Below are 249,177 nucleotides of genomic sequence, written 5' to 3' on the forward strand. Positions count from 1 at the left end.
ATGCGCCAGTGATTTGTGTATTAAACGGCCATGTTATCTAACGTCCACGGCTGGCAGGAAAATGTTCCTTTCATTGTTTTTTTATTTGAAAAGAGTTCCCGGCTTGTATAAAGTTGTGTAAATAATTTGGTGCCGTTGTTAACGTTATAACCTTAAATCTGCAGAATGGGTAAGAAATATTAAATTTAACAAAATGAATGCGATTTATTATAAAAGTAAACACAGGGTAGACGTGTACGCTGAGTTAATATTAGATACTGTTTGAATTTGATAAAGGTTTCCAACACTCCACATAAAGTAAACCAAGCAACGTACTTGGATCTACAGCTGAGAAAGTCAATACGTGTGCTCAAATACAGTACCACGCTACACCAAGTTACGTAAAAGTATTATGATTAATTCAAGTTTCGACTCTTTAATTTTCTCGAGAAAAGTACATGGTGAATATTACTCATAATATATTAAAAAAAAGAACGTTTTTTTATGTAACGTGCTATCTAAAATGCTTTTTTCTCGCTGAAGTGAAGTGGCTATTTATTGAAAGATCTCGTCATCGATCGTTTTCCACGTCACCAATAACCTTGAAATCTCTTATTATATAAATCCGCAACGTCATAATGCACTTTTATTCTGATATAATATTTATATATACAACTCAACTTTATTATCTAAAGATGAAGATTGCTAAACTTTTCGGCGTAGTTTTCTACTCCTCACTGTCCCCTATGGTGTTTTTGTGATTATTGTCCTAAAAGTCCTCGTGACAAAGTCCAGTGAGTTCATACCTACATCAAATGCAACAATCTGTATTATTCTTGTACGTTGGACGCATCTTCGTTGCCAAATAAGGCTTCAGAAAGGAAGACATTTTAATTTTCCCACCAAAATTGTAAGGACTGCTAAAGTTATCATAACACAGTTTGTTTTTGCCGCAAAAGTAGCCGCTAACTTTCTGTAAAATTCGGCCGTGTATGAGGATAGATAAACATAGCTTAGAACGCTTGCTTAATTATTCCCCACGCATGAATAAATTGACATGTACTATGTGCTAGTTTGCGTATGAGCTAGGTTGGGCTCCGCCAATAAAAACACAGGCGACTTAGATCTGGCGATGGTGACTTGTTCGCCAAGTACAGCTTAACCGCCCAGATTTGCTGTACAAATAAATAAGAAGTGGGTGGCCTTTGAGTTAGTTGTATCAAGATGATAAAGCATAAAACGGCTTAATTGAGAGATATGATGTCTGTATTTTTTTCAACGAATGATATAATGAATGCCGCAGGCGCGTATTTTTGTGAGCGCAGAATAATCATAACATCTTTAATTTTTCAATTCTTCAAAATATGTGAGACAGTCGGAAAAATGAACAATTAGTGACATTTTGCCAAGATCATTCCATTTTACACGCTAATCGAGTTGTTCGCTATTTGTTTTGTGGAAGTTTGTTGTCACATATAATCGAATATATTCAAACCATATGCGGATAACCAACAAATTATTAACATTAAATTCTCAATTATAAGGATGTATATGCCTCTCCGTTATCCATCTGTCGAGTTTTTACCCTATGAATATCATTATAACTATGTGAATTTGAGAACTTTTGTACCTTAATGTATATTCTATATTGGTATTCGACCTTGGACATCAAAGATTCAGTACTATGCTTGACACTGACTTCAAAAACTACCCCACTTGCGTTATTGTCAAGTTCAAGTATCCGAGAAGCATAACATACCCTCGTAACTGTAACAATGCATGCTACACACTTGGCGTGTGTTTGAACTCAATAGCAAGTTTAATTATTAGACCCACTTGAAGCTGATAATCCTAGATTACCCTGCGGTTGGACTTCTGAAAAGTATTTGTCCCGACAATGGGACCAAAGCAAATTTCCGACTACCGTTTAGGGGGGGATATTTTGCCTTTGTAGATTCTCGAGATAGCATCTAAAAAGCTGCAAAGTAGTTTCGTTTTGGCATCAGCTCATATCAATTTTATACGTGTGCCAAGGATGAGCTCTCATTTTGACGTGATTTATCCACTCCCCTTGTTTACGAAAGTACTTCGTAAAGACTGTACTTTTGGTAGATTTCGTTGAATTGGACCCAAAATAGATTTTATAATTGAATTTTTCCTTTGCTCCCAGCGTGATAGCAGACGATTTGACTCAATTCAAAAAGTTGTGTTTTTATCCCCAGTACTGCATGGGCCATCTTCATAGAAATTCTCTAATTTTCTCATCCAAAAACATACCATATTTCGACTCAAATCACAAATGGCAGACCACCGGGTGCGGCTAGTCTTTGCAAACGTTAAATTCTCAGTTCGGCTTTTATATTTTGGGTTCAACTCCCATTGGAAAAATGTCGGAGATTATACACAATCTAACACAGAACGTAGCATATGTTTTGAAGACAGTCTTATGTTTGCTAATTTGGACTCATAATGATACCAATGGAAACAAACAAGGTTTTTCAAGCCCAAAAGTTTGCCAAATTCGCAATCAAGTTGTCAGACCATTTTTGTCTTTTAATGTTTGACTTTTGTGTAAATATCGGTTACATAGCCGGAATCAAATCTCGCACTCTTGTATAACGCCTGTAATTACGTTTGCTTTACAAGTTTAAGGAGATATTTTCTGAACAAACTTGTTATCCAATTGAAAATGAGAAAGTATATTTTTGCCCGTGCAGCAAATTAAACATTAATTTTTTCTCTTTTGTTCAATTTAACGAGTGTTTACTTTAAACTTGTTTGAATGAAGTTTCTCAGGTGATTATCAAACTTTGTTCGTTTATATAAGCTCGATGGCGAAATAAAAAACCAACACGCCGGTGCAAATGACAAAAGAATAGTCGATTGCCTCAAACAAGTCATAACTTGTCCTTAAATAAAACTAATCGCGAACAATTTTCTTTGCCCACCTTTGGGCACCGTTTAAGTACATATGTCAAGCTCTAACAAATATGAACATTGTTGACTGAAGGCAGTTATTAATCATGAGGATAATACACACTGATACATTACTTCTGCGAGCATGAAACTAGTATAAACCCATTTTAGTTGCGGGCCCCACCGATGGCCTGTATATAAATATTCTACCGTTTGATCAGATATGGGAGTTGTAACAATTTTCTCAAAACTACTTCCGGTTGTAATCATCACAGATCATGCTTGATCACTTTCAAAAATTTCCAACCAATGACAATCCATCTAATCGAATTGGATGGATTTATAAATTTTTGTCTCAAGAGATTGCTAAAGTGAGTCACGAAATTTACCTAAACGATTACCGGTACTTCCGGAAAATTTCGCCGTTGGAACCCTTGGGAGTTATCCTGACCCGAGCTTCCTATATTTAAATTAAGATCTAAAAAACAAAGCAGGTCAGTCACTTAAAAATAAAATAAAGATTGAGAATGTATTTTTGTCTGATTTATATTGCTCATCAGTAATAGTCATATGTAAAAAAACGGTCCTTTCGCACTTAATTTTCATGTCAATATGCCAACCAACACATCTCGGAGATATGACTGAATTGACTTTGTATGATACCTTCTAGAACAGCAACGAAACAGAAAAAAGTTCTTGTTCATGTTCAATGCGAATACATTTTCCTGTGTAGTCTCTGATATATTGTATGATATATGAGTGTGTTCAAAAGGTTAGTCAAACACAAATCCCACCTAGAGACAACATAAAAGAGCGAGCGCGAGTTTGTATCAGACCGGCTCAATAATCGATCGGGATTAATTTAACGAATCCAAACCGGGAACACAGCGACAATGCAGAAATGCGAGTGTTGAATAACTTGTTGTCCGAAGCTCTGTTAATAAGGGAAGTACAAATGAGTATCGACTTAAATATAATCCGTAATAACTAAACGCTATACTTAAAGCTATACCCAAAATACTAATTTACCGCTAACTATTGATCCCAAAACACTTTAGTTTATATTTCATCACGATTTACCACAAATTTATCGACGATATCCGAATTGATATGAAACCGACCATTGGTTTAATTGGAAAATGAGCGTCTACCCTGATCATTTTAAGAAACATAACTGGACATAATTTTGTCTGTAGGGGAAACGGAAAGTAATTATGTGAAAAACTTAATTAATAAACCACATAGTTAATTTTGCAAAAGTCATGAATCATATCATGATTACATAGGAATCGTAATTATAAGTATAATTAAGTTTCAAAAAAGTTTATTACATCATGATTGTAGCCAGAGTGCGAGTGATTATGTCACAACTTTGCATAAGTTATGTTCTAATTATACCACAGTTGTAACTGGGTGTCCAACTAGAAAAATACATTGAATTCTCGTTTATACAATCCATGACTTATTTTATTGGGAGAGTTATTCTAGTACCATTCATATTTTCAAACCAGTATCATCACGAGTACGTATCCCATTATATTGCAATAATGTTGCCATGTTATCTACATATCTATTAAGAGACAAATAAACCTATATACATACAAACATAAATCGTATTCGACAACTGAACTCTGCTGCAACAATTTTTGATCAGTAGACGAGAGTGTGAATCAGTCAATTTAGTATGTGACTGGGTATTTCATTTTATTCCTCACGTAGGCAAACCAGTTCATTTTATTTATTGAATGCTTTCTATGTACACGAGTCATAGTTAATTGTGCTACCCCACCCATCTGATAAAATAAGGATTAACATCATGATATACGGAGACACCTGTTCAGAAGGTTACATCTACCAACTTCCAGACTGTAAAGATGACCAATGATAATATGATATATGATGTCTCGACATGGGGGGATTCCTCACAACTCAGAGTGCTGTTGGGGTCTAATAAATATCTGACCAATAGGAAATATCGGTAACTTATTTGTTCTAGTTTTATTCCGCATGGGTGTTGGCTAGTTATTTTTCATCTTTCCGGCGGAGAGGAACTCCGAAAAACCATTTCAGAGGACCGAGGAAGCCCTGTACAATAGTTTAATTGACTCTTATTGTTTGAATTGTATAAAGATTAAATAAAAGTAAATCTAATACTGACAAAACAAAAGGATCTTTGAAAGTGTAGCAACTTTAATATTAAAAATCGGATTTTTTTTCCAATTAATTACCTACGTGAATACCTAAAAAGAAGTAGAGTATCAGAGTAGAGGAATATATAGTATTCTAAAATGTTATCAGATTGTTTATGTACAGTTATACTGATTTAATGTTCTTAAACGTCTTACATTTGGTAAAACTTGACGATTTCCCCTTATTTTGAACTTGGAATGGTTAAAAAATGCGACTGTTTACGCTCGCACGCAGTATTGTGGGTGTGTTGTAGGATGGTGTAATTTCAAACGTTGTTCAATAACAAGTTTTAGTAATTGTGCTGAATAGACCTCAAAACAAAGATCATCATAAAAGATTGTCAATATTTAAAAAAAAGATATTTTCACTTTGAACTGGAAACGCCCGTCAGATCTCAACAGAAAAGCAAGCACATCAACTTGCTTTTATATATGATATTTGTAATATCGTATATCCAATTCCGATTTTGAGGCTGATTAATCTGTCTGGGTCGGGTATAATACATTTAACGCAATTCATTCATGCAAACTATGACTTGTAACTTTTTGTGTTTACTTGTAAGCAAAGGTGTACATCACCTAAAAATCGATTCCAATAACGCCAAACACCTTTCCAGGATGGCTAATGGTAATCGGTATTAATTAGTTGCATCACCATTAAATAGAAAGCTTTACTGTTAATCTAATCAAAATAAATTAAATCGTCAACACCCAAATATAATGTATCTCATTTTAAAGTGCATTACTAAAAGAATTTGTTGCGCCCATATTGATATGATCATCAACAATGAAATTAATTAAATGTTTCGGTATATTCAGTGTGTAAGTCAATTTCACGTTTCCTTATGGAACAATAAGATTTTTAATTTTAATCATAATAAACAGTATTAAACGGTAATTTGAATTTGTCACGGATTTATCCGGGTACGCTCAAGGTCGGAGTAATGAACCATGAAACGGATCTTTTGATGGATCACTGTTTTGATCGCAATCGAAAAAGACGAGGGTCTCTGTAATCCATAAACAATTTACTTCTTTAACAGTAATAAACGTAAGTCTCGACAAATAAGTATCATTGCGATATTATTAGTTCTGAAATGATTTTTGAATAACTTCACCTTTTAGAGACTGAGTACTCTTCAAGTTCTGTTCAACTTTGTTGAAAACGAATATGTAAAAATACCTCATGATATCTTATCAAGAAATGATGTGAAAAATTCGTCATTTCATCACCCAAGGCAACAGAGAACGAGAGCATAATGCCAAATGGTAAACCAGCTTGCAACATTTATTTATTCTAAACGTATGTGTACACGATGGTGTAGTGCAGGGGTCGGCAACCTTTTGTCGCTCGCAGGCCAAAATTGAGGTTGCAAGTCATTGACGGGCCGCACATATTTTTAGAAAGTTGAAAAATCGAACGGATGGTACTTTTTATAATATAAATAATCAACCAGTGATACATCTTTCGAATAGAGTATAGATTTATTTCCTCACTGCATCTTGTAAAATTCCATTTGAATATTTTCGGCGCCATTAAACCCTTTGCACTTAGCATCAACTTTTCTGCGTTTTGTTGTTATTTGCTTAATTATAATTAAATTATATGCTCAATAAACGAGTAATTGTGAATTATATAATTGTTGGGTTATAATATAAAGAATATATTCGTCAAAACGGATGTGGACGCGGGCCGTAGGTTGCCGACCCCTGGTGTAGTGGCCTTCATTAACCTAGTTATATTTATAAAATCGCAGATTGTACATCCCAAGCTCATTCAACATATGTCCGCCACATCAAACATGGTGATGGAAATTTGTTTAACAAAATATCAAGTTTGAAAAATTCAAGCTTCCAAGGCGTATTACGCAGGCGAGTTACCCACAACGTTTCATGTGATTTTACTTCCAAATTGGTCTCAAATAACGTATAAACGGACAGACGAGCATTTTAGCGATCATTTTAACTGTATGACCATGCGGACACCAAAGAAAAGTACTCCTGCAGTATGTGTACCAGGTTACGATTAGGCCATAATTTTATTCCCATTTTCTTTATTTCAGTTCTATTACGGATTCGGGGACTGTCTGTGTTACCCAAGTGAATGGAACTCCTGTCTATAGGCTTCCGTCCCTTTACACAACTTGATGTAAAGTAGCCGAACAAAATTAGTTACCTCCATATTGGTACACATATTCCTGGAGCGCCAAATAAAACATTAACGAAAGTTTCACAGCCTTCGGGATTACCGCCAACAAATGCGCTTCACAAAACACCAACGATTTATTCAGAAATCGTTACGGCCAAGTTCGAATTACAATCGGTCCACATTTGAATACACGACTGTCTCAATTTGAACTTTATTGTCAATGTCATGGATTAGGAACAATATCGATTTCTATTCATTTGTACCTCTGTTATTTTCCGTTATTGAAAAGAGATGGTCGTTAAACCTAATTTACGGAAAGCAATTTATTACATGGGTATGTCATGCGTGTTATACGCAAAGTGCACATATAAATAAAAAGCAATTTTTCGCTTGTCGATCATAGGCTAGTTCAATCACGCGCCAAATTAACAATGTCAAGTTAAACCCCAACAGCTGTGTTTACAACTCCATAATAATTGTGGGAAATTTGGAAATTGACAAATATACCTCGTTGAGAATGTGTCAGTCAACTTGAGGTGAAAATTTTCTTCCCGGGTCAAAAGTATATGTTTGTCATTAATAAATTGAAATAACAAGAGTTTATAAATATCAAATATTCACAAAAAGTTATGTTTTTCATGCAATAACCATTACATAGATTATTATTAATATATGAGCAGTCGAATTCATATCGTTTATGGCAATTTTATTTTACTGGATGCTATTAAACAGATAATATCGTGTTAATGTGCCACCACTAATCTGTGTATTTTAAGTTGGATATGATAAAGTTAGATTAGACAATGGCCTCGTATTTCATTCGCTTAGCTGCTGTTATTCGATATTTTAGTCTAACCTCCCCTAAGATGAACAATTTTAATTTTAAAAAATGGCGCACAACCTGAACCTGGTACACATACTATATTCAGGTTGTGCGCCATATTGGTGCACATACTGCGGGAGCACCTTCTAACCTATCATTAACTGCTTGTATACATCCTTGTTCAGAGTGAAAGGCGTACGTTATAATGTGTAGAAAACCATATGCTAGGTATCGATTCTTGAGTTTCCGAAAACATCAACATTACGGCTTGAAACGTGATATGGGGTTCTTTCAGGAGTCGGTATATAGTAAAGTTTCGATTCACAATACTTTGTTGTCATTACCAGAAGTTTCGTTTGGTGCCCTGAAGTTTTGCCACGACGCGTGACGTGTTTTAGACGTCACGAAAAGGCTCAATAGTGACACATAAAAGATTGTGCTAACTACATCATGGTCGCGTGGTGTAACCCGATCTAGCGAACAGTGATATCACTTATAGTTACGTTGACTACGTTTGAAAAATAAATATGGTTGGATATTGAGCGTTCTTGCATGAATGTGTTCTTGTTTATCTCTAGTTATACTGCTTCAGAAGAAAAAATCAGAAAGTCTCGTCAGAAGTGGAGAGAAAAACCAGACCCTCTAAATATCATTCAGTCATTCAGTGGATTTCATTTGACACTATAAACAGTAAACATTACATGAATAGCCCCATTTTGATCTTAATTTAAAACTCATACACGAGGGCGTATAATGAATTGTATTAGTAAGCAGAATTATTCTCCGGGACATGCTTGTTCAAACATATTATTATAACCATAACCCCATCAGAATGGGTGACCCCGTAATTTGATTTGGGTCGTGTGCTGTGGCGTCGAATGAAATCCGTCTACAACGCCATATATGGATACATCCATCAACTACGCACGATTCATTCGTCTGCGTGTGGGAGTCAGTTAAAATCAAATATGTTTTACTTCAAACGGAGGCCATTTTCACGATGATTAAAATGAATCATATCCTTGCTAAAAGGCATTTCCATCATATATAGCCAAGCGTGGTTCAATGAAGAATCGCGCCGTTGAGGCGCGGTCCTTCATTGGACCATGCTTGGTAAAGATTATTCTCACCTGGGATAAAGTCTCTTGTTGATAACTCATTCATATATAGAACAACTTATGACGTCACAATCATCTCGAAACTAATTAAGGAAGGGTGTGCTTAATATAATTTGATGAAACCATCACCGCAGACTGGATGTAATATGTCAGTAATAACTTTCATTCTATTGAAATACAGACAAACTAATATCATTTTATTAGTCAAGTCCCCCACAAAATTGCTCATATGGGGATAAGGGATATCATATTCAGATACAGGCTGGGTGTGAGTTGTGTATGTTTTAATATACCTCGTTGAAAAAGTTCTGTGGATCTTCTGAGGTAATGTCTATTTATTTTTGGACACGAAGTGTACATATGTATCATTGTTCCAAGTTGTTGTTATTATTATTAGTCATGTTGTGATTCTTGGGGGTGTGATAGTTAAATATTGCGGAAATTTGTTTTTCTCTCCTAATCGTTTTGAAATTTTTGATGCTTGAAAATGAAAGGCTTATACTTTTATTAAATTTTGTGATGCCCAAGAGGCCCTAATATTTGAACAAAAATTTTTCTGTTTTATTCATCATGAGCACACTGTTTTGACATTTTGCCTCCGCGCTCATAAATTTCAGCATTGCTTCTTGTCCCAAATATTATGAGATTATTACATTGACGTTTTTATGTCTTACACACACACACATAAATAAACAATCACCACTTCCACGAGCCCCCTAATATGCATAAAATTTTAAAAAAATTTCAACGTCGTTTTGTCAAATTTTGCAACATTTGAAACTAATTTTAAAATGATAGAAATAAAAATCAATTCGAAGATAACAGTTGAACCTGAATTTTCAAATCCGTTTATATTTCAACATAAAATTGTGTGACTTCAGCTCGTTAGCTCGAGTGTGTTTATATCAAATTGATCGGTGCGTCTACGTGTTTACTTCGACTTAAAATGATGATTTTCAATCAACCTTGAAATCTCAAAATCAATCGTAATGGTTTTCACACAAAATATTATTGACAGCAGCAAAGAATGGACAAGTGTTTACCATTGCGCAAGATCGAAAATATCGTTTTCTAAAACCGACTGTCAGTTATTGAAACAATGAAGAAATTTAACCGGAATTTCGTAGTATTTTACACCCGATAAGGTCAAAATATCCTTATATCCATACTATCACTATTTCTGTGTGAGGAAGATATAGTAAGGGGTAAGTAAGTCGTGATTAGACACGACTGAATGCTTCAATACGACCGCATTGAAGCCTCAAACGGTTTTCGTTGTCTAGATTTGTCCATAATTGTTTATAACTTTATTGTCCACTTACGTCAAACAGTACAGTGACCTCTCTGTTATGAGAAAGTTTGGTCAACCACTTATGACGTCAAATTGTTTTCTTTCGTTTTAACTTATTTTGATCAGATGTTATTACGAAACAAATTGAAAATAGGTATGTAATTATAGCCTACGCAAAGCACAATGCTTGGTTTCAAAAAATGAAATTTTCTCCCGTTAGATCTGATGCCAGAAGAGCATATTAAAATAATAAAATTGGAAAGCGTTTGATCGCAATTCAAAAAGTTGTTTGAAAAAAAAGTTTAGTGATCAGGGATACAAACGTTCATTCAAGTACGCGCCATGTCAAGCATACACCAAGCGTGTATTATTTGCAAAAAATATATATTTACGGTAAAAAAAAACGGGTAAATTTCGTATATTTTTTGTGATTTGTACTATTATTTCATCCACTGGCCACCCACTGGTGTATCAGAAACATCAATGACCAGTTTTCTAAATAAGGATTTCAGTCAACGAATGGTCTGCAGTAAAACGATGTTTACTCAAGCAATTACCTTTGAGTAATTGGCTAGGTAAATATAGACAGTAAGGGTCACCCTTATCTCGACTTCTTGCTGGGAGACCAAACAGATGCCAAATAAAGCGCGGTATATATAGAAAGAGACCAACGTATCATATAGGAAGTAGTGTACCAATTGTACCGGTACGGTAATGAATTTAAATATTGTACCACATGATTGTGAAGTCTTGTAATCTGAGTTCGTGGAATTGGGATGTAAAAATCAATATATTTATATACAAAAAAGAGAAATTACAAAAAAGAGAGTCAAAATGAAACTGTAAAAAAAAATGGAATTTGTCGAAACGTAAAAGTACTTTGTAGGATTGTTTAATGTTTATATTGGATCACCATTCCTCACATTGTAAAAGGGTTTACTGATATTTAACTTGGCACTTTAAAAGCTCGAAAACACCAACTACTTATCCTGTCAGCAATTTGACTTGAAAATTTCAGTTTGTCGCAAAAATTATCGTGGAAATATATCAGAGATTTGTTGCATTGCGTCGATGAAAAATTGAATTAAATCAAACCTACTTACACTTACACACACTTACTTACACTTACCTAACGTTACATTATCTCTGTGCTCCATAGTGCACATCAATATTACCTGTACATTTATTGTTTACAGGTGAGTTCTCGAGCGAATGATAGAATAAAATCCTCGCCAACTTTACGACCGTATATGGTTGTGATAAATTAGAAAACACACGCCAACTGGTTTAAACTCGCCCCGTTCGTGTTTACCGGTTTAATCATATAACCTGAAATATCCTTAATCGCTCATTTACAATGTTTTGATCATACTGCCTCTCTCTTACGGGGATTTCGTCGTGGATATTAAAATTTTTTTTTTTTTTTGGAAAAACGAATTATTACGTCATACGCACACGACTCACGAGGTAATCGAATAAACAACACATTCAACATTGTTTTTTTTTTCTGGCGATATAGAAGGGCAATAACTTGATGACAGATTTATCTATTGGACATGCTCGATTTATCATAAAAGAATGATTCGCAATTCACATGACTTTGCTTTTTTGATAAATTTGAATTCAAATGGTACTTCTAGCCAAACAACCTGTTTACTGAATAATAGGGAGAGTTGGCATTGAGGTTAGCGTATTCATCGAAATATGTTGCATCGTTGTTTATAGTTTGAGACCTTCCATCCTAACGTTTATCTACGTAATGTTTAACGGAAATTTATAGTCGGGAAATAAATTTTATTGAGTTGAAGTGTGGATCCACATTTATGGTACAATGTTGACATGACAATATGGTGTTTGACTTTTGACACCCTGTAGCACCTTAGTTCCTGAGGTTACGTGTGAGGTCTGCTTAATTCTAAGTATATAACAACCTTTACAAAAAAAAATCTATCCATAAGCACCATGAGGCAACGACTATTTTCAATGCACGCAATAAATACTAAAATAGGATATTTCCACTTAAATTTGCCTAAATACATTGTTATTAAACAGAGTAGGCGACATTCTAAAATGAGCTACACCCGAGGATAGATGTTGCCAAATATATTACCCACGCCAAATAAATTTCTATTCCACGCCCATTTTCTTTATTTTAAACTTTCTATACACAACTTCGACTTAGAACTTGAGTATACATGTAAATATTCTTCTGCGACAAGTTTGTTTTTTATACATTAGTTCACACCCCGGCTATGGATATCGGAAAAGGCCAAAATTATGATAAAATTATTTTGAAAACGAATTTGGACGCCGCAAATGTGTTTTGGAAACAAAAGACATGACCGCCAGTGGATATCCTTGACGGAGACCAAAATATAATGCCCTTTTAGCATGTAAGTGACGAAAATAATATGATTGGTTATGTGCGAGACAAGGGTGAATAGAGCAATAAAAATCAATTAAAACTACATCATACATGATTAACAACTGATTTGCTATACCGAATAGTCCAATGATGTACACCCATTTCGTAACCAATATGGAATGTTGATATCAATCTGCTTTCAAATCGTTGAGTGAATTTGAATGTGTTTTAATGTGTGGAACACTTCAGAAATTAAAAGTAATAAACCGTGTTGAGTGTCAAAAAGAATTTTGATCATCTTGGAAAGTGATTTACATCATGTATTGGTTTTCTAATGTACTTAGGCATGTTGGCATAGTTACATTTTATTAGCAATTGTAGACAATCTTCGGAGCAAAGTTGTATTCGATTTGAATCCAGTACGTATGAGAAGTTTCTTAACCCCGGTCCTGGGTTACTAAAAATGTTCAAATTGTATTTGGTAGCATGCGTGATATATTTTAAAAGATGATGTTTTTAAGCTTTATCTTGTTAGTAGCTCACAATTACTTTTTTAATATGTTTCTAATCCTCGTGAGTTAGGACAAGTTCTGAAGTGGATCAATACCCATGCTTATAACTTGAATTATACTAACCCAACCTAAAATAAATACAATTGAAGAAAACAAATCACAATATTAGGCGAGAGGAAAAAACAAGTTAGTCATTTTTCATATCCGAATTTACCCGGGCAAGTTAAAAAGCCACCTCTGGTAATTTGCCCGATACAAATGCATTCTTTGTTAAAGACAACGAGACCATTTGCTTTTCCACTCTGATATTTCTTTGATAAAATGCAGTCAATACCAACCCCTGTGATCATGAATACATGTTTACTGATACTGGAAATTGTAGTCAAACTCATCCAAGCCAGTCTATGACGTAATTCTTATTAAGTTTTTGCTTGCTGGCTATTTACAGTTTCCATTTACCCAATATATCATTCGAAAACAGTTGCGGGGAAGTTATATCAGTCATCTTCCTTTGAAGATCACTTCCAAAAATACAGAAAATAACATTTACCTTGTTTAACAAATATTGTCTCAAAGACAAAAATGGTAACACGTAAAACTTTTTCGACAATTACTGATAAAGAGTAAATAAATATATACCTAGACCAGCGAAGGAAATAGTTCGAATGGGGGTTGATAAATCAAATCTACATTTATACCGTGTTTGTTCAGTAAAAGCAAATATGCTAAAATTTGAGTAACAAAATTCCAATAAATTTTTAATATTATTTTCAAATGTTATCCACGTTTACTTCAAGCCCACGTGACCCGATTTCACATTATTAGTCATAAACTGGTTTTCAAAACAGAATCTTTGATAAACATGGTCCATATATAATACATTATATCAAAAGACCACAATAACGTCATTTGTGACTATGTATATTGTATATCATATTATTAAAATAGATGTGTCGAAATTATTGTCACGGGAATATCGTTCGATTAATGTTTATCAATAACTGAGAAAACAAGTTTTACAACAAGGATATCGTGAAATTTACTAAAATTTGCTTGTATACTTATGATTATTTGTAAACTCATCAGGATAGATTAAATATAATAATTTGACTTGTGATATAACAGACAACGACCAATTTTCTGATAACGATAAGTTTTTGTTAATTTGACAAATTTTCACATAGCATCCCGAGCACAAACAAATTGCGCCATAATTTTGTTTTAACGCAATACGCGGGGTATCTAGATATTAACCAAGGGAATATCCCCAGGTATAAAGGATGTGGTGATATCAAAAGTACAATACAAACATAAAGTAAAATGGCCTTTATTTAAAGTTTAACGTGACGGAGTCTACATTATTAGCCATTTACGTTCATTTTATTATTAGTTTTGACAAACCGGGTGAATATACGGCGACAAAATGACACGGGGATTATGTCTTGGATATTCTATAAAATTTCACCCTCCACTTGCACAAATCAAAAATCTGTCCACGCAGATTGTATTATTATATAATATTCAAATATAAAATAGTAGAAATTGAGTATTTGAGTTTTAGATATTGTTAAAAACCTCCGCATTTGCATTCAATATGAAAACAATCAGGCAACAGGGAGTTACCGGGATCTTACATAATCAGCTAAAAATAGTCTTTTATAGAAATAAACGAAATCTTTTCAAGTCTTGACTTTGAAAACGGTTTTTGCAATATACAACGGTATATTAATGTTTTTTTAGGAATATTTGCCCAAATCAAGGTTTCGAGAGAACTCACTCAGAAAGAGAGAATGATACCTCAAATGAGAATGTTCCGTGAGCGAACTTGCGGGCAATCACTAAAATTCCAAGATATACTGACATTAAGAAGTTCTTGGGAAAATGTGGGCATGGTATTTTTGTTCTGGTAGGGCCTACTGTAAGCTTAAGTCAAATTTATCATATCACAGTCAAACCGCTTAACTCTTAACAACTTTCACAACAACGATTATATCAACATCACCAAAGCGTGTTATATCAACGGACAATGGCGATTAAAGGTATTCATATTCAGAATGAGTAAATTCAATTACGGAGATATAACTTTAAAAGTTACCAAGTTTTTTTATAAACGCAACACGAGTTGAAGTAAGTGCACGACGCCTCAGCTCACGAACAAATCTATCTAATATGACTTTATGCTCGTAAATGCTTGAACATATAAATGAATATGTCATTACGGGGATTATTGTTATTCAAAAACCGTTAGGAGTTGGGCAAATCCCGACCGGGGTTACGTAAAAGAATAGATAAACCCACTTGACCTCAGGTCTTCCTGGTGGTGCAAGATAATAGATTATGACAAATATTGCGTCTAAACTTTTCATTTTACCGTAAAATGACGCAATAAGTAATCGGTATATCACAATTTGCTTGAAAAGTTGACAAATTGTTTATATTTTGCCCAAAACAACACGGTATTGACGCACTGGTATCGACACTATCTCCTTATTTGTTTGGAGATAATATTTAATCTATAATATTTATTGGAAATTGTGAATCAAATAATACAAAGTTATAATTTTGGTTATTCAAAATGAGAATTTACATATAAATTTGTAATATAATCATTTTATCTAACGAGTTACCAATGGGACGCAATTCTGGTCATTGTTGTTTATTAGTGCAACGTCAGCAATATTGAAGGTCGAATGTTGGTGACGTATCATTTACGTAGTTTCCCAATCAGGGAGCTGATACCAACACGTGAGTCACCTTAGTTCCCCATCCGTATTATTTTTTGTTATTCTTTTTAGGGCAATGTAGAACTTTATTGAACCCACTTTCCTCTTTAAGCTTGCAAAACAAGTTTTATTTAATGTAATATACCCTGATTCATTGTTGAATTCTTTATTACACATGAGTCGGCCATAAAAGTTAGCCATTTATTTTCTCATATATTTTGTTTCGGAGAGAGGGGAATCGGTTGTTTTCCGCCGGCATGTTTATAGTACAGCGTTGAAAAGAGACGATTTTGCATTGCAGCTTTGAAGAAGAAACTCAAAATGGAAAATGCGATGATATAGAATAGAATAGCATGCTTAAATATTCCTAATCGGTACTGAATCTGTCAATACAAAATTGAAATGAGCCTAAAGCAAATTTATTTCACTTCTCTCTTGTATATTTGATTATTCATTGATATTTTACTTTAAACGATTCAAAAAGTACACTAATATCCCTAAATAAAACATTCTGAATAGCTGAATAGAATAAAATTCCAGTTTCTTACTTCAATCTTAGTCTTATGAAAGCATGTTTTTATAGAATAGTGATTATAATGGTTAAAGACCCCTGAAAAGTACAACAAAAAACACATACACTCGAGCTTTTCGAAGATCATTCTTTGCGGAATATAACGATAGAAGTTCAAATGCATCAAAAAGTATGCCGACCTTTTGTCCTGAATTCGTTTGCTTTAGTTCAACAAAAGTCCACCACGGCGTGTGTTTCGTAATATTGTGTACTTTATATTCTTAATGAGATTATAATAGGCTTGATAATAATAGTTTAAACAATTACAAAAAGCTAGGTTCAAACTGAGGAAATCTTTTATTCAAGGCCACGCGCAGGAATATACATCTATAGATTTGGCAACTCATGCCCTCAATCGGGTTTAGCACTCGGGAATTTTCGATAAATATACCTCGTCTACTGCTTCTCTGCCTCTTGAAATGAATGCTGGAAATAGTGTGTCAATGAACATTTCCAAGAAACACAATACATCGCGTCTAATCATTCATTTATATATACTTTTTTGAGCTGACATTGCACATAAATTTGCTAATTATTTTCGAAATCATTGTTTCTTATTTCAATTTTTATTTATTCAGTGTTCCACAATCTCACTCCGAATGCAACTGAAAAAAACGTTTTTAAGATTTGTTTACTCCAACCATGTCTTTAACATAGGAGAGAAAACAAACTACTTGGAGGGTCAGGCATTAAATACAAAATCTCCAAATTATAATGCAATGGAACCAATAGGCCCCCAATCCGGACGTTAGGGTGGATAGATCTTGGAAAGAGCTTATATCGCATAATAAAAGGTGCATCTCCAAATATCACAATAAATTATAATAATTAATGTATATTTTGAACGAAATAATAAATTTCAGAATACCGGCGACAGGTAATCGCGGTGGTTGATATTGAAGTGTTAAGTAAACTGAAAAACAAACATGCAAGTCATACACCCACATGATAATTGCTACTGTTCGTGTATATTTTACATCCCGGTGGTAGAATCTATCAAACACAGAGGGGGTACCACTAAAGAGGACATTTGCCAAATAGCTGATGCGGCATTCAAGCACTTACAGCGAAAACCACTTCCTAATTACCCGTCACCTGATTCAACTTGGATTCAACCAGAGAAAATTAGCATCAATGACTTTTAGGAGTGTGTGTATTCTAGGACAGGTGTTCCCCCTTTTTTACATAAATTATAATTCACCCAACGTTATATTTGGGCCCGAGATGCTATTCACCACAAATGACTTATGAAGCAAGCTTGTGTGCTGGCTAAATAAATTCAATACATGAAAATTGTGGTTCAATTCGCAAATTTTACAAATTATTAATGTATTATAAATGTTTGAAAACCATTGCCCTGGCATCTTTGATGTAGCCGATGTGTTTTTCTCAGTCTAGGTTTAACTAAAGATAAGCCCATCACCCACGCTTGAGTATCTTACATTAATCCAAGCATGGCTAAACGAGAATCTGCGTGTACAAACATCATTGTGTATTCAGTACCATATCGCGTGAAAGTCCAATTAATTTCATAATCTTAATATTCCGTGTGACTCGGCAAATTTTCGCAATAAACAGCAATTGTGTGTATATATATATCACCTGTATTCAGTTGAGCAAACATCTCCTGGATTGCCATATGTCTGGGAATAATATTATTGACCAACAATCGCAGACATTGCGCAATTTAATACAATTTCAGAAAAAAATACGCTTTAGAAGTAAGAACTTCAATCAGACAATACAGCATCACAAAAAATGTTCGTCACATAATTGGCAACTTCAGGCACCAGATTTGAGGGCTGATTGAGTCACCAATACTGAAAAACATATCGTATTCAGTACAGAGGTAAGAACCGCAAGAGCTCAAGTATGTATTACGAGAGTTTCGGAATCTGTGTCCATTTCTCTGTATAGTATACAATTTTGATCCGTAACGCATAATTTAAGAATAAACAACCATCATAAAATACATTAAAAAAACTTCTGCATTAAGATATTATTACTGTTTTTATCAACAACAATATATGGCTGCAAAATTGCTGATGTAAAGTATTCCGTCAGCCTCACCAATTTCAAAATACTTGACTGTGAACCTTTGCTCTTTGACCCTTTGTCAAATTGTACTTCCGTGTTTTCGATCCCTCGAATTTAATTTTTTCTGAGGAACAAACAGTTTTAGGAGTTGAAGATTATCTTCCATAGTTTATTGCCCTACGGCTGAGTGACATATCATATTATAAAACGTATATACACATGACTAATGACGAATTAACTATATCTGATAATAATAATTAAATTCTGTAATAAATCGCCAAAGCCTTTATTAGAGAAAATTTATAATATATATATATTTTTCGAATAACGTCAGAGTCCTGTTTTAAAAAATGATTCGTCTACAATGAAGCTAATGCAAATGAGACCACAAACTTGAATGACATTTTAAAATTCAGCTTCGAAAATATATTTTTATAACTATGGAGTGTTACAGACCAGAAAAACCATCGTTGCGAAAATGTGCGGTCAAAAACAAAACTACGATAAATGTATGGAACATTTTCTAACATTTTAGTGTTATTCTATAATTTACAGTTGTGGTATATGGCTACATATTATGTGTCAAATATTTTAATTTTTTCGACCCCATCTATATATATTTCGATTTCAAAGCATTGGCTTTATAAGCTGCAAATACTGGCCAGAAACCAGTAAGTCATTTACTGATTCAGTAAAGTCAGGTCATTATGAGATTTTAGTCAAGTACTAATGACTACTTGTCTATGCCTTGTTCAAGGGGAGAAACGCGGAAAGAACACAATAGTCAAGTTTCAAAGTAATCACTCAACTCTCACTAGTGTTCATCATTATCGCAAATATTTTTGGAACAAAGGGTTGCTGTACTGGACTACTGAGACAAAAAGACTAAAGTAAGCGTTTATCTTAGCAGACTATAGAGTTTTCTATACTTCCTCATAGACAGTAAGTTTGAGGTGATATTACTTACAATAACAGTAACAGTAACAGATGATTTATCGTTATATTATGAAGATCGTATACTTTACTAACCACCCAGGGGATAAAACCACAACACCAATCCACATGTTCAAGTACCGGCATGTTTTGATTTCTTCAACGAGTGGAGGAAGTCTAGGCTTAGTAATGACACGAAATGATGTGTTGACAAGACTTGTTGGATTTCATTGTTTAGTTTGACACAGCTCGTGCAACGTTAACTCAAGTCTATACCTGTTTAGGGTTTCCCTATCACAATTTGTTTGTTATGTATTAGTTAGGGTGCATACTAGGCCATGTTCAAATAAACGACTTTATAAAAAAAAGTTTACAACTCTTTTTTCAGTAAATATATTTGTCATTTATTTTATATATACAATTCATTGTTGAAATAATCATATTTTTCATCACATGATCGACCACACAGGATGTATTTTTAAGATTTGTGTTTGAGCACGTACTTACGGTCTGTCTATTGTAAATCTAGGCCACCTGTGAGTAAATGTCATGTAGGGTAAAATAACATCGTTATCAATTTGTACTTGCTGTATAGAATCGTTAATGCTGCCGTTTATCACGGTCAAGTACAGCTCTGGGTGAGAAAACAGTTTCAGTATCGCGATTATTCGTAAGTAAATTAAATAAACGGAAAGATTAATAAAAATCATTTACATCTTTTCTGTATACATCTGAAATAAACTTTTTATGACGGCATCCTGAATCCGAAATTTATTTTTGAGTCAATGTTGTATTCATCAATCTAGTTTGGTATTGCTCAATTTGGCTTGTGATCAACAGTTTTCACTGTCAACACATACTATTTTTATTATTTCGTATTTCTCAACGTTGTGGTACACAGAAAGGAAACAGTGCGTAAAACACGGAGATATTCCGAAATAGTCAGCACTTCTTATTCGGTTGATGTTGCCTCAAAAATAGAAAACATTTGTCACAATTAGGAATATTTGTGGATTGTTTTTTGGCGTATCAAAGAAATAAGGCTAAAAGGGTTAAAGTTTGATAAGTTCTTCTGCAGAAATGTGCTAACACGAAAACAGTAGCACGTACTGTTGGTATATCTATTCATGCCGCAGTATGCAAATATTCCAGAAATATTTCTTCATTGTTGACTGCTGTATTTGATAACAAAAACAAGTGCATAAATTTTATCTCATATTGCTATCTTGAAGTTTTCGCGATGAAAGTATTGTCAAGAAGAAAATAACAACAGTTTCAACCGGATCATGTGTTTAGTGGCCCAAAGCAGTTAGGACTTTGGTGCCTATATACATAGTAATATTGGAACTGGCATTATTTTCGGGAATAGTTCTCGTATCTACAAACATTTATAGTGGTTTAAAATGATATTTGTGAACAAAAAATAAGCAAAAAATTCATCGTCTAATCAAATCGAATTACTTCTTTAACACCGAGGCACCGTTAAAACTTGGCTATCAAAATTTCTGTGGTGCCCCCTTTCCTTGATGCCATAAGCACGTGCTTATTTTGCCTAATGAATAATGATTGATCCAGCCCTGACTACAGTTCATCTAAAATCTACGTTTTGAAAGTCTTTGAGAAACTTCAAGTCGAAAAGTTATTTCATAAATAGTTTTAGTTAACAATACTAGCCCAATATTCATTGAATTGGTTAAACGGTTTTCAATTTGAAAGGGAGAAAATTGCCTAAAAAGAAAAACTAATAAAAGCTGGTAAATCCACAACAAAACAACATGAAAACTTCTATACGTTTTAAACTACATTAAACGATAGTTAGTTATGATTTAAATGTTGTGTCGTGTTTGAATTGATATATTTATTTGAACTTGTTTTGTTTGCTTGTATGGTTTAAATTTGAATGTTTTAAACAACGCAATTTCGACATTGGATGACATCATTTCAAATTGAAGAGTACTCGTGTCAGACAACATCCGTTTCAATGAGCTTCAATAAACTACTTGAACGATTTAAATTTCAAACTTTATATTATGATGCTGTTAACAAGTCTTGAAAGCAACATAAAGAAAAGTACGAGCCACCTAGAATAAGAAGAAGGTAATTTAGTGGATGATGTATTTGCATCTCTAGCTTTTTTGTATGCCCGCAATTGGATTTGACTTTTGATGCATGAAATAAAGATTACATATATTTTGAACCATATTTTCAATTGGTGAATATTTTATTAAAATGAAGCAATTAACATTTGGAGTGTGGGATATGCTTGCTAAATGAAGGGCAATTATTCTGAAAGCTTATCAAAATTAGATCGTTATATATGTATAAAACTCCCCACGACTATTTGGAAGTACGCTGATATTCCATAGGAATTAAATTGATCATTTTCATATTTTTTGCTTAGTTTATCTTTCGTATAGTGTAATTCGATGCTTTCAATGCTATATTTAACGGAGTTTTGAATTCCCATATGAGGAAACGGACACGACGTCAGCGGATACGATCAAACTGATATTATAAATCCCGTGGTCTCCGGTGGGGAAGTCTATATTTCCGTGTTTGGGTCATTGGTCAAGCGTTGAATATAATCTCTCAAATAATATTTTAAAGTATGTACGTCATTAAGCATGAAGTCAGAGCGAAAATTTCGATTGTTAAAAATATATTATGCATTTCTGAAGGTGTAGTCCACGTGCACTTTATCACACGAATATTTATATATATAATGATTTCCTGATTCACAGAATTGAATAAATCACAATTGTTTAGAAAACGACATTTGTTTTGGTTCAATTGGAAGTGCGTGCATAACTATTGCGTCAAAAATGGAAATTCTGAATACTGAATCCCCGGTGGAATGCTCCGTGAAATCGTCAATGTTTACCGCTTAGAATAAAACGTTGCCTTTTTGAAAAGTCGAGGTTGTCTTTAAAAGAACATTCACTGATAAATCGTCTATTCCGGGGAGTAAATTTACGTCAACATTGTCTAATTTATTAAGGCTGACGTTGAGAATTCTGATTCATGAACCTTTTAATATTCTCTCGGGACTGAAATTGTCCCAAACACGCAAGTGAAAAAAATACAAAACAAATCAAACTGCGACCGTTTTAAATTGAATAATTTAAATTTATTTTGAGACGTGTATCAGGACTATCAACGAAAAAGAGAGAAAAAGTGAAAAGAAAGAGACAGGAATTGAGATTCAAATAAAAGAAAAAGGCAGAAGAGGCGAAGTAAAAACGAGATAATGGGAAGTCACGAGAAGTTTCGAAGAGGAATTAGAAAAATCAAAACCAGCGGAGGAAACAAGCACGAAAAGGACATAATACTTTATAATCAATATGTAATCTCTATGTAGCATAGATTAGGGAAATCAAAAAAATATGGATAAACACCTTTCCCCAAAATGATTTGCAGCCAAGTAAAAATGTGTTTCAAAATTTAAAAGGTTTACACGATTATCCCTTATTCTTATCGTAGGAATGTATGTTTTCTTTCCGCTTGTTTTTATTTTGTTGCAATGTGTTAACAACTTCAATTTATACCTCGAAAATGAAAAAGGGCACGTAGCTGTTCTTTTCGACGACTTTCAATAAGCGGATAGGGGTGACTCGAGCTTAGGGTTCAGTATGGGTTGTTCCAAGTGTTGTTATATATATATATATATATATGTCTCAAGTGTTAAATTGAACTGTCTTCTCTAATTGATTGCAGTCGAGCATCGCGTAGTTTGATTTTATTGAAGACAAAGCAGAAGAAAAGACCTGCGAAACGTGATATTCATTCCACTTCACTTTTTACTATCAAACCATAATAAATTGATATTGACCATATGCCAAAATCGAATAGACATTTTGGCGCCAACAAAATTACATTTGAGGAAAAGACTTTGGCTCAATAGACCGACCGCCTTTCACACGCCGTTTCCTATGTATGCCTTATGGGGATTGGCCGTTAACGTAGCCTTTTCCGTTTTTGTCCGGACACCAATGAGTGTAAATATTTTCAACTCGATCATATGAGGGCACGATATGATCTTTGTTCAACATTGCAATATTTTCATGGGTTTTGTGTGAATGAGTGTAAATTAGAATTTCTTTGATTTTGTGATAACAGGCATAAATATTAGCTTCAATCGTTTTATTACTTCTTACTCATCATTTAACATTGGTTTTTAATACATAAACGTGTGACAGATACATCACTCAAAATTTGTAGCGTAAACGTAAACATGATGGATTGAACTTTACGATTCTCTGTTCTGTTTGAGATTTCTAAAACACACGCTTTAACCAAAAATAAAAAATAAATACATTGAAAATCGTATTTTTGATCTGTTTGGTTTTGAAAACGAGTATACTCCAGTAGCGACCAAATTCGATGGTTCTTTTTCTTGATCAAAACAACTTCACTTTTTATTTAACTGGCATGAAATTCGCGGAAATCGGCTTTATTGAAAAAAGAAAAACTTTACTTGAAATCACGTATTTACGCCATATATCACCGTTATATATTACAATTAGTGTCCAAAGTTTTATTAAATAAATAAGAAGTTGAAATATGTGCAAATTGCCAAGTTAACCATAATTAATTTTAGTGTCAGTGTGAATGAATGTGCATTTTTGTTTGGTCAAAGCGGCATTTGAAAAACCGATTGCTCATGTGGAGGTCTACAATGACAATATTACTGACAATTTCAATGATGATTAATTATTCGAGGTAAGAGTTATCTATGCCAACCTCGGATGTCTTAAAGATGATAAATTGCATTTAGGTGTGATTTTATTGCGGTTTATTCTCCACGACATCTGTACTCAATGCCGAAATAAACTGACACAAACAAGAAATTTCAAAAAATATGATGGACACATTTGGTAAAATAACACACAGGGTTAAGTAATTTATTGAAATCGATTTATGAGAGCAAACATTACCATATGATGATTTACCAACAAAAAATAAACAAGGTAAATTTTTATTTTTCATTTTATTAATTTTTATAGAAAACAGAAATGAGCCATTTTCGGGGTTGAAGGTCAAATTAAACTGAAAATCAAGATTTCCATAGCAACCAATAAGTTTTGAACCATTTTTTCGAATGATTTTCAATATACACATTCTCGTTTAGGAGTTAATAATAATCGTCTTTTAGTTTAATATCTTAGGTAATTTTATTGAATTGTTTCAATGACGCACCATGGAAACAAATAACAGTGTTCATTAAATCTCTAATTAACCTAAAATTATTGGTAAATTCTTGAAATCATGAACAACATATATTATTAGCAATATTTAAGTATTATTTGACGTGGAGGACAATAGATAATCACATACATTACAACTTAAATGCGAACGCCATTGTCCAACAATACAATAAAACTCAATTTTCTAAATTACATCAAATTGACATGAAAGCCATTATGTGACAGTAAATCGTCGTTTCAGTCAAATTTAATTTTTTAATATTGTTAGCAACTTATTAGAACAAAATTATATTTTGTGACGTCATAATAATTGATTATAACTACCATCAATCAGGGTGAAAGTTTCGTCTGCTAAATTTGAAAGTTCGCTCAAATAAAGCGGGGTAATAACACCTTGAATATCAGCATTAAATAGTTAGTAGAAAAGGGTTTAATACTGAAATCAGAGTTATATTAAGTGAATTTACAATTCTAATAATGATTGGACCATTGAATTCAAATATCATTTGTGCATTCCTATGTTGGCATTATCATTTGGAAGGCCATTTGTAATTTAGCTTACTTCCATTTTTTCGACCGTATAGTTCAAAATTTTATTTTTTGAATTATTATATATATCAAAAATTTCACACTTCCGCCTTTAAGCATCCTCTCCGGTTTAACATGACTTATTCTTTCCTAATTAAATACCTAAAATAGCCAATTATTCATGCAATTTATATTCGATTGTACAAGACCTAATTAGGGAACTAAAGATAGATAAAGCATACTGTAAGAAATTTATATATATACCCCCAAATATTATCCGCTAGGAAACGGAAACAACAACAAACGTAACAAAAACTAACCAAGTATTTTTCTATGTTTACTGGCATGTTCTGAATCGTGTTTGGGTGAAAGCGTCATGATAATTTTTAGTCAATAGGAATAACGTCATTATTGACCGGAAATAGATTTGTGGTGTTTTAATAATATCAATACAGACTGTATAGTGTACAGGATATTTTTTGAATATTTAACAGGTTGTGGAAAACTACGAACAGGTTCTAGTATATAAATAAATTATCTCATTTTCTCATTTGCAACAGATGCTACATAACAAAATAGAATTGACAAACAATTTTAGGATAAATATTGACGATTTATTTACCAACAAACGCTTAAAATACGGCGATATAAATAATTCACGATAATTTGAAATACATAATAAAGAAAACTTTTTAATAGAACAAAAGATGTATGTGTACGGGAGAGAGAGAGAGAAAGAAAGTGAGCATGTTCCTTGCTAAGATTAGATACATGTCTGTCTCGCTTTTGTGTTATATACAAAAAAATCCCTGGAGGAAAGAAACTTTGAAGTAATATTCTAATTCAATAGTTAACGATGATTTAACTTTTTTGCTGTTTGTACAGTCGAAATTAGTGATATGAATGGTTCAAATTAGGCCATGATTACAAAAATACATAAATTTTCGATGGGCCAAATTACTACGAAAAACCAAAGTTTATAGTAATTATTTTCATCTTCCTTTGTGCTGATGTACGTCAAACATTGATAATAGTATATGAAATTATTTTGATTCAAAAGCTCAATAATATCAAAGTTTGCAAACCACAATAAGATAACTTATATAGTAATATTGAAACGCATACTACAGTATAAACATCTGGCATTTATTATGGAAAAATTAAATGCAATTAATTGATTAATTTTCTAGTGTCTTCTTAGATGATTGTTACTTATGTTCCAAAAAAGTTTCATTGGGGTACATGTATATTTAGAACTTCCAGACAAGCGCGTTTCACCGTCCAAAATCTGTTAACTTGAGAAGCCAAGATCTGCATAAATTCCCAGTAGAATTAATCAACACAATACAATTTTACGTTTTTTTGTTGGTTGATCATATTGAATTGAATAATATTACCACAAGACTGAATACTGGTACACAATTGAACCATGATATTAAGATAACTTGGAACAATTTCAAAATCGACGCATTTAATTTTTCTGTAATACATTGTTTTATTATCAATAAAATAAAAGTAATTTTGTCCAAACTTAGTATTCACCTCTTGCGTGTTGTCTGGACAAACTTTTAAGATCTAGTTCTATTACTAACTATTAACTATTATTTTCAGTTATTACGAAGGTTTACAACTTTAAATATTTACAGACATTGATACCAATTAGACACCCGGCAACGAATCCGGATACGAAACTATGTTCAGGCATTTAATACCTCCTTCTAATAAATTACAATCAATTTGAAAAATCCACAACATAGGTAATTTACCGACGTTACTCTTAATAATTTTCTGGGTTTGTCTTTTCTATGGCTGATACCAAAAGCGATGCAGGCTGCTCGACATGACAAAAATGGTGTTAATACTTTCACATACCTATTATCAACTTCACTTTTAGAATTTTCTAATCAATGTTCAGGATCCAGATTTTTTATCCTAATTGGTAATTTTAGTTTTTTCATCAATCATTTTTGATCCAATAAAATACCTAAAAATTGAAATAAATTGTTTCGATTGATTAGGTTAAATATCACATAATTAAACACGAAATATGATGTCTTGGGTTGACTAGTGCAATTACGTCAAATTAAGATCTTCTTGAGAAAATAGATAACTTTCTATCATTATTTTTAATTCACATATGAAAGCGTTTAATACTAATCATTCATAAATAATATTGATATAGATTTTGTCAATTATTTTTCCAAGCACCTGTGGTATACTGTCTATAAACTTGATGGGATTCTCGAGTTATTGTTTCTTGAATAAATATATAGAATATTTGTATAGTGGGCCGTGACTAAACCACACTTGAAAAATGTAATTGTAATACTTATCCCTTGCTTGATAGACTGAAAATTTTGTGAAATAGGCCTAATATTCAAGATTCTATAGAACAATAATTTGAGTCGTTTTTTATTATAACTTGTGAAGCAATTTTATGCTATTAGATTTACAAAAATATCATTTTCTATGTAATTATTATTATTAATTACTAAAAATCAATAATTATATAAAATCGCTTCCGCCGTGATGACGTCACACCTAGGAAAAGGAAATTATAGGCAGACGAAAATCATAAATCGTTAAATAAAATTTATAGTTTCATATGAGTTAATATTAATTTCTCATGTACATCAAATAACCTTGTTCTCTGAAAGATAAGAAACTTTTTTTTATCTGTTCATCTGTTAGAATTTCATATGGACAGGCTCAAATTGGGATCACTCCGGATCAATATAGTACAGCCCGCCTAATTAAATTAATTCATTTCCGTCTCCATTTTGGCAAATTCGTTGGGATTTGCATTAAATATCCATGTCGGGCGTCACTGATTAAAAAATAACAACAGCAATAATCTTCGATCGATATCGACCGGTAATTTCATACAAATCCGTTTTTATAATTAGTATCAAAATTACATATAATTTCTTTCAAAATTGCCAATTGTATTTGTAGTTCTTCCTATATGAACAGTTATGCATTGGATAGTGTATGATTTGTCAAAGTTTCTCAACAAATTTAAAAAACTGAAAGAAACAAAGTTATTTAAATACATTCCCAAATGTATCATACATTAATTATGTCAGGCGTTCGTTTGTTAGGCGTAATCGCTCGATTAAGAGTATTAATATATATATATATAACTGCATATATGCGATGTTGTAAAAATCTTAGTTCTGTTTATCTCCAAAATTTCATCGCATCTTTATATTTTTAATTCTTTTTCGAATAAAACGGCAATACATAATAAATAAAATAGACAAATGAGCAGCACTTTTTTATCATCTAAGTGCATAAAACATTATCCATGAGTGTCATCAAATTGTTTTTGCTGTATTATGTTTTTCAATAATACAAAATCCAAATGTAATAGAATACATGTTATCGACGAGTCGATTATTCAAATCCCTTCCAATACATATTTATATTTCTCTCAGGAATGACACAAGGACTATTATGAAAGGTGCTCCATGCACGGTCGAACATCATTTTTAAAATCTATCTGTCTGGACGACTAAAAATCAATATGGGTTCAAGACGAACTTGGGTTATTTTTTGTCAAGAACCGATCAGATACGACCCTATTTGACTATGCATTAATTAAGATTTTTCCTTTTTCTGACAAGTGATTGAAATACAATTGATTTTATGTCGTCCTAATTACCAAGGCAATTTGTCTATTGGATATTAGATTAGAGGCTTCAAATCGACTGATAAAAAAAAGAGTTTGAAAAGATGTATTGTTTTTAATGCCAATTTGATTTTAGAAGCTTAAGTATTTTTTGCAGAATCGATGTGATTGAATTCTTTCGACGATCACGTTTAAACTTGAAGCATTTATCGTACTTTGTTAACTGCGAATTTTCAAAATATTGTACCATAATTGAACAAAAAGGAATAAAAGCCAAGATTGTCTTGGGCATTGGACGAATTGCGTTGTGTTAGTGAAGTAATTTCTTCTGTCTTTACGATCCACCATTGCCAATATAACTAACTGAGAAGAGGAGATTGTATGATTGTTATAAAAGAGTATCGTTTTTACCTTTACGCGAATGCCGGCTTGTCTAAATTGAATCGAGTCGCGTTCGATCTGTGCATTGTGGCCGACAAAAATTTCAGTCATAAGAAAATATCAAACAGCCTACGTGACAAGGAACACAGTTACAAAAATCTGTTTTATACAATTTTATTGTCATACGGTCGATAAAACTACCACAAACCATACAGCACTGCACCACATATAACAAAGATTTATTCTTATAAAACAACCCGGAAAACGTTGGTTTACAAAGAATGTTTATTCAAATTTGAATTAGCTCTAACGAAAATTTGGTTCTCAGGAAGCCCAAATGAGCACGAACTCATAAGTGTGATAGGAAAAAAAAACATTTATTTGTATAAGCTATGCAAATCATCTGCGGCTGTTGGTTAAAATTAATCGGATCAGCTACCCTGCTATTGAATTTTGTCCGCCTGGTTGCAACCCGCAAAGTTTCACGTAACTTGAAAATCCATGACAAATTCCACTTGAATCGAGAATGACAAATATCGAAAATGGATAAAAATTGTAAACAATTTGAGTTACGATCTTTATTATTTAGTACTTCACATGTAACGTATGTAAAGAAGTTCACGAACATGTTTATTACTATGTCAAGACTCATCTAACATGATTTTGTCTCACATAAACTTTGTTTACTCGGAAACTATAAATCGACTGGAACGAACAACTAAGCGTTAATGTGAAGGGATTATATCAATCGTAAAAGTGTCATCGTTTACAACAAACGCGACCGCCTACTAAGAGTTTTAATTACAATTTATTGGCCGATAGAATTCTCGTAATTTGTATGTTTGATCATGGGTTCTACGAAATTGTGGAAAACATTTAATGGATTGATAGTGGAAAAAGTCGTTTGTTTTCGATACGTATTTTCTTCTTCTCATCGTCGTCCTCTTTCTCTGACTTTTTAATAATATTTCAAAGCACATACATATCACGTTTTGTACATTCAAGATTGGTACGTTAGTTATTCATGCAGAAGTGAGATCATGATAAAATTTTTACAATGTTGTGTTTTGTAGAACAACTAAGATCCGAAAATGATTTACGGTGACAAGAAAAACATTACAGAGGTTGTACAAACCGATAAATATTCACTGGAAGCAAACAAACGTATGTCGATATTTCAATGGAAATCGTGCGAAAAGCTAACAATGTTATCTTATGGAAAATTGATATGTTTTCAAAAGTTTCTAAACGTCCACACGAGGAGAAATGACAAATTGTCGCAGTTTAAACACTTTACACAATACACAATGTGATATCAGACTTTGGTTTGAGGGTATTTATCGTAACACTACTCAAAGAATGACTGAAAAAATCGAATTCAACATTAACAAACTGAAATTAAATATAGCTTTTAACCGAACCTTCTATTCTATATAATCATCACATACAAGGCGTGTATTACCTACAACCATGGTAAAACAAAAATGTTGGTTTGTTTACTGGGAAATGGAAGTTTTCAATGAGCGCTTTCAACTCTGCACTTTTCGCATTTTCATTGACAAGATTTTAAAACATGCATGTAAATCAAAAATGATATTACTACTGTTTGCAGATGAAAGTTTTTACATTCCTAATGCATATTTAGTGATTACATGTCACTAACAGAATTACAAATTTCAAGAATTTTGTATCGATTACTGAAATTGAAATGTTTGTTTGCTTATCCAAATGTTCACTTGTTTGTTTATATTTGTTTACAAACAACTAACTACGTGCTCTTTGCACGTGCTCTCCGAATCATGTACGCAAATGCCCCAGATCAAAAACCTCGCGAAAAGTTATGTATCGTAACACAACAAACTAATTCACCTTTAATATCTTAATCCAACTTTGTTGATAAATTTGCCGTTATATATCAAGCCATAAAAATTACCCAGGAGAACGTACTAGTTCGAATAAAAAAATGGAATTTCGTGGTGATCTGAAGTTGAAATAACTCAATCAGTAAAATAGCAATGCACCCCATTGGAATTCGTAAGACTATTTTGCTTATGATGTAATCACTTCGAAAAATTAGAGAAAAAATCAAACGATTCAAACTAAAGCAGAAACGGGACTGCAATCCATGAACAAGCTTGGAAAAAGTGAATTGAATTTCGATTCTATACGTGGAATTGGATTTCCACGAAAAGCTCATGATTGACAACCATGACAAGTTCGTTAGTTTCGTTCATACGAACATATTATGTTCGTTTGGGGTTATGTCATCGATAAATTGTCTAGCGACAGAAATCATCCATGACCCGAAGGTATGCGGATATAATTTGATCATAAAAAGATTTGAAAGGATTTCTGAAGATTAGCGAATATGGTAAATCCGTCGGGTCGCCAGGTAATAAATCATGACATGATCTCTCAGAAGTTCAGAACAGTGATTTCGTTCAATCATTATCGTAGCTGGGTAACTAAACGTTGGATTAAACAACGTTCAGAAACGTGACTTGGTGAATAAAACTGAGCTGCCTTTCCTCTATCTTTTCTGGGCAATTGTTTATGAAAAGCCGGATTTTATTGGAAAAAAAAAAAATTCTATTTTAAATATTACCGTTAGCAACTTAGGTCACGTTTATTTAATTTCGAGTAAAATCTTTGTTGAGTTGCATCATATTAGTTATGACTTTCTATGTTTCGTCACCGAGTGGACCAAATTCCTTGAATGCGAACCCCAAAATTCAAAATTCGTTTCTAAAGCCCATATGGTGTTAAAAATGGGATTATTTGTTTGAAGAGGCCACATCGCAGCTATGAATTAGGTCGGCTTAACTCAATACCGAGCAAGATGCGTAATCTCGGCACGGCGAGCTTAGCATTCGTTTGAAATTCATTTTCAACTTCAAATCTCATGGCTGCATATATAAGAATCAGGTTGTGGGACTCTAAAGAAGGCTTATTTCACGTTAAATTCATTGGGAACGAGGAACAGTTGTACTAATGTTTCGATATAAATTTAATTTCGACTTCCTTTACTAAAGATATGAATACTTTTACTTCTACTTTTACTTAGTTTGTGAATTTCGAATTATGTTTGATACATTTTGCAAAGAAAATATATATTTCAATTTGCAAAACCGTTTTACCGGTTACGTAAAGTAACTGTGCTTGAATAGAATTTCTAAAATTTTTAAATGCTGTTTTATGATTTTTAGGCGTCCACGTTTAGAGAACATTTTTTAGATTATAAAATATTATGCATACCATTTGATAAACAGAACTACTTAAACACGAAACCTTTATAAGATCATTTTTGAACATATGCAATTCTGCTTAGAAGCTTCCTATTGGTCATTGATGGAATCTGTCTTAACATACCAGGCCATCGGTTGCTCATCCTAGCCTAATATATATAGGCTACAAGCAAAATATTTTCGATATAATAATGTGCGAGTGACATATATTCTCACATACATCATAACATTGGAATATATACGCATACCAAACTTGCTGTAATATATAACGTTACAACATAAAAGAGTCATTACAATTTATAGGAGGTGTGCACACCATTGTGCACAACCGCGAGGTAGATGTACCAAGAATTATGTTTTTATCTTCTAAAGGTAAATTAAAGCAAAAGATAAAATTGAACGCAAATACTCCGTAGCCAATTTAGATTCCAGAGGGTCAAATGACAAACAGAAGTAAATTTAATTATAAATTTATTGGCCCTAAATTTGGCTTGACCTATCGTGGTTAGAGATACAGTATGTTATTATATGAGTAAAACGCCCGATAGTGGAATAAATTTCGTATCAGTTTATTTTATATTATAAAATATGTGTCATTTACCTGAAGTTTTGAAGTAATCCGATTTAATTATATCAGAAAAGTTATGCCTAAAAATCAAATACTCTCGTCCAAAATCTCATTCATTTTTGTTTATGTTTTGTAACATTTTCCAAAAATGAATTACAGATAGTAAAAACAAGACAAAAACGACATGAATTTATTGGGTTTTCAAACAGTAATCGTGACTATCTATTACCTACATTCAAAAATGTTGAAATTTAACGACCTCTACAAATCAGTTTTATCTGTTCCGGAATCCCGTATATCAAACAATTAAATTTATCGCATAGCTACCGCATATTTACATTTCAATTAAGTTCAGATAGACTGATTTGGTCACTAGTGGTTACAGACGGTTAAACCCTTTTGCTTTCATGTTCAAGCATATTTTAGCTGTTTACAACCAAAAAGTGACCAAAATAGTTCATTAAAAGGGTTTTGTTGATAGAGAGATTTTTTCATTTGTTTTGTTTACGTTAGTTCAAAGTTGTTGCTAGGTGTTGCGTAAACATGTTTAAACACAACGGAATGTGTGAATATGACCCAATGGCTATACATGTAGTTAGTGACAACTAACATTATTATTCATCCCGATTTGAATTTGGGGTATTTTTGTGATTAAAAGTTGAATTGCAAATGATAAATACTCATTTTTCATCAGAATTACTACCAAATGATCTTTTTTAGTGCAAAAAACGTTTGGATTAGAAGGATAGATAAAAGAATAGTATATTCGAATTATATCTGATTTAAAATATCACAAAATTTATCTGTTTAAATATTTTAGAAATCACATTTTCTATATATGTTTGAAAAGTTTATGCAAATTGAATTTGTGTGCAATTATTCAACTATCGGCGCCTTGTGGAATATTTCTGCCGTCTGGAGCAGAAAACCGCAATAAACAATAAAAGTTCATTATTGTCAATTATATTCACATTATCGTACTTTTTGAAATTCCAGACCACACACATTGCGCATATTAATAATGAAAGTACAAGAACCAATACGATGCTTTCCACAAGGTTTTTCATAAAATTTGTTGCTACAATTTTTTGGAAAAATTTGAATAAAATAAGTTTTGTACAATCTCCTGAGATATTATCTTCTCATCATCGTCATATTTTTCACAAAGTATTGCAAGTGAAAAATCACAAAAAAATAAAATCGCAAATTTGGTCGTTTTTAGAAAAACTCTAAGCATAATAAATTAGGTAAAAACAAGATACCTGTCAGGAAAAGTATAAAAAGTATAGCCATTCATCTCGGCGATGATCGAAGATTTCATGAATTAACGAGAGTCCGAAAATCAGAACGGATTAAATGAAGTATACTAATTACAAAATAAATGAGACCAAATGACAAAATTGATTAATTTAGTGGCAAATCTTTTTTCACAGATATCAACCCAAATATGAATTTAGTTGTTTTTGTGGGGATTGATAAGGTAAACCGACCATTTGTAGTTTTGCACCTCATATTTAGGTTGTTTTTCTAGCAGAATTCAAACTAGTGTTTTTGGATTCAGTATTGATTAGACTGAGGACTCCACTTTAAAATAATTGTCTTGAACCAATACTGTGAGCGGTGCCTTTTGTGTACACCCGACGTTTTTAACTTTAACATAATTGTTTTTACTTTTTGTATATACCACAATTGTAGACCAGGTGCTGCACGCGAGCAGTTTCTACAGGTGTTCTGGTCACGACAATGATCAGTTGTTTGACATAGTTTTAAATGTTAAGCCGAAAAAGAATTAAAAAGTTTACATTTGGGGGGTCACTACATCAAAATAGTATTCTGTTGATACATACATATCCGTGGCGCAAACTTTAATCATACTAGATTTGAACGAGAAATTTTCATAAAACCCCAAGAGTACTAGTGCCAGAGTCACCGCCCCGCCCCAGTTCTTATTTTTCAAACGAATTAAAGTATAGCTTTCACGTTTCTATATCACGTAACCAATGTATTGATGTTCACAATTTTCACCTCACGCGTCTCCAAATCTATTGTGTCAAGATTGTAATTTTGTGTAAAAATTCACAAAGAAAGCTTGATCCAGGAGGCCGAATTGTCGCGTGGATGAGGCTATTGTTCGATTAAGGCGGTCCCTTTTGATGCGGAATGATAAAAGGATTACTTTGAAAATGTTTATATTCAAACAAGCAGATGCCTCAGATAAATTGAGTCTTCTAGTTTGATTTATCTAATGCCCAGGTTTTATTGAATAAGATTAAAAATTTCATTTTGTGATAGCTTCTGGGCGTATCTGTTTCTGTTTTATATCCAATTTCATTAAGGCTCACTTATCCTGTCTCTAGTTTAATTGGGCTTGGTGCTATAATAAAATAAATTTGAGACCTGGAATTTTAATTGATTCGTTGTGCGAAGGTAGACAATAAAAAGAAGATATTTTCAAAATAAAACATCCATTTAACACCAAAATGCGATGAATTGAATTCAGCATCTAGAATGTGGTTTCCAAATTTATCTTGAATGAGAGAGTCGTCTATCTGTTTCAACAACACCCTACGTATTGAAGTGACACCAAAACTCATTCAACAGTTTAATTTAGAATTTGTCAAGGTAATCGTAGACATTGGTTCATCGTGCTAATCGGAAGCAATTTCCAAATCCGATACTTCTAAAATTGCATCGACGAATACTACTTTAATGTCAAGTCTCCGATAACACCTCCAACAATGTCCAAAATAATATGTTTTAAATCCTTTCCCATATATATTTATAAGATAAAGGTTGCTTATGTCACCCAAATTATTTCAAATGGTAAGAAACATGTCGCTTTTGGCTTTAGCTCTAGATATATATACCGTATAAAGTTTGTAGAAATCTATCATGTCATGCCAAACCATTGTGTTATAAAAATATTTTTATATTCATATATATATATATATATATGTTTATGATTTGACCCATGCGAGGAACGATGCGCAGTAAACATTCTCCGCTTTTGCACTCCTAAAAATCTACCTTTATGCACAATTCATTCGTGGAAAACATGTTTTTATTTCTTTTCCGGTTATTTATAAATTGGTGGTGAACATAAGTATCTTTATATGCATGATTAATCAAAACTATAAAATATACTTATTTGCTTATATTGAGGTGTCGTGAAATCTATATGTTAAGCAAGTTATATTTACTTAAGCCGATTTAGAATGTTGATTCACCGTCTGAGAATCTGATCCAGATAGGAATTCACCATTAGTTGTAAAATTGTGTATTTTCGCATGTGATGATGACAAAAGAAATTTGAGCAACTTTCATATATAGAAGTCATTCATCACGGTAGAGATGATCCGACAACATGTTGATGGAAGTTCTGAGTCAGTTAAACAACTGAAAATAAACAATCGGTAAACAAAAACTTTTGAATTTTTGATTCTTCATTTTAGGAATAGTTTTCTCCTTGAAATAGCTAAGAACACATGGAGAGTTAGGTTGTGCACATTGGTCAGCAAATATTTCATCAACATCTACATTCAAAACGTTTTTTATCTAAACATTTTTGTTGGTAATTTAGGCAGAGCACGTATGTCCACGTTGCCAATACATATCATGGATTTCGAATTGGAACCATTGTATTTTGTTTTTCACAGAATGTCTCATTCTGAGTGAATTCAATTGGGTTTCCTAATCTGAACAGGTGAATTATACATGTTATACCAAATCTAATAAGTCGCCTATGTATGCAGGTATACAGTTAGTACCTCAGATAGCCTTTATTCACACATTTTTGTTATTGGAAAGGCACCACATTCGGAGGCGTAGCGTAAGTATCAAGAACCAATCATATTTGATCTCATTTATTCTCTCATTTTTGTTCTCTCTATTTCTCTCTCTCTCTTTCTCTCTCTTCTATCAAAACATATAGTCGGTTTTTGCATCAATATTTCTTTTCTTATTGTTCCATTCCACATTCCAATAAACCACCTTGTTCCCTTCTATATATTGTCAACTGGTTTCTCAACGATCATATGACAATACGTTCCAATAAAAGCATGCGACCTATGAACTCAGACTAAATATAATTCATATATGACAAAGCGTGTACTGAGAGGATTCACTTGTTTAGGAATTTTCTAATTGTTTTGAAACAATGGCTTTGCAAGGATGAATACTTTTGTTCATAAATCATTATCGGGTATAGGATATTTGATATTGCTGAAACGTGCCCTGTTTTGAAATAACGAAACTTAAAATATCAAAATATGTCAGTAAAATAAGATTGACTTTTTTTTAAACACACAAATAGGCATATCATAATCACAATTGTTGGCTAAATGCGAGCAAACATCCAAAACTGAACTAAAAAAATCTGATTTAAAATGATAAAATTGACGCAAAATAGCAATTAGCGTACCTGGGATGATTTTTAGGAAATAGTACCTTGGTTCATGTAAACTTCTGAACCCGATACGAACCAAATCGGTCCCGAATTTCCGCTCCAAATTAATGATATTTTCTCCTTATCTATAAACCATGGTAATTGTTTCGCAAGTGCGTTTTAAAATCACAAAATTTTTTTTTTTTAAAAACATATCAAACTATCTATAATTCTATAGCATTCAATAGTGCAACACTGTCATATGTAAAAAGATATATTGTTTGCTTTGGAGTCGGAAATAGGAATAGAGACCGGCCATTCAAGCACATCTTTCGAAGGACTTTAGACATGTCACCATCACAAATAATCTAAAAAAAACTTTACTGATGAATAAATGCACCATTACCTTTATAACCTACTTTTAAAGTAAATTGTGTTTTCATATAATCGGATTAATCTAAGTTCAGTTAACATAAATTTTGTCAATTACAGGATATAGACTCTTGTACGGTTGTTGCAAGTCTGGGTCAGTTGGTTAGCAGGACAAGTACCGGTATCTGGAAACTTTATCTAGGACAATTGTTGCCTGGTTAGTTGTCTTTTCCGGAAGGTCGTTTGAAGCAACTCATCTATCCAAACATGCAATTCCATCTCGCCTTCATAAGCACTGCACGGAAAAAAGTCGAACATGTGAGTTATCTCCGTAAATCACAACGTGTCCAAAATCAGTTGTTCGCACAAAAAGTTTTCTCACACCATGTTCTTTGTGCCAAGCTTCACACGATATCAGTCTATGGTCGTTTTTAATAGAATTGCTGAAATTACTGATAAATAACAGGAAACTTTACTAAATGTCTCACAGTTCCATTGAGAGCATGTCATTATATATTGCGGCCCTATATAGTTAAATAGGTGACAAATATGATTACGTCTACTATACTGTATAATATAAACGTACTACGTCAGGCATGCATATATTTATTTTGTATATTATTTATATTTATCTTTTGTTCTCTTTAATTTACGAGATTATAATGCCACTGTGATAAGTATATCAAATCAGATTATCTGGATATGTCAGATTTTGGAACATTCTTTGCGTCAATGACCACTTGAAGATCGACCAGCGTAAAACGACTTGCGTCAAACCGTCAAATTTGGCACAAAAATATAATGGAATGCAACTCAAGACTCTCGACATAATTTCATTAGGGCTGATAAAAATATTGCTGAAATTGAATTAACTTTTTTAACGCGTTTAATAGTTTTGGAAAGCACTCATCCAGTTGGTACCTATTGCTGACTCTAGCTTTTCAAATGGCGCACGAATCTACGTTTAAGTAAAGTTCTTCTGCTGAGATCAATTTATGTCGCTATGGATATAATGAACCCCAAAAATTAAAATATGAAAATCTTGTCAGAATTGGGTTAAAATCTGTCGTATGCAACTTCTTGACTAAATAATGTTAAAGAGTGTACGTCAGAAAACATCTCAAGTACTTAAACAATCACACGTCAGAATCATCTTACGTGACAACTTGCTGTATTTAGTATGATATTATTTAACATAATAGGATTTGTTATGTATACTAATATACAATATTTAAACGTGCCACTCAGACGATTGTACACAAAATTTAATTCTCATCTTCAATGTAATTTGTGACATTTTTGCGGCTTGGTCAAAAAATATGTAGATAAGTGATATTTGTTTGGGAAATGACATGCATTATGAGGTCATGAAAAGGGAGGAAACTGCAAATTTGTCTGCTTCTTTGAATACAATTTCTCACTATTTTTTTTCCTTAAAGAAAAGTAGGTCATGAGCAATTAGTCACTAAAATAACAAATTAATTGAAAATATAACGATAACTTCCAGGCTCTGAACAGGCTACAAATTCTTATACAACAAGATTTTGGGGATAGTTATAAAACGACAATGAACTACTATTTTTCTTTAAAATATATGCCGTGTATTTTCAATTCGTTGTCATGCCAACCTCTTCATTTGCTAGTTTGGAAAACAATAAATACGTTGTGGCAACAAAAATTTATAAAGCGTTTGAAAGTTGTTTTGACTTGATATGAGTATCTGATTTATTTTCACAGACTTCGAACTAAAAAAAATAACGGAAACATTTGTAGTATATCATTATGATGAGATATATTTTAGCCGAGCCAAAAATTACAGGAAAAATAATATTAATTTTACAACTTGAATTATTGTTTTTGTAGCATGTCGGTAGATCACAGATCATAAACATGAAATAGTTTATTTGAAAACCTTGAAATCCATGACAACGACGTAATGACGTGAAAATTAAAGTGTTTGCCACGCAGACGCACCCTGTTGCGTAAGCACGTCGAGCGTGGGTTTTGAGTGTTGACGGAATTTCGTCGATAATAAACGACAGAAAATTAGATGCCAATTAGGTAATATTTTCAAAATGTAACGAAGTGGACGCTAATTCGAACCAGCAAATTCAACAAAGGAATGTTTTGATCTAGTTATATAGTTGTCACATAAAAGTGAATTCAGCACTGCTATAATCTGCAGAAAATATCTGACCACATTTAGAAAATGGAATCTACAGAAAAATCGTCACAAAAAATTACATTAACGTCATTTTGAGCATTTAATATCCTAAAATAAAAATATTTTTGACACAAAATTGATAACATATCTAAATGAAATCAGGCTTTGACGCCCATTCAACATGTTTATTAAATCTGTGACGTATTACATTAAATATTGTTATCTTATCGAATCAAAATTAAATTCAGTCCATAAAAGGAATCTAATTACGAAAGCGCAATAAATAAATTTGAATATAATTTTTGACAAATGATAAACAGGAGATCAATGCTCAAAATACGAACATGAAGGTCGCACATCGGTGCCAGTTTGACAAGGCATTAGAGAAGGTGTGTGCAACCTACGACCCATGGGCCAAATGTGGCCCGCACGGGAAAATTGTGCGGCCCGCGGAGAGGTGCTAATTTTGAATGGTGTGCAGTCCGCGAAACGAGTTTTTATTTTAGTTTAATAATCTGGAACGTGTAAGTAATTCCAATTCCTTCGCGTTGCAAAGCCAATACCTGAGTTCAATTTATGTATATGACGTTACAATGCCCGAGGCAAGCTTGTGCGAAGTGAACAACGCATGTCATATGATCAATACCCAAAATTTATGTGCATGCAACCACTAGAAAGCCTATGTTATTTAAGGTGCGGCTCACTGTTTCACCCAGTTTGATCTGACCCTCCTGTATTAAAATTGCACACCCCTGCATCAGAGCACCGAGTCTGAAAATACTAAATGAAAAAATTGTTCCATTTAATTAAAATAAAATAGCAAAGTGTTTGGCAAAATAACGTGTATAATGGATTGAAATACAAAAAATGTTATAGCTCCTTATTGCAACATTTTGTATCGTCAATTGCTGAAAATTTCATATCGATTGGTCAATTAGTTGTGGGAGGAAAAATTCTTTACAACATTAATAACAAGATGTTAGATGGACTTAACAAGATAACAAGATTTAGCAAGACAATCTATGAAATCCATGACTACATGAAACAACATTTTGACAATTCATCTTCGAAACTCTATGAAGTGGCATCCTATTTTAATAAAGGTCGAAATCATCCAATTTTATAGATCTCGGTTACCTATATAAATTGATTTCTAAAATATGCGAAAATTTCACGAGCTTTGAGCGCTGTGTTGACCTAAAATGAAATCAGCGCTCCCTGGAGCATGTCATTTGAGTTGATGTATTGGCCACAGCAAGTTTGTTTGAATCACGTTTTCACGGTAATAAAGTACATGAATCATTTCTATCAATAAACTCAGATTTTGAGGTAAACGTTATTTAAATTTTGTTCATTGTAATCCGATTAAGCATTGTAATAAATTTTTTCAAAATAATTTACGGAATTATTCGGTTTAACCTATCAGGTTTCGTGGGCGGTTTCAACGTTTTTGGCCCACAAAGATATGTTGAGTTGTGTCATTTACGGAGGACTGACGTCACTGTGATGCATCATATTCGCAGAGTTGAAAGTTAATACCATTTCAAGTTATACCAAATTTCATTATAATTCAGATGCGGTCAAGTCGTACGACTGTAGAAAACAACAATAACAACAACGGTATTCATGACTTCGTGACCAATTAGAAAGAATGAATACAAAGCGCAAATCGTTCGAATATTTGAAACCTACCAACAACATGACTTTTGTGACAATTGTGATAAAAGAACTAACAGTGATATGACACTTTACTTGATGATTCTACCAGCTAATTTTTCACCGTTTTCTAGCAAAAAGAACTCAAACGAATAGAACTCTCCTTTTTATTTGTATCAATCCAGGTTGCATTTAACTTCCACGTCAAACCTTTTCAACTAGTCGATAGAAGTCGACATGCACCCTACCATATGGATTCTGCTATCGTATAAAAAATATTATGTATTTGTTGAATTTATGTAATAAGGTTGTAGTATTAACAAAAAATCTCTGCAGTTGCGAATCCCTATCCAGTGTATTGATGAATCTAAATCACGGGGATTAAAAATATAATTTATTACTGATAACGATTTTTTCTTCATACTATATTCTTGTAATCCTGACCAAAACCATGTTCAAGTTTATACGAAGATTGTAGTCAATAAATCAGATTTGCAAGTGGTTTTGTTTTTCAGAAAAGTATCGTATCGTAGTAGAATGCATTTATACTATAGCTTCAGCAACAATGATAAATCCCTCATTGTAGATTCTGCGGATACTACTCGTTGCATGGGGTAGCTAACTTTTTCAAAACACCATCATACTTCGTGTTTTTGTAATTTAACAAAGACCTATTATGCATTGTGACGCATATTGAAGATCATGTTCAATGTTTACAGCGTAACGATTTCACGCAAAACCGCAGTACTTAGCTCTTATTGCGTCTTTTTGAGTTGTCAATAAGTTTTGTTTGATTCCTCGAAATTTGATGCAGGCTTGGATGTAATGACGGAGCATTAATAATGTTTTTTTTTTCTTAGTGAAAACATGATTGGATGAGGCATAAAGGAAGTAGTTGATACAAATAAGTTGAGAAGAAGAAAAAGAGGGAGAAGCTCATGTACACAAAAAAACGAGAGACAAAAAAGTGAGACTTAGAATGAAAACAAGAATAATACGAGAGAGGCGAAGTCAATTTCAGGTCACAATCAATCGACGATGAACGGGTTCCGTCTCGCCAGCCGTCTGAATTTTCTGTGGTCTTCAGACCTATTTGTCTACGTCTACGCTGACTTTATCGGACAGAAAATCTGCTTTCTTGAAAAACCCTATATCACCTCTTAAGCCTAACAAGTGATAAATTTTGTGGCGAAATTACATGTTTTCAAACTTTGCATGTAAAATATTTACTGAGCCTAGTTAGGATAGTTGCAGAAGCATAAAAATGCTTCAATTACAGAAGCATTACCAATACGATTATAAATTATAGTTATTGAATAGGAATAAAAGAATGTTCAATGTGATATATTGCTTTACAAATAAAACAAATTCAAATCAAAGTTTTTGGTACTATTCTATTATTTATCGCCTCTTCACTCATTTTTTATTCAATATACCCCCAAATTTCTGCTCTGTAAGGTTGGGATAAGATTATCGCCATCTTTTACCTAACCCCATTTAAAAAGAATCAAAGAAATGGACCATAAGAGTAGTAGTTGGAGTTATAGCATGATAATGCCTAGTTTTTTTTTGCTCAGAAATCAAAATGCCAAGAAGTTGTGAACATGATCATTCCTACTAATAATACCTGATTATGTAAGAAGTTCTAAAAACTACAGGTTTATTTTGTGAAGCTGTATCACTTGTAAATATATACAAACAGTGGTCACCACGTCTCATACCTAATAGTTACCGAACGTCACTAAGACGTGCCTCAATCCTATAGCGCGTTAACTTGAGCTTGTAAACAGTCAAGATAACATCTCAGACACAATGAAAGCCATAGTTTTATGTCTAACTAAACGCATCCGCCTTTTTGTTCCAAAATTGTAAGTTTTTGCATAAATCACCAAAATCCAAATCTTGAACTTCGAAATATTGGCACGATTTTTCAAGTGTGAAATATTGATATTACAAACTTTTAAACTAAGGCATATACCGATCCCATGCTTGAAAAATTATGGTTCAAATAACCGGATTAACCTACTCCGGATAACCGTATCTTAGACATGATCTTGTTGTCTGCCCGCAGGACTAATATTATCTCTTTATACTTGCAGCGGAAACAGTCGTTTAATGCGCAAATAATAACCGCGGAATTTGTAAGCTGGCGATATTGCCGCCTGTGTTAAGAGTCTTGAATTGCTACTTGCAAGTTTCTGTTGATAATTAAACGTCAAATACGCGAGCTATTTTTTCTCGCTTTTGTCAGAAAATGAATGGATTAAATTATCTTAAAAATGACACGGAAAAAAAAATGCCGATGCTTGACGAATATTTGACTTGAAATATACAGCTTCTGGAGATCAACCCATATTCATATCGTGTATTTTTTATATCTTTGAGTAGTAAAACGTAATAGGGGATTTATTTTTATATTCAAGTGTTTATGCAATGTTTGATTATGAAAAATCTCGAGTCCCCTCGAGTGATACAGTCAGTCAAGAATGCGTTTTTACAGCCAACAGCCTGAGCGACGGTACGTTGATAGATATATACAATAGCAAAAACAACCCAATTTCACACAACAGATAAATTGGTAATATGATACGTATAAATACGTTTACTAAACTACAAAAGCACTTTCAATATAAATATAATCTGAAGATTATGTACCAAGTATTTTCCAGATCAGAGGGCACTATAGTAATTTTTTCCATTTTTGGGTACTGAGAATTTGAAATCAATCGATATGTTAGCTGTGGAATAAGGCGATATTTTCATAACAACAAAAACAACAACAGCAACAACCCCATTTAGATAACAACAACAATACCAATTTTGCAAAACAATCCATTAGTCCAATTCGTGTCCAAAAATACAACAAATCACTTTCTGCATAAATATAACGTAATGTATCGTACCAAAAAGAGCAATATTTTATGACGAAAAAAGAACATTATCTCAAATGTTTTAGAATACCTAGAAAATACAGTTTAATCCTTTAATTAAAAAGCAACGCATGACATGAATTTATTCATTTGTCGAGAAAACATGTGCATACAATACCGTACAAAATATACACAAAAAAGGTCCCGGTTATATAAACAATGCTTATATTATTAAAACATGGTTTAGCAAATTAGTAGAAAACCAAAACAATTGAATTTAATGAATCTAATAGGACAAGTAAGGCATATAGATGAATTGTTACTAAAAGGTCCCTATATTTATGGTCCCATGCTTGTTGGGTGATGAAAATAAAATCGATTTCTGCTCTGAAACGAAAAAAAGATCGTTTAGTTACGCATTCTGCAGAGGACAATAACTCCATTGTTTTGGCTCACCAGACCCAACGAACTCATTGTTTCAGATCATTGTTTAAAGCAGTCGTTGCCATGGAAACCATTTCGAGTTGTAAACATTTTTTTTCTTAAAACTGAACAGAATTAGGCATTTACAAAACGAGAGAGCCCAAAAGAGATCAGGTTACTTTTAAGGGTCAAGGAACATGCGTCACTAAACCACGTGACCCGGAAACCAATAAGTCCACTAAACCTGAAAATGCAAAGATCAAAGGGTGTTTACATTTCGGCCCTCATAGGGAAATAGGACAAAATTTTTAAAAACTTTTTAGGGGTATGATTTGAAACAACCACTATGGTGGTTTACTATGTATAAACCCCTCCATGATTTCACACAATACGGGGGTAAATACTGTTGGGTTAAGCCCACTTTGCGGTTCTGAGTTTCCAGAACAAAACATAGGTATCATTAAGTTACTGCCAATGTTCCGCAAGAAGAATTTTTACCTTTATTCTGGAATTTTCGAAAATATTCTAAGCTAAAAATAGACCTATGCATAATGCGACAAAAATGACAACTCAGTCACAGCGGCATCAACGTAAACCAACACTAAACGTTCGTGATTCCTTAGCTTCCGACCTGAAAAGCCTCGATGATAATATTTAAATAGAGTCTCACATTGCCTATACCATCCCGCGTAAAAGTGGTTTACAGATATCCCAAACTTTGGTAAATCTGATTTATATAAATCTGATACACATTCCGTGTATTTTTTGATGCCAATCTATATATGTTGAAAACAAACAAATGACGCTCATTTGGTTTTGTAAGTGATCGATAATAATCAAGATTCGTGTGAACATGATCTATGTGTCACGTCCATATAAACGAAGTTGAAATGTTACGTAGAGTCTTATCTGGCAACCTTCAATGGTTACCATACCCAGGTCATGTACGCGCTCTTCCGGGAATATGGTGTTTGTGTCAAAACTGTAACATTCACCTTGTGTAATGTGTAATCAATCATATTTAAGACGAAAAATTGAAAAAATGTTATCGCTACTTTCGACAAATATTCGAATTTATTGTTAAAATTTGTGACCACCAACAAAATCTTTTTGGATATCATGTATATATACAACAAATCCGTTGAAAAGCAATTAATATTATTTCAAATATAATTAAAAATTACGGTATAAATATATGCAGTCAGTCTTTAAACAGGTTTTTTGTTCATTGATATTTTTTCCTAAATTACTACAAAAATTAGATTTAGATAAAAAAACAGAAAAAGGATATTTCTCAATGAATAAAGTGCTTTATTATTTTATCTCATATTAAAACGACATGATTAATGATTATCTGGTAGAAATAAATTTCGCCTTACGGTAAGAATATTTTGTAAAAAAATAGAATTCCAAATCAAAGTAAAAATTGTGATCTTTATGAAGATAATTTTGTTATCCATTAAGATCAAATTAGCTAGAAAGCGTGAAAGTATACAAAACAATAATAATTTACTTTTTTTATAATTTCAATAATATGCATTGAAATATTCGTAAAATTTAAAAAATTTATATTTTTGCTAAAAAATGTTTTCACCAACTAATTTGGTATTGCCGAGTCGCAGCTGTTTATGACTCACGTGTTATCCACACAAATCTTATCATATATGATAAATCAGTTGAGTTGATAAATTAGCTTGGTCTTCGATGGGCCGTGATTTTTTTTTTTTTCATATTTGATCATACTATAAAAAATGATATTTTATAACAAATAATGTCTTCCTAATTTGGGAGTGCTGAATTTAGGCGTGAACTAATTAACTTCGTCGCAAATCGTTAAAATCAAATTATCGGCAAATTTATCATCATTAATAATATTAAATTTTTTCAAATATTTTATATCATATCGAATAATTATTATTTTCCCGTATTTACCTTAAAAGTTCATCGGTTAATTTGAAAAAAAATAAACGCGTGGCCATATGTGCCTATTAAACGCAGTCTGTTAGGAGCCTGTAAATGTGAAATGATTGATAGTAATCTAGTCGCAACGGATATATGGGACATTTTTTCAAGTACTTTTGCCGACAAACATGGTGGTCCGCTTTGGAATTGACCGTTTGACCGACCCATAATTAAAACAATATCTATGTCGACTTGGCGAAGTCTGGAGAGATCTTCTAGGTTTCTCAGAAATACTACACTTTCATCGGGGACTTCTGAGCGTAGAAACCGATAACCAAACGAAAAGCAAGTCGATTTACATTAGCAACAATATATACCCATATAAAGGGTCTAATTAAAAAATGAAATTGTTTTTGACATTCATTATGTTTGTTTGATGCTTGATCAAAGGGGCTGAAACGCTACAATTTTGATTATGTAATTATTAGAAAAACACGAAATTATGGAAATTCTGCCATTATCTATTCAACGGGATTTTGTAAAGGATGCACAATCTCGACAATATTTATGAAATAACGTTGTCGCGAATATTTAACTGTTTTTTCTTCTTTCTATATATATCGAAACTTATAAATTTCATTGCACTAACTAGCCAACGACGGGAATGACCGTAGAGGGAATCTCAACAAGTATTTGATTTCGTTTAACTGTTTGAAGTCGAAACTACACCAGGCGTATATAATCCAATTAACCTTGCTGCTGATCAGAGGTAAACCCCGGCTCAGCATACTTATAATGTTTTAGAGCTTAACCTTGGTATTTTGTGGTTTTTAGTCCACTTCTCTGGTTTATGTGCTCATTAATCGTGGTTCTGCGAAAAACTGCAGCTTTATTTGACGAATTATCTGTAGCGCATGCGTGATGAAGTATGTGATGGAATATCAAAACTGCCGACTACTACTAATACAAGATAACAGGATTTTGTGTCGTTGTCATGGAGATCGACCACAAAATTGCAAAGTTGTGGTAAAAAATGCTGAACAATCCAACATAGCAACATTTCATTACGGTGAGTCGGCAAACAAATTCTACAACCTAACAATATACTTTCAAGCTTAATTGACAAAACATATATATGCGAACATTCCTTGCATTGTCGGTATCTATGCTGCAGGAGTGAAAACACAAGCAGTTTAAACCAAAAAATGCAATTATAAATAAAGTATACCCAATACCCTTGGAGCCGAAACAAATTAGATTGAGCACACGTGAGAGCGTGCAGTCAAACAGGCAGAAAAGGAAGAAAATATAGATTTATAGATTCTTGTCGTTTGAATGGCTTACACAGCAGAGAATGTCAGCTCTCACATATAAGCAGCAGGCACAAATCCACAAAAATCGTCCTCAATCATACTGCATTACTGGTTAGTTCCTCAGCAGATCAATTCGGCACGGAACAGAATATACAGTGTGCTCATTCGTGGCAATACATTTTTAGAGCTTTGAGTAACGTTTATTTCATTATACGTACTTATTGAGGGTTGAACATAGAATTTGGATTGCTCTAAGTTTACCAATTTATCAATGATGGAGAATTGAATATCCAACGTTCGTCAGAAAACAAGTGGAACACATGAGACGGTTTTTGTTTATTTTTCCAAACTACTCAAGTGGCAGCTGGGAACGCAATTGGTGTCAATTATCACCGCTTTGTTTTGTGAATATCACTAGAAGATGCCTCGATAAAATAGACCAATCAGCTAAAGAAAACATGAACGCGTATACTTATAGGTGTCCAACTATCTTTGTTTGATAAGAGAAGACCTAATGAATATCACCAAGTAATCAAATAAGTCAATTTTCGAAACGTGAAATAGCGTACTTCGGTACTTGAATGTATTATCAGTACGCATTATCAAAAAACATAGTTGACTTTAGTCGATCCTAAAGGGATAGCAGACAAGCAAGCTGAACACCCTAGCCTAATAGATCAATATTTTATAAATTGATCATTGTATTATTACTACAACATCTTATTCTCAGATTTCATAAATTCCGTCATAAATTTGCTGAATAGCAGATATTTCGAGTGGTAAACCTTGTATAAACGTCTTGGATGATTTGAATTTTTTGCACCTGCGTAATGAAAACTTCAGATAGGTGGTTTATTTCTCGAGTAGACGAGTAATGTGAGAACAGAGGCTCAAGGGGTTCAAGTGTCGAATAAATTACTCGATTCAATTCTTCACAACTGACTGAATCTTGCTTATTGCATGATTTAATTTTGCAGCAGTAACAATGAACGGATTGTTGTTCGTGCTAGGGGCATGTGTTTAAACATTACTGCTCTTTGCAGAATCCGCTTACTTCTACTTTAGACTCAGATATTCACTGCATGGTAAAGACTAATACATTGATTTTTAGAAAATAACAATTTACTTCTGTTTATGATAATATCTCTGACTATATACAGCTAATTTTACGCCAATCAATCACACTTTGTACCCACCGGCAGCCAGCTAGCCCTTACGGCATTGGGCCTTTTGGCACAAAGGGCTAATTAGGTACGTGTAAGAGGCATTAATCTGCATCGTAATGAATGTTCATCCAGACTTGATATAGCCTATCTCCATAAGTTAGGGAGTCCACGGCCATAATCTGGTCTTTAACGATTATACTATCGTCATCTGCGTAGGCTATAGTTATTATTTGAACAAGTCAACGAAGACTCCGTGTTGATATATATATATACATTGGCTATAGTATGAAATTTATCTGTGTATGCTAAGATAAGCAACATGTGTGACGAATACGGTATGTTATGTACCATTTCATTACAGCTCGATTTTTCTAGAATTAGAAAAATAATAAAACCAAACAAAACTGACATTATTGTTACTTTGCCTGTAATTGGTGACATAGTTCAACCTCTTTCCATGGGGGGCAAACAACAAAAAAATTAATTGATGTATTGTAACCTTTACCGACACAGTCCCGATCGCACAGTTCAAAGTTCCATTTCCTCGCAATACTAATCTCAAACGGAAAGGGAAAAGTTCGTCAACAGGATTTGCTACAAGTGGTGGGGGCGATATATGACCCCAGGATTCCTTTCTCCATGTTTCTTATCGAACTACTCTATTTCTAATTGGAGAAGGATTGAGTTACAAATAAGTTCTAATTTGAATGTATCCGAATTGAGGATAAGCTAATATAACAGTCCGGCAGAATCGCGCCTTAACATTGTTTTGGGACATAACGTTTTTTTTTATTGTTTAGATATAATGTATATGACATATATAATGATACCCAGGTGGATGTGGAGTATATAATGTTGAGCAATTTTTTTTAAGTGGATTTAAAGTATCCGGTCCAAGATGACGCACATCCTGAACCCTAACCTGGTAAACATACAATGTTCAGGCTGTGCGCCATCTTGGTACGAATACTTCAGGAGCGCCTTTTTGTTAAAAACAATTATTTCATAACTACATGGTTTAGTTTTGCATACATAGTAACATTGAATCTCCTTACAATGTCAGAAATTCAATTTTAGTAGAATAAATGGTAGTTTATTTCACTAATACAAGCCAAGATCCATCGACAGCATCTAGCCACTTTCTATTGCGCTCTTCAAACTACATTTGCGTTGCCGCGCGCATTTCGTTTTCCTAGTTTAAGCTTAGGAACTTGGGAAATATTTTATTAGTTGAATTGGATTGGAATATTTGACCTCGTCTTTCACTCCGAACAACGCCATGTAAAACCATCCACTGGTATCTAAAGATGTGTAACGTGTTTTCTTTTGGAAGAACCGCAAAATTAACATACCCTTGTGGAGATAGAAGGTAGGCGTATGCGAAACCGAGATGTGCACCTGTTATGCCAACATAGTTGAGTCAAACGTTTTGAATACTAGTACATCACACACATTTTCCTGCGTGCTTCGGTTGTACGTAGTAAGGCGCACCTTTTTGCGCACATGCATCAAATTCCACTTGATTATTGAGCTATAGGTTTTTGACGAGCTTTTGTGTATGATTTCATTCCATGGAATTTGTATGCTGTTCTAAAGAACACTAGTTTCAGCTTTTTTATTCATTCAAACCGCGTGTTGAAAGTAAGTTTTGTAATATTGCGTGTTGGTTTCCAACATCCTTAAATCGGTGATGCCAGCAAATCTTTAATACAGAAAGATCAGTAACATCTGCAATAAAAACAGCAGTACCCACTCAAATGACAGCTGGGGGATGGATACTCTTAGTATCTGCTCCATCGCGTGCCTCTTACAGCCTTACCAGTTTACATGAGTGCCAATTGGTATCTAAGCTCAGCCAGAGACAAAAAGTTTCGGACTGCAGTTGGCGTGACGAAATGTTTTTAAATATATATTCTACAATAAGATTATTTGATTGCATACTACTGAAAGTTCCGCCTTATATGTCTTTTCCCATTGCACTATTCCTTTACTGTTATTCGATAATATGACGCTCATCTGACATAGTTCTTAAAGTGTGCAGATGGGTATAATCTTTTCCACGCTGTTCAGATGGGAATGCGCGATTATATATAAGAATTGCTAATATTGGTTTGCAATGCAATGAAATCCCATCTTGGCATTTCTGCCTCTCGCAATTGCTGCGTATAGTTATCGGGGAGGGTTCTGTGGCGTGGTTATCAAATGAAAAAAAAACATGGGAGTATTTTTTCTACTTCTCTACTATTATCAAACCTTGACATTTTGTAAAAACTTTTTTCCATGCAACCATTTTTTAAAACATCCCCAACAACCACAATTAATTCTGTTATTAAACTTCCGAAACAAACACATAAAATCATCAACAGATGCATATCACCAAGTAGATATTGCTGAATTGATCTTTATTTTACCAGATGGAAATGCGATTATTATGTATTCTTATAGAAAAGATGAAGCAAAAGTGTTGAGATTCTTTGGTAGTTTGAAAAGCATTGGCATGGAACACAAGAATGAACTACATTCTTTCCCAGGGATATACTATAAAATGTAGCAATTTTCTCATTCTTGTTCTCGTGATATCATTATCTTTCACTGCGTCGTCGTGATCATCCTGCTGCATAACAATTCTCGCTAACAAATAATTGACTGTTCTCCACCGGGTGTATATCCACTTGAACCACTGGCGACTGCATCAGCAGGCTTGTATTGTTAATTGCAACAAAAACGGGTATTATGAAATAGTACTCTTCATTTTACGCGTATGTTTCGACAGTATTTCCATATACTGTATATGGGTCGCGACCCAAAGCTGGGCTCAACAGATACCTAAAAGTTATTGATTTTATTTTCTAGTAAATTTGGTGCTTGCGTAGTTTGTGCACCAAGATTGCGCACAACCTGAACATAGTATTGTATCAGGTTATGGTTCAGGTTGTGCGTCATTATGATGCACAGGTTTGACGAAAAACACTAATACAAATATCGAGTCGTAAAAAAAATTGCTCAAGGCTGCAAACTCCACACCCATGTAGAAATGATGGGCGATGACCCCAAGATGAATAATCACAACTAAAAAAAAATTATGTCTGAAATCAAACTTGGGCCAAAAGGCCCCCTTTTCTGTCGGACTAATATGCTGAAAATTCGTTTCATATACAGAAGTACAAAGTTTTATGAGTCACTTAGAATTTGTTTTGTACGACTAGAGTGGTCCTATGTTCCAAACTAGCTTAGATATGGAATCTATCTTGATTCTTATATACGTATGATCAGCATTTGAATCAGTATCAGTCGTCGATGGGATTCCAATGAATTTGAGAAAACGAACGAGGAAACGTGGTGTTTTGTGTCTGTAAAACAAAACCGACATTTTATTTCCTTCAGTCAGCAAAATGCGACGTTCTTCACCTAACTTAATTCGAAGTCGAAGCACTTGAAAAGTAACTCAACCGTGATATACAATCCCATTCACGAATAAAAGAAATATCTTACGAGTCACTGGCAAAGTTTGGAATGAATGGGTCCACGATGTCAATAACACATTGTGATTTATTGAGGGTGAATAGGGACCATTCACCCAAACCACGTGACACTTCATCGTATTGGGTTTTTGTGATGGCCAATACAGCAGACAACTCGAATCGATACGGTCACTTGGTAAACATACACATTAAGTCGTTACTAACGTTTGCTCATGCATGTTACATACATTTATGCAAGTTCCTCGCTATTTGAACTCGCAAAAGGCTAGATGAACACCCAAAAAAACGTATTGGACTTGATGTACGATACAGGATAAAAACGGATAGCAGGAAACATGATAGGTAGTGGATCGTGTCCCACTTCCGTCTTCGAGTCTATTTTGATCACGTTCCACCTGGTTGTTTCGATACTGAATTCGAATCTCAATAGAAGCACTTACCACGGACGTTTTAAGGAATGTGAATTCAATGCCATGTTTTCAGTAAAATATTTGCATTCCCGGCACAATTTGTATAACAGGAACGATTTTTAGTTGTATACTTCGTGGGAGCTTCAGACAAGATCGAAAATTTTGTTAGGCTGGTATCAGGATACGGTTTCTGATTCATTACATGGCAGTATTATTCCAATGTATTCATAATATACAAAAAATATATTACCGTAAAAATTACTTATGTAATTTTGTAATAATGAAATTGCATTGATTTCGTATTGGGTCACGGACACTAACGGTCATCTCGTAAGTAATACATTTTAGAATGTACTGAATGAAATGGATGGTTAATCACAAGTATTCAAAATTAAACTCTGTGCGAGTTGATCAATCGTATTCGTATAATTTAGGCGTGAATAAGGTTTTCTCAATATGCGGGCGAAAAACATAAACAGGAATCAATTTAGCCAAAAATAATAAACATTAACTTCGCCGCGTGAGGCATACCATAAGGGTTTAGCAATATATTATGTTGATCTTCCATTAATAATAAAGATTTGGACGAATGCTTTTGTAGCTACATGTGCTATAGACCAAATATCTTGGTTATAATGTTTTAAGTAGCAATGTTTTTATTTGCTGTTTACACTGCCTGCAAATTACTTTTATTCGGAATGCGGGTGTTTGGAGTTCCGCTATTTGTATATTTATCCGGATTCGCTAACCGGAACATTCCCACAGGCAAAAAGACTGGCAGATGTTTATTATTTTCGGCTTTTTGAATTACGAAACAAAATAAAATCTTGAATAAACTGGAACCACGCACCACCTGACAGTAACAAAAGCATACAATGGAAGGCGGTGCTGGTTGATTTCAAAGGCTCCCCGAATTGATTTTAAACTCGCTCAAGCATGGCAATGATAAAGATATTGATAGTAAAACTGTTTTATCAACATCTCATGCGAGGCCGATTCTAAGGTTTGTACTTGGCAATGTAGACCCGATGCACATCGCCGTGATATTTTAATGACACATGCCACACACGATGGAGCATGGGCGATTAAAATACAAAATAGACCTTCCAATATCAAACACTGTTTAATTAATGGCGGTTTGGGTTGTATAAGATACCGAATTAAAATTTATATAACTGTTTAATGGCGGTTTGGGTTGTATAAGATACCGAATTAAAATTTATATAACTGTATACCCTTTACGTCAATGAAAAATGAGCATATACGTCGATATGGTAAACTTGGTAACGGAGAGATCTGTCCTTAAGATCTGCCAATAAGAAATTTATTGAAAATTTTATCTCGATGTTTTTGTTAAATGACGAAAGCGAGCTTATCGGGGATGGTACTGCCGGGCGACAAAGAATTACGCGACATTTTATTTGTCAGTTTTTACTCCTATTTCAACATATACCTGCTAGTTAATCATCTTTGTCATGTTTTATTTATGAAAACTAATATCATTCTTCACAATATCATCACTGACAATATGTTATTGTTATATACCTCTCATTTCACGTTTTGATTTCGATTAAGGTGATTATCAACACGCCGATTGATCGAAAGTTCAAGGTGAACTCATACGTAAGGATTACAAGACACGACTCAATTGTTCTTCCATAATAACACGATTTATTCGTTTTTTATTATTTCGTAGAATACGGAAAAGCACGACTCAATTGTTCTTTCATAATAACACGATTTATTCGTTTTTTATTATTTCGTAGAATACGGAAAAGCACAGTGAAAATTATTCGTTTGGTTACGGCTTCCCCCGGCATCAAAGTTCGTGAATCTGAAACGAATAACTAGATAACTATGGTAAGGCCACACCCGATATGGACAAGTGATTGGCAGGACTTGCGCGATACGGTTCTCTCATTCCCGATACAGTTGCGAATTGCTGCTCTGCCATATGGTTAGGCCGTCTGATCGGCATCTTTCTCACTCGATAAGACATGAGAATGAAATTTCATTTCTATACTATTTAACCATGGTAGAGATTTTTATAGGTTTGATAAGACCTTTTGTTTGTACTTGGATAAAGTTTATCAAAACAATTTAAATTCGGTAGATATCGTGTGGCGTCAAGTAAGATAGACCAGTGGTTCCTAAACTTTTTGAAGTTGGGACCCACTATTTATTACCACAGCTTATTGCGACACAGAACACAGCAATGGCTAATCATCGCAAAACTACCGTGTTTCCTCGAAAATAAGACCTGGCCTGAAAATAAGACCTAATTTACAAAACTGCTATGCATAAAAAAGCTACATGGTCATTCTTTGTGTAGCAAATTTTTGTGTCTTTGAGAAGATCGTAAAAAGGAAACTTTCACAGATTAGAATAAATTCAATTTAATTTTTTTTTTTTTTTGAAGATTTACGTATTCGAGTCGCCACCGATCCTAATAACCAGTATAATTAATCAAAGTTCTCTACATCTTTCCACGACCCACTAAGATTCCTTTTGCGACCCACCAGTGGGTCGCGACCCAAATACTATATATTCACTATCACTTTGTAGTTGTGTCAGAGCGCCACCATGCGAATATAAAACTTAATATTACTTATTCGTCATTATGGTGCTTGCTCTCTGCTCCCATCAGCGGATCAACCTTACCATTGCGAATTTGTTTTTAAAATCCAGAGACCCGCCGCTCGTCAACAACAGTCTACTCTAATAATAAATTGAAACCTTCAGACCTTATTCTAATTCTATATTTGCAGATTTGGCCTAGGCACGGTGGTGTGGCTCATCGTGCTAAGCGTTGGGAATATGCTGGCCACCGCACCTTTGATTACTCTGCGTGAGTTCGCAAATTCGAATCCCATGTCAGCATGTAGGCTTTGTGGGGGTGCTGGGGTGGGGTGGTTATGTGCGAGAAGATTGCTGGACTCCTCACCGCCGTCTGGCCGTAGGGTGGTTCACGTGACCGCTAGTTGGTAACTTACTGGGTTACGGGCTTACGGCTTCCTCCACCACCAAGTCCATGCTGCCATGCTTCCGAAAACAAATACTGAAATAACTAACAAATTTCATACCGGTACCAGACGTGGAATGGTAACCGGACGAGAGGCTGTGGTTCGCCATATGGTTAAGCTGTTTTATCGATTTTTCTCTCCTAGAATCCTAGACTCAGTACTTTCAGACTTTAGAGTATAGTAGAATTCAGAAATTATTATTGTAATAACTTCGCTAATCAAATTTTATTGTCTTATTAACAGGTTCAGAGGTTATTGATAGTATTTATTATTTAAATCAGTTGCTTGTTGCAATGGATGCTGAATCAGAAGAAAAAGAGGAATCCAGTAGATATGAATGTCTTGATAAATGTCTTTCAAATTTTGTTCGATCACTTAGAGAAAAACCAGGTTCATGTAAACGAATGGCAAAATCATTTCCTGAATTATATTGGGAGAATCCAGCGGCATTGAAGCTTATTTCAGATGCTTTTGGTGATCGATACACCAGTATGTTAAAACAATCAATAGAAGAGCTTTTTAAGACTTGCTCTGTAAAAGATAAATTGGACGAACTTGGCCAGTGTGTTGGAAATGTAGATTGTAGTTGGCGACCATCTGGTGATCCAGAAAAAGATCTACGAGCTCATATTGCTTTAACGGACCACAAAGAAGTTATAAAACTGCAAGAGGAATTAGAAAAAGAAGAAGCTGAGATTGCGTCATTAAGGGATACACTAAACCACAAAGACAAAGCTATCGAAAGAAAAATGTTGCATATTCATGCTCTTACAGAAGAATGTGTTTCATCTAGCCAACTCGCTCGAGCAAATGCAGATAATTTAAATTTACTTTTCGAAAATAAAAGAAAAAAAATGAAAAATTGAGGTTTAGTAATGAAGTACTTCATCTGCTCACAGTCTGCATGGAATGCAACTTGGAAAAATTTTTTCTTCGATCACAGTATATTTCTTTTTTATAGTTTGATAGACGATTTTCAACATTAGAGTGTGGAATAATAAATATTTTGCTAATACTTGAGTAATCGCCATTACTTTCTTAAAAATTGGGACATTTTCAAGGTGTAATCCTGGCCTATAATTCCAAAATATTCAGAAATTCATGGTCCAATTAATTTTCCAATCATATTAAATTGATGACACAGTAGCTACCGTGTTATGCTTCAAGGAAGTGTTTCCATATGCCTAAAAGATGGTTCGTACTTAGATGGGCCTTAGATCTCTTTGTTTCTTATTTTCCATTTTGGTTCAATCTTTTAACTTTCTTAAAATATGTTCAATCAATCATACGATGGCTGCATTACTGCCATTGAAGTACTGATATAATTTTGATACATTAAAACAATTATTAGAATTCGTTTCTTATGCATTAAGAGTTATGCAAAGGTCGAAAAATCAAATATATTGCTATATTGATCAAAATTGTCCAAACTTTAGACTCCAACAACAGTTTTCATTTTATATTGAGCCCCCCAACAAAATTAATATTTTAATATTGTATGATGGTTGTGTTCACTTTGGGTGCTAATGTATTGCAAGCGCCTTGTATATTATCATTTAATTTTACACGATCTCACACTGGGAAAAAACACAAAAAAATGTGTGGAGTATTGTATTGGCACTACAATATTAAAATACCTCTCATGCTACATTGCTTTGTGCTCGGACAACATCATTTAGTTATATAAACCAGGGGTGTGCAACCTGTGGCTCGCAGGCCAAACGCGACTCGCAAGGAAAAACTGTGTACTCCGCGGAGAAGTGCCAATTTTGAATGGTGTGTGCCCAGCGAAACGAGTTTTTACTTTAGTTTAATCTGGAACGTGTGAGTAATCCGAATCCCTCTGTGTTGCAAAGCCAATACCTGAGTCTAATTTATACATATGACTTACGAGGTGCGAGGTGAACAACGCATGTCGTAAGATCAATATCCAAAAATTTTTTGCCTGCAAATACTAAAAAAGCCTATGTTAAAAAGGTTGCGGACTAGGTTTCACCCAGTTACTTGTATCTGGCCCTCCTGTATTAAAGGATGCATACCTCTGATATGAACTATTGTATAATACTGTATTTTCATTCCACAATTTAATATTATTTTTTTGATTTTCTTAGTTCATTAACATCTTTAATTATTGAAAATGAAATTATTTAATTAATTATTTAACTAATCATTGAGAATACACAATGAATCCTTCAACAACAGCATTTTGTATTGTATACGCTTCCACTTTATTTCTATCTTTTTTCATTGTCATTCCAAGCGGACTCAATTTGACCGACTTTAACAAGAAATGTGTTCTATTTGCAACAGGTAAATATCAGGGCCGAGCATTCTCAAATATATTTTTTTAATCTAATCTCGAATACCTATGAGATATGTAAGAGTAGGTGACTTTTTATTGTGTTGGGTCTTACTCTACTCAACTCACGAATTATTGAAAACATCAAACCCTACCCCTCATACAGTTTGCTGACTGTTCACAGACTATAAAAAACTATTTTATCCATAACTCACTAGGAAGAAAAGAGTCAGAATTGCGTATTAAAATATGGCTTCAATAGAAAAAAATATTCACCTCGACTTTAGGCGGAGAGAAAAAAACAAGACGGAAGCTATTCAAAATTTTGGTCTGAACCGATTTGAATAATTCACCATTCGATTTAAAATGCGCAGCCTAGTTCTAGTAAATATATTCGAAAGATGTTCAATTCAATATAATAGGATTTTCATATTTACCCAGAGGGTGAGGAGCTAAGGCTTAATCAGATGATGAACCACAGCCTATCATAACTGGTTAACTATTTCTGTACCCAAATAGACTGGTAAACGGGCAAGAGACCATGGTTGCCAGATATTTGAAATGTCTTATTGACTTTCCTCTCCCATGAGATGAATGTGAACATCCTATCCTGTTATAGTTTATGATTTTCTTTTCATTCTTGCGCTATCAATATTAAAAACTTCTATACATAAATTTCAGGTGAATGGAATGAAACAACATCAGGCGATCATGATTTAAATATTTCTTCATGGGGAAAATCATCAGATTGTAACTTTATAATGTTCATGGGAATTGTTTGTCTTTTTACATCATCTTTATTACTATGGAAGAGTGTTGTATTTGTATGCAAAGGATTTGAAGGGTAAACTTATTTTTACATATTGTCATCACAACTAATATGCTATTTCCATATTTCGATAGTTAGGTACTGTTTCTTTTTCCTTACTGGTATGCGTAATGCTGAACAATCACTGTTGTATCTGTGTTTAACAGTGAACAATCTACTAAAATAAGCCCGAATCCCGAATTTATCTATGTTATTTAGAAATTTATTAGGATTTCGTAATATTTTGCCAATTTCAGTAATAATATAATACTCGTTTTCCTAATATTTAAATTGATTGATACTGAAGCAGGAGTCAGATTTTTATACTCCCTGGATTACAGACTCGTAATTTAAAATTCGTTGAGAGCTGTAATGGAATCTTGACTTTTATTGGCTGGGAATCAAAATCCCAAAACCCAAAGAGTGCGCAAAAACTAGAGCTGGACTGTTTTTTAAATGGCTCAGTGTTGGAAGTTGTAGTCTGACATAAACTAGTAGTATGTATAAGTTTCCTGACTCTACCTAACTTACGGTTTAAGAGTTTTGCATTTAGTACATTGACTGCCATCTGTCATATCGTTATATTTTACATCTTAATACATCATCTTCATTTGCCTGAAAATATTGCTTTTCTATATTTCAGCTCACCGTTCTATTCCTTCATCAGCATGATTGGCTGTGCCTTGATAACATTTTGTTTATTTGTTTGTTCATTTATAATGTCTCTTGGATATTCAGCTTGGTGTGACCTTATTCTGAGCAAACCAGATAATGATAAAGTGTAAGTGGTGGTTTTCATTATAACAATATAATCACAATAACATAATTGATGATTGTTAATTTCAAAAGTATCTTAAAAGAAGAGAGTTTGCACATATAATGATTGGCTATAATTTATTACTGTTATTCGTTTCAAATATTAGAATTTATCAAGTCAAATTATTTCAGCATTGCCTACCCGATTCGTTACACACTGGGTGAGCTGGTGGGCACAGGGTTCAGTTTGAAATCCTTTGTCGTTAATCACCAGACCATTGTGCCGACTGCCGACCCTAATTGATTTGGTACGACCCATCATCAATATCATGATTGCAAATTTGCTCTGTATTTCATTGAAAGCTGTATTTGAAAATATTTGATGTTTCAGAAACACATTTATTGAGTAGGTTACTTAAGTATTTCGTACAATATAAATAACCTTCCTTGTTACTACGAATGATTAAAATATTTAAAAGTTAAACTTACATTTTAAAATTGATCGAAGGTCAGGTTTTCTGCTATCATATGTTAATCTTGTGAAGAATATTTTTTAATACTGATTGATTACATAGGTTGTTACATTGATTAGTTAAAAATTGTCACATAGACATAGTTCACTCAATGTTTTTTCCAGTCTACATAAGGCATTGATTTATGATGATTATTTGAATAACAAAATAGCAATAATTTAGTTTCAAAATTCTGCGGAAACACCATTCAATGAATAGGCAATGAAAGTGATATAAATTTTATTCATCTTATCCATTTTATTAATGCCGTTTTTTCTATAACAATCATACAATGGTTTCCGAGAAAGAATTTATGTCTGAATTTACTTCCAAACATTTTCAAATACTATTACCAGTAATTGCAAAATATATGATAGAGAGCACGAAGATGGGGAAACTTTTTAAAAAAATTTATAAAAAAAAGTTTAGCTTGTGAATGTGATAATTTTTAATGGGATCCTCTAGGTATAGAATAGGTTTAAAGTACCAAAGGATTATGTTGCAATAGATTTGATATATATATATATATATGTACATTTTTTATGGGGTGGTTCCCCACTTCAACTCCAAACAAGCAGCTTCTGATATGTAGGGAGTTACTATTGCTGTAAGGGTTGAACCAAAATTGTTAATTTTTCTGATACGGCATTGCCAATTTAGTTAACTCTGGGTGAGGTGGGTGGCAATTTCAGAAGAAACCAACATTTCCTTTATCAACCCCAATCCTCATCACTATATTAGATACAGAAAAGAAGCAATTTTTAAACAATTCAAGTTCATTCTTGTTGCTGTATTTGGCTCTCCGTCCCCCCTCTGCATTCATTATGACCATGTATTACATTATTTTAACAGTATAAGAAGACTTCAAAAGGGTCATCTCCAAAAGGGTTATCTTCAAAAGGGTCACATTTACTAATGTTTTGTTTTTATATATATACAGATGCTGGAAAACCGATCTGGGAAATTTTGATGACAAATATAATGTTGATTCTGCAAGTTTTAGCAGTCATCTTGAAATAGCTGAGGTTCGTTTCTTTCTTATACCTTGTAGCTAGTTTGGGTAAATGCAATGGCAAATAATTGTTTATAATTTAAATACTTATAGCAATTGTTATCATAAGTATTGCAAGCTTGTAAAAGATTTCAATATTTTCACGCAAAAAATTATTGTTATTAGTACCATGCAATTTTTAATAATACAAAGCATGAGAATGAGATAGTGCATCGTGAGATAGTACTATGGTGAATTTTTCCAGCTCTCCTGCGTAAGACTTAGTAGTTTCATGAAGTCTTATTTTTCTTGTTTTCTAGTTTGGTCTATGGGGATCAAGTCTTGGCTGGCTTGTTGCAACATCTTTTTCAATTGCCAAGGTCAGATATTATCACAAGAATGAAGAACTTTTACAATCTCTCGCCTTCGAAAAAGACACTTTGATTCCACATCGATTAAGATATCGAAGAATTGGTGAAGAAGATTTTGACTCAATAAGTTGATTTTGTCTCAATTTTTTTCCAATTAATTTTTTTGCGCTAGTGTATTACAAAGCTTCATAGAGTTTTTCCATTTCTTATGTACTAATGTAGTTGCCATTTAATTTTTTTCGCCTCATGTATATTCTTTTCTATTTATTTTCCTGTACACAATTTTATATTCTTCTCAATTACAACACAATAAATATTCCAGTCATTTACTATACAATGGATTTCAAAGTAGTAAAGTAATTTATCTGTGTGTGTAGCCGCTGTAGCGAAAGCAAGATGCAATTTGAATTTTCAATGAGGAAGCAATATTGTTTGCGTAGTGCCCGATTATTGCTTTATTTTGGTGCCGCACTTGTAATTGTTTGTTTTGGTATATGTTGTCAAGTGTAGGCTGACTATATACTTGTGTCGATAAATATTCGATACAACAGTGTTATTCCGTTTTTTTTTTCATCATAACCTCTTGCTACAGCCAAATTTTTTTGCGACCCCCAGGAACTAAAAGTAGAATTGATTAATAACGGAAAAAATTGATAATACCTTTGGAGAGCCCGATGTGCTAGCATATTTTTGTGCTGAGGATCAAATTGTTTCTTTATTTTGGTGAGGGTGGGTCTTAGCACTGACTCCATTTTAATTCATAATAATTTAGTGTAGAAATATTTTACCGTGACCCACCCGGGTCCTGGACCCCCAGTAGGGAGAGCCACGCTATATAGGGTGAGCGGGCAGCAAATCCAAGCTGGAGGATGATTTAAATAATAATAGAAACAAACATTTTGCTTGACCTTTGAATTTGTTCATTCCCATGTATAAATAACATCTATAATTTAATTATCCCCGAATTATTTGCCCCAGGCAGCAGAATAGTTTGGCACGCCCCCACTGAGAAGATCCACAGCAAGCTCCATTGGGTGAAGAGGAAACACCTCAGAGGACATATAGCCAGTGCCTTTAACACTCACGCTTGCAGTCTTCTTCAGAAATAACCTGATAACCGCAGTAGTGCCTTCTAAGACTACAAAGAGTTGAATTTCTTGACTTCATCTCCGCAACTTCCCCGACACTACCATAATTGGCTTAGGAAAAGAATTTATTGCAATGAATTGAATTCCGAAAGATCAAGTTTTTTTGAAGAAAGGTGAAAACCTCTCTTACATTGGCAGCATTAGCATAAGACATGATAAGCCAAGAACGAAATGACAGTGGATTATTTACAGAAATTTTTGGCAAAAAGAAGTTATCTTGCACAGCTGCAAGCACAACCAGGGCTGCAGAGTTTTGCAGACTTTCTATAGTAACAAAACATACTGGTAAAACACAAAAAGCATTAATTTTACCAAACGTTTTCAACAAGGCTTGCATGATCAATATTTTTTATAATCAAAATTTGACTCTCTTGAGCTCTGGCGTCTTTCGTTGAAATACGAATCGTAGTCAAAATTTCACTCAAGTCTCACCGTTTGTAAATATTCACAGAATTAACAGTTGACAATACAAAATCCATTCATTCCTGTGTCAACGATTCCTAGTACTTAGATAAATCATTGTTTAAGCTAGTTACCAGGTCAAATATACACTTATACAGCATACTGAAAATCAACCAAAATATTATGCAATACTACCTCACTACATCATGGTAATATCATATCAGGCTACAGAACTAGTGAGAAAAATATTGCTGTTCATCGAATTCTTGTCAGTGGATGAATAATAACAAAATTGCATTCAAATAGTATTTGCAGAATATGCATGAAAAGCTTCCAGAAATTCTACTTCGCAAAGCACTTAGACTCTCACCATCTGCTTTGCATATTAAACTTGGTCTTGACCAAATATTTCAGATTAACTTGGGCAGTGTCATAGACGATGTATTCATTATAGAGAAGAGATGATCGGTCTATGTTTGTGTCGACTCCAGTGCCAGAATGTGCAACGGTTCCGTCTTCCAAAATTAAGTCATGATTACTGTCAGGAGATGTTGATCCAACACCTTTGACACTGTGCTTCCCTTTTGGTAGCTTCATCACGTTCATAGCATCTTTCAGTTCATACCTTAAATTATTTATGGTTTATATAATTATTTTGATATTTTTTTAATAGCGAGTTGGTCAATATGCATCCCTGTTTTGTAGTGAACAGTCAAATAATATCTGATGGCTAACAACCAAGACCAATGCCTAAAAAGAAGAGTAATTAATTCCGCTGTGATCTGGATTGAAGGTCACTGACATTTATGAATTGATAAATTTTTGTAAATAATTTTTTTTGTAAAAACAGATTTAAAAGGGTTCACCTACACTTTTAAATAGTGAAAGATGTTTGGAATCTTGTCAATATGCATCCATAGAAAAGTGGAGTTTGAAAAAACACCAACAGCACTAGGCTACATTAAATTTTTAGTAAATTTTTCTAGTTGTATACAAAGCTATTTTTTTTTCTGAGTTGCCAAAAATAAATTTTTTTTTCTGAGTTGCAAAAAATAGATTTTTTTTTCTATGAAACCTGACACATTTGTGTGGTGTAGCTGGCTGTTAGGTGAAACAATACTTACATGTTTCCAAGAGCAACCTCAGCAAGTAGAAGGAGACCAGTGGGATTGGAATGAGAACAATTGCAATAGTTCGCACTTTTTGACACCATGTCAGCAAAATATATACCTTTTCCAAACATATATCCGGTCTGAAATAAAAAAATTGTTTTGCAAATAAAAAGTAGTTTTCAATCTTTGACTTATCAAACCTTAAATCATGATATAAATTTTAATGAGGCATTCTGACTACTGACTATGAGACTGTTTGTTTGACATTAGAATATTTGTTTTCTTAAAAAGTCCTGGCATGGCGTGGTTTTGCTGATATTGGAGTCGAGCCAAGGTACATTTTACACACAATAAATTGACTGCTTTAATATTAATAACTGTGGTAGGTAGTCTAGTGTTAATTTCCCTACCAACACCAGAGCCATAATTACAAACCTTTATCCTGATGAATCTAGTTTTGGAATAATTCTCAAGGTCTCACAATAAGTTGGATACATACTGTTTAATCACTCTTATTCTCGGATAGTTTTTTGAATCCGGGAACAACTTACCACAGGTGCTTCAGGTGGAGCGATTCTCAACCCTTGTGATAAAATTCCAGCATAATTTGTGACACGAGATCCGTGCCATAGCAGTCGTCTGTTGGGAAGACTTTTAAATGGCTTGAATCTTGTGCGCTCTCCTGTATTCATATAGTTTCATGAAAAGTTTTTAAAATGATATTTCATACAATGTGTATCATGAAATGTACAAACAACATAGTTTTTCTTATTTTTTTGAAACGAAATTACAAAAATATCTACCATGACGAATTTTCTAGACAGTGACTAGCATGTGTCAACTAACCAATAACCGATATAAAATTCAACATACCTTTCCTGTCAACTTCAAAAACTTGCTCCACTTCAAGAGAATATCCTGAATGGGTTTTGGCATGAGTGTTCTTTACCATTTTCACAATAGTTTTGTGCATGTCATGATCTTTTTCCAGAGGCTACAATTCAAATTTCACAACAGTTAGTTTTTGAAGCTTGACCCGCTTCGTAGTAAGTATTGCGCAGCGTTGTTGCGAGCAATGAAGATAAATGTCCCCAATCACATAAAGTTATAAAAATTTTACAATAATCGAGAAATGGCAAAAACTGAATAATTTACTTCATTAGTTTAAGTTTCCTTGAGACATTTATTAATAATAGTGATGATATTGATATATTTTGATGCATTTATTTTGATGCAATGTGATCATTCTAACCAGATGTTTCTTCACTTCTGTAATCCCACCCAGAATGATTAGTTTTTCCCAATTCAAGCCCTCATATTCTGTCAAATACAGGGCCACTTCACAATTTGAAGATTTATAATTTAGAGATAATTTAAAGATAAGATACCATGAACTTTCCTTAAAAATTACCTTGATTTCGCATTGTAATTTTTGGTATTGAACATCAAGTGGATCCACTTCTTCATCTTCTTTCTTGACGTCTTTATCTCCTTGCAATAAATTATATGCCACCTCTATATCAAGCAAATTATCTATCATTTCCACCTAATAACAAATAAATACAGCGGTAATTTCCAAGTACTCTCTTTACCAAGCTAAAATATAATAAAAAAATAGTAAAATAACCTTTGATTTTATCAGGTCCAAGTTATCAAGCATTGGAGGTTGCTTCATTCCAAAATCGTGAGGAATCAAAGTATAAAAACGATTCGAACAATCTAGAATCTTCGGTCCTGTCAGCTCTCCTCTGTCAATCAACTGAAAGAAATTATTGTGTTGAGGTTATTGGTTGTGGAGTAGGCTATACCTATGGATTGTTAAAAATCGCTTTCCTCCACAATTAATGGATCAATCAATTTTAAATTTTCAGTTCTTGAAGATAGTTGTCATCAAATGGTTATTATTTTTCTGATTTTTATACTTTTTCAGAGCCTGGTATTTCAACCAGATTTGCTGATTTTTGTAATTCAGAGAACCTAACAGTGAATATGGCATTCCAATATTTTTTTCTCACATTTGGCAGAAATTTTGCTGACATTACAGTGGACATATTAGTCATTTGTAGGTCATTCACATTTGATGTTCTGATATTTGAGCATTACATTCTTTTGTAATCCCAGATCAAAATGGAATCAATGTTCACTTAAGGACAAATAAGGTCACCAGGCTACTTTAAGTACTAGAATGACCTGATTTAAGTCAGATCAGTCTGCATTTCAAACTCAGACATTGGAAGAAATCAAAAAGTACATCAATGGATCATTCAACAAAGACATGGCAATTAGGATCGAAATATTATTGAAAATTATAGACATGTCACCAAAATATTTCCTCTTATTTTTATCAGGTTTTTATCGATTAGAATAATAGTATAATCACTATAATTCTTTACCATGCATTTTATCTTCTATTCCTGGTAGGGTAGCACTGATTTTCAAAATCAAATATATAATCTACTATTCTGAATACGTTATGTAATATTATTCTTGAATATGGGATGTTGAATATTTTCTAAATTAGTTCATGTTCATTAGATAAGCCAATGCATATTCAATGAGTTTGAATTTGGAAATGCAGAAAGGATGAGAGAAACAATGATTTGCTCGGTAGTTGGTATATGATACGGTATTTTTGGTCAATGATACAGTAATTAGTCATACAAAACTTTTCTAAATTATTCTTGAAATTAATATCTTAAAATATTGAATGTAAATATTTTTGGATAGATCCGATAACCGATTTGTTTTTCACATAGCTGAGAAATTTAGAAATAAGAACTACAGTACTAAATAGGTAAAAAATCACCTCTGAAGCTTCTTGTAAAACAGAATAGGCCGTTTGCATTTGTCGTTTGCTGAGTTTACCCAATGGCATCTTATTCAGATCAATCTGGATTATGAATGAAAAATATTGAATGGTTCAAATATTCTATTACTTCACATATTTGTAAGTAATCCTTCTTTAGAAGTCTACTAAAGGTATGCAGGACTTTAATAGCAAAACAATGCTATTCTAAACAATGCAAGTTTTGAAAAAATTAAAAAAAGGTTCTCAGTTAAACACTGTGAGAATTCGAATAAAAATAATTCTCGAAAAAATTTAAATTGACTATGTAGTTGTTTTCGTCTATTTCTTTGTAACAGATTCACCATGAACAAGGCCGCAAGTTACAATAACTGCCTGAAATCACCAACAATAAAAAGGAATATTTGAATAATCTTGACTCAACATAAGTATAACTAGCCCTAGGCAAAGTTGGAAATTTTGATGCCAGAGTTCGAAAAGTTTGAGTCCAGGATTTAGAATTCAGACTCGAGATGCTATAGCTGTAATACTCCAACAACACTCCTTTGGTTTGGTCTATAGGTAGCCTGCCACCTTGCAGTTTAAATCAAATTTTACTTCAAATAATTTTTAGAATCGTTTGATTTCACATGAATCAAACTAAATCGAACCTCAAATTCCACCATCGCTCGTTTCATTTTCTCAATATCAAAAATCATTTTGATAATTTTCTGAACTTCATCATGTAGTTTCGAATTATTTCCTGCACTTTGTAAGCTTTTCAGTTTTTCGTCATCTTCTCCGTAATCAATTTCGAGTGGATAAAATTTCCTCGGAAACTTTTGAAAATTTTTTGTTCCAAAATTATTACCTAGATTAAAAATATAAAAATGGCGATTCAAGAGTAGTGAAGTGAAAATAAATTGACATCCGATCAATTCAGTTAAAGATATTTGGAATTTAAATTCGTCATTTAAAAAAAAATTTAGAATGGTCTAGTCTGAAAAATGATCATCAAGCAATTGAAGTCTCACAACATATTTCCTTAATTTTATGAACCTGTAAAAATTGGAAAACCAATCAAATAAGTGTTTATCTTAACATTCCTGCCAGTCCAAATTCAAAGTCGTATATATATTTAAACACTTATTTCAAACAGCCATATCTCAACAGTATCGTGATGTAGATGTAATTTGATTAAAATTTTTAAATTTAGTCGCTTTGTGAAGTTGATTGATTATGAAGACTAGTATTTTTGTCCAAAATTTTTTGCTATGTCCGAAAGGTTGGTTTGAGCATACTTATCCCATGAGATGAATTACCATTCCAGCGAACCAGTCCAAAAATCCTCTAGCCCATATTTTCCTCTCACAGTGGAAGTAACACAATATTCATGAATATTTCCACGAATTTATAAAATATACCTGTTTTTTCTAGATATAATTCTCGGAAATTGATAATTGCATTTTCTGCAGAATAAAAGTTGTCAAGCTTCGTTCCTCCAATAGATGTACCCACTCGACCCCATGATCGAAATACGTAAAACCTTTTCCCAGAGTCAGACTCAAGTAACTGCAAGAAATAATTTAAAACGATATAGCCAACTACCTTATTTAAAAAAAAGTCAATTCATATCTTGATCAGATAATTTGTCGTTGTTGTTGTTCTTTTTAAAATTTTTGTTGTGGTTAAGAAAAATTTGCTTTTCTCTTCAAGTAATGAATACAAAATAACTTACCTGAAGTTTATAGTAGGAGTTAGATCCATGTTTCATGTCCACCATTGCAAGTGTTGCAGTGTATTTCAAATCTCCTTTGACCTGTTTAAACATCATTAGTAAAAAGCTATAAAATGATATGATATGGATATGAAGTGTACATAAGAATCATAAATTCTTGTTATTATTGAGTAAAAAATGCTTCTCTCTGCATATAATCCCTGTCACATGATAAAAAAATATTATAGGTCTAATCGAGCAATATTGTATGTTTACTCAAAACTAAGCTCTTATTCTCCTCCAAATGAGAGTAAATTGCAAAAATGAATAAACTTACCAAACTAATCTCAATAAATGCCTGGAATACCTACGTTAAATCCATGCTTACCATAACATGAGTACGATCCTCCAGGCCAGATTTAGGGTCGACAGCTGCACCGGACTTAACAACCATTTTGATTTTTTTGGCATTTGTTTCATATTTTTCCTCTTCTAATGCCCTTTTACCACCACCTCGATCTGTTTGTTCCGTTCCCCATTCAGCAATGGAATATTTTTTGAGAAAAGTGATCAAAGGTTGTGGAGAGGTCTGACTTTCAAGCGCTGTAATGATTTCTTCCGAAACAACAAAAACATCTTGCACTCGAGCATCAGAAATCTTTTTTCCCATTGCTTGAACTTCTTGTTTGGTGCTGATACAGAAGTAAGCCTTCCCCAAAGTAGTGGTTACACCACCCCCCAATTTCTCCAACAAAGCTTTGATATCACTTTTAGAGGTTGATAATTTTCCAATCAGCAACACCTTCTTTTGTTTCAGTGGTAACGGTGCAGCTCTCGGTGGAAACACCCTATCCAGCTTTTTGTATTTATACTTGCTAAAAAAATCATCCATTTCTTTAGCATATTTTGGGAATGACCATTGATTTCTCACAATCTCAGTTGTGCTATAACTACAACTTGTCCATTCTGAAATCTGTCCTGTACAGTGATAATCGTGGCTTCCAACAACTAAATTTCCTTTGCATTCTGGACAAAGTGGAAGAGCACCAAAAGTCATTCCATCACCAATAGCGAGATAAATGGCATCGATTCCAGTTGGTACTCTTTGTTTATTGTATTCTAGCAATCTAATTAATTCATCTTTCCTCATATCGAGTTTTTTCAATTTGTCAATGTTCTTCCACATCAATATTGACTGACTCTTCATTTTCTTTTTCAATTCCTCTTTAGCAGGATCTGTAAAAATATTTTATGCAATTGTGGAATTGATAACAAATATCTTTCTTGTCAATAAAGAATTTGTCCATATTCAAAGATAGGCTCTATCTTTCCATTCAAAATTGAATATAGGAGGCATTACTAATCCTGAGAATTTGAGTTATTTACAAGGAACCAACATAGATTGACCCGAATAATATGACAAGCCATAATTTTTTGTCCACTATGAAGCAGATTTTTTGTTCACCTGGAGCAGAGGCAGATGAGGCAGCGCTCGCATCTGTTTTTGATTTAGATCGTTTCTCCTTAGGTGCTAATAATTTCCTAATGCTGGCTTTGTCTTCAGCATCTAATCCATTAAAACCTGTTAACATTTCTGCAGTGAAATGTTGCTGCCATCCCATGTCATCTTTCTTTTTGAGAAAGCATCCAACATGATGCCATCTATCTACCAATCCCAGCTGGGTAAAAAAAATATATTTTAAAAATAATATACATGGAAGTTGATGGACTGATTTAAACAACCCCAAAACTAATTATCTGCTAAATGTATAATCAAACATCAGGAAAAAACAGTTTGGCGAAGTGAAATTTTATAAAATTTCCGCTTGTGTAGAAAATTTTCCTCCTTTCCTCAAACAAATAGTAAATTGATTTGTTGTGTATCATGAACAACAGGTAGTATTTTGCCATTTTTCTGTGGCTCCAAGATAAAGAGAAATTCCAGCCAAGCAACTGAATGGTTAACTAATTATAGCACAAATTTAAGCTTGTCAACATATTTAAATATGGAACCTGCGGTTTTTCTGGATGTTTCTCCTTGTGAGATAATCTAATTTCATCCTTTTCAATTTTATTATCACAACCTCGGCAAGTACTTCGACTCGATGTTGCATACTGAACCACAAAATCCTTGAGTGTTTTTGAGATTATCTGATAACATAAGAAGTAAAATGGAAATAATAAACAACAGCGATAACAAATATACTCCAATGTCAGAAATAAATTGCAATATACTGTAGGCCTTTTATTCTCATTGCTGTTATTCTCATTATATAAAGCAGTAGGAAAGGTCCTGTCTGGATTTCATGGCCTTTTTGAAGGAGAAATCGGGCGTGCAATCAGAAATTCCCGCGTGCAAATACGAATTTCGGGCGTGCAATTATAGCTCACGGCGTGCAAAACAACTGCGCCCGCGTGAAACTGACTTCGACCTAAGATACCTTCCAATACATCCGCGTAAAATTACCGGTATTGGATACAAAATATGTTGAATCATAGCAAAAATGGACGTTTGACCTTTGACCCCAAACATTATTTCTATATTATTGTCACTAATTTTGAGAGTGTTTGTGCGACTTTATATACCGGTACTGTTCAGTACATCCGTGTAAAATTATTGTATAAAAAAATACGCTGAATCAAAGCCATAACTGGCCAGCGACGGTGAGGAGGCGATCTTTCTCATTCAACACGATACGGTTTTTTGCTTCGCATTTTTCGGTCATGCCAAATCTTGCAAGCTAGTACTAGTCGACAATTGTGAAGTTGTAATTTTTTGGCATCTTTCTATTACTAGATTATTGATTTAAAAACTATTTAAACCGATTTACATTGGTGAGCAATTGCAAATTTTCGGCGTGCAGAATTGAATTCGCTCGCGTGCATTTTTGTTGAGCGCTAGCGCCCTCGGGCGTGCATCTGCCATGGAATCCAGTCTGGGGAAAGGTATCGCATGTTTGCTTATTTGCCTCAAAAATAATTAAAGGATATAACAGAGACGGGATATATGTTCGAGACCTTACTGACCTAAGACTGATTCATTATAGTAGGACAACAGACATGAAATATACGAAAAAACTTCAGTACAATACACAGGACAAAGAGGTACGGCACAACGACGATATGTACAATAGTCAGTCAATAATAAACCCGAACATAATTTCGGCTACCAATTTTCCATGAATTGTATCATTCTGAATCATGCAATTCAAGTACCTTTGGTCCTTTTTTACTAGTTTTCGCACCACTAGCAAAACCGTCAATTTGAGCCTGTATTTTTTCTTGATCGGGAAATCGTAAACTGTTGAAATTTTTTATTTCTTCAGTATTCGTTGGACGACATTTTCCAAAGAAACACGAATAGTGATACCAATTGGGTTGCTGAAACAAAATTTTTATGTAATTTAATAAATTAACCTCAAATTCAAGCCAATACTGCAATAAAGTATTTTAGATAGCCTACATTGATTACATTCAGTCAATATTATGTTTTAAAGATAAAACAAAGAATTGACCAAGACCTGTAGTTGGCATGACAGGGGTAATAGTTTGTTGAATTCCTTCATTCAGTTATTTGGTATTACTCGGATAGAATTTGTCATACAGCAGTACAGCGATACCAGAATACAATATTCCGGTATTCAGTATTAATTCTGGATGTGTAGGCTACTTCGCCTCATTAGCAATGTAGGCTAGTAATTAGATAAACGAATTCGGTAGGTTACAATCTTTTTTCTTACATTCAATTCAGAAAACAAACAGTTACCCTTCCATCATAAAAGGGAGATTGAACCATCAACGCGATTCTGAGAGAATCTTTTGCTATCAAACTTTTGCATCCTTTGCACTGTGATCTGTTGCTTTTTGCATATTCAGCAGCATAGTCGTAATCTTGTTTAACTTCCATATCAAGTACCAAAAACACAGCCTAAACAAACTCCTTTTACAGTATTAGGTATTTCTGCATATGCAGCAATTTGAAGATGCAAAACAATAACACAAACCGGCTGATGTCGGCACGTGTTGACACACTGGTCACGTGTTAAGCGCCTTATTTACATTCCCGCCTCGCGACAACTCACCCTAAGATGATGTTACAAATAAGCGCTCTCAAAATATTCTTTACGCGTGGGCCGAAACGTCTAGTCTTGAACGAACGTTTAACAAAAAATACCCTGGCGACCTAGAGGTGATGCGGCTTCGCAAACGGAATTATTTCCATATCTATCAGAGGAAAAGAAATATGACAAACCGCCCAATAACATGGCAGGCTACGGCAAGCCACTCACTTCAAATCAACGTTGGACGTGGGATAGGTAGTCTAACTAGAGATTCGATTTTAATTCATGGACCTGAAGAGTATAACAAATATGAATCTCGTCTTTCCAGTCAGCTATCCTGACCTACGGTATATACTATGCGTGATTCGTTTCGAAGAGAGTTTCTATTTTGAGCAAATGGAGACGACTAGCGCAAAGGTGGCACATACCCTGTAGATGATTCAAATTTGTATCGAAAAAAATCGCTATTTGTATAGGCTACTCCCAAACGAAAAAGCCACAAAATTATTTCAGTCATCGGGGAATGTACATGAAGTGGCATTGAGCACCAAGCTCTACAGTACACAGTCGGTATCCAAATTTCTGAAATCGAACTTGCGAACAGCATCATCCTTAAAGATAGCCATACTTAAGCTTTCCTAATTTGAATTCATTTGCACTATGCAGTCTAAATACAGCCTTACAAGAAAACGATGATGAAGCGTACATTAGTTCTACACTTCTTTCAGCTATTTGTCCTCACCCGCATATCGATGAGGTTTGAAACTACCAAAGAAATGACAAGAGATGCAGAAAAAAAATTTGATAACAAATTCACACAGTTGGCAAGCATAGAAAAATTGGCAGAAGCAATAGCAGCAGTGGAAAATTTGTAAATATTGCAAAAGCTCTATTGTGGAAGAATTATTTGTAATGAATGCAATATTGGCCTGTGTTGATTCACATTAAGAGTCAGATAGGACCTAATGATAACTTTTCCATGTAATATCAAAACATTCAAACTTATTTCACGTTCATTGGTAAGATATTACCAATATATTGTCTCAATATTATTCACACAATAATAAGAAACCAATACCCTACTACAAAATGCGAATATTTGGTCAAGTCATGAAACAAGGTATTTCACATAATATCACATTTGGGTAACATATTAAGACTTTTTTATTGGCTCATTAATTTTCACCATCATGTTGATGAGTATTCAAAAAAAATGGTTCAAAAAACAAAATTTTCTTACACAAAATTTCTATAATACCAGTTTAGTCCATTCAATTGGATACTAAACTAATCCAAAGGCTGACTAGGACCAGAATTTGTGATTTGCACTAATGTTTTCATGTCATGTTATCAGCTTTTCTCAGCCAGGTGGTAGATCCTAATCAGATTTTTGCTTGGATATCATGTGCTTTCAATTGAAATTAATAACAAATTTGACATTTTGTTGCATCACCATTTTCTACTTTTAATCCTACCAATAATGTACTACTTGAATCAAAACAATCATTACGGTTTTGCTGCCTGCCCTTGGGAGAAAAATTTAAACACAAAGCAGCATACTGAAATGGAAATTTCTGACACTATTTTGGTCATGGCAGGTGGAAAAAATTGAAATATGAGAAAAGTTTTGGACATGGCAATTCATTATTTGATGCAAAAGCAATATTACACTTTTAAACATAATGTAATGAAATATTAAGTACCATATGGTGCGAGGCAGCATTTGCTTTCATTATTTCCGTTGATGATTTGATTTCGTCCAATTATCATTCAGGTAAATATTTTGAAATAATGGGAGTAAAGGATGGTAATGATATGATTGGGGAACAAATTCGCAGAGATGATATATTATCAAATTATCTTTATTTAATGATTACACTTGAACTAGGCACACAGTTTTAGTATTTTTGGTCGTCATGAAATTTCAAATTCGAGGGTAGACTGTTTACACAAAGGCCGTAATAAAAGAAGTAAAGTTCAAGGGTTCACACATTTAGTTTGTCTTTACAAAAACAGATACTAATATTTTGTGGTTGGAATGTATTTTTTGGCCACAGCCTAAATCAAATTTCAGTTTTGGTAATTATTGTTGCCATTTATGACATTCAGTAGATACATATAGTTAACTTTTTGGATGCTCTACCGCATTTAGATTAGCGGTTACAATGTATACACTAAAAAAGATATAACACTTGTGTAATTTCCACAGAAAATCAATGTCAAAATATGGCAATTATTTTGTTCCATTGCAGAAGACTTGAAAATGGCAGAAATACACAAACTAGGTCAAAATGATCATAACCATGTAAAAAGTGAAGAGTTATAAAATTCCGCATAAGAAACACAAACTAAGATGAAATATCATATGACATTATCATGACTGCCTTCGAGTATGATTGATCAAAAAATGGTTACATTAGATTTCAAATTTGTTCACAATCAATCTTTTTAATGATTATCACAACTCATCTTACAAATTCAAACATTAGCAACAAAAAGACATAATATCTACAGAAAAAAGCAAGGGAAGAGACACAATGATAAAAATGTCAGGTTTATCAAAAGATTTACAATCAATACTTTCCAAGAACCATGCACAACAATGCCATTCTGATATACAGTCCACACTCGGCCTGGCGGAAGTAAGCAGCTCTAGGATCACTGTCAACAGATTCTTTGATCTCACCAAGTCTTGGTAGTGGGTGCATGACCACCATGTTTTGCTTAGCTTTTGTCATCAAATGTGGAGTGAGCACAAATTTTCCGACTGCTTTTTCATATGCTTCGTTCGACTGAAAACGTTCTTTTTGAATCCTAGTCATGTACAGAACATCAGTATCAGGCAAAGCTTCTTCAAGAGACGAATAAACACGTTGTGGAATTCCTCTGGATGTGACGTAGTCGCAAGTGTCTTTAGGCATTTCCAATGATTCTGGAGAAATATAGCGAAGACTGACACGATACAAAGTTAGCAAACGAGCAAGTGAATGAACAGTCCGACCATTCTTCAAATCTCCAACCATGGTTATAGTCATTCCATTGACTGTTCCAAGTTCTTCTCGAATAGTGAAGACATCAAGCAAAGCTTGAGTAGGGTGTTCTCCAACTCCATCTCCCCCGCTGATGACAGGTTTTCTGACGTGCCTTGCAACTCTTTCTACAGCTCCTGGTTCTGGATGGCGCAACACAATGATGTCAGAATAACCAGACATGACTTGCACAGAATCGGTTAAAGATTCACCTTTTAACACAGATGATGACGCTTTGTTCATTGCAATAACGGATCCACCTAAGCGATGCATTGCAGCATGAAAAGAGCACATTGTTCTCGTGCTGGCTTCGTAAAACAAAGATGCCATAACTCGTCCGCTTAGAATGTTTCCGAGATATTTCTCTCTTTGTACCATGTTACGAAGAGCATGAGCCACATTGAATAAATGGTGAAGTTGTTCTTTGGTGAATTGGGAAACCTTCAATACATCAGAACCAACCAAACCATGTTGAGGATGAAGTTTACCTTCCAAATTACCCGATATTCCTCCACTTCCCAATATAGCTCCCCTAAGCACATTTGCATTTTGAGGTGTCATACCTTTGTCACTTTCAATTCTCTTTGTCATCAATAAACCAGAACCTGCATCACCGACTGGTCCAAAATGTGGTATTGGTAGGCCACTAGGTGGTTCTGATACTCTATGTACTTTAGGTGGTAATCCGAGTTGCCCTTCAGAAGTACCGGGCCTGGGGCTAATTTGCTGAGTAGTAAAAGGCATTTCTGGAACAGAAACCTTCAAGGCTGTAGTTTTCGGTACATTTGAAACCACTGGGGGTGGTTGAGTAGTCTTTTTAACATCCATGCCAGAACCTGGACGTGAAAGGACCTTACCATCAATATATGCAACCTCTCCACGTAAGACAACCCTCTTTACGGCACCTCTCACTTTAATACCAGCAAATGGTGTCCATTTAGATCTAGTGAACGGCATCTCAGATGGTATGATCCATTCTTCATTCATGTCTACTTCAACATAGGTATTGGGTTGTGAAGCCAAGTTAAAAATTTTCATTGGATTAGTGTGCAATCTTAAAATTAAGTCTTCAAGGGTTAATCGCCCTTCATTTACTGCATTTAGCAGGAGCGGTAGCATAGTTTCAAGCCCAGGGAATCCAGGTGGTGGCAATGGTTGCTGTCTATCCTTTTCAGAAACTGCATGTGGAGCATGATCCGTCGCGAAACAGTCAATAATGTCCAAATTTTCCCATAACGCATCCTGATCTGCTTTTGTGCCGAGTGATGGACAAACACGACCTCGTCCATGACCTATGGTGTCCAGGTCATCCTCAGTCAGGAATAAGTGGTGTGGTGCGGCCTCGCAAGTAATGGGTAAACCACGATCTTTAGCCAAGCGAAGCATCTGTATTTCTTCTGCGCGAGCAACATGACAAAAATGCACAGGCCTTGTGTACAGTTCCACTAACCATAATACAGCAGCCATTGTTTGCCTTTCAGCATGAACGCAAATCGGAAGATTTTTAGGCCACGCTTCAAAATGCTTTATCCAGTATGTCATGTTATCCATTTTTAGCGTAGTGAAAGTGTCATTCAAATACATTTTAAGGGCGATTGCATATTCACTTGCACTCGCGGCATCCAAGGCATTTTCTTTCGCTGCTCCCATGTAAATTCCATAGTCACATCGCGCACCATCTTGAGCAAGGCTTTTGGTAAGTTTTATGGTTTCTTCATTAATCACTGCAGGACTGGTATTAGGCATTGCTAGGATCATGGTGATTCCACCAGCCAAAGCACTTGCTGTACAAGTTGAATATTTTTCCTTATGAGTTTGTCCAGGTTCTCGTACATGGACGTGCACATCTATAAGACCAGGAAGTTTAATTAACATGCGGGAAGTGATGCAGTCAAGACGGGGTTGAACTTTCGGTTCACCACCAACATCTCTCAAAGCTTGAACAAACAGTTTCGCACATTTTACATCCGTTATTAGAGGAATAGAATATTCGACGGCCATTCTACGAGCCCGATATCCATGCGTCATGAACGATGAAATGCGCCTTGAACCGCCATTTCGCATGGGTAAATTAATTACAAGATCAAATTGGTTGTCAGCTAAACGGTCCATTATTGACAGCTGCTGGTCAGAACTACCTCTGACACTTGCTTCATCAAAAGGCCAATCAACTGATTTAATTTCAATTCCATGTTCACTGTAAAAGTCAGCAGTACCAAGGCTACCAAAAAGGCAATACCCCATTCTATGCAATAATCGGACTGATGGTAGAAGTTCAGCTTTGTGTTTGTAACTTCCAATTGACAAGAAAATATTTTTCTTTGGCATTCGGAATCCAGTGCTCTGCAGCGCTTTTAAATAAGACTCTTCCCTGCTGCTTCCAAAACATGCAACTTCACCTGTAGATGCCATTTCAACACCCAGCATCACATCAGCGCCACCTAATCTAGCAAAAGAGAATTGAGGAACTTTCACACCAACTCTTTCTGCCTCCAGTACACAACCTACAGTTTCAACTGGGTGATTCACCATTACTTTAGTTGCAGCTGCAACAAAATCATAATTCAGAGTCTTAGATACAAAAGGAAATGACCTTGATACACGAACATTACACTCAATAACTTTCAACTCATTATCCTTTGCTATGAGTTGCAAATTGAAAGGGCCATTCACTTCGAGCTCAATACCAATGGCACAGACGATTTGATCAATCTTTTCTAGAGTTGCTTCGTTCAGATCCTGAGGTGGTGTGACCAATGTTGCATCACCAGAATGCACGCCAGCATTTTCTACGTGTTCTGAAACTGCCATTGCAATCACCTCTCCATCTTTGGCAACAGCGTCTACGTCTATTTCTTTGGCTTCCAAAATAAATTTAGATATTACTACCGGATGTTCTTTAGAAACCTGGCCCGCATTTATAAGATATTCTTTCAGTTCGTTAGGTGAGTGAATAACAGACATGGAAGCACCACTGAGAACATAGGACGGTCTTACAAGGCAAGGATATCCCACAAGATCACAAAACTCTTCTGCAGAGGAAGCTGTTGTCAACTCTTTCCATTGTGGCTGACTAATATTGACATTGTCCAGCATTCTCGAAAATTTAAATCGATTTTCAGCATTGTCGATTGATTCAGCAGATGATCCCAAAATTCTTACTTGCTGTCTGTGAAGCCCCATTGCAATATTGTTTGGCAATTGACCTCCCATGCTAAGGATGACACCTTCCGGCTGCTCTTTTTCGTAGATATCCATCACAATTTCAAGCGTGATTTCCTCAAAATATAGCTTGTCACAAACATCATAATCAGTGCTTACAGTCTCAGGATTGCAATTCAACATGATTGTTTTATATCCCAGTTTTCGCAGTTCAGTGATACATTGTACAGCACACCAATCAAATTCCACACTGCTACCTATGCGATATACACCAGAACCAATTACCATGATATGACCACCCAGAAAATCGGTATCACTTTCATTCGCATTATATGTCAAATAGAGATAATTTGTAACTGCTGGCCATTCTGCGGCCAAAGTATCAATACATTTCACATGCGGAGATATTTTATACTCTTTACGACATTTTTGTATGAAGTTTTCTGTTGATTTGTTTGCAACAGCTATTTGCTTGTCAGAAAATCCTAACTGTTTTGCCCGAAGTAGTATTTCTTTTGGTACTGGTTGAAAATCATCGTGCAGAGATGCAACGTACTTGTAACCTTCAAGAACCCTTGTCATGTTAATGATATTTTGAAATTTGTGCAAGAACCATCTATCGATTTTAGTCAAGTCATATAACTTATCTATGCTATATTCAGCTCTGAGTGCAGCAGCGAGCACAAAAATCCTCTTATCTGTCGGTGTAGATAAATCATCGTCACTAACTTCCGCAAGATCATATGAAAATCCATTCCAATCTCGGCAAACCATTCTCAGCGCTTTTTGAATTGCTTCTTCAAAACATCGTCCAATCGCCATTACCTCACCGACACTCTTCATGCTGCTTCCTATCTTAGTGCTAACTCTGTGGAATTTTCTCAAATCCCATCTTGGAATTTTGACAACACAGTAATCTAAACTCGGCTCAAAATTCGCTGTAGTTTGCTCAGTTACGTTGTTACGAAGCTCAAGTAAAGATTTTCCCAAGGCAAGTTTGGCAGCCACATAGGCCAATGGGTAGCCGGTTGCTTTGCTAGCTAAGGCTGAACTTCTTGAAAGTCTGGCGTTAACTTCAATAATATAAAATTCATCAGATTCAGGATTCACTGCATATTGTATATTGCATTCGCCAATGACACCGAGGTGACGAATGCACTTGATTGCTGTAGTCCGAAGTCTATTGTAGTCCTTATTTGTTAGAGTCTGACTAGGTGCTACAACAATCGATTCCCCAGTGTGAATGCCGAGAGGATCGACATTTTCCATGTTGCAAACTGTGATACAGTTGTCATAAGCATCTCGCACTACTTCATATTCTACTTCTTTCCAACCTTTCAAAGATTTATCAATAAACACTTGAGATGTATGAGCAAATGCTGCTTGCACAATTTTGTCAAGTTCACTTTCATCATTTGCAAATCCAGAACCTAATCCGCCCAGAGCATAAGCAGATCTGACGAGTACAGGATAACCAAGCTTCTTTGCGATCTTTCTTGCAGCTTCTAGATTATATGCTGCATCGCTCGGAGCGACTTTCTCTCCAATTTCAAGCATTTTATCAGCAAACACTTTTCTATCTTCTGTCATTTCAATAGAAGAAACAGGCGTGCCAAGAACTTTAACATTATATTCTTTCAAAATCCCACTTTTTTGCAATTCAACGCCACAATTTAAGCCGGTTTGTCCACCAAAAGTTAGTAATATACCATCCGGTCTTTCACTTTTTATAACCTGGTCGACATATTGTGGAGTAATCGGCAAGAAATATACTTTATCAGCTAGGCCTTTTGTCGTTTGTACTGTGGCAATATTGGGGTTGATCAAAACAGTTCTAATGTTCTCCTCTCGTAGTGCCTTGATTGCTTGCGAACCAGAATAATCGAATTCGCCTGCCTGACCTATGCTCAAACCTCCAGAACCGAGAATCAGAACTTTTTGTGGTGGCTTTTCTGTGACTGGTTGCGGAATGTTACCTACAATAGAGGAATGTATGGATTCATACATAGATTTGGAGTCACTTTCTCCATCTTTGTTCAATCTCACTGTCTCTAAAAATACATCAAATAGCACTTCAAGATCTTCCGGACCAGCCATGTGCTCAGGGTGAAATTGACAACTGAAAAAGGGCAAAGTTTTGTGAACAATACCTTCGTTTGAGTTATCATTTGCATTTGTAAAGAGAACAGACCAGTCATCCGGAAGTGTAGTTGCATCCACAGCGAATCCATGGTTTTGCGATGTTATAAAACACCTGTTTGTTCCCTCAAGCTTGCAAGGTTGATTGTGACCACGGTTTCCGTATTTCATTTTACTTGTTTGAGCATTTATTGCAAGAGCGAGTAGCTGATGTCCGAGACAAATTCCAAAAATTGGTTTCGGCTTCTTGAGTTGTACAGACGTTTTGATATATTCGATAGTCGGCAAACATGTTTCCGGATTTCCAGGGCCGTTGCTGAGAAAAAGTCCATCATGATCCAATTGCTGAAAATTGAAATCCCACGGCACAACTGTAACCTTTGCTCCTCTCTTACAAAAGCATCTAATTTGGTTATATTTTATTCCACAATCTACTGCAATAATATGGACATCTCCTTCTGGATTATAAGTAACTGGGGCGTTTGACGAAACCTCAGCAACAAGATTGATTTTGTTCGGATCCAAAAATGGCAAGCGTTCACTGTCTTTAATACTAGCATTACCTTTTAATACTTTACAAAGCATTGTGCCTTTTGACCGAATGTGTTTCGTGAGCTGTCTTGTATCAATGCCCATTATACCTGGGATTCCCTGCTTTTTTAGCCAATTGGACAACGATTGCCTGGCAGACCAATGGCTATACTTTTCACAGCACTCACCAACAACGAGAGCAGCAACATGTATTTTTTGTGACTCGAACCACTTTGCAAGTCCATATTCATCTATATCATCATCTGCTGGAATTCCATAGTTACCAACAAGTGGATAGGTGAGAACCAGAACCTGAAACATAAATTATCTCAAATTAAAACATGCAATGGAATAGAACAAGATAACAAGGTTCTCAACTTGCAAATTAGTGAATTTAAAAAACAAAATTAGACTCCAACAAATCAGAAAATACATACAAAATGCTCATCTAGGTTAGACATATCAGTTTACTGGTGAATGTTTTCGAAGAAGGAAGTTTCTATATTGATGTCTGCATTGTGCCAGCTTCTAGCGCCCTTAAAATTTTAGCTTTTTAGAATTCGGATAACTGTACCAATAACCAACAACAAATACATGTTGCAAAAAGACGACAGTATTTGGGCAATGAGTGGCCATTATTACAATGAAACCAACCAATCATGTTTATAAACTTGTATAGTAAAACATCATCTATCATTTTAATAAGTCAATTTCTCTGTCTTCCAAATAATTAACAAATTAAACTTTTAGATTCTATTCATAAACTAACCTGTCTTCTATAGGAAGGATCAGTAAGAGATTCTGGATATCCAACCATTCCAGTCTGAAATACAATTTCACCAGCTACATCCGCTTCTTCACCAAAAGAAAAGCCATTAAATTTTGATCCATCTTCAAGTACAAGAGTTATTGGCTTTTCTTTGCACTCGGACATGATCGTCAAAACTAATCTACTATTTTAAAATTTTCTGTAATGCATAGAAACTCTGTTCAATTAATTCAACCATGATAAGAAGTCATCTTAGTTGGTCATCTTTTCTGTAATGCATAGAAATACAGTAAACTCAATACAGACATGATAAGAAGTCATCTTAGTTAGTATGACACTTCTGTATCAGACAATGGTTACTACCATTAGGCATTAGCAAAGAAACAATTACTTGACACAGTCTACTAAATTCAACGAGTGAGATAATCAGGACTGAAAATAACAATGTATGATTTTGAATGAACAGTTTAGAGTAGACAATGGGTTATACAATATATTCGTGAAATATATCTCTGGATGAGCTTGAATAAGTTTGATTAGGTATATGATTACAATGTTTGATTTTAACAGAATATCAGGAATATTGAGTAGTAAGAAAAATGGAAACCCCAATAAAAATAATATAAAATGAAATTTTTTTAAAATAGTATTTATCTAAATCTGTACAAAACATTCAAAATTAGGAACTGGTCTTTTGACTAAAGATGGGGAGTTGCAGCTACAGTTCAAGCCTGGAGCGATAAAGTTGTGACAATTTGATATATTTATAGCTGGAACAACTAGGAATTTTAGTGGCGCCTCATCACTTACCATCTTTTTTACGCATATAATTTTCTATTAATTCTGTAATTCATAAAAATAATAAGATATCTTTTTCAGCTAATCATTTTTAATATTTAATTTTAAATATTAACTCGAAGGTTTTAAATTATTGTATAACTAAAAGCTTGAAGTTCAATTTAAAAATTTTACTCTTTTATCTGTCTGTCTGTACATGGTTTTGAATAAATAATGTGTCCAACCACAAAACATCATCATAAAAAGATTTAATAATAAAATAGATTTTAAAAAACATCATCGAAGCACAGTGAGAGGGAACTCCAAGGAAGGTTAAAATACATATTCCTGTTCGGCTACCGTATTTCAATATTTTAGAAAATCTAAGGCGCTTTCAAACCCTTTTTTTTACCAAACTGCTTTATTGCATACACTCAAAACCAGTAGCAGTACTAGGCTATTGTTTTTTTATTTTATATAAAACTGCGGTCTTAAAAACTGGTGCGTCTTACTGCCTTATAGCCCAGTCTGTACCGTATCGTAACCGGAAACCAAGATTCAGTATGGTGAATAAATCAGTTTGGATGCTGTAAGTAGGCTAACTTTGTTATTTCTGTATTTTTTACGCAACTTTTATCGACATTCAGTGGAATAATATTTTATCGTGTTTATGTCTATTGTTGAAGGAACATATAAACTATCTTTTTGACTAACAGACTACCGGTAATGGACTTAGGAAAAGCAAACAAAACCCCAATTACAGAATTAAGTTCAAACCAGCACACAAAAACAAAAATATACCGGTAATGTACTGAATATTGTATTCATATCAAGAGTGAATATACATCAACAAAATGAACAGAAAATCGAAAAGTACCTTCTGACCTTCTACGTCTGTACGTTAAACATTGCATGGACATTTGAAGTATACCAGTAGGCAACCGAGAATAATTTTCTTCAGCAAAGTGTGTCAAAACAACCACACGTGGATGACGACCACACATGCCAGATTTTGAAAGGGTGTAAAATCGTAAATACTAGGTGTGCATGTCAAAATTTCATACTCAAAAGAAATACCCGGATTTTTATAAAAAAATTCAACAAAAAGCTTTTTTTTATATCTTTTTAAATATTTATGCATTTTTTTCATATTTAATTCAATCAGATCTGACATAGGCCGAAAGTTTGTTACGCCGGCTTCGTAAACCGCTAGATGGTAGCAAAACATCAAGAAATTTTGGTTGTTGGATACATTTATTTGCACTGACTGCGACTTCACTTTGGTTTAGCCAAAGCCAGTCCTGCTTCCAGTAATTTGTTACAGATTCATGGACTTCTGACATGCAGACCTATATCTGTATATCTATTTTGTAAATGTTTAGTTTATCAGAATTATATCGTTTCAACACTCAAATATAACGTTCTGGCGTTAGCAACTCTGTTGTAAATCTACCTCCTTTTATTTATCTTTCAGAATTCGTAGGAAAATGTTCATCAGTACCGTAATGTGTCAGTATTTTGAATACAAATTTAAGAATAAAGACATGGCGAGTTAGCCCTCTCTCTCTCTCGAACTCGCGATGTCGATCGTCAATTATAAAGAATAAAGACATGGCGAGTTAGCCCTCTCTCTCTCTCGAACTCGCGATGTCGATCGTCAATTATAAAGAATAAAGACATGGCGAGTTAGCTCTCTCTCTCCCTCTCTGCTTGCAATCAACGGCTGTTAGAATAAAATGAGACTGCCGGTAGCAAAATAGAACTTTTGATATATTTAGCGTTGTTGTTGATTCAGAGCTCATACAATCAATTAATATGATGATATATTTAGCATGCTTAGATGAAAATGATAAGTTGAGACATCCTTTGCGCGTCGAGTACCGTACGGTACCGGTATGCCTTCCGACATATAAGCCCGTTTTCTTGTCACTTTGTTACCATTTGCACAGTAGGTATTGTAACCAAACACATTTAATTTAATATATTTATCCTTACTATTGAAGTTGTTAGTATAAACAGCCACCTTTCCATCTCCCATTACAAGAAGAGCCTCCGCACAGTTGCAGGCTAACCCGTTAACCGCCGTCGCATGGCGAGTGGTCCATGGCGAGTTAGCCCTCATGGCGAGTTAGCCTCCACCCGTCCTGTATAGCTAGAGTTTCGGACGTATTTGTTTACTGATATAATCTTCTATTCCTGTATTCCAAATACATTTTAAAGTAATATTTTTGAATGTGGAAATACCAAATATATTCTAAATTGTATCATTTTCAACAAAGAAGACATAGAATTGTATGGGTTCGAATTTGATCATGTATAAAGTTAGATAGATTCTTGTTAAGTTGGGACTTTATTATTTAGTTTTCAGAAATAAAAAACTTTTCAATCAATTTTGGATCTTAAATTGCTTAAAATGATAATTTTTGAAAAATAAGATTATTCAAAAATCATGATTTTAATGTATCGAATAAAATCCATTTCGTTCTGATTCGAATGCATTATTCGTTTTGAATATTCTTTATTTTCTCCTTCAAACTCATATGGTACTATAGTACTATGTTTCAATTCATTGAAGAATAAGCTCAGTACTTAAATCAGTATCTTTTTTTTCATTTTCAAAGCAAACTACCTGCTATTTTTATCCCAACAATGACACTATTAGGTTACTGACAATGAAACCATTATTATATGCTGCAAGTAGGGAGCATTTGAATTGTCTTGATCATATTTTACTGTGCATTTTTGAAAATCGAAACACTGGATTTATGTGCTGAAAAATACTAAATAGCTGAATGCTGATAAATTTTAACAAGAATGGAAGGAGATATAAGTGTTTCAGAACTCAAGCAAGTCCAAGATAAGGAAGACAAAGGTATGTAAATCATGGTTATATTTCCACCGAGTTTCAGTTGTAATTACATAAGTTTATGTATGCATTACACTGTCAGCATTGATGTTTGCTTCTTCGAATTGATATACCCTATTCAATTTTTTTTTCCATGTTTTACTTTTTTCATGATTCAGGTGAATTTTTATCTGGTTTACCTCATCATTATTAAAATGATTCTCTATATATGATTTTGATTCTAGATACTTCGAAATTGAACTATATTTTATATTTTATCACAGTTTTATAATAACAATAGAGCAATGCTCAAATATATGGACGCGAGGGCCAAATGACTAATATGGTGATTGCCATGTTTTTCATCCAAATGTTGAAGCTCTACAGAATGTTGTCATGTCATGTAAAAGTGTGCTAGTGAATTTTAAAAATATAACAATCTGTGGTGAAATTTTGTGCCTAAGATTTAGGTAGGATTTACATATAAATAAAAGTAATATCTTTTTAGCAACCTCTTCATATTTTGGTACTGCAAATCTGAAATGGATTGTATGGAAAGGAAGCGAATTTCGTACAACAATAACAATTTAGCAATAAAGTCTTGGTAATATACCCAAAAGAGTGAAAAGAAGTGTATTGGGTATTTAAACCCTAACTAATGGGCACCCCGAACATAGCCTTCTTTGGCTGCTTTCAGTCAATAAAAATAAGCCTACCTGTTTTTTTTTCTTTCTTCAAGTCTGCGTGTGTGCTTTATCTATATTTTGTAAACCAAAGATAGGGAAAGGGACATATACGATGAGAAAGTAATGCTGTATAGCGCTAGTAATAACTTGAATGTACCATACTTATACAAGTTATGTAATTTATATGGTAAGCATATGAAACATACAAATTTAAAGTATGAAATGAAATCCTCAATCTTGTCAATGTACAATTTGAAATCTATGATGTGCGAGTATTGTTAGAAAAAGTTGAAATTTCACACAAACAAGGTTATTATTATTTATTGGCAAATCATCTCAAACCCATTTGTTATTTAATAATGTTATAAATTGAAGCACAATACAGTAAACCATCAACAATATCACAATTCCCATTCTCCAAAACTGAGAGTTCTATCAAACAAGGTTTTATTGGTAAATAGTTACTCAATTAAACAGTGAAGGCTATTTGCCAAAATTGAATTAAAATTAAAATCATTGAATTTTGTAATTGTAATTTCTGAATGTTTTTTCATGAAAAGTTATTGAATATTCCCATTTTTATTTTCATTTAAAGCGGTATATTTTTTGATCATCTTCAAGTACAGTATATGGAACTATCATAAAACTGTTACTTTTTCTAAGTTCAACATTTCATTCAGATATCATTGATTTTGGTGCAATTGTATAAATCATTGCCATGTTAATATTATATATATACCGCATTACATCATGTTTTATAAATAGCCTGTCATGTGGATTGTGATTTGTGAAGTCATAAATTGCATTTTTGTCACACTGACAAAAACTGAAAACTGGTTTATAATACAGTATCACCTTGCATGTATATTGCCTAGGTAAATTAACATAATATGTATATGGAAAAATTGAATGCATATAATTTTTAATACCACACTGTTCATAATTTCGAAATTATTTACTGATAGAAACACTTGATATAAAGTTGTTTTTGATCATATATTTTCTATTGCTGTATTGACATACATACATAAATGAAAATATTTGACGGTTATTGTCATGTTGAACACATGATGAAAAATATTTTCAAGTCATTTGTAAATCATTCACTCATTCTTTCATTGGGAGAAAAGAACATAGTTGTCTATGTACAAAGATCAAAATGAGATTTTCCCTTGATAAGGAATATGTGCTATATTTTCAAACTTTAAAATTTAAACTGTCATTTTGCTGAGAGAACTATGTCAATATGTATAGTATCATTAGTATGTTTTCAAAAATTCATTCAATTGATGACATCATGAGATTTTGGTTACAGTAAGAAATTAGAATATGCTTATTCAATCAAAGTTAAACGATATGTACCAAACTGGGATATATGTGTGTAGTATGCATTATTAACAAACGGATATTTTAAAATCAAATTTTACTGACTTCTGCTGTTCTAAATTTAAACAAAGTATTTAAGAATTTTGTCATCATTGACCTTTAGTTAGTTATTGCATTGTCAACGAAATTCTATCTTATCTGCTATTGGGAGATTTTTTTGCTCTTTCTGTCTTGAAATCTTATATAAGTAAGGTACATATGACAGCCCTAGTTATAGTCAATCTTAAGCCTAATACTGATGTGTGGCATAAATAGGGAAATATAATAGCAACTTTGGTAAGTCGGGAGGTGGTTTTTCTGCCTGAGTGGTTATGACATAATTGGGTGGTGGTTAAATCTTGGTTTGTTCCAGCCCAGAACTTTGTCACATTGATAAACATTTATTTTAAATGCAAAATGCCCCAGGGCAGTTGGAGTTGGTAGGATTTTTGAATTAATATTGGTTCTCTGAATGTAGTAACTGACTAACTGAGCATGTTGCTAAACATATAATATTATCCAATTTTCAAGAATTCTACATATGTCACAACTTTTACTCAATTTTGTGAAATTTTAAAGGAAATGAGTTGCCAGTATTTTAATTTCCTGAACTTTACAAAATTCAGTTTACCAATAGCATTGCATTGGATTTTGGATATCTACTAAATTATTACATAACATTATTGCGCATTCCATTTGTCTATTACAATTAATTGAATATTCAAACAAATTGTTCAAAATCAACAGAAAGTTGGTTATATTCAAAATTTGGTTCCTCATAAATTTGCAATTTGCTGTCTATACTACCTCAATGAATACAATCATAATGTACACATCAACCCAACATATTCATTATATATCGTTTTTTATTTAGTTTAGTAGAATATAGATCACTTTAGATACAAGTTTCAATCACGCTGCTACCATACTTCGGCAATTTAATTTATAAAGTTTGGTAAGTTTAGACATCAGATGTTCCTTCTTATTCAACATTTTAGTTAAAATTTAGAGACTTAGTTGAAAACAATGAAAATTTTATTGAAAAATTTATTTTCATCCGAATTCTATAAATAGAGAACTTTCACTGATATCTTTAATAATTCCAAATTTCAAAGTTGTTTGCAGTATTCTTTATACAGTATCTTTCAATATTTATCAGCTTGATCACTTAGTAGCAATTCTTTACCTCACTCGGGATTGATTGTATGCAAGATATGTATATTTACAATGCCCTGGGGTAAAAATTCATTCATTGCAACTTCTGCAAATACAACAAAGTCAACAATATTGTTTCAATGGTGTTACCAGTGATATTGACAAAATAATATTGATTTTGTGTTTTCTATCTTACTTGTTTTCATTTGCTTAATATATTTGTTCAAGCCCTATCAATAGAGAAATCATTTTCCCGTCGGAACTCAGACAATACTTGTAATACTGCACCCAATATGGCATTTCAATTGAAAAAAAATTGTAAAATAAGCAGAGGAAACCAAACTGAGTTTTATGAGACTAGGTGACTGTGATTGATGGGTTCAGTGAAGGGTTTTAGCATAGTATTTCCAATTTTGATGGAAAATTATATGACACTGTCTGATTACTGTAGTCTTACAGCTTTAGTAGTTAACAATGAAATTGCCAAATGTTTTATTCTTGTTCATTACCTATCCTCGGTTTTATTAGGCCTACAGTTGTAATTATAATTGTTTTGATTCAATGTAGAATGTAGGCAATGTTTAATGTCCATGGCTTTTTAAAGATTCATATTAAAATTGCAAAAACCAACTTTTGCTCTATATAAATTTTAAAAACTTGTAAATCGTAATGGTTTAGAGATGTAAACCATCTCATAAAATGTCATACATGAACAGAGATGGCCAATAGCAAACAATTTTCTGTTCAAAGTGCATTCTGTATAAATAATTTTATTTTGTAATATTGAATATATTCTAATTTAAACCCTCGTCACATGTATCATCCAAAGCCCTATATCTTCAATGAGACATATTGTGAAAGTGCAAGGAGTAGTTATTTTGGGTTTGTTTGCAGAACTGACGGTACATTTTAATCAAACTGGCCTGACCGAAGTCAGGTTTGTGGCTACAGAGTGCGTATTATAATATTTGGAATAAACCCATTAATCAAGCAATTGCACACATTAACACATACATTCAAATATTGAACCGTTTTAGACAAGCCCGTTCATGAACCTTACTTCATGTACGTTCAACACTGCACACAGTAAATTATGCATTCTAATAATGTGGTGTTTTGTTTTCAGATTCCATCGTTGCTGAAAGGCTCAGACAAGAAAGACTTAGCATTGTTAATAAATATGCAAAGGTTTGGAAAAATTTCATAATGAACTGTTGTATAGTTGATGGAAAATATTATGAATGCATGATGTCGGATTATAGTCTGATACGTCAGAATTTAATTTACACCGCGAACAATACCATATTAAACGTTTTGGTATAAGTTTAATAAATAATGCTAAAGAGATAGACAATATTCCACCATATTTACATGCGAAACTAAAAGCTACATAAGGTAAATTTGAGTATTAATTCAGTTCATTTGATTTACCTCAAAATAATCGACTATATTGTCATTTTGATAGTTGTCAAAACAGATTGAAATGATTTAATCCATAGGCTATGCATTTTATTCTCAGTCAATTTTGTCTAGTTATTTGTCAAATATTTTGGGGTATACTATAGGCTACTAATAATGCATCACAAATGCATTTTTCTCCAGGGTCCTGGAGCCGAGGATGAATATGAAGAAGATGATAATATATATAAGGTTACTGATCAGTTTGGATTCTTGCAGTAAGTAATAAGTAGCCAATACATGTATTCTGATATTTTATTGTCTAAATTTCAGTCTGGTATTCTATATTTTCCCCTTGCACATTATTTTAAGTTGGTATATTCAAATGGATGCACACACAAGGTTGAATTAACAAAAATGGTTTATGGAATTTGTTTTTATGTAATTTTAGAGTACAACCTTTTTCCTGAACAATAGTCTTAATTAATGGTTACTGTATTATTTTATGGAATTCTATATAATACGTAATATTACATTCTTCTGCTTTTCAAGTGCTTCTCAATTTAGACCATATATTCTCTACATGTACAATTTTAAATAGGGTCTGGCTTTTTCAGTTGACAAAAGTTTAACTATTTCAGCAAATTTAAAAAAAACCTAGGAACTGATGACAAATAGGCCTATGCAGTTGACTTTACCTTTATCTTTGTGAGAATGATTCCATTAGTTAGGTTATCAATTGCTTATCGAGAACAACGCTGAAAACAAATTTTGAATTGTTGGCAAATGACATATTGATCAAATACTTCTCTCAATGATTGATAGGGGAGAACTTGAACATTGAACTGATTACTCATTTTGTTTTGTACATTACCTTTATAGTAACTGACATTTTGTGTGTTTGATAGTTATTTTACTGGTCATTTTTAACTTTCAGAACAACTGGAAATCAATATAATTGCTGGTTGGTTTCGTAAAAATTAAATTTATAAACAAAGATGTTAGTTGTGAAATTATGTCTCATAATATAGGGGATGTCCAATGAATAAAAACTAATTGAACAAGGAAGATTCGGATTTTTAGTTAACTCCAAAAATTAGCAAAATTCAAACATTCAAAACATTGACGTTCAAAATCAAGCATTGTCTGTATCTCAATGCTTTTGCCTTCAATAAAATTGTACTTAATTTCAAAATTTACTTTTTTTTGAAAGAATTCATGCAGGGATGGCCAATACCGAATAGTTCACTATTTCGAATACATTCGAAATTATTATTTTCGAATATGAAATTTCGAATACTTCGAAAATAAAATCCAGTAATAGAATCTAAGTGTATGAAGGAATTTTCATACAATAAACAATGGAATAACTTCTATCTACAACCTGGCTATATTACCAGGCATTTCATGTTTGCAGATTATTGCGATATATATTTTATATAACATGAGTTGTGTTATTATTTAACAGAATTAAAATATTACGACAAGGCATTTTAAATAGTGGTATCGGTGATGAATTTGAATGCTTGCGCAACACAAAATCATCCTAGTAAAACGCCCAAAATTGTCGGAAGTCGGAACAAGTCGGAAAAATAATTTATACTTTATAATACATTCAAGTCCACAAATCGCCGTTGTATTTATTTGGTATTTATACTTTCATTATCGATACTTTTGACCATCATTATCAAAATTATTTGCCAGAAAGCGGGTGAAAGTATTTTTCTAATAAATCTACTTGTTTCCCAACTTGTGACAATTTATTGGATATCGTAACAATTACGGCTATGAATACCGTATTTCCCGGCTAATAAGTCTACATGGCAAATAGGACGATGTATATTTTTAGCACTCAAAAAAAAGGGGTTTTCCATATAGGCCTCCAAGAAGACGAGTAGAAAAATTGTTCCCTGTTGTTCAGTTATGCTAATATGAGCTAATAATAATGTTTAGAACCAGATCACGTTTGTTTAGTAGAATCATACTCACAGAATTAACTATTTTTAACAATGAAGCGGTAATTTTAAGTTAAAAATCACAATCATTTTGAACAATCTATAATTTTATTGGGTCAGAACAGAACCAGATCGTGTTTGTTTGGTAGAACCATACGCACGGAATTATCTATTCTCAACAATGAAGCGGTAAATTTAAATTATAAAGCGGCAATCATTTTGGACAACCTATCAACCCGAATGTTGAAATAATTTTGGAATGTGATAAGTACCACACGGTAGGTCCACGGGTTATTTCACAGCTGTGTTTCATGTCCCTGTCCTTTTCTGCTGAATCGGCAAAACCAAAGGGTCATAAATCACTTACTTTATCTCGGTGGCCGTGTTTTCTCTTTTAAGTAACGATAACCGGCCTACGATTAAATATCATGATTGGCAGACCCATAGGAACCAAATATCGACACCTCAAAACCAAACAGTGCTAAGTCCACTTTTCCAAAAAATGACATTTTTCAATTGCTGATTTTCCTGGACTTAGCTCTACATTTTGGTCTATTTGCCTTATCTCTAGGTCCTCTAGATCTCAAGACAGCTATGGACATAACCCTGCTTTTTTTAGGGCATTTGAGAACTAAACAGAGCTGTGTCTACTATAGTGGACTTAGCTCTGGATAACTGCATTGTAAGTTGGGGCTAAGTCCGTTTTTTGGACATAGCTCCTCTCAAAAAATATAATACAAAGCGCTAAGTCCATACCAGCCTCTATAATAACATAATAAAGGGGCCCTAAGTCCAATAAAATTGTTTCTGGTCCAGAAAATTGAGAGCCAAAAAGGGTTAAGTCCAAAAAACCCCCCTCAAAAAAAAATTGGGGCGTAGCACAAATTTTTGTATACCATCTAAATATGGCCTTCATTGTAACTTTGGTGGACCATAAAAACTAGACATCCTCGATGTAAGGTATTAGAGAAATAAAAAAACTAAACAAAAAAAAAACGTTTTTTGCGTTTTTCTCAAAACTAGAAAAATGGACTTAGCCCAATTTGGATTTCATGCGTCGATATAAGGTTAACACAAATTATGCTTGAGAAGACTAATGCGAAAAATAAGCAGGCCACATAGAAATAAAATAAACATACTTTCTCAATAAGGCGCCCCTCCCCCCAAAAAATCAAGCCAAAATTGGGTCTAGAAAAGCGACTTATTAGCCGGGAAATACGGTGATTGTCGATTTTTCGACTAATGGAAATGATTTTGTGAATTAAAAGACGAATGTCGGCAATGTCCACCAACGCAAACGTGCAAATGTGTCGCAACACTATGCGACGTACATTCGCGCTGAATATAAACAATCAAAATGCCGATTCTATTTCATCGTCATTACAATACGTGAGAAAGCGTAAAAAGTCGTTTGAAGATTCCGGTAAAACGAAACACCGTGTTTACGGCGAAAAGTGACTACTATTCGTAATTATTCGGAAATGAGCCGAAAAGGTATTCGAATACTTTGATATTCGAATAATTTCGAATATTCGATTCGTTTTGTACAACCCTGAATTCATGTTACATTTACTTCCGAGCCAAGTTTTAATACTACCAATATAAGGAAATACATGGACATTCCCTGTAGCTATAATTAGCCCTCTAAAAACAAAACTTTTCGTATTAATAAAACCTAAGTACTTTTCCACTGATATACTTAATACATCTAACATAGATTTTTGGTTTCTATCTAAACTAACCCTGTGTTTTGTCAGCATGATGGATTAACAACTAATTATCATTCTATTTTGAATTTCCATCTGATTTTATTATTTTAGCTTAGACATGCAGGTAAATGCGTTATATTTTTTGATCCATGCAACATGTAAAAACCATTGTTAGATGGGTGATGTTTGGAATTGTGCATTAATAGAAACTAACTCTATAGTCTATATTCATGACACAATCCTGATAGGTAAATATAAAATTCCAAAACTCATACAGAGTTATATCTGATACTCTGAAGTTTCACTCAGATGTGAAACACTGAATTTTCAACTCATTCATCGATTTGATCGAGTGTTGTTCACAGAAAATGGGTTTTGTGCATATAATGTTACGCACTTGACTCTAACATAATATGATCCGCCGAGGCATTGTTCCATTCAAAGTGCATTTTTATGACGTATTCTTTGAATAGGGACTGCACAATCAGCCACTTACTTGTATGGAGCTAGAATCTTTTCAGATCGGACTTGCCTACCCAATTTAACTTACGATGCGAATGCCATCATATGCTTAGTCTATTGCTATGACGACTGTTCCACTATACCCACCACTCTCTTTAGTTTGGTGGTTCTCAAACTTTTTAGGCCGCGTTCCCTTTTTAGAATTTGTCAAGTCTCGCACCCCACCTCAAAGACGGACAGTAAGGCGAATGTATAATTTATTCAAAAAACACGTTAAAAATATGTGTAGGCCTACATAATAAAGAAATTTAATTAAATAATAAAGAAATGTAAATATCCCAAATGAGGCAAGCAAGATCAAATCTAACAAATATTTTCAATTTTAATTAGCTTCTCGTCCCTTCAAAAATTGTCTATGCCGCCCTTGTTGGTCGCAACCCACTGTTTGAGAACCATTGACGAAGTCACTATTGGGTTGTACTAGCTATACTATTTTATGGTGGTTATGCTGACAGTTGCCTTATTTGATGTCAATGGTATAACTATGTCCGCTGGTTGGGAAAAGACAGCCTGTGATTGAGATATTGTGTAGATATTTTGATGAATAGGTTCGGGAACTTCACTAGACATGTCAATGTGCCATCTATTAAAAGTCATAATTTTGATTGTCAAGATATAGGAAATTTTCTTTGTTTCGACTTGTGATTGATGAATAACGATGTGACTTCACTTTAGCAAAACCGAACTTGTTCCGTTATCGAAACAGGAAGAGGAACGAAGAAAACTTGTTGAAGTTAAACGTAGAACAAAATGGCTGAAAATGGTGCGAAATTGGGACAAATATGTTGGAACAGAAAAGGTTATCTTTTACAAAATTCAGTCTTTTATTTACTTTAATTGTTTCATAATACACAAGTGTTTTTTAACACCTGAATCAACAGAAATTTTCAATCTTCATACATAATATGCATAGCGGGTTTTCGTTTCTCTTTTGTTGCAGGTTTTTCGTTGAAGCGTTTCAAACATTTTGTCCAGTTTTTTAAATTCTAACATTGTGATTAGGCATTGACTTGAAAAAAAAAAACTGAAGTCATCTTTCAATTTTTTCTTTCATTTTCAGTTCATTTAATCTTAATTGATAATTTTTGACAAAATTTATCTCTTTCAATAACGATTTAAGATCATTCTATTTAGTTGAATTTAAATCTCAGTTTTAATTTTTAAAAGTATAATGTACTGTGGGGATGTCTAGCTGTGGCAATAATCCAAATTACCCAATGCTTAATGTATACCAATTTCACGCACATCCATGACCTATCTATAATCTTTCTATTGACCAAATGTATTGACATATTATGTGCACACATATTCATAGAAATTAAAAATATTGATTCCAAGATTAACATTGCTTCGATTTTACTACTGATTGACCTCATGATACGCTATGATGTCCTATAATGTTCAAAGAAATATAGAAGTCTATTTGAAAAGGCTTATTATTTGAGTATTGACATCTTCATAATGAATACACAAAAATTGAACCGACTCAAAAATTAATTTCAAACATATCAAATTTACTTTCTATGCGATCATGTACTTGATTAAACGTAAATAATGCCGGAAATACAAGATTTTCTGCTGGACCTGGGTTAGACATTCTGGCAATTTCACTCTTGTCAGAAATTTTTAAAGTACAACTTTGCATTCATTTAGTTGTCAAAACGTGTATACAAAGGAATTCCGCATGGAATGAGAGGTGATGTATGGAGAATTTTACTGGAAGTTCATCAATACATGGAAAACTTGCCAAATGTTTACCAGGTAATATGAAGTTTATATATATATATATATATATATAGGCCTAATTGGAAAATAAACTTTTTTACCTGCTGTAATAGGTACACATTTTTATCATGTTGTATTGTCATATATCTAGTATCTTTGGAAATAGTAATCTCAATTAATTCTTTTCCTATTATTCTTAGGTAAACTAGTCAAGTATTTTTATCATGGTTAATTTTGAATTCTTGTACTTTGTTTTATGATGGGCTAGCATAACTAACTGAATCATGTATGCTTTCGCTATGTATGGCCCTAGCATGATACATCTATCATTCAATTATAATAACGACCAATTTTTTCTAATCTAGTGTCAATTGGACAATATAACATGTCATTTTGGTTAGGTAAAGACGTCATAGATGATATGCATTATGTTCATAACGCAGACGCTAGGATTTACATTGAAACCTTATATGGATTTTGACAGCCCTAATCCACATCATAAATTACACATGTTTTGAAAGATTTGAAAACTAAATATCTTTGTCAAAAATTATTTTCATGACCAAAGTTTAGGTATGATATGTTTGAGGGAGCAATTAATATTTAATTTTTTATACATTTTAACAGTATATAAAAAACTATTATATTGTATGGGAGATTATGAAAATGTCTAAATGATAAAAATGTCTGAAGTTACAATTAATACTAGAGATTCTTTTGATAATAATTCAATTGCATTTCGAAGTTAGTAATTGAAATAAATGGAAAACCTGTCATTGATCAGGGTAATACGTTAAATTACTAGTTATATTTATATAATGCTATAACTAGTTTCTATCGATCTCCTATCTTGAAACAGGACACGACTGTGAATGTCAATATAAAGCAAACTCTTGATTGGTACTTGTCTTCGCTTGAGTGTATCTCTATATGAACAGTCATGGATTTTACTTGTCTGATACATACATAGACTAGATAGGTTAGGAAATTTAGTTTAAATGGGCTGTGAAATCAACGGTTTGGAAAAACTGTTTCAAAAATAATCATGTAGCCTATTTTGTGGGATATTTTCACTCTACGAAAAAATGAACGATTCGGAATGTGTCACATTTTCCTCATAAAATATCCTACGAAATGGATTCATTCAACAAATTACAGTATATAATATGAAAAATAGGTTGCAAAATGAATGAATTAATAATTGATAATCTGGATTTTTATCCAAGATACTTTGAAACCATATATTTTTAATCTTTGCAACCATAATTGACTGAAATGCGAAGAACATGTTGCAATAGGGGTGGTTCGACCTTGCAGTCTGCCCGCCTCCTTCCGATTATATTTTATGATTATTGTTTATTTTTTTACTGCAATTTGTACTTTGATGATTTATTCGGAAGTAAATCATTATCTCTCTTTCAATGTCCTGTGTAAGGGCAATGCAATACAGCTAATGTTTTATATAAATTGTCCTCCATCTCTTATCTGTCTAGTTCTGCACATATTTTCAAAATTATTTTGAATGCGAGAAATAATGATTGATAAATAAATCTAAACAACCAAACCTTCTAAGTTCTAACGCTTTGCTTGTTTTTCTGAACCATAATTTTAGTATTTTTTGTTCGATCAGGAAATGAAAACTCGTGCACACAGTCATTCAACAGATATAAGACAAATTGATCTGGACGTGAATCGTACCTACCGTGATCATGTCATGTTTAGAACCAGATACAGGTAAGTGGTTTGAAATTTGTTATGAGTGAAATTTTTTCAGGGATATCCAAATTAAATCAAATATTTGGATTTATTTGAAATCAACTGTATTTATTATCAAATTGATTTTATTTAATGCGAATAAGTTTCATCAGAAAAATTATCACTTTGGTAATGTTTCGCTCCAGGGATTTCCAAGATGATTCGAATATTTGAATTTATTTCAAATTAATTGGATTTATTAATAAGTTTTTGATTTTATTCAATGCAAATAAGTTTCATTAGAATAATCATCTTTTTTGACAATTGAGGTATCACTGTGTGGTGTGAACAACATTTAAAACATAAATTGAGAATCAAACTGATTACTGTTTATCTTAATAAATATCTTTCCTGCGTTTTCAAGTTTTAACAATCTCAATTGAACATGACTCACTTTAGAAGATATTCTATATTCAAAAATAATATTTTATTTGTCGATCCTGTTTTACACTTATTTATGTTTGAGTAACGTGTGAGTGTATTCACTCATATTACGTAGATATTTTTGATAATAACCGAGAGTAAATATTCAATACTAGTCCTATATATTTAATTATATGTCATCTTTTTGCATATTCAAAAATCCCTCTAATCATCGGTAAATTCAAATTATTGCCGTCAGGAATGAAATAGGTCAGGATAATTCAAATATTTTTATGAATTAATGCAAAATTTCCAATATTCAAACCATAAAAATTTAGATTTTAAGGATTTTATTCTGAAAAAACATCCAAATATATATTTCATTCTTTTAGTTTCAAATTCAGAAATGTTATTTTTAATTTAATACCTTTTTTAGTATCAAGCAACAACAACTGTTCCACGTACTGGCAGCATATTCGATGTATAATACAGAAGTTGGATATTGTCAGGGTATGAGTCAGATTGCTGCACTTTTACTCATGTATATGAGTGAAGAGGTGAGACATTGGGGAAATTATCAGGAAGAGAATTTTGATACGACAATTATTTAAATGTATAGCTGTTCTGAATAGTGTGGTCATAAACATATGTCTAATTATGGGCTGGTATTGCGTCTGTATGCTTATATAAGTGAAATTATTATGAATTCAAGGAAGTTTTTTTAAATTTGGATGGAGATTACTTTTGTTTTTCTTCATTTTAATTATGATTCCTGCGAATAATGTTCGATTTTTACAATGTGACCCGAAAAACAGAACCCCAAAATTTACTAATTTGAATGAAATGGATGAACTTTTTATTTAACACTGAAACTTCAGTTAGTGTATGATTGCCCCCAAAAGTTTCAGAAATCTTGGATGCTTTGCACAAAAGTTATGTTCTCACTAGAATATGTTCCGAAAACATTTTTTTAGTGTGGGACCCTGTGAATACGTTGTGTCAAAATTTGTTTGCAGTAAGAGGGTCAAAGGTCTGCTTGACAACACCATCTGTATCAGCTTGGTATTTCATTATTAAATGCCACATTGTTTAAATGTGTTTCAAGACCATGTTCTTATTCATTCCCATATTGATCGTCGAATCTGAACCACTCAGCTGTACTTAACTAAAGTGCATTGTTTTAATATCATATGGAACTATTACGTAATATCATCCCACAATAAGGTCAAATTTGTAATCATACGGTCCACATATTTTAAATCGAGCACAAATGACATTGCATTCAATTACGTAAACCTTTTCCAATTTCCCGTTCACGATTTTGAATTGATATCAAGATGATTCATACAGGATTTAAAAGCAAATTGACATTAAATTTTACTGGACGGACGTAACGGGAATAAGAATAGTCTAGTGTTTGATATATGGTAGAATATGCCTGAACTCCAGAATTGACTCAAATATTTTGAGAGCGAAATGAAATGAGCTTTTTTTTTCTTATTATTAATAATTTCGTTCAGCCATAGAGATTATTTTTTGAAAAATATTCAATATGAAGAATTCACAATCTTTTCACACATATGATTGTACATCTAAAATCACAGCTCATAATGGTAGTTGCATTGTTGAATACTGGAGCGAGACTCTTTGGAGAGATGGTTAAAACGAATATTATACTATTCTAAACATATTCAAAAATAATACTTCCAAGTATGGGTCACAGATTATATTCGGAATTTCGGCCTTGTTCAATAAAGAACAAATAAAATTAAATTGACATTGAATCTGGAACTGTAAGAAAGTCTAGTCAAAATAAAGTATTTGATTGGCTTACTAATATTTTTACAGTTTATAGGGCATTTTGGGGTCATACTGTGAGATTCCTAAAAACTATAAAATGATAATCATTTCAAATGTAACTATTCTAAATTATACCTAAAAGAATTCAGTTCTAATAAATTTAAAAATAATTTTGTAAATAAATTTAAAAAAAATGATCAATGTAATCGATTGAAGTCACACAATATAACTGAAAAATCATCCATGCCAATCTCATAAACTGTAAAAGTCAAAACAAATAGAATCTGCTTGTATGCAACTTTCCTGCATTTCGAAAACAGACTGATTGAATGTACGGTACAATAGCTTCTATGTGCTTTTGTATTAAAATTAAAGAGTGTATTCAAGATAGTGGATCATTCAGTTTTGACCATCGCTGACTTCAGTTTTGACTTGTGAGGCTATCTCGAATATTATTTTTTTAGGAAGCCTTTTGGGCACTTCATTCACTCTTATATGGTGAACGGCATAAAATGCATGGATTTTTTATTCCTGGTTTTCCAAAATTAATGAGATTTCAAAGTCATCACGACCATATTTTGAAAAAATATATGCCGAAACTCAAGAAACATCTGGTAAATATTTTTTCCTATTTTCATTATTCAAAAAAAATTATGTCAGTCTGTAAAATTATACAGCAATAGTCTAACACAGAGCAAATTGGCAGATGGAAGTCCCTGACAAATGATCATGTTTTATCCTATGGTATTCATTCAAACAATCCTCTGAGATGTAAGAATCAATTCATACTTTTTAGTAGAACAATACATATTTGCCACTTACCACACTGCTTGAAACATGTCTGAGCATCTGAGGGAATTTTCCAATTGTTATTTTATTCGCTACATTACTGACAGTTGATTTATCACTGATTGGCCACTAACTAATAAACAAGGAAGTCAATGATCAGGGAAACATTTATTGACTGCGTATGGACACATCTGGATAATTGCACCCTCTAAGCCAAGGCCATATGTTCTCAGTAAAATATATAATGTAGACTGAGTTTTTCGCTTGTGTACAACACAGCGTTAGAAAACGGAATGTTTTTGTGTGTGAATTCTCTAGAGAGAATATTGTCATTTCTGACGTCTGTATTTGGCAATATATCCGATCAGCCTTGTAATGGAGATAATTGGCTCTAATTTGGGAAATGAAGTGGTCCAGCCCAGTGGTCGGCTACCTTTTTCCAGTGACTGACCAGTAAAGCCTGACCAAAATTTTGGCAGACTACCTTCATACAAACGAACTAATCTAATGTAATAAATAATATGCGTTAGAAAATTTCTGTTGACAATACATTCAAAATCAAAGGTGATACTATTCACGTAACTTATTTCTTACATTAAACCCATTCCGATCTTTCGTTTTTGTGATTGCCATTTTAAAAACCCAACCTCACATAAAGATAACAATGGCATTGTACGTTTTCATGTCACCTTTCTGCAGACCGGTAGTGACCTTTCCGCGGACCGGCGATGGGCCGCGGCCCTGTGGTTGCCGACCACTGGTCTAGCCCACCTCTTCATGCACCCAATTTCTGGCAACTTTGGTTGGACATTTTTTTGACATTTGACTCTATAATCAAATCAATTATAATCAGCTTGGCAATATATTTTTAATAAAAGTTAAACTTTATTGTTCACTCCCATTTTTAAAATCGATCAATTCGGTAGTGGCAACCCTTATAAAATTATTAATATGGTGTGACAAGTAATTTTTATATATTTATTTATTTTTTATTCACTACCAGTATGTAATTTATCATTTTCTTCTTACTTTATAACTTCTCTATGGTTGTGTGTGTATGTGTGTGTGTGTATGGGTGCGTGTGAGCGTGTGTGAAATAATTCAATTAATTTAGGTGAGAGAACATGTACCACTTCTTCTTGGCAAAACTTTTCTTTACATTTTAAACCTTGTCTAAGGTTTTGTTTGCTCTCCTGATTTCATAATCAGTTTTTAGTTATTTGTTTTTATCAATCATTTTATTGGGCGCTCCCATAGTATGTGCAACAAGATGGCGGGCCAACACCTGACAATAGTATGTGTACCCGGTTAGGGTTAGGTCATAATTTTATTCCAATTTTCCTTATTTTAGTTCTATTACGAGTTCGGGGACTAGCCAAGTGACTCCTGTAGTATTTGTACCTGAAATTATGGCCTAACCCTAACCTGATAAACATACTACGTTCCTGGGTCTGCCATCTTGTTGCACATACTACGGGAGTACCTTTTATTGTTATGCTGATTATGGAGTCATAATAAACCTATACTTATAATGCTGTCATGAGCTCTTTCGAACTCAAACCCAAATCCCATTTTGAAAGTCTGGGTTAGAAGTTTGAGTCAATATTTCATTGAGGACTCATTGTTAAATTTTCGTTTACCATCAGTCAGATCATAAAATATTTATCACTTTCATTGTATATTGTTATGAATTTCAATTAAATTATACAGGATGAAAACGAGGTATTTGCTAGTCTTTACACGATGAAATGGTTTTTTCAATGTTTTCTCGATCGATCTCCTTTCTCACTTACATTGAGATTATGGGATATTTATGTTCTTGAGGGAGAAAAACTACTCACTACAATGTCGTTTGCAACACTCAAGATGCACAAAGGTACTCGAAACTTCTTTTTTTAAGTTTTTGTAATGAGGACGTTTCATAATTTCAGATTGAGTGCTATTTTATCTGAGTCTGGATAAAAAAAACCTTACATCAAATTAGTATCTCATTTTTCAATATTGTTCCGTATTCATTAAATCAAATATTTGTCCTATTTTTGACGGAATATAAGGCAACGGGGTTTGTTCGTTAATGCCGTAGGATTCACTTAACCGCTGGTCGGTTACGGCTTCCTTCACCATCAAGTTCATGCTTCCGAAAAAAACAAATAACTGGCTAACTAATCCTATCCCAGACATGGACTGGTAACTGGACGAGAGGGAATGGTTCGCAATATGAATAAGTCGTCTTATCGACTTTCCTCTCCCCTGGGATAAATATGTAAATTCTATTCTATAATCAAATCATCATCTCTGAAAACTTTGACTGCAACAAACATGTTAAGTTGATTCAATCCGTTTAAAAATATAAAAATCTGTCCCTTTTTTCATTATATTTCTAGATTTTGAATTGACTTGGAAATTCTAATAACATTTTACAACCTTTTATCAGCCTATATCAAAAGTCAAGACATGGACGGTATCGTTGGTTTCCTACAAGAAGAATTAGTGAAAGATTTTGGTGCTGGTGATGATGACGTTGTTGAACATTTGAAGGTAAATGTCATATTATTTGAGATATTGATGACAACATACTCAATTTACAGTTGAATATAGAATATTATCTCAAAAATGAGTACTCTTATATGTCTTAATTAATAGATAGATATTCATAGAATTGGCTAAGTTCTGCCAACAAACATGGAAATACGAAAAGATTTACCGGTAATTAATAAAACATTATAATAAATCCCCTGGACAGAGAACGTTTTTGGATACTCTAGGATTATTGGTCGTAAAGTGTACATATTGATCATTTTGCTCAATTCTTGTTGCTGGGTGACATTCGTTGTTGAAAAGTATCGCATTTTTTTTTAAATTAATGGATCAATTATATTCAAATTTTTTAGTACTTGAATGTTGTTGAAATCACTGGAATGCTATAATTTATGCTTTTCCAAATTTCCCATGTAGTCATAGAATGTCTTAATCTACACACACACCTCCCTAAATCTTTCATGATCTGACAAAATTCTGCATGATGGTTGTAATTGGTTGAAAATATTTTAATTTACATCTTTTCATCACAGAGTTGCATGAATGAATTGAAACGTGGTAACATGGATCATCCTCCAGCACCATCTGAAGATGAAAAACCAAAACTACCATTCGGAACTGAATTCATACCAAATACTGAAAGAGTTTCTGGAAGTGTTATACCAGAATTTGCTAAACATTCAGGTAAATTAAATTGTGTCTTGTCCAAAAAGTTTCTGACATCTTGGCAGCTTGCTATTGTCAATGTTTTGGAAACAGAGTCAACATTAATCTACCCAGGAACAGGGATGTCTAAAATCAATCGAATATCTAATATATTCGAAATTCATCATATTGGATTTCAGAAATATTTTATGTCATTAGAAAATATGGCATTCGAAGCAATTGTCGGCTGACAATCAGAACAAAAATATACTCCATTTTTCACTTCTGATAATAGTAGAAAAGAGAAGAACAATCTTTGGCTTCTCTTATATGTCTTATAGTATGGTATATGTAGGAATTGTGACCTATTCGATTTTAGCAATTCCTGTCCAGAAGCTTGAGCCAAAATTCTTTCTGACCTATTATTTAGAATCATATTTTGACTAGCAGAGATGTTGTTTGTCAAATTTTTAAATGGCATAGGATAGCCGCTTGGACCCTGGGTGGTTATGGAATTATTGTATACCCTTTTAGCACTGAACAAAATAATCATAGACACAGGGCGCAACTTCAACTTTGTGTAGCATTTCTCAAATTAATAAACTCACATTTGTTGCATGAACCTTATAATAACCATTTCATCATTTGTTCATTCTTTATTCAGGTTACACCGATACTTTTCTTCCTGAAGTGAAGAGAAGAACGAGTCAAAAGAAAAAGAGGGAGAAGGTGAAAAGAGGAAAAAGCAATGCTGGCAAGAATGCAATCGTAGCAAATGGATCTGAACATCATGACGTTGTTCCCACAGTCAGTGTTAAGGTCGGTATAACAGCTTGCTTATGCTTAATTTTGATCAGATTACGGGACCTAGTGAAATTTCCACCAGAATATAAATTCCGAACCATTTCATAAATGACTTCTGAATTTGAGTTGAAAACAATTTCGACTCAAGTTAGGAAAAATAAATTTACTCCCACTCCAGCCCCGACCTCCAAGAAAAACCTGATTTGGGTAACAAAAACTTTGGCATATGCAGCGCTCTCTCCAATTGACTGTTAAGAATGCTTAGTTAACTTATTACCTTATAAATTGCTTCTGATTTAGAATATGAACATTTGGTTTTCCAACCCTGATACCCATACGATCTCGACAACTCTGATCCCAATAAAAATATGAGCTTTATTTTAAATGTTAATGTAGTTTATTTTAAATGGGATTACATTTCTTCTTTTTTTGTTTGTGCACTACATTAATCAAAGGCTTCTCTTTGCTAATGTGTGGATGCTGTTTTGATATTATTTCTTGTATGTCTGAGTTTACTACTCTCATTGCCTCTAAAACTAATTGTACAGTGTTAAGCTTTTGTTTTCTAAAGCATTTTTTACTTAAAACTTCCTGCTTTATGGAATCCAATACTGCACACAACTGAATAAGTTTTTCACTCCTATTTATTCAATTTATTTTTTTTTCAAAAAGTCGTTTTATGCTGATTTTTCGGAAGGTTGTGAGATGTATATTCAACTATGGTTTTGTGAATTCATTTCAGCCGAGCAAATCTTTCAATGATCCTCTAGCTGTAAGTCGATCACCATTTTTGAGAAGATCAAAGAAACCGGGTAAGACAGAGCGACATAAAGACGAACAAACAAAACAAACCAATGTCGACAACAAAGCTACAAAGAAGAAAGCCAACGACGAAAATAAAAAGAAAACGAAAGAAACAAATAAAAACAAACAACACAAGGAAGATAAAGAACAAGACCTGAACAACGAAACCGAACAAAATATTTCAAAACATAAAAATAAGAACGAAAATAAAGAAACAGACACACACAAACGCACAAACGGTTCAGATGTAAAACGAAAAGCCATTGATAAACTTACTTTATCAAACAATCACACAGATACGGACAATTCGAACCCACAAAAACATTCTGATAATGATAGCTCGCTATTGTCAGATAATAATTCAAATAATTTTAAAGCAACAAACGGTCATCGAAACAGCGGAAGTTATAATAATCATGACAGACACATGAAGCCGTTTGTTCCTCCTATCTTAGCCTACAAAGTTTCATCATCCGGCGAATCACGTCTTTCCCCAGATGACAAATCATCCGTTGAAGTTAACACTTCCCAACCTCGAACGAACGAAAAAGTTGTTCCTAAATGGATTCCGCCCTCTCCAGAAAAGAAAGAACGTCAAGGAGTCAAATCAGTAAATAAGCATAACTCAGGGGTACATTTTGATGACGTATCAGACGGTGTCTTCGACACTGACTCGGAGTCAAAATCCTCACATAATGTTAAGATGAGACAGAAACCATCTTACCTTCGATCACAGAGTTCAGATATTTTCAACCAATTTTCAGATACTGATATGAAGGTGAGTGAATTTTTTTTGAATTTTGAGTAACCGTTGGGGATAAAATGCTGCCTTTCAAGGATAGCCAAAACCGAATGATTTGATACTTCGAAATTTGGATGTATTCTGAAATATTGTTTTTTAATATGGAATAACCCATATACAGGGTGTTCAAAAAGTTTTGAATTTAAATTGTAAAGGGAATTTACTGTTTGTTGGCCTCTTTAGGTGTATCGAATGAAGTAAAAAAATTTTGGATAGGTTAAGACCAACAATGCTGAAATTGAATATAAACATGAATACTCCAAAATGAGTCATATTGCATAGAAATTTTCATAAACCTTTGTTGAACTAAGATCATTTTTTGTATGACGTCAAATGCTTAAGATGGAAAAATTTTAAGTGAAAAATTTCTAAAATCAAAATTAGCTCTATTTATACCAAATATAACCAATTACAAATGTACTCAAGCATTTTGATTTATTTAGAATTTCCCTGGCTGTCTTGTTTGCTATATAGTTTGTACATTTCTTGTGTGTCAATTTATCATGATGAATTAATAGAACTACTTTTCAGGCGAAAACACCATCGTTCACTCAACTTACACCAGTAATAAACTCTCTGGAAAATGTTCATATGGTATACAGAGGAAGTGGATCTCCTAGTGATTCTAGCAGCCACACAACTTCTCCAAGACATAATGATCAAGAATGGAATCGACCACAAAGTTTTTATGACAATGTTCCGTATCCTTACCATCTTTCAGGTAAGTCTGACATTGTGAATGCTTGTCCTGAAGATGTTTTCACTATCTTTCTCTGCAACTTCTTTCTACTTTTTTTCTTTATATTCTCTCGTTTTACCCCATCGCTAATGTCAAAGTGAAATTCACCTCCAAATCTTTCATATTTCCATTTCTACAAAAATTTATAATGGCTTACTGGGTGAAAATAGTTTTGAAAAAAAAAAATTTGATATGGAATAGTGAAAGTGATGCTTAAAATTGCTGATGTTCAATTCACATAAATGCAGTTATTGTGGTAGTTTACATTTGAAAAAAATTGAATGATTAGCTCGTGTTAAAATTGCAAGCAATCTCAAGTATTAACAAAAGAGCAATGCTCAAATATGTAGACAGGAAGGTCAAATGACTAATAATGACACTGCGATATCAGCAGAATTCCAGCCAAATATTAAATGGATTGTACCAAATATCATATTAAGTGTGACCATCAATTATGATTATAATATAAAACCAATAAAATTAAGGATGAAATATTGAGATTTTGTAAAACTCAATCTGAATTTACTAATAATAGAAGTACGATAGTCTTTTTGCGACTTGTGCTATCTTGGAAGTACTCAAAATTTTGATTGGTCAATTAGTTGCAGAGAAAAGCGATTCCATAACATCTTATATAGTAAAGTGATACATATGTGTATGTAAGTCTACTTGATTCATAACAAGACATTAGTCTTATATTGTAGAGGCATAGTGTGGAAATTTTACTTTCTAAGTCATGATTAACAATGTTGTCGATTTCATTCAACTACGGGATCAATTTTAAATAGTATTGCTTGGTTTAGCCAACGTTTCACATATATAGAAAATTAAAAATGTCTATATATATTTGCATCTTCAGCCCTGATGTCTGTATAGACATTCAAAACATCGGCTAAACTATATTGTTCGCTTCTTACCAGTTATGCATGCATTACTATGGAACTATGAAAAAGCCTGGAGGCACCACTGGCTGTATAAAAAAAATATTCTTTTATTCTACAGAATATCCAGAAGTTCCTGTCATTCCGGAATCCCCTGTAAGTGGTTCATCATCATTCGATCATATCCATGGTGGCAATGGTAGAATGGAGGTGGGTGGTGAGTAGATGTTGTCTTGTTCGCTGGTGTTCTAACTAATCTTCTGTCATCTGTAGTTGCTGCTTTACCATCAAGTTATCATGCCTTTTCTTATTGTTAAATTCACCCACTTCAGGTTTAACCTTGCTGTTTTGAATTAGTTTAGCTTTGTTCTTTTTGTAGTGAAGATTGATAAAACTAAAAATTGATATTAAAGTTTTATTGTCTCGTGCTTGGATAATTACAATATGGGTGTGGTGCTGAAAAAGAAAAAAATTTTGAAATATTGAAGAGTATTGACATTTTTGAATCATTTTTGAGCTTGAAAAGCCCATATTAGCAAGTTTATTTTATGTGTGTGGCGGGTGGGTGTTTGCTCTTTGTTTATTAGGCAGCAACTCCCAGCAAGTAACTTGGAATGATTAATAATTAGTATTGGGACAGGGCAAACTTTATACCCAACTCCACACCATGACCCATTGGAAAATCGACTTCTGATTCTGATTACCCTGGCTCTTAACTCCAAAAATTAAGAAAATCAGACTCCTATTGCAATGAAATATTGTTCACAACGACTTTGGCCTATGCATATAATTGTTTGTCAAGATCGAGAATGCTTAGTCAAGTTACTGCTTTTTCAGTTGTCGAATTTTTTGACTTCGATTTCGACCCCTAGAATTGTAAAATTCAGACACCAGTTCCGAAATCAATTGAAACTTGACTCCACTCTCTTGTTTTGAGGTCTGACCTTAATTAAACTTTGTGTGCAATTATTGTGTATTAGATGTTGAATTGTATCTTTTAATCTCAATTCATTTGGAAACATGACCGGTATCAAGAGAAATAAGTATTTGTATTCCAAATCAAAATCCTGCAGGCCTAAATCAAACTTGGGACAAAAATTGTTTATCAACCTCTAATCATACAGTTATTAAGTTATATCAAATATTTTTCTCAAAGCACTTTTTTATTTGAAATGTAACTACTAAAACCAGACAAAATATCTTGTTTATAAAATGTTATTATAATATCAAATGCTAATCTAAACTCGTGAACCTTCTGAAATAGTGAAAAATGTTTTGTAAAGTAGTAATTATCTTTCTAGCATATCATTTTCTCTTCTTTTTGCATGAGATCATGTTGTAGCTGCTTGTATAGTGTGGCAAGGTGACGTTGGGTTTTTCATATATTGTTATAGTGTTCTTAAATTTTTTACTTGGACATATTTAAGTCACGTTCATTATTTATTTACTTTTCATTACAGCACACATCGGACAAAAAACATAGCAATACAAAGTCAAGGTCTTCTGTTGATATGCAAGGTAAAGTACCACCTGTTCCAAGGAGCCGTTCTACCAATAAAACCAGTCAAAACAGGATTAGACCGGATTCAACTGGACTGACTGTAAATGATCAGAAAATGTCGAATAGTAAGAGTATGGATAATTTAAAAGAATGGCGAGAGAAAGATAAAAGATGGAAAAGGAGGAATAAAATTTCTATGGCGACGAGTCAAAGTTCTGCAAACTTCCATACTGTAGCTCGAATTTCTTCCCCTAAGACACATGGTTATGAGGATGACGTTTTCGGTCATTCATCGTCTCCGTCACCATTCCAAAAAGCAGTGGTTGCAACTGGAATATTGAATTCTCCAAAAAGCCCCCTGAAAGGTCGAAGAATGAGCAGAGAAGAAATCGTTACTGCAGCTGTGTTGTCACAAATGGAAGCCAAAGCAGCAAAATCAAGAAAACAACATCGTAAAGCAAGAAAAGTGAACGCAATATCAGAAAGTACAATGAATGGCTATGAAACAGGAAGTAAAACGATGAAAAGTGCCCAAATGAATAATAACAATGGCTCAAATGAAACCACTAGATTGGCTACTAAAGTAGCACCATATAGGCCTGCAATTTTGATGAAAAGTCCTCAAAAGAAATCACACAAATCCAATAATAGAGCACTAAATATTAAAGCAGAAAAAGCATGGAAAACTTCCGAAATTGATATCACATCAGATGAGCATTTACAACAAATTCAAAGTCGACGAAGCTTTTCAGCTGAACATCTCGACAATATTAACTCCCCCCAAGAACACAATGTAACTTTAAGATCATTTCCATCTCTGCATGCAATGCCGTATCAAAAGCAATCGACTGATGTTAATGGGGTTGCTTTCTATTCTCGTCATCCGATTTCAAATTCAGCCACACATGATAATAATATGATTCAGATATCAAATTTTCCTGTAGCAAGGTATGACGCATCACCTACAGGTGAAAAATGGATAAATATAACGAGATATTCACCAGAACATTCTCCTCAACCTTCAAAAAACGACTATAATAGATCACCGGGACTTTCAAAAACTTCCAAAGCTGACATCAATGAACTTTTATCAGCAGGAATCAACGCTGACCCAAACTTAATAAATCGCTATGAAATGTCTTCCAAACATTCAACTGTTTCCGCTGTTTATCCTAAAACTCATTCACACACGGTGAGCCGAACAAAAGCGTACCGTCCCAATGACAATACCTCGAACCGCAGAAGAAGTGTTAACACGGGTGTACAGACTGATGAAAGTAGGTTACTGTAAGATTTGAACACCATATTTTTCTAAGTAAATGCACTTATTATGTAGTGATTGAGTGTTTCTACGACTGCTATAATATTATCAAAATACAGTGACACCTCGGTAGTCGAATATTATTCGTTCACGATTGGTGTTCGAGTACCGAAACTTTTTTGCCATGAGAAATAGTAATTATTTCAATTTTTCCTCTGCTTTCCAAAATATAAACAAAACTTGTTTCTAGACAACAATAAATATTTAAATGTGTACATAAAAGATTGAATATAATCAGGATGAAAATAGGAAAATTTTTGTATCAGTTACTGTACGTTCAAGCAAATCTCTGTGGGTTCTATGGAATTCGTTCAAGTACCACAGCATTTTTGACTATAACATTTTTTGGTCAACTACTGAATAGTTAAAAAGTATTGAGTCGTTTGACTACCGGGGTATCACTGTTAGCTTAAACAAAGGGCGGGCCAAACGTTGGGATATGCTTAACACACACAAATAATAAGGTAACTGTGACCCTACTTTTGGCCAAACCCTTATCTCTGAAGTGTTTCATCAATCTTGGTGTTCTTAGATTTTATTTAATTCCTCTATTGCTTACTTGTTTTGAGCTCCATGAACAACTTAAAATTATCACGTCCCATTTCTATCATTCGTCAGTACTGTAGCAATGCTTCTATTTCTTACTTTAACAGAACAAGTTTTATATGTCAATTCATGAAGAACCCTAGTTCATTAGCAAATGTTTTATGTCTTGGACACTTTTGATCTGAGTAAAGCCCTGCCTACTATCAGTTGAAAATAAGATATACTCAGTTTGGAAGAAAAAGATTCGGTTTTCTTTAGCGTAGTGTATCCAATTTCTTTCATATTAGACTGAGAGGTGAATTTGCTTTGAAGTGGCATCTGTAACAACCAGGGATACCCATATTAGTAGGCCAGCGTTTCTCAAACTTTTTTGCCCGGAACACCTACGCTTTTTATCTCGCCTCGTTTAGATAGCAAGGCTTATCTTTATCTGCCTGTTTGTCGCCAGTTGGGAGACAAATTTATGACCCAGAGGTGCTGAAGTACAGCCGAGATTGCTCTGGTGACCAATTTATTCGCAATTTCGATTCCTGTCCTGCGGAACACTACAAAGAAACTCGCAGACCACAGTTTGAGAAACGCTGTAGTAGGCAATCGGGCTGATCACTGGTCATATATATATATACCCTTTCTCAACATATCAAAGAGTTTAATTTTTGGAAAGCAATTCGAAAATATTTATACATTCAAAGCCTCCATTTACAGATATAGCCCTTTTCATGACAATCTGACATCTATATAGTTCAATGTGCATAAGATGATTGGTAACTATGGTAACTAAAAAGAATATATTGTATGAATATATCGTTTGCTTCCGCAGTATTATTTCTTTTTTGTCATTTTGTTTTGGTTGTTTGTTGTGCCATGTTTCATTCTTCTGAGACCTATTTTTAGCGTATGCAATCATAGTAAGTTGAATACATTTTTTTTTTTTGATTTTACAGTCTTTAGTGTTAGGACAAGTTAAATTTTGAACCATTTTTTAAGTGGCAAGCGAAGAATAAAAAAATTGCTTAATTTGAGGGGTAGTCTACTAGTTTTTAGGACGAATAAATAGTAAATGAACAAAATCTCTTTATCATATAATATTGCTTTGTTATTACTATCGCTATGCACAAAAGCTACTTAACTTAAATCTTGAACCGGGCACTCAATTTGCAGATTTCTTCATATACAACAGCGGTTCTCTCGAGCGGGCCACAGAGCAGTTGTTGGGGCCACAATGCTTGACGAAATGCTGATTTTACCTCGCGCTCTTCCTATTTTCATTGCTTGAGAAGGTTATTGCCCATGGTGTTTTCACTTTATTGACCATGAGTTGTTTGAACATATGGGAATCGACAAATCAAAATAACACTATGAATACCACTGGAATAATAAACGGGCCCATGAGAGATAAAAGCCTTCAGAAGGGGGCCACGACCCATGAGAGGTTGTTGGGAACCACTGATGTACAGCATTAAATTGTTTTAAGATTCTTCAACAGAACTAGCTCTTTTTTTGGCTGTAATATAATACCAATATTTCAAGCACTTTGCAGCGATTTTATAAAAGTTGAAATCATTTAAACTATTTCTAAAGTTTTGCTCGTACTGGCCGACGGACGTTTTGCCACGGGTGTTTGTATACTGATCTGGTCTCGGTTAAGTGGCTTGGTGGATCAAACAATAATTATTCAACATTCATTTAGTTTGTCTGCTATCATACTCAATTCTTTAAACAAACCAAAGTTCTCTCTTTGCTTTATATTCTTTATTCGTTTCTTGGTATTTATTTTGTCCATCCTTGGCATAGTATAATAGTACCTATTATATTTACAATTTATTATAATTACAAATATTGCATAAATTTTACATTTTCACACAATTTTTCTTTATTTTTTTGTGCGAAAAAATACTAATTATAGCCAAAGCATGGCTAGTAACCCTGTTTTGTTCATTTATGATTATTTTCTTTTATTTGTCAAACTTATTTTTCTCTCATACCTAGCTATAAGATTATTGCCGATCAAGTTTGTCCCTAGCATGACATAGACTTTATTGTCAGAAACTGCAATGATTTCTGACCTACGTCATTGGCCATGCTTGGTTGGTTATATATTTTTCTAGCTGAGGTAGAACCATATATAGTATTGTTTTTTAATATAATAATGATACTGGATTTTATTAAAGATATTGGAATATTCTTATTCAATGAGTTTTGATGATGACGTTATATCTGATTGTCAGCATTGACAAATGTTGGGCGTGCTTTTCAGTGATGAAGGCCTCGAGTGACAGCAGAAATATATGATATCATTTTGCAAGGAATCCGATGCATCAACTGAAGCTAGTTATGTTATATCATGGCATATTGCTCATACTTAACACCCATACTCTAACTGTATTTTGTGAAAAAAGATATTTCTGATCTTGTCGCAGTAAATAGCCCAAACGCCGGTTTCGCGTCGCGCTACACTAAGGCGCATATCCCAAATTAGTATCAATGTAACAGTTACAATGCAAAATGATTTAATGATATCTAATATTAAATATTTCAAAAGTTTTTCTCATATTTCTGACTTGCTTCATTATGCGTCTCATACTAAAAAATTTTGCCCGCTCCTGCCTTATATAATGATATCGATCAGTTTAGAACACTGTGGCCCAACCAGTGTCCGCGGTCTCAAATGAGTTCGCAACTAGTCAGAAATTCACTGCGGGCCGCGAAAGTTTTTGCGAAACCTAACTATCAGCTAAGTTACGATTTACGTCAGAATTTACATAAACCATAAATGCAAGTTTATTCACATAACATTAATCGAGTCAATAATTACTGGTTACTGTGTAGGGCTGGGCATATATTCAACTATTAAAATAGCAATTTACTATTCGAAAATTTGGTAACAGGTGACGCGACAGGTCACTTGTGCGTCGCTTAATCAAACAATTGGATTTCACAACTCACTTGCGGTTTTCCGACGAAAACAAGAGTCTGCACACGCGTCGACAGATACGTAAGTGGTGTTTCTCGCGAGTTCGAACAACTAGGATGAATTTTTTTCTGGTAGGTGGCAACCCAAGTTTTCTAAATGGAAAGGGGCAATACAGACTACTAAAAATGAAACGGAGAACACCATAAGTTTTATTTTTTGCCTCCACAATGGTAGGTACAGTACTGGAGCGCCGTAAGTGTTGTACGAACAGCTCAGATTTGTCGAATTCACAAAAACACGAATCAAAACAAATATATTCGGGCACTTTACGTCTTTAGCACGCATTTTTGTGTCCACAGATTGTCATGATATTTTCGGGGTAGTAGCCTATTGCTTTTATTTCGTCAACACAACCGCAGATTGAAATGATCACAATTAAATTGATAATAAATTACGGCGATGAATATGTATTTTTGATTTACTAATATACTTTAAATATATATATTTTTAATAAGTACTAAATCAAGTTGTACTTTCTGGAAATTTATAGCAGATAGTAGGATTTTTCTAACGGCGATAACAAATTCGCAAGATTGCAAAAAATATGCATCAAAACTAAATATAATCGGGCAATATATTCTCACATTTGTATGTTCGCAGATTGCCGTAACATTTTGAAGAAGTAATCATTTCATCTTGTCCTAAGTCGGAGCAACCGCGAGTTACCATGCTGAACACAATTAAGTTAAAATAGAAAGGCATTTTAAATTCTCGTCGTTGTCATGGATTGAATGTTGTGCGACGGGAAAGGCCGTTATACACTAAAAAAGTCGGCTCTTTTAACGAACGATTTTGAATTTTGTCAAAATTCTGTTGTGTTTGGTTTTATTGCTTCTTCACGCAGAGTACGGTTGCGAAAACGCACCTTGAGTCCGCAAAGGTTTTCGCCGTCGAGAAAATAGTCCGCAACCAAAAAAGGTTGGGAAACGCTGGTTTAGAATATCAAACTATGTTGGACGCATAGTGTGAGAGAGAAGCTGTATGCCGTGCCTCCCGTTACCTTACACCCCGCACCTACCGATTTTGACGGAGTTAGATTTTCAAATTCCGAGAGTCGTAGTAGGCTATTCATTTTCAACTGAGACTAAAAAGTCGTGATTGTTATCGCAATCCCCAGCCTTGGAAAATATGCTCCACGCTCTTTCCAGTAATTGTTTACTCTCTGGTGTACGTGTAGAATAAAGAATCGTTATAAACGAGTTTAAATGGTCTAGCACAGTGGTTCCCAAACTTTTTTGACAATCGCCCCCCTATAGTAGTTTATACAACTTCATCGCCCCCCCCCCCCCCCCCCCCCCCCGGCAATACAAAAAAATGTAAAGTCAGAAACGAATATATTACAGACCAAATAAGAAGACAAATCATATTTTATAGTGTTTTTTAATGAAATAGATGAGATTGGTGTTCTTTAGCTTCTTTTTTATTGTGTCTAAAATTACCCCGTTTACTGGTGGAAAGGCTATTTTGTTGTTTTGATAGCAATAGTAGCTCGGCTGAAAACCCCTTTGTCACCATATAATAGGTCGGAAATGAAAGAATCCAGGGTTCTACCTCCTCAAACACCGTCGTGTACTCTTGCCTTATAGTATTTCACTTCCTAAATTCACTCTTTTTCACATTAAAATAATAAAAACAAGGTTAATTTTCCCAAACTTATAATAATGATTTTTGTACATCTCATTTATTCGTACAGCATGATGACATGCACCAAAATACTTTGGTAAAATTCATCCCCGATTCCTCATCCTACCACGGCCTCCAGTCCGATCACCAGTCCATAATTAATCAGCCATTTGTTTTTGGATTCATGGAATCGGATGTTGAAGAAGCCGTGATCGACTATCGGCTACGGCCCAGGGGACGGCAAATTTTATGTCGCTCGCGGGACAAAATTCAGGGTTGCCATTTTTTTGCGAGTCGCATAAATTTTTTGAAATTAAAAACGGAACAGTGCGCGAAAACTGCGACAATTCGTGAACTCAACTCAGTCGTCTTATTAAAAAAATATTACAATGACATTTAATGTTGCACTGTCTTGTTGCTGCATCACGCTGGATAGCTTTACGACGCCAAGATTGGAATATTTTCTAAATGGGAATCACTAATCCCAATTCTTTGCTTTAGGATATAATAAAATTTAGTCCAAACGTGTCTCACGATAAATTCTGTTACATAAAAAAATGTAATTTACTCCTCGAGCGTAGATTATAAATAAAAAAATTTCATCGTCAAAACCTCCGTTTGAATGTTTACCCGGACATAGACTTCCTTGTTTACTTCGTAACATTGGTCAATCAGCAAGATGCAAAAAACGTGACAATGCCCCCTTTCACATCCGCTCAGACACGCTCACTCAGACAGATTCTCAGGCGTGGTCGTGAACATTACCTCAGTTTCGCGATTTTGAATTATGTTCGTTAGTTTTTAGTTGTTTTTCGGAAATTCAAATATAAATCAAATAAATCAATGACTACTTTGTCTTCTTATGAGTTTCAGTTAAATTACAGGAATCAAAAATTAGTGTAGAAATAGCTGTGATAGACTAGGCTCAAATTCTTTATCGGTACTTTTAAAAAACAGATTGTTGAATGGTGTGTATTAGAATGATAGTTTGAAACAAATACCCCATTTTACAGGCAACAACTGGCGAAACCACACTTAAAATAAACACCGAAAATTTCAAAATGGTAAAGTATGGGAAGAATTTTCCGCGATCAAAGGTCGGGGAAGGTCCATTTAGTGAATCGTCCCGGGCCAGATTATTTTACTCCGGCCGTATTTTGCCGACCACTGGGATACGCAACTACCGTACCTTACTGCGAAGACGAGTCCAGAAATCCTTTCGCGTGTGATAATCGCCCACGTGATTCAAGCCTGCGAATGCACACAGATTACAGAATTAGGTGCGCCGAACATAAAACAGGTTTCGCGAAATCGCCCCCCTATCGCCCCCTTCAACCTTTTCGCCCCCCTCTGTATCGTTTTCGCCCACTGGGGGGCGATATCGCCCACTTTGGGAATCACTGGTCTAGCACTCTAGCTAACTCAAAGCATTCGTAATGTATACTGCCGAGATAAATAATGCCACAATTACTGTGATACTTGAGAATCCGCGTTGACAAGCGTCATTTCCGTAGTTGCATTTCTAAAAAATTGATTAGCGTTTTACTGTTCTTAAGCATGATATACAAACTGAGGAAGTAATCAAATTTGGCAGCATCTATGCTTCATACTCGGCTACATTTGCATTATCTAATCAGTTCTAAGAAACCAGTCTTTGGTAGCTATCTCATGTCAGGAAATATTTTCTAATACGAGTTTATCATTTAATGATGTTGTTCAGTTTGTTTGGCGTATTTCTAGTACTCTGTCTCTTTGTTCAAATTGTTGCTAAAGGATTTGAAGATATTTGATATTCAGGTATGCTTAGGACGTAAATGTTTATACATTTAGTGTCTACCTGTATCTGCAGTAGTTGAAAGAGTGTAGGAAAACTCGGACTTAGGTGGCTCTGGCTCCCTTCTGCATATGTTCAAATACTTCATTTTATTACTTGTCGTTAAAATGGTCAAAGCCATGTATGTTACATAATAAATCGAGTGGTTTAGTGAAAATTTTTATGTGCAGTTACGAGGTACCCCACTTTTCGTTCTAAATACTTGGTGTATTGTGAATTTGCCAATGTGTATGAATTCTATACCAAAATTTATGTTCGACATTGGAATTGCATAAATTGTTCATGTATTCTTTTATCATTTGCAGAATGTGACCAGTTTCAGAAGGATGACTAGTAGAGGACCCATAATGACGAAATTAGATCAGGTGACAAAACCAAAAATAATAGAAGTTTAGTTTAAATGCTAAAACTTCATTCGCACTCAATCAATTTCTTATGATTTTATTTTATTCAGATAATTCACTCCAAAAGATGACAACCAATAAGAAGCTCTAATGTATATGATGAATAGTCGAAAAGATTATTTAATCCCGTAATATTAGCCATCTTCATTTTCTAATATTTCATTTGCGCTATTTATTGTGAATATTTATACACAATATTTGTACTAAATTTTAATACTAAATGAACACACGAAACATTAACTGTATATTTATTTGTAAATCTACTATAAATTTCACTACTGGAATCAGCAAAATACATTTTTCCACAATGATATCATAAAACGTGCTTTAGGAGACGATACTCGATTATATATTTGAGTGTTCGCGGTTCACCGGTACTAGCGTACCGAAAGGTTTCATTGACTCGTGGACGCAAACGAATTTTGCGTTCAGAACAATGTAATTTGAACCAGCAGTCAGCTGGAACAAGGCTCGTTTTGTGAAGTATGAGTTTAATTCGGGCCCAATGCAGTTTTCTCCCACTGTAGCACGTCACAAATTACCTGCGATACATAATGAGAGATAGGTGTCTCAGCGGCCTCCACATCCGCCGAGAGCATGAACTCAAATATGATGATGTTTTAGAAGAAATTAGCAAGAGCAATCGCCATCAAGTTTTTTTTTACAGCTGCCACATAATTTATATTTGCAGACGTGAACTCAAAGTAATGAAACAGCGTGATTTGTTACACCACACCACAATATTGCAAATAAACCATAACAGAATCGTGTGCGCTAAATTGTTAATCATTTTCTCAACATTAAACTTTGCCAAATTTCCATCCGATTTACGTATTTTGTGTCTGTATAAAAAATATTGGCAAGTTCCTATTTATGACTTCACACACTTGATGGCTCCTCAAGGCGATCCTGTGTATGCCACTCACTATTCACCGACTTTACTAACCAGCTATGCCGCAACATTTACCCAAGAGGGGTAAAGAAGAAATCTTTCAATATTTAAAGCGAACATTCCGACGCACCTCGAGTTTTCGCATCAGCCACGATTATCAAATTGCCGGTATATTTATTTCAACAATAAATCCACCCTCGGTCGTTCTGTGAGCAGGTTGCCTGCAAGACTCCCCATAAGCGTAGCAAGGGAAGAAAGAATTTTCGACATTTTTTTCAATGCAATTTTGCCCCATTTACAGTGAGACATGATTTGTTACGGCCTCTTGCAACACCATTTTGCTCTATTCTGAGGATTTACTGAAAACTCGAAGCTTCCTGACTTACTGTCAATAATTCTTTCATCAAATGAACCAACCGCGATGAAAATGCGCGCTTACAGCTTGGATAACTTCGACAGCGAAGAGAGAGATTCTTTAAGATATTGTGAGATATCAGGGGCTGCGTTTATCTAGCCTTGTTGGGTGCATATATATATATAATGTTGTTTACATTTCAAAAGATCGTTCATGACTGTTTTTTGAGAAATCCTACATAAAAAAAAATATGCCGGTATATATTCTGTTGGCTGGTTCATACTTTTATTTCGTTTTTACAAACCCACGGCAAAATTGGTCAGCACAAAAATAAACGTGTAAGATGAAGTATATAAATAAATAAAACTACTGAAGATATAAGCATAATATTATTGCACACTTCTACGGCTAATATATCATAAAAATATATAAACTAATGTTGTGATAGGGCGGAAATGAAGTAACAGAATTTACGATTCGATGAAACAGTCTGTTCTTGACATCATATAACGACCTAAGCTATAATTGCAATTCAATTCGTCTTTTCATACAAAGGTGACAAAATCATTATACCGGCTTCCGTCGGATCAAATATTAATACCCTAGAACAGGGCTACTCAACTGGCGGACCGCGGTCCGAATCCGGACCTTTCGACCATTTAATTTGGACGCGTCTGCTTGTATATTTTGGCAATATAAGCATCGTTTTAAAGTTTTAGATGACTTTGATACAATTTAAATACACAGCTACCAATTTGCAACATTTGTGTTCATATTCGTGAGCCATTCATTGCTCTTGAATATATTTAATTCATTAATATTTCATTTGAAGTTTCGTTTATTCAATGAAATAATTTTCTGTAATGTCCGGACCTCAGTAATTTTGAAGTTTTTTAAACGGACCTTTGGTGATAATAGTTGAGTAGCCCTGCCCTAGAACATGTTATGTTGTAGTACATTGCCAGAAATTCGTCACGATTTAAAGTTTCGGAAACGCTTATTTTGAATATTCAACCGTCTCTCTCATTTAGTTTCAAAATTTCTTCAAGCTTTCGAAGGTTGTCTCTTGCTGTTGGGTCGTTTGGTTTTAGTGCCAGGGCTTTGGTATAGCTTTTTCTGGCTTCTGAATATTTTCTTTGTAGATGTAGGATTCCTCCCAAATTGACGTGAGCTTCTACAGACTAAATATAACACAAAAAAGACTTGTTTCAATGAATAGTTAATATGAAAAAATATATAAAACTGTGTATGAATCTTGAAAGAAGCACTGATTGTAATCGAAAGTTTTTTTCCAAATTTCAAAACAAATGATAAATAATTTCCGCTTGCTATACGTGTAAAAGTGTAAAAGCATTTCACGATGGATTGATTGATCATCAAATATATTTTCTGATGAATAAATAAAGGCGAATTTAGATCACAAGCTCGATCCTTGGGAAAAACTTGGCAACTTCCATTCTCCTAAGTGTTACTTTGCTGGCTCTAAGAGACAGACGGTACAAGGTCACCGCGTTAGGGTAATAGTCCACCAGGATATACACTGCGTGAGAACTCGTAAGGCATTTTATAATTTAAAGTTATCGTAAGGGGCAAAATCAAGAATGGCTTGGGCGTAATGTATAATACTTCGTACTTCACTGGCGCATTGAATTTTTAAAAAATGTTTTACTGTAAAAAGACTGAATATGGACAATGAATAAACCGTGTAAAACTGTTACAAATCTGGCAACAATGACTTACGCGTTTTTGATTTAATTATGATTGAGTTTCTGCATCTAACCGCGTGTCTGTCAATGATTATAATTAACACAACGAATTTGGAAGCAAGGTTAAAACCGAAACAAGGGTTAATCCCAGCCCGTTTTGATGCATCAACAATTACTACCTAAGCCTGATCCATACCTAAGTCGCGTCGAATATGCATCCCATGTTAAACTCGAACATATTACCTAGTTATTTAACTCAGATAATCGCGTTAGATTATTATTATATTAGTGGTTTCTGTGCGAATAATTTCCAAGGTTATATTGCGGGCATATGTAAGGCTCGCAAACTTGGAACGTATGACGCACGTGAAAATTAGAATGATTCAGTTCCAGAACAGGATAGATAAAACCGACATGGATCAAACGTAGAGGTTAAGAAAAGTTTTTTAATGTTCCATATTAAATGCGCTGTAGAGTCTCTTGACATTCATGAACCATTATATAGTAATAATGGTGGTTTGGGTTATTTCGCATTGTATTACGCTGGGTAGGACAGAGTTGTCGTGATTGAGAATTCGACGTTATTTTATTGTTGAAGCGCTAGCTTTACCATGGAAAATGCAATAGTCAAATTTCAGATACAATAATCTTTTTTTTTATCCTGCCGAGGTTGAACTTTAAAATTTGCTCGGGCATTTTCAATTTAATTATGTTTGACGAAATGATAGATATTGTAGCAAGAGGTTTGTTTGTGTCGCACAAATACTGACGTTTTTCAAAATTGTTGTCTTTTCTCCGTAGTTATATAATTTGGTTAATACAATTATCTTTTTCCATTTTACGTTAATGCCAACGTAGGTTTATCTATAGACATAGTACAAATTGACTTTCAAATGATCCATTTATGTACAGCCCAAGAATGGCCATCCACAGAATTACGTCACTTAAAAATTGACGTAAATGCAATACATTTTGTTCCGGAATATGACTCGAGGATGGGTATATTTAGCCATCATTATTGTGAAGATAATTGACCCCAAAGTTCCGTTACCCACTTTCCGGAAAATTAGAAAATATTTGAATTCAATGTGAAAGTCATTATTGAGAAAAGACGTCAATACAATACGTTAAGTTTAATGCATTTTTTCTCAACGGCATAACTTTGATCACAGACATCGATATATGTGTAACCGCACAAACGGAAATAGTACAGTAGCGCTTGCAAATTCTATTCTTGCTTTAATACGGATGTGCTATTGTGATTTGTGATTTTCTGGTTGTTGTGTTTATTACGTGATTACCAAATGCGTCTTAACGCCGATTTCTCTCCAGGAAAGGTATTCTATGTCCAACTCCATAACAATGATTATCAAATAATCTCCGACCTTCGCGTAGAACGGGTTCGCAAAATCAAAACGGAAGACAGCTGTCATGCTGTCTTAAAATGTGTTCCGTGAATAAAAATAAAACAGCGGAATTTTAGATGAACTAATACAAGTAGGAGCGTTCTAGCGACAACAATAATCTTTAAAAACTGAAAATTTCAAAACCCCTGGTTCAGTAATTAAGGAGAAATGCGATTTTTTCATAACAACAGGAAAAAGAATTCTAAAAAAAAATATTAAAACGATCTATCGGACCACTTCATGTTCGACAAGTTAATCGTGGCGAAACAAGCGAAGTCAACCGAGTCGCGGAGATACTGTTTCACTCAGATATTCAGCCTACTACTACTAGTGAACATTGAAAACTGAATCGTTTGCTAAACTGTTGTTACGACAAGAAATTGCTTTTCTGTTCAACTACCTGGCCAATTGGTTTTAAAGTTTGGATGATTAAAAATTGAGGGTGTTTACTAAAAAAGTATAAATTTTTCCGTGCTTTCATAAAATATGTACCCGTGGACTAATCCTTGTTGCTATCCTATAATAGATTTCCGATTTTTCATATTTTCCCGCATGTCGGTTCGTATCACCCGCTGTCATCAATGTGTCATAGTCTCGTGATCCAGATTGCGTCATAACACCATCTTCTAGCACCTTAGCTGCTTTAAGATATTGGCCATGGTCGTTGTAGAACTTGCCTAAAATAAAAGTTTTTGTTTAAAGATCCTGAATGAACATGTACATAAATGAAAGGAAATCGTTTTTCACATAAATATTTTTTTAAAACATCATGATTGATAAATAGTAATAGTTGCTAAGAGTGGTAGAAATGATTTTGTAAAGCAAACTATTGTAATTTTCAAAATAATCAGTAAATCAAAATCAATATAGTATTGCGCTAAAATAAAAGTAAGAATTCACCCAAATGATTGTAAATTATATGATTTTGAGGTTCAAATTGAATTGCTCTCTTATATAAAATTTCCGTTGCTTCTGTTTTTTTAAGTCGACGAAGTAACGCAGCATATGTCAAATGAGCGGGAACATGATCAGGCTTAGACTTCAAAGATTCTTGAAACCATTTTTCGGCTTCCACGTTACGATTTAATTTTGAAAGACTTTGACCTGAAAAAACAGTGGAAAACTGTTTAGAAGCAGGATAATAGCACACGATGGTTGATGGTTGTATGATCATTTTATATAGGTTATTTATATATCTATAATTGGACACAAAATGGAGCATATGGTATTTTGCAAATTATTATTGCACAGGACATTTTTATGCTGTTGTTGTTATTGTTGGGTAAAGTCGATTTTTTTCTTTAATTAAATGCTCATTTGCTCTTCAATTTTCAGTAGGTACAAATGAAGTAGGTCTTCTACCACGCAAGTAATTTTGTATTCCTTCAAATATTTCATAATGGTTATATTTTCCCACACTCCAACTTCAACTGATGCAAAAAAATTAGCGCTAACAGGTTAATTTTCAACTAATCTATTTCCTACAAGCACTTTCTATACAAAGGTGTATGTTTTTATTTCAAGTCCGTCGGTACATTTAATGGCATTTCCCCGCAGAGAAGTCAATCTATTTTGGCATAGTTAGACGCGCCCATTTCAATAAACATACCCAACATATTGTATAAGCTATGTGGTTCATAATCTTCGGTTCGCCTCTGTACGGCATTCGAGAAAGCGATCACTGCTTCCTCGTGTTTTCCTTGTGACGACAACATGCATCCTAGATTGTATAAGGCGGATATTTTTGTCTTGGCATGGCCTCTTGGATCTCGAAGTCCGGTGTCTTCGATTGTGACAATGTGTTTGTAAACCTTAAAACAGAAACAGAATAAACTTTGTTATGGATTATATTTAGTAGTATGTGTCGGCGGTGTGTCAAGCAAATTCTTAGGGAGTCGATAGTCATAGGGTGCACAACATTAAAATGGATGGCACGAAGTGAAACACAGTAAGGTTGATAGGTCACTAAATATCGGTGTTATTAGAAATGTGATAACATAAGCATTGATTGTTGTTAAGTGAGACACAAAGCCTACAAATTATAATATTAGCAATTCCTTCAACATTGGCTGTCCGTAACTCAATTCCGAACACCCATTTCAACTGTGCACCTCGGTCATTGATGTAGAAAAATGTAGGATAGATTCAGGATTGGTGACAGTATAAATGTTCAATCGAGTTTTAAACGCGTGCGCATAACCTTTGGTAAATCCATTGTCCCCTCTTATATTACTCCAAATTAAATCTCTTTTCACATTCAAACTCAGCAATTAGTCGTAGGCTAACAAGATATGTGAAAAGAATTAAATAAAATAAAAGCTTCCTCGCCGCTCTTTGTGTGATCGAAAGTACAGTTACATAATATTGCTATATAATTAATCGAGTTTTAAGCGCGTGCGTACCAGTCTCTTGACAAATTTATTGTTAGCACTCCAAATTAAATCTATTTTCACATTTGAACTCGGCAATTAACAAGGTACGTAGTATGAATTTCTTGGAAATTGTATAATGCACCCTAAATATTTAATAATTAATGCGTTTCGATCCGATCCAAAAGTTTGCTTCTCAAGGGGCTTTGTGGTTTACATCATTGATTCATTCATCGTATAAAATTTCACTAGACTGGAATTGATATATTAATTTTAATACAAGTAAATAAAATGAAATATATAAGTCATGGCAAAATTAATGTTGTATTGTGTTACAATAATTTTGAATTGAGGGACTTATTAGCAACACATTACATTACATGTGTGATAATGCCCATGAAAATCCTATCACAGAAAAGAGCCATGGAATAGTATTAAAATGAACACCGAGCAGTCACGGGGCAAACAAAACCACCTCAGTCGGATCAAATACTCTGTTCCCATTGGGGGATGCTGGATTTTAATACCAAATTTACCATAAAAATATATCAGAATTATTGCATGTATTCCTAATCAGGAAAGTATTATATGGATTTTATACGGTCATAAGGCCTTGCTTGGTTCTTTGATAAGAATTTCTCAACCTGGGGGAAATTCTTTGTATTCGGGGATAAATAAATTCAATTTAAAACAATAAAAAATCAGCTCTAAAGCACAAATCCGACTTGACGTTGAATTTGACATTCGTTGTGCATTATCTATGCTCCACCGTACATGGAACAGCTGATTGCCAGTAAACAGGCGCAGTCGCCACATTGAACCAATATAATTGAGCTAATGAATTCGCTAATTTCGTTTTTCAATAATCGAGGACATTGGGGGTAAATCTAGTAACCAACTTTGTTAGACGCAATTTCCGAGTTTCTTAAAATCGAGAGTATCTACTATAAAATTCCATTCAGTAGATTGAAAGTTTAATAGTAGAATTGTGATTGTGTCAGAAAGTACTAAATATTTTACCTTGTATTAAAAATGGGTATAATTCCATAATTAAAATAGCTTTGAAACTACATGACATTGTAGTTGTGCTTTCATTGAGTATAGAAATGATATTTATTATACACATCAATTGTTGAGGTTTGTTGAAGTGCACTTCATATTTTCTTTTTCATTTGATGTGGATTTATTTATAAGAATTCTAAAAATAAGTTTCATCAAACCAATATCATTACGCTTCTTCACTGATCTAGCACATGAAGTCTGGAAATAGGGCTCCGTTCGCAGTTTAATTCCACACAAAATAATTTTACATCCAATTATAGCCCAGCTGTGAGAATCTTTTCTATTTTTAAATCTTGTTATCTATTTTTATTCACAAAATTTCTACTCCGCGGCGATGTTCGCAAATAACCGACGTCAAAGGCGTAACATGAGATATTTTAGACGATAATCTATAAGTTAATTCACCGTTTCCATACTTTTCCCAAAGTCGATTTGAAATCATTCTCTCAAATCATTTTTCACTCTCGATTTTTTCTCTCCTTTCATTTTAATTCTCTCGTTTTTTTTTATCGGGCAAGGTTCATGCCCCGTGCGTTTCGGTCTTCAAATTTTGACAAAATGTTCAGGTTTATTCCCGACCTTCTTTCGATTTTGTGTATTTTGGCCAGGTTCGTACCTGTTTCGGGCTTGTATTTTCTGGTGGGGTTGATCACCCAGCATTCTACGCACATACAACTGTAATACACCTCACTTCAATCACGACAATAGCTAGATATACCACCGAGAGACGATGAATATGCGAATGGATTATGTAAATTAAGGCACGCTCCAGCTGTTATTTAATCCGGAATATAATCTCCAATGCAGTAATCGACGTAGATTGCCTGACAATTACACATTTTATTAAATTATCAGCTGCAACTGATGCACACTTATTATCATTGATTTGCTAATTTGTCGTGATTGTCTATCATATATTTAAGTTTCTAATACCAGTGCTACACTAAAATAAGTGGTATCACAAGCATTTCAAGGTTAATAACTATAGATCATTGTAGAGAATCATTTTTGAAACGTTTAAAGTTGTTTATGCTTTATATGCTTTTTTTTAAATAAGTACTACTTCGGACCTGATCTAATTATTTTTGATTTGAAGTATAATAGTTTTAAATATTGTGTTACCTGTTTGGTAAAATTTTAATTTTCAGTTGTTTCAAAATCCTATTTAGCTCAAGTTACGATACCTACTGCAACCCACGAAAAAAGCAATTTGTGATAGAGAAATCTTCGTGATACAATGGACTAACTTTCCGAGGATTTTTAGATTTGTAGTTTGAATCTTTCAAAAAGCTTTTTATCAGAGCGGGTGTTCGTTTGCAAAACTAGACACCGGATTAAGAGCCTTAACTTAGACATCGTGGTTACAAAGTTGCTTGCAGAATTTAGGAAGGTAATCCACCAAACGTGGGTCATACAAAGAAATCTACACATTATGTTTTTCCAATTACGACCCAACAAAAATATAGCGAAAATGGATATAAGCTGGAACCTGTTTTGAAAAGGTCACAACATGAAAAATTGATGAAAACTTAATTGAAACTTTTTGAGTGCAAACTGTCGTCACCAAACAACGTATTTTAGTGCTCTGTTATGGTCACAATCGCAGACAAAGAAGTGAGTGGTTTGTGTCGTAGGCTTGAGAAATATGGTTTCTTCTCTGCAGAGTAAAATATATTTACAACCGTAATATATAATGTTAGTCCTCACGACTCCTCAGGCATTTTCAGCATCAGAAAAACTTTACATATATATATAGAAATAGGTCTCTTCGTGCAATTGATATGCAAAAGATCAAATTGAGGCCAAATTCAAGAATTGCACTAAAGTGTGGCATTAACTTTTTACATCGAGTCACTGTGCAGTTATTTAATACCTTTTTACAAATCAGCCACTTGGCCATTGATATTCTAACTTGACGTCGTAATACAGTATTTCTCACTTGACGTATCACACACTCGAAAAAAGTTGGCGGATGCGTCAGCTGACCAGGATTCGGACAACTTAGCAACTTGTATGTTACTTACTGTATGTCAACTTACCTTTTAAAGTTGACAGTGTTAAAACCAGAAATTGATATTATGTGCATATTCGTATTGTAAGTATACAAATATATTGAGAATGCAGAAAGGGTGTTGTCTCAACGATTAACCTAGAGTTGCTTTGAATGAGTGGAATATCGAATGAGTGTTCTATCCACTGTGATCTTGACAGGAATGACCTTGATTTGCTTTTATGATTTTGATAGATAAGAGCAAAGTTTACTCTGAGCAGGAAATCAAAAAGTGTTAAAAATGCTTTCCTGAACAAACAAGTAGTATAAGCATCTTGAGGCATACCGAGAACGGAGCTTTTCGACAAAATTGCGGTTATTACTGAATTTGTTACGGTCTTGTAGATTGTTATAATGACGGGTTATAATCAGACGTGAGAAACAAAAATATTATTGTTTGACCCGCGGTTGAGTGGCGTTTTCAATCATTTAGCAATCCCCCTTTACACGAGCATATATTTATCTGTTTCATGTCACAGAATCAGTTATAAGTTGACTATCTAATAATAGGAAAGGATCAGCATACCTCCAACTTATCCCGTCAACAATTCTGAAAATGATAAATAATTGAAATTAGAAATAGCGCTTCGACCGCGAAACGATCTTGTATTATGGGCTTTTTTGTTTGTTATAGACATGATTAATATTAAAGTTATTGACGGTTGACGAATTGTATTTGTGGTAACCGGCGATTGAATTCATAGACGGTGCTTCAGTTTGTGTTTGTCGCCATTCCGTAGTTATAGGTTATATGACATGGCAGATAATAATTTGGGATGGATATTTAGCTCAAATCTTGTAGACAATGTTAATTTTAATCAAATCAATTGTTGGTTTTTACTTCAATCTTTTCAACGATTGCAAACTTGAGTACTGTACACTTACACAATGTGAGCTGCTTCCCTGATAACACTTTTTGCAGATGTTCTGTCTAAATTTCGACTGGTATATTTTGTAAGGTATTTTTGGATAAATTCGAGATGCTCAACCATCATTAATTGATATTGTAAACATTGCGATTTTTTCTGTCTAATAATTTTGATGAAAACCTTCTGGAATAACGGCATCGAGTAGCAAATATTTTATTTTATCATAAAATGGTTTTATAAAATTTCATGTCAGTTTTCTACAATATTTTCATCTAATGTTGTTATCATATTTTGTGTACGAATAAATATTATAAAACTGTTTGTTCAAGAATTAATACCTAAAACAAATGCAGAATAAAAAACAAATTATTCACCACAAACTGAATTGCATAACGTCAGCTTTAAACTACACGATTTTGCTGACAGTGAAATCGACCCGCGATCGCGTGCAGATCACTCGCGGTTTCACTCATCAATAAACAGCTACTGTGAATTTTTTGGGTCAGAGAACTTGGTCGTTCTTGGGGTTCAAGTTGGAAATTTACGTGGGGGCGCTTCGCAAGTATTTGACCCGTAAACGAGATAAAATGAACAGTGTCAAGTTTTCCCCAGTAATGCAATATCGTATCGTCGTATGGGAAGAACGCAAGAATATATTTGTATAAGGATATTAAGAGATAGCCGAGATTTAAGCAATGTAAGTAATTTAGTAAACTAGCTAACGTAGTAATATGTAATCAATGTTTAAAGATTGTTAGAACTAAAGATGCAATCTTATATGGCAATGAAAATATGTCACGGAGAGAAAATGGGGAATCTCGCCTTAAATGTAGAATGCAATTGTTGTCTATTGAGCAAGAATGCTATATTAATACATGACGCTGTGATACGTGTCGGGCTATCATTTAATTTATTCCAACACATTTATTTTTTGTGATTTTGAGTTTTATTGATCAAAATTCTCGCTGCCAAGTTGAATGTCAAGGTGTAATGCTTAATAGCCATACTTCATGTCTAGTTATACTGTCTAGTTATATGTCTACTGTCTACTGTCTAGTTATACGTGACTGATAATATGTGAAAAATTGTAATTCGAAGTTTCCGTCCGCCAATTATAACTTCCAGGTTACAAGAAATTCACTAAATAGACGTTACGGGAAGCGTTAAATTGCGCCACGTTTGAAAGGCTCTAAATCTAATACATATTGAATTTGTGATATCTTTGTGATAAGTAGGACAATATAGATTATCGACATCGAGTTATACCAAACGATTAGATCAAAATGTATCTTCGTCAAACAATTGCTTGTGTTTGTTTTCTCGGATCAGACATAAACTATTGGTATTATATGTCTACATCTGACTACGTTCGATTTTTTTCTTATCGCCTATGCTTTGTAAAAGTATGAACAATCGATTTATTTATTCCGTCTGCCAATTATTCGATTTTTGACAGGGAAGCAGGCGACAATAAACATAATTAGGCAGACACCAGACATTCGAGGTGCGTTTACTTTTATTGGTGAGCAAAGTGGAATAAAAAACGGTTATTAGTCTCAGACATTATCAGAGAAAATAGTATTTATATATCATATGTAATCGCTCTTTATTAAAAAGCATAATACTAATAGAAACCCAATGACGAGATATCAGCAATCAAAAGATTGAAATCTGTAATATATGTTGATACCTTGAGTCCCTAAAATAAGACGAGTATAGACATTTACAACAGACTAAATTATTGACTACGCAACTGATAGTAGCTGCAGCTGGTAAGAAAGGCAAATGAAAAATATATACATTTATTTCATAAACTAAAGTTCTAACGTCACTTCTTGCAAACTTATTTCTTATTTTTTAACCCCGATTTAATTGAATATTAAGTGTAAATTGTAAATTAATAAAACCTCAACATGCACAGATTCAAACATACAAGAATCAAATATATATAAATATTTTAGACGGTTAAATGGTGTGAAAGGTGTAAAACATTCGATAAGCTAACAACAAAGAGTAATCCAAGGCGGACTACACCAAATCGGAGTACTTCTGTTCCTTTGCACGTCATGTAACTTTCAAAATATAAGTGGCTATATGGTGTCGGAGTATTATTTAGAGCAAATGTTCCTATGTAGCGCAATAATATTATTTACAACGAATGTCAAGAATGAGGATATTAATTGTCAATATTCATAAATTATTATGTAAACAGGTCCCCTCATTAGTGAGCACGAATAGGCGATTAGTCATATATTATTCAATCACATAATTGAAAATTGTAGGTCATAGTTTATTTATTGTATTTGTTATATTATACACATTATTATAGTCGTACCCAGATCAGAAAGACAGAACTTGCGTCTGAGTCTGATCCAGAAAGCAGCACAACTTGGCGTGGCACTCAATCAGGTAAAATATGCACCAAAAAGTACCATGCGCCCGGATTACAGAGCAGTATCGCGAATGCGAAAAAAATATCCAAAGCAAAAAGCAAGCCAGAAAGCAATATTAACTTTTAGTTTACTTGAGGTTTTATATTGAACTGTACACAGCTCAACGTTTATACCAAGTTTCATTAGAACGAAAGATCATTTTACGGAAGCGTTCGTTTTGCATGCTTTTCTTAATGGAATCAAACTATAAACTGACTCCGCCATGTGCGACATTTTGTGTGGTATATTTCTATGAGTGCGAGTCGTCGATATATTATACTGTACTGTATAAGAAAACCGTTGGTTAAGAGCGACAAATCCCCGTTAATGACCTAATCAAATTTTGGTCCCCTCGGCGAAATTAATGAAATGAAGCTATGGTGTATAAACTAGGTTTCAATTCAAGAGTATACTTTTGTGAACTTTGTTTAATTATGAACGAGATTCAATCGATATAACGGTCATCTTGGTAAAATGCAGTTTGATTTTTGCAAACGTATAAGATTGAAACTCAAATGAGACCAGCCTACTTTGTTTTTCTGCGGTAAAACGAGACAACCACGACACGGGTCCGGGACCCGAAAACACATCGTCGAGTCTACCGGGAACCCATTCAATCAAAAGTGCCGCGGCGGAAAGGTGTTCCCGAAAAGACAGGAAGGGTTTGCTACGGGTACTTATTTAAAAATAGCAAAGCCATATTAAATATTAATTGGTTGTGCAGTATTTGAGATTGAAGTAGGATGCGATATCATATTATAGTAATACCAGTAGGATCGTTTGCTACATTGCGACAGCTAGAAAAAAAAAATACGTAAATCGTTGCCCGCTCGTGGGCCTTGTGGTAAGAATAAAAACAGTATTCGCTGTATTGATAAATGATTCAACGAAAAATTGAGGTTGGTTTGATTCGTATATTCACTATTCAGGCGTTATTTATATTTGATGTATTTATTTCTGTACATTGTGTAAATAAATACTAGTAATGCAAACATTCTACATCGAACAGAATTGAATATTTTTCGCCTTAGTCGTCAATTTTATCTAATTGCATGATCTTAACACTAAAGGATAGTAGTTTTTTTAGGATGGATTTTTGAGTAGCTTCGGAGTAGACACAAAAGTAAAATCAACCAACGAATTCTCTAATGAAAGTTTTTATTTTTGATCAATACATTATCAAATAAGGTTGATAGTTAACGTTTGTAATTGATTATGTTCTGAAATTTTAAGCGTGGTTCTGGGCTTAAAGTAAATAATTTATTAATCGTATTTGGTCGCGCAATTTTGGCACATAGTTCGGAATGAAACAAATATTGCAAATTTTGAAAAGCGTCAGGCTATGTGCGCCCAAGTTGCATGCATATACTTATGATAGGTTGATCACATATTTTTTGCTATTTTTTTCGAGAACTCATATCAAATCAGATATATAATAGTACAGTATATGTAAATTCATGGCTGGTAATGATTGGGAGATTCGTCAAGATCGTTATTTTTAAAAAATGTCCCCACATTGGGAACTCCTTGAAAACAAAGTATTTTTCAGGTGTATTGCCTTACTATACTCCTCACATGAAGCCAGACTTAAATTGAAGTAGACTTCGTTTATTTTTATACAAATATGGAATACTCTCATTGAGTTTTATCAGCGAGTGTGGGAATAGATTGCATATGATTACATCGTGAGATTGCATATAATTCAAGCAGATGATATTTTCCTGAAACATTTAAACAATCTCTTCATTTTCATCGTACTGATGGGCTATAATTTTTAATTTGGAATACTCCCATCCGTTTTACTTGCAAGCATGGTCGTTTTCGTAGTGGAGAACCATGGGTCAGTACACCCACATGCCAAAGTTGCACAGTATTGTATGAACATCAATGTTTCATGGGCGTAACGTAACTATAAATAATTGAATAAATTTAACGCAAAATGAGACTTGTCATTTATATTTTTATCAGGAGCTCATATTATATAAGCATTCATAAATGTAGGGCAGCAAAATCACTATCTAGCCCAAAGGCCTGATGCTTGCCGGTCATTTTGGCGATGAATGAAGAGAATATAAACGATACAACCAATCAAAATATTGGAAAATTTGAGACGAATTTCTCTTCTACGACCGTCGGTTACAGTATTTTTTCTACAACGAATTTTTCAGCAAATGGATCCTATTATCAGTCAAACGTCAATGGTGACGGGGTATCGTACGCCAAGAAAGATTTTCCGTCAGGTTAGCCATACACGCATATTATTAAATTAATTTGAATTAATATTTTTTTGGCTTGGATTTTTCGAACCTCATCATTGTACGTGCATAAGACACTTTGAACAAAGTTACCTCACATTGACTTTGGGAATGCATGTTATGCAGAGATATTATATTATTGGTTGTCATTTTTACTGCAACATGTCGTTTTAATAATGTTTATTGTAAAAACTCCGTTCGAGGAATCGAATTATAGCAATAATAATTACTAATTTTCATCACAATACTCACATCTGTAAGAATTATGTCAATTAATCAATGAATTTTCGAAATAAAGTTCATGGAGGGTCATCGGCCTTGCCAACTTTTAGTTTCATAACCTATGAAGGTTAAGATAATATCCAATATTATGTACTTATGCATGCATATTTTATGGGATTTCATATTAGTAACGAATATGTAAAAAGCCGATTCTGAAAGCGCCTAGACAGCTACGAAATTATTTTAGTCTTCAAAGATGTGGAAAGCCTTATGACAAACAAAGTGTTTTGGTAATTGGTATATCGATAAAAACTATTTTCGATCTAAGACAGTAATTCCCAGATGTCACAATACCGAGACGTAATATGTAAATTAGATAAAATATATATATAAATGTCTCACAGAAGCGACTGATCAGTTACCCAAACCTTAGTTCGCTCCAAACCTCAGCGGATTCCAAATAATCATTATATCTTAACTTTCAGATACATTTCCGTCGGATTGGGCAGTGAAACTAGGATTTACTCTTGGTGTTGTAATATCTGTGCTCGGAATTATTGGAAATTCTATGACTATTGGTGCTTACAGAAGAAATAGAAAACTCCGTACATCTTTCAACTTTTTGATTACAAATCTGTGTGCTCTCGACTTATTTTTTTCAGCCGTGGTATGTAGAGTATCGTACTGTACAAACATTCCATTCGAATAATGATTATTTATATCAGTACGGGCCAACGCCATTATAAGCTCAGAAGCTTTTATAGTTTGAACCATGGCCAAGAAATCGTCTAATTTCTTATTGTTCATTCGTCGTCAGAAAAGAAGGTATAAGAATCTCCACGCCATTTTACGTCCTCCTAATACCACGTAGACATACTTAGAAATCATTATGTCACAGATCTTTTTTCTTTGCTTTATCTCCTATGCAATATATATGCTTCGACAAGATCAAGTTCACAATGTTGGGTTGGAACATGCGTGCAAAACAACTAAACGTTCATTTTCAAACCGAAACTCACATTTAGACTGTAGGCCCACTGTGCTACATATGATGGCAACAAATCCACGTACCTCGAAACTAATCAAACAATCGCATTGCAAAAAGAAAAGCAAACCAAAATAAAATTCAGAAAATCTTATCATAATTGCTCATAAGCGGAACCACTGCTTTTACTTGTTTCAATATAGTTCAGCTTCATAACCTATGTTTTAATTTTTGTGGTCAGATGATACCAATGCATTTGCCGATGGTGTTGTTGAAAAGGGAATTGTACGCATGCGATATAATAGGATACTTCTACTATTCTTCAATGTCGTCGTCCACTATCAACCTTGTCTGCATAGCGATCAATCGATACGTCGGTATTGTTTATTCTAAAAGGTATGTTACAGAAAACACTAGTTAACCGGCTGGATAAAGTCCGTTTCCTTTTATTAAATATTTTACACAAATAATTTTAGGACGATTGTTTGAAATTTGTAGTTCATTCAAACAGTACACGATTATCCCACAATTTTTGTTACTAAGATGTTCAGAAAAAAAATGGAAACATTCAAATTTTTTCCATGTCTTTTGGCATTATGGTATTATGACTCTTGAACGTTCAAGCTTTGACATTTGAATTTTCAATTCAAATTATTCACTTCCTACAATGGCGTGAGAGGTCAAGTTTAATTCCGGATGATCTTGCAGAATTTTGTCGTCTGTTAACCAGTAATCATCATTCATCACATTCTGGAAATTTTATTAAAGAAACCGGAAACTACCATATTTGGATATGTTCATTAATATATTTTATAATTTTTTTCAAATACTACATAAAAATTACATATTTTTTCGTTGAGTTTTTCTGTCAATTTTTTCAATTTGAAGGCCCGGAAAAAGAGATTGTATACGGAGTACATGCGCAAAGTGAACGTTATGAACTTCAATACAGTATACCCTAGCGCGAATTAAAGTACTTCTTAAAATTATTTCGTAAAGAATATTAACTCTGTATTTCGAGTTAACAATTTCAATCATTGAATACATTGCATTTATTTGATTTCAACGCATTATTCTATAGTCAATATAATATACATTTCTGCTTTGTAGATATCGTCTCATGTTCACAAGAGAAAGTGTTAAATATTGGTTGATCGGAATATGGCTGTCTGCTCCATTACTATATTTGCCACTAGTAATCGGTAAGTTACAATATATAACGGAGAATTTAATGTTTAAGATTATATCATATAGGTGTTCGGGGCAACCAAAATTTGCCTTTATAGACGACGAAAAATAAATCGGGGGATGTTTAAACTAAAACCTGACAAATTCGGTTGGCAAAATACAGTGTTATAACATGACATGTATATATTACTATAACCGCAATATGCACTTAACGACACATACTTCGATTATGTGCTAAACTGAAAGACTGCCATATGGATTCCCCTATCGCATCTTTCCTCGATACAAACACATATATATATGGAATATGGGTATCAAAAATGTCGTTACAAAATGCTAGAGGTATATGCACTAGCGTCTTAACTACAATCCAGCCTCATTAAACCGTTTCTAAATTAAAATTAGACACGATTTTAGTATATCCAATCCAAATTTTTAGTATATTATGAATGGTGTCTACATTTAGTTTATGCTATATGATCAATAGTCAGATTGTTTTTTTTTATATGATACCAATGATAGTTTTCATATAGGCTTGACGCGTAGCAGACAGATCCGGATTTTCGAACTATAAAAGAAGTACATATGATAGCAAAATATATGTATAAAGATTATTGTATTGAAATTCATTGCCTCTTTAACAAAACCCTATTTTATCATTTTCTCCACACTTTCCTTCACTGTTTTTTCGACCATCAGAAAATATTGAAATTTGTAAGGGTTTTGTTTACACAACAAAAAGCTTATTTCTAACCTCATAAATATTAGCGAGTTATGGCAATAAACATTCTAGTATGGGCGTTGCCCATGAGACGCAACACATTGAGTCCCCACAGTTGGTCAGGTACATAGTTTCATCCCTGGTCAAACGCATGCATAATGTATAAGTAGGACAGTGGGTTGGTTAGCTTAAGGGCATCATAAATAATATATTATGACGAGCAGATACATAATCGACGACGACACTAATAATATGGATAGACTGCTGTCGGCCGCGTTTACTTTTTAAATATTTTTTTCAATAAACAAAATTTAAAACCAGTCTAAACGATTTCGGAATCGAAGCTGATCCGAACTTTAATTTGAATTGAAAAATAAACTATTTAATATTCACAGCTCGGGCTTGCACTATAAAAAAGCTCGTTTGTGAGTCGAATACAGGAATCTTTTGTTAGAGATTTCGAAATTTTTGGCAGAAATGCACTTCTGTAACTTGTTTCGATTTGCATCCTAAATATCAGGTTTATGAATATAGTCCACCTACGCGCTTGTTCTTATAGTACGTCAAACTCTATCTTTTGCTTGTTAAAACATAGAAAATACAATTGTGCTATATGGCATCTACATGTATCATAATCACTTCAAATTTAATGTCGTTCGCTTGATAAGTATCTGTGCATGGGCGTCATCTTTGACGCAAAGTAGTTTACTGGATGACGTTGCGATATCAAATCTTTAACGTCACAGATAAAAGATGCTGTCGTCATTAGCCTACTAACTAACTATCTCTCTTATATTTGCATTACAGTCCCTACGATAAGATGGAGTGATTCCAGCTTGCGCTGCGAACCCCTATCAGATCCAGACGTAGAAGAATCGATTCTTTACTACCGGGTTGTTCTTAACGTTGTACTTGAATTTTTGCCAACAATAGCACTCATCATATTTTATCGGTAAGTCTATAAATCATTACTTGGTATGGGTAACTTCTTGTTTAATGGAATATTGTATAAAAATGTCAAATGCCTTAATCGGAGGGGGGCTCGCGATTTGCAAAATTCTGAAACCAAGCTTCCTATGACATAACAATTATCACGACAATCATACATTGCATAATTATATTCTTCTCTCATTATATTTTAACAAAGCATTCCGTATCGTAAGGTGCGTAAATGTAAAGATTACCATTTAATTTCTAATTTGACAAGGCCAACGCTGCTAAACGGTTTGTAATTGTTAGATTTGTGTCGAGCGAGTCTAAAATCTCAAAGCTGGGCCAACACGCTTGCAACAATGAGCCTTGTTTAATTATTTGATTCATAGAGAGCAGAAAAATCATTATTGTGACACCTCACGTCATGTAGCTTTCTCTATAGCGTAATAGCGCAAACTATTGAAGCAAGAACATATTTGACAACCGACAAGCCATTTCAAGATAATGTTATGTAAGACAAAAATTAACTATATCAAAGTCGGGCCATACATACACTCTATTTGGGCAATACGGTCGGGAAGTTCCCTGACAGTTTTTACTCGAATTGTTTCAAGTTTCGTGTCCATCGCTGTCGTTTTTCTATTTGTCGATGCTAAAACCCATTAAGCTCAAAGTATAGCCAATAATACAGGATTTCCACAAATGCTAAAACCCTGTACCCTAAGTAAATATCTCGATCAGCAGGTCCTCGGAAACCAAAACCTCCAATAATAAGTAAAATTATATGGGAATTTTTCAGTACTTGTATTTCTACACAGAGTATATAAAGTTCGTTTCAAACATAATCTATACATGGCCAATGCTCGGTTGTTTGGGGCCAGTTGTGTCATTGCTGTTGAATAGAAAAATCGAGTTGAGTTTTTCTAGCTGTGTAGATTGCGCTGTATTAGATCGACAGAATTTAATATATTTTCATTTAAACGTCCATTATCAGTACTATTTAATTCCCGCGAGTCCAAATTAAAACACCATAATTGTATTACCAAGAACCACAATACCTGCCGAGTGTCAAATGTATCACAAACTGCAGAAATATAATGCCGTGATTATAGAAAAAAATATCTTTGAATTTAAGATTTTGAAAAATTGAAGGAATAGCTGCCAATTTACTGAACACTGGTGTTGGTATCGCAGAGAGCGCCCAAATCCTGACACAATTTCATTTCATTATTTCAATGCGTTATTATACTCTTTCTGTTCGGCTTTTTTTTTACGAACAAGGTTGTGCATAAGCAGATACTCGGTTTACTAGATTTTTACGTAAACAAAATGTGTGATTTCTACATCTTTTCTAATATGCATCCCGTTCAAGACATAAATTTTCTCTCAATTTCTAGCTGTGAGTTCGTAAAAATTTTGCATAATATTGAAATGGTTTATGTTGATCATTAGGTGTTTCTAGCTGAAAGACATTTAGTAACTCATATCAAATTAAACATCATGCATTGGCAATCCCAATACTGAATAAAATTATTTTGAAAGACTAAATTTGGATGCTCAATTTCCAAATGTTCCGGTATCGTGCTAATGCCTGGCAGTTTAGTATAAATATTTAGCGTAAAGATTTGACCATAGTTTTTCCTATTAAAAATTTATTAGCCAGAATGATGCAAAGCATGTTTTGAGTTCAAACCCAAAAGATATATTTAGTAGGCTATAAAAAGCAATAATTCGTTGATATTTTGGTTTATATTTATATATATATATTGATCGTTAGACACTTTGTTTTCGGTGATGTTTTGTGTTCATTATTCCTATCTTCTGTTAGAAGCAGTAGGAATATCTGTGTCGTCAATTTGAGCAGCCCAAAATGAATTCAGTTAATCGAAAACGATCCTTCTTGGAAATTCAATAATTAAAATTCGTAAACTTATTCGGCATATTGCAGGGATTTAATGCAAAGAGACAACAAAATAACCGCCGTAACTTTGATCACATAATTATAAATGTTCTTTACTTTTTATTGAATACGGTTGCCTTACTTTAGGCAAATTCTCTCAATAAAATTGCAGAGTTCCATATTACGACACTATTTGCATTTTAATATTCTTGTTAGCATTTTTTATGTTTAAGTTGTATATTGTTAAAATTAAAATAAATTGGAGCATTGAAATTAAACTTATTTGTTGTTAATGATCATAACAAGCAATTTATCTTTTGTATATCTGTTGAATTTAAGGGCGTTATACCTCCATACAGTTATGAGAACAAATTATCATATCTATAGGAATCTAAAGGCAAATGAGGGATGTCATATCAAGAATATATGAAAATGTGTACAAATATCTTCGTTGGTTTTACCGAAGCTAAATAACTTTTTGAATCCGCAATCCTGAACGAATTCCATGGATAATACTCAATTCTAATAAGGCGTTAAATAAAAATAACCAAGCAAAGCGCAACAATTCATTGTTTTGTTTGATTTGCTTCAAGAGACACAAAATCGAGCGAAATTATTGAAACCGAGATTCAGGCTAAGTAGATTTGGTATTTTTTACCGCGTTATAGATAACTTCTGTATATATGTGAAGTTTATGAATCTGAATTTTCGCTATAGTCTACCATCGTTTTTTTTTAATAAATCAGAGTTTCGCTTTGTATTGGGTCGAATACATCTGACCTGTTTTAAATTTTCATACACTCTTGCGACATCGCGTCGTCGATTATGGTTTACCAGTATGGCGATAAAAGGCTGCCCCCTAACCTACTCCTCCATTTGCGAATCGAATTTGAAAATTAAAATCACAAAAATCAATATTCCTGAGAAATCAAGGGCCTAGTGCAAGATATCTTGTAGTTTCAATGACATATCTGAATGCTTTTAGGTTGAGATGAAATCTTACTTGGAATGTCTTTCTGACCCGCGACGATATCTCCATCGTCAAATCGTATATCATCTTCGCTTAATTAATCAAGCGGAAAGAAATGAGCTGACAAAACACGTCCTTGTCGTATTTCAACGAAATGATTATATTCTGTTAATGAATTATTAGATTCCTGTATGTAATTTTTTCTTTTCGCAACGATCATGTCCTTAGAGAAGTAATCACTTATACATTGTGAGCCACTGTTATTTAAAAGGATATTTTCAACTCGTGTTGTTAAATAAGAACAACATAATCTCAGTCGACGAAAAGGCAAGCATGCTATATTATCTCCTTAACGGCCACATACGAATCCGAAGTAAGAGGTAGACAAGGAGAAAGGACCTTTAGTTCAATATACAACATTGTATAGTGATCCTCATTATATCAATATGAAAATAAATGCGCTACGAACATTGCCCTTCGAACTTTGGCGACGAGGAAATTGATTAATTAACTCGATTCAAAGCAAGCAAATATTACAAGAAGTCATTTATATTGTCTAATGTTTTCGTACTGAGTTAATGATTCGACCGACTGTTATGCTCTCCACCCAAAATAGTAAAACGGCGCACACAACTTAAATAGCTAAAGCTTACAGCCAAGTGCACGTTTTGTATTGCAGTAAAAAATTGATTACAAACAATAAAAATTAGTTGCTAATCTTTATATAACATAGCAAAAATTATTTTATGATAATCTTACTTTGGTCATCAGTTCTAAGTGAATTTAACCATCAATTCAAATATACTTTACAGCATTGCATTGTTTATCGCTGAACGCTAAAGTCAATTCATCAAAAATGCGTCATAATTACGTTATAGTGAAACGTGTAGTGAAAATCGTACTACAGGGTTGCAACATTGGCTTCAAACCAATATGGCATATTATTTATGAGTGTTTTGTAGAAACAGTTGTAAACTAATCAATACAGTTTACAGTTGGCAAAAATTTTCTTTTCCAAATGATGAACAGATATTTCATAACCGACAGACGAAGATGTTTTATCAAATTTCAATACTTTATTCGGTCGAAACGTTTTCTATTTTGTTTAATTAGAAATAAATTTTTATATTGATTCTTGAAGAGATGAAAGCCGCAAATACGATTTAATCACATGGCAAACCACGGCCTCTTGTTTGGTTGACAGTCCATGTCGGGTATGGGAATAATTTATCAGGTATTTGTTTCAGAAAAATTGCTTCGATATACTCAAGCTTTATATGTACAAAATTAGAATACAGTTTCTACTACTTCATCAGTATTAAATAATCCGCTTGTATGCCTATGATGCCTATGATTGTATATAAATCATTTTGACACGTGCCAAGTTGAATCTATTTGAAAGTTCATTGTCATTATCGTCCTGGCTTAGATTTCGTTCTTCTTGTCAAAAAAGAACGGAAAATACCGAATGTCAGTTCCGTCTGGCGGACTCGCGGAAAGGAAAACGTTATCAAGATGAACCGTTTCACCGAAAATAGAGTTTTGGCCCAATAACGCAAATGACCTTAAAAATCCAACGTTAAAAAATGAAGAAGCGATAATGTAAACACACAAATTATGAGTGCGGCCACATACAATACCTAAAAATGCCGGAATAATCTAGATGTTGGAGTGAGAGAAATACGGAAGTGCATAATAGGTCAATTCCTTTTTTAAATTGAACGAGTTAAAGATAGTGCAATAGATAGTCTGACAAACTTGAAATTTAAAACGATAGAAATTCCATCACGTTGACAGTGTGAAAGATTAGTCTGAACACGTGTTCGAGAAAATTGTAGTCCCCGAAACAGTCGCCATGAATGATTCAAAGTGAATTACTTAAGTATATATTTCAACTGGTGAAAATTTGGCCATTTCAATTGGTACGCTGGTTTAAATTATGATGTTTTAAACGGCTATCTCACACTTTTTTTATGCCGGCACTTAGGTTTTTCGTATTCTAATAAGAAGCTATATGGCCACATCTTTTATTATACGCTGAGTGGGTGTGTTGGGTATAACATTTGAACTCCAGATTTCAGGTCTGCGACCTCAATTTCGGAAGACGGCACTCGCTAAACACATTCCAACTAAAAATGTTTCAAACAATTTTTGAAATATTCACGAAACTTTTTCTTGTGGAAATATAAGTTCATATACAGATTTTTTTCAAAGAGTTCACATTCACTCTTATCAGTCGACTGAAAAAGCAGGAAACTATGATCATCTCGAAGTGATTTTATCTTTATCAATATGACCTACACACTTTACGCGAATAACGAGAATATTAAGTGATGTAATTTTTTTTGATTGATTCATCCTGACATTTTGTAGTCGACGAATCACGGTTATCATAACAAAAACATCCACAAATTCAATAATGTCTATTTGACTCATTCATTCAACTCACACCGGTTCAATAAACACCATGCTTTTGCTGTATTTACTAGACTGAAAATGGCCAGCCACAATCTCGGAGGGTTCTCTTTAACGTTTATTAGGAAGATGCGCCTAATCACACGTGATCTATGAGTAGATACGTTTGCCTCTGTATGATTCGAGTTCTATATTACGTTAAACGACGTCGACGCTGTTTGGACTTCCAAAACAGGAATGAGTTATATCGACCTGTTGACAGGCAAAACGTATCGAGATAGATGATGCAAGTAAAAAAAGATTGGCGATGAAATTATGGTACTCGTTAGTTGTCGTAGAGTTTACGACATTTTAAAGCATGAAAATTATCGCCAACACAATACAAAAATAAACAAATAACAAATTGCTGAATCGTTTCCCAAAGCAAGAAATGTTAAGTATTAATGTTTTTTATGTATATAAATATTTCTGAAATCCACTTATCAACTTTTCAGAGCAATTCTGGAGAAAGTAAAGAAATGTCGGAAGACAGTGGAACATTATCCAATTACAAATACACCATCAAATGCTCCATCAGTTTTACCATGCGCAGTATGCTCCAACTCACGGTCAGATTGCAAACACGATTCAAACTCTCGGTTTCCCGGATTCTCTTCACTGAGAAGAAAAACCTCATCTTCCCCGAAATGCGAAACTGTCATAGCAGGAGAAAAGGGAGATGTAACCGAAGGAAAAAAGGCAATAATAATGGCATATCTTCAAGTACCATCTACTTCAATTTCTCCAAGAAAGAATCCATCTACTTTATACAAAAGATGTAAGCGCGGTGCATTTATATAATTTATTTGTCCTGCCACCACACGCACAACAATTTCAATATCTAGATGTAATTTTCCCCAGAATTTCCATCAAATAGAATACACTGAAAAGTAGAATACAAATGAGCAATTCCACTAACATATCTTAATTTGAGTATCGCTCGAAATATTTCCAGTTCGTCGTCATCTGATTATTCACACTTCTAGTGAAGTGGTGAGTGATTATGCAATCACTAATCGCGTATATATAGAAGTACAATTCCAAAATAAGTAACACGCAACGTCGACATAGTTAGGCAACAAATATACCACAGTTACAGTTACACTTTTGTATGACTGAAGTGTAAAATTATGACTTTATTTTCCACAGCTCCCCCTCAAACAAGAATAATGGTAATGGAAGCTGCGGGAGGTTCCGACATTAATAAAGTAACGATATCCGGCACCACATCGTCTCCAAATCTTACTAAACAAATACAGGATTCTGTAGATACACCGTCGCCTTCCAATGTCAGTATGAGAGGACGTCGGCTAGGTTGGTGCCAACAACGATCGTTCAGTACCGGAGGTATTTTTTAATGAGACTTATTTTTATCTATTTTGCAACGACCCTAAGCGTGGTGATTTTTTTTGTTTTTCCATATTACATAAAGTGTACTCAAACCTTCTCACATAACAAGTCTCTGAGCAAAGGGTTATTAAACTGGTTCCATTGACCCCCGAAGAGTTTTTCATAGTGTTTCGAGAAGCATCGAAATAAAATCCAATCAAGACAATCGACTGACTCTTTATGGGACCTCACGAGCCATTTTAGAAGCAAGCAATGTATAATCGGACCACAATATCGTTGACTATTTTTAGTCCATTGCGGCGTTTCTGCGTACTTATTAACATTCAATATAATCATTTTTGCTTGATACCAATTTACGTTCCATGAGGTGGAGCATCGCTTTCGTCCGAAATTCGAAGGGGTCCTAAAATAAAAAATAGTGGAAAAGGCTACGAACCAACCATTTATTTCATAGGCATATCAGTTTCGTAACGACAGCTGAAAATTTCATTTTCATCATTTAATAACGAATCCACTTTGCACAATCATAAGTCTTACATAACAGATGTTCATATAAATTTTTAATAAGCTTATCACTCCTGCACACCACAACCAAACCACAAAACTCATTCCCAGAATGTATTTATTTGAATTTTTTTATCTTTTTAGCTTCGAAAATAGCATGACTTGTAATTCGTTTAATTATTGATATCAATATCCACCGTTTATTTGTAAACTATTTTTAGATGAGGAAATTGAGCCTGAACCTGGAATGATCGGTGATGACAACAGTGATTTACGGGAAATGACATCATTTGAATTGAAATCTCCTGTGTTTTCAAATGAACCAAAAACGAAAAATATATTAGGTGGGTCCCACGTGGATAAAGATACAAAACTTGTCAATGCTTCATTCTGTCTGGGGAACGATTCGTCCACACAAAATTGTTCATCTTCTAGCTGCTTTTTGTCACCAACAGTCATTTGCGACGATACTATAGCTGCTAACTCAATAAATACTACGGCGCAAATTGAAATTACGAAGATTCTGAGTGAGAGCGAAACTAACAACCCAGTTAGTAAAAGCGCGTTAGAAATTCCACTCAGTCCAAGATTGGAAAAACTGATCACAGTTTCTGACTATAAAGAAAAATGTCGTTCTTTACCGGATAATAGATTTCTTTCACCTAATTCCAATGATTTAAATATGTGCTCTCAAACAAACTCCCCGTCTATGCACAATTCCACTTTTAGCAGCCAAACTATCAGTAAAACATCGCCGCCTAGTCCCGATTGCAAAGAAGGTGGATCAAGCACCTCTGTAGATTCAGTACGACGAAAAACAAGAATGTTAAAGCGCCAAAGCGTGGTTGAAGATGACTCACAACTTCAAGTAAATTTGTACGAGAAAAACGAAATCAAGACTGAAAATTCCGTTCAATTGAATGTCAACTCGACATCATTGAAAATCGCATCTAAAACTCCAGAAACAAAATTAATAAATTCTTCAAAACTTCAGATCACATCAATGACGACGCATTTAGCTCGTCGTTCTTTTCCATCAAAGGGAAAAGTTAAGGAGATGTTGTCGCCTCCTGAAATATCCACTGCATCTGAGCCTATAGCTTTTTCTAATGGTGTTGAGTCGCTAGTCGTCCCCACGCCGACATCTAGCGGTGGTGTTATTGGAGCATCCTTAAACGAACCTGTCTCCGGAGATGTCCGGAGAGCAAAATACGCCTTTAAACCAGCTAGTTCGTCATCTGATAAAGGGTACGCCTCGCAATTGGAACCAGGGTTTTCTGTGGATACAGGTGTAAAAGATCCCGTTAACTTTTCTTCCAAAGTATTTGATGCTCGACCTGAATCACGTGACGAGGGGATAGGTTTTGGCGTCAGAGAAACGGGATTGTCAAAGCGTATTTTGTACAGACGCGGTGCTAGCGACAGCGGTGGTAAACAGTGGTTCAAACACTTCCGCAAAAGTAAGAATTGGTCAGTGACGAGTTTGAAGCAATCTAAATACAGAATTCGGGGATCATCTGGAGCAAGAGGTGACACGATGATCAAAATAGTTATCGATCATGCCACGGAGGAAGTAACAGAAGAACATTCTGCCAAGCAACAATCACCTTGGCGTTCACATAGTCCAGAAACCGTGCAAGATGAAGGCATTCTTTCTGCGAAATCTGAACGTTTCGAAAAAGTAACACCAAACGCTACACCACAAAAACAAAATTCCCAAAATGCCGAAAAGGTAAATAACGAAGAGAAAGCGGAAAACAGGATTCAAAGGTGTTTCAGAAGTCTTTGGAAAAAGTTGTTACGTCAACACAGCTCGACGGAGAAACAAAATGATCAAAATTATTCTTTCCGGTGCCCAATGGATGATGAGAGCAACTGTGATATGGAACTTAGTAATACTTTATCGGACTGGCCACACGGTTGTGATGAAGGCGTAGGAAGTAGCAAGGCTTCTTCTTTGACGAGCGCAAAAGGCGTATCAAACGCATCAAGCATGTGGAGTGGTATTGTAAATTATCCCACTTCGCCGAAAATTTCGCACAAACCTATGGTAATGTTACCTATACCAAGCTTCCCAATTCAAAGCGCCAACAAAGAGCAAAATGATGAAGTTGGTTCTTCTGGAGTGGAGAAACGCATGTGCTCTTCACCACCTTTGTATATAGACAGTGATGAAGGACGTCGAAAGTTTTCAGAGGCAAACCCTATTCAACGAGTGTCAACGTTTGATTCCATAGAAACGAATAGCCGCCGAGGTAGTCCTGATACTGACATAATTTCTCCTAAGGAGAACGAAGCTTTATTAGCGAGACGACGGAAAATGAATGACTCTTCTCAATTTTTGAGAGTAAATAATATATGCACAGATGGCGAATGCAACATATCTCTCTGCGATTTGAATAGTATTGACTTAGGCAGAAGATGGTCTGGTCAGAGTGATGCTATTTCAATCTACAGCGGTAGATCTCTAAAGGCACAAAATCAAAAAAACAGCAGTAAAGTTATACCAGCCCTAAAATCTTCTACATCAATAGTGAGTGCCTGTAGTCAAACACGTTCAAGAAAGCATTCCAAAAGTAGTAGCGGATCACTGCACAGACGACGCAACAGCAGACGACCGACAATTTATGAACGATTTTCGGGTAAGAAAGCGTCCATTGTTTCTTCATCGGCGGCTAGTAGCAGTAGCCGTTATCGTCGCCGAGAGGCGGAAAGAAAACTTGCCTACAGCGGGCTTTTTATATGCATAGCATTTGCTCTATGTATACTACCATCTTCTATAGTTGATATCATACGTAATTTAACTGTGATTTACATTCCGGCTAATTTACAACTAGGCGTGGTTCTTCTATCATGGCTTCATGTCGTGATTAATCCTATATTATATGGCTTCATGAATCCACAATACAGGAAGGAATATAGAAAAATTTATAAGGATGCTCGTAGATGTTTGCGAAAACCAAGAGATCGGAAAAGTGGTTTAAGTCATGGAAAATCTGCCCTTGTGAAAACAATGAGGCAACAAACATATGAGCGGCCTGATAAAGTTAAATTACCAATAAAAATTAGTCGAAAAAGTACATGACCTATTCGATATAATTAAGGCATTTAAATACAGCAGTTTTTACAGTCAGTAGCATACCTTGTCACCCTGTATTTAAAATCACAAACAATGTCCCAGATTCTGGTAAAGTATTATATATATATAGCTTATAATATTGATTGTTCCAAAAACATTTTTTGAAGCTCTTTTGACTTTTATTTTTTGTGGATTATTACGTGACGTTTTATTTAAGTTTATATAAAAGTACTTACATTATGTGATTGTATTTGTTTATAGATATCAGAATGCACAGCAGCAGTAGTTAAACATTACAAAAGAAATTATGTATAATCAGAAATATATGAACGAAACGATACTATGGAGATTATGCCGTGTAAAATCCAATTTTTTGATGATCACATTTGGTTTCAGCTGTACGACCAGCTTGTTGCGCTTTACGTTAGAAATACTATCGCCGCTGTTTCCTAGCGTGGGATCCATGAGAATCCTAGTTAAATATCACCATTTGCTCGATTTCCCTTTTAACGGCGACTGATCATTTTCTGATTGCTTTTGATGTTAACGGTAGCAAAAGATATAAGCAGGATATTTTGCTGTCTGCCGCACAGGTGACACAGGTTTTATACAATGAAAGTTATACGACCTGCCGCCTCACTTACTTTCTGTGACTGCAGTATGTCCAGCAAAATATGTGCTATATAATATATGTAGAACGTATTCAAGGGGTTAAAAACGGTAGGTGCGTTTGAGAGAGCTGATTATAAAATACATTACTCCGGGTCCTATAGCGTTACACATATTATGATTCGCCACTTATGACTGTGTCATACTAACCTTTTCCGCATCTTCATATCTTCCAATCTCTGCCAAAATAATTCCAATATTCAAGTGAGCTACTGCCAAGGAAGGTCGATATTGTATTGCTCTCTTGTATCTGTGCATGGCTTCTTCATATCTACGTTGCTCTTGATATAGAAGGCCCCTGAATAAATGAGATGAGAACTCTAAGGGCAGCTGCTTTCATTGCGTTGGTTGTCTAAATATATGTTGCGTAACATATTTACAGTTTATATATATTTAACAAGTTGCTGTCATGTATTCTAACAAATTTCCAACAGTATTATTAGGTGTATGATGGGAACATACAAAATATAAAGTCAACATTAAAATCCTGAAATGCAGGTTCACAGTATTAAATAAGGGCCTAATTCCTAATTTTTTGAGAAAACATTGCACCCGTGAATAAGATCTCATAGATCATTTTGCGTACAATTCAATACTGCAGAAGAGTATGTTACAGCTCATTTTAAATTTGATTTATTGCAATCACAACAAGAGAGCAAAGCTAAAATATAGGAACATGAAGATCCAATAAGTATAATAGCTAGTCGCGGTACCGGTAGCCTATGAGACTGACACGAAAATGTGGCTGAGCAGCGAATTTGTAATGACGTAGCGGTCACGCTAGTCAACTTAGGTACAACAAAAGAACAATTCTAGATTATAATTGTCTAATTGGCCAACACAGAAATTTGGGACCTCCTGAAGTATGCGCACCAAAATGGCGCACAACTGGAACTCAGGTTGTGTACCAGGTTAGGGTTCAGGTTATGCGACATCTTGGTGCGCATACTTCAGGAGTACCGAAATATACCCCAACGAGAAAGACGACAACAACAACAATTTAACATAGCAATCCACAGGTCAAATCGGTGTCCACTAAAACAGTTTGGTGAGGTGATTGGAAAACTTCGATGCGACTTCTTGTTCAATCAGATTTAGTATATTGTGAACGCTAGATGGTAACCGAGAGTTAAATTATTCGACTATATCAATATGAACGGAGGCTGAATGGTAAACTCGTTTTTTGATTGAACTAACTTTCATAGTGATTGATTAAATTGCTGTAATATTGAACATTATTAATTAAAATGAGTTGAATAAGTAGCAATTTCACGACGGCAGAGACAATCGTTAACGACTAGACTGGAATTCTTTTCATTGGCACAAAAACTTAAAAATAACTGACCAAGAATGTTGAAATAAAACCGCTTCCAACGCATACCCTATTAACACAATGTATCGATTAGGGGGTTCAAAATTAATATCAAAAGCGCACAAAATAGGTCAAAAAGATTTAATATTCTACAGAAAAACCTACATCAGGTTCATTCAGAAAAACAACTAAAAAACTCACATAAGCATAATTTTTACGGATTATCTTTTTCAATAAAATTTGTGACAAAGAAGTTAAATTAATTATTTTTTTTTTTATAATTTTCCGTTGACTTCGAGCTTCTAAAGAAACATTTGCAAGTTAGACAAAGTTTAGGATTATATTTTCGACTACTACCTGAACTTTCACACAACTCTCAACTAGAGAATAACTTGTAAAATGGACAATATGTGGTTGCGGAAATTTGAACAACTGAATACAGGCAAGATCTCCTGTTGACGACGAAAACAATAAAGAAAAGTTAATTGAGGATCATTGACGCAAAAAATAGGATGTGCAGCGCCTATGGGTCTGATGATGGGTTCCTCGACTCGTCGATGCGCAAAAGACCCAAAACAAGCTGACAATAGCTCACCAGTGGGTAAATAATGTTCTTCCTACGTGGTGGGTGCGTGGAGACATTGAGTGAATTGTTATTCCCTAGTATGACAGATCATATATAAACCATACTTTACCCGCCCCATTCATATTCAGTTTAGGTACGGTAGACGTTTGATTGATAGTTATCCTGTGTGAGTTTAGATTTCCAGTGTAAGCTGAAAACATGGTTCAACATGTTGATGGTATTTCCACCTGGTTGAATCGATCAATGGGTCAATTTAGTAGATAAGCCGATGCCCAAAACTAACTCATTGGTCTCCATTCTTTGTGAAACTACAATCATTTTACGCGGCTTCAAACTAATAAGCAAAAAATGATGTGAGATGAGAACTCATTATATAGTTGCAACGTTCAGAATACAAGGAAAATGAGAAAAATCACAGAAAGCTCATCACAAACAATACGCATACAAAAAATATTCCGAAGCAAAAGGAGAACAAATTTATTTTTTACTTTTTCTTTTTTCTTTTAGGTGTTTCTGTGGATATAAGATAGTTATAAGATAACTTAGTCAAATTACTAGATAGTACCATTCAAGTTCTCGATTTTAGCTGTTTAAACGTAATATTTCGATTTGAATCCTTGATTAAATAAGCAGGACAATCCCGATTTCCACAACGAGACTTGATGCTGCTTATCTGTACCAATAATCTTGTGTGCAAAGCGCCTTGATCAGAAGCAACTTACTGTTGATTTATCGTTTGATAATTTTTTTGTTTTTATGAGTTTTTAAGGCTGGAAAGACTGCTAATTTATTGATTCTTATGGTCGAAAAACTTCACGTCGACCTTTCCATGTTACTAATCCAAAAAGAGGGGTTAATTTAAATGATGAGATTATGGCGTGCGTGAGGTACATTGTCTGTTGTTGGGATATTCGGTTGAACACGCCTTGTAACCTTCCTCAAAATAAATAGAATTACAAATAGGTGACCCCGTTTGCAAAAATTTGAGTCAAAATGATTGATGAAAGCGGAAAATATGTTTGATTTCAAATTCTGCAAATTTAAAGTAAAATGTATAGCATCATTGTTATATAATAATTGTTCGAGTTTGTATAAATATATCAAATTACAATGCCTCAGAATTCATAAAGTTATTATTCTATTAAACGTATACCAAATATAAGGTATATAAAAAAAATCTCACAATAGATAGATATTGAAGTCTCTCATTGGCAAGTAAATGATAGTAAATTTACAGCTATAGGATTTTGAAGTATTTGAGAGATTCTAGAATTGTAATTTCATACGAGTATAACTCGCAATGGAATTCGGTATAATTTAGATTCACTTTTCAGTCTCATATTTAGATGTAACTTGCTATCGCAGACAGTTATGTAATACTTTCCGTGAAACTTGTTGTTGCTTGGATATCAACTTCATTTTGTGCTCATATACTCAGAGCAATCAATCTTAGATTTGAAATTGCTCAATAAAATGGTCTACTAGTTCTTTGATAACGAAACGTGGTTCTAATCATAATCAATCAGGCAAGGTCAATGATTACATTTAGCTATCCAAGTTAAATTTATCTACGATACATGTTAGAACGTTCTCATTTAAAATGAACCAAGTTCACAACCGGCTTATGTACGTCAACCATTACAAAACAATGCGAAATCGGAGGAGAAATTGAGCGAGACGTTATGTTCGACGAAATATGGCCATAAAAAACTTCATAAAAATGAAAAAAATTATCTACCTCACATTTAAGATCCTGCATTAAATCTGATGATTATTTTAAATTAGAATAAGCATTCTCGTCTATGAGAGTTCTCGAAAGTTTTTTAAAAATACTTCTTCCATGAAGTAAATAGTAAATATATTTACAAAAATTACAGTGCAAAGTAAATAGTTTCCAAAATAATCTTATTTTTATTTTTTCAAGGTCTGATTGAGCAGGTTCGAACGGAAATGAAATCGCCTATTGGTATTGAAATAAATATTACAATTGATTCAAGCACATATTATATAAAATCCATTTGTGCATGTTCATGTAAAATGGCGCCAATGCAAAATAAAAATGTGTCTTTTATTCGCATATAAACATTAGAAATGAGTGTAATTCACAAAAAAATGTATAAAATCAGGAAAATTGAATCATGAAATAATAATTTTTCTTCAATTCATGTCATGTTTTACTTGTGCTTCTCAGATACAGTTTCACAGTAAGTGTAAGTAATGTTATTTGCATAATTGTTTTTGGAAGTTATTCAACGGTTGAACAAACAGGAAAAAGACAACATTTTCTTTGCGTATCAAAAGCAAATTTGTCAAATTTGTTATGAAAAATGTTTTGGACCTCCTGAAGTATGCGCACCAAGATGGCGCACAACCTGAACTCAGGTTGTGTACAAAGTTAGGGTTCAGGTTGTGCGACATCTTGGTGCGCATACTTCAGGAGTACCAAAAAATGGATAAGTCGTGATTGCTACTGTACTGGTGTTGCCACAATCTCATTGGATTCAGTAACATGAATAGAATCGTTAATTCCAGCATTTCTATCTAATTAGAAATCCCAACAAAAATTATATAATTTTATTTACTTTGTTATCTTATTGAGCAATCTATAGAATTGCAGTTTTGGTTCAACCAGCGTTTCAAAACAATAGCGTTTCAATGTACAAATGTAGAAAAACACGGAAATCGTCAATAACAAATTACATTTTTGTTCATTTCCTGGAACACAGTCCGCCTCGACAGAAATGTATTTTTACGACAATTCATCGACCTAGAAACTTCACCAAACAGTTTTATCTGTGACTTATGTATTAGGTTCGCCAAGCCGAGTATGATACGACATCATTTTTACAGGGATAAAAAACGAAATCGAAAGAGCGATTTATACAGTCTCATATTTCAGTTTTGAAAACAAGCCAAAGATATGCTTGGACACGGATCATGGATAAACCACGAGTATTCTGTGCAATTATACTATAATACATGTTCGATCGACCATGATAAAATCGGTAGGTATAAATCTTGAGGTTACGAACATAAAAATTTTAGCATTGCAGAATAAATTTACAAAAATACCCCAGCGTCGCGGACAACTTGTGAGTAATATTGTCTATACGTGACAAATTCGATATTCAACATTGATTAGTTTCAAGATAAACTTTGATGTGGACTAGACCGCCATTATTACCACATGAGAATGTGGTGTTTCGTCCTGCGTGAATCCCCCTTTTACAACCAGGGTTTGAATTGAGTGTATGTTGTTTAAATTTTCTTTATAATTCGTAATGAAGTTAATTGAGTAATTTTATTTGTTTTTGATACTTTCGCAACTTCAGTGAGTAGACATAACGATGATTCTTCAAAATAAATTTTAAGTTGCTTTTAATAAACATGAAAACCGCAACAATGAGTTAAAAAAGAAGAAATAAATGAATTTGCGTCAGAGAATCAAAGATGAATGGTTTTCGTTCGACATAATTTTTTTACCTTAAAAATATATTTTCAATTCCCTCAAAAATTGAATCAAAATCCAAACACAAAAGCAACCCAAAAAATCTATTATAAACCAGTTTTATTTCTTTGTCGTAAAATGAATTTACAACACGAGATGAGTGATGTAAATATTGCTTTCTCAAACCGCATTATTTCATTTCCACGCAACATAGCAATATATCTATCAAATCCATCATTATATTCGAGAAATTCTGTTTTCTATTACACTCAGACAAATGCCTTACCAGTTCAAAATGTCAAGTGGGGCTTATCCAAAAGATGTTGAATCTTTCTCCACCATAATACAGACAGGGGGAAAACTGAATACACAAAAATGGCGGGTTACGTTGGAGTCATAACTGTTTCTATAAATATTAAATATTAAAAAAAACTTTATATAGCTAGCTGAAAGTGCAGATATTGAATATTTTAAAAACTGTTTTTCAATGCAAATTTGAAAAATTAAAACAATCAAAACCTTATAAAAGCAATTCTTGAACAGGTCAAGTGGGGCTAATCTCAAGAATACACAAAACTGGCGTAGTTCTGAACCTCACATAATTTTGAAATATCTTTTATCACTATATCGTATTATGAAAAAATTTAAACTGGATTGTCGGATACCGGTATATTTAAACATTTGCATATTATTCTTACAGTGCTAACGATATTCAACATCGTACACATGAATTCTCTTCAAATTCATAGCAACTTAAAATTACTTTTCTTTAAATTCGTGACGTGGATGAGGATTGAAACTAGAAGAAATGCATGAAATTACAGCAAAATCATTTCATTCAAAATTTGTGACGTGGGTAATTAGGGATTGTAACTAAAATACAAATTAAATCATAAAAAGTTGAACTTTCTGGATGATAACAATAACAATAATGGTCATCGCAATTTTACGATTGACCACGCAGAAAAAATCTACGGTACGCTTCCCTGACTTTTCGGTACTTGAAATCATTCTGCACCACAGGTGGTCGGGGTCTTTTTTGAATATCACTCAAAGAGTAATATAATCAATTCGAACTCGATCAAGCCTGTGTCTCGAATAAATTATTACTGAAAGCCTTGATGTTTCCATTTTCCATGCTTAATCATGTATGGGTTTAAAACATAAGTCAATATTTTTGGAATTAAATTTCGACGTGTTGACAGACGACGTAATCTTTGCGTGAGTGTTATCATTGCGCGTACGTAATTGGTTTGTGACTTCATCAGTGAAGTTTTACCCGGATGAGATCTGAATCAAACTGCCATAGTGTGTCACATTACAACACATTCGATTTCACTGTCATAAAAGTACATCAATTCAGTAGTTGGGTGTGGTATTGACAGTGAGCTTGTATATTGATACTGAGCGATAAATCGTACAATTTCTAAATGAACCGTGTCGTATGATTATACCTCATTAAATCGTCTTTTTACGCTTTCACTTTCCCTCCTTCAAACTTTTTATAAATATGCACAATATATTTTATGCAACAGTCTTACATGCTTACACATTTAGCTCATTTTACTAAATCTGTCAGATAATAATCAGACAGGAGCAATACTGTAATCCACGGCCCTGATTACTAACTCAGCCCGGAGGCCAACGATACGCAAAATTATTTTTGATACAGCTATCGAAAATATAGAAATTATAGGACACTAATTTAGAATTTGGACAATGGAACATGTTGTGAATTTATAACCCAATATACCAAAGTATATAGTTTCGTTGGCTCGATACCATAAAAATCACGATTAGGTGATGATTGGAAGGACCAACATTTTGACTTCAAGCAATCAAAACCAGCGACCAAAAGAGCACAGACTTGTGGAATTTTCATACTATTTGACCAGGTAAACCAATGTTTACCATGGGACGGGACATTTCTGTAATTTAGCACGAACAATTTGTCATTGGCGCCAGTAATTTTTCTGCATCAAATTTAACGTGCAAGTTTTGCACGTTTGCCAAAGATACCCAGTTCGAATCGTAAATCTTGTCCTAAAATAGCATGAGTATATAGGAAAAATCTGTAGTGATGGATTCATAATGATGCCATCATAAAACACCATCAAAATGTCTTCCCGACTAAGGAAAAAATAAATGTTTTGATTGCTGATAATAACTAGGCGCCACAATAAGGTGAAATACTTACTTGGAGAAAGTTTCATTTTTTAATCATCTGACAGAAATCAAGTGAACAAGAAGAGCCACTGATGCTGCCCATACAGAAATCCAAGTATACAAAGCCTCACAATAAAAACCAAGCACTATGCTCAAATTTTAATAATTATAAATTATCTTACAAATTATAGTGAACATCAGCCATATTTCCCCTTTCTTTCAATGCTTGAATATATGAAAATTCTGCTTCTTTTATTTTTCCTTGAACCTTCAAAACGTTGCCAAGATTTGCCCATGATTTAGCTGGTGATGTCATCACGCCAGATCTAAAACAAAATACATCATCAACATGAATTCCAACTCAGAGTGTAACAGCTTTCAAAAATGTATCAAAATATAAATGAAAACGAGCGATGGATGACACTTAACGCGAATAGAATTTTGATTTTCAGTCAATTTGGTACGAATTTCATATCAAATTTCTATTGTTGTTGTAACAACTTCGTGAAGTCACTATGCCAAAATGAAATTCTGCGGACATTTAAGCAGTTTTCTGAGATTTTCTTGTAATACTAATTACGTCATAGATAACGACGTCATATAAATTTCATATTCCAACGACACCACAATGTATAGTATAAACACAACATCTGAATAGAACTCGTAAAAAGACTTCACCTGTACAAGTTGTATTCGTTTGACCAGTCTCTGTTTCGGATAACAGTTTTACATGACAATGCCAGAAGAAACATCAGTCCACACAGTTTTATAAAACTCCTGAATCTAAAAAATAAGCCATTATGAAGAATAGGAATTGCACATTAATGTCTTTTATGAAATAAATAAAGAAAGCAAAAAAATTATATCTGCAGGCTACAGCTGGCCAGTCGCCACGAACTCCTATTCGAGACATTCGATTGTCGTTTTAAATTTGAAATCAAACGTTAAAATTAAACTAGTCTAAAATGTTAATCATGGACGTTTTTCAACGATTTCCGAAGGTTATTTCAACGTTGAGGAGTCTACAGGAGTCAGGGGAGGGGCTACAACTTACGTCAAAGTGAAAAATCGTATGTGGACGGACGTATTGTTCCAACTTGTGGCTGATTTAAACCTGTCCTACTTCCAACTCTTGTTCAACTACATACGTTACATATGACACATCATACGTTAAATTGAATAATAACGCATAACAAGAATAGTTAAATTCGGGAAGAGATTTTGATTTCCTAACATATTATTTAGAATATCTATTTACAATGTTGATATATTGAGTTCAGAAAGGTATTCCTAATATGAAACGTTTTATGGTTGGTCAGAATGTCTTAAATTTCACAACTTTAAATGAAGTGATACGATAAAGTGATAAATTTTTTACTTTCTCCAAAAATATAAAATTTGACGGTCAAATGGATAGAATATGGGCTTCAATGTGTTACATTGCAGGTTTAAGCCTTGGTGATGACGGTATTCGGCTATATCTACCAAACTTGAAAGATTCCACAAATCACTAGCACTACGACAGCAAAGTAGCAATTTGTATGGAACAAATGTGTAAACGTTCAATAGGCTGAATATTGATAATATACCTAAGTTTGCTATTGCGTTCTGGTATTCTAGACAAAATCTTCTTGTAAGCAATACCCAGTCCTTCTGCCACTAAAACGCAGAATCCAACACTCGGAAGATATAAGAGCCTTTCGGCAATTACGAATCCGACGTAGAAAAACAAATTTGTTGCCGGAATGAAGGAAATAATCATTATTGCGATTCCCATAAGTGTTGCATTGTTTTGACATTTTGAAGAAGAATATTGTGAAATTTGTTCATCTCGCGTGTGGAAGGTTTTCAAAGTCTCTACTCGTGTTTTTGCTGGAAGACTCTAGAAAACAAAACGCGAAAGTGAATTTTCTTGTAATTTATCGAATTTTTCAAATGTTATGAAAAGGTAACAGTGAGAGAGAAACCTGCGACTACAAAATAATAAAGAATTGTTTAACCAAACTACTTCCTAGTTCCTAATATAACATTTTTTCCGAGACTCTGGAAACAACTTAACTAGTTTGTTTGGAATAATGTAACTAACAACAAGTTTTCATTATTCATATTTTACTTGTATTTGATTGGCCACTGATTAACTTGCCCAAATGAAATATGTATCTGTTTCAAGAAGAGTGGCAGTCTTGCATTGTACTGTTGTTAAACAAAACTGATTATTTTATTGAAGGAAATTTGCCGTGTTAACGATGTTATTCGTATTTAACCCAAGCAACAAGTATGTCGTTCAGAATATTTTATAATTATGGTTGAATTAAATTAGATTAGAATTAGATGTGGAGACGTCGAATAAAAACATAAAAAAAATCTAACCATTCCCTTATTCTGACCCTTATTCGTCATAATCAACACATACAAACCTTTTTACAAGAATGATTCCTTCGTTCTCTTGTTTCATGACTTTCTTCTCCACTTTCTGTTGCATATCCTGAACTATTTGTTGATTCGGGAAAGTCGCAAGGCAAGCATTTTGCATCAGAAACGTTCAACAATAACTTTGGCGTATCAGTTGTGAGATGTTTTGTTGATGGATGTAGATTTTCTTTTTTTACAGATAAATCGTTGCAACTTTCATTAGGCCAGATCGAGCAATTTGTATTTTCCATGTGTATACCTTCATCGTTTATTTCTACTGAACCAATGTCGCCTTTGTTTAGAAGCGCTTTCAGAAGAGCAGTCGAATGTACATATTCATTATCAAGTGTTCGCTTCATATCTGCATTCTGTGACTTGCCTAAGATTTCCTCTGTGGCATTATTTTTCCGTTTGGAATACTCATCAATATGGAACAAAGATAGTGTGTCGTTTCCATGTGATATAATCATTGCCTTGTCTTTTTCTCTGAGCGTTTTCCACAAATGTCTTCCTATCAGAAGCAATCCAAAATAGAAAACAATTGTAGACAAATTTCTAACGTCCCAAACTGACTCAATCAAAGGTATGCCTCCCCAATCGTAACTCAGTTCTGTCGGACAGATGAGCAACTTCATATTGAAGACTATTAAGTAATGGAAAGTTAAAGTTCTTGTCAAAATAGATTCAATAGTACTGGCCGGATTATCAGCTGTTGAGAATGATGGAAGAGAAACAGAAGTTGATGATGAGAATATATACCATGGTGATATTCTAACCATCAATATTAGAAGCGTCGCCATCACAAGTTTGCGTACACGTAGTCTCATCTTACGGAATCTTTCTGAGTTTATCTGAATTGAAAATAATTTACATTGTACTGAGCATTGGATGGGGATTCGAAAACAGGATAATATTGTCCAATTTCAATCTAAAATTTAAAAAAGATCATACTTTTGCTTAACTTCGCGTTATTTTTTAAAGTATTTGACCAAAATATAATTCAATACATAAATATGTTTATGAAGATGTTACACAAGTCAAAAAATTCGCTACAGCATGGATGAATATAGTCAGCATTGCCAGACCAATGAGGCTCACAGCTAATAATTAGTATTTTACTGGATATTTTCAAATATATTTAAACAAAGGGAAGGGAACTTTTTATGACCATCCATATTTCATATGGAAATTTCTTAGAGTGTAGAATTGTGTAAAGCACGATGTAATAAAAGCTTAATGTATCGTATAAATAAATAATGGGAAGAGTCAGTTACATCCCTGATATTCGAAACGACCATACACAGCATTAAGTGTTACATTATACATGGTCATATATTTTATAAAATATAATCAAAATGTAAGTATAATTAACCTATTTATATGCAGTACAGATGGCAAATAAAAGGCAAAAAGTCTGTCGAAAGTCATTACTGTAATGGCAAATAAAAGGCAAAAAGTCAGTGCTTACGATTTCGATTGTCCATATTTGAAACCGATACATAAGATGTACATTTATGCACCGACATTTGGGGAGGAACCTAAATTTTGTGTGTTGTGCTATAAGGATTGAAATATATGGGATAAATGTACATTTATGTGTGCGTACTTGTACTGATGTACCTGTGTGATACACGTTGTGAAAGTCCCAGTAAAACTCCATAGCCAGAGGGCAGACGGGTGAGGACGGGTCCAGGATTAATTTCGGCAAATTACGCACATTCTTGTGCTTTTGATTTCAAAAACCGCTATACAGAACAAATGTAATGATCTATTTGAGAAAAAACGATATTTTTCTCATATTTACATTTAAGATGATAATTTTTTTTCATCGTTAGAGCCAATGTCAGAATTCGTTACATATATTTAATGTAGTTATTTCGGAAGATCACACTCTCAATAAGGTGAACTTTACGTCAACTGGATATATGCAACAGTCCTATAGATGTGCGTCGATGTGAGACGGGCTCGAAATACCAAGTCATCGTATTAACTTCCCATTAGCCTTTCAATTAAGACAAGTAAACGATGCTTAAAATATATGGAAACGAAAGCCAAAACGAAGTGGTAGAACGGCAGTCTTCACGAATAATGCAAAAGCGGAACCGCCACAAGGTGCGCGATTTTTGATTCATCTTCGCACACAAAAAAACGAATTCCATATAGCCCACAGAAATTTATGAAATAAATAAAAGTAATAGCATTTTAGCGAAAAATACAATCTTCAACTACTAAAAATTTCAGAAGCAATTGGTCCTGTAGTTAAATGGAAAGGTGATTTTTTCATAACAATGAGAAGACAAATATCAACAATAACAACAACATAACAGCCTGACGACCCATATGTACATTTCGTGTCCAAATATACATAAAATGTAAAGCATTGTAAACAAATCAGTGCGAGGTTTATACCATGTAAATGACTTATTCAATCTAAATCTGTAAGTTTTGTATTAGCGTATATAAGGCTCGGCAACGAATGAGTTTTATAGTGGAAGTCGATGTTGGGTATCCCAACTTGGGATAACTCATTTAACAATAAATCAAAACATTGTTGTTACTCCGATAGAATCTGATATTTCATCTTAGAAGTTCCCTCTATATTGACAAAGGTGCGTTTGAGCGATATCGCTAAAAAACCACGTTCGTATTAATCCACCTGCAAACATTCCCAACACTTAATGAGACGCCGGTGGCGTCGCAGCACAGCCGCGGAAATCCAGCGCATTAAGTTAGGCAAACATCGGCCTTTCAATACGTTGAATTTTGACCTTACTGCTGATAGATTTTATGGCATCTGAATGGATTGATTATACTGTTAAAAACTCGACTATGTTAACAGCAATTCTACCATCGTGAGTCGCGTATACCGGTATGTTCGTTTTAAACTGATCTTTGAGTACGAATAAAATGTAGTGACTACGCAATTGTTGTCTTACTTTACAACAAATACATTACTACATGATGTACAAATCGAATGTTAATTCGAGAGATTTTGTTTGTTGTTTGTTTGTTTGTTTGATTCGCTTAAATTCCAACAAACGTTCTCAAATACTTTTTAGTCTTGTTAAAGAAGTTAAGGAGTTGAATAAAGAATGTTTCCAGAAATATTTTTTACATGCACAACAAGACATCAAACAACATCTATCTCAAAATATCACCAAATACTATTGTGAATATTGTGATATGTGGTGACAATGTGACATGCACCACGCGATTTCATCCAATCATGTAATATGACAATTGAAACTATAGTAGTGTACTATCTAATTCAAACATTACAAATCTCCTTTCAGTAGGAAAATTACCTGACAGAGCATCACTTGCAAAGTAGACGATATTCCCATGTTGCTGGAGATGCAGATGTCATAGATCGCACATAATGGCAAAGCACATGCTCCATTTTCTTTGCTCAAAATCGCACATAATGCAAAAACGTACGATAACGATACCGTGTATTTTGCGGTAATATTCCCTGTAGGAGATAGAATCTTTTGAAACAGTTCAAAGATAGTTTGCTTTGAAATTCTAAAATATGTTTGCTTCTGGTCAGCCGTTTTGTTCCCAGTATTGCTGTATTGTTTTTCGATCGGAATCGTGGATGTCTTTGTAAAATCAGTGCAGTGATTTCGTTTTTTGTCTTTCCACCTCAGCTTAACCCTACGTTTTTGTTTTGGAATGTCATTTGAGTGTGACGTCACAGTTTTCTTTTGATTTTGCAAATAATCATTCTTCTTTGAGTCTAACTGACCATGTTTGTAATTGCAGTCGTCACAGTGTCGCGTATAAGACAGTAATGCTGAAAAATTACAAATATTTCAATGGATTATGAATATTTAATATTCATATACGAATTGACGGAAGTCTAGAAACATTTGCTCTTCTGGAATCAAAATGCGAAGTACGTTTTTAAAACTTAAAAGCAGAATGTTATTCAGATAACACAAGTTTCAAAATGTACTAAAGCAATAGATTAAATGGCATTGTGCTCTTTCATTTCCATGAAGTTTACCTTCATCTTTCTCAAGCATCTTTGGTATACAGATTTCATAAGAATCCAGTCGTACAAAAACGTGGATTGAAGTATATTCTCACTATAAATGGTTGATGTATAACTTACTTGCCAAGACAAAAATGCATGAAAGTATATCTGCTCTTCCCACAATTCCAGCCACTGCTTCTGTGTGAATTGGGTGGACGGCAAAAAAGAGTCCTGTGAATACGATATAACGTTACAAAATGTCTTGAAAATAAAACATAACAACAATATCTTTAGGATTTTCACAAACCTACGGACTTGAAATGATTTGATGACTCCATGCTGAAGATTCTCGTTTTCAAGAATTTGACAAATAACCAGGTAGAAATTGCATGAAGAAGTATGTTTGTTGAGTGATATGACCAGGGTTCAAATCCAGATATAAAATAGTTAAGCCTGTAAATGGTACATGTAATGAGAATAAATAATGATGTTGAAAAAGTACTAAGTACTGCACAAATATATGGAACGAGGAGTATCGTTAAAATGACGACTACTATTACATAAAACAAAGTGGTGTCTGATGTGTATCAAAAATGTCTTGTACCACACATCCCCCTAATCCCACTTGTTCCATCTATTCCACACTTCCTAGTCCAAGAGTACATACAGTTCGTGTCCCATAACAAAAAAAAGGGGACTAGAGTTTATAATGGAATAGCAATACAAAGAATAAATAAAAAAGAAAGCAGCCTAACCTGAAAGACAATGTTGTAATTGGTCTGTAAGATTTGTGACTTCCAGAATGTGTCATCCGCGTTCCCCAGAAATCATCAAGAAAAATATTATACAGTGGTGTTGAGGTTCGGACATTGAGATTCTTGAGAATTGCCCGACTGGAAAAAGTAACATGAACCACAAATTGAATATACCAATTACATCCAAATTTGATAATTAAATTATCTTGCCAGAAACGTTTTTGTGTTTCTAGTCTATTTATGGCGTTCAAACAAAACGTGATACTGGGCTTGGCAAAATACAATTAATTAGGAATTAACATACATTCTTGAATGCTAGTATGTATTCAAATCATTTTTTTATTTCAACAAATAATGTTGGGTATATATTTTCTAGAATGATTCATGCGTTTGCCCCAAATAAGGCTCGAGAAAAGCATCAGGATCACGTAAGGGCTAAAGAAAAGTCTTTTATTATTTCTTGTTATAGAAAGAGGTAATATCACACGAAAAAAGATCCAGTTTTGACTGATTTCGCGATATAAGTTTTTCAGACCGTTAGAATACAAAAAACATTTGCGCAAAGTTCACACGTACACAATGCCAAGTTTTCTCTTAGGTTGGAGATTCACTATTAAAATTTTCATTGAGAGTTTTGGCTGTTTGCTGATGTATGAGCTTGGCAAATTAGGCACTAAGAGACTTCATTTACAATTTGTTTTGTTAAACTATCAATATTATATATATAATGTCTCAATGTTAGTGAATAGTATTTATATATCACTTTCTAGTATTTTGAAAAGTCATCTTCAGACGACATTACGCTTTCATTGAGTACTTAATATTGCATTCATCCGTGCAGAAAAAGACTTTCAATGCGTTTTGTATCCGACACATATACATACATAACATACTCGAACAACTTCTACAGCGAACTCGAATGAAAAGATCCACACATGGCACATTGCTTTTTCCAAGCCAGCTTGTACCAGAATCATTTCATCAAAGAAATATGGTTTTAGAAATGGGGGCAAATTCTGTTTTAGACATTTCGCAATGATTAATTATATAGGGACGTGCTGAATAGGAAGTGATGAACACTATTACCAGTTTAAGATTTGTTAATTTTAGTCATGTACTCTTCAACAAGAAATATATTTATAACCCTGAATCGATCGCAAGGTTCAGGTTGCGTACGTCACTACAGTAGTGATTTCTAAGCGAGAGCACAAATACGAATCTCATGAGATATGATCGAGATCTTGATTTTTGGTGGTTTCCTAATCGACCACAGCTGAAGAATGGTGCTTCTAAATAAACACGAATTGCTGCTATATTATAAATTGTCATATCGTTCATGGGTGTTGTATATTATCATAGCGTGATTCGTATTTTGTTGCCGTAGAAGTGTGTTCTAGGAGTTTTCTTCATCTTGTCTGCTTTTCAAGACCTAGTAATGTACAGATATTATTGCTAAAAATATCGTCCCTATCCTCATGGGAGTTGTCAAATGTAGCTAGCAACAACGCAAATTACAAGTTCTAGTATTTACTTGACGAATACAGACAGGGTTAATTATGAACAGTTTCAATATCTCCATTATTCCCGTTAGGCAATTACACATGAAAAAGAAGTCATATATTAAGCCTTTCTGTAGGTTAAGCTAAAAGGCTTTCAAAACAATTTCTTCGTTGTTGGTTTAAGCTATTAGAAATATTTGCTTTAAATTCCACTGTTCATTTCAGAATTTGTGATCTTTGTAAAAACTTCAATTCCACTTCAGAAGTTTCTGCCCGAATTAGCCCAGTGTTTAGGACAAAGGTATTCACTACACTATCAGAAAATGGCCGAGTTCTAATCGCATCCAGAAGCCTGAAATATCTACTGTCAATACTTATTCGAGTATGACAATTACATATTCTGATTCAACAATTCTATTTAAGTTTATTTTTTACTGGCTATAATACAAAAATCCAAAATACACAAGCGGTGAGATGAAAGAGAGTTTTGAAAAACAAAATAATGGAATACAAACTACTTTGAAATGTTGTTTTAGACATAGGTATAGGTCTAAATACTATGTGAGATTTCTTAATAAGTTAATATTAGAAACAATTCATGACTATTCATCTTGTGTTACATAGAACTTTTTTAGAAGTTCTGTGATTTTCCTTTAAACTTTCTGCTCTAAGGTTTGAACATTGGGGAGGGGGGGGGGAGTATCGAATTTCAATTTCTAGTGTATTTTGATTAAATTTTTTCAATAAAACTGATTAAAACCACAAAATTCTGAAAATCAATCTAACTGTACCTGCAAAAGATACTATATTGGTGACAAAATTCATCATGTTGTTGACATATTAGCTACATGTCATATTTCTATACCCTGGGTTGAGTTTCCAGTGGGACTAACGATTTATCCTTCTTCTTTGCTTTTGTGATGGTGGGCCCGTATATAATGTGAGGATGCTGTATAGCAAGAGTGAATAGAGAGTGAAGATTCAAGACCCTTATATCACTTAAGATGTTACTCATAGTTGACAAAATAAGCTCCAATAATATAAACATTTTTCTTGGTCATGACGATGGTAGCTTTGACCCGACGTACATTTGTTTGTGGTCGTCTATACAAGGCAGAAACAATCATATTTCGTGCCAAACTTATTCAAGTATGGAATACTACCAATTTGAGGCTTATGGTCATTGTACATCTATCACCCATTCTTGTCGGAGCTATAAATTCCAGTATACCCTTGCTTCATGAATTATTTAATTTGTATTAAACAATAAATTTGATCTTTAGAATAAAGTTTACTTTGACAACAGTATGGGGAGTTTTCCATAAGCATGGACAATATTTTTGTAGTTAAGATGTAAACAGACCTGTGTCATTTTACAACATAAGTTGGATTTGGATCCAAAATATCAATATACCGGTACTCATTATTTAATAATAGCCTATTAATGGCTAACCAACCCGGATTAAGCAGAGTCACTCGCCCTAATTTTCAGGTCAAACTTCAAGGTAATATTTGCCTCATGGAGTCCGGCGATTCTCGTCGCTTATTCAAAACCAATTACAAAACCATCTGTAACTTGCAAACAAAAATTATTTTCCAATTTGATTCTAAGGCATTATGATGGAACACACTATTCCACGCCGATTTATGTGAATATTTGTTTTAATCATAGAGTCACAAAATTCCGCTGGGAGATAAATACGGTCGAAAAATCCGCAAGTGATTACTGATTTGACAGAAGCTGATCAACGCAATCTATATATAATAAGAGTCTATTTAATGTTGTGCCATGATCTCGGCTTGAGAATTATAATTTGGCTGAATCTCAAAAAGAATACACTTAAAAATCTACTCTCACAAAGTGCATTTTAATTGAATCAAATCAATTTTAGGTCAATATGTTGCTATGTCACCAAAATTGCTATGTGTTTGCAACAGAATTACATTCTATATAAAAATCACGATTGTTAAAACGAGTGGGGAATAAGGGTGAGTTAGTTCTTGGAAAATTCGTGGGAACCCACCATTAAATATAATCAAAATTCGGTAATTGAATTGGCATCTGTGAACTAAATCCAAATTCTTTTGTTGGAAAGTTATTATTAGATTTATTATTTTTAATGTAAAGAATATTACTCTCGCAGCCATGTGGAACTGAGATAGTTCAAAACCGTCACCGAAAGAATATTGTATGTAACAAAACATTGAAAACGTAAGCGTGAACTTTTTGCCAAGCAAGAACAGGCGTCCTAATGGGGAGCTTCATCGCCCAGTCATACTTGACTGAATGCTAAAGATATCAATGCCTTCACAATTAATGAATTACCACGGGATGGGATCAATTTTTTCTGTTCTCGGTACATATGTAAAGAATAAGTACGTATACATAATTTCACTGAACAGACGATTCAAAAGAAAGTTACCTAAAGCATTGCGCCTACCAAGCAGTCGCCCACCAGGTTTGAAACAACCACAATTTTCCCGGACCGGTATGGCCTACAAACCCCGTACATCTTGGGTAACCAATCGACTTCCCTGTAGCCGGGTGACCTGCCTCAGGTGAACTCGCTATATAGTTGCCCACACGTATATGCTTCCATGCCTTGAATTCAGTTTCGGATAGTTTTAAGGTGTTTAACATCAAAAATATAATTTGAGAAGAAAACACTGACACAAACATTTATTTTCCAGAAATGGGTGTATATGCTTAATATAAGATTGGATGCTTGGATGAAAATAGTTAGAGTAAGAATATAAGAGGCATCAATGGTCGAATTTGGGATTCGGGCAAATTGACTCTCGCATATGACATCCGAATGTTTAGTGAATATATATAAGTATACTCAAATATGAAATTACTGCAAAACTAAATATGAATCACAATCTTGAAATGTCAATTTGTGCTTAGATCCGCCAAACAAAACTACCAACAAAACTTCGCCATTTTGAAAATATAGGCGAGATTGGATAACCCTACGATATTCGTATTGATTGTGGATAGAAATTTGAGCAATGAAGCGTTTTATTGTAAAGTAGAAAAAAGTTGTTAATTTATATAAAAAAAAAAGTTAATACTTTTTTACATATTATCATGATTAAAAATCAACGCGACATGAAATTTGTCTATGACTTGTCACATTATATTAATATTTACGAAAGAATTGATACAATACAAAATGCTTTTATAACTTTGAAATGACAGTAAAGCTGACAATTATTTTGAACAATGAGTTTTCTTTTTTTTGTTCAACGGATTTGATTGAATGCCGTTAATACCAGCATAAGACAACGTATTCCTTCAAGCTTAAGCGCTGATCGATCCACTTAAAGTGATTTATGTATTTAACGACCGGTTTGACAGTTATTGGATAAATTTTCGAGGGAAAAAAAAGAAAACCAAACATGCTCTTTAATTTTCAAGTTTTGATGTTTTTCTTGCTGGATAACACTTATCTGAGGAAGCGAAAACAACAAATTTACTGTTGGTAACAGGATAATTAGGACTGCACCTTATACTCATTTACCAGAAGCGGTTTGTTGATCGCTATTGTTTGCGCCATGTAAATTCAGTTCACACATAATAAGTATGTTCCACAGTTGAATCGCATTTTGCTAACTATTTTTATGATCTTATATAAATTTGGCAACATAGATCATTAAATTCGGTGATATCAAATAATATTATTGTGTGAATTTTGTTGCGTTCAATGTAACCACATTTTGAATGGAATTGCCCTGAATCGATCAACCCAGGATTTGCTACTAGTGACCACAACTGCTTAGGGACTAAGACGTTCTCATAATAGGGTTTAAAATAAGCGACTTCAAATATATATCATCTATTTTAATAATTTTTTGTCATTTCATCGAATCGATGTTGGAAAAGAGAAGGTCATATTCACGAGTCAAGCATGTAAATTGTGGCAGCAAATGCATCTAATGAATTTTATTCTAAATTTGGATAATTTCAAATTTAAACTGAAATTTGAAGATAAGAGGGACAAAGAAATCAGCAATGTGTATAACATTCTATTATAAAACCCTACAAAACACCATCTCCTATTCTTCCAGTCTTATGATTGGCTAAGATTGACAGAACAGCATAGAATAAAATTCTATGTGTTTATATAGTTCCCGAATTTATTTTATCCATTTAACCACCGTGATCAAGAATGCTTCAAACCACATTAATTTGCAATAGAAAAATTCTATTTTAATGTTGCATCAATACTTTTCCAAACCAAAGCACCTTATCGCGACAAATTTCAATATCCATAAAATCATGATAAAATAGGGGGGTTTTTAATTCTATTTTTATCTTAAAAGCAAGCTTGCATGTCAAGATAAGACTTATGATTTAAAAAACAGCAATTTTGGGAGCACTTCACAAAAAATTTTTGTATCGTTTTATAAAAATATGCTATGCTTCCAATCATTTTGTGAGATTAATTACTTACAAATACAAACAAATACATAAAAACAAAGACTTGGCAAAAGCTTTACTGAGAAAGTCTGATTTTGTTCAGACGACACAGAATACAGAATAAAAATTTGTGAAATTGTGAAGGAAGACCTTTGACCCCGAATAAAGACAATTGGAACGTTATTAAATTTGTTAGGTGTGATCATTTCAGTTATCTCAATAGAAAGGGTATAAAGAGAAAGCCTTGGTGTCACTACAATTTCACGCGGTTTCTGTTACAACTCTCTTAAGCTCTTTAGGACATTCGGAAATCCAATTCACGGGGGATACATAATTGGGCTACATGATATTCAAGCTGTTGTATCCACAACGAAAAGGCAAAGGCAAACATGTTTGTATTTACACTCATATTTGAGTATGTAAGACATAATTTTCACACTAACTGGAGAACAATGAGTGGCAAACATGAGTATATTATACTGATATATTAGTTTCCGAAGGAAATATATATTTCAAATTTTTGTTCTCTTGCTAGCATACGGAAATATAGTTGTCACTTTGCGTTTATATTTCATGCACTGGAAACAATATTTCTCTTTTTTCCATTATAATTTATATTGGCAATAAATGGGATATAAATTGAAAACAGTTCTGCTTCATGATCATCTGCGAAAAATGATATTTGAGCGGACTACCTTGCTTGATATTGCATTTTTGGCGTGGAATTTTTTATCTAGATTAATTGGAATGAAACTGAATAAAAACATTTGATAATGCACAAAACATGATCTGATACTGACAGCGTGATCAAATCGTATATTTAAAACATGAAATATGGTGAAGTTTCAGACGAAATGCACCGGGTGTGAACATTTCTCACTACATGTGAATCAATATCGGGACCTTGATCCGTGATAGTGCGCTGGCACTCGATAGTCAAAGCGCAAAAATAAATTTAAGAGCATTAATGAAGCAGAACATACTCATTAAATGAATCGTGAAAACATGTCTCCTCGTTTTAAATGTATATTTATTTGAAAAATTTGCGTCAGTGTGCCAATCCATATTTTACGCATATCGACGTCAACGTCACTTGGACTTTATGGACGTGGTTCAGCTGAATATCGAGTTCAAAATATTCATAAATATTGAAAATTGAGATCAGTCAGATTTACATGTTTAACATAACTTCGATAGATAAATGGTATAATGATAATATTTACAGGTTAGCTCTAGACTAGACAAGCATTTCACAACATGGTTCGCAACGCATACAGATGATAGAAGCCAATGCCGAATTATAGTTGAATAAAGTACGAAACATAAAATGCATATTTAGGAGTACAAACGGCTTAAATATTCATTATTCCGAACTTTTGGCCTAAAACCAAATTTTAACGAGATCCCTTTTAACTTGAACACGGGATATGGCTAAGTGATAGAGGCCAATTTCTATCAATTCATTTTAGAGCTGGGAAAACAAAATGGTTGAGTAGGTATGATAGAAACGAAATACAAAACTGTGCGTATCAAATTAAGTAACATTTGACGGCATTTCACACATTTTGCAGAGACAAGAAGTATTTCTAGAATTATATTTATCTAATACTCTATCGATATCGAGGAGAACATTTATTCTCAAGCGTGTGATATAATTGCCCCCCGTTTTTCACGAAGCGCCATTTTGAATTTGGAGGTGCATGTTTAGAAGGCATTCAGTAAAATACTTGTTTTCTATCAGATGTGTACAGTTTCCGAAGTAAAAGATACGGATTAAAAACTATAAACACCAGAAAATAAAATTCGGTGCTACTTTGGTATGTGTTATCAGCGATTGTGTGATCTCCGTAAGTTCGGGTTAGGAACTGAATTCTAAATAGATGTCTTTATGTGATTGAGATCGCGTTAAGCAAGTGAGATAGCATACCAAAGTGGTATCGAACATTCAATATTCAACCGAAACTACTCCTTCCAATGGGGTTATTTGTACAAAATTAAGTGATATTCAAGAACAATACAAAATTCAAATCTGTGCTTTACTTAGCGCACGTACGCTCTCCAGACTTTAATTTTTCGTCAAACGTATAAAATGAGAGGGTATAATCCCACATGTAACATTAATTTTTAATAAGATGTGGGACGTCCTAGTCATGTTCATCGTAGCGCGTGGTTTTGTATTATAAACGGAGAAGATTAAAGGCTTGGCAATAAAACATGAAACAATCCGAGAAGTACATTTATTTATATAAATAAATATACAAATTTGATATATTTAAACCTCTTTATATAAATTGATTTATATATACATATATATATATATATATGAGTATTTGGAGGCTGAAAACGCGACAAAAATTTCTGAAACCAAATTCAAATGTGATTGAAAAGAAGGTTTAAAAAGAATTAAACTTGAAAAAAAAACTCGCCAGTGTACTACTAATTATGCACTATACAAATTTGTATAGCACAACGTGGATAAACCGCGGATCGCTGGAGTTTTTATGCGACTCTTCTCGCTGGCAATAATTATAGAGAGAAACTGTAGCGTAACAGTTTTTTTAAATTCATTAATGCGGTTGAAGAATATATACTTTGCAATATTGTTATTATACGTTTATGTAAAGTTCTTTTCAGTTCACGGTAATTTTGCCCACCCCTGGATAGCAGTTTTGTAATTCGACATCTTAAGTGACATCGCTCTATTGTTACCGCATTACATACATGAGACAAACAAAATTTTTTGCAAAAAAAAATCCGAATTATAAAATAATCAGAATTACCTGCAGAAAGGCGTCGATTTATTTTTACCACGAGAAAATCTCATATATACCATGCACAAAATTTATACTAGATTTGGTAACTTAAACGTTTTGCTACAAGTCTACAAGTTACCCTCACAGAACTATACAGAATATCTTAAATTCACTTTGAAAAGAACACTTTGATCGCGTTCGAAACTACGGATTAAAACGTACGAGGAGATTATGATATACGCATTCAATTTTTCACCAAAGTCCAAGAAAACATTGATGGCGGAGCATCATAGTCATTTGCCTGATGTACGTACACGTTAATATATTGAACATATAATATGTGGGCGTGCAAAGCTCTCCATGTCTCGCGTCGTTCAATTTGTTTCGTGATCGCGACATGAGGGGAAAACCTTTAGAACAATTTCTATTCCCGTTAGCATCAATGCTGACCACGTCAATCGGCGTTTTTCACTGTCATTATAATTGAATTATTTCCTTTGGAGGTTAAAGGCTCCTTTAGGATGGTAGCCACAACGAAATGAACACCGAGAAGCGTAATTTAATAATGGGAAAGGGCGAGACCCAACATTGCCAACTTCGACGTCAAAATTTTTGCAAAAACAATTTGAATCGATCGGAAAAGCGTGTTCGTATGTTATAGCGTATATAGCGTGGGTTTTCAATTTCTTCACATGATTTCAAGACGAATCACTAAAAAAATGTATGCACTTTTGATTACTAAAATCTATTTAGTAACAATGATTATGCATTATAATGTTATATAGTTCGAAACAAAAAATTATTAATTATTAGTTGGTATAACGAAATCGTTGAATTTATATTGGACTCATCTGTTTTATTGGTATTGTGATATAATTAATTTTCGACAGTCTTTTCTTATAGAAAATTCGCTGTCACAGTAGTTAATTGGTAGGAACTCAAACCTTCGAAACTAATATGTAAAGTTGTAATCGCCATAGTCCTTCTCTTGCTAATTTTTACATATTTTTTTCAGATGAAATGAGTAAGAGAGGGATATTACTCAAACAAAAAGAGTGAAATCAACGATATCAGTTTGACCAATGAATTTTACGTCAGAGAGCAAAGAGCAAATCTTGTGGTGACACTGAGACTCGTATCAGTAAATGATAATTATGAAAAAAACTTTTAGGCTTCGTTTTCTGTGATTCTAGTTGTCCACCAAGCTTCCGTATAGAATTATTGTATTTTTGCATGAAAAACTGTTATTACAAGGTATTATATAACTGCATAAATATCACCAGATATGAGCACTGTATAACAATAAGTCGTTTGAAAATTTTAATAAAGTTGAAACGAATAAACATTTTTAATTGCATTTAAATTGGGGCAAATATTATCCGATCAAATCAAACAAATGTTTCTCAAATAAAATAAATAGAAGTTGAGAATATTTCCGTTCTGTCACATGTTCATTGTTAAAGTGAAAACTCATTCGAACAACCAAAAAATTTGAAACAAACAAATAAATTACGAAAATAAATGTCAAATCCACCTTGAAGCGACGTCAAAATAACACAAAATCGATGCTAATAGATTTGTGGACTATACACCTATTGTCTATAATTCAATTTACAGTTAGCTTCAATCACGACTGGGCCCCTAATGGATCGAAATTAAGAAGGGTGGTTTATTCAAACCCCATGTTTAGACAAGATAACCAACGGTGTTCTTTTTTTCAATTCAATGGTGGCAGGTTCCAAACGCTATTATGGTGTGTGAGCCAGTATAAACGATTCCATTGTCAAATTTTTATTAAATTAGGCTCTGAAATTATTTCAGACAACAAAATCGCACCCTGGGGAATAAGTAAGACAATGAGAAAGAATAAACCAGATGGATTATTTAGAATGAAACCGATTATTACTTAATGTTATCGTATTTGAAATGCAGATGACATATAATAATGGTCCTAGTGGACATCCTTGATATATGCTGATCTAGTAAATCTCAACAAAGGATGATAATGATTCTTGTGACAATGCCGCAATACAAATACAGAATATAAGTTGATCGTCGTAGAAGTAATCTCAAATCGAGTAGTCAGTCAATAACGTTAGATATATCCAACTCCGCGATTAGCAGGGAGATCCGCGATCATAGGGGTCACCTTGACCTACCATTTGTGTACTTTTTATCGGCAAAATTTGAAGCAGTGTTTTGGTTTAATGACTAATTTCTCGTTACCTTGCTTTCTGCGAATATTTTAGAAACTTTTTGTGAGATAAGGTATATAATACACAATATCTAAATATAGTAAATCCTAATTTTTTTAACAACATCATATATAAATAGGGCCATATTTATGTGCTGAGAAAATTCAAACACATCAATATACCAAGTATCATTTACCTTGCTACACACTTGGCTAGCAAAGCAAAATCCAAGATTATACTCAATGCGCCATTATATGAAACACGATCTCGGCTTATGGTAGACGTGATATTAAAACGCCATAAAATGAACCTCTCAGTATTGGCGAAATTACTCTTAATGTGGGAACTCCAAAATTTAATCTCCCCTCTAGAAGCTTTCGAGATTTGACGGTTGGGGTAAATCTCTACACTTTGTCAAGCATGTTATAAATATGTGTTATGTAGTGAAATTATGGAAGAATCGTTTTTTTTTTGTATACAAAATATGGCGGGGGCGCTTTTTCAAATGTCACATTTTTGCAGCGGGAGCGTCGTAGAAAATATCCGAAGAATCATACAAACGCAGTAAGAAGTAGTTCGATAGAACGTTGTTTCCAAAGGTTAACATCGACAATATGACGTAGGACAGCAGAGTGTGTTAGACATGTAATTATTTCTTTATGGTATAAAACGAATATGAAACGTCAAAAACGTATTGATAAGCATCATGGCGTCATATTCAACCTAAAACATGCCGCGCTCTTTAACAGTGTCATTAATGCCCAGCAGACAACTGTGATGAACGGCAGGGACGCTGCCCAGTCGGAATAAATTGAAAAAATATATTATAATCTTTTCCTTCACGCGTGCACACTAACTATATAAATTAAAGTTAATTTTACACATTGTTTAAACATTTACCGCCATTTTTCTATTGAAACGAATCAACATGCTAAAAGTTTGTCTAACTTTAAACTGGTTAAAATGCCGTTAAATCCAAAATTATATTTCAGACCGCTAATGGAGCTTAATATGGCTCATTTTCCAGCCCACTAAATCGTATCGATTTTAAAAATTTAAGTGAATCATTATCACATCGCCAGCGGAGAATGAGGCATGTAATTTAGTAACGGTAAGTGAAATTTTACACTTTGGTCGCGATCGGGAAACACTTTTAAAAAATACGGAAATTCAGAAAATTTTCAAATAAATCCATCAAGAGTTAACCTTATATCATCTAATTTGCTTTTTTATTAAAGTTCAACATTCCGATTACTTAGATTTGGGATGCAAATCTAAAACATGACAACAACATGAGTACATACGGAACTATCCGATTCAATTATTAAGCATGTTAAAAAGTCAAAGAACTGGTATATAGGATAAATCAGTATTTTATAGGGTTATACCAAAAAAATACTAATGTAGCACAAAAATTTCTCACTTGTCATATATTAGCATTTCAAATCTTGCTTTTGTATATATTTAATTAGCGAAATAAGTATCTGGTAGTTCTTTTGTTCTATGTGTTGTTTTGTACAGTTGCCCATGTTTTGAATCCACGTTACAGTATATTTGTCAATAAACTAAATTAACAAGCAGCTGTGCAATAGGTATAACAGTTATAATTTTTTTTTTTAAATGAATCAAGTATAATCTTTGGCAAGTTATTGCAACACTATTACCATTTCTAAAATATAAGATTCATCGGAAAATTTCTATTGGTGATGAATTTACAACCATACTACATTTACAGGGGTAGGATTCTGGCGTTTTACAAAAATTTATACAAAAGCAAGTTCACAAAAATTCAGTCGAATGTGTACCATACTAAGGGAGTGAGTCCTGTCGAGAGCAAAATTGGTTGAGTTGATACAGAGGATAAATAATTTCAAGTCCAAAGGACTTGAATAAACAGAATTAGTTGAATAAATTGGTTACTGCGAAGAACAACAAAATGATGACATAAAACAATGGCGCGACAAAGCTTTTTTTACCGTCCGAATCGGCCCTTACTGGGAAAAACTCAAGCCTGATAAGAAGTATTGTGAGCGTAAAATAGATTTTCAGCTGATGTTATTTATTACAATTATATTTCATGAATAAGTCAATTGGTTTCAAAGTAGAGGTATTATCGGAAGGTTGTTAAAATCTTGTCATCAATTGTAACTATTTCTCACTCTACTACACAAAAGAGCAAGCGTGACGTGTATTTTACATCTAAACAAAACATATTGTATCTAATGATTCTGGATACTTCGTAATTTGAATCCAGTTTATTTTGTCGTTCGTTCTCATGTAAGAATAAAAGGAAACATTATCTTACCAAAACACACGTTCGATATTAGTGTTGAAAGACTTTTTTAAGATCGCAGCGCCTCTGATATCTGACGAAATTGTATGAATAATTTTTATTTTTATGACTAAGGCATTTTAGGAATTGTTCACCAATTTTTTCCGTTAAAAAACCTGTTTAAATGTAGTATTAATATCATTTTTTCGTTTGATCATATTCTATAACGCCACTAAATGTTCCGATTTTATCTTGACCAAAAGACCGTTTATTCTATTTGCACAACTAAATAATTGAAGCAAAACCTGCCGTCAACCTCAAGTATAACAAAGAAAAAAATTGAACAGCATTTCTCTCTGTTATCCACAGAAACATGAAATGCGATATAGTCGGGACATTCCTAAAATACAATTGAACCCTGTAGTACATAAAGATATGTGTAATATCTAAAGATATCTAATTTGGAAATACATATTTTTCAAATAAAATTTCAATTCATGCACATATTTATACTGAACATATTAAAACAAAATTGCTTCTAATTATTGTTGTGAATATACAACTAAGTTCCAGCGTTATAGCAGTGCAATAGATATTTTGTACGACCGATTCGAAATAAAACAATAATTACTCACCTGTCATCATATACGAAATCAGCATCAAATGTGTTTGCATAAACCAGAACAGCGACTCCTGCGCATATTAATTCCACCGGCAATATCATACTTGTATTTGTTTGAGCAATAAATACTGTCACGTTATTGCTCTTGGAAAGGCATAGCCATTTTGTGCACACCCATCTCATACGCTTCTTTATAACTATCGCTAAAATATACAGAAAAAAAATTATTTTTTCACAAAATGCATAGCGCCAAACTCTTGAATCGTCGTGCTCGCTAACTGTTGATGCAAGTATTGGTGAAAGTCGCTGTAATATCATAGCAAACATTATAGCCTTGTGAATTGGGCATGAGATACAATACCAGAAAAGTGGGGAATATTATATATTGTATGGGGAGATATGGTTCCAAAGTGTGAAATCAATAATTTCAAAAAGTTTAATAAAATTTTTCCCTTAAGAATTGTCTGTTATTACACAAAAATCATATCCTTAGCAATGGAGAGAACTATTCGGCGACGCAATTTTGCAACCAATCAAAGATGAATAATAACTGCAATAATAAAATAATTAATAAATCAATGATGGTTTTCTCTAATGAGTCCGCAAAAGCTTTCGACTTTTAGATAGTACTTCAATGAAAGTTGAAAGTTTTTCTTAAAATTTTATCAAATTAAATATAGACTTATAGGCTAATTGATCATAATCCCATTGAAAGGGATTTATATAAGAAAGCAAATGTATAGTTGTTGTTCCATCATTCCGTATTTGGATGTATATGAAAACATCAATGAGTGCGAAAGCTGAAAATAAATGTCATCTGGGTGTGTTAACTTGTTTACTATTGTACTACGCTATTGTTCGCCATTTTGATTAGTACGCTATGTTTCGATTAGTACGCTAACGTTATGGCGTCGATCATAATTCATAAGATATATGTAATATTGTATAAGGTATAATATTTCCAAATAGATATTAGTTCAAAATCAAATGAATGATGCTGGTTTGCTCCAAAATAAGAATAAATCATATTGAACTGCATGAGAACAGTTACTATTACTATTTGTAGTATTCTCTTAAAATAAAATTAAAGGAAATTAAAGGAAATTAAATTTTTACATATATTTTTATAAGCAATATTTCTTGTGTTTCACTGCAGAACATTGAAATAACTAAAAAAAACTTTTGCTAAAAGAAAAATTCCGAAGGTTATATGCCATTCCCCGGCAATAATTATCTGTCCTCAAACTTTCCCACGGAACAAACTAGAAAATTATCTCAAAGTAATAAAGTTGAAAGCTGCTATTCAGAGACGATATGCAATATTTTGAAGATTTTTTTAAAGCACTGCAAAGGTATTTTTCATATTCATTTCATTTACAATCAAGTTATAAGATATATATAAACAAAACAAAAAACTGAAACACGAATGAAAAGTACCCTAAAGATGCGTGATAAAAAATTCCGTGGGTATTGGTATATATAACAAGTCGACCTGAATAAATATCATTCCGTGTATATGGATAATTCTCTATACAAAATTAGTGTCCTAATTTTTCACGTCAATTAACTACAGTTTTGTCGATATCAAGGCAAGCTTCAACATTCTGTAAAGCCCTGTTGTAAAAACTAAACAGCTACGCTTAGACAATCTGAACATCCAAATACTATAGATTCGACACGCACTGCACTAAATTCTATAATTCATTGTCCAATCTTAGCTAATCTTGCCAGCGACCGCCACCGACAACACCTCATTCAAGATGATTGAACTAACCGCGCCGCGATGATGTCGCACGAATGTCGTCGGAGTGGCCAATACAAATTTCCCAGCGCAATTCTCGATCCCCACCGCGCGACAACACAAGTAATGGTGAAAAAATTATCGTGTCTTGAGCATTTTTAAGAACTATTTTTTGTTTGATACTAGTTTCTGATACGTTGGTATAAGATGTTATTATTCAATGCATGATCTATTTCTCAAAGTTTGGTTGACGCGGGTTAAAACTACATAATATATTTTCCAGAGCAGAATCTCTTTCCATTCAATTGGATAAGGGGCTACCTACAAAACAGAAAACAAGTTGTGCAATAAGACTATTTATTCTCTACCAATATTTGTCTCATGAAGTACGAAGTTCCTCAAGGATCTTCACTTGGCCCATTATTCTTTCTAGCCTATATGGACGACATGTCTATGGTTGGACTCTTCTGAGTCAATCATGTTTTCTGATGACACTGATTTGATTCTATTTGGGAAAAACTTGAAACAACCATTGACAGTTGCAAACCGAGAACTGTTCAACATTCATAGCTGGATGTTGGAAAATAAATTATCTCTGCCAACAAAACTAAACTTGTACTATTTCATCTAAGCAAACATAAAAATGTGAGTTGCTCAAAACCCTTGTTGCTCAATGGCAAAGAAATTAAAAGAGTTAGTAAAATAAAATGCTTAGGAGTTATCTATGATAAAAAACTTTCCTGGAAATCACAAATCATGCGTGTCATCAGTAAAACAAAAAGAAACTTGGCAGTTGCTGCCCAGGTATCCCAGTGTGTTAATCAATCGGATGTACTAGCAATGTTTCAGTCATTATTACGCAGGCACATCCGATACATTTGCGCAGTATGGCTCCATGGGAACAAAACACTAGCCTCGAAATTGCAAGGTATTTGTAATAATTTTTTGAGCATTGTTTTTTGGAAAAGAAGACGTGAAAACGCAGACGATTACTTCGAATCACTAAATATACTAAACGTTGAAGATATGATAAAGTTTAGAGTGTTGTCATAAACTTTATAATAATGCGCTACCAAACTGCTTTGACGACATACTTGTCAAAAATACCTCCAGCCGAGGAAGTAAATCTGATTTGTTCCTACCTTTCATGATGAGTAAATCTGTCTGCCAGCATGCGCTACGTTATATTGGAAAAACTCTGGAACTCTCTCCCCTTGAATTTGGAGATCCGAAAAATCATTTTAGAAAAAAGTCCTACTTGATATCCAAATATTAGAAATTATTATTTCAGAATCACACTGATAAATATACTTTCTATTATGTAATAGGCTACAATGTTCTGATGTCGCGAACACAAATAAATATCAAACCACAAAAAAATCTTGTTGATAGACCACGACAGAGATTTGGCAGTCGAGCTATATTGGATTCTCTCTATCAAGTTTTTTGCTGTGGTATTCTATGCTTTGTGTAAACTGAGATTATTTTGGTTTTGCTGTGAAGTCAATGTAATGGTCAACATGTGTGTTTTGGCCAAGTGTTTTTTGCATAGTTTGTAAACAATTTCCTCTGAATTAATTAGGCTTTGTGTTTTGTCCACATCGCTTCAACATAAAAGTGAACATTTTCGTATTGCAAAATTATGTATATAGACGTTTCATACATAATTTCAAAGCGTTCCGAGCAGTCAAACACAAAACCACAACAAGCTCCAGCATAATGAAAGACACTTAAATGATGTGATTTCGTACATGCTTTTCCTATTTCGCTTTCATGCTCTGTTTTACTTTCGAATTAATAATGAGGTAATCTGTAATGTGTTAATATTGAACTAAAAATAAATGATAACTCTGTTGGAATATGCTAAATAGGATTTTGAATTTGAGTAGAATTAGAATCAATCTTACTATTTCCAAGGTGTCGTACGCAGGGCCGGATTTAGACCATGAGAGGCCCTAGGGCCTAGGCTATTTCATTTGTGAGGCCCCTCCATATAATAAGCTTATAAGCTCAGAATTTCCCTCTAAACATGTCATTGCTTAATGTTAAAAATATTAAAATAAAAAAAGTGCATTAAATTATTCGTTTTTTTCATTCTCCCATTCATGGGTGCAAATTTTTATTTAAAAGAATAAAAATAAACTTATACTATTTCCAATCGTCGAGCTAAGAAAATGTTCGATTGTTTTGTTCCGGGAAGTCGGAAATTATACATGACACTATCTGATCAGGCAATGTTTTTTTTTATATCACTACAAAAATAGTATAATACGCCACATTTTTGTGTAGGATCGATGTAGGTGCAATGATTGCGCCGCCAGAATACTTATAGTATATATATTAAACTGTACCTCGTCATTTATTGTCCAAATGTTTTACAGTGAAATATTCTTGCCAACTAGTTCAGGGGTGGGTAACCTTTTTCGGCTCTCGTGCCAAAATCGGCTAAATTTAACAACAAAATGCTCCCGCGTGCCGACCAAAATTCGGGAAAATATAAGTCTGACAATTAGATTTGATTACTAATCTTTTTCGAATCAGTGAGACTTCTGCTGCTGTATTACCGCTGATAGAGATTTTACATTAGGTTTATATTTTGTAACTTTCAAAGAAATACATGAACTACTGGTTTCTGGTTTCATCTTTCGGGCTACACCTGTTACGAGACTTGATAAAGTTTATAACTGGGAACAGAGATTCACAAGCATAATATGTAGATGATCACGCAATAGTTTGTTTTCTGCACTTCCCTCTTGTATTCCCTAATTGCTTATATTTATTTCGAAGTCATTTTATAGCAGTGAGTTAGCAAGTAACTCTCATCAACATGAGCTGTACAACTTCATAAATCAAGCAGAAATGAATAAAAAGGGTGGCACAGACAAGAATTTAGCCAAATGAATGCTGCGCTCTTTTCGACAAAATTTCCCGAGAGCTCACTCATTTGTTACGTCATATTTCTTTGTATTCATATGTCTTGAAAGGACAAAAAGAGTTTAAATAAATAACAGATTGTTAACAAACGATATATAATGAATAAACAAACAACGAGTTTCATCAGATAATCCAGAGTCCTGAAACTTTTTATCTGAAGAAGAATGATCTCGTTTCTGAGGCCTCGCTCGCGTGCCGAATAAATGGGCTTGCGTGTCAAGTTTGGCCCGCGTGCCAAGGGTTGCCTACCCCTGAACTAGTTGTTCATGCAAGAGCACGTACTTTCAAAGTGTATGCTTTCAAAGAATTGACTGTATTACACCACAAATTCTACAACATTCACAAAATAACCTTGAACAAACGGTTAATGGCTATATATTATGATAATATAAATAAGTGAAATGAAATAACATTTATTTTACTATGAGCATAATTATTACCATATAATTTGGAACATTGGCCACTGCTCCATTGCTTTGGCAAATAAGTTCGAACACCGGCACCTCGTAGGTTAATGGAGTATTTGTACGGCGCACTCATTGGTTTCTCACAGGTCGGCGACATGCTGACCGTTTACGAATCTTGTCAGTTTCTGTTGCAGCTTCGCTAGTTCATGATAGTGCTGTAGCAAGTATTGTGTCAAGTAAGTGTTGTATAGCAAACAATTTTGACATGGTATAAAGATGTTGCTATAATATTTTTCCTATAATTGTCTTAAAATGAAAATGAGATATTGTAAGTTTAACTAACAATTTATTATTGATTTACACAGCCTTACTTCAGTAATTGTTTTAGCATTTGTGCCCAAAATTGATAATATATGACAACTTAAAATAGTCGATCTATATGGGATGACCAACATACCAGCCTGTTTTTACCCTTTGTTTCTTGAGGTATTTTTTGTTAATTTCAATTTTTGTTGAATATTTGAGTGTCTCTTTCGCATTTTCTGAATTTGTTAATTTAAGATAATCCTTTCAGCTAATATTTAAATTACCTTTGATTATAAGGGATGGGTGATCATACTTCAGTCTTCTTAATCGGAAATCTATACCTACATATATAACAATCGATGCAATTGCACAATACAACACAGTATCACGTACACTCACTTCATTACATATTCTAAGTCAATTATAAATCAATTTATATGTTTTATATTTGCCTTCACCTTACCTTATAAAATTAAATAATATAAAATCACAGACGTTAAGTTACCTGCAACCCTACCTAAATAGAATCTTCTGAATACCAGTGATTAAGTTTGATCAAATTGTTTTCAAGTTTGTATTTTTCCCCTTCATGGGATTGAAGAACACATTAGATTTGACTTTCTTGATTAGTTTTTAAGCTCCCATAAAACTTTGTACAATAGATCGTCGCTTACTCATAATCCGTCTTTTTTTATATTTATATTGCAGCAATCAATTTCGACTTTTTAGTAACAGTGTTAAATTTGTCAGGGACCTCGCTGACCTTCAAAGGTCCTGCAGCTTAATGTGCATGGTGTCGCTAACATGATGACTTTTGATTGTCTTTTCGCGACCCCACGTCTATTGCAGTTCAAATATTGTATTTTTTTTTGTTCAATGAATTTATTTAATTTTTACCATTTGTTTAAATGTACAATGTTTTTGCACGACGAAAAATAAATATCTAAATCTGAATCTCTGCTTAGAAAAGAAATCTGCTCAAGCCACATTCATCGGTTTCGAGAAAAACACAAATTTCTGCTGTTGTCTATTCCACATCACAATTGTAAGGAAATTGCATAAGAGTGGGTCTAAGTTATAAAAATGGGTAACAAATCCATTGGTCAGGGTCTCTTTACTTCATAGTAATTGTCTTTAAAAATTTGACGAACTGGGGAGAAACATTGCATTGATAACCTGAATTAAAAAATGCAAGTGTTAATTTTGGCGCATGATGAAATTATCAACAACTAATTGGAAAAATTATATCCCCAAAGCATTTCCCACATATCATCGATGTGTCAGCTTATCTTTTTAACATTTAGAAATATTCTTGCATACCTTGCATACAGAATAGGAAATTCGCACATTATACAAATACGTTAGAACATACCCGCTTCTAGAGATGTATTCAGTTGCTAATAGGGGATAATACCACAACATATATTAATTAACAAAAAGCTATGATGAGTGGCAATAATCTTCGATTCAAACTCTTCCATATTTGATATTCTCAAATTCAAATTATGTCAACAGTTGTTATTACTTAAGCGATAATCGTAGTATTTCGAACCTTCTCGCTCTCAAGGCAAAGACTTACCGTAGAAAAGAAGATCAATATCGAAAATTATAGCAATTCAAAAATAAATGGTGGCATCCTGCGATTTCCCCGACTTTTTGAGGTTTGAATTTTTCCAAATTCGTAAGACAATCGAAATTCTCCTAATTTGACGAACCGGGGACAAAAATTCAAATTTGAAAATAAAGGACTATATAGAACAATTTATCCCAATAAAAATTGGTGACATCCTGCAATTTTACAATTTTTTAGGGGTTCGAATATTGTAATTTTTTTGGAAATTGAATTTATTTGAAAGATGATCGAATAATTTTGAATTTTTCAAGATTTGAATATTGCCAATGTTGTGGAAATTAAAGATTTGGGAGGCATAATCGAATTACCTTAAATGACTTAAAATTGCAAAACTCTCAACCGGACTAGATATCTTATAAATGATCTATCCCAGACTACATCTACACATCTTAATACAGTATCCCAAAAGAGTAAAAAGGTAAGTCAAATGTGAAATGTAATGTATTTCGCCTCTCGTAATCGTTTTACGGTAGTCTCCTTTGGTGTCGTATAGCATGATTTACCACATTAATATAAAAGATAATAATAATATTACAAACGTAATGTGATTACAGTAAACTATAGTTTATGCATGCTTATTCGCACAGTGTGACGTGGGATTGCCTATGCTCCTCCTAATCAAGTTCGTATTCTACACGAAAGAAAAAAGGGTAAAAGATAATATTGATTGGTTTGAAACTATATAAAATACTCGTTTTATTTCAGTTGCCATTTTTCTTGTATTACACGTAACAATTATGACTTCGAGGCCAACTGGACCGTTTTCAGCCACCAAGCTTTGGGATACGATTTTTGCTACATTTCATTTTTCCATATCGCCAAAAAATCACATGAGAATGTTCAAGACATACAACATCTCGTTTACTGGGGCAGAGGCTGTTACTGAAATGCAGACTGTTCTATCTTCGCTCGGCTGTTTTTATTCGACCACTTCTCATCAGGTAATACTAGCTGGATTTTTTATACATGCCATACTTGAATATGAACCAGGCAATAGTCAATGATTTGCCATCCGATTTGACTTATTTCGTCGACATGACTGTATCAGGAAAATAAATATGAAAACCATATTGTATAGTTAAAAGTTTCACTCACAGGATTATATAGATATACTTCCTATTTACTTACTATTAAAATTTTTGACCGATTCGTGGATGGATGCTTCTAGAAACTTAATTATTAATACCGAAATTTTGATCATACATTATTTGAGGCGACATTTTTTGGACACGTAGTGGACATAGCGATCGTTTCAATATTATGTTGTTATTGTTCTTAGTGTTCTTGTTCTTTGACACGTTTTGAAGAAATCGCTTTCCTATTCGAATACTGAACCAATTGCTTTGAAATTTTCTGTGGTTGAAGATAAAATTGTTCTCCAGAAAGCTATTACTTTTTTTTGCTATGACATCATCAAAATTATCCTCACTGGATGGCGCTACGTGTCCATATATTTGGGCAGAGCTCTCTTGTTTAACATCAGTTTCTTTGTAGGCAAAACTCCTACTTGGCAAATATTTATCGTCCAATATCATTAATAACCTATTTCGCAATTGGGGGAACTGTTTTATATTGATCCATAACAACATTGTTTATTTTTTATCTGAATCGTGTTCTAATGATTTTACTGGATATATTCAAACAAAGGTATATCGCGTTCTCAATACAAGTAATATTTTGGCTGTCCTAATATTTAAAGCACTCTATGCTTTGACGCATCTGAAACACGCACGTCATCACACTCAGATAACTCTGCATAATGGAGTGTGTCCACGCAGTCGCGCACCAGAATGGCTACCACTGTCATTAAAGTCTCTAGATAACATATTTGTATCAGAGGCTACTGTTTACCGTATATAATTGGGCTGTCTTATCGGATTCCTCTTTGCCACGCTAAATGCGAAAGGTATATTTTGATGATTAAACTACATTGTCCTTTATTAAACCTGTGACGATTTATACAATATGCAAAATAACGTTTACACCTGAAAAATGCTACCATAAAGTTATAACATGATATTAACCTTCTTTTTGCATCAGATTTCCGCCATTACCCCCAACAACCATTTAAGTGAAAAATTTGGAGGAGTCTTGTGCGGGAGAAACGACGCCAATGTTTACCAATTCCATGATAGGAGAACGGTTCTTCTCGTGTTATCATCTGCAACACAATCGGATACTTTGGAAATCAATGAGCAGGATAGCAGAGCAATTACACCAGTAGTCGGCAGATGGCAGCTGGAATGTAAATAATAACACCATATGATTGGACCTTTCTTTGTGCGGTGCCAAAAGGGAATGGTTATGAATAGCCTGATTCTTTCCCATAAATACGACATTGGATATATATACACATCGTCGACGACACGACATACTATTTTATATAATACTATTATAATACTCGGGTGTCACTACTCGATAACCAGTTTTGGTTCCCCGCGGCTTGCCTTCCCCAGTAATGTAAATATCATTTTTTCCTTATTTTTTGAATTATTTTTGTCTTTTACTAGTTGGAGAAAATAAACTTGACTTGACTAATATGTGCCGAATGAATAAACAATCAACATTTTGTCTTCATTTCATACTCATGGCGAGCAGATAAATTTCACGTCATAAATGTCGCAGAAATAGCAGGGTTAGGTTTAGGCGCTAAAATAGGCTGCGACACGACCACTACGGGATCATAACACCGGTTGATGTCTACAGTTGCTACTCTCAACGCAACTGGGTAATCCTATTTAGTCGTCTAAAACTTGAGTTTACATGATTGTGGTATAGACTGAATTCCCACCCCATGGAATACCCGGACATATATTTGATCACCAATTCACGTCACCATTTAATTTGATAAAAAAAAGTTATGGAATCACAAAATAGATATTTATAGATTCGAAGATTTAAATCGATTTTTCTCGAGAATCACATCCATAATAAGTCTCCACAAATGGTAGTTTAAACGACACGATTTAGTATTTATATCGTTTCGATACCCGTATCCACCGGATGCGCCGCGAGATCCGATGTCCAAGCACAGATCGCTGTGAAACTAGGCGGATCTGGTTGTAATATGTAGACGAAGTAGGAACTTTCTCCACTCCCGCCAATGCTCAGCGCTCGGACGAAGCCTCCAATTCACTTCCTCCAAGATTCTTCCAGTGAATTTAGTTGTTGTTCTAAATCTAACCTTCCAGTTGTTGTTGTCTTGTCCGTTATCAGGTTCAGAGTTCGGATGAAGTGTAGAAACCCCAAGACGAAGATCCACCTCGTTGGCGCATCCATGTATCGGCACTGCAAGGGGCAGTATGCCATTCCTTTATATGTATATATATAAAATTTTGAGGGTAAAATATATTGAGGGAATCGCACGTCATTGTTGTTATATTTAGTTTACTTGGTCATGTTGTGACTAATATTTAGGTGGTTGCTCAAGTAGTTGCTAAACTACCAACAAATAAGAATGACCCGACATACCGATAGTGATCGACAGATAAGTTTTCTAAATATATTAAGTATGTCGGTAGAGAGTGAACCAGAAACAATAAAAAAATGCTTTCCATTGAATGCGTCGTACAAATAGTGATCAGGGCTTGAAAATCCTTTAAAGTATTGCCGCCTACACTTAGTTTTCACAAATGGTAGTTTAAACTACATGCAATAGTATTTATATCATTCCGATGTGTGGGCCGATCTAATGCGCCGCGAGGTCCGGTGTCTAAGCATAGATTGCTGTGAAACTAGGCAGATCTGGTTGTGATATGCAGACGGAGTAGGATCTCCCTCCTTCAGCGCTCCGACGAAGCCTCCACTTCTTCTCTTCCATGATTCTTCCAGTTAAGTTAGTTGTTTTCCTAAATCTAACCTTCCAGTCGTAGTTGTCTTGTCTGGTATCAGGTTTAGTATTCGGATGAAATGTAGAAGCCCCAAGACGAAGATGTATTTTGTGTTCATCAGTTATTTTATCGTCTTTATGCTGATTTTGGAGTCAAAAAATTCTTATACTTATACTATTTCCGAGCGTCAAGCTAAGAGAATGTTCGTTTATATTGGTCCGGAAAGTCGGAAAATATATATGACACCATCCGTCAGGCAATGCTTTTTTATATCACTACAAAAAAAAATAGAATTCGAAGATATCACGCCATTTTCTTCAGCTAAATATTGTGAATTGTGAAACAAGCGAGTAAGACTGAAATTTATGGATACGGAGATCAAACCACTACATCCCTACCATTTTTTGTCCATGCCGTGCCAAAATTTCTCAATGAGGCACTTTTTTTGGTTCATGCGACGTCAAATTTAGTGGGAGATTTTCCTTGGTACGTATTTCGTTTGCTGTAGTAATTATTAAAGTGAGTATAATACGCCACATTTTAGCGGAGAATGTTACCGGTAGGTAAAATGATTGTACCACCAGAACTTTGAATGGAATCAACTATTTTAAACTGTACCTCGCCATTTATTGTCCAAATGTTTCACAATGAAATATTTATTTGTCCAAATAGTTGTTCATTCTTGAGCACGTCATGCTTTCAAAAAATTGCTTGTATTATCACATGTTCTGAGTGATACATCACAAGATAATCTCGAACAAATGGTTAATGGCTATATAGTTAAAAATGCAAGACATTCATTTTACTATGAGCATAATTACTAACATATAATTGGTTTGTATTTTGTTGTATTCTACGCTATCCAGTGGGGGACTTGTTGGAACATTGACCACTGCTCCGTGGCTTTGGGAAGTAAGTTTCAGCACCGGCACCTCATGGGTTCAATGGAGTAATTGCACGAACGAACTCATTGATTTCCCACAGGTCGGCGACATGCTGACCGTTTACGAATCTTGTCAGTTTCTGTCGCACCTTCCCTAGTTCATAATTGTGCGAGTGTTGTATATCAAGCCATTTTAACCTAGTATAAAGATGTTGCTATAATTTTTTTCCTGTAAGTTGAAAGTGAGATATTGTAGGTTTAACTAACAATTTATTATTGATTTACACAGCCTTATTTCAGTAATTGTTTTTTAGAATTCGTGCCAAAAATTGAAAATATATGACAACTTTAAATAGTCGATCTAGATGGGATGACCAACATACCAGCCTGTATTTATTCTTTGTTTTCTTGAGGTATTTTTCGTTGAATTCAATTTTTGTTGAATATTGAGTGTCTCTTTCGCATTTTCTGAATTTGTTAATTTATGATAATCCTTTCAGCTAATATATTATATTTAAATTTCCTTTGATTATACCGGGTTGGTGATAAAAATTCGGGCTTCTTAATCGGAAATTATACCTATCCAATAATGAATGCAATTGCATAACACATCACATCATTGTCAAAAATCACTTCATTACATCGTCATAGGTCAGATCAGGTCACTCTTTATTTCTTAGTAATTGCTTAAGTATACCTTTAAAAATTTAACAGACTGGCGGGAAACATGGTATTGATAATCTGAATTGAAAAATTCACGAATTCGTCAACAAACGTTCTTTGTTATGAGCTTGACAACATAGGATATCTCACCTGCTTACCTGCTTTATTCATAGCTCACTAATCGCAAGTATACGTTGTTATTACATATACACAAAATGCAAGCATTAATTCTGGCCTGTGATGAAATTATCAACAACTAATTAGATAAATCATATCCCCGAAGCATTTCCCACATAATTATTGTCGATGTGCCAGCTTATCTTATTAACATTTAGAAATCTTTTTACATACGGAATATGAAGTATCCATGGCCATATACAAATACGTTCAAACATTTGCGCTTCCAGAGACTCGTATTCAGTTGCTAATCGGTGAAAACGCCATACCATATAGCAACAAAAAGCCATGGTGACTCTTCCAGGTTCGATATTCTCGATTATGTGGACATTTGATAACCGAATTATTTACAACTTTTCCGGTCCCAAGGCAAATACTTTAAAATTTTCAAATAAAAACTGATATGTAAACTCATTGCAATTTAAAGAAGAGTGGTGACATCATGCAATTTCCCCATAAATAAGGGATTAATATAAATTATCACAATTGCAAATTGGTGATATCTTGCGATATTTTTTGTGGTTCGAATATTGTCAATTTTGTGAAAAAGACGGGTTGACTGGTATTGTATACCGAACGTATAAGCTGCATATTTTGTGCATAGCTGTATATTTTGTCATTTACAATCAAGGAAAACTTACAAAATTGCGAGAGTGCATTCACATTCCAGCTTAGCTAGAAGCAAATAGTAGTTCATGACACAAAATTATTTTTTATCGCATCCTAAGTGGAAAACAAAAGTGGCATGAACAAAAAAAATTTGAAAGGTGAAATCTCATATTTTGTAGTTTTGGTCAGATTACAACAGAAAATTACCAGATTTTTCAAAAAATTCGGCCAATACTTAATAGGAAATATAGTCCTTTGAATTAAATGTCGGTCGGGGCTGTGGCCGCGATTGGATACCGGCACATACTGCTGTTTGGGAAATTACAAGGAATTACGAAAAAAATACTCATGTTTGAGGAATTTACAGTTGGTTTTCGAACTCTGACGTTCAACTTGAAAATGGGAAAGTCGATGAAGTGGCTCGATTATGTGTCGAACCACGGATCCATGTCGATAACAGACTGGGCTGGGTATGGCACTAGCTTTCCAAATAAACTTTGCATTCAAATTTTGTTCGAAACGTGACGCAGTTGCAGTTAAATGCTATCACTGCTCGACTAGTTCCGTTTATTCAGTTCACGTCCAAAAAACCTAGCACTGATAGCCTGAGTTGTCACGATATTCAATCTAGCACATACCAAAAAAGCCACTATAGTTACGGAAATCCTGATACATGAATACTCACTGGATATGGGCAGAATTCCAGATTTTCACTTAAACTTTCCACACAAAAATAACGATCTCTCCAGTCTTGAAAAATTGTTTCACGGACTATTAACGCCTATTTATGTATTATCGAGAGTAGGAAAAAATAGCAAAACAACATGGACTTTTCTAAACTGAAAAAAACATAACTGGACCGAAACCAGAAAAAATGAGTTCTTATTGTTTGTGGATTCCACTTTTTTTACGCGCGGTGGGTTTAAAAGAACCAAGGTATACTAGACAAACATGTCCAACATCTTTCCGGTCACATGTACGGTCATCCGGACCACAATTTTCTGGAAAAAATCCGATGGCACCGTGAAATAAGACTGCGGGCCATACACAATGAACATGAGTTGTATTTCGCCTCTCGTAATAGTTTTACTGTAGTATTCTGCCGTATCGTAGAATGATGTAGGATGATCTCCACATTAATATAAAAGATGTTAATAATATTCCAAATGTAATGTAATTACAGTAAACTATAGTCAATGCATGCCTCTTCGTACAGTACATGGAGTGCATAAGCTCCAGATAATTAATTTATTATTCTGCACGAAAGGAAAATGATATAATATATTGATTAGTTTGAAACTATATATAATACTCATTTTATTTCAGTTGTCATTTTTCTTGCATTGCACGTAAAAATTATGACTTCGAGGCCAACTGGGCCGTATTCAGCCACCAAGCTCTGGGATATGATTTTTGCAACGTTTCATTCCTCCATATCGCCAAAAACGAACATCAAAATGTTCAAGATATGCAACAACTCGTTTACTGGGGCAAAGGCTGTTTCTGAAATGCAAACTATTCTATCTTCGCTCGGCTGGTTTGGTTCGCCCACTTCTCATCAGGTAATACTAGCTAGATTTTCTATTTGATTGTGAACTAGGGCTAGGCAATAGTCAATGATTTGCCATCAGATTTGGCAACAGTCTGTTAACATAAGTTTATTTGCAGGCAAAACTTCTACTTGACAAATTTTTATCGTCACATGTGATTGAAGATGTCAATGGTAAATGGAAAAACAAAAAAATAAGCAATTCAAGAAGAAAATTATACCGGTAAGCTGAATGTATCTTATTTCTCAAGTGGGCGAACTGTTTTATGTTGATCCATAACATTGAGGGATTTTAAATCTGAATCGCGTTCTAATGATTTTACTGGATATTTTCAAACAAGTCCATATCGCATATCGCGTTCTCAATACAAGTAATATATATATTGACTTTCCTGGTATGTAAAGCACTCTGTTGTGCCTAGGCACGTCGCGGAGTGGGTCACGTAGTCGTGCACCAGAATGGCTACTTCTGCCAAGTCTCCACAAATGGTAGTTTAAACGACACGATTTAGTATTTATATCGTTTCGATACCCGTATCCACCGGATGCGCCGCGAGAACCGATGTCCAAGCACAGATCGCTGTGAAACTAGGCGGATCTGGTTGTGATATGTAGACGAAGTAGGATCTTTCTCCACTCCCGCCGATGCTCAGCGCTCGGACGAAGCCTCCAATTCACTTCCTCCAAGATTCTTCCAGTAAAGTTAGTTGTTGTTCTAAATCTAACCTTCCAGTCGTTGTTGTCTTGTCCGTTATCAGGTTCAGATTTCGAATGAAGTGTAGAAGCCCCAAGACGAAGATCCACCTCGCTGGCGCATCCATGTATCGGCACTGCAAGGGGCAGTATGCCATTCCTTTTTATGTATATGTATATATATAAAATTTCGAGGGTAAAATATATTGAGGGAATCGCACGTCATTGTTGTTATATTTAGTTTACTTGGTCATGTTGTGACTAATATTTAGGTGGTTGCTTAAGTAGTTGCTAAACTACCAACAAATAAGAATGACCCAACATACCGATAGTGATCAGGGCTTGAAAACCCTTTAAAGTATTGCCGCCTACACTTAGTTTTCACAAATGGTAGTTTAAACTACATGCAATAGTTTTTATATCATTCTGATGTGTGGGCCGATCGGATGCGCCGCGAGGTCCGATGTCTAAGCATAGATCGCTGTGAAACTAGGCAGATCTGGTTGTGATATGCAGACGGGTAGGATCTCCCTCCTTCAGCGCTCCGACGAAGACTCCACTTCTTCTCCTCCAGGATTCTTCCAGTGAAGTTAGTTGTTTTCCTAAATCTAACCTTTCAGTCGTAGTTGTCTTGTCTGTTATCAGGTTTAGTATTCGGATGAAGTGTAGAAGCCCCAAGACGAAGATGTATTTTGTGTCCATCAGTTATTTCATCGTCTTTATGCTGATTTTGGAATCAAAATATTCTTATACTTATACTATTTTCGAGCGTCAAGCTAAGAGAATGTTCGTTTATATTAGTCCGGAAAGTCGGAAAATATATATGACACCATCCGTCAGGCAATGCTTTTTTATATCACTACAAAAAAAAAATAGAATTCGAAGATATCAAGCCATAAAGCCATTTTGTTCAGCTAAATATTGTAAATTGTGAAACAAGCGAGTAAGACTGAAATTTATGGATACGGAGATCAAACCACTACGTCTCTACCATTTTTTGTCCATGCCGTGCCAAAATTTCCTCAATGAGGCACTTGTTTTAGTGGGAGATTTTCCTTGGTACGTATTTTGTTTGCTGTAGTAAATATTAAAGTGAGTATAATACGCCACATTTTAGTGGAGAATGTACCGGTAGGTAAATTGATTGCACCGCCAGAACTTTGAATGGAATTAACTATTTTAAACTGTACCTTGTCATTTATTGTTATTGTTCATTCGTGAGCACGTCATGCTTTCGTAAAATTGCTTGTATTATCACATGTTCTGAGTGATACATCTCAAGATAATCTCGAACAAATGGTTAATGGCTATATAGTTAAAAATGCAATGACATTCATTTTACTATGAGCATAATTACTAACAAATAATTGGTTTGTATTTTTTTGTATTCTACGATATCCAGTGGGGGACTTGTTGGAACATTGACCACTGCTCCGTGGCTTTGGGAAGTAAGTTTCAGCACTGGCACCTCATGGGTTCAATGGAGTATTTGCACGAACGAACTCATTGATTTCCCACAGGTCGGCGACATGCTGACCGTTTACGAATCTTGTCAGCTTCTGTCGCACCTTTCCTAGTTCCTAATTGTGCGAGTGTTGTATATCAAGCCATTTTGACCTATAGGTGTAACTAACAATTTATTATTGATTTACACAGCCTTAATCCAGTAATTGTTTTTTAGAATTTGTGCCAAAAATTGAAAATATATGACAACTTTAAATAGTCGATCTAGATGGGATGACCAACATACCAGCCTGTATTTATCCTTTGTTTTCTTGAGGTATTTTTTGTTAAATTCAATTTTTGTTGAATATTGAGTGTCTCTTTCGCATTTTCTGAATTTGTTAATTTATTATAATCCTTTCAGCTAATATAATATACTTAAATTTTCTTTGGTTATACCGGGTTGGTGATAAAAATTCAGGCTTCTTAATCTGAAATCTATACCTATCCAATAATTAATGCAATTGCATAACTCGCACAACAAATGTTCCTGGTTATGAGCTTGATAACATAGGATATCTCATCTGTTAACCTGCTTTATTCATAGCTCACTAATCGCAAGTATATGTTGTTATTACATATACACAAAATGCAAGCATTAATTCTGGCCTGTGATGAAATTATCAACAACTAATTAGAAATCATGACCCCGAAGCATTTCCCACAAATTGTCGATGTGCCAGCTTATCTTATTAACATTTAGAAATCTTTTTACATACAGAATAAGAAGTATCAATGACCATATACAAATACGTTGAAACATTCCCGCTTCCAGAGACTCGTATTCAGTTGCTAATCGGTGAAAATGCCATACCATATAGCAACAAAAAGCTATGGTAACTCTTCCAGGTCCGATATTCTTAATTATGTGGACATTTGATAATCTAAATATTCAGAATTTTTCCGGTTCCAAGGCGAAGACTTAAAATTTTTAAATTAAGACTGATATGTGAACTCATTGCGATTTAAAGAAGATTGGTGACATCATGCAGTTTCCCCATAAATAAGGGATTAATGTAAATTATCACAATTGCAAACTGGTGATATCTTGCGATCCTTTTTGTGATTCAAATATTGTCAATTTTGTGAAAAAGGTGGGTTGACTGGTATTGTACACCGTCCGTATTAGATGCATATTTTGTGCATAGCTGTATATTTTGTCATTTACAATCAAGGACAACTTACAAAATTGCGAGAGTGCATTGACATTCCAGCGTAGCTAGAAGCAAATGGTCATAATTAATTTAATTATTTTTTATCACATCCTAAGTGGAAAACAAAAGTGGCATGAACAAAAAAATTTGAAAGGTAAAATCTCATAATTTGTAGTTTTGGTCAGATTACAACAGAAAATTACCAGATTTTTCAAAAAATTCGGCCAATACTTAATAGGAAATATAGTCCTTTGAATTAAATGTCGGTCGGGGCTGTGTCCGCGATTGGATACCGGCACATACTGCTGTTTGGGAAATTACAAGGAATTACGAAAAAAATACTCATGTTTGAGGAATTTACCGTTGGTTTTCGAACTCAGACGTTCAACTTGAAAATGGGAAAGTCGATGAAGTGGCTCGATTATGTGTCGAACCACGGATCTATGTCGATAACAGACTGGGCTGGGTATGGCACTAGCTTTCCAAATAAACTTTGCATTCAAATTTTGTTCGAAACGTGACGCAGTTGCAGTTAAATGCTATCACTGCTCGACTAGTTCCGTTTATTCAGTTCACGTCCAAAAAACCTAGCACTGATAGCCTGAGTTGTCACGATATTCAATCTAGCACATACCAAAAAAGCCACTATAGTTACGGAAATCCTGATACATGAATACTCTCTGGATATGGGCAGAATTCCAGATTTTCACTTAAACTTTCCACACAAAAATAACGATCTCTTCAGTATTGAAAAATTGTTTCACGGACTATTAACGCCTATTTATGTATTATCGAGGGTAGGAAAAAATAGCAAAACAACATGGACTTTTCTAAACTGAAAAAAACATAACTGGACCGAAACCAGAAAAAATGAGTTCTTATTGTTTGTGTATTCCACTTTTTTTTTACGCGCGGTGGGTTTAAAAGAACCAAGGTATACTAGACAAACATGTCCAACATCTTTCCGGTCACATGTACGGTCATCCGGACCAGAATTTTCTGGGAAAAATCCGGTGGTTCCGTGAAATAAGACTGCGGGCCATAGACAATAAACATGAGTTGTATTTCGCCTCTCGTAATAGTTTTACTGTAGTATTCTGCCGTATCGTAGAATGATGTAAGATAATCTCCACATTAATATAAAAGATGTTAATAATATTCCAAATGTAATGTAATTACAGTAAACCATAGTCAATGCATGCCCCTTCGTACAGTACATAGAGTGCATAAGCTCCAGATAATTAATTTATTATTCTGCACGAAAGGAAAATGATATAATATATTGATTAGTTTGAAACTATATTTAATACTCATTTTATTTCAGTTGTCATTTTTCTTGCATTACAAGTAAAAATTATGACTTCGAGGCCAACTGGGCCGTTTTCAGACACCAAGCTCTGGGATATGATTTTTGCAACGTTTCATTCCTCCATATCGCCAAAAACATCAAAATGTTCAAGATATGCAACAACTCGTTTACTGGGGCAAAGGCTGTTTCTGAAATGCAAACTATTCTATCTTCGCTCGGCTGGTTTGGTTCGCCCACTCCTCATCAGGTAATACTAGCTAGATTTTCTATTTGATTGTAAACTAGGGCTAGGCAATAGTCAATGACTTGCCATCAGATTTGCAACAGTCTGTTAACATAAGTTTATTTGCAGGCAAAACTTCTACTTGACAAATTTTTATCGTCACATATGATTGAAGATGTCCACGCTAAATGGAAAAACAAGAAAATGAGCAATTCAAGAAGAAAATTATACCGGTAAGCTGAATGTTTTATGTTTCTCAAGTGGGCGAGCTGTTTTATGTTGATCCATAACAACATTGAGGGATTTTAAATCTGAATCGCGTTGTAATGATTTTACTGGATATTTTCAAACAAGGCCATATCGCATATCGCGTTCTCAATACAAGTAATATATTGACTTTCCTGGTATGTAAAGCACTCTGTTGTGCTTTCGCACGTCGCGGATTGGGTCACGTAGTCGTGCACCTGAATGGCTACTTCTGTCATTAAAGTCTGGATAACATATTTAAATCATAGGCTATTGTAGTATTGTTCACCGGATGATTGGGATATCTCATCGGATTTTCTCTTCGTCACGCTAAAACTGATCTCGTTTCTCAATCTTATTACTAGACACTTTGCAATAGGCATGTGGATGGTATATTTTAGTGATTAAAACTACATTGTCTTTTACGAAGCCTGTGACGATTCATACGATATGCAAAATAACGTTTGCAATTGAAAAATGCTACCATAACATGATTGTACATCTTTTTGCATCAGATTTCCGTCATTACCCCAACACCCTTTTGAATGAGTCTTATGCGGGAGAAACGACGCCAATGTTTACCAATTCCTTGCGAGGAGAGGAGAACGGTTCTTCTCGTGTTATCATCTGCAACACAATCGGATACTTTGGAAATCAATGAGCAGGATAGCAGAGCAATTTCACCAGTAGTCGGCAGATGGCAGCTGGAATGTAAATAATAACACCATATGATTGGACCTTTCTTCGTGCGGTACCAAAAGGGAATGGTTATGAATAGCCTGATTCTTTCCCATAAATACGGCATTGGATATATATACGAGGTAAGGCTAAAATGAAACGGGACTGATGTCACAGATTGCGCAACACGATTAAACATCGGTAATCAACACTTTTGCAGTGTGGCGTAATATGTGTTCTTTGTTTAACAGCTGTTTTGACACAATATCGCAATTGTTTTTGCTTTCAGGATCCATAAGTGAATGTAATAAATTTCTTGTTGAAAAAAAAAATGCTGTGCGCGGTCTGATTGAGTTTTTTGGCGATATGGGGTTCAATTGCAGAATGACGATTGGGCAAAGAATTAACATTAAATTTTGTGTCAAACTTGGAAAAATGCATGTCAACTCGGCATGCATTCAATCGTTGAGCTTTCTGCTCCTCAGTCAACTCAAGAGCCTTTGGCATCACCTTTCGCATTCCCAAAGTGTCAACCAAAATGGTGCGGACCGTTTCTTTGTCCATCCCAATTTCGTTGGCAATGACGCGAATTGTTAAGCGACGGTCACTGCGAACCAACTGCCAAACCTTTTCGATGTTGGTATCAGTAGTGGAAGTGCAAGGCCTCCCTGACCTCGGATCATCCTCCACATCCTCCCTGCCTTCCACAAATCGATTGTGCCATTCAAAAACTCTTGTTCTGGACATGGAAGAATCTCCATAAACATCACGCAACATCTGCAAAGTCTCAGTCGCCGTTTTTCCAAGTTTGACACAAAATTTAATGTTAATTCTTTGCTCAGTCGTCATTCTTTAATTGAAACCCCCATCGCTAAAAAACTCCATCAGACCTCGCACAGCATTTTTTTTCAACAAGAAATTTATCAAATTCACTTATGGATCATGAAAAGCAAAAATAATTGCGATATTGTGTCAAAACAACTGTTAAACAAAGAACACATATTACGCCACACTGCAAAAGTGTTGATTACCGATGGTTAATCGTGTTGCGCAATCTGTGACGTCAGTCCCGTTTCTTTTTAGCCTTACCTCGTACACATCGTCGACGGCACGACATACTATTTTATATAATACTATTATAATACTCGGGTGTCACTACTCGATAACCAGTTTTGGTTCCCCGCGGCTTGCCCTCCCCAGTAATGTAAATATCATTTTTTCCTTATTTTTTGCATTATTTTTGTCTTTTACTGGTTGGAGAAAATAAACTTGACTTGACTAATATGTGCTGAATGAATAAACAATCAACATTTTGTCTTCATTTCATACTCATGGCGAGCAGATAAATTTCACGTCATATATGTCGCAGAAATAGCAGGGTTAGGTTTAGGCGCTAAAATAGGCTGCGACACGACCACTACGGGATCATAACACCGGTTGATGTCTACAGTTGCTACTCTCAACGCAACTGGGTAATCCTATTTAGACGTCTAAAACTTGAGTTTACATGATTGTGTTATAGACTAAATTCCCACCCCATGGAATACCCGGACATATATTTGATCACCATTTCACGTCACCATTTAATTTGATAAAAAAAAGTCATGGAATCACAAAATAAATATTTAGAGATTCGAAGATTTAAATCGATTTTTCTCGAGAATCACGTCCATAATAAGTCTCCACAAATGGTAGTTTAAACGACACGATTTAGTATTTATATCGTTTCGATACCCGTATCCACCGGATGCGCCGCGAGATCCGATGTCCAAGCGCAGATCGCTGTGAAACTAGGCGGATCTGGTTGTAATATGTAGATGAAGTAGGATCTTTCTTCACTCCCGCTAATGCTCAGCGCTCGGACGAAGCCTCCAGTTCACTTCCTCCAAGATTCTTCCAGTCAAGTTAGTTGTTGTTCTAAATCTAATCTTCCAGTTGTTGTTGTCTTGCCCGTTATCAGGTTCAGAGTTCGGATGAAGTGTAGAAACCCCAAGACGAAGATCCACCTCGTTGGCGCATCCATGTATCGGCACTGCAAGGGGCAGTATGCAATTCCTTTATATGTATATATATAAAATTTTGAGGGTAAAATATATTGAGGGAATCGCACGTCATTGTTGTTATATTTAGTTTACTTGGTCATGTTGTGACTAATATTTAGGTGGTTGCTTAAGTAGTTGCTAAACTACCAACAAATAAGAATGACCCGACATACCGATAGTGATCGACAGATAAGTTTTCTAAATATATTAAGTATGTCGGTAATGAGTGAACCAGAAACAATAAAAAAATGCTTTCCATTGAATGCGTCGTACAAATAGTGATCAGGGCTTGAAAACCCTTTAAAGTATTGCCGCCTACACTTAGTTTTCACAAATGGTAGTTTAAACTACATGCAATCGTATTTATATCATTCCGATGTGTGGGCCGATCTAATGCGCCGCGAGGTCCGATGTCCAAGCATAGATTGCTGTGAAACTAGGCAGATCTGGTTGTGATATGCAGACGGAGTAGGATCTCCCTCCTTCAGCGCTCCGACGAAGCCTCCACTTCTTCTCTTTCATGATTCTTCCAGTTAAGTTAGTTGTTTTCCTAAATCTAACCTTCCAGTCGTAGTTGTCTTGTCTGTTATCAGGTTTAGTATTCGGATGAAATGTAGAAGCCCCAAGACGAAGATGTATTTTGTGTTCATCAGTTATTTTATCGTCTTTATGCTGATTTTGGAGTCAAAAAATTCTTATACTTATACTATTTCCGAGCGTCAAGCTAAGAGAATGTTCGTTTATATTGGTCCGGAAAGTCGGAAAATATATATGACACCATCCGTCAGGCAATGCTTTTTTATATCACTACAAAAAAAAATAGAATTCGAAGATATCACGCCATTTTGTTCAGCTAAATATTGTGAATTGTGAAACAAGCGAGTAAGACTGAAATTTATGGATACGGAGATCAAACCACTACATCCCTACAATTTTTTGTCCATGCCGTGCCAAAATTTCTCAATGAGGCATTTTTTTTGGTTCATGCGACGTCAAATTTAGTGGGGGATTTTCCTTGGTACGTATTTTGTTTGCTGTAGTAATTATTAAAGTGAGTATAATACGCCACATTTTAGTGGAGAATGTTACCGGTAGGTAAAATGATTGTACCGCCAGAACTTTGAATGGAATCAACTATTTTAAACTGTAACTCGTCATTTATTGTCCAAATGTTTCACAGTGAAATATTTATTTGTCCAAATAGTTGTTCATTCGTGAGCACGTCATGCTTTCAAAAAATTGCATGTATTATCACATGTTCTGAGTGATACATCACAAGATAATCTCGAACAAATGGTTAATGGCTATATAGTTAAAAATGCAATGACATTCATTTTACTATGAGCATAATTACTAACATATAATTGGTTTGTATTTTGTTGTATTCTACGCTATCCAGTGGGGGACTTGTTGGAACATTGACCACTGCTCCGTGGCTTCGGGAAGTAAGTTTCAGCACTGGCACCTCATGGGTTCAATGGAGTAATTGCACGAACGAACTCATTGATTTCCCACAGGTCGGCGACATGCTGACCGTTTACGAATCTTGTCAGTTTCTGTCGCACCTTCCCTAGTTCATAATTGTGCGAGTGTTGTATATCAAGCCATTTTGACCTAGTATAAAGATGTTGCTATAATTTTTTTCCTGTAAGTTGAAAATGAGATATTGTAGGTTTAACTAACAGTTTATTATTGATTCACACAGCCTTAATTCAGTAATTGTTTTTTAGAATTCGGGCCAAAAATTGAAAATATATGACAACTTAAAATAGTCGATCTAGATGGGATGACCAACATACCAGCCTGTATTTATTCTTTGTTTTCTTGAGGTATTTTTCGTTGAATTCAATTTTTGTTGAATATTGAGTGTCTCTTTCGCATTTTCTGAATTTGTTAATTTATGATAATCCTTTCAGCTAATATATTATATTTAAATTTCCTTTAATTATACTGGGTTGGTGATAAAAATTCAGGCTTCTTAATCGGAAATTATACCTATCCAATAATGAATGCAATTGCATAACACAACACATTATTGTCAAAAATCACTTCATTACATCGTCATAGGTCAGATCAGGTCACTCTTTATTTCTTAGTAATTGCTTAAGTATACCTTTAAAAATTTAACAGACTGGCGGGAAACATGGTATCGATAATCTGAATTGAAAAATTCACGAATTCGTCAACAAACGTTCTTAGTTATGAGCTTGACAACATAGGATATCTCACCTGCTTACCTGCTTTATTCATAGCTCACTAATCGCAAGTATACGTTTTTATTACATATACACAAAATGCAAGCATTAATTCTGGCCTGTGATGAAATTATCAACAACTAATTAGATAAATCATATCCCCGAAGCATTTCCCACATAATTATTGTCGATGTGCCAGCTTATCTTATTAACATTTAGAAATCTTTTTACATACGGAATATGAAGTATCCATGGCCATATACAAATACGTTCAAACATTTACGCTTCCAGAGACTCGTATTCAGTTGCTAATCGGTGAAAACGCCATACCATATAGCAACAAAAAGCCATGGTGACTCTTCCAGGTTCGATATTCTCGATTATGTGGACATTTGATAACCGAATTATTTACAACTTTTCCGGTCCCAAGGCAAATACTTTTCAAATAAAAACTGATATGTAAACTCATTGCAATTTAAAGAAGAGTGGTGACATCATGCAATTTCCCCATAAATAAGGGATTAATATAAATTATCACAATTGCAAATTGGTGATATCTTGCGATATTTTTTGTGGTTCGAATATTGTCAATTTTGTGAAAAATACGGGTTGACTGGTATTGTATACCGAACGTATAAGCTGCATATTTTGTGAATAGCTGTATATTTTGTCATTTACAATCAAGGAAAACTTACAAAATTGCGAGAGTGCATTCACATTCCAGCTTAGCTAGAAGCAAATAGTAGTTCATGACACAAAATTATTTTTTATCGCATCCTAAGTGGAAAACAAAAGTGGCATGAACAAAAAAAATTTGAAAGGTGAAATCTCATATTTTGTAGTTTTGGTCAGATTACAACAGAAAATTACCAGATTTTTCAAAAAATTCGGCCAATACTTAATAGGAAATATAGTCCTTTGAATTAAATGTCGGTCGGGGCTGTGGCCGCGATTGGATACCGGCACATACTGCTGTTTGGGAAATTACAAGGAATTACGAAAAAAATACTCATGTTTGAGGAATTTACAGTTGGTTTTCGAACTCTGACGTTCAACTTGAAAATGGGAAAGTCGATGAAGTGGCTCGATTATGTGTCGAACCACGGATCCATGTCGATAACAGACTGGGCTGGGTATGGCACTAGCTTTCCAAATAAGCTTTGCATTCAAATTTTGTTCGAAACGTGACGCAGTTGCAGTTAAATGCTATCACTGCTCGACTAGTTCCGTTTATTCAGTTCACGTCCAAAAAACCTAGCACTGATAGCCTGAGTTGTCACGATATTCAATCTAGCACATACCAAAAAAGCCACTATAGTTACGGAAATCCTGATACATGAATACTCTCTGGATATGGGCAGAATTCCAGATTTTCACTTAAACTTTCCACACAAAAATAACGATCTCTCCAGTCTTGAAAAATTGTTTCACGGACTATTAACGCCTATTTATGTATTATCGAGAGTAGGAAAAAATAGCAAAACAACATGGACTTTTCTAAACTGAAAAAAACATAACTGGACCGAAACCAGAAAAAATGAGTTCTTATTGTTTGTGTATTCCACTTTTTTTTACGCGCGGTGGGTTTAAAAGAACCAAGGTATACTAGACAAACATGTCCAACATCTTTCCGGTCACATGTACGGTCATCCGGACCAGAATTTTCTGGGAAAAATCCGGTGGTTCCGTGAAATAAGACTGCGGGCCATACACAATAAAAATGAGTTGTATTTCGCCTCTCGTAATAGTTTTACTGTAGTATTCTGCCGTATCGTAGAATGATGTAGGATAATCTCCACATTAATATAAAAGATGTTAATAATATTCCAAATGTAATGTAATTACAGTAAACTATAGTCAATTCATGCCTCTTCGTACAGTACGTGGAGTGCATAAGCTCCAGATAATTAATTTATTATTCTGCACGAAAGGAAAATGATATAATATATTGATTAGTTTGAAACTATATATAATACTTATTTTATTTCATTTGTCATTTTTCTTGCATTACACGTAAAAGTTATGACTTCGAGGCCAACTGGGCCGTTTTCAGCCACCAAGCTCTGGGATATGATTTTTGCAACGTTTCATTCCTCCATATCGCCAAAAACGAACATCAAAATGTTCAAGATATGCAACAACTCGTTTACTGGGGCAAAGGCTGTTTCTGAAATGCAAACTATTCTATCTTCGCTCGGCTGGTTTGATTCGCCCACTTCTCATCAGGTAATACTAGCTAGATTTTCTATTTGATTGTGAACTAGGGCTAGTCAATAGTCAATGATTTGCCATCAGATTTGGCAGCAGTCTGTTAACATAAGTTTATTTGCAGGCAAAACTTCTACTTGACAAATTTTTATCGTCACATATGATTGAAGATGTCCACGGTAAATGGAAAAACAAAAAAATGAGCAATTCAAAAAGAAAATTATACCGGTAAGCTGAATGTTTTATGTTTCTCAAGTGGGCGAACTGTTTTATGTTGATCCATAACAACATTGAGGGATTTTAAATCTGAATCGCGTTCTAATGATTTTACTGGATATTTTTGAACAAGGCCATATCGCATATCGCGTTCTCAATACAAGTAATATATATATTGACTTTCCTGGTATGTAAAGCACTCTGTGCCGCACGTCGCGGAATGGGTCACGTAGTCGTAGACCAGAATGGCTACTCCTGTCATTAAAGTCTGGATAACATATTTAAATCATAGGCTATTGTAGTATTGTTCACCGGATGATTGGGATATCTCAATATCATTTTCTCTTCATCACGCTAAAACTGAACTCGTTTCTCAATCTTATCACTAGACACTTTGCAATAGTCATGCGGATGGTATATTTCAGTGATTAAACTACATTGTCCTTTACTAAGCCTGTGACGATTCATACGATATGCAAAATAACGTTTGCAATTGAAAAATGCTACCATAGAGTTATAACATGATTTTACATCTTTTTGCATCAGATTTCCGCCATTACCCCAACAACCATTTGAATGAGTCTTATGCGGGAAACGACGCCAATGTTTACCAATTCCATGCGAGGAGAGGAGAACGGTTCTTCTCGTGTTATCATCTGCAACACAATCGGATACTTTGTAAATCACTGAGCAGGATAGCAGAGCAATTTCACCAGTAATCGGCAGATGGCAGCTGGAATGTAAATAATACCACCATATGATTGGGCCACCCTTTGTGCGGTGCCAAAAGGGAATGGTTATGAATAGCCCGATTCTTTTTCTTTAAATACGACATTGGATATACACATCGTCGACGACACGACATACTATATTATATAATACTAATATATTACTTGGGTGTCACTACCCGATAACCAGTTTTGATTTCCCGCGGCTTCCCTTCCCCAGTAATGTAAATATCATTTTTTTCTTATTTTTTGCATTATTTTTGTCTTTTACTGGATGGAAAAAATAAACTTGACTTGACTAATATGTGCTGAATGAATAAACAATCAAGATTATGTCTTCATTTCATACTCATGGCAAGCGAATAAATTTCACGTCGAATATGTCGTAGAAATAGCAGGGTCCGAAACTTAAGTGATGTATATTGGTTTATTAGGTTTAGGCTTTAAAAGATGCTGCGACACGACCACTACGGGATCATAACATCGGTTGATGTCTACAGGTGCTACTCTCAACGCTACTTAGTAATCTCATTTAGTCGTCCAAAACTTGAGTTCACATGATTGTGTTATAGACTGAATTCCCACTCCATGGGATATCCGAAAGTATATTTTTGAGCCATTTAATTTGATAAAAAAGCGTTATGGAATCACAAAATAAATATTTCTAGTTCGAAGATTTGAATCGATTTCTCTCGAGAATCACGTTCATAATAAGTCTCCATAAATGATAGTTTAAACTACACCATATAGTGTTTATATCGTTTCGATATACGCTTACCCACCGGAAGCGCCGCGAGATTTGATGTCCAAGCATAAATCGCTGCGAGACTATAGTGGCGGATAAGGTTGTGTTCCAAATCTAACCTCCCAAACGTTGTTGTCTTGTCCGTTATCAGGTTCAGAATTCAGATGAAGTGTAGAAGCCTTAAGACGAATTCCATCTCGCTGGCGCACCCATGTGTCGGGACTGCAAGAGACAGTATGCCATTCCTCCTTATGCATTCATATAAACCTATTGAGTCATGTCATGTTCGTAGGAAGCGTACGTTATTGCATTTAGCATACTTCGTCATGTATGCGGCTAATATTTAGGTACTTAAACTACGAAAAATAATAATTAACCGATACACCGATAGTGATCGACAGATCTTTTTATAATTATATTAAACATTTTGGTCACAGAGTTAACCAGAAATTTGTAGACAGTAAGTTACTGCCAAGGTCGCGTTTTTCTTGGTGTAAATATCTAATCTTGCTAACAATGTCGTTCACGTATGGTACTTGTATACTTGCACGAACTCGCTATGCTGAGGATGAGATGAAAAATAGAAGCAATCCGTAAAATAATCAGTCATAAGCTTCTCTGGTGCATTTAATATAATACACACCCGAAATCAGTTCACGAAACAATACGTGTAAGCAAAAAAGCTTTTCATTGAATGCTTCGTACAAGTATAGTGATCAGGGCTTGAAGACCCTTCAAAGTATTGCCGCCTATACTTAGTCTTCATAAATGGTAGTTTAAACTACATGAAGTAGTATTTATATTGCTTCGATGTGAGTCTTAACCGGATGCGCCGCGAGGTCCGATGTCCAAGCATAGATCGGTGTGAAACTAGGCAGATCTGGTTGTGATATGTAGACGAAGTGAGATCTTCCTCCACTCCCGCCGATGCTCAGAGCTCGGACAAAGCCTCCACTTCTTCTCCTCCAAGATTCATCCAGTGAAGTTAGTTCTTGTTCTAAATCTAATCTTCCAGTCGTTGTTTGCTATTCCGTTATCAGGTTCAGAATTCGGATGAAGTGTAGAAGCCCCAAGACGAAGATCCACCTCGCTGGCGCCTCCATGTATCGGCACTGCAAGGGGTAGTATGCCATTCCTTTTTATGCATTTATAAAACCTGTGTGGTTATGTCATGTTCGTATGAAATATACGTTATTATATTCGTCATGTATACGTAGGCTTGTCTATGGGATGGGACAGCACACATTTGTTTTTCCCATGGGACACGTGGGACAAGGGGACGCTTGCGACACGCAAGACAAATGAGACAATTTTATATGAGATTACGTTTTGTTTCTCAATGAAATTAAGATTATGTCCTCAGCGATGCGGTTTAAACATGATAGTGAGGTAACGTGGTGTCACGATATTGCGTATAACCGTAAATATATACTACTACTAGATGTCCAACTCCGCTCGTCGTATAATAAACAAACAAAGGCGATGTTGCACCTCCAAGTGGCGGGCGTCACGGTCGGTAGGTTCAGACAAGGTGCTTAACGACGACGCTCCTGCATCAGAGCTCGCAAACTCCCCTGTTCGTTGATGACTGATCAAATTATTTGCTGAAGGACGTGGAGAATTTGATAAAAATGAACAACTGATTGTGAAAATGAAGACACAGTCTGTCTTGCAAATTACCAGGATATTGTGACAACTTTCTTGTCGAAAGAAACAACGCATTAAAAACGCGATGCATTGCAAAGAATGTCAGTCAGATGTAGGTAAAGTGGTGACGAAAATGAATACTTTGCACTTTATATAAAAAAATAACTTAGCAGCATAGCGTTTTGGTCTCACTATATCTCAAGTATTGTACATTTTACAGAAGTTTTTTTCCCCACTTGACCTATAATCAGGGCTGCCATAACGACCTTATTTCTAAGATTTGTCCTTATTTTGAAGGCATTTGTCTTAGAAAATATTTTTTCCTTATTTTTAACAAACGTCCTTATTTTGACATGTGGTATTATGAATGAATATACCGGTAAAATCAACTTTGAATTTGGTTTAGATCTGACTTCATAAGATATAAAATGAGTTAACGTAAAAACATTAACGAAACGAATGGCCAGTGTTTTGCGCACTGCAGCTTTCGTGAAAGTGACATTAGCAGCAGCAATTTCTGCTCACAATGCAACCCAGAAGGCAGAAGCACAAGAACTCTGCTCAAAAAATTGAATCAAACCAAGAGTCAATGATTATACAAGAGTCGCACTGCATGAATACATTCTGTTCATTACATTTCATTAATTGTTATCTTATTACTAGGTTTCCCTGTCCCTATTTTGAGTTTCATATCGATGGCAGCACTGCCTATAATACTAAATATAAAAGCGTAATAACCACCAATCTCACAGTCGAAGAAATCAAAATTTTAGATTACATAGCAAGATATGTTATTAGAAAAATTTATCACAGTGAAAGAATTTCAGCTAGTCATAAACTCATATTGTTAAAAAAAATTACGCTTACGAAAGCGACAGAAAAAAAAGATTTCACAACAAAACATGCTTATGGGGAACATTGGAATGGCTATCTCAATACATGCAAGCAGCTGAAATTTATTTCCATCATAACATCATTGAACATCTGACACTTGATAAAGAAAAAAAACATTTTCAAATCATTCATGAGCGAATACCTCAATGTATTAAACAATGTAACTGAATGTCAAGATGTAACAACACTACTCGAAAAAGTATTCAAAAAATCAAAGCAAATGTATAAGCAAAGTACTGCAGCCAAAAAAATAACAACAAGATGGACAATAGGATTCGTGGAATACGAAAACAATTGAAGAAAAACAGCAGCTAAAACGAAGATTAAGATACATGTGATTAGAGTCAAGTTTCTGTACTCCTGAAGTATGCGTACTGAGAACTGAGGACACCGGAAAGTAGTATGTATACCACGTCAGGGTTAGGCCATTTCCAATTTTTCTTATCTCAGTTCTATTATGAGTTCGGGGACTAACCAAGTGAGTTTTGTAGTATTCGTACCTGAAATTATGACCTAAACCTAACCTGGTACACATACGATGTTCCATAGTCCGCATTTTGGTACACGTACTTCTGGAGTACCCAAGTTTTTCTCACTAATCCATAGAAATACGAATTATTATTACGTATCGATTTTAATCGGTAAGTATGTTGATAGGTATTTGTCTGTCTGTATGTCTGTTAGATGCACGCGATATCTCACGGAAGCGAGATTGAATCTGCTCCAGATTTTGAATGTGCATTCATCTTACCTCGGACCTGGAGGCTATTGATTTTGGGCGAATTATGTCGTATAATTAGCGAGTTATTAATTAATCAGTGATAGGACACAAGGTGTCACTATGGAGTAAGAGCGCTGTTTTGGGGGATCCCCTAACTTCCGATCGATAAGTCTTCGGTCTCTGATCGATATTCTCGTTTTAATCCTTATTGTGATACTTACTGAGGTTTATACTTTTCGAACTCGCTATGCTGAAAATGAGATAAAAAAAAATAGAAGCAATCCGAGGAATAGCATATGCTTCTCTGGTGCATTTAATTATTAGCTAATACATCAAATTACCTTTGATTATAAGGGATCGGTGATCATACTTCAGTCTTCTTAATCGGAAATCTATACCAATGACGATGTACAAGGTAAATGGAAAAACAAAAAAATAAGCAATTCAAGAAGAAAATTATACCGGTAAGCTGAATGTTTTATATTTTGCAATTGGGGGAACTGTTTTATATTGATCCATAACAACATTGTTTGTTTTTTGTATCTGAATCGTGTTGTAATGCTTTTACTGAATAATTTCAAACAAGGGTATATCGCGTTCTCAATACAAGTAATATATTGACTGTCCGGATATTTAAAGCACTCTATGCTTTGACCAGAATGGCTACCTCTGTCATTGAAGTCTCTAGATAACAATTTGTATCGGAGGCTACTGTTCACCGTATATGATTGGGCTGTCTTATCGGATTCCTCTTTGCCACGCTGAATGCGAATGTTATATTTTGATGATTAAACTACATTGTCTTTTAGTACACCTGTGACGATTCATACGATATGCAAAATAACATTTACAATTGAAAAATGCTACCATAGAGTTATAACATGATTTTAACCTTTTTCTGCATCAGATTTCCGCCATTACCCCCAACAACCATTCGAATGAAATACTTGGAGGAGTCTTGTACGGGAAAAACGACGCCAATGATTACCAATGCCCTGAGAGAAGAGGAGAACGGTTCAATGTCACCATAATAGTTGGAAAATGGCAGCCGGTTTGATCTCATTATATTCGGCCCGATAAAGGGTTAAGTACCTATATATTCACATACTCTATTATCATACCTCGGTACTATGCTGCTTTACTTAATTCTAATTACTTATACTGAATAATAATATTTGATATAATGACCCTAATTTGGCTTCGGCGAGTGAAGTGTTGTAGCCCTCCTCCTCATGCATCCAACCCGACAATTCCAATTGGGCGATTCGGCATTAGCAGAAGCCGACTATAAACGACTTGGCAATATCTTTTTAAGAATATATTTCCTTACCTTTCACTCATGTTAACTAACTCGGTATCCAATTTGGCAATTCTTAGAAAATTATTAATACGATTGGTAAAAATTTTATTTTATTTTTCTATTTTGTTTGTATATGACTTTTTTATTAAGTAATATAATCTCCTGTTTCTAATTTTTTTGTCTCTTCTCGTTTCATTTTGTCTGCATAATTGTATGTATGTGTGCTCGAACACGTACCACCTCTTTTGACATCACCTGTCAATCTAAATTCGGACGTTTCAAATCTTACTTAGGGCTTTTCTTCGCTTCCTCGATTCTGTAATCAGTTTTATATATATTGTTTTCATCAATTATTTTATCGTCTTCTATGCTGATTATAGAGTCAAAATAATCTTATATATACTTATACTATTTCCAAGCGTCAAGCTAAGAAATGTTCGATTATTTTGGTCCGGAAAGTCGGAAATTTTATATGACACCATCTGACCAGGCAATGCTTTTTTTTTATATCACTATACAAATATAAACAAAAAAATACATAAATAATAGGATTTGAATATATAAAGCGATTTTGTTCAGCTAAATATTGTAAATTGCGAAACAAGCGTGTAAGACTGAAATTTATGGGTACGGAGATCAAACCACTACGTCAAAAGGCCTAAATCGGGATGAAATATCATATTTACAAAGTTACGTAACCATTTTTTGTCTATGCCGTGACAAATTTTTTCTAATTAGACACTTTTTTGGTCTATGCCACGTCAATTTAAGTGGAAGATTTTCATTAGTACGTTTGTTTGCTGTGGTAATCATTAAATTGAGTATAATACGCCACATTTTAGTGGAGAATGTGGGTGAAATGATTGAACCGCCAGAATACTTAACTTTGAATGGAATTATCTTATTTTAAACTGTACCTCGTCATTTATTGTCTAAACGTTTCACAGTGAAATATTTACCTGTCCAATTGATTGTACATTCGGGTGGACGTTATGCTTTCAAAAAATGACTTCTATTGCATCACATCTTCTGAGTGCTACATCTCAAGATAATCTTGAACAAATGGTTAATGTCTATAAAGATAAAATTTAAATTACATTTATTTTACTATAAGCATGCATAATTACTAACATATACAGTAATTGGTTATGTATTTTGCTGTATTCTACGCTATCCAGTGGGGGACTTGTTGGAACACTGACCACTGCTCCGTGGCTTTGGGAAGTAAGTTCCAGCACTGGCACCTCATGGGTTCAATGGAGTATTTGTACGAACGAACTCATTGGTTCCCCACAGGATGGCAACATGCTGATCGTTTACGAATCTTGTCAGTTTCTGTCGCACATTCCCTATAGTTAATAATTGTGCGAGTGTTTTGACCTGGTATAAAAATGTTGCTATAATTTTTTTCCTACAATTGTCCTAATTTGAAAGTGAGATATTGTAGTATCACGTACACTCACTTCATTACATATTCTAAGTCAATTATAAATCAATTTATATGTTTTATATTTGCCTTCACCTTACCTTATTAATAATATAAAATCACAGACGTTCAGTTACCTGCAACCCTACCTAAATAGAATCTTCTGAATACCAGTGATTAAGTTTGATCAAATTGTTTTCAAGTTTGTATTTTTCCCCTTCATGGGATTGAAGAACACATTAGATTTGACTTTCTTGATTAGTTTTTAAGCTCCCATAAAACTTTGTACAATAGATCGTCGCTTACTCATAATCCGTCTTTTTTATATTTATATTGCAGCAATCAATTTCGACTTTTTAGTAACAGTGTTAAAATTGTCAGGGACCTCGCTGACCTTCAAAGGTCCTGCAGCTTAATGTGCATGGTGTCGCTAACATGATGACTTTTGATAGTCGCGACCCCACGTCTATTGCAGTTCAAATATTGTATTTTTTTTTGTTCAATGAATTTATTTAATTTTTACCATTTGTTTAAATGTACAATGTTTTTGCACGACGAAAAATAAATATCTAAATTTGGATCTCTGCTTAGAAAAGAAATCTGCTCAAGCCACATTCATCGGTTTCGAGAAAAACACAAATAAATTTCTGCTGTTGTCTATTCCACATCACAATTGTAAGGAAATTGCATGAGAGTGGGTCTAAGTTATAAAAATGGCTAACAAATCCATAGGTCAGGTCCCTCTTTACTTCATAGTAATTGTCTTTAAAATTTTAACGAACTGGGGAGAAACATTGCATTGAAAAACTGTATTAAAAAATGCAAGTGTTAATTTTGGCTGATGATGATATTATCAACAACTAATTGGAAAAATTATATCCCCAAAGCATTTCCCACATATCATCGATGTGTCAGCTTATCTTATTAACATTTAGAAATATTCTTGCATACAGAATAGGAAATTCGCACATTATACAAATACGTTAGAACATACCCGCTTCTACAGATGTATTCAGTTGCTAATAGGGGATAATACCACAACATATATTGATTAACAAAAAGCCATGATGAGTGACAATAATTTTCGAACTCTTCCATATTTGATATTCTCAAATTCAAATTATGTCAACAGTTGTTATTACTTAAGCGATAATCGTAGTATTTCGAACTTTCTCGCTCTCTAGGCAAAGACTTACCGTAGAAAAGAAGATCAATATCGAAAATTATAGCAATTCAAAAATAAATGGTGGCATCCTGCGATTTCCCCGACTTTTTGAGGTTTGAATTTTGCCAATTTCGAAAAAAAATTCAAAAGACAATCGAAATGCTCCTAATTTGAAGAACCGGGGACAAAAATTCAAATTTGAAAATAAAGGACTATATAGAACAACTTATCCCAATAAAAATTGGTGACATCCTGCAATTGTACAATTTTTTGGGGGCTCGAATATTGTCATTTTTTTGGAAATTGAATTTATTTGAAAGATGATCGAATAATTTTGAATTTTTCAAGATTTGAGAAGCATAATCGAATTAACTTGAATGACTTAAAATTGCACAACTTTCAAGCGGACCAGATATCTTATAAATGATCTATCCCAGACTACATCTACACATTTTGATATAGTATCCCAAAAGAGTAAAAAGGTCGGTCGAATGTCAAATGTAATGTATTTCGCCTCTCGTAATCGTTTTACGGTAGTCTTCTTTGGTATCGTATAGCATGATGTACCACATTAATATAAAAGATAATATAATAATATTACAAACGTAATGTGATTACAGTAAACTATAGTTAATGCATGCCTCTTCGCACAGATTGACGTGGGAGCGCCTATGCTCCTCCTAATCAAGTTCGTCTTCTACACGAAAGGAAAAAGGGTAAATGATAATATTGATTGGATTGAAACTATATACAGTACCTATTTTATTTCAGTTGTCATTTTTCTTGCATTGCACGTAAAAATTATGACTTCGAGGCCAACTGGGCCGTTTTCAGCCACCAAGCTCTGGGATATGATTTTTGCAACGTTTCATTCCTCCATAGCGCCAAAAACGAACATCAAAATGTTCAAGTTATGCAACAACTCGTTTACTGGGGCAAAGGCTGTTTCTGAAATGCAAACTATTCTATCTTCGCTCGGCTGGTTTGGTTCGCCAACTTCTCATCAGGTAATACTAGCTAGATTTACTATTTGATTGTGAACTAGGGCTAGGCAATAGTCAATGATTTGCCATCAGATTTGGCAACAGTCTGTTAACATAAGTTTATTTGCAGGCTAAACTTCTACTTGACAAATTTTTATCGTCACATATGATTGAAGATGTCCACGGTAAATGGAAAAACAAAAAAATGAGCAATTCAAGAAGAAAATTATACCGGTAAGCTGAATGTTTAATGTTTCTCAAGTGGGCGAACTGTTTTATGTTGATCCATAACAAAATTGAGGGATTTTAAATCTGAATCGCGTTCTAATGATTTTACTGGATATTTTCAAACAAGGCCATATCGCATATCGCGTTCTCAATACAAGTAATATATTGACTTTCCTGGTATGTAAAGCACTCTGTTGTGCCTTCGCACGTCGCGGAGTGGGTCACGTAGTCGTGCACCAGAATGGCTACTTCTGTCATTAAAGTCTGGATAACATATTTAAATCATAGGCTCACCGGATGATTGGGATATCTCATCGGGTTTTCTCTTTGTCACGCTAAAACTGAACTTGTTTCTCAATCTTATTACTAGACACTTTGCAATGGGCATGTGGATGGTATATTTTAGTGATTAAAACTACATTGTCCTTTACGAAGCCTGTGACGATTCATACGATATGCAAAATAACGTTTGCAATTGAAAAATGCTACCATAACATGATTGTACATCTTTTTGCATCAGATTTCCGTCATTACCCCAACAACCTTTTGAATGAGTCTTATGCGGGAGAAACGAGGCCAATGTTTACCAATTCCATGCGAGGAGAGGAGAACGGTTCTTCTCGTGTTATCATCTGCAACACACGGATATTTTGGAAATCAATGAGCAGGATAGCAGAGCAATTTCACCAGTAGTCGGCAGATGGCAGCTGGAATGTAAATAATACCACCATATGATTGGGCCACCCTTTGTGCGGTGCCAAAAGGGAATGGTTATGAATAGCCCAATTCTTTTCCTTAAATACGACATTGGATATACACATCGACGACGACACAACATACTATATTATATAATACTAATATATTACTTGGGTGTCACTACTCGATAACCAGTTTTGGTTTCCCGCGGCTTCCCTTCCCCAGTAATGTAAATATCATTTTTTTCTTATTTTTGTCTTTTACTGGTTGGAGAAAATAAACTTGATTTGATTAATATGTGCTGAATGAATAAACAATCAACATTTTGTCTTCATTTCATACTCATGGCGAGCAGATAAATTTCACGTCATATATGTCGCAGAAATAACAGGGTTAGGTTTAGGCGCTAAAATAGGCTGCGACACGACCACTACGGGATCATAACATCGGTTGATGTCTACAGTTGCTACTCTCAACGCAACTGGGTAATCCTAGTTAGTCGTCTAAAACTTGAGTTTACATGATTGTGTTATAGACTGAATTCCCACCCCATGGAATACCCGGACATATATTTGATCACCATTTCACGTCACCATTTAATTTGATAAAAAAAAGTTATGGAATCACAAAATAAATATTTATAGATTCGAAGATTTGAATCGATTTTTCTCGAGAATCACGTCCATAATAAGTCTCCACAAATGGTAGTTTAAACGACACGATTTAGTATTTATATCGTTTCGATACCCGTGTCCACCGGATGCGCCGCGAGAACCGATGTCCAAGCACAGATCGCTGTGAAACTAGGCGGATTTGGTTGTGATATGTAGACGAAGTAGGATCTTTCTCCACTCCCGCCGATGCTCAGCGCTCGGACGAAGCCTCCAATTCACTTCCTCCAAGATTCTTGCAGTGAAGTTAGTTGTTGTTCTAAATCTAACCTTCCAGTCGTTGTTGTCTTGTCCGTTATCAGGTTCAGATTTCGGATGAAGTGTAGAAGCCCCAAGACGAAGATCCACCTCGCTGGCGCATCCATGTATCGGCACTGCAAGGGGCAGTATGCCATTCCTTTTTATGTATATGTATATATATAAAATTTCGAGGGTAAAATATATTGAGGGAATCGCACGTCATTGTTGTTATATTTAGTTTACTTGGTCATAGTTTTTATATCATTCTGATGTTTTGGCCGATCGGATGCGCCGCGAGGTCCGATGTCTAAGCATAGATCGCTGTGAAACTAGGCAGATCTGGTTGTGATATGCAGACGGAGTAGGATCTCCCTCCTTCAGCGCTCCGACGAAGCCTCCACTTCTTCTCCTCCATGATTCTTCCAGTGAAGTTAGTCGTTTTCCTAAATCTAACCTTTCAGTCGTAGTTGTCTTGTCTGTTATCAGGTTTAGTATTCGGATGAAGTGTAGAAGCCCCAAGACGAATATGTATTTTGTGTTCATCAGTTATTTTATCGTCTTTATGCTGATTTTGGAATCAAAATATTCTTATACTTATACTATTTCCGAGCGTCAAGCTAAGAGAATGTTCGTTTATATTAGTCCGGAAAGTCGGAAAATATATATGACACCATCCGTCAGGCAATGCTTTTTTATATCACTACAAAAAAAAATAGAATTCGAAGATATCAAGCCATTTTGTTCAGCTAAATATTGTAAATTGTGAAACAAGCGAGTAAGACTGAAATTTATGGATACGGAGATCAAACCACTACGTCTCTACCATTTTTTGTCCATGCCGCGCCAAAATTTCCTCAATGAGGCACTTGTTTTAATGGGAGATTTTCCTTGGTACGTATTTTGTTTGCTGTAGTAAATATTAAAGTGAGTATAATACGCCACATTTTAGTGGAGAATGTACCGGTAGGTAAAATGATTGCACCGCCAGAACTTTGAATGGAATTAACTATTTTAAACTGTACCTCGTCATTTATTGTCCAAATGTTTCACACTAAAATATTTATTTGTCCAAATAGTTGTTCATTCGTGAGCACGTCATGCTTTCAAAAAATTGCTTGTATTATCACATGTTCTGAGTGATACATCTCAAGATAATCTCGAACAAATGGTTAATGGCTATATAGTTAAAAATGCAATGACATTCATTTTACTATGAGCATAATTACTAACAAATAATTGGTTTGTAGTTTTTTGTAGTCTACGCTATCCAGTGGGGGACTTGTTGGAACATTGACCACTGCTCCGTGGCTTTGGGAAGTAAGTTTCAGCACTGGCACCTCATGGGTTCAATGGAGTAATTGCACGAACGAACTCATTGATTTCCCACAGGTCGGCGACATGCTGACCGTTTACGAATCTTGTCAGTTTCTGTCGCACCTTCCCTAGTTCATAATTGTGCGAGTGTTGTATATCAAGCCATTTTGACCTAGTATAAAGATGTTGGCATGTTGCTATAATTTTTTTTTCCTGTAAGTTGAAAATGAGATATTGTAGGTTTAACTAACAATTTATTATTGATTTACACAGCCTTAATTCAGTAATTGTTTTTTAGAATTTGTGCCAAAAATTAAAAATATATGACAACTTCAAATAGTCGATCTAGATGGGATGACCAACATACCAGCCTGTATTTATCCTTTGTTTTTTTGAGGTATTTTTTGTTAAATTCAATTTTTGTTGAATATTGAGTGTCTCTTTCGCATTTTCTGAATTTGTTAATTAATGATAATCCTTTCAGCTAATATATTATATTTAAATTTCCTTTGATTATACCGGGTTGGTGATAAAAATTCAGGCTTCTTAATCGGAAATTATACCTATCCAATAATGAATGCAATTGCATAACACAACACATTATTGTCAAAAATCACTTCATTACATCGTCATAGGTCAGATCAGGTCACTCTTTATTTCTTAGTAATTGCTTAAGTATACCTTTAAAAATTTAACAGACTGGCGAGAAACATGGTATTGATAATCTGAATTGAAAAATTCACGAATTCGTCAACAAACGTTCTTAGTTATGAGCTTGACAACATAGGATATCTCACCTGCTTACCTGCTTTATTCATAGCTCACTAATCGCAAGTATACGTTGTTATTACATATACACAAAATGCAAGCATTAATTCTGGTCTGTGATGAAATTATCAACAACTAATTAGATAAATCATATCCCCGAAGCATTTCCCACATAATTATTGTCGATGTGCCTGCTTATCTTATTAACATTTAGAAATCTTTTTACATACGGAATATGAAGTACCCATGGCCATATACAAATACGTTCAAACATTCCCGCTTCCAGAGACTCGTATTGAGTTGCTAATCGGTGAAAACGCCATACCATATAGCAACAAAAAGCTATGGTGACTCTTCCAGGTTCGATATTCTCAATTATGTGGACATTTGATAACCGAATTATTTACAACTTTTCCGGTCGCAAGGCAAAGACTTTTCAAATGACACCTGATATGTAAACTCATTGCAATTTAAAGAAGAGTGGTGACATCATGCAATTTCCCCATAAATAAGGGATTAATATAAATTATCACAATTGCAAATTGGTGATATCTTGCGATATTTTTTGTGATTCGAATATTGTCAAGTTTGTGAAAAAGGTCGGTCGACTGGTTTTGTATACCGAACGTATTAGCTGTATATTTTGTGCATAGCTGTATATTTTGTCATTTACAATCAGGGACAACTTACAAGATTGCGAGAGTGCATTCACATTCCAGCTTAGCTAGAAGCAAATGGTAGTTCATGACACATAAATATTTTGAATATTTTTTATCACATCCCAAGAGGAAAACAAAAGTAGCATGAACAAAAAAAAATTTGAAAGGTAAAATCTCATAATTTGTAGTTTTGGTCAGATTACATCATAAAATTACCAGAATTTTTCAAAAAATTCGGCCAATACTTAATGGAAAATATAGTCCTTTGAATTAAATGTCGGTCGTGGCTGTGGCCGCGATGGGATACCGGCACATACTGATGTTTGGGAAATTACAAGGAATTAGGAAAAAAACACTCATGTTTGAGGAATTTACAGTTGGTTTTCGAATGCAGACGTTCAACTTGAAAATGGGAATATCGATGAAGTGGCTCGATTATGTGTCGAGATCCATGTCCGTAACAGACTGGGCTGGGTATGGCACTAGCTTTCCAAATAAACTTTGCATTCAACTTTTGTTCGCAACGTGATGCAGTTGCAGTTAAATTCTATCACTGCTCGACAAGTTCCGTTTATTCAGTTCACGTCCAAAAAACCTAGCACTGATAGCCCGAGTTGTCGCGATATTCAATCTAGCACATACCGAAAAAGCCACTATAGTTACGGAAATCCTGATATATGAATACTCTCTGAGTCTCTGGATATGGGCAGAATTCCAGATTTTCACTTAAACTTTCCACACGAAAATAACGATCTCTCCAGTCTTGAAAAATTGTTTCACGGACTATTAACGCCTATTTATGTATTATCGAGAGTAGGAAAAAATAGCAAAACAACATGGACTTTTCTAAACTGAAAAAAAAACATATCTGGACCGAAACACACAAAAAATGAGTCCTTATTGTTTGTGTATTTCACTTTTTTTACGCGCGGTGGGTTTAGAATAACTAAGGTATACTAGACAAACATGTCCAACATCTTTACGGTCACATGTACGGTCATCCGGACCAAAATTTTCTGGGAAAAATCCGGTGGTTCCGTGAAATAAGACTGCGGGCCATACACAATAAAAATGAGTTGTATTTCGCCTCTCGTAATAGTTTTACTGTAGTATTCTGCCGTATCGTAGAATGATGTAGGATAATCTCCACATTAATATAAAAGATGTTAATAATATTCCAAATGTAATGTAATTACAGTAAACTATAGTCAATCCATGCCTCTTCGTACAGTACGTGGAGTGCATAAGCTCCAGATAATTAATTTATTATTCTGCACGAAAGGAAATGCTATAACATATTGATTAGTTTGAAACTATATATAACACTCATTTTATTTCATTTGTCATTTTTCTTGCATTACACGTAAAAATTATGACTTCGAGGCCAACTGGGCCGTTTTCAGCCACCAAGCTCTGGGATATGATTTTTGCAACGTTTCATTCCTCCATATCGCCAAAAACGAACATCAAAATGTTCAAGATATGCAACAACTCGTTTACTGGGGCAAAGGCTGTTGCTGAAATGCAAACTATTCTATCTTCGCTCGGCTGGTTTGATTCGCCCACTTATCATCAGGTAATACTAGCTAGATTTTCTATTTGATTGTGAACTAGGGCTAGGCAATAGTCAATGATTTGCCATCAGATTTGGCAACAGTCTGTTAACATAAGTTTATTTGCAGGCAAAACTTCTACTTGACAAATTTTTATCGTCACATATGATTGAAGATGTCCACGGTAAATGGAAAAACAAAAAAATGAGCAATTCAAGAAGAAAATTATACCGGTAAGCTGAATGTTTTATGTTTCTCAAGTGGGCGAACTGTTTTATGTTGATCCATAAAAACATTGAGGGATTTTAAACCTGAATCGCGTTCTAATGATTTTACTGGATATTTTTAAACAAGGCCATATCGCATATCGCGTTCTCAATACAAGTAATATATTGACTTTCCTGGTATGTAAAGCACTCTGTGTCGCACGTCGCGGAGTGTGTCACGTAGTCGTGGACCAGAATGGCTACTCCTGTCATTAAAGTCTGGATAACATATTTAATCATAGGCTATTGTAGTATTGTTCACCGGATGATTGGGATATCTCAATATCATTTTCTCTTCGTCACGCTAAAACTGAACTCGTTTCTCAATCTTATTACTAGACATGCGGATGGTATATTTTAGTGATTAAACTACATTGTTCTTTACTAAGCCTGTGACGATTCATACGATATGCAAAATAACGTTTGCAATTGAAAAATGCTACCATAGAGTTATAACATGATTTTACAACTTTTTGCATCAGATTTCCGCCATTACCCCAACAACCATTTGAATGAGTCTTATGCGGGAAACGACGCCAATGTTTACCAATTCCATGCGAGGAGAGGAGAACGGTTCTTCTCGTGTTATCATCTGCAACACAATCGGATACTTTGTAAATCACCGACCAGGATAGCAGAGCAATTTCAGCAGTAATCGGCAGATGGCAGCTGGAATGTAAATAATACCACCATATGATTGGGCCACCCTTTGTGCGGTGCCATAAGGGAATGGTTATGAATAGCCCGATTCTTTTTCTTTAAATACGACATTGGATATACACATCGTCGACGACACGACATACTATATTATATAATACTAATATATTACTTGGGTGTCACTACTCGATAACCAGTTTTGATTTCCCGCGGCTCCCTTCCCCAGTAATGTAAATATCATTTTTTTTTCTTATTTTTTGCATTATTTTTGTCTTTTACTGGATGGAAAAAAAAACTTGACTTGACTAATATGTGCTGAATGAATAAACAATCAAGATTATGTCTTCATTTCATACTCATGGCAAGCGGATAAATTTCACGTCGAATATGTCGTAGAAATAGCAGGGTTCGAAACTTAAGTGATGTATATTGCTTTATTAGGTTTAGGCTTTAAAAGATGCTGCGACACGACCCCTACGGGATCATAGCATCGGTTGATGTCTACAGGTGCTACTCTCAACGCTACTTAGTAATCTCATTTAGTCGTCCAAAACTTGAGTTCACATGATTGTGTTATAGACTGAATTCCCACTCCATGGAATATCCGAAAGTATATTTTTGAGCCATTTAATTTGATAAAAAAGCGTTATGGAATCACAAAATAAATATTTCTAGTTCGAAGATTTGAATCGATTTCTCTCGAGAATCACGTTCAAAATAAGTCTTCATAAATGATAGTTTAAACTACACCATATAGTATTTATATCGTTTCGATATACGCTTACCCACCGGATGCGCCGCGAGATTTGATGTCCAAGCATAAATCGCTGCGAGACTATATAGGCGGATAAGGTTGTGTTCTAAATCTAACCTCCCAAACGTTGTTGTCTTGTCCGTTATCAGGTTCAGAATTCAGATGGAGTGTAGAAGCCTCAAGACGAATTCCATCTCGCTGGCGCATCCATGTGTCGGGACTGCAAGAGACAGTATGCCATTCCTCCTTATGCATTCATATAAACCTATTGAGTCATGTCATGTTCGTAGGAAGCGTACGTTATTACATTTAGCATACTTCGTCATGTATGCGGCTAATATTTAAGTACTTAAACTACAAAAAATAATAATTAACCGATATACCGATAGTGATCGACAGATCGTTTTATAATTATATTAAACATGTTGGTCACAGAGTTAACCAGAAATTTGTAGACAGTAAGTTACTGCCAAGGTCGCGTTTTTCTTGGTGTAAATATCTAATCTTGCTAACAATGTCGTTCACGTATGGTACTTGTATACTTGCACGAGCTCGCTATGCTGAGGATGAGATGAAAAATAGAAGCAATCCGTAAAATAATCAGTCATAAGCTTCTCTGGTGCATTTAATATAATACACACCCAAAATCAGTTCACGAAACAATACGTGTAAGCAAAAAAGCTTTTCATTGAATGCGTCGTACAAGTATAGTGATCAGGGCTTGAAGACCCTTCAAAGTATTGCCGCCTATACTTAGTCTTCATAAATGGTAGTTTAAAGTTTAAACTACATGAAGTAGTATTTATATTGCTTCGATGTGAGTCTTAACCAGATGCGCCGCGAGGTCCGATGTCCAAGCATAGATCGGTGTGAAACTAGGCAGATCTGGTTGTGATATGTGGACGAAGTAAGATCTTCCTCCACTCCCGCCGATGCTCAGAACTCGGACGAAGCCTCCACTTCTTCTCCTCCAAGATTCATCCAGTGAAGTTAGTTGTTGTTCTAAATCAGGGGTCACCAAACTACGGCCCGCGGGCCGGATCCGATTTCAAAAGCTACACTAACTTTTGTACTGCTTAAATGCGGATATTCATGTAGGTATGTTACAAAAAAATTGAAGTTCATCCGATTTAAATAAAAACTGCGCCAGTGGAAAGATCTGAGTAAAAATAGAAAACAATACCAAGTTTATAATAAACGGTCAAGAAATAACGGAGATATCGGAATTTTAGTACCGCCCGACATGCCAATTTTTCCCATAATGATTGTATTACTTTTTTGATAAGAACTGAACTAAATATGGAAAAATAACACATATCAATCACTAATCTTTCGATGTGCGTCACATCAATGGTATATTGAGACTATTTCAGGATTTTATTCTGGCAACGGTCATTGACACCGCCGAAAGATCTTCCCAAATAAACGCTGGAGTTGTGCATGATAGTTTGACAGTGATTCATTGTGGGTAATAATTAACGATGTTCTGATTGTACAAACTTCATAAAAATTGTATCAAGTCAGGAAAGAAATACACATATCCACATAAATTTTATTGGTGTCCATAGACAATATCATTAATTTGCACTACGTATAACTGGAGCGTAATTTTTAAAAGCGTCGAATGTTCGGAAATTTATGCGCTAATGAAAAATATCAAATACCAGATAATAGTTGTTTATTTTATCTAAATTATGTCAAAATTTCATAGAATTCCAAGCTACAGCAGGCAGTCGTTTTTATGAGTGGTATTTCAACAGGCGTAACGGTACTTAGCAGACGTAATGCGTACATTTTTTGCCGCGGATTTTGTAACATTTCTAATTCATGACAGCAACGTTTTGATAACAGCTAAACTCAGGATAGTTGTCTAGATATAGAAATCTTGTTCATTTTCTTTCCTAGGATGTTCTCGATCTATATTCTGCGATATTCCCAACATTTGTGAATTTATTGTATTGCATTGACAAAAATGTTCATCCGGCCCGTTTCAACACAATTTGAGTCATACCCGGCCCGCGGCCAAAAAAGTTTGGTGACCCCTGTTCTAAATCTAACCTTCCAGTCGTTGTCTTGTCCGTTATCAGGTTCAGAATTCGGACGAAGTGTAGAAGCCCCAAGACGAAGATCCACCTCGCTGGCGCATCCATGTATCGGCACTGCAAGGGGTAGTATGCCATTCCTTTTTATGCATTTATAAAACCTGTGTGGTTATGTCATGTTCGTATGGAATATACGTTATTATATTCGTTATGTATACGTAGGCTTGTCCATGGGATGGGACAGCACACATTTGTTTTTCCCATGGGACACGTGGGACAAGGGGACGCTTGCGACACGCAAGACAAATGAGACAATTTTATATGAGATTACGTTTTGTTTCTCAATGAAATTAAAATTATGTCCTCAGCGATGCGGTTTAAACATGATAGTGAGGTAACGTGGTGTCACGATATTGCGTATAACCGTAAATATATACTACTACTAGTTGTCCAACTCCGCTCGTCGTATAATAAACAAACAAAGGCGATGTTGCACCTCCAAGTGGCGGGCGTCACGGTCGGTAGGTTCAGACAAGGTGCTTAACGACGACGCTCCTGCATCAGAGCTCGCAAACTCCCCTGTTCGTTGATGACTGATCAAAATATTTGCTGAAGGACGTGGAGAATTTGATAAAAATGAACAACTGATTGTGAAAATGAAGACACAGTCTGTCTTGCAAATTACCAGGATATTGTGACAACTTTCTTGTCGAAAGAAACAACGCATTAAAAACGCGATGCATTGCAAAGAATGTCAGTCAGATGTAGGTAAAGTGGTGACGAAAATGAATACTTTGCACTTTATATAAAAAAATAACTTAGCAGCATAGCGTTTTGGTCTCACTATATCTCAAGTATTGTACATTTTACAGAAGTTTTTTTTCTTCACCTGACCTATAATCAGGGCTGCCATAACGTCCTTATTTCTAAGATTTGTCCTTATTTTGAAGGCATTTGTCTTAGAAAATAATTTTTCCTTATTTTTAACAAACGTCCTCATTTTGACATGTGGTATTATGAATGAAGATACCGGTAAATTAAACTTTGAATTTGGTTTAGATCTGACTTCATAAGATATAAAATGAGTTAACGTAAAAACATTAACGAAACGAATGGCCAGTGTTTTGCGCACCGCAGCTTTCGTGAAAGTGACATTAGCAGCAGCAATTTCTGCTCACAACCAGAAGCACAAGAACTCTGCTCAAAAATTGAATCAAACCAAGAGTCAATGATTATACAAGAGTCGCACTGCATGAATACATTCTGTTTATTACATTTCATTAATTGTTATCTTATTACTAGGTTTCCCTGTCCCTATTTTGAGTTTCATATCGATGGCAGCACTGCCTATAATACTAAATCTAAAAGCATAATAACCACCAATCTCACAGTCGAAGAAATCAAAATTTTAGATTACATAGCAAGATATGTTATTAGAAAAATTTATCACAGTGAAAGAATTTCAGCTAGTCATAAACTCATATTGTTAAAAAAAATTACGCTTACGAAAGCGACAGAAAAAAAAAGATTTCACAACAAAACATGCTTATGGGGAACATTGGAATGGCTATCTCAATACATGCAAGCAGCTGAAATTTATTTCCATCATAACATCATTGAACATCTGACACTTGATAAAGAAAAAAAACATTTTCAAATCATTCATGAGCGAATACCTCAATGTATTAAACAATGTAACTGAATGTCAAGATGTAACAACACTACTCGAAAAAGTATTCAAAAAATCAAAGCAAATGTATAAGCAAAGTACTCAGCCAAAATAATAACAACAAGATGGACAATAGGATTCGTGGAATACGAAAACAATTAAAGAAAAACAGCAGCTAAAACGAAGATTGAGATACATGTGATTAGAGTCAAGTTTCTGTACTCCTGAAGTACGCGTACTAAGAATTGGGGACACCGGAACGTAGTACACCACACCACGTCAGGGTTGGGCCATTTCCAATTTTTCTTATCTAAGTTCTACTATGAGTTCGGGGACTAACCAAGTGAGTTTTGTGGTATTCGTACCCAAAATTATGACCTAAACCTAACCTGGTACACATACGATGTTCCATAGTCCGCATCTTGGTACACGTACTTCTGGAGTACCTAAGTTTTTTCTCACTAATCCATAGAAATACGAATTATTATTACTTATCGATTTTAATCGGTAAGTATGTTGATAGGTATTCGTCTGTCTGTATGTCTGTTAGATGCACGCGATATCTCACGAAAGCGAGATTGAATCTGATCCAGGTTTTGAATGTGCATTCATCTTACCTCGGAAGCCTATTGATTTTGGGCGAATTATGTCGTATAATTAGCGAGTTATTAATTAATTAGTGATGGGACACAAGGTGTCACTATGGAGTAAGAGCGCTGTTTTGGGATCCCCCTAACTTTCGATCGATAAGTCTTCGGTCTCTGATCGATATTCTCGTTTTAATCAATAATGTGATTAAACATTGAATATCGAGTAATGTTAATGGTGGTATTGATGTTTTTGAGGCTTTGGGAGTGGTTCTTAGTGGGGGTAAAGAGGCTATTTAGGTTCTATCACATGCACATTGCCACATACTTCTTTGAGTGATAGCTGCTTTTCAATCAACTTCTTATTATATGTGAACTGAAGCACCGATGGGTTCTCAGCCCCGCAACCTGCAAAATATGCATTTTTTAAACTGAAAATCTTTGGGGTTGGGGTCTGACATATGTTTGATCTAATATGGTATATTTGGAGTCCTTCATACGTTGGAGAAGCAATGAAATGTTGTTTTTTATCCTATAACAGGAACATATGAGTACAAAATGAGTTGCATGCAGCTGTAAAGCATTTATTTTGTTAAAAAATCATCGGGCTAATCACTTGTTGTAGACTTCCAGTGTGTAAAATAATTTATGAAATTTTGGCTGATCCACTGCAGTCTTTGGTCTCCAGATGTTTCAAAGGGAGTAGATTTCCGTTTTTAAGGTAGCCTCTTATGTTGTCATATGCTGGTGACTTCGTATACAATTACAGAATGAATATAAAAAAAACCACCATGAAACACTCATTATTTAAGTTAAAATATGTGTGTTCAATTTATGTTTTCATACCGACCTTACAATTTCAGGGTGGTATCATTCATCACATATCTTTTTTGCAGAAAGTTTTAGTTCCTCAATCAAAAATTTTCATTGATATGGCTGTATGGTGTAAGTTGATTCTGATTTTTGAGATAAATCATCACCTATTAGTCAATTTATATCCTTGCTTACTGCTACACAGGATAAATCTTCACACTGCAACTTTTTTATGATCCTTTCTTTCCTGAAAATATACATATTACTGCTGTACTGTATTAGGTTACATAATATCTTGATCTCTTATCAAAATTTACATTCCTTGACAAATCATTACTGTATTGGCTACCTAGGACATTCACAACTTACTCCTTTATGCTGAACAATCGTAGCACAAAGTGATTCTTTACCTACTGCATCTACTCATTGGAGCCTTAAAGTGAATTTAAATTCTCCAGATCTTACTGTCATTTGTCAACATGCTTTCAAGTGCTAGGACCGGTTCTAGGGCCTTCCCTCTCAAATGATTGCTCTTCTATTTTGTTTTGTAATCTGCATTCTATAATAAAAACCTTTATTAATGTTGATGCACAACTAATTTGAATATTTATAAAGCCACTCACTTAATCTTGTCGTGAGACAACGCCGTCAGAACACAGGTAAACGCACGATGATTTTGAAAGCAATATTCTGTCTGCGCCTAGTCGGGCGTGACGACGAATCCAACATCGGGATCAAATGTCGGGAGTTACACGGGGTTGGTATAACGTAAGTGATAGTTATTAAAAATTTACATTCTGGAGCTCGATCAGAATTCCAGCTTTTCCGGGAAACTGGTGAGCCGATTCGGACGAATATTTTCTGGGATGGTATCCACATGACCCAGTAAATTTCTTCATGGTCTGGGAAGGGGGGCTATTGTTATAACTCTGTTTACATCAGATTTGCATGTAACAGGAAAGTTAGGGAAATGGTCGAGGATTTACCGAGATTACCAGAAAACGAGTGTCAGAATGATACTGAATTGCCATAGTTAGGCAAAAATTTTGACGTTTTGCATGTCTCTCTGTGTATATAGTCCTATTTGTAGACACTGGGCCTAAGTATTCATAAATTTAATTATTTTTTTTATTGAATTGTATTCCAATGGATATTTCCCCGAGAATCGACTTCTTTGTTTACTTCCGTAACATTAACTAATCAGCAAGATGCAAAAAGTGACATGCCAATAACGTTTTAGCAGCTGCTCAGACACTTTTGTCATTCAGACTTATTCCCAGGCAGGGTTGTAAACATTACCTCATTTTCGCATTTTTGCATGTTATTTGCTAGATTTTAGTTATGTTTCGGAAATTTAAGTATGAATCAAATAACTCAATGATAATTTTGTTTCTTAGAAGATTTAGTTTGATTGCAGTAATCAAAAATTAGTCTTGAAATAGATGCGATAAACTAGGCTAAACTCTCCCATCAGTACTTTTAAATGACAGGTTGTTGGTATGAAACATATAAACAGTGGTGGGATTCAGCCGGTTCGCACCGGTCCTAAAGAACCGCCTCACTGAATTTTATGAGATCAGCGAACCGTTTAGCATTACTGGTTACTGTCAATGTTCTATTTGTAACAGAACCGGCTGAAAAATATGACTTTTGTGAAGGAACCGGCTGACAAAAAATTTGAATCTCACCACAACCAGTTTATATGTGCCAACTCGCGACCACTTTTAAAAAAGAGCACTTATCATTTTGTAATGATGAAGTAGAGGATTTTTCGGGGGTCGAAGGTCTCGGAAACATCCATGGGGATCCCATGGGATGGAATGGGACAGAAAAATATGTCCCATGGAAAACCCTGTGTATACGGCTAATATTTAAGTACTTAAACTACCAACAAATAATAATTAACCAATAAACCGATAGTGATCAACAGATCATTTTCTCACATATATTAAGCTTGATCGTCAGTGAGTGAACAAGATATTTGTCGACAGCAAGGACTCCTAAAGTTACTGCCAAGGTAGCGTATTCCTTAGTGTAAATATTTAATCTTGCTAACAATGTCGTCCACATGTATTCTTATTCGAACTCGCTATGTTGAGGATGAGATAAAAAAAAATATAAGCAATCCGAGCAATAACTTAGTCATTAGCTTCTCTGGTGCATTTAATATAATATACACCCAAAATCATTTCACGAAACAATACGCGTAAACAAAAAAGCTTTTCATTGAATGCGTCGGGCAAGTAGTGATCAGGGCTTAAAGACCTTTCAAGTATGGACCTTTCCCCGACCTTTGACCCCCGAAAAATTCTTCCTATACTTTACCATTGCAAAATTTTCGGGGCTATTTTAGCAGTGCTTTTGCGAGTTGGCGCCTGTGAAATGGGGAATGTGTTTCAAACCATCATTATGATTCATCGCACACAACAACCTGTTTTTGAAAAGTACCGTTAAAGAATTTTAGCCTAGTCTATCACAGCTATTTCTACACTCATTTTTATTACTGCAATTAAATTAAAACTCCTAGGAAGACAGGGTGGCCATTGAATTATCTGATTTACATTTAAGTTTCCAAAACACAACTGAAAACTAACGAATAGAGTTCAAAGATGCGAAAACTAGGTAATGTTTACGACCACGCTTGAAAATCTGTCTGAGTGAGAAAAGTGTCTGAGCGGATGCGAAAAGGGAGCATTGTTACGTCACTTTTTGCAATTTGCTGATTGGCCAATGTCACGAAGTAAACAAGGAAGTCGATGCTCGGGGAAAGGTCCATTGCCGCCTACACTTAGTCTTCACAGACGGTAGTTTAAAGTTAAACTACACGCAATAGTATTTATATCGCTTTGATGTGGGACCTGATTCTTCAAATGAATTTAGCTGTTGTTCTAAATCAAACTTTCCAGTCGTTGTTGTCTTGTCCGTTATCAGGTTCGGATGAAGTATATACAGAAGCCCCGAGACAGAGATCCACCTCGCCAGCGCATCCACGTGTAGGTACTGCAAGGGGCAGTATGCCATCCTTTTTATACGTTCATATAAAATGAAAATGATATAAATATGGTATTGACATGAATCTTACTAAATTTGGTTTATTGACCGAATATCCATGCAGTTGACCTTCACACAAATAATGGTCGACCAACACGTCGATACCACCTACAGGCAACTAAGTTAAAATGACACATTTATAATAGTTCGTGAAAATTTGAATATTCAATATTATGAATATATATTAGTGTGAAACTGATTTTTGAGAGCATTATCAAAATACAAAATTCGGAATCTATATTATACCATAAATAAAACGTCGGAATCGGAATAGATTCTTTTGATTTCGACTATAGTGGCCTGTTGGCGCGACACAAGCGTGTATGATTGGTAATACAAACTTGATTTGAAAAGTCTCCGGCACATGTTGAAGACGGTTTGAGCTCAGCAAAAAGCACCAATCATGAGATGGAACGTTGAATAATAAAGGCGCCTCAATCACACAATATATCTGGGGTGCTGCGTGGGCATGGCATCCACAACTCTGCTCTCAGCCCCGGGACGATGCTCGATAACCTCCCCAGTTCCTCATCGGTTTCACACCAGATGTCGTGAATATTAGGTAATTTGTTATATATGGAGATAAGGCTTAACTGTGAATTCTAGTTCATTTCAACACGGAAATCATGTGTTTTTTTATTTATCCTCACTCTTGTTTCGAAGTTGAATTGCCTATGGACAATGTCAATTTCCGCAAATGTGAAGGGGCTATTGTTCTGTCTAAACCAAAAGTAAACATTTCCACGTGAATAATTGGTAAGATGTTGTTTACATAAGTTTTGGAATAAATCAATATTATGAATGTCAATACTGAACTATTCAAAATATCTGGTTGCGTAACATGATGTTTCATCTATCATAATGTAGGAAAAATTTTTCAACAAATTAACTGATAATTTGCAGTTAATATTTGGTTATTATTAGCATAACATATTTTAATGATCGATCATGAACTATAAATTCTATCGTTCATACAGAAGTGGATAATAATACTTATTATCTATAAGATGGCTAGTACCTGATAACAAATTGAAGGCATTCTCTCACTGTTTTAAATATGTTCATTGCCATGACAACGTTTTGAATCGGTGTGGTGTTGTTATTTCGCGATTTACCTAGAGTAAATATTAATGTATTAACGCCCAATTGCGTCATTAGACATATAATAATGATTTTTCTCATCATCGAAAATATTATTATTAATTACTACACAGAATACTGACGATACAAAAAAATAATTTGAGACATATTTAAAATTAATCATATCAGTCTTTCAGAAAAAAATTAAAAATTTCGATAAATAGTAGTTTTTAGGAGGAGAAAAGAAAATGAAAAATCGTGCCTATTTCGTGGGCTTGGTATGGAGTGAGTAGGTTAGACTTGATCACAATTTTTGGTATAAGTGTTTTACTGGTTGTGAAACAACAAACTTGCTATTCCATAATTACCTATATAAACGAATTTGTGTAGAATTACACAACTGAGATTAATGAGTACTACCACTACAATACAAAAATGAGCGAGACAAAATGAAAGCTTTTAATTAGTATCAAATATGTCTCTAATAGCACAAAAATATTCAGTCCCGGTAAGTATTTCCAGATCAACGTTTATTGGCGACATCTCAAATTAATTGGAAACATTATCACGCTTCCTATCACTTGATGAATATTCATTCATTCAAAAACAATAAGTATATTTGTAATCTGATATTGTTGTTTTCGATAATTTGAACATTCCTATCTTAAGTATCTATTCGTGAAGGCTGTATTGTTTGACAAGTCAGTACAATCCCTTAGGTGTGAAATGTCTTGTTCCGGAATCGAAAAAAACATAACACCGAACATGTGCATTGAAAAGGAAATTGATCTGAGATTATCTTAGTACTATCGTGGGGATAAGATTATAGCAGTTATATATACGATTTATATACCTCCCAATCTTGTCATATTAGTGTATTGATGTACTTTTTAACAATTTCTGAGTTAATATATCACAATGGGATCAAACTCTCTTGGTCCCCTTACCAATGTTTGCACGTGCCGATACAAAGAAAGCTATTAAAATATTATGATCGTATTTGGTTTCAGACATTAGGAAGTTTGGTCTAGGGCAAACGAATTTAGCAGTCAGCTTAACATATAATTGTAATTGTCAAGAAAAGATACCTTCGAATAATTTTGATAGTAATCTAGCAAATACTATAGGTGTATTGGGAGCAAACTATAAATAAACAAATGCACTGATAGTATGAGAGTGGTTATTGATTCAATTTTTGGAGAATTGTGTGATTGAAATGCACCAGAAAAATAGCATAAGTGAAAGCACATTGCTTAATGATGTATTAACAGCTATATCACATTACACGCTCTCTTTTTATAAGGATGTTGGCAACTGCTTGAACACATGAACCACAAATAAGGGGGCTCCCGAAGTATGCGAACCAAGATGGCGGACATCGGAATGTAATATGTGTACTAGGTTAGGGTTAGGCCATAATGTTAGGTATAAATACTACGGGAGGCTCTTGGCTAGTCTTCGAACTGATAATAGGACTAAAATAAGGAAATTTGGAAAAAAATTATCGCCTAACCCTAACCTGTTACCCATGTTACGTTCCGATGTCCGCCATCTTGGTTCGCATACTTCGGGAGCACCCAAATAAGACCCTAGTATGGAAGCTGGAACTCGGACATAGGGTACTACCGCTCTTCTTCAAGTTGAATGAACTAACAGGCAGAGTTTATTAGGAAATTGCAGTTGATGCCTCAAATACTAAATAAGTTTGTTCAATCACCTTGCTAACAAAGATAACCTATTACTAAAAGTTGCATGGTTTATAACACAGCATACCAAATTCCGCTATAACTGAGTAAAGAATTGGCAAATTTGTAGATTTTAGCGAAGCTAGCGATTGTACTGTGCCAGATCTGGTGGTATGTTTAAAATAGACAAACGATTTTTGGGGCTCAAAATCAATTTGAACCATTCAAATCTAATTGATGTATTATGCCCAAAAACCAGAATTTGTGAAACATTTACTCCAATGAAACATTCACTACTTATGCTCAATATCACGGGAATCATTGTTCAACACTATGGTTTCATCTGCATTACATATTCATACATTTAGCTCAACACGACGCTTTCCACGGACCATATACGGTGTGTATTTTTTGTACGGTAATACCAAGCATATTTTCATTCAGCCATTTTCAGTCATAAAATTCCGTCAGCTGCTAATAAAGAATCCATTATACTTTCTCACAATTTAATTTCATATCATTTTGATTTTAATACCCGGGCCTATTGTTGAGATAAGTTATAGTGAAATCACAGCAAATAGCATGCATTTCATAGTAATTCAAGACAAATTTATCATCCCATATAACAATTTTGATGTTGCGATTGCTAAACGAAAACGCTCAAATGTTAGTATATTTTCGTTACTACGACTTTGCACGATTACATCAAAAAATAAGTCATTTTGCTAATATTCTCAACACTGTATTAGTCATTGAGGATATGTGAAGCACCCTGCTATTTTCGGGATTTCTTTTTTCATTGTTAATATTACTTAGCGCAGATGCTAAGTCGAAAGGTTCTAGGTTTTCACCTATTTGCGGGCGCCAAAGTTACGGTGCGTGAAAAAAGTGGAAGTTGAAGTATTCAACAACAATACACACTCATGGAGTGATCCTAGTTTGCTTCCGTATGACCTATAATAAGCCTAAATTACAGAATTATAGCCTAGTCAGACAGATTAGCAGATTTTGAGGGAGATAATGGCAGTATCTATACCGTAAATCTGTGCAATACCGTTATGCCCAGGCAAACAACAGTTTGCACGCGAAGCGTCTGTTTAAACATATTTTCTTATTTACCGAAGCATTCACAGAGGGGAGTCGGACTAAGTAAGAAATCAATGTATGAATAGCAATATAGGCTCAATAGCAAAAACGGCAACATATATCGAATATAAATTCCTGGTCAGATTCAGAAAATGAAAATATATATATATATCATTTTGCTTATTTTTGTTAGTTCAGTTTTGGATAAACATTACAGAATAGTCGCTTGACATGCTTTTGTGCTAAAATAGTCCAAATAGCTTCAGGATGATCAGAAGGAAAAAAACTGCAGATTTTTATGTTTTAATGAATTAATAATTCGAAGGAACAGTAGTTTCAACATATGGTAAAATATAATGTGGTTTTCCTGTGTCGGCCTTGTGTCGATTTGCATTATAGAACAATTAGTTAAGAAGTTTCAACATTTGGTAAAATATAATCTCCTTCAGTATCAATAAGATCATTTTACAAAATTAATTATTCCTGAAAACCGAAAGCGTTTTTACAGAACATCTATGCTTGGGAAATGCCGTCTATTGTTCTACATTATTGAAGTAGAATTTGAGGACAACGGATTGGTTGAAAGATATAGCTTAACTTTTTAACTTATTTTTCCTTGAGCACATATAGGCCGGCCATACCTCATAAATTCTAACCCCTCTGTACACGATTTGACAAATGTTTTGATTTCGATGTCGAATGACTTTATTCATATAATTTCCGTATTTAATTTATTTAGAAAATATTAGGATAGAAGCATTTCTGCGGAGATACGGATTACTCGTTTGAATGACAATGAATGCAACTCAAGAAACTTAAAATTATACGCAATAATATTCGAATTTTTGAAAACGGTTTCACCACAAAAACCGTAAAGTACAATTGTGTGTCCGGTTCACTAAACGCTATTATCCAGATCTAGGATGCCACTTTCGAGCATAACACATTGATGGTAATTACTAATAATTCTAAATTAAAACTTTGGTTTCTTGGTATTATTAGTAATTTTGGTCAAAATTAGAACATCGTTGCGAGCTGATTTTTTTGAATGTCAATTTGAATGTAAAATTGGGTTCTACTGCTCAACTAAGATCATCATCTGAATTATTGTGTAAGAATTCATTGGGCTATACCGAATCAGAAAGAGTCCGATACGTCCGAATTTGATTAACCCGTTGGTTAAAAGCAAACGTTCGAAAAACCTCCAAAAAAACTTTAACTAGCAGAAGCGATAGAAGTCATATGTAACAGAAATTGTGTCGACGCTATCAGCTGTATTGTACTGTGTTTTACATTGTTTCGTTGTTTACAATCACATTAAGATAATCGTTCCTACTGCCCAATGTCCACTTTGTTTATCTAGTCTAATAAGCTTTGGTCAAGTACAGTAAATACTTTCTCCAAACACAATTACGTTCTTGTCGAATAGTCTTCCCTCTTTTAATGACGAGAGTCAAGTAGCAGATGACAGCTGTATGAGTGATCACTTGAAAACTACAAAATCTGCCTAGACACTAAAAATGCAGAGAACAAGTATAATGGTGTTTAGGACAATATTTCATAGTAAGAACATCGAAGTTCCTGAATTCGCAAAATTCATCAGATAACATATAGAAAAGTAACAGTGTGTTATGGAAAAAATGCTATGCCAAAAGATTTTACCTCTATACCACACTCTTTTTAATGCACTTGAGATGAAATAGTATGGAGTATTGTGCGAGCTATTTTTTTTAAATTGCTTCCTATGAATGGTATATTCTACATTTCTATTCTAACGATATACCCTCTAACTTGGAACGAACGCGTGGAAGGTTGTTGGCATATACGAATGTCGACATAAAACTACTTTCTCGGCAACATATTTTGATTTAATATATAGACCAAGAGTCATAATGATCGTAATAGATATCAATAAATGTTTAACTGGACTGCACACAATATAAATTTAAGCGATATTGTTCTCATGGAAATCTTACGCCATGTCAAATTTCTAATGCACATTAAACGTGTATACTGTATGTAGTAAACTAGTTGCCTTTGTCGTGCAACTGAAGTGGAATAGAGATGTTTAACTTCGAGATTCGTGTTATTTTAATTAATTTTTAAATACTGTGCTATTCAGTTTTATTTCAAAGTCACCATGGTTGAAAATTTATAAATGGAATGAATGACGAAAAAGACACGCCTCCGATTGTGTCACCCGATGCCATTCGAGATAAACTGCACGTCATACCTCCACCCTTTGTCTTTTTCTTAGTTATACATTGAAAAATTGTTTAATATAGGGCATTCGCTTGTAACCCGCATTCGTAATGGTACATGTTATATGAGTAAAAACTGATATGACATATACGGCATATTATGAAAACTTTACCGTTTTCAAAATATATATATATATATGTATATATATATATAGATATACAGAGAAAATCGATTTTTAGCGGACGTGTCCGGGCCAAGTACAAACCAGTGCTCAAGTTAGTGTGAAATCACGATGTAAAGTAAACAATGTAACAGTACGGACTGAAGGTGGACTTCTCGAGCTTTTGTCACGGGCTGAGGACGCGAGGTACTTGAGAGTAAGGATTGGTTGACTTGTTGTAGATATTTAATAAAGTCCGGGTGAGGAAGAATAGGGCAAGAAGAAAGCTTAGAAAAGTTAATTAAAATGAAACTTTCTTAGATTTGTAGAATTTTTGTTTAGCTACAGATATTTGCTTCTTTTGTAAGCTTTTGTCAAACAAGGAAATTTAAAAATACGAGATGTGCTGGTATTCGGTGGTGGACATTTTTCTATAGCAAGTTTCACCAGGAAAATAACATTCGAATTCAGTTAAGAAAAAGGCTCAGAATACAAAAAACCAAATTACCGGCTCTCAAGTTTACATGAGATCCAAACTAATTTGATTCATGCAGTATCAATACAACGTTTTTTTTCATGTAAATAAGGCGTCTGATTATAACACGATATTTCAATTGCCGTCGGGCTTGGCCAAATTTTGGCTAAATTAGATTCAAACGGACAATCTCTTTTCTACGATTCGTGACATCATTATTTTGGGGCTTTCAAATCAGGTATATGGTGTTCTGAGTTCACAGCAAACTTTCTAGTATTTTGTAGTTAATTCGTCATTATGCAACGGTGCCATAATCAAACTTAGCCAAGTAGGCCTAGTTGATAGGTCATGCCGCCATGTAATTCGCATACTTGGTGAAGTACCGGGTATCCAGTCAAATATAGAAAAATTACTGGTAAATTATAGAAAACGTGCTGATTTTTTTAATAGCGAGGTGTGCATGGAAGTGATTATTTCAATTATACGTGTTATTACACCAGACTTATTAGCTCGTTATTAACCAGGTATAGATAGGCTTAAGACGTCATGTGTTATGCTAATTAGAATTGCGGTGCCAAGCTGTCTCCAGTCGGTTCCGCGTTTTCAGCATTCTTAGACAGTACATGGAGTTACGGTAGTTGAAAAATTTTCAGTGTTTATGTATATATAGAATCGGGATATAGAATATTTTGTCGTCTCACATAAGTGCCAAACACAAAGATAGTGCGACTGTTGAGATTATGTCAATATTATTATATTCATGAGACAGAGTATTTTTTTCATATTTTTGTTTTTATTAATTAGTTAGATGTGGTGTGGTTTGATAAACCTATTATATTAGTGCTTTAGATATGCTTTGGAGAAAATCAGATATATATACGGATATTTGCATATATGTTTACTGTAGGACCAACTAATACTTACTTGAAACTTTAGTGTAAATAATAAATCACTTTTAATAATTTTTTTAAATAATGCAATTTGAAATACTGATTCCGCATTTTTTCCGTTTCAATTGGTGTGCGAGTGAGCATAAATGTACGAATATATAAAGACCGCTTTTATCGCATTTTGCTCTAATTTGTGCCATCGATATTTATTTATGTTTCGTTACCACTATAAGATTATTAAAGCTTGATAAAGTCATGCAGTGTTTCAGCGACAAATATTTGAACAAATTCTCCTAAATATTCAAATCTTTTATATCAGTGCATACTGTAATTTGAATACCCGAGTTTAATAATTTCATTTCAACAATTTAATTTCCTTTTTAAAGCCATTGGTAATTTAATGGTTCATCTTCTCAAATTATTTCACCACATAGCTATATGGTCTAATTTAATTCCGAACATTTTGTAAAATTCTCCGACGAGACAAAACTATGTGATCGGAAATTGTGGTAAAACTTTCGTATATAATACAAATCGCAATTCTGCTACTTTTTTGTGAATTACACTAAATTCATGGTCATTTTTTGCGTTTTCATACAGTAATAGTATGTTATTTTTGCGATTAACGTCGTGTTAATGACAAATATTTTATTCCCTGACAATCTGTTTGAACAGTATTTCTTCATGAATAAACAGGATGAATACTTGAATGGTGACAATGTTTGTTGGTTACCGATAAGAGTTTGTTTATTTTGTCGGAAATTTATCGTTCGTTCATTGATCAAATCACAGCAGGTCTTGAAGATGTTGAAGACTATGTTTTCCTTTTTATTAGTGAGTACCAGATTGTATGAGAACCGATGTCAGGATTTGGTTATATGCAGTTAAATGGAAGATTGAGGATTGAGAGGGGTTGTTTGGTGTTCAGAGTCAATAAACGTACGGGATGATCGACCGTACGACCGACCGACAGGATGTTCTTAGCTACGAGAGTAATATTACTATCACAAGTTTTCCACGAAATTTGTTTGGAATATAAGTATCGACGACGCACAAATTTTTAAACAATCAATATGTAAGAACGAGTGAAATAGTAAAGTCTTGGTTATAGTTGCTCTGGTGATAGTATATATCTGAGGTTATGTTTACATTTTTGAAACTAAAGTTAAAACAAACGAATTATATTGTCATTGTTTATCTATAATTATTATATTATATTTGTTGCATTGGCTCTCACTACCCGGCGAAGCCTGCATAATTGATTGGAAATGAAAATTCATTTTCCTTCAGTGATAGTAAAAAACGTGAAAACAAGATTATATGTGGTATTTGTTTTCATCTCAACGTTTTCACATTTAACAATGATGTTATTCATGTTTCGTTTGTATACGTATTTCTTTTTATAAATATAGTGAGCATTTATAAAAGCTAAGATTGCCATTTAGCGTTTATTGAATAGACAAAATGTTGGAACACAACAGTGAGCATTGTCATGTAATTTTTGTTTACTTGTTAATTATGAGGTACGCTCTGTTAAAATGGCACTGCATGATTGTAAAGAATAATAAACGTATCATGTCGAGAAAGCTTTAAGACAAAGATTTAGACAATTTACGTTACTATTAAATGAAAAAAGAGAGACTTGTTAGGTCACGTTTCATTGCATTGTTTCAAAAAATTATAAATCAAATAATACAAAAACTGGAGCAATTAGATTAATTCAATACTATCACATTTTATCTTCTTTGTTACCGGGGAAAAGATATTTGAAAGTAAGAGGTATTTTGTAAGTTGAAATAAATAGTAATGTACCAGAAATTACATTAAAAAACTACGTGTTTGGCCACGCAATGAGGTTAAAAGTCAAAACGTAGAACACACAAGCATAGAATAGACATTGCCTTGCCCATTTATTTAAAGTGAGACAATGCTGAGGGGACATCGGTCATTTTGAAAAGCAGGTGTGAATGGACACGAGTAGGGACGCACAAAAAGACAATAAATATCGCTTCAAGCAAGGAAATTGTCGTCAAGTCACGTTATTCTTGTTATTATTTTATACTTTGATTGTATTTTCGCATTGTGAATGTTTTGGTAACATGATAGGATAATATTTTTCATACAATAGGTGTTCCATTTCGGTTAATGACCCTTCCCTCGGGCTTTAAACGATATTTCTGCCATTCAATCGGAGATCTGTTAGAGATAATGATGCCGATTTTCCATAAAAATTCTAACACAATATGCAATTATGGAGGGATAAGACGTCTGAAATTTCGATTTAAAAGCACTACTACGAGTTGTAAAGGTAAAGTGTTCCATAGATTTGTTTAGTCCATCCACAGTTAGACAAAAGGCAAAAAAATATTTTATAAATATCTAAAATTGTGTTCCAATGTTTATAAGGTTATAGTATACTTAGTATATTTAGTATATTTTAACTTTTTTGAGATATTAAAAAAGTATCAATATATTATGATAGAAGCAGTTTTTATAGGTGGGTATAGGAATTGGTTTTTGTATTTGTATCTCATGCATATTCGCCGGAGTAGAGACTCAATTTAGTTCATTATCTCCAAGGAGTATTTGAAAGCTAAAAATCACTATGTATGGCGGTGACTTGAATATATATTTGGCGAGTCTTACAGGGCGACTGGTTGTGCTTTTGGGCGTGTTCGATATCTATTCGAATAACCATATTTAGTACCAATACCTTTGTCATTTTCTATTAACGAAACATATGCACCCGTATTACAACACAACTGGTATAGTATCAGTATAATTATGTAATTTTCGTTCTACTTTCCTGTAATCCCAATGAAAATGCTTGAAACGAGGTTTCGCCGACATTTTCATTATTTACAGTTGAATTGAATACCTCAAACGTATACTACTAATACACGCCTAGTTTCGTTTTTCTACAACACTGTTGAGATAAACTGTATGCCCAACATGCTTTCAATAGTTATATAGTCGTAATTATTACCGGTATTACGTTCTTCAACCAATTAAAAAGTATGACATTATAGGTAACTAGAAAAATAACTAAAAACTATACTACTACTGAGTATCGATCAGTATCGGAAATCCCGACGGACCTTGAGGGTTAGTACATTCACTGGTTGAAGCTGATCATTTCGCTTGAATTTGTTGATTAAATGCGGCTATTGCTTTCCACTCAGACGTGAATATTACGAAGTAAAGCTTGCATGGAGCATTTGATCTGAATTCAACAGCTTGTAGCAAGTTGCTACCAACAAGACTATCAATACTGGTATTTGAGATAGGGTCATGTTTTTCTGGTAAAGTTGTAGGTCAGTGGTTTGGCTTGACGTTTGGTGATTACTGCGCAAATTTTTGTAACTGACGCCGCTTTGGAAATGCTTATTCAGAAAACAGCATATGACTTAAAATCGTAATTTGTTGATGTAGATATGGAAATACATATATCTTGGCACCGAAAATATTATCTGTTTGTACAAAGCTCTTGTTGAGAGGTTCCGCATCAAAAATCGTCATTAAGTGGTTTTGCGTCATTGCACGGTACTATTGTTTTCAATGCCTTGTTGCGGTATATCAATGTGTCCATGATGAATATTTCTACCGGAAGAAGTGGGTGCTATGAATGTGAGCAGAAATGATATGGTGAAGGCAAAAGTAAATTAGAACAGTAGGCTATACTTTGGAATTGGCACTGAAAATACACACTCGCGTTTAGTCTGTTAGGAAAATTTAGTGCCAGATCAAGCTAGCTATTTGTATAAAGAGGGAATTAAGCCTTATTAACTCCCGAATTCTTGAAATATCCATAGCCCATAAATAGATCAAGATGGATCACCAATTCTTAACGCAAAATATTGATTGTTTGACCCCATACATTGCCTTTACTTTAACAGGAATATATCTTTTAACTTTTCATATTACATTTGACCAATGAGCACTTCTGCAATATTACTTATGTTTTTTAAAATTCATTGAATATTTTGCAGACACTAAATTCGTAAATTTAAAAATCGTAATCCGCAGGTATAAATTTAAATGAAGCCTCCGTTTGTTATGTCATCCTCATCGTATACTCCACCAACCATTCAGACGTCAGAAAATGGAATCGATCATCAGAAATCGTTTGTCGTAAAGCATGGAAAAATGAAGCAAGGACTGCTTGCAAGAGCTGCAATGTATACAAGTAATGCGTCGAAAGATGCCTCGCCCTCAAGTAATTTTAACGGGACAATCCAGACCGCTAGTAGAGATCCAATTGTATGGGGCGACGCTTCAAAGCGATACAATTTTAGACGAAATGAGATAAATAACAACAGTAGTCCGTGTTTTGTAAATAATTCGACGTTGCAACAAACTGAGGATGCATTAGAACGAGAGACCCACAAAAATGTGATTACGCCAATCAACAGAACATCACCATTTACGGCTTCATCAACAACTAGCAATAACGTTGAGACCATAGCTGAATTGAAACAGAACAATTTAACCGGACTTTTAAAAATACCCGAATCTTCCATTATTGATAATAATTTGCAAGACGCTGAAGAAGCTGAGAAGAAATCGCCTCCATTTTTACATATGTCAACAGAAGCAAAACGACTTTCTTTTGATACAACTCAGCAATTAAGATCAGGATTCTTTCGTTCAATAAAGAGACAATATTCCCCATTACTACCAGCAAAGAGCGAAACGGCAATGCAGGCCCAAGGCTCCAGTAACACCCCTAGCCCGTGTGGTAGCGCAAGCTTTTCAAGTAATTCTAACACAGATAATTCTAATGACAGTGACGTCGACCTGGAAAGCGAGTCACGTGATACGGTTTCAAACACTATGTCGCAATTAGCAAGACAAAAACTGGAGCAGTTGCGGCATCAAGGTCCGGGAAAAGTTGATGTTGCTACCGGACTACAATGGATTAGACTTGAACTGGTACGATTAGTATAATTTGAGGTATTTTTGAATCAGTAATTACATTATTTGATAAAGTTAGAATAAGAATGTTTTACAAACCCTAGAAATTTTTTCAATCCAAAATCGGATTCGAAAACTTTCGTCACGTAATACGTTATTAACTAAAACAGTACGATTCCGTCCATGAATCTTCCTTCATTATCAGCTTTCCACACAATCAAAGAAAGTGACAGCGCGCTCTGTTCGAGATCAGTACATTTACTGTTCCCAGCCAGGGATCACAGAACGAATTAGAAGGCAAAATTTACTGTATACATCAACGACAACGGTGCTGGAGATAAATCTATGTTTTATGAAAGTATATCGTCTACCAACAATATTCAGTTAATTTGGCTCTGAGTAAAATGATGAGAAGTTTATCAGGAATAGTCGTAAATTTTTGTCACCATGGTATTAGCATGAATTTTCTTGTTTTTATTTGCAGCATGAAATGAGGGAGCAAGATAAGTCATTATTTCTACAACTCATAAAACTCCATTCAACCATAAAAGATTTAAGATCCGACTTCAATGTTGCTGAAGAGTTCGATTCTTATGATGATTTACACAGTGCAGCATCTTTATGGTGTAAGTTACGTTTGCTATTATATGAATATCACAACCAGAATACCTTGCTTTTTCAAACATACATATATACTTTACAGGTTGCAATCAGCTGGGGTAAATGGGGCAGTCACGAAGAGCACATGTTATATAGCTCTAAGGTGGTCGTAGCTTTTAAGTTATCGTACTTTCGGCACTGCAAAATTTTAGATTCGCGTAACTGACAATAAAACCTTAAGTAACTGTACTCTGCGTACATCAAATGTTTGTCTTCTGATATCATCCGAAGTCCAACCATCCGAATGCTTAATATACGTTGCCAATGAAAAGTACAAAAATTTGATAAAATGACTAAATTCACTAAGTCATGTTCTTTTTTATTCCAGGGCCAAGGCGAGGATACAGTTACAGTGCTACAACCTTGCCAGATTTTTCATCGTCTGACGGAGCTCAGTTGATACGAAACGGAAGACCAAAGCAACCACTTCGTCGTGGATTTTCCCTCAATTATCCTCCTGCGGTTGGACCTCCTTCTCAGCCTCGTCTGAACTTTGAATTTTCGCGTCCTCCTTTGACACATTCTACCTCAACTGACTCCGAAGTTTCATTGAGCTTATCTGATTGGAAAAGTGCTACAGCTTGCTAGATGCGTCATAAAAAAAAACTCTGCAGACTACATCTTAACAAAATTTCTCTTCAATTGAAATCTGAATATAGTAAAAATGTGGTTTGTGTTGTCGGGTTCAGGTTTGATGTCGGAGGTTTAATCAATCGGGTCAATCCAACTTCAGCAAACTACAGGATTCCAAATTAATATCGGATCGAGTTCAAGCTTGTAAGGTTGGATAGCCTCGCACAACACTTGTCGTAGTAGGATGCGGTAGCAGTTTGGAGTCTCCTTGACACTTGTTAAAATACAAGGTCCTATTTCGTTAAAAATTTATTATGGATCGAAACAGCTATATCTAGCTTCATAGTTGTCTTCTCACTTCGCGGAATGACCTACGAATATTGAATGGCCACAAGCTCCTGATTTTATTGATATTTTATCTACTTTTTTATTACATTGTTGATATTCACTGTGTTGAAATACGGATTGTTCCTAACTTAATCTATCATAAAAACAATTTGAAAAGTTTGCTTGAGTTTTCCTATATATATATATTTTTTGTTAATCTTTCTGCATAATATCTCGCTTTACGACACAGTGTTCCGGTTGAATAGCAGAAAATAGGGGTAATTTTTAGACAGTATGTTGCGACTGCGGTGTCTCATTCTCGTTGCAACTAGAGATGTACCGATGTATCGGTATCGGGTATCGGCAATATCGGCCATTTTTTCGGTATCGGCCATGTATCGGTATCGGTTAGATTAAGGCCCATATTACCGATATATTTACCTTTTTGATATGGTCCAGAATGTTTTAAAAGATAAGTTAGAATACTACTTTTTAATTTATTTTTGTCTGGAGAGATCGTGAGCTATGAGCCATACATGTCCCCACCCCTGCGAGAGAATAGGATTCACGTGTTTTTAGCTATTTATCAGCTAAACTAGCTCAACTAATTTGGCTATTTTCGCTGTCAAATTTTTATATTAACATTTTTTAATATTACATAGTTTTTATGAAGAAATATATCAACACAGCACATAACAAAAAGCAACTAGGCGCCCAGTTTTAAATCATACAGTGGAATTGGGGTCCTTCCTTATTAACAGCACATGGACTTTTGGCACGGGTATAAATTCTGACTGTTTGTCGTCAAGTACGAGTGTCATTTAGTCCGTCGGCATCGATAAACTAAATTCCGACACAATTATCCCACTACACAGGTATTAACTTTAATTCTGCTTAACTACACGATTTCTTTATAGATATATTGACTTGACCGCCTAGCCCTAGACTGTCTCAAAATATAGGATAGCAATTGTAAAATATTATAAAATAGTGAGATAAAAAAACATCCTCAACGGTTATCGGTGGGCCTTCTTTTTGTCGTTGCTGATCGATATTCTTTCATGTTGGCTTTGACTTATTGCGTCGACGATTACGATTAAAATTACACTAAATTAAATATTTGTAAAATGCTTTTAATTTTAACGTAGGACGGCGGCGCTAGATTGTGTGGGTGATATTCGATATTCTTTTAAACACGAATAACGATATTCGAAGCTCGCAATATTAACATTAATTTCAAATTGGACATCCCGGCTTATGAGTTTTCCAATTGAACACCGAGATTACTAGCGTTACTGTACAATGTATCTTAATCAGTTACAGCACATGGATACCAAACATTAATTTCATATTATGTGATATATATATCTTTTTTTTCGATCTGAAATAATGTGTACTATGAACAACGCTTAAAGACCATTGTTTCAACCCGTCTGCCCTACACAGCATACCTAATTAAGTAATAATTGCATATAGTATCGGTATCGGAATATCGGTAATATCGGCCTTTTTGTAGTATCGGTATCGGTATCGGCGTTTTTAGCTGGTATGGGATCGGTATCGGCGACAAAAGTGGTATCGGTACATCTCTAGTTGCAACATGAAACAATATTATGCACGCTAGAAGTGGCCAAAGAATGGGAATACTAATCAAACCACGCTCGGTGAAGTACAGAATGACAAGGAGATTCAGAGAGTCAACTCTGCTCAAAGCATTTCCCCGTATATTGTCAGGGCAGGGCCTTGCCCCGTTACAGCTATGATTGTAAGCAGTACAACCTGTTTCTATCCACCGAACTAAAAGCGGCTGATATAAATCTTTGTAGCCTGCTAGACCAACGATTTTGGGCAGATGAGCCTGCAGGCTGGATGGTGGTCTCTGCAGCAGGGTAATTTCTGCCAAAAAACATCTCTGCTGTATCAGCTGAGCATATGCATGGCATATATATGAGTCGGTGCTATCGAAGTATTCGTACCAAGATGGCTCACGACCTGAACATAATATGTGTACCAGGTTAGGGTGTCTCTATCTCCATCTTAGGGGTTTCCCCATCTTAATAGTCTCCGTTCAATCGAACCTCTCATGATTAGAGAACTTATTCGTGATATGCCACGGTCATACATATTTTCGATACCAACTAAAACCACTCTCTGCGTCTACGTTCGCGGTGGACTCTCAGCAGCAATCGTGCTTATGCATACGATTCCTTGTTTCCTAGTTTGCGAAACCCGTAAATGATTCGTGTGCTTTCACACCACACAATAGGTACAATAGTCCAATGCAACACTTTAAGAACTTCATCATCTAGAAAAAATAGACTGATTTAAGAGATACAGAGAGTAACGAAAGCAAGACTCACTTTACTGACTTAACAGCAGTCAGGCAATAAATAAATGGTGCGACAGAGGTGCTCGAAGTCCGCCAAGGAATCGTGCAATGCAACGAGGAAGAAATATATGTCGAAACCATGGCCCTCCCTCCACATTCTTGTGTACACGACACAGCGACAATGAAAGAATAAACAAGAAACCAATGCTAAAATATATGGACACGGAGGCGAAAACATAGTAGTAGTACGGGTAAGCAATCTGTCACAGTAGACTCGTTGCAGTAGAGTAGACTACAGGTACGAAAAGGAGTGGTGACTTTTTTGTGGCTTTGGAGCCAGGCCACTCTAATGAAACCAGGCACACAATATTTGAAGCCAGGCCACACATAATTTGGAGCCAAGCCACATGAATTTATATCCCAAGCCACGAGGGATTTAATGTTAGTTCAAGCCCAATTAAGTTCGTATCCATGTCTGATCCAGGACTGATATAATCCACTTACAAATATATATATGTATTTTGTTTGGCGATGATATTGCATATTTAACCAATTTCCAACGGAATTAAGTTGAGTCACAGAGTCAAACCCATGCAATAACTAAATACTATATAATTGAGCTTAGTTGAATTAATGGTTTGGGGGGGGGGGGAGTGTCCTTAGCGGGAAGCTAATGATCTTGAAGGTATACGCAAATCATGCTAATATGAAGGTCATGTTCAAAAACTATTTACTTAAAAATTCATTGCCTGGAAGTGCAGGACATGAAGTGGAGCCAGAGACTAAAGAAGACCAGTAATATGGAGTCACACTCAAACATCCACACTGTTACCGAATGGAGAGTGGAATAGTCTTAGTTTTTTGGCCCGGCTCTAAATTTTGCGTGGCCTGGCACCAAATTCTCCATGGCCTGGTTTGAGTGGCCTGGCTCCAGAGCCACAAAAAAAGTCACCAGACCTGTTGACAGGTAGCCTACGGAAGTCTTCATGACTAATGCAAAAGTGGGCCCGCCACAAGGTGCGCACTTTATGATTACGTTATTGTACATAGAAAACGAGCCCCTAGAAATCCCCGAAATAAAAAAAAAATAATAGACTTCTAGAAACAAATACAAGCTTTAACCACCGAAAATTTCAAAGCACACAGTCCAGTAATAAAAAAAAAAAATTTTCCGAACAACAAGAAAAAGAAAAATACCAACAACAACAGTATATTAACAAAACGATCCATAGGTCCATAGGGTGTCCAAAATGCAAATTCCAGTCTTTTTGGGTTCTAGTGTTCTCCATATTCAATATGACGGGACAGACGGCCAAGAATGTTACATAATACCTGTACGCTACTAGCACAAAATGCATTCGTGCGGCATGTCCTCCAATGGCAATTGTTGATTCCATAATTTATCGTCCGGAATACTCAAAAACAATCATGGCATGGCGTGACATGAAACGGAACCGTGTCTCAACAGGGGTGATATCATTAGATTTGTACTTATTGACAGGTATCTCATTATAGTTCCGACAGAATATTAATTAATCAATTTATATCACGCAATCGCAATGCAAGTCACGTGAAAATGGTCTTATCAATTACTTGACCTGCACAGACTGAAGTCGATATAGGAAATATGCGACCTAATTAAAATTCTTATATCGGTTCACTGACGCGACAGAATGCGCATACAAAATGACATTCAATTTTTGCATGCTATTGCTCTTAATTGACGTTTGTGAATAATTTTGAGATGGAAGGGACCACATAGTGGCATTTTAAAGTCAATTGTACATTACATTATGCCAAAAATGAACATATTTATTCATAAAATATTTGAACATTTTGCCGCTGCGAGGATTAAAAAAACTAATGTATGCAACAAACAATTGCTTATAAAAAAATTGTCTAGTAGTGTAAAGATTCGGAAAAATATCATACTTCTATCGGGGCTATTTCAAAATTATTTCAACAGATTTTTCTGCTGATGTCACGCATTTTTTACCCTTCTTCAAACTATAAACGGTATTTGCGTCTATATCCAGGCTACGAAAAA

At 34.4% G+C, this 249,177-nt stretch overlaps 9 protein-coding genes and 1 long non-coding RNA gene across 11 annotated transcripts; 7 read left to right on the forward strand and 3 right to left on the reverse strand.

The window, feature by feature from the left end:
- The first annotated feature begins 56,551 nt into the window (after positions 1-56,551).
- On the forward strand, positions 56,552-58,439 carry LOC120335602 (polyamine-modulated factor 1-like). Its single transcript, XM_039403135.2, has one exon. It carries the CDS (start codon positions 56,622-56,624, stop codon positions 57,192-57,194), a length of 573 nt encoding a protein of 190 aa, XP_039259069.2. The 5' UTR covers positions 56,552-56,621; the 3' UTR covers positions 57,195-58,439.
- On the forward strand, positions 58,369-62,406 carry LOC120335601 (transmembrane protein 179-like). Its single transcript, XM_039403134.2, has 5 exons — positions 58,369-58,638; positions 59,309-59,471; positions 60,079-60,216; positions 61,644-61,728; positions 62,015-62,406. Exons 1-5 carry the CDS (start codon positions 58,512-58,514, stop codon positions 62,195-62,197), a joined length of 696 nt encoding a protein of 231 aa, XP_039259068.1. The 5' UTR covers positions 58,369-58,511; the 3' UTR covers positions 62,198-62,406.
- Positions 62,407-63,260: 854 nt separating this feature from the next.
- LOC120335599 (poly [ADP-ribose] polymerase 1-like) lies at positions 63,261-73,387 on the reverse strand. The gene is made up of 15 exons (XM_039403133.2): positions 72,996-73,387; positions 72,446-72,610; positions 71,243-71,380; positions 70,695-70,908; positions 69,618-70,465; positions 69,251-69,331; positions 68,937-69,084; positions 68,184-68,383; positions 67,534-67,617; positions 66,355-66,486; positions 66,139-66,273; positions 65,601-65,721; positions 65,279-65,409; positions 64,740-64,867; positions 63,261-64,240 (listed from the first exon to the last, which is right to left on the reverse strand). Exons 1-15 carry the CDS (start codon positions 73,134-73,136, stop codon positions 63,982-63,984), a joined length of 2,925 nt encoding a protein of 974 aa, XP_039259067.2. The 5' UTR covers positions 73,137-73,387; the 3' UTR covers positions 63,261-63,981.
- A 679-nt stretch (positions 73,388-74,066) lies between these two features.
- LOC120335598 (multifunctional protein CAD-like) lies at positions 74,067-83,141 on the reverse strand. The gene is made up of 2 exons (XM_039403132.2): positions 82,921-83,141; positions 74,067-82,463 (listed from the first exon to the last, which is right to left on the reverse strand). Exons 1-2 carry the CDS (start codon positions 83,083-83,085, stop codon positions 75,864-75,866), a joined length of 6,765 nt encoding a protein of 2,254 aa, XP_039259066.2. The 5' UTR covers positions 83,086-83,141; the 3' UTR covers positions 74,067-75,863.
- Positions 83,142-86,321: 3,180 nt separating this feature from the next.
- LOC120336917 (uncharacterized) lies at positions 86,322-114,533 on the forward strand. 2 transcript variants are annotated; one of them, XM_039404701.2, is made up of 16 exons: positions 86,322-86,569; positions 90,875-90,936; positions 91,351-91,424; positions 96,008-96,131; positions 96,986-97,093; positions 98,688-98,791; positions 99,612-99,732; positions 101,440-101,589; positions 103,475-103,640; positions 104,199-104,302; positions 104,836-104,986; positions 105,612-105,766; positions 106,494-107,333; positions 107,889-108,078; positions 109,099-109,187; positions 110,438-114,533. In XM_039404701.2, the coding sequence occupies exons 1-16, from the start codon at positions 86,512-86,514 to the stop codon at positions 111,767-111,769; spliced, it is 3,828 nt and encodes a 1,275-aa protein (XP_039260635.2). In that variant the 5' UTR covers positions 86,322-86,511; the 3' UTR covers positions 111,770-114,533. The 2 variants fall into 2 exon arrangements, with proteins under 2 accessions (XP_039260635.2, XP_039260636.2); XM_039404702.2 differs by having other exon boundaries at positions 109,099-109,194; positions 110,438-110,607.
- A 3,930-nt stretch (positions 114,534-118,463) lies between these two features.
- On the forward strand, positions 118,464-119,491 carry LOC120336586 (uncharacterized). Its single transcript, XR_005568824.2, has 3 exons — positions 118,464-118,739; positions 119,082-119,141; positions 119,231-119,491. It is a non-coding gene; the product is annotated as an uncharacterized LOC120336586 (long non-coding RNA).
- Positions 119,492-120,696: 1,205 nt separating this feature from the next.
- Positions 120,697-178,175, reverse strand: LOC120336152 (protein O-mannosyl-transferase TMTC2-like). Its single transcript, XM_039403762.2, has 14 exons — positions 177,987-178,175; positions 164,210-164,347; positions 163,762-163,907; positions 163,593-163,685; positions 162,781-163,271; positions 159,481-160,326; positions 158,653-158,945; positions 157,742-157,846; positions 157,246-157,389; positions 149,702-149,849; positions 125,149-125,350; positions 124,440-124,643; positions 124,032-124,216; positions 120,697-121,608 (listed from the first exon to the last, which is right to left on the reverse strand). Exons 1-14 carry the CDS (start codon positions 178,154-178,156, stop codon positions 121,438-121,440), a joined length of 3,336 nt encoding a protein of 1,111 aa, XP_039259696.2. The 5' UTR covers positions 178,157-178,175; the 3' UTR covers positions 120,697-121,437.
- Positions 134,296-149,261, forward strand: LOC120336151 (uncharacterized). Its single transcript, XM_039403761.2, has 8 exons — positions 134,296-134,561; positions 135,284-135,465; positions 136,025-136,179; positions 136,894-136,985; positions 138,500-138,644; positions 144,405-144,727; positions 145,099-145,296; positions 146,025-149,261. Exons 1-8 carry the CDS (start codon positions 134,378-134,380, stop codon positions 148,886-148,888), a joined length of 4,143 nt encoding a protein of 1,380 aa, XP_039259695.2. The 5' UTR covers positions 134,296-134,377; the 3' UTR covers positions 148,889-149,261.
- A 42,562-nt stretch (positions 178,176-220,737) lies between the features above and the next one.
- Positions 220,738-222,100, forward strand: LOC144431316 (DEP domain-containing protein 1B-like). Its single transcript, XM_078119298.1, has 3 exons — positions 220,738-220,933; positions 221,040-221,143; positions 221,659-222,100. The coding sequence occupies exons 1-3, from the start codon at positions 220,778-220,780 to the stop codon at positions 221,690-221,692; spliced, it is 294 nt and encodes a 97-aa protein (XP_077975424.1). The 5' UTR covers positions 220,738-220,777; the 3' UTR covers positions 221,693-222,100.
- Positions 222,101-242,295: 20,195 nt separating this feature from the next.
- On the forward strand, positions 242,296-244,981 carry LOC120335737 (uncharacterized). The gene is made up of 3 exons (XM_039403346.2): positions 242,296-243,259; positions 243,726-243,867; positions 244,230-244,981. Exons 1-3 carry the CDS (start codon positions 242,366-242,368, stop codon positions 244,487-244,489), a joined length of 1,296 nt encoding a protein of 431 aa, XP_039259280.2. The 5' UTR covers positions 242,296-242,365; the 3' UTR covers positions 244,490-244,981.
- Positions 244,982-249,177: the final 4,196 nt, after the last annotated feature.

The sequence above is a fragment of the Styela clava genome, chromosome 2 (assembly GCF_964204865.1).
Source record: "Styela clava chromosome 2, kaStyClav1.hap1.2, whole genome shotgun sequence".
Classification (NCBI taxonomy): domain Eukaryota; kingdom Metazoa; phylum Chordata; class Ascidiacea; order Stolidobranchia; family Styelidae; genus Styela; species Styela clava.

What these genes read in the sequence shown, in the direction of transcription:
- LOC120335598 (XM_039403132.2), bottom strand. Translation starts at nt 83,085, where the DNA reads ATGTCCGAGTGCAAAGAAAAGCCAATAACTCTTGTACTTGAAGATGGA. An exon ending in ATCCTTCCTATAGAAGACAG is followed by an intron (nt 82,464 to 82,920) that starts GTTAGTTTATGA and finishes TTTATGTTTCAG; the next exon opens with GTTCTGGTTCTCACCTATCC.
- LOC120336151 (XM_039403761.2), top strand. Translation starts at nt 134,378, where the DNA reads ATGAATGAAGAGAATATAAACGATACAACCAATCAAAATATTGGAAAA. An exon ending in ACTTATTTTTTTCAGCCGTG is followed by an intron (nt 135,466 to 136,024) that starts GTATGTAGAGTA and finishes TTTTGTGGTCAG; the next exon opens with ATGATACCAATGCATTTGCC. An exon ending in ACGATCGTTCAGTACCGGAG is followed by an intron (nt 145,297 to 146,024) that starts GTATTTTTTAAT and finishes AACTATTTTTAG; the next exon opens with ATGAGGAAATTGAGCCTGAA.
- LOC120335602 (XM_039403135.2), top strand. Translation starts at nt 56,622, where the DNA reads ATGGATGCTGAATCAGAAGAAAAAGAGGAATCCAGTAGATATGAATGT.
- LOC120336917 (XM_039404701.2), top strand. Translation starts at nt 86,512, where the DNA reads ATGGAAGGAGATATAAGTGTTTCAGAACTCAAGCAAGTCCAAGATAAG. An exon ending in AATATGTTGGAACAGAAAAG is followed by an intron (nt 96,132 to 96,985) that starts GTTATCTTTTAC and finishes GCATTCATTTAG; the next exon opens with TTGTCAAAACGTGTATACAA. An exon ending in ATGTTTAGAACCAGATACAG is followed by an intron (nt 98,792 to 99,611) that starts GTAAGTGGTTTG and finishes TACCTTTTTTAG; the next exon opens with TATCAAGCAACAACAACTGT.
- LOC120335737 (XM_039403346.2), top strand. Translation starts at nt 242,366, where the DNA reads ATGAAGCCTCCGTTTGTTATGTCATCCTCATCGTATACTCCACCAACC. An exon ending in AATGGATTAGACTTGAACTG is followed by an intron (nt 243,260 to 243,725) that starts GTACGATTAGTA and finishes TTTTATTTGCAG; the next exon opens with CATGAAATGAGGGAGCAAGA. An exon ending in CAGTGCAGCATCTTTATGGT is followed by an intron (nt 243,868 to 244,229) that starts GTAAGTTACGTT and finishes TTTTTATTCCAG; the next exon opens with GGCCAAGGCGAGGATACAGT.
- LOC120335599 (XM_039403133.2), bottom strand. Translation starts at nt 73,136, where the DNA reads ATGGAAGTTAAACAAGATTACGACTATGCTGCTGAATATGCAAAAAGC. An exon ending in ATTATATCTAGAAAAAACAG is followed by an intron (nt 68,384 to 68,936) that starts GTATATTTTATA and finishes TTTTTAATCTAG; the next exon opens with GTAATAATTTTGGAACAAAA. An exon ending in GAGGTTGCTCTTGGAAACAT is followed by an intron (nt 64,241 to 64,739) that starts GTAAGTATTGTT and finishes AAATAATTTAAG; the next exon opens with GTATGAACTGAAAGATGCTA.
- LOC120336152 (XM_039403762.2), bottom strand. Translation starts at nt 178,156, where the DNA reads ATGAGATGGGTGTGCACAAAATGGCTATGCCTTTCCAAGAGCAATAAC. An exon ending in TGCAAGTGATGCTCTGTCAG is followed by an intron (nt 160,327 to 162,780) that starts GTAATTTTCCTA and finishes TTTTCAATTCAG; the next exon opens with ATAAACTCAGAAAGATTCCG. An exon ending in GCTGATGTTCACTATAATTT is followed by an intron (nt 149,850 to 157,245) that starts GTAAGATAATTT and finishes TCATTTATTCAG; the next exon opens with GGGCCTTCTATATCAAGAGC.
- LOC144431316 (XM_078119298.1), top strand. Translation starts at nt 220,778, where the DNA reads ATGATTTTTGCAACGTTTCATTCCTCCATATCGCCAAAAACGAACATC. An exon ending in ATTCGCCCACTTATCATCAG is followed by an intron (nt 220,934 to 221,039) that starts GTAATACTAGCT and finishes GTTTATTTGCAG; the next exon opens with GCAAAACTTCTACTTGACAA. An exon ending in TCAAGAAGAAAATTATACCG is followed by an intron (nt 221,144 to 221,658) that starts GTAAGCTGAATG and finishes TTTTTGCATCAG; the next exon opens with ATTTCCGCCATTACCCCAAC.
- LOC120335601 (XM_039403134.2), top strand. Translation starts at nt 58,512, where the DNA reads ATGAATCCTTCAACAACAGCATTTTGTATTGTATACGCTTCCACTTTA. An exon ending in GTATGCAAAGGATTTGAAGG is followed by an intron (nt 59,472 to 60,078) that starts GTAAACTTATTT and finishes TCTATATTTCAG; the next exon opens with CTCACCGTTCTATTCCTTCA. An exon ending in AAACCAGATAATGATAAAGT is followed by an intron (nt 60,217 to 61,643) that starts GTAAGTGGTGGT and finishes ATATATATACAG; the next exon opens with ATGCTGGAAAACCGATCTGG.